This window comes from Molossus molossus, unplaced genomic scaffold (genome assembly GCF_014108415.1).
Source record: "Molossus molossus isolate mMolMol1 unplaced genomic scaffold, mMolMol1.p scaffold_m16_p_10, whole genome shotgun sequence".
NCBI classification, from domain to species: domain Eukaryota; kingdom Metazoa; phylum Chordata; class Mammalia; order Chiroptera; family Molossidae; genus Molossus; species Molossus molossus.
In genome coordinates this window covers 12,724,517-13,012,874 of record NW_023425345.1, presented here as the reverse complement: position 1 = coordinate 13,012,874, position 288,358 = coordinate 12,724,517, and the positions used below count along the sequence as shown (strand labels likewise).

Below are 288,358 nucleotides of genomic sequence, written 5' to 3'. Positions count from 1 at the left end.
CAGCAAAGGAAACAACCACCAAAATGGAAAGGCAACCCACTCTGTGGGAGAGCATAATTGCCAATGATATATCAGATAAGGGGTTAATTTCCTATATATATAGAGTGCTCGTACAACTCAACAAAAAAAAGACAAAGAACCCAATTAAAAAATTGGCAGAGGACCTAAATTAACACCTCTCCAAACAGAACATACAAATGGCCAAGAGACATATGAAGAAATGCTCAACATCACTAATCATCAGAGAGATGCAAATTAAAACAACAATGAGGTATCACCTCACACCTGTCAGAATGGCCGCCATCAACAAAGCATCAAACAGCAAGTGTTGGTGAGGGTGTGGAGAAAAGGGGACTCTAATACATTGCTAGTGGGAATGCAGACTGGTGCAGCCACTATGGAAAACAATATGGTGTTACATCAAAAAATTAAAAATTGAATTGCCATTTGACCCAGTGATCCCACTTCTAGGAATATACCCTAAAAAGCCTGAAACACCAATCAGAAAGAATATATGCACTATTTACAATAGCTAAGATCTGGAAACAGTCCAAGTGTCTGTCAGTAGACGAATGGATAAAAAAGTAGTGGTACATGTACACAATGGAGCACTATGCAGCTATAAAAAAGAAAGATCTCTTATCGTTTGAGATGACATGAAGGAACCTGGAGAGTATTATCCTAAGCAAAACAAGCCAAGCAAAGGAAGACAAATACCATATGATCTCACTTATTTGTGGAATATAATGAACATAACAGTCTGAGGAATGGTCCCAGAGACGTAAAAGTGGGGTACAGACTGACAATCCCCAGAAGAGGAGGTGGAGGGGGAGATAAACCACAGAACTTATATGCATTTACGCATAACCAATGGACATGGACAACAACGCTGGGGACAGGGTGGGGAGGGAGAGGAAGAAGGGTGTCAATGGGGGAAAAAGGAGAAACATCTGTAACAAAAATACATTAATTAATTAATTAAAATAAAGAAAAAGAAATGTGTCATTACACAGTATCCCTGACATCAACTCCATGCCAGGCACAGAGTAAGCATCTAATCAATGGGTTTAAACATGCAGGTGGATTCTGCCATAATCCCAAAAGGAATCATAGAGCATAGGCATAATCCTAAATCATCAATATTCTCATTTGATAGATGAGGAAACTGCCCAAGATCACACAAGCATTGTTTTGACAAGCCAGTGATCAAATTTCAGAGTCGGGACTCCATGTTCCACCCGATAATCCTCTATTCAGTTATCAGCACACACATGGTCTTCAAAATTCAGCTGAAAGGTTTGATTGGAAAAGCAACCCCGTGTCTGCAAAGAGGGGAAGGGATCTCATTTAGAAAGTGAGAATCGCCGAGTTGAGAGTCAGGCCCATCTCCATAATGCACATCTCCTCCACAGTGGACTTCCTGTCACTCACTCCAACCATGTACCTTCTCATCTCTGCTGTCTTCTGCGTAGACAACCCTTGCCCAGGGTGATCAAAACCACGCACAAAGTTCTGTCCCCAAACCACACTGCTGTAACACATTCCTTATTTCAGTGGAGGTTTCTAAATGCCCTACCCAGAGCTATACAAGTACAACTGGGTGGCATCACTCACAGAATGCAATGCAAACAATGCCTCCTAAGGTTGCACCACCTGAACATCTGTACACAGCAATCCTGAGATTGCCCTCCAAACAGTAAAGCTTCATGATAGCCAACAGTCTATGGAAATAATATATACTCTGAGTTTCGTTTTAATAGGTGACTCTTTCTAAAGAGTAAAGGCACCTGCAAGAAGAAAGAAGCATCAGGGACCATGGGTTATCTGATTCCTTAGAAAAGCTTTATTATGAACTTTTAAGTAAGCCTAGGATGCAGGTAGAATTTCTTTGTAAACAAAAAAGCTATTGTAATCAACAAGCAAAATAAAAAGGCTTGAAAGAATAAAGCTGGGATATTCGTTGCCAGTCATTAACCTGATTTTCTAATGAATATGGCATTAGGCATTCATTAACAATCATTTGTGTTTATGTTGAACAGTGGATGTATAATGAAGGTTGGTAAATGAAAGCAAAATTAGAACAGGGAATTTTGGACATTTATAAAGCAATTAACTTGTTTGGCAGTAATTACACATTGAAAGCTAAATCAAGTGCATTTAGAAAGCCACAAGAGTTGCCACATAAACCAGAGGTGCTTTGCTCTAAAATAATAGAAAACCTCTCTTTCTTTCTAAATGAAAGAGAAAGGCAAAAGGATGGTATAAATGACGAACAAGGCCCAGGTCTAGTGAAAAGAAAGATGGTTACAGCCCATATGTTAGAGAAGAGGCTAGTTCTTGAAAAATAGGACAGCTCAGCTCATTAAATTTTTAAAAGAAGAAAAAACCCTTTTGTCACAACAAAGATGTGAAAACAGGTGGTACGTCCTGAAGAGTTCACGTTTTGGTTGGTTGCGCACGTGGGCATGCACGCGCGCGCATGCGCACACAAGTCTATGTGCTGGAACTAACTAGTGACGGCGTGCAGAGTAAACCTGAATCCGCAATCAGGTGCTTCACAGTCACCCCATCTCGGCGGCTACCAAGTCTCTGTCACTGGCAGTTTTGTAACATGATTTTTCTAAATGAGTGTTTGACTTCTTTTTTTCTAATTTTGCTCATGGGTAATCATGATCAGTCATTAATCTCTTTCAGGAACTCCTTTTTACAGAGGAGAGAGCGAGGTGTGGTGGTAAATGAAAGGAAGGAGACCCCCAGGGAAAAATCATTACTGAAGTAATGAGGGAGCAAAGGTAGTCAAAATGTCATGTGGCGACACATTCGTAAAACAGAAACTTGGCTGCAAAAAAAATAAATAAATACGTTCAAAATCCTATGAAGGTTTCAAGATGACAAATGAATTTTCTCCGAATTTTCAATGCTACAGTAGTCAGCCAAGAAATACTGCGGAGGTGCTGTTTGGGTTTGTCCGTTGATTTCTGCTTTCCTGGGGCTACAATAGGATGATTAGGCAGGAGGAGCTAGTCTTCTGATGAGCTCAATGGTCTGAGCAAAGGGGCAAAGTTTTCCAAACAGGAGCCTTGAGCATCCTCCTCCATAAGATCGGAAGATTCATGAGCCCTTCCCATATGACAAATATCTTTGCAAACAGGGGTTGTAGGCACTTGAGGGTTAGTAACTAAAAGAAAAGTTCCCAGGGGGATCTATAAAGGGCAGCTGGCTTTGTGGAAACATTTGCAAAGTGCTTGGGTATCAACTATGCTAAAAGCAAATACTTGCTTTGCTTCGGGGTTGGAATGGAAAACGGAAACCAGGAGATAGCTTTTGAAATCCTCTCTTAGGTCATTTAACTACTATTAAATAGAAAGTGTGTCTGCCATGATGGGGTGTGTGCATTTCTTTCAAGAGATGTGGTCTCTCTTTAAAAAGACAAACATTTTCGTTCCGAGCAGAGGATCAAGACATCAATCTGAAAAACTGATTTCACACTTATTTGAAACCATTTTAAATATTTAGATCATCAACCTGGTCCTAAACTGGGTTTCATTTGAGATTTCTTGGTCAGAAAATTGCTTTCTGATCTTGACCAAGACCTCATTAATATTTCATTCTTTTTGCAACAGTCCCAATACCTTGTCCTGAGCCTTCATAGACAAATGCATTTATATATCAGGAAATTCAGGGAATACACTATTCTTGAAGGTGCCTACTTGTAATCCAGTGCTTCTTACATTTTATTGTGTAAACTAGTTAAAATGCAGATCCTGATTTAGGAAGTCTAGAGTGGGGCCTTAGATTCTGCTTTTATAACAATCTCCCAGGCAATGTTGATTTCCCTATAACAAGAGACTGATCTACCGATCCTTGTGGTAGGTAGCTGGTTTAAAAGGTTGTAATTTGCCCTGGCCAGTTTGGCTCAGCGGTTAAAGCGTCGGCCTGCGGTCCGGAGAGACCCGGGTTCGGTTCCCGCTAAGGGCACGTACTTCGGTTGCAGTTTGTCCCCAGCCCTGGTTGGTCGTGCGGGTGGCAGCCGCTCGATGTGTCCTTTCATGTCGATGTTTCTCTCTCTCTCTCTTCCTTCCTCTCTCTCCCTCCCACTCTATCTGTACAAAAAAAATGGAAAAATATCCTCGGATGAGGATAAGAAATAAAAAATAAAAGGTTGTAATTTTAGGACCAAATCAGTTCCTCTCCAAGAAGAAACCTGGAAAGTGTAATGAACCAGAAAGTAAGCAATAGAGGAATGAATTACCCATTAGAAATTAAATACACAAGGAAAGTGGTTGAGTCACCACGATTTCTTACTGTGTGCTTCGCAGCTGCCCTAGCTCTTTGTCCACCTCTCCAGTTTTTAAAATCCTGAGAGTCACTTTACCAAATAATCATCGATATGCCATGCACTATATTAAGCACTGAAATGTAAAAATAAATGAGGCATAATCCCTACAAAGCTCCCCCAGCCCAGTTACAAGATAGCGGGATAGAAACTGGGACAAAAGGATGCATGAGGTATCAGGGGAGCTCCTAATCCAAAATTAAGGAGAAGAATGTTTAGACAAGTTAGAGGTATCAGGAAACACTTCTTGGAAGAGAGGTAAGTTGAGCTGATATAGAAGCAGCAGCAAAAAAAATAATCTAGTTGAAGGAAAAGAGGAGCGTCATTAGCAGAGAATCAGCATGGGAAAATGTCAACACTGGGAGAACGTTCTGACCCCAGGTCAACCAGTAGCTGTGTCCCTGCAACAACTCCCTCAATGCTCCACCAAAGGACTATTGACAGGCAACTATTTTTATCATTATTTGGTAAATGAGAAATCTGAAGCCCGGAGAAGTGAATGACAACCCAATGTCGAATCACTGATAAGTGGTGGCGTTGAGACTTCACTGTGAATCTGCTGTGTTCGTTCACTGTGTTCTGGGGTCTCCAATAAGCATTTGAATAGGACTGAACTGTGGGATAGGAAGCAGTGAGTGATCTGATAAGAGATTGGTATTGCTTCTTCCATAAGGATTCAGCCTTGATCTTTCCTTCCCTCAACTAGTATTTTGCTACATAAACAGAAAAATAATTCATCTCAATCCCATTTAAGATTTTAACAGCCTTGTTCAGACTCTAGTTGACAAAGAATTTGGGACCCTTAAGAAACGAATGTCACTGTGGTTCACATGCTTATTTATTGTCTTTTCAATGTTCTAGATTTTAAAGAATATGATCAGACTCTAAATGCTCAGTGTGGACCAAGAAAATTATGGACAAAGCCACAGCTAGGACCATGAAGCGTTCGGCTAAGTACAAAAAGCCCAGCTCCTCTGGACAGATACAGCTCCAAGACAAGGCTCGGCTTGACCAGCAAATGCACCTGGATGTCAGCCTTCACTTACCCCTTAGCCTGGAGTCCTAATGTAGGGTACACTGTTCCAACTGTACATGATGGCCCAGATGTTGTTGACTTTAGCTGGGGTACATAGGACATAGCACAGGGGGAACATAAAAAGTAGATTCTGGAAATACAGTGACATGAAAAGGGTTATTGGTCTAGTACATACTACTTTTAGGAGTTTAACCAATGAATAGAAAACAAGAGATGGAACAGAAGCCAGACAGGGCAGTGGGGTCAAGTGTTGACTTTTCCCCCCTAAATAATTAGAGACCTGGGAAAGCTTAGAAACAGAGGGAGGGGGTATGGAGGTGAGGAAGCAGGCTGAGCACACACAATAGTCAATTTGAAATTCAAAAGCATCAATTCCTTATTCTAAGCCTCTCTTCAAAGAAAACAAAATCATCTAGGATTAAAAGATTCCTTGAATCTAAGAAGATGTAAACCTGATTCCTCCTAAAATAAGCCCTAGGACTCAACCTTGCACTAAATAACTTATTCTTTCTGTATATCATGATTATAAAATTTATTCCTCACTTTCTAATGGCTGATTTCAGAGGCCCAAGAATAACAATGGGAAAATGGATTTCTCACTCTCATATGTAATTGTTGAGGTTGGAACTTATAGATGAGCTTCTTACCAACAATTAATATTCACAATAAATTATTTATAACCAAAAACTGTATATTCTTTGTCAGCTCCTATTATAACACTTTCTTAACATACTAAAAATATATTTCCTGGAAGATCTTCTCTTCCTCTGGTAACGGGAGAATCCAGGAGGCGGACAAGTTATGTTTTGTGTGGCCAAATATTACTAACTTCATTATAAATCCATGATCCTAACTTTTTATTCTAAATCAATATGGTAAAGTCATAAAATAGTAGTGTTAACAATAATTATCAGGAATAAGAAGAGTTAGGGGGTTAGCTAGTCATGTTTCATCTTTTATTGTGGTTATTTCAGAAGACACATTGAATTTTCAGGAACCCGCCAGTCTAGTCAAAAGAACTCACAAATCCTTAACTAACATATGCTAACTTTTCTTTGAGGAACAAAAGAAGCATCTTTGTTTGTTCCTCACCAGCAAACACCAAGCCATCTAAAAGGAGGCTTTTCAGAGGCAATGTTAGCAGGGAAATTCAATTGTATTTAATTAAGTTCTTCCCCCAAAAAACTGCACACAGAAGCACCAAAGAGGTTATCAGAGGTCAGATGCCTGTCATGACTTTCTGACCCTCCCAAAATGCCAAATAAAAGATAGTGGTATCCCTGCTGGTAAGATGGGCTTCCACGTTTGTGTCCCACCCTTTATGCTTTAATTTAATAGCAATCAGCACAATATGGCTGCTTTTTGCTGGACAATAGGACGGGCAGCGGGTTAGATTTACAGCGTTGCGAGGGGACGATAGGGAACAAGAGAGGCTCACTGTGGCTTTTAAGGTTCAATAAGAACATCACTTTGATACCCTTAAAAAAACTTGAAGATCTACTTAGCATTCATTGTTGTCAGAAACGGGCAGATGCGCACTTCTGAAATGTTGTGTCTGGAGCTATGTTATATTTTCGGCTTTCTTACAGATCCTTTTTTAAAAAGATGGTCAGATAAATAAGATTTCCTTTCTACCAAAAAAAAAAAAGATATAGTATCCATTTGGGAAGTTGGGAGCTCCTTGACTTTGAAAATATTAAGTATTTATTTTGGGATCCTTGTTTTCCAAATTTCATAATTTTCACAAGTCTACTAACAACCTTATCATGAGCAAATGCAGTAACATGGTCAGAAGTACTAAATGTGTTTCATGAAACCAGACAAAGTTCATTAACCCAAATGCTATTTACGGTCTTGAATGTTTAATTACAAATGAGCCCCAGACATGGAACTTACTTCCTGAGACATTTCATGTTTAGGAAATTACACTCCTAAGTGATACTGCAAGGAGAATCTTAGGATCTCAGACTCCGAAGACATCTTAAAGATCATTTAATCTAACATCCCCCCGACGTTCGACTCCCCCAAGCCTCCAGTCTGTATGAGTCATTCCACAAAGACTCCAGACTCCCCGTTGGCTGCAGCCACCCATTCCCAGGGAGACATTCCCTTTCATAAGCAAAAACTGAAAACTCAGCCTAAAAAGAGACTTGATTTTGAGGCTCCTGCATTAATAACTCTTTTCATCACAGTCTGAAGTAGTAGACACCAGAGAATTCAAGTGGTAAGTAAAATATACAATGATATAAGTAAATAAGATCACGTTACAGTTATATTTTTAAAATAAACCCTTTCACAACCTGAGGGAAAGCCGACCTTCACCAAACAATAGAACCAGTTACATGAGGACTGTGGACACCTATGAGTATCTGTTTAACACCAAACAGGTTTATAAGATATGATGGAATTAAGCAAATGATTGTTGCATGATTTCAACCACAGAAGCAAAAGAGAGTTGTATGCACTTGGCTACAGCCCAGAGACAACTGCCCGGCCAGCAGTGAAGATGCCTCAGACACTGGGATGTTACGGTTTTATTTATTTTTATTTTACTTACTTATTTATTTATTTATTTATTTATTTATTTATTTATTTATTGGTACATGCCTCTAGCAGGAACCGAACCCAGGACTCTCTGGTCTGCAGGCCGACGCTATACCCGTTGTGCCAAACCGGCCAGGGTGGGATGATACGGTTTTTTTTTGTTTGTTTTTTTTCCTCATCCGAGGACATTTTTCCATTTTTTGTACAGAGTGGGAGGGAGAGAGAGGAAGAGAGAGAGAGGGAAACATCGATGTGAAAGGGACACATCGAGTAGCTGCCACCCGCACGACCAACCAGGGCCAGGGACAAACTGCAACCGAGGTACATGCCCTTAGCGGGAACCGAACCCGGGCCTCTCCGGACCGCAGGCGGACGCTCTAACCGCTGAGCCAAACCGGCCAGGGCAGGGATGATACGGTTTTAAAGGAGGCGCTGAATATGCCTACTTTGGTCAAAGAGTTAGGCATCCATGTGAGACTCCCCAAGAAGGTAAGGGGGTTCCTACTGGGAATCAAAAGAAGCAATAAAAAGTAGATGAGGAAAGAAACTTATTTAAACTGTAAATTCAAGCGTGCATAACTGTAAACGTCTGGGTATCAGAAACCTCTTTCTTTTCCTGGGATTCTGGTCAGGTGGATGGAATGAATGCATTATACATCACTACACATTCACATGGTCTCGCCTGTCCCTCAAACCACTCAACCCTGCTACTGAGAGAAAAGGACAGACTGAGACACCAAAGCCATTAAGTAGACTGTTCCTGATGGCCTCCCCTTCTCCCAGCAGTACCCAGGAACCCAATCCCCCACCCCCGCACCCAGGAGACTCAGCCTAGGAGCTATTGCCTGCATTCTCTACCCAGGAGCAGGTCCTCCACCAGGGCAGCTCAGCTCGCCTATGTCCTAAGCGGGAATGCCTTAAATTCGAATCCCAGACCCCCTGAATGCAAAGCTCATGTCCCTCCCACTGCACTTCCCTCGTACCGGCCCCTAAATCAGTTAATATAGCCTCTGACACATACGAAGCACTGAGTAGATGCAGCTTTTGGCTGTTTTATTTTTCAGACAGCGGCTGAATAATCTGCCCAATATCATGCCTGTCCGTGACTCATGCTTTACAGTAACATATGCTTTCAGAATTTAATTTGGTTTTGAACAGACTTTAATGCACTGAGAATCGGAACACAGGATATTCATAACGAGGGACAGAACACAATAGTCACCTGACGTGAAGAGCAATTATTTAACACGAATTCACGAATTGCTTGATGGTGTTTTCTCGTGGAGACCAGCACAGCTGCTACCCTGAGAACGTGCCCCCGTTTCCAGGAAGAGAAAAGACTTCTGTCCACTTCTGTAGGTCTCCCTATTCTTCTCTGATGGTCCCCCATAATTCAGCAGTAATCATTGAGGCACTGTTCTCTTTGTTTCAAAGTGTTTCTTACTGGCCTTTTGCAACTGAGTGTGTGTGCGTGTTGGTGGTGGGGTGATTGGGTTGTTGGATTTTTATTGTAATTACAATGTACGTTATTCAATAGGACATGCACATTTATATAAAATCACACAGGAGTTGATATAAAATCATTGTGGAAAAAAGTTTTCACTCCCAGAGTTTTTCCATTGATCTGAAGAGTTGGTAGAACCCTCAAAAGCAGAGAAAACATTCTAGGAACCAAACGGTTCAGTGCATTGCAGGGGATGGGGTGGACTGGGTGGCTTGTGTCCCTGGACAGAGCTCGACCTACTGGGGAAATAGGTAACTTTTCTTAGGAGGCTGGAAATCCTGTAATTGCCAGAGAACATTTCTGCAATGAAGTTTTAGGTTGGTTTCCTTTTTTTTTTTTAATTTTTTTTTTCTTTATTGATTTTAGAGAGAGCGGAAGGGAGAGGTAAAGATAGAAACATCAATGAGAGAGAACATCGACTGGCCACCTCCTGCATGCCCCCCACTGGGGGATTGGCCCACAGCGTGGGCATGTGTCCTGATCAGGAATCGAACTGGCGACCTCGTGGTGCATGTGTCAATGCTCAACCACTGAGCTACACCAGCCAGGCTAGGTTAGTTATTTTCAGCAAGCCTATGCAAGAATGATACATTTGTGGGGACAAGACATTCTCTCAAGACTGAAAAAAAAGCATTAAAGCAGCTCACCGCCCCCCAAAACAGAGTTGATTCATATATGCACTATGTTTCCTACTACATGCAGGCAGTTAAAACAGAGTTTGCTTCGAAGAGAGCAAAGATTGTTTTCCCTGAAATAACGACTTTATAAACACTCTGTCCCCTCTGGAAAAAGAAGTCACTGTTCCATACTTCGCATGATTCTGATTTTTCTTCCTTTCGAAGCAGTGACCTTGAGAACTGAATCAGAATTCTACACCTCTGTTTTAGCCTTCCACACCCCAGCATTGTGTTTCAAAGAAAACTGTATCCCATGAGTCAAATATTTGTTTTCACAGTAGTTACACAGAAGACATTACATCTAGTATATGCAAAGACGAAGGACTGGTTGCTGATGTTGATGTTGTTTTACTAAGAGAAAAGGCCTCTCCTTCCCCTACACTCAGATGTGGACTTTGAAAATTGCGTCTTCCCTGTAAGCCTTCATATGTCACTACAATAAAAGCTACCTGAATGTCCCAGCTCAGGAAGCTTTCTTTTGAATACACAGATCACCCTCCTCAATATTTAGGAGAAAGTTAATAATGAACAGAAACCACAAAGAGTAGCACAAACAGAATTTCTCTCTTCTATCTGTGAAATATGACCAGTTGCTGAGTTGTTTTAATGGGAAAGTCCCCTAACTTAACTGTGGCACAGTCCATGTGTTATAAGTGACCCAAATCAGTGTAAACGTAATTATCTTGAGGCACTAACCAGTCTCTCTGCCTCTTATCTCTCTCTTATCCCTCTCCTCCAATCCATCTCCCAAATTGACCTGGATTGATCTTCCTAAAGAATAGTTGACCTTGCCCAGCCAGTGTGGCTCAGTGGTTGAGCATTGACCCACACACCAGGAGGCCGCAGGTTTGATTCCTGGTCAGGGCACATGTCCAGGTTGTGGGCCCAATCCTCAGTGAGGGGTGTGCAGGAGTATGCCAATCAGTGTTCTCTCTCATCAATGCTTCTATCTCTCTCCCTCTTCCTTCTTCTCACTCTAAAATCAATAAGTAAACAATATTAAAAAAGAAAAGAATAGTTAACCTTCATGTATGTTCCCTGCTCACCAAAGGTTCTCCACACTCCTTTGTTTGGTGTTTAAAACCTTCTGCCCCTTTATCCAAACCACCTTTTCAGCCATATTCACCACTCTCCGCTGGACACCTCTCAGCTCCCCCTTGCCCACACTTTTCTGTTCCCAACATGCTTCACACCTTTCCAGCTGCCTGGCAGCATTCATACCCTGACTTCCCCTTGCCAGTCCTTATCTGTATCCAGGCCCCGATTTTAATAATCTAGGAGCCCATCAGTAACCTTTAAGCATTTTGAAAAGAGAGACTGTCTTGCTTATTTTTTAATCTTTTCAATAACTACGAATGCCTTATACTGGGTCAATGCTTGCACAATATTTACTGGATGGGTATGTGGAAGAATGCAGAGATGAGTGGGAGAAGAAATGGTTGAATTAATGGGTGGGTGGGAGGAGGATGAATGCTGTGGATGAATGGATGGGTGCTTCGTGAATGAACTGGTGAAGTCTATCTCATTGCACGAGATTCTAGTTAAGAGAAACAATATCTAATCGTCAGTTGACACTTAAAAACTTTCTGATAAAGAATGTCCGTTGGCCCTGGCCGGTTTGGCTCAGCGGTTGGAGCGTCGGCCTGAGGTACAGAGAGACGGGGGTTCGGTTCCCGCTAAGGGCACGTACCTCGGTTGCAGTTTGTCCCCGGCCCTGGTTGGTTGTGCGGGTGGCAGCCACTCGATGTGTCCCTTCACATCGATGTTTCTCTCTCTCTCTCTCTCTCTTCCTCTCTCTCCCTCCCGCTCTATTTGAACAAAAAATAGAAAAATGTCCTCGGATGAGGATAAAAAAAAAAAAAAAAAGAATGTCCGTTGAACTCTGGTCCAATCTGACTCTGTGCACAAAGACATTTTTGAAAGATAACTTTGCTACTCTGCCCTACCAAGAGTTATGTAGAACTGTTGTTGATTTCTATAGCTAGCATGGGAATGGTATTTAAATGAATCTCAACCCAGATCTATTTCTAAAATACTACCTAACCAAATCTTCCTTTCACTGATTCGAAAAATCTAGTGTTTTCTCAGTACAATAATTTTAACATCTGAAAAATTCAGCTTTCTGGAACCATCCACATCTAGGTCTCGGAGATTTCAAAGGAAGGAAGGTAAAATCCCGACACCAGCAGGCTGTGCTCTTCGTACACAGGTGTGTGCCGCCATCCCACAGAGCCTGGAGACGCTCATGTAACACAGAATGCTGCCAAGATCGTCTGATCTCCAGCCCACAGCAGACTGCGGGTTACCTGGATACAGCAAGGGGCTCTGGCACAGAGCAGTGTATGTACTGCAGCAAAAACTAACAATGTATAGCCAACTGCTAAGCAGGGAACAGGAAACCTCTTGTAAAACAATTTTACGAAGCTCTTTTTCTGTGTGCAGTATTCCATTAAGTGTCGTCATTGTCGCTTTAGTTTGTTTTGTTTTGTAACCATATTATGCAGCTTACTTCGATTGTCTCTGCTGCTGACCAAAATCTGGAGTTCTGGTCCCCTGAGCCCATCAGTGAAACAGGGTGGAACAGGCGAGCCTCAAACAGCCGCAGCAGAGGGGAGCAGGAACGCAGCCCTGGGCTATCACGAAAGACTTCCTGGCGGAAGCGCCATCCAAACTGAGACTGAACAAAGCATGGGCGGGAGGACAGCACAGGCAACAGAGAGCGAGATGGTGGCCCCTCAGGGAACACAGTAGTTTAGAGAGATGGCAGCAGGGAGAAGACAGGAAGGTTGGGGCGAATTAGAGCTGGAGAGGAAGTAGGGTTTCGATGGCAAAGGACTTCAGAAATCTGTACAGGAGTGTGGCATCCTTTGGAGACAGTGGGTGGCATTAGAAGGTTTTAAGCCAACGCGTGACCCTTTAAGTAAAGATACATTTCACAAAGGTCACCTTGGCCTCAGTGTGGAGGTTGTGTGGGATACAACAGACTAGAGGCAAAGTGAGGGCATAGGCGATGATGCCATTGACAGCTGTATGGATCCCAGGGACGCCGACTCTGCAAGTGCCGTGCCCAGAGCCTCCAGCTGCATTCCCAAAGTCTCCACTGCTGCCTAGGGCACACGCCGTCCCTCGGACCTGCTTGTGTCCTCTCCAGCTTGACCTTTGCATTTTCAGAGAACCTTAGCTGAGAATCAGCCTTTGGTTATTTCCATCCCAGCCCCCTCCGGGGACACATCGCCACAGCCTGCCTCCTAGCACGGGAACCTGCTGTCCGTTCCTCCGGCGCCCCCCGAGCAAGGATTTCATTCAGAAGGTTTCCTGCCACAAAACTGAACTTGTGTAGGAAATTTTCTGCCACGAACGTTTCCATAACTACTGTTAATATACAAAATCATATTGATGTGTGTATATCTCATATAAAATTGCATTTGTAAAAAACAGAGGAAATGTTACACAGGGGGTAGTTGCACTCTCCTCCCCATGCACACATTTTACATGGTCATTATCTCCACGAATGTACACACAGAGTCACGGGTGGGGAGGACCCACAGACTGATGAGAAATGAGGAAAAAAGAGAAGGAAGAGAATGTAGAAGCAAGGTAAAGAAGCAAACAAGAACACCAAGAGCAAGTAAACGTAAATTGAAAAATGTGTTAGAAAACAAAGTGTACTGATATCAATACGGTATAGAAACCAAAACTTGATAAAGGGTATATTCCAATATAGAAGCATGGTCCCGATACTGTTTCAAAACAACGGTTCGATGCACATCACTGAGCTATTATTATTCCCTCATTACTGACGGATGCAGACTGCCGGCAGTCAACACAAATGTTTCTGTGAAAGGTATAAATTAATTGCTAAAATTGTCAAGATAACAGCTTCCCGGAAGGAATGACTAATCGCAAAACGCTTTAGTTCTAGTCTCTGATCCTATATACTTGGTACACTCATCCTCCAAGAAAAGAAATAAGATGCTCAGACAGTATGCTACTTGTATCTGAAATATACTCATGGGAGCCAGAGGGAAAAAATTGTGTATAATAAAGTACTGAACTTGACTAGGTTTGGTATTGAATTATTAAATTATTTCTTCAATAACTAGACCATCAACTTACACCATACACAAGAATAAACTCAAAATGGATAAAAGACTTAAATGTGACTCATAAATCCATAAAAATCCTAGAAGAAACTGTAGGCAACAAAATTTCAGACATTATATGCAGCAGAATTTTTACTGATACATCACCTAAGGCAACAGAAACAAAGGCGAAAATGAACACATGGGACTACATCAAACTAAAAAACTTCTGCACAGCGAAAGATCATGAAAACAGAAAGGCAACCCACTGTATGGGAGAGCATAATTGCCAATAATATATCAGATAAGGGGTTAATTTCCAATATATATATAGAGTGCTCATACAACTCAACAAAAGGAAGACAACCCAATTAAAAAATTGGCAGAAGACCTAAATTGACACCTCTCCAAACAGGACATACAAATGGCCAAGAGACATATGAAGAAATGCTCAACATCACTAATCATCAGAGAGATGCAAATTAAAACAACAATGAGGTATCACCTCACACCTGTCAGAATGGCCGCCATCAACAAATCATCAAACAACAAGTGTTGGCGAGGGTGTGGAGAAAAGGGGACTCTAATACACTGCTGGTGGGAATGCAGACTGGTGCAGCCACTATGGAAAACAATATGGTGTTACATCAAAAAATTAAAAATTGAATTGCCATTTGACCCAGTGATCCCACTTCTAGGAATATACCCTAAAAAGCCTGAAACACCAATCAGAAAGAATATATGCACTATTTACAATAGCTAAGATCTGGAAACAGTCCAAGTGTCTGTCAGTAGACGAATGGATAAAAAAGTAGTGGTACATGTACACAATAGAGCACTATGCAGCTATAAGAAAGAAAGATCTCTTATCCTTTGAGATATGACATGAAGGAACCTGGAGAGTATTATCCTAAGCAAAACAAGCCAAGCAAAGGAAGACAAATACCATATGATCTCACTTATTTGTGGAATATAATGAACATAACAGTCTGAGGAATGGGCTAGTCCCAGAGACATAAAAGTGTGGTACAGACTGACAATCCCCAGAAGAGGAGGTAGAGGGGGAGATAAACCACAGAACTTATATGCATTTACGCATAACCAATGGACATGGACAACAAAGCTGGGGACAGGGCGGGGAGGGAGAGGGAGGAGGAATCAGTGGGGAGAAAAGGAGAAACATCTGTAACAAAAATAAATTAATCAATTAAAAAATATTTTTCTTAAATAAAGAAAAAAAAGTGGTGTTGCTCTGAAGGGCAAGAATGGAATGAATCTGGGTGAAAGCTTTGTTTTTGAACCATCCCTTGTTCTAGTCAAACCTCTTTAAATTCACTGAAATGAATTTGAATCCTGTAAAGGTCATGACTCAAAAAAAAAAAAAAAGAAGAAAAACCCAAAATGGATTTAAAGGGGTTAATCAAGAACATTTGCAGTACTTTCAAGAAACCACCTTCTGAAATGGAAGAGAATTGGCCAACAATTCCATTTTACATGTTAATATAACAGGCCATTGTTATTGCACAAAAGCAATATCCCAATTCACTCTTTTTCACGAGGTAACGACTCTGGTCTGTGAGTTGAGAAAATAAAATGATGGACTAGACACACGCCACAGAGGAAAAGTGTGGGGTAGGATTTGGGGCTTTTTACTGGATGCGGTACATTTCATTAGAGGTTCTGAGTCTCCCGCTGGGCTCTTATTTCTAAGCCTTTTGTGTGGGATTTTCCTTTTAAAATGATACCTCAATGCAAACGTCCACATTAGTGCAAGAAAGCCCTCAGTGCACGCCTAAGAAACCTGTAGAATGGTCATGGAAAGCACAGACATTTTTTAAAGCCAAAATAAAGGGAATAATATGGAGTATTTTAGGCTGCCTTAGCAGGTGGGTATTTTGGTGGCTGAAAATCTACTCTGAAACAAGCAGGACTGTAACTGTAACAAGAGAAAAACATTTGTGTTCCAATAATCCTGACAAAACTAAATTGCAGACCTGAGAACATCAAACACACACACACACACACACACACAACACCCTTCAAAAGAAAAATAAAACAATGCTCCCAAAATAGGCCCGATTATGTGGGTCACTGCATACTGTGTATTTCCCCTGTAGCATTTTATCGTGGTTACTGTTGCCAGGGGACACTTGATGCTCTCATTATATATGTTTGTCTTTCACATCAGAGCCAGTCTTTTCCCTTGGATGCTCCCAGAACTGTAACAGAAATAAAAATAAGGAATGGACCCCATTATTACACAAATACCTACAAAGCAGAGGGAGTGACCCCGGTGGGTCACCGTGTTGTCCCTGGACGCATTGATGCCCTTGCCCCGGGGGCCCCCAGGCTTTTGTCACAGGGTCAAAGCCAGGACCTCGGCTGAGTATCCTCTGTGAAGAATTAACAAGTGTGACAATTTGTGGGCCCTCCCCCCTCGGCCCCTGGGCCGGCCTGCCTGAATGCTGTAAATAGAGACATCTGGATGGAGCCTTTTCACTGCAGTAATTGAAAATGAACACGGATCAAGTTCTGGCCTGTTGTATTCATAAATCTTGAGGCTTAATTACATTAAAGGGAAATCTAGGGCCCAGCGCTATGGAAACTGCAGATTCTATCAGACGCTCGAATCATGAATCTTTAAGATAAGTGGGTTTTCTCTCCCCACCCCACCCTCAACTCTTTCCTAGGGTTAAATGGGAATTTTCCAAATCGAGCCTTCCAGGGTGAATGCACCAGGAACTTCTGGGAAGACGGGCACTGCACGAGGAGTCCGTGTGCTGCCCTGCGTGTCCCGGCGAGTCTGGCATCCTTCCCGGTCAGCGGCTTCCCGAGGCCTAGAGCGAGGCCTGTTACTTGAGACTCACGTCCGCGATGGTGACGGACTTGACCGATATTGCAAATACTCTCCGCACAAGTTGAGCAGAAAGGGCGTGCATCTAGTTAAAACTTAACGAGTTTCAAAAAAGAAAAAAATGAGTTATGGCAAATGGACATTCCAGGTGAGGTCAAAACTCTCACATCCCTTTAAAAAATAAGTTAAAAATTATAGTCTTGGATAATTCTACTGAAACACACACACTTGTATTATTTTCCATATGAACAACTGTAAACCTACTTTTGCCCACCCTGCATATGCGTGTGTGTGTGTGTGTATATATATATATATATATATACAGGGTGTCTGTAGATTCTAGTACATTCTGAAAATGAAATATATTTTAATAAACACTGTCATTATAATTATTCAACGTGTAGGTATACATTTTGGGGTGACAATCTATATATATCCATCATAAAAAATTTTATTTACTTAATATAAAAGTGGACTCAATTCTATTGACTAAAGGTGGATTTAGAAGGAAGTGCGTGCCACGGGTTTCTGTTTTTGTCCTAATTCCATGTGCTGTAGGCCAGAGCCACTTTGGCAGAGGGACGGACAGAAAGCAATGCCACCTAACTTACTAGCCGTCCATCTACACCGATCACCACGTGGAAGCCCCTAGGACAGACTCTGCCTGTAACGCCTGCTTGTCCTGCCAACAGGGCCTCTCCCAGCTGCTCACACCCTGTGGGCACAGCCTCAGTGTTGTGGAGACGAGCTGACACATGAACCTACACTCTGGATCTGGACCTCTAGGGTCGGCTGTCAGAAGGTGATCTGTTACCACTACCCCTTTGTCTTCGGTCCTTTGCGGTAACTTCCCAGCCTCGGATGAGAAAAGTCACTGGGTAGGAAAACATGTCAAGGGAGTGTAAGGGGCTGTACTCGTTATCACTGATCTGGAAGCTAACCTTTCAGACATGGGGCTAGGGTCCCCCGCACAGTCTCTCCAATGCTCAACAATCCGTCAGGTCAGATATCATATTTCCATTTTCTGGATTGAGAAACGACAGCTCAAGGAATTAGCTAGGAGTGATGAAGTTGAAAATTAAATAGAGGGCATTTGGACTCTGGAGTTCACGCTAGTTTTACCAAACTACATTAATATCTAACCTTCTATGAAGAGCTATCATTTATAGAACACTATCCTAAATATCATGGGCAACATAATATTGTGGTATGACCACGAGCTTTGGGTTCAAATTCTGAATCATGCGCTTATTGGTGATGACAGGCTGAACACTTCACCTTTCCTACCTCCCACCCTCAAAGGGGGGATGGTAATAACAGTAATAACAGCCAAATGTGAGGGTCATTTTGAAGGTGAAATAAGATTATATATTTACTGCTTAGCCTGGTCCATAATAAGTGCTCAAGAAACACTAGCTAGCCCTGGCCAGTTTGGCTCAGCAGTTGAGTGTTGGCCTGCGGACCAGAGAGTCCTGGGTTCGGCTCCTGCTAGGGACACATACCACACACACACACACACACACACACGAAAAGAAACACTAGCTGTATTATTCTCTCCTTCACACAGGCATTCAATGAATGTTTCCTATTAGGATTTAACTTTCTAGAAACTTCTTACTAGAAACTGATTAGAACCATGTTAGAAATTCATGAGTTATAATAGAAGGTCCCTGCTCCCTAAAGAGGCTTGCAGCTAGTAAGGGGGGAAATATGTAAATATGCACCTTTATTATATTTCATGGGCTGAACCAGGTCCCCTAAGATTCATATGTTGAAGGCCTAACCGCCTCTACCTCCAAATGCAACTATTTGGAGATAGGGCCTTTAAAGAGGTAATTAAGGTTAAATGAGGTCATCTGGATAAATCCTTATCCAATCTGAGTAGTGTCCTAACAAAGAGGAATTTGGACACAGTCCCACACATAGGGAAGACCATAGGAAGAAACAGAGAAAAGACGGCCATCTATCAGCCAAGGAGAGAGGTCTCAGAAGAAACCAATCCTGCCAACACCTTGATCTTGGACCTGAACTGTGAACACATAAATTTTGTTGTTTAAGCCACCTGATCTATTGTATTCTGTTATGGCAGTCCTGGAAAATCAATACATTATACAATATACATTAAAAACAGCCCTGGCCAGTTTGGCTCAGCGGTTACAGCGTCGGCCCGCGGACCAGAGAGTCCCGGGGTTCAGTTCCCACTAAGGGCACGTACCACGGTTGCAGTTTGTCTCCGGGCCCGGTTGGGGCTGTGTGGGTGGCAACCAGTCAATGTGTCTCTCTCACATCGATTTTTCTCTCTCTCTTCCTCCCTCTCTCCCTCTCACTCTATCTGAAGATGAATGCAAAAGTGTCCTTGGATGAGGATAAAAAAATATATAATATAGGAACAAATAATATAGGAACAAATAAATCCACACCCAGAAGACTCCCCTGGAAGAACTATGTACTTTCTTCATAATATCTCACACAATATGGTAATTGTTTATGTACTCATCTGTATTATCTAGACCAGAGGTTTACAACTGGTACAATTATTTTTAAAACGTGCAATACTTGACTATTTACTCAGGGGCACTGACCTCTTTTCCCTTAGATTGTCAAATAAAAAAATGACAACAGCCAAGACAACAATAGCTGCCTGATGTGAATGAATCAAAATTATACCTATTCTTTTTGTCGGATTGGCAAAAAATATAATGTACTTTGTGGTGTGCTGCAGAATTGTAGTAATTAGTTTATGTGTACCATGAGATAAAAATGTTAGGAAATCACTGACCTGAAGCATGAGCTTCCTAACAGTGGGATATAGATTTGTTTACTGTTGTGTCTCCAACACCTAGCACAGTTCCTGGCACCAATACACGTTCATTAAATAAACAAAACCACGACAAATGCTCGATGCTTCCTGTGTTTCAGGGTAACCAAGTAGTGGATGAAATATATTTCTTTATAGAAATATTATAGCTAATAAGTGCAGAAGGAATGATAGAATTAGGCAATTGCCATCTTGTAAAACTCATTGCAAAAATGAATTTAGCAAATGATTAGAAGTGGATACAAAAATTATTAGAAAATGGGTTTTCTTGATCAATCTTAAGGTATCTAAAAAGGATATGACAAGATAGTATGTGCCTGGTGACATGATGTAACAAGAAGAGCATAGCACCATCTCTGAAGTGTCTGCCCTAAAAATATTTACCGGCTTTGGCTGATGTGGCTCAGTAAGTTGAGCTTCATCCCATGCACCGAGAGGTCACCAGTTCAATTCCCAAGTATGGTACATGCCCAGGTTTCTAGCTTGATCTCCAGTAGGAGATATGTTTCTCTCTCATCAACATGTCTTTCCCTCTCCCTTCCTCTCTCTCTAAAATCAATAAAAATATGTTTTTTAAAATTATATTGATATCTAGATAGACTAAATGGATTTAATAGATATCTACAGAGAATTATACCCCAATACTACAGAACTCACATTCTTCTCAAGTGCACATGGGACATTCCCAAAGATAGACCACATGTTAGGACACAAACTAAGTCTCTACAAGTTCAAGAAGATTAAAATGGTATCAAGCATCTTCTCAGATCACAATAGCATGAAACTAGAAATCAATTGCAACAACAACATGCAAAGACATTGGAACACATGGAAGCTAAATAGCATTTTATTAAACAATGAATGGGTTACCAAGGAGATGAAGGAAGAAATTAAAAACTTCCTGGAAACCAATGAAAATGAACACACAACAACACAAAATCTATGGGATGCAGCAAAAGCAGTTCAGAGAGGGGAGTTCATAGCACTACAGGCCTACTTCAAGAAACAAGAAAAATCTCTAATAGACTATCTAACTTCACAACTTAAAGACCTAGAGAGCAAACAAAAAGAAAACCCCAGAGCAAGTAGAAGGAAGGAAATAGTAAAGATCAGAGCAGAAATAAATGACATAAAGTCCAAAAAAAAATTCGAAGGGTCAATGAAACAAAGAGCTGGTTCTTAGAAAAGATAAACAAGATTGATGGACCCTTAGCTAGACTCAACAAGAAACAAAGAGAGAAAACCCAAATACACAAAATTAGAAATGAAAAAGGAAAAGTAACAACTGACACAACAGAAATACAAAAGATCGTTAACAACTACTATGAACAATTGTATGGCAACAAATTCGACAATCTAAGTGAAATGGACAAATTTCTAGAAACACATAGTCTCCCAAAACTGGACCAGGAAGAGATAGAAAACTTGAACAGACCAATATCAACAGAAGAAATTAAAGATGTAATCAAGACTCTCCCAGCAAACAAAAGCCCAGGCCTGACGGCTTTATGAGGGAGTTTTACCAAACATTCATAAAAGAACTAACACCCATTCTCCTCAAACTATTTCAAAAAAATTCAAGAAGAAGGAAGACTTCAAAACTCGTTTTATGAAGCCAGCATAATTCTAATTCCAAAACCAGAAAAAGACACTACAAAGAAAGAAAACTACAGGCCAATATCCCTGATGAACATAGACGCCAAAATCCTGAACAAAATACTAGCAAATCAGATCCAGCAATACATCAAAAAATTATTCACCATGACCAACCAAGTGGAATTCATTCCAGGGATGCAAGGCTGGTACCATATTCGCAAATCAATAAAAGTGATACACCACATAAATAAAATGAAAAATAAAAACCACATGATTATATCAATAGATGCCGGAAAAGCCTTTGACAAAATCCAGCGTCCATTTCTTTTTTTTTTTTTTTTATCTTCACCTGAGGACATTTTTCCATTTTTTGTTCAGGTAGAGTGGGAGGGAGAGAGAGAGGAACAGAGAGAGAGAGAGAAACATCGATGTGAAAGGAACACATCGAGTGGCTGCCACCCGCACAACCGACCAGGGCCTGGGACAAACTGCAACCGAGGTACGCGCCCTTAGCAGGAACCGAACCCGGGTCTCTCAGGACCGCAGGCCGACGCTCTAACTGCTGAACCAAACCGGCCAGGGCCAGCGTCCATTTCTGATAAAAACGCTCAGCAATGTGGGAATAGAGGGATCATATCTCGACATAATAAAGGTCATATATGAAAGACCTACAGCCAACATCATACTCAATGGGCAAAAACTAAAAGCATTTCCCTTAAGAACAGGAACAAGGCAAGGATGCCCACTTTTGCCACTCTTATTTAACATAGTACTGGAAGTCTTAGCCACAGCAATGAGACAGGAAGAAAAAATAAAAGGGATCCAAATTGGAAAGGATGAAGTGAAACTGTCATTATTCACAGATGACATGATACTATACAGAGAAAACCCCAAAGACTCCATCAAAAGACTTAATAAATGAATTTGCAAAGTAGCAGGATACAAAATTAACGTCAAGAAATCGACGGCATTCTTGTACACCAATGATGAACTCACAGAAAGAGAAACTTAGAAAACAATCCCATTTACCATTGTGGCAAAAAAATTAAGATACCTAGGAATAAACTTAACCAAAGAAATAAAGGACCTATTCGCAGAAAAATACAGGTCATTGAAAAAAGAAATAGAGAAAGATATAAAAAAGTGGAACCACATACCCTGTTCATAAATTGAAAGAATTAACATCATCAAAATGTCCATACTACCCAAAGCAATCTATAGATTCAATGCAATCCCCATCAAAATACCAACAACATACTTCACAGAACTAGAACAAATACTTCAAAAGTTCATATGGAACCAAACAAGACCTCGAATAGCCAAAGCAATCTTGAAAAAGAAGAACAAAGCTGGAGGGATCACATTACCAGATTTCAGGTTATACTACAAAGCCACTGTAATCAAAACAGCTGGTACTGGCACAAGAACAGGCATATAAACCAGTGGAACAGAACAGAGAACCCAGAAATGGACCCAAGGCAATATGCTCAATTAATATTTGACAAAGGTGGCAAGAGCATACAGTGGAGTAAGGACAACCTCTTTAATAAACGGTGTTGGGAAAATTGGACAGCTTGTGCAAAAAAAATGAAACTAGACCATCAACTTACACCATACACAAGAATGAACTCAAAGTGGATAAAAGACTTAAATGTGACTCGTGAATCCATAAAAATCCTAGAAGAAACTGTAGGCAACAAAATTTCAGACATCATACACAGCAGAATTTTCACTGATACATTACCTAAGGCAACAGAAACAAAGGCGAAAATGAACACATGGGACCACATCAAACTCAAAAGCTTCTGCACAGCAAAAAAAACAACCACCAAAATGGAAAGGCAACCCACTATATGGGAGAGCATAATTGCCAATGATATATCAGATAAGGGGTTAATTTCCAAAATATATAGAGTACTCATACAACTCAACAAAAGCAAGACAAAAAACCCAATTAAAAACTGGGCAGAGGAACTAAATAGACACCTCTCCAAACAGGACATACAAATGGTTAAGAGGCATATGAAGAAATGCTCAACATCATTACTCATCAGAGAGATGCAAATTAAAACAACAATGAGGTATCACCTCACACCTGTCAGAATGGCTGCCATCAACAAATCATCAAACAACAAGTGTTGGCGAGGGTGTGGAGAAAAGGGGACTCTAGTACATTGCTGGTGGGAATACAAACTGGTGCAGCCACTATGGAAAACACTATGGTATTACCTCAAAAAATTAAAAATTAAACTTCCATTTGACCCAGTGATCCCACTTCTAGGAATATACCTAAGAAGCCTGAAACATCAATCAGGAAGAATATATGTACCCCCATGTTCATAGCAGCACTATTTACAATAGCTAAGATCTGGAAACAGCCCAAATGTCCATCAGTACACAAATGGATAAAAAAGCAGTGGTACATATACACAATGGAGTACTATGCAGCTGTAAGAAAGAAAGATCTCTTATCCTTTGAGACGACGTGGAGGGATTTGGAGAGTATTATCATAAGCAAAACAAGCCAAGCAGAGAAAGACAAGAATCATATGATCTCACTTATTTGTGGAATATAATGAACATAACAGTCTGAGGAATGGGGTAGTCCCAGAGAAGTAAAAGTGTGGTAAAGACTGACAATCCCCAGAATAGGGGGTGAGGGGGAGAGATAAACCACAGAACTTATATGCATGTATTCATGAACAATGGACATGGACAACAAAGCTGGGGACAGGGTGGGGAGGGAGGGTGGGGGGTATCAGTGGGGGAAAAAGGAGAAACATCTGTAACAAAAATTAATTAATTAATTAATTAATTTTAAAAAACTGGTAGAAAAGAGAAGAACTTGCTTATTTGTGTAATTGAGACACCCATAAAGAGAAACAGATGAACACAAAATATTGATTAGTCTTCAGGACAGAAATAAATGAATCCAGTAAACAAAACTTAGCATGGCCATGGAGGATATAAGTAATACAACTGGCAAGTATACACCTACATATATGTGTTTGTGTGCACATATAAATACAAATAGAAAATAACCATTTCTAAATTTGGAAAATTTACAAAAATCAGTTATGTACTCATGTATTAAGTACCCAGGAACATGCAACAAATTTCATAGTTTGATTTCACCGAGGCCACGCTGATGACAAAGAGCTATGCAATAAAAATTTAGAAAAAGCTTCTAATTGTATTCCAAATTTTTAATTTGGAAGTAATAAGCTAAGAACTAAATAATAATGAATGAGATCTCTTTATATCAAAGCCATGTGAGGCTTTAAGTGACATTGAGACATAGAAGTAGGGTACAGACTGACAAACCTCAGAAGAGGGGGTTGGAGGGGTGGTAGGGGAGGGAAGAGATAAACCACAGAACTTATATGCATGTCTGCGTAACCATGGACATAGACAACAATGCTAGGTTCAGGGGTGTCAGGAGGAGGGGGTCAATGGGGGAAAAAGGAAAAACATCTGTAACAAAAATAAATTAATAAAAAAAATTTTTTAAGGTAAATTAAAAATTAATAAATAAAAATGAATCAAACTTTCAACTTAAAAAGCTAGCAAATATATAACAAAGTCAACCCGAATGATTACAATTAGCCAAGATTAAAGTACAAATTACTGAAATGAGAAAGGAATGAAAAACGTGTAAGGTTGAACCATAAAACCAAAGTTGAGTCTTTGTAAAGAACAGTAAAATGAACCTTTGGCGTATGCAATAGAGAAAGAAGAGACATGGTACACGGGTTAAGAATTTTTATTTGACACTGATTATAAGATACACACATTTTAAAGAAATCCAGCATAGGCAGAAAGGTCTATCTGTATAACCCTCTCCCAGTTTTAAGGGGGATCAAAACTGTGGTCCAAAGCAATGTTTCGTAAAATTTCCCTGTCTTCTCTGATCTCTAGGAATCTATTCTTCTTCTCCCTTAATACATTGTCATCTTCACCATCCTGGTCTCATGACATCACCTGGTCTGCCATTGCCTCTCACCTCCTCTCAACGCTGTGAGACGCTCATCTCTCTACACCAGTCTCCTTAAGGTGTGAGGTTCCTCTGCTACTCCCACTGATTTTCCCTTAATAACAAACCATGCATTTTGTTGTTATTTTGTTGTCTTTTCTCTCCTTAGAGGGAAGGAGAAGAGGTGAGCCTACATGTTAACTTTTACCCCATCAAGCTCAGAATAAGTATTTGTAAGTTGCACATGTTTACAACATCAACTTTTTCTTTTTTTTCTTTAATCCTCACCTGAGGATATTTTTTCATTTTTGTTCAGATAGAGTGGGAGGGAGAGAGAGAGAGAGAGAGAGAGAAACATCGACATGAGAGGGACATATCGTGTGGTTGCCTCCCATATGACCCGAGTCAGGGCCGGGGACGAACCGTGCATGCCCTTGACTGGAATCAAACCCGCGACTCATTGGTCCACAGGCCGACGCTCTAACCACTGAGCAACTGGCCAGGGCAAACATCAACTTGTTTTCTACTGAAAATATCTCCTCATACAATATTCCCTTTTACTTTATCCAGAATAAACGTTACCTACGAAGAATCCCGGATCTTCATGTTCTTTGTCTTTTTGGTGCTGGGGTCACTGGTGTGTCTGGAACAGAGCCCCTTTGAATACAAAGGCTTTTGACATTTATGGGACACTTTCTGGAAACAGAGGAGTTTCTCAAACTTTCTCAGTAAAAAGACTAGTGTTTGGGCTCAGAACGCCACAGTTTCAGAACTGTCTACTGTATCAGGAAGAGGAGACTTCCACCATTCTTATCAGACAAACAAGAGAAACGGAGCACGCAGGAGAAAAGAACCAAGAGCAAAGCATTAAAGTCACCAAGTGGAAATTAACACTGGGTATTTCCTCTGAGATCTGCTTGGGTACATGGTACTGCACAGATTTCCATCAAAACCAAATTTCCCTAAAGGCTAAGGCTGATCAGTAGACCTTTGTCATGGGCTGTGGTCCCCCCTCTTCAGTCTGATCCCATCTTCATTCTTTCGTTTAGAAATGTCTCACAGATTCAAATATTCCTTTCTTATCACTTAATCAAATCAATGAACACTTCAGGAAGGTCCTTTATGCAGTTATTTGTCACTTGCACGTTCTTAAACTTTTAAAGGATGATGAAGAAAGAGACTGTCTGGTCCAAATACAGTCTTGAAAATGCAATTTCTCAGAAGCCTAAAAGTCTCCACATAACAGGGAAAGAACACCTGCGCCTGAGGGCTCCTTCCCCCTTCGTGCCCTTTTCTCAATGAGCTCATTCACAAAGAAGTGCTGGAGAACCATGTTCATCAGCTTCAACCTCATTGCTTTGAAGCCACTGACACTTTGATTTACTTATCTTCTACTTTGAACCTAACTCACGGGATGGTAAGGGAATAATTGTGAGAATCTGCAATTCCAAATGAGCATGTACCTAAGCCTGAATTTCTAAATCAGCCCCCCCCCTCCAAAAAGTCACCTTTAATAGCGTTAGTAAAAGAAGCCCCTGGCAGGGTGGATACTGTGTTGCCCTTGGGACATTCACTTTTCTCCTTTTCCTGTTTGTATCCTTGAACCCGTTAGTCCACTGCTTCATCTGTGGCTTAAAGGGGCGGCTTCTGTGTGTCGGGGTGCTGTAGCTCCATCCACCTGACCGTCTCGGGCTGAGCTGTGGTTTCTGACTCCGTTCCTGAGCACCAACCGTCCAGCTGTCACAGAGATGTCTCACTGCTGGGTCCGCAGGGTCGGCTGACTGGGGTCTACATGTGTCCGTTCTGAAAGTATGTCTAGTTCTCATACTTTCTAAAACATCTAGTGAAGTTGCCTAAATAGCTTGCCCTTTCAGGCTTGTAAATCAGCTGCCATGGTAACAGATGTTCACAGCCACGGGCTAGGATTTTATATTAAACTATATTTTCCTCAACTTCCCACCAGCTTCATATTTATATGCTCTGTCTTAGGGGAAAGGGTAGCAAAGGCTCCCCTCCCCCAAGCAAAATTCAATCTTCCTTCCCTCTTTGTAAAAGACTCCACAGTACACACAAAAATGTGGCCATAACATAATGAGATTTCATATCATTCGTGGTGTTTAGTAAGACCTGAAAACATTGAATAATCGTCATAGTAACTGAGAAGGAGAAGAGGGGAGGGAGCATTAAGCTCTGTTGCCTGTTCTCCAACTACACTTCAGATAAAATTAAAACGACACAAGTCCATTGACTGGTCATCTTGAAACAAAGAACAAAAGCTTAATCACATATCTAGACGAGGCAATTAAAGTCAAGACCACAGAAATCTAATTCTCCGAGCACATCCATGCATAATAACCACTATTGGAAATGTGGGCTATACTGAAAAGCCTCTGTGTCTGTATAGAATCTGTACTTTTTAATTATGAGACATTTCACATAAAGAAGACCTGAGGTGGGGGCAGGGGGACCTAGCGAACCCCGAGAGGAGGCCTTTCCTGCCCCACGGACTGGGAACTGGTGGGTTTCTGGCCCCGGCCTGTGGGAGGACACAGGCGGTCCTTCCCAGTCTCGCTGCAGGACTCTCTGGAAAGGCCTGTGGCGAAGCAGAAAGGGTGTGACGGGTGACAGCACAGGGCAGATCGTGGTCAGATACCAGCTCTGCCTCTTAGCAGATGCTGGGCACATCACTTACCCTCTCGGAACCTCCTTCCCTATCTGGGATGAAAATATCTCCCTGAAATGGATTTGCATTTAACCATCCCTTGGGATTCCCTGTTAACAAACATCCGGCTTAGCAAGTTTTTCGTACCTGATCATCTTTTCTGATTTCCCATCTCCCTCAGGAATCCCTGAGTTTCAAAGCAAGAAATTCTCTTTCCTAGTGGCTATTGCAACTTGCTTGTCCCGTTTCCGGGGGGGGAGCCACGGGGGTCTCCGTGAGAGCACTTTACCCAGGATGCCAACAGCTCAAGGGCAAACATTCAAGGTCAATAATGGAATCTCCCCTAGTCCAGAAACTAGACAAGATGAACACAGGATCCATTATGTTTTAAGAGAATCGGTCCCTTTTCACACTTCCAAACAGAAAAATTAGAAAGATTTCTGGATTCGTTCAAATCCTCTGAGGGGCGGACGCCAAGATGGATTAAACTTGTAAGAAATGTACCCGGGGAAATACCTGTGGGAGGAAGTGGGGCAGGACACCTGTGAACACGAGGAAAGAGGAGAGAAAAGGAACAAAGGAAGGTTGGGTGCCATCTAAGGTAAGTACGTCAGGATGTCCTCAAACCAGGATCGGCCATCGGAGGAGTCCCTCGTCCCCCGAGGGACCTCAGTGTGCCCACCACTTTGGCCTCATGACAGATCTGAGAGGCGAATTCTCAAGTCTGCCACAGCTTCCTAACTAGGTTTCACATTTCTTTCCAGTTGCAAACACAACCTTACATTAAAACTTAGATGTTTCTAAAAAGAGCACTTATATATATAAAACCAATCCCTAATTAATAAGGCCTTTCTATGCAGCAAGCTACGCTCAGAGCTGCTATGACACCTCTCTGCTCTGCCCGGAGCCCTTGCCCAGCTAGAGGACACTCGCTCATGGCTGAGCCAGCACCCACCACTGAGGATCGCTACACCCTGCCTTCTCCAGATCTCTAATGCCAGACCCTTCCTCGTCAGCTACCTTGAGGCTCCCTGTACCCTGAGCAACCTCCTCCCAGGTTTCACCCCCTTCCTGGCCTCCCATCTCCCTAAAACCCTCAGAACATATCGGCTTAACTCCAAGGGCACAGGACTCATTAGGAGTGTTCGTTAACACTTACTGTTGTGATTGCCAAATCCCCAAAACTCAGTGGCTTCACACAATTGAAATTCATTTTCTGTATATCCAACAATTCATGCAGGTCTTTAACAGGGAGCCTTCACCACAGAGTGAGGGACCTCCGCTTGGTCAAGCCCTAGGGACTTGGGGACCTTCTCCTCTAGCCAGCGAACAGAAAAGGATAGAGTGTAGGAATTCCTGGGGGAGGTTTGCATGGGCCAAGCCTGGACATGGAATCCATCACTGTCACACATATTTGTTGACAAGAACACAGTCCATGGCCACATCCAACTGCAAGGAAGGCTGGGAAATGTAGTCTAGCTATGAGCTCCCGAGCAAAAAGATTTGGTGACCTATCCATCTCTGCTGAGAAGGGTCTGGCCCTGGGTCCTGAGGGCAGGGACTCAGGCTAACTGAGTTACTCTCTATCTGTGCAACAGGACTGTAGTTTTTCTTTCAAAGGTTTCTGAGGTTGACTTCAGAAGCTAATCACAAAACTACACGCTGCTTGCGGGCTCAGCTTCAGGCACTTAGGAAACTTTCAGGAGGGACATTTTAATGAGAAAATGTATTCTGAGTTATAAATGACCTATTTATAAACAGACTACAGTAAGAAAATCCATCTGTAAATGGGGAGATAAAGATATGTATGTGGACTTTAAGAGCATATGTTCAATCTGAGTTTGGATATAAGGTAACTAGCAACTGGCTCTCAAGCCCCCTTCAAGCTTAAATTCTTCTTATTGAGTTGAGTGATCCGGAGGCACGTTAGGGTGTGACTATCTGTGATGTACACTGTTGTAAACCACTAAGTTGATCTTTATTTCTGTGGTTTGGGGGACAGTACAGACCAACGAAAAATATTGTCTGCCATTAACCCCCAATGAAGCAACACATTTTATAAGAAGACAATTTTTTAACTCCATTTCATTACAGTGAAACTTTATTTTATATTCTTATACATATGCAAATACGCCGTTTCAAACACATGCTCGGAGAGCCTGCAAGGCCTGCCGGCAATCTAGCCGCGGAGCCCAGACAACGAACAATAGTCTCTCTTTTTTTTAAGCTACATCAGAGCTTCCTCTTACTTTGAAGATGATAAATAGCTCTTTATAATCTCCTAACCACGTAATCCTGCACTGCATTGTCCATTTTAGAGGACAGACAATATCATGGGCTTACAAATTAAAGTCAGGAAATTTTAGGTCTGCTAAGAAGTTGCACAATAGATTCCTGATTAGAGAAAATATGCATAGACTGCCTTCCAGATGCACTTTGCATTTATAAAATATTTCCGTAACACTTTACAGTTATGTGGACATAAATGATATCATATTTGCCACATCTGCATTTCTACTCATGAAATTGGATCAAAGATACTAGAGTAGAAAGGGCTTGAATTCTTGACTCTGGTCTGCGTTTACTACCTGTGTGGTCTTAAACAAGTCACCTAACTTCTCTGGGCTTTGGTTCCCTCCATTGTAAAACTGTGATTTGGATTACATGACTTCGTCCACCTCTGGGATTCTATATGATATCCTTAAACTTTCTGAGTCTCCATTTCCTAAAATAGAAAAATGTTTATAAAACTAGCTACCCCTTTTCATCCCAGGATTGTTTTAAGGTTCAAGAGAAAAATATATGGAAAAGAGTTTTAGAAATTGAAAAGCGCTATGCAAATGTAAACGTTTTAAAGAAGAATAATCAGCCCAGCCGGTATGGCTCAGTGGTTTAGCGTTGACCCATGCACCAAGAGGTCACTGGTTTGATTCCTGATCAGGACAAGTGCCTAGGTTGTGGGCCCAATCCCCAGTGGGGGGCATGCAGGAGGCAGCCAGTCGATGTTCTCTCTCATCGATGTTTCTATCTCTCTCTCCCTCTCCATTCCTCTCTCTCTAAAATCAATAAAGAAAATAAAAGTGTTTTTTTTTTTTTTAAAAAAGAAGAAGAATCACATTTTTGTCTTTTGCTTGTTTACTTAGTCTGAACCCAAGGGTAGATAGAGGGGAAGTTAAGACTCAGCCATGCCGATCCATCTGAACACCCTTTCGAAAGCTGAGAGTCATTTCCATCTTTGATAAGCTGTGGGAGGTGGCCTGGCATCCAAAGAAACATTGTTTACAGCCAGAAAGGAAAGAACCTTCATGATATCACAATACACAGTAAGTTGCTGCTATAGTGTGCCTTCTTTGGCAACTCAAACCAGAATGTCCCCTACACAAAACATGTGTATTCAAAGACGAAAATTATAAGAAAGAAAACATTTTATGTAAAGTAAGAAATGCATGATTTACAGTGAGACAGGCAGGCCTATAAAATCTGCAGAGTAGAAACAGGAAAGACATCGAAATGCCGGGGGATGGGCTTGGTTTGAAGAACACCAAAGGTGTGTGCACATCAGCTAAAGCACCGTCAGTGTGACGGCTGAATATTGCAGGAGAAACTACAGGCTCGTTGCTGATTACTCACTGAAGCCCATCAGCGGACAAGGTCCTAAAAGCAAACGCATTCACACCTTTTGTTTCTTGCTTCACCGTGGTCCAGGCAGTGTTCCTGGGCAAGACCGTGGCTGTGGCTAAGACCTGGGCTTTCGGAGCCACTCCCAGCAGGACTGAACCCTGGTTATGGTATTTGCCAGCTCTGTGAAACTAGGCAAAGTACACAAGTTCTTTGAGCCTCAGCTTCCCCAACTGTATTAAGGAAACTGCTCCTCAATTTGCAATTGTAAAAGGAGAGTGAGGTCCATGTGATTTGCTCTGGCCAATGGGATGCTAGCAAATGCGAACACAAGTGTAGCTCTTTAAGGGGTTGTATTATTAGACTTGCTCACTCTTACCCTCTGTCATTACCATGAGCATATGTCCACGCTGGCCTCTTAGTAGCTAAGTAACCCCAGTCTTCTCAGTCAAGGCCAGTCTACGTCAGCCAACAGCCATCCAGTCCTCCAGCCAAAATCAGCAGAGCTGCCTAGCAGACTCACCATTGACCACTGACAAGTGAGAGGGCCATGCTGAGACCAGCCCAGCCCAGACCACATTACCTGAACCCCTCAAACGTCCGAGCAAAATAAATATCTACTAATGTCAATTGTCTGTTACATATTGGATTCAGATGATGGTAGAAAGTATTTTTCCCTTCATATATATCACTGATGAGATCCTATATATTTATTAGAATTTTATTTATAAAATTTAGTCAAATTTACTATTTACTAGAATTATAAGATATACACTTATAGGTCTAATTATTATGTAACCATTGTATAGTACAGAATATAATCATTGTATTAATAGAGAGGGTGGGGTGGACAGGGAGGTATTTACTCCCTGAAAAGGGATTGTTTCTGCTGAATGACCTGATGGATATGAACCCATGCACACAGTGCATTCTGAGACGGCTCCCCATCTCTAAATACAGTTAAAGGAAGTCACTGAACTCATCCCAAGCCAAGCAGCTGAAATCATCATGGAGTGTCTCTCCCCAATGTTTCAAAGACAATAGTTTATCCTGGCTGAGAATTAAGCTTTCTCTGCCCTGGTTCCCTCAGAAGGAGCAACTGTGGGGCCTCCCATGACCATGGGGCACAGACTGGATTGAGAAAGTATGTCTCAGCAAAGTTGCTCTTTGGTGCAACCAAGGGACCATGGGCCAGGCAGCGTCCTGATGATGGGAGACCTCTGTATTACCTCTTCGGCCACTGCGCCTTAATAAATGGCTTCTGCTTTAAGAGCTCAATGTCAAAGAGGGCTTACACTCACCCACTTTATTTGGACAGGTCTAGACTAAGATATTTTTTAAGTCAAAAGATCATCATGCCCACTGCAATATGTAATTTAAAATAATATATGCTTTTTCATGACACAAAACATCATGTATGCTGGGATCTATCTATTCTGATTACACACTTCATAACATCACAAAAGCAAAACTTCTATTTTAGTAGATTTTTACATGGGGTGGGGGAGTTGTTATTTTTCTGTGTACTTTGCTGGTTTCCAACGCACATATTTAGCCCTCCTGATAGATAATCTATGCATATGCAGATTAGAAAAGATCCCAGGAAAGCTTGATTTTTTTTTACCTGAACCTCAGACAGACATAAATAGGTGCATCTATTTTAAAATGGAAACAATCTACGCTAACAGCAAACTTCAGTTAATAAATACAAAAGAGGTAAAGTCGCATACAATGTGACTTGGAAAATAAATTTTTCTGAGTGTGATTGCATCATAAGCACAAAACGAATTGATCATATAAGTTCAGCCTATACATGTGTATGTTGAATACTATTATTATTTAATAACCTTGCTAACCACCCTTCTGATTTTATTTAGCCCACTTTTAAATGTTAATATGAGGTAGTGTTCAGACAAATATCTAAAGAGAAGTTGATGAAGTATAAAGTACTGTTTTCATCCTCATAAATAGGACTGCCCTTCTGAACCCCAAACTTAGCCTGTACAGAGTTTCTAAGGACTCACTGAGTTAAGAAAGGTATTTTTTGTCCAAGGGACTGCAAATATAATGCATGTGCTAGTTACATTCATAGGATGGTGATGTAGTTTTATTAATCAGAAGAGTGAACTCCGGATTGCAAACTGCATACAAATTGTAACCTGCAACTATTTCCTGGATCAGACTTTTCAAGGTAGAATTCTCATTGTTCTTTCAGACTCAGACTCATGACTAAGAGGCAACCTCTTCTCTCCTGGAGTCAGCAACTTTGAAGTTCTCACCCCTTTCAAATGCCCACTGAACCGCTACCACCATTTACAAAAGTTGCACATAAGTCTGGATAAAAAAAAAAACCTATAGAAAAAAAAAAATGGGTCTGATGAATTCACCCAAAGTGACCTTGAGCTTCAAGTCTCCCCTTTTCGGTAGAACTAACAAGTAAATCTTAGTAGTCAGGGTAAAAAAACCCACTGAAGTGAGCCTTTGAGAGAGGTTTGTGCTGGTGATGACAGCATTTTCATGGTAATTTAATGTTCTTGCAAAGCAGGGGTAATTTAGCCCAGTAAAATCCAACTAATAGCCTTGTAGCTGAGGCCTTCTCCTAGGAGGCTCCATGCAAGCCTTCAGGCTGTCTCGTGCCTGCAGGTCCACACAGCCACGCAAAGATTCCCATGCCAACCTTCGTTCTGGCTGGGGCCCTGCCACCCCTGGCCCCACCTGCGCCATATGTAGCCAGTGCCCAGTGTGGGAAGCCCGGTGGGGGTTAGACAGAGTGGGCGTTTGGGGAGGGGTCAGGCAGAAGGCATGGTGTTTATGCATAGGTCAGACTCTGGGAGTCACTAACCTGGTGGCTATCTTGGGGGGGGGGGGACAGTCTATTAGGAACAAACAAACAAAAGTGATGTGTAAAGGACATCTGTCAATACCATTCATTGCCTTTTCTGATTGTAAAGAATATAATTCATTATAGATTTTTGAAAAACAGAATGGCCCAAAAAGAGATAAGATCAGTAATTCTATCTAAATATTTTGATTCAGATCCTTCCAGTTTTTCTCTATGCAGATTTTAATTACTTCATGCAACTTTACTAAGTATGAGTATTCTTTTTTGAATATATGACTCTGGTAGCCACATAATGTCATTGTCTGTGTGCACTGTAAATTATAGGCTGTTCCTATATTGGACAACATAGGCAACTTCCATTATTGCATAACCACATTACATCCTGGCGCAGAAATCTTGGTCTCACACTCCAATTATTTTCTTAAGGTAGATTCTCAGCCCAGTCGGTGTGATTCATTGGTTAAAAATTAACCCATGCACCAAGAGGTCGCTGGTTCAATTCCCGTTCAGGGCATATGTCCGGGTTGTGAGCCTGATCCCAGTGGGGGACGTGCAGGAGGTGGCCAATTGATGTTCTCTCTCATCAATGTTTCTATCTCTCTCTCCCTCTCCCTTCCTCTCTTTCTCTAATATCAATAAAGAAAATAAAATGTTTTTTAAATATAGATTCTCAGAAGGGATGAGTGTTATCAACAGATAGGAATATTCCAACACTACTTAATACGTAAAATCAAGTCAACGTGCCTTCCAGGGAAGCTTCAGCAATTGGACAGTATGTTCAGTGGCAGAATAGGAGGGTCTCATATTAATGCACTTTCACTAACATTGTGTTTTTTAATCTGTGCTAATGTGACAGGCAAAATCACAAGGCAAAAGTTGCTTTTTTAGTTTAGAGATACAAAATACATTATAGCTTGGTTTGCTCATAAAATCAACATATTTGGTCCATTTGGAAAGCCATAAAGTCAGTCATTAGGAACTGAAAGTGACTGCAGAGAGCATACAATATGCCCAAGGTGAGTGTTTGCCAGGATGACGTGATGCTTTAGTGATTAATTAGGGACTAAACTCCAAGAATTTTTCTAATTCCCCTCTCAGTGCTCCTAAGTAGAGATTTTTAGTAAAATAAAGCCTACTTTAAAATCTGGAAAGAATGAAGAGATGGCCCTGGCCAGTTTGGCTCAGTGGTTGGAGCATTGGCCCGCGGACCAAAGAGTCCAGGGTTCAGTTCCCGCTAAGAGCACGTACCTCAGTTGTGGTTCGTCCCTGGTCCCGGTTGGGGTCGTGTGGGAGGCAACCAGTCGATGTGTCTCTCTCACATTGATGTTTCTCTCTCTCTCTTCTTCCCTCTCTCCCTCCTGCTCTATCTGAAGATAAATGCAAAAAAAAAAAAAAAAGTCCTTGGGTGAGGATAAAAAAAAGTAAAAGAAGAATGGAGAAATGGAGAAGACTTCTACCTGTCACTTGGTAAAGAAATATTTTCCCCATTAATTTTCCATCTCTTTACAGCACTGTGGGACCAGGCTGATGCTCCTGACCCACCAGTTCATCTACCATCACCTTCTGTCTCCAGAAAGGGTCCTTTTGGAAGAGAAGAGTCACGAAATGTGAATTTGTTTCAGGATTAACCAGAGCAAAGTGTCATTAGGAAGTTACTCCATTCCAAAGACATCTCAAGTGCCAATCTAAAATCCCATGAGAATGTCTCCTCCCTGTTTCACCCTTGAGTGCTCTGTGGCACACTTTTGGTGAGAACATGAGGGTGGACACTTTGGAGTCTTTTATTATTAGGAAAGAATTCTAAAGAACTCCAATAACTTTGCAAATGTAAAATCGGCCATGTTCAAAGACATCTATCAACCAAGAACATAGTTCTCGCTTTTAAACAGAGCCACCACTTTGGGTTGATTAAACCTTGCGCAAAGTGGATTTTTCTTCATTATTAAAATATGTCATTTATATCAATTCAGAGTAGAGTATATTTGAGATCAAAATAGATTTCCACCAAAGCCAGAGTTTGCAAAGTCAGTCGCGCTAAATGTTGGTGAATTTCGCCCTCGTGAATCTTGGGGGTCTGGGGAGGTGGCTGGATCACTTTGAAACTTCATAAAAATTTTATGAAACTTCCTAAAAATTTTATTTAAACAAATGGAAGTTAGCCGTGAATGGGTGAAGGTTTAGCGATTCTCAAAATAAACTTTTCCAAAGTTAGTCTTCTCTCCTAGTTAACCTAAGTCAAAGGACTCTCTGGGCAATACAGTAAATTTGAACTTTTGTGTGGCCTTCCTGTGGGTATGTGTGTGTTTTAGCAAGCATCCTGGAATGGCAAATGCTTTTTTGTCAGTGGAACCATGTAGATTCAGAAAAAGCCATCTTCCATTGAGAAGACAATTGTTTTCTATAGAGACAAGAAACAAATGCCCCTGACCCGGGTCACCTCGTCCCAGCAGGCTTTTGCTGCGGCTTCCTCTGAGTAAACACAACAAAGTCCGGAGCAGTCAATCCGCTCGCCCCACACTGGGCCCCTGCCGTTGTGCTCTGCTATTTACCCTTCCTATTAATCTGTCAATGTTCTGGTCAAACATGCAAAACAATATGGTGGGTGCATAGTTTGATTGGCCATTGCTAAGTAACTTGGGCCAAAGAAGAAGAAATGGAACATCCAACCAACAAAATGTGAGGCCCGATTTGGTTGTTAGAAAATGTTCAACAATGCCCGTGCATTTCAGGGTGGCTGTGATTTAGCATCCCTCTCACCAGAAAAGAGTGGTCCCAATAAATGACATTGAGTTCTAGAATCTAAATTCATGTGCTGTCGCTGTTCCTGTCATTGTCTGGTAGGACAGTCTGGGTGTTTCATAGACGGAGGTGTTATGTTTAATAGGCCACCATTGTGTTAATGAAGGGACTATTGGATTTGCTTTGGCGCACAGGTGAGCCCCTGTGTTGCATTTAGTTGTTACATTTTAACAACTAAAATGTAATTTGAGCTGAAAAATTGGAGTCCTTGATTCAGTACTCCCTGAATGCTACAATATATAGCTCCCTAGTTCCAAAAACTAATCTGAGTTATTGAACATTTTGAGCACATTTAGTAGCCTGGTTCCTCACTCCACTTTTCTCCTTTTCTGCCGGCGCGGATGAAGCCTCAAAATCCTCAACACACAGCTCTCAGGAGCCATTTCTAACGCACTGCAATTAGATGGAGCGTATTTGTCACTCCAGCCCTGGAGCCACAAGTGGACAAATTCATCAGAATAGAAGATAGATAGATGACCAACAACTGTTCAAAACACTCCCTGCCAGTGATACAGACCACGCATTTCCCTGAGGTGTGTTTTCTGAAACCAGGCAGAATGGGAAGAGCAAGTGGCTGTTTATGAATCAGGGAGGCCAGGACATAATCCAACAAAGTCGAAGAAAACTTGGATATTGAAGTCAGGCTGACTAAGGGTCCAGTTCCCCCATTTAACTAGCTATTGACTGGCTACACGACCTCTGGGAAGTATGTAACTGCTCTGAGATGTGTCATTTCATCTGTGAAATGGAGAAAATAGGACTATATAATTTATGTCAGAACTTTTCAGTGCATCTCCCTGCTTCATTTTCTCCAACTATTTACATCTCCACAGATCACAGGCAGCTCTAGGCTCATATTCTTGCTTTTTTTTTACCCAAGAGAAAAAGGAACCCTCTCTTCCCAGCTTGAGTTCAAAAACCAAGAGAAAGAACTCTGATTGGCATGACTGAGGTTATATGTCAACCCCTGAGCCCCACTACAGAGACTCTGAGTGGTCCAGACTGCATCACATGCCCATCCACAGCCAAGGTACTGTGGTCGGGCTACTTCCAGAACCACTTAGAGAATGAGGAGGAGCAGTTTCCCAAAGGAAGTGTTGAGTGAGGGGCACACTCTTCTGGGGTAGACAGAACAGTCAAGTTGTGCTCTATGACTTTACGGAGTAAGATAATTACACAAAATAATGGAAAGGACTAAGTAACTGGCAGATAATAAGTATTCCACAGATGGTAGCAAAGATAATAATAATTGTTATTGTTATTATTATTATTATCAGTCTCTAATCTCTAAAGGTACAACCAATAGCAGGGGTAGTTGCAGAAAGATACTTAGTGTTTCACATCGAGTTCATCACTTACTGATGTCCATTTTAAATCTTGCTACTCCAATTACACGTTCAGTTAGATAACTGTGGGCAGCAATTGTATTTTCTGTACTGCAATTTGAATCCAGCCCATAATTCAAATGATAGAGATTTCACTTTGGTCCAGCTCACTGAAGAACGTATTTTGCTAAAGAATGAAATTAAGAAATTGATTCAGCCCTGGTCGGTTTTGCTAAGTAGTTAGAGCATCGGCCCTCGAACCAAACAGCATGGTTTGATTCCCTCAGGGCATGTACCTGGGTTGCAGGTTTGATCCCTGGCGCTGGTTGGGGTCGTGCAGGAGGCAATCAATCGATGTGTCTCTCACACTGATATTTATTTTTCTCTCTCTCTCCCTTCCTCCCTCTCACTCCATCTAAAAATCAATGGAAAAAAATATCCTCCGATGAGGATTTAAAAAAAGAAGAAGAAATTGATTCACTCATGCATTTACTTGAGCTCCTACGTGCCAGGCACTAAGCTAGATGCTGGTGACACAAGGGAGCAAAACTGACCAAGTCCCTGCCCTCAGGGAGCTCAGCTTCCAGGAGAAGAGTGAGAGGGTTATGAAGAATGAAGTGTGGAAAGAGGTTAGAAAGCACGGGACAGATTTTAGATACAGCCAGGCCCTCTGAGGAAGAGACACAGGCAGAGATAAAACCGAATAAAGGAGACAGCAACGAGAATCCACTGGGGACAGCACTTCACACGAGGGAATGGTGGGTACCGTGTCTGGAGTGTGGCGATATGGCCAGAGCACAAAGAGCAGGGTGACAGAGATGAGAAGTGATGTTAGACAACTGCCCACCCCCACGCCAAGAGGCCCATGCCCCAGTGCCTGGAACCTGTGAATATGTTCACTTGCAGATGTGATTAAGTGAAGGACTTTGCGATGGGACATCATCCTGGATTATCTAATGGGCCCAGTGTAATTACAAGGCTCAATAAAGGTTGAAGAGGGAGCCCGGCCAGTGTGGCTCAGTGGTTGAGCATCGACCCATGCACCAAGAGGTCGCTGGTTCGATTCCTGGTCAGGACACCTGCCCAGGTTGTGAGCCCGATCCCCAGTGGGGGGCATGCAGGAGGCAGTCATTCAATGTTCTCTCTCATCGATGTTTCTATCTCTCTCTCTCCCTTTCCCTTCCTCTCTCTCTAAAACCAATAAAGAAAAATAAATTTAAAAAAAAAGGTTGAAGAGAAAAGCAGAGGAGGAGGTCAAGGGACGTGATATGAGAAAGACTAGACCCGCTGTTTCAGGCTGTGAAGGTGACATGAGCTGGGGATGCAGACATGCTCTGGAAGCTGCAAAAGGTAAGGGAATGAAATCTCCCTGAAGTCTCCAGAAAGAAATGCAACCCTGACAGCACCTTGACTTTAACTCGCTGAGATCCACGACAGACTTATGACTTACAGAACTGTAAGATAACAACCTTGTGTTGTTTTAACCACTAAGCTGTCTTCTGTTGAAAGCCTTGACTTACGCAACTTCTCAGGAACAGCACGAATTGCTTTCAAGGGAGTACACATGCCCACCCTAATGGTCTGAAGTCACCTTAAATATACAAAAGAAAGGACAGCAAAGGAAACATGGGCTGTGTCTCCAGATTTTTCTGACAGAGATGTAATGTGTCCCTGGGGTGGTAGAAACATTATTTTATGAAGGTTTATAAAGCTATGCTGTTATTTATAAGATGTGGATAAATATGGAAACTAAGAGGATGTTTCAAACTAAAAAACCAACCACACTGAATCAAGAATCAAAATTATTGGCTGAAATAGAGCAAACCTACTGGCCTAAAAAATGTGAAAAGATGTACTATTTTTCATACACCGCCTGCAGCCTGGTTGCAAGGGGTCTGGTCTGTAGTCGGTTAGGATGCTTTTTCTTCCACTGCTCCACACTGTGTAACTTGAGACAGGCATTTGGTGAGTTCAACTCCTAAAAACAATGAATGGAGAACAAAGCAAAGGTCTACAATAATGCAGCAATGGGGAGAATTGACATTTTTATAAATATGAATCATCCTAACTATGAACATATTTCTTCCTGGGGGTTGTCAATAAAATTTTATACTTTTCTACACAAAATTCTTGACGATCCTTTTCAAAGATGTAATTCTAGCTACTGTTGGGTTTGGTTGGTTGGTTGGTTGGTTGGTTTTAATTATAAATGGTAGCGTTTAAGTTACATTTTTCTAATCATTTTCAGGGTATAGAAATGTGATTTACTTTTATACATTGTTTTAAAACAGCAAGCTAGCTAAATTCTAATATTAATTCTGAAATATATGTCTGAAGATCATTTGGGGTTTTGATATAAATGATTATATCACCTGCTAATAGTGACAGCTTGGTTTCTTTACATTTTTTATGCTTTAAAGTTCTTGTCTAGTTGCACTAGCATACATCCCTAAAAGAGTGTTGAACAGTTGTGGTGGTAATGGGTATATGTGTTTTTCCCACATTTACTGTTTATTTACCGAAGCAAATAAAGCTAGGTTGCACAGGCCTCTGTGAGTTCTGGGGATTATCAGGATTTTCAGAGCATACCGGAGAGAGAAGGGAAGCCTGGTGAAACTGAGAATCACTTATGCTACGTTGTTTTAAAGGGTCTCAGAATGACAAAACTACGCATACTCTTCCTATGCGATCCAGAAATCACCCTCCCTATTATCTACCCAAAGAAATTGAAGCATGTATCCTTACAAAAACCTGTACATGGATGGATGTTTATAACAACTTTATTCATAATTGCCAAAACTTAGAAGCAACCAAGATGTCCTTCTTTAGGTGAATGGATAAACCATGATGCACCCAGACTGCAAAATGTTATTCGGCAATAAACTATCAAGCCATGAAAAAAACATGAGGGAACCATAAATGCATATTACTAAGAGAAAGAAGCCGACCTGATAAAGCTGAAAAATCATACCTATTGTATGATTCCAACTGTATGCACTGCATATATACATTCTGGAAAAAGCAAAACTATGGAGACAGCAAAAAGATTAGTGCTTGCCAGGGGCTGGTGGGGGTAGAAGAAAAGGGATGAGCAGGCAGAGCTCAGAGAATTGGGGGGAGGGCATGGAGAAAATACTCTATATAACACCATAATAATAAATACATGAATTTATACATTTGTCCAAACCCATAGAATGTACACCACCACAGTGAGCCTGAATATGAACTACAGACTTTGTGTGATAATGATGTGACAACGCAGGTTCATCGGTTCAAACCAAGGTAGCACTCGGGTGGGGTGATCAATAATATGGGAGGCTATGCATGTGTGGGGGTTGGGGTATATCATATATCTCTGTACCTACTCTCAGTTTTGTTATAGACCCGAATTTGATCTAAAAAGTTTGTCTTTTTTCAGAAAGTCTCAAAATAAAATGACCTAAATCTCTGCCTCCAATTTCTGTGTGTGTGTGTGTGTGTGTGTGTGTGTGTGTTTTTATTCATTTTGATAGATAATTTTTAATTATATAATTGAGACTTGAGTTATTATATAGTTCAATCAAAAGGAAGCAAACACAGAAAATTGTTTATAAAGGTGTTGGAAAAGAAAAGAAAAAGCATAGAGTTAAAAAATAAAATAGCATAAAATAAGGTGATACAAATCACAAGGTGCTTGTGTAAATGAAGCACCCTAAACAGTATAAATTTCAACCTTTGCAAAAATTGTATATCCAGTGGGAGGAAAAGGGGAAGCCGACTATCATACTTTTAACAATAAAGCTAAATTTATAAAAGTAATATGCTTAGCTGTTCCTGGTGTTACCAAGAATATATACAACATTTCTCCCATCAAATACAATGTGTGCTGAATTTGTATTTATTATTTATTCATTCATTTATGTATTCTTTGCAGACTGCTTTGTCAAGTTAAACCAAGTTCCCTTCTAATACTAGTTTGCAAAGCTTTTTGGTTTGGAGATGGGGGAGGTTGTTTATTTTTAATTAGGAAAAGACAGTGAATTCTACTGAATATCTTCTCTGCATTTATTAAGATGATCATATATTTCCTTTAACTCTGCTACAGTGATATTACATTAATTACATTTCTAATATTAAACTAACTGGGCATTCACGGAATGAAAACAACTTGGTCATAATGTGCTCTTTTTAGTTTATTGCTGGGTTTTGTTTGTTAATATTATATTTAGTTTTATTTTATTTTTTCAAGAATCATGAGTGAAAATGACTTTTTCCCCCTTATATTGATCTTGCATTGCTTTGGTACCAAGTTATAAAGCCTCATAAAAAGACTTGGAGAGCCCTGGTTGGTTTGGCTCAGTGGTTAGAGTGTCGGCCTGCAGTCAAGAGAGACCTGGGTTCGGTTCCTGCCGAGGGCGCGTACCTTGGTTGCAGTTTGTCCCTGGCCCTGGTTGGTCATGTGGGTGGCAGCCACTCGATGTGTTCCTTTCACGTGGATGTTTCTCTCTCTCTCGCTCTTCCTCTCTCTCCCTCCCACTCTATCTGAACAAAAAAATGGAATAATGTCCTCCAGTGAGGATAAAAAAAAAAAAGACTTGAAGAATATTTTTGTCTAATTGTTGACAGAGTTTAAATAAAATTGAAATTACCTATCCCTTAAATATATGAATGACTGGATTGGTAAAAACATATTTTGATGTTTTCTTAATGGGAGAATTTTAAACTACTGATCCAATGTAGTTAATAGTTATAGGACTATTTATACTTTCTATTTCTTTTGAGTCAGTTTTGGTAAGTTGTGTTTTTCTAAGAAATTATTCTTTTCTTTTCCAGGTTTCCAAGTTTGACATTAAAGTGTATGAAATATCCACTTATGTTTTTAATCTATTCAGTATGAGTATATATTCCTGTTCTAATAATTAATATTATTTATATTGCACTTCTCTCTTCTTTCTTGGCAAATCTTGTCAGAGGCTTATCAATTTTATTATTCTTTTCAAAAAACCAAATTTTACTTTTTTGATCATTGTTAAATGCTTATTTTATGATATATTAGTTTTTATTGTATGTTTTTTTGATGATTGGTTTTCTTATACATTTTGGAACTTTATTCTACTGTTCTTAACTCATTGATGCTCAGTTTTTTAAATTTTTTATCCAGCATTTATCTTGTCAATCTAGAGAGTCACACAGAATGATCAGTCTGGCATTCCCTTAGAATAGAAAACCCTGTTGTATTTTATAACTTATCAATATTAATATTTTTAAATTATTAAATCTTGTACTTTTATTTGGCACCCCATCAGCTTATTCAACATGATTATTTTTTATTGACTTTTCTCAGATTTTATTGGTGAGCAATGTTATTAGAAATTAGTGATTTTTTTTTTTCTTCTTTTCTTTTCAGCTAGCTATACCAGCTATCTCTTCATTATGTCTTATTTAATTTCCTGGAATTTTCAGAACAATCTGAATAATAGTGACACTGTAGGTATCCTTGTCTTATTTGTAATTTAAAAGTCCTCCAGTGTTTTTCATTAATATAATAATGGCTCTTATATTAAATAGATGCTGTATTGTATTTTAAAAGTATCTATCTGTTTCTAATTTATAAAAAAAATTTATAAAGTATAGTTGTTGTATGTTATCAAAATGTTTGCTATTTAATAGCATTCTCATATGATTTTTCTTATTCAACTATTGTGATATATTTGTTTTCTATAATTCCTGATTTTCTTTTTTTATTTTTTAAATATGTTTTTATTGATTTTTAGAGAGAGGGAGAGAAAGAGAAACGTCAATGTGAGAAAGAAACACTGATTGGCTGCCTCCCGTACACCCTCTACCAGGGTTTGAGTCACAACCTGGGCATGTGCCCTGAACAGGAATTGAACCAGCAACATTCTGTTCATGGGACGACACTCAACCAACTGAAATATCCTGAAATAATATCTACTGGGCACATAAAATATAAGATAATATATTTATATTATTTACATATTTATATAAAATAATATATTTTATGTACACTGAAGACTGCAATGTGTTCATGCCTTTTTTAGGACATTGGCATTCGTATACACAAGCAAAATAATTTGTTGACTTTTTAAATTATATTACCTTTGCCCAGTTTAGCTGTCAAATGCATTGGGAAAATTTCACCAGTTTTAATGTCCTATAACAATTTTTATAATGTGGAACTTGTGTTTCCTTAAAGCATACACACACCAAAAAAAACTTACTTGTAAAACTGTCTGGGCTCAGAGTCTAGTTTGGAGTTTATTTGAAAGCATTTTTCATTATGGCCATGATTACTATTCTAATTAGGTCCTCTATTTCTCTTTGAGTTAATTTTAATTGTTTTTGCCCATTAATATGATAAATTTGTTAAAGCTTTTAAATGTATCACCACAAAATTTTACATGGTGATTTCTTATATTTTAAGTCTCCATATGTACTATAGCAACAGGTTCATCTGCTCCATTTCCTTTCTATTGCAGTCACTTCCGTTCTACTCCTTAGGAGAAACAAACACCCCTCCGTTCAAGAGATAATTGATGAGATTGGAGAAAGGTGTATATCGATTGGGCCAAATTTACCAGGAGTTACACTGTTAAAAATTAAGAAGGGTGTATCTCTCACTCTTTGTTTCCATCCTGCTTCCTCTTCTGCCTTCCTGTGCCCAGACACAGTGGGCCTGGTCTCTATATGGAAGGCTCCTGGCTTCTATATGGGCAGCAGACCTCACAGACCTTGGCGAATAGGCCTGCCAGGCACTATTTATCTCCTCGGCTTCTCCACCGTGAATTGTGCGTTATCTTCAGTCAATTCCGATTAGAGAGAGTGAGAAACCTATTGTGGCTGGAAGGCCAAGCCTCAATCCCAATTCTTTGTACCAGTAAGGGAGCCCTTTCCTTGGTGAGGCATTTGGCCACATCAGTACTGCTGAGAAGGTGATGCAAATGGCTCACGAAGCAGAACTCTGAAGGGGAGCACGGAATTACTCCCTTCCTGAACACAGCTCTCAACTTATTAGAGACCTCTTCTCATTCTCAGTTCTATGTATCTGTGATTTATCTTCTCTTCTCAAATCGACGCCCCGGCAATTTCCACGTCGTTGTTGATGTTTCACAGGTCTAAAATAAGAGTTTTGATCTGGCCCCAAGCAGCTGCAAAGACCTCAAGTGGATGGCTCCCTAGATCTTCACGCTGATGGGACTCTCGTCACACAGCACAGTTCCTTCACATGACCTTGTTTCTCTCTTCCGCCTTGTCTCTCCTCTAACAGATCATTTCCTCCCCATCAATTTCATAGCTCCTGCTTATTTGTGTCATTTATTGATCATGATCCTTCATGGTTCTTTCTCCTGCTCATGACTTTTCAGTTCCTCCTACGATTCTAACGGCTGGATTTCTTAATATTTCCAGTTCAGATGCAGGAGGAAAGTAATCACACTAGCCCAGCTCATGCCTTCATACTAAGCCATATTACAGATCCCAAGAAGCCTAGGGCAGGTCATGTGTCTAACTTCAAGCCCACCACCACCATTTGGCCACCTCGCTCAGGATTAACATGTGAAACGGAGTGGAAGGCTTTCCACCCGTGTCTGCTCGCCTCCCCATCTCCATCATGTGCACGGCCATCTGACCAGTTGCCCAGGTCCACGTGCTCTTCGTGTCTCGGCCCTTTCTCTCCTCACCTCAGTCCCACACTACCACTCACCAAGTCTCACCCATTCTTCCTCGAAAGTAGACACCACGTTCACCAATTCTCTTCATTTCCATTAACCTCACCTTAATCCAGGCCACCTTTCTTTCTTTCTTTTTTAATCCTCACCTGAGGATATGTTTATTGATTTTAGAAACAGGGGAAGAGAGAGGGAGAGAAACATCAATGTGTGAAAAAAACATCTATCAGTTACCTCCCGTACATGCCCCAACCAGGGATCAAACCCTCACCACATGTATGTGCCCTGACCGGGAATCGAACCCCAAACCTTTTGATGTACAGGATGATGCTACAACCAACTGAGCCACCCAGCCAGGCCCAGGCCACCATCATTTCTTATCTAGATTGTTACAACAGCCTCCTAACACAGCCTAACTAGTCATTGCACTTCCGGTTCTTTTTATCATTCAGTCCACACTCCCCACAGCAGCAGTAATAATCTTGTTAAAATATAAACTTGGTCATGTAGCTCCCTCACTTAAAATCTTTCAGGTAAGTTCCTGTTTTTCCTAGCATAAATCCGGTCTTTTCCCATGCCTGACACAGCCTTCCATGATCTGGCTAATCTCTTCTCCTCCCTTTAAGACGTACTGCCCCACTCACAATGTTCCAGCCACACTGGCTTCTTCCAGTGACTGAGGACCCCCCCCCCCTCAGGCTCTAGTCTGCCTCAGGGCCTCTGCAAACACCTCTGCTTGCTTCCTCTCCCCTCTCTGCTCCTTCCCTTGCTTCAGATGTGCCATCTTCCCTGAAAGTCTCTTTTTGACCACCCTATCCAAAGGGAATTCACCGTAACCTATAATTCTTTATTTTGTTGCCTCATGTTTTCATACTTTTGCCTGTCTCCCTAAATTCTTGGGGGAAAAAAAACTACAAAAAAAAAAAAAAACAGAGAGAAAAAAATCAAAAGCCAAAAAGAGAAAAAAGAAAAACTTCAAAAGATAACAAAAAGAAGGAAAAGGCAAGAAACTAAAAGGAACTAGGCATAAAATTATCAACCGTATTGGAGGGGAAAAAATCATAAAATGTTTAAATAAATGGTGTATGTCCCTCAAGTGAACATTCTAACTACTTATCTCTAAGGCTTCTGGGATAATTTCTACCTGTCCTGCCTTTGAGATTTATGCATGTCCGTTTTCCTTGAATATTCTCTAGCTTGACAACTTATCAAAATGAAGGCTCAAAATGAGTTGCAGGCGTTTGAAAAAGTCATTATCAGCCAGAAGAGTGGACAGCTTCTATTTTCATTGTGAGTTTGCATAGTAAACATCCAAGACAAGTCCAAGAGAACAACAACCCTCTCTTATGGCCCTGGGTACATGCGACATCATTTCCCCACAATAGGCTGGCCCTCTCGCCTCCCTCTGTCCTCTGCCATGCCTCTTTGTAAACCACAGGTGTTTGTGGGCATAAAGCCCATCAGAAGAGAGTTGATTGTAAAGAGTTCTTTCTTTGCCACTTGTTCTAAACCTGTTCAGAGAGTGCTCCATGCCTTAGACCAAATCTCCATAAAAATCAAAAAAACAAGCAGTTTTCTTTACTCCTGCCCAACAGCCGCACTATGACATTAGTTTCGACAGCGCTGTGACCCTGTATTGTCCCAACTTTATTCACTAGTCTCTTTTTCTCTCTCTCCACTCCTTTTTTTAAACCTTTATTGGCATTTTTTTTTATCTACTGTAAAATAAAAAGCAAGAGGATGGGTGTGTTTTTTAAAGCACTCTATGTGGCAGCTAAAAAAAAAAGAAGCTCTGTACAGTTACTGTAGTAATGTTTTCAAAAAACACCTGCAAAGCAAAGAAAGACACCATAGCAGTGTCTTCAGATTTTTTTTTTCTTCTTCCCTTAAAGTTCCTTCTTGGCCATTATAGAGTAGGCTCGGGAATGAATTTATGTGACAGCTATGAAGTTAGTATTAAAATTGTGAATAGTGCCTAGCAGTTTTCATGCCCTAACTATAAGATCACCTCAATTTGCCACACAGCAGCGGTGAATAGCAGAAAGGGGGGTGTCAAATGAATGGGAGGAGGAGGGTGTGTGAATGGGAGGGTTCCCCTGGAGGGAGCAGCATGGTAGTCAGGGGAGAAGGGTGATTTATTTTTTAAATTCCAGAAAGAAAGGCCAAGAGAAGCCGCTGAAAGACCCTGAGCATGTGGTTGGGGGGTGTAAGATAAAATGTGCGTACACATTTAGCAGGCGTAAATGCCAACCCTAGAAGCAAGGACCGGTCTGCAGGGGTGGGGGAGGGGTGCAGTGGTAAATCCATTCCTCTGGTCTTCCAAGATTGAATATTAAATGCCAGCAGGGAGCAGATGTGGGTGGGGGCTGCAGAATGGGGGTAAAAGGCATGGGTAGAGAGGGTTAAGCGTTTATCTCAATAGAAATTAACCACTTGGGGAGAAATTAGGGGAGAGCTGGAGCGGGCTGGGCGGGGCAGACTGTGGAGAATGCCTCAGTGTATTTAAAGAGAGTCACTCTTCTGGTGAGAGGATTTGGGGAGGATATTCAGAAAGATGAGGTGAGCAGGGCTGCAGAGAGCAGGGCGGGCGTGCCCTCCGCCGCCCCTGGCCCCGCCCCTGGGGCACTCCCCCAGCCCCCTCCTGCCCGGGTATTAGCATGCGGGCAGCGGAGGGCCGGCCGGGGGAGGGCGGCAATGGGATCGCAGCGCCGGCTTTGTGGGCCGTGCTCGCCTCCGTGGGGGACCATCTGCTCGCTGTCAATGCATCACCTGCTCGTCTGGGCCGTCTCCTGGGCAACGGGGGTGGGGGTGGGGGGATTAGGGAGCATGTGTATATTGTGTGTCTCCATCCCGGCCCCGACTGCGGGACGACGGACTGGGCTCCCCTCCGCTGCCCGAAGCCGGAGGCCTGGGCTACCTCTACTCCAGGCAGTAGCTGGAGTCCACAGGAGGATCAGAGTAAAAGGCCTGGCCCTGCAACCCACCCAGAGGGGTGGAACCATGACCCCCACGTCTACCTGGAGCTGCCTGGACCAGCCCAGGTGCGCTGCCCGAAGCCTCCTCCAGAGAGTAGGCCCGCCCAGTCCAGTCCCTGGGGGCACCATGCAGCATGATTCTGAGCCCGGGCAGTTCTTGGGCATCCACTCGGGTAGAACTTACGGGGCTCCAGCCACCCAAGTCACAGATAACTTCCACACCTCTCATCTGACATTACGGTCCGCCGCCCAACGTCAAGACTGGGGGGGCGCGGGGGGGGGGGCCTTCACTCAGAATATGAGTAACACCTGTCCTTTGGGGGAAGGGGTCCTGAGGTTTATCAAAAAGGGTTGGTTTTCCGTGGAGGGAGTCGTTCTGGGGACAAAAATCCCCAGAAATTCTGAAATCCTCTTTCCGCCTACTCCTCTTCCGCTCACTCAAACTGATTTTGAATAGAAGAGCAGTGCAATGACTGATGAGCCAACAGGGGGCAGAGCTAGGCTGGAGACGGGAGCACTGTCCATTTCGGGATTACATTTGATCCAAAGTCATGCTCTCTGGTTTGGAAACTGCCAGGAAAATCTGCCCTCTGCCTTTCCCCATCTGCACCCCCAACTGGTCAAGAACACTGGTTGCATTAATAAAAGTTAGTCATATATGCTAGAGGATCCCATTCCCCTAAATAAAGAGGAACGAGTCAACTCCCCTCAGGTGAGCAGCCATAGACTACACCGAATGGAGGCACTGTTGAGGTTTAATCACAACTCATAATATGTCTTTTTTTTCTAATTACTGCATTCCTAACAGAAGCAGCAGGAATTGAGATTCACAGAATCCCAGGCGGACGCACCACCAACAACAACTAAAACACTTCCAGCCAGGTAAAACACCAGCTTGTTTAAAAGATCTCTGCATCGAGAAAGCCCTGAATTTTTGTTGTTAGGTCTCATTCCAGGGTCTGGTAGCTCCTGAGAAACCCGCAGTCTTTCTTTGACTAGCTTGGTAACTCATACCCATTTCCTGCAGTTCTGCTTTCTGAAGAAACAAGGAAACAGACCTCTTTTCAAATCAACCCTTGGTATTGAAGATATTATTAAATTTTCCGTTAACCATCTCAAATCCTCTCCTGTCTTTTACTGCAGTCATTTTTCTTTTCTTTAACAAAACCCTTATTTAAATTTACACTAAATACAAGTTTGTGTTGTTGACCCTATATATCTTCTCCAACTAAAATCTTATCATCATCAAATACAATTTCTCCCATGCTTTTTTGATTTCTAAATATAAACACCATGGCCTGGCTGGTGTGGCTCAGTGGTTGAGCATCGACCCATGCACCAAGAGGTCACCGGTTCAATTCCTGGTCAGGGCACATGCCCAGGTTGTGGGCCTGATCCCCAGTGGGGGGCATGCAGGAGGCGGCCAATCGATGTTCTCTCTCATCGATGTTTCTATCTCTCTCTCCCTCTCCCTTTCTCTCTCTCAAAAAAAAAAAATCAATAAAAAAATTTTTTAATAAAATAAATAAATAGGAACACCATAAATTAGACTAATTTCATGATTAAAGTGAGCTTTTAGAAATTTTACTGCTACCTCATTTGTTTGCTGTTTCTATCATTTATGTGCGAGAGAAAGAAGTCAATTAACTTTATGCTTTGACATAACAGAGGAAGGAAAAAGAACAAGAGTGCCACGGACAAACTTGCTCAAAAGATAAAGAACATTCTACCCATCTAAATGTGCTTTCACTGTGGCGTTCAGGAGCTGAAGCTGAGAGTTCTAAGAAGGCGTGTTGTGGGATTCACAAGGCCCTTCCAACTAGAATCAGGGTATCATTCCCACTTAAAGAAGGATGAGTTTGGGTCCAAACCATCCTGTCTATAGACTAGGTCACTGAAACTGAAAGATAAGTGACCAGCCCAAGACTGTTACAGACAGTGGCGGGGGTGCCCAAGGCACTTTCAATGTCACTAACCTCCCAGAGGAGCAGTTTTCCACATCAGGAGCACCTCAACATGCCCTTGATCCACTCTGCTCCCACTCCTACAGCTGCTGGCTTCACAGCAGAGACGAAAACTCATCAATTCAACAAATAATCATCAAATACCTGCCACGTGTCAGGCAAACTAGACAAAGATTCTTTCTGCCTTTATGAAGCTCGTTGTTTAACAGAGATACATAGATTCAAAACAAAAATGAAACCTCTTGCCCAGCCTGCATGGCATAGTGGTTGAGTGTCAACCCATGACCCAAGAGGTTGCTGGTTCAATTCCTGGTCAGGGCACATGCCCAGGTTGCTGGCTTGATCCTCAGCAAGGGGGTGTGCAGGAGGAAGCTGATAAATGTTTCTCTCTCATTGATGTTTCTATCTCTCTCTCCCACTCCCTTCCTGTCTCTCTAAAAATCAATAAAAACATTTTTTTTAAAACTTATTCTTCATTTACTCAAAAAACATTTCTTGAGTACCTAATCAACTACTATGATAGAGGAAAAATATATCTAAATAAGATATGACTATTTCCCTCAAAAAGAGAAACACATACACACACACAAAACAGAGAATAATGTAATTAATTAGAAAATAATGTCAGTATGGAAAAGTATCATGGAAGTCTAGAGGAGGCATCAGATAATTTTGCCTGGATAGTGCTGTAGAGACGTCATCAACTGGGCCATGAAATAAAGGGTCCCCACCACCTAAAACTGAACACATAACAGATGCTCAATAAATTGTTGTTAAATGAATGAATAGTGTATTTTCCAAGTAAACAAAGGGAAGATATTTCAGTAAAGATATCACAGTATAAACCAAGCTCCAGGACATATTGTTTAAGGAATAATGAATGAGCAATTCACTGTGAGCAAATAACACAAGATGAAAGAGGAAGATGGAATGCTGATATGGAGGCAGGAGGAGAAGGTTATTTGAAAATCATGCCAAGAATGTTGACTTTGTCTTGAGGACAAACAATTTTTCAACAGCAGACTGCTTGTTTTAAACAGCATTTTGCAAGAAATCCAAATATAAGCCTGAAACAAAAATCAGAAAGCATATGTGTACCTCTGTGTTCATAGCAGCGTTATTTACAATTGCTAAGATCTGGAAACAGCCCAAGTGTCCATCAGTAGATGAGTGGATAAAAAAGCTGTGGTACATATACACAATGGAATACTATGCAGCTGTAAGAAAGAAAGATCTCTTGTCCTTTGAGATGACATGGAAGGACTTGGAGAATATTATGCTAAGCAAAATAAGCCAATCAGAGAAAGACAAATATCACATGATCTCATTTATTTGTGGAATATAATGAACAAAATAAACTGATGAACAAAATAGACTCAGAGACATAGAAGTAGGGAACAAACTGTTAAACCTCAGTGGAGGGGGGTGGAAGGGAAGGAAGAAATAAACCAAAGAACTTATATGCATATATGCATAACCAATGGACATAGATAGACAACAATGCCGTGGGTGGGATCTGGAGGAGGGTGTCAATGGGGGTAAAAGGAGAAACATCTGTAACAAAAATAAATTAATTAAATAAATAAATAAAATAAAAAATAAAATTCATCTGGAAAATGAAAAAAAAATCCAAATATAATAAAATTGATCAAAGTAGAACGCCCTAATTGAAACAGGGAAAGGGCTTGACACCCTGTGGCACCCTGCCCCCTGGTCACAACCTCACTATGTAGGCATTGCTGGGGAACCCTAGGCGGCCCCTTGGAACACTGTTTGAAAACCAGGGCCGTGAGCAGTGGGTCGTCATTGAACATTAATAGACGTAGAGCGTTGAGTTTGGATGGGAAGAAGTCAAGGAGAGCAGTTTGAATGCTATCAAAATTCTCCGAGCACAAAATAACGCGGACTTAAATGAGATCTGTGACAGAGAGAGTGAAATGGACGGTAAAGGGATTTTGAAGATGGAATCTTCAAATGTATGGTCTTCCTGCTTCTGGGAAAATAATTTATCCTCTGGCATATCTGAATTTGGATATTTTAAAATGATAATATATAACAAATTGTGCGTAACTGTTACTGTGGCCAACACATTCCCACACTTGCCAAAGATCATGGAAAAATACAAATTCCTTTGTAGTAACAGCTTAAAATATGGCTCATATGTCAAAATATAGATTTGGGATCCTAAGATGAACAAAGACTTAGAAAGGTAAGTACAAGGAGGACACAGCTGAGAGATATTTAATACTGCTTTAATTTACTAACCATTTGGGGGCAATGATCAGAGTTATGGTGAATGGTGACCCTTTCCCTTCCCCCTCAAATGTAAGCGTTCAAGTATTTTATTTAAAAGTCATGTAAAAATTTTTTTTAATCCTCACCAGAGGATATTTTTCCATTCACCCTCAGATAGAGTGGGAGGGGGAGAGAGAAAGAAAGAGAGGGAGAAAGAGAAACATCCATGTGAGAGAGACACATCAACTGGCTGTCTCCCTTACAATCCCAACCAGGGTCAGGGATGAATTGCAACAAAGGTACGTGCCCTTGACTGGAATCAAACACGCGACTCATTGGTCCGCGGGCCAACATTCCAACCACTGAGCCAAACCAGCCAGGGAAAGTCACATAAAATTCTTTATTGCTCACTTACATTTAGATACCGTTGCCCATTAAAAGCCCATCATGGATAGAAAGCTTGTGTTTGAAGGAATCCATGACACTTCTGGACTGGGTAAAACAAAGATCTATGCTCGCACAACATAAGCTCATGGAAGAGAGGCAGCAAAGCGGAGCAGGGAAGCTGAGGAAATTCACTTGAAGAAGATAGCTGGCACTTAGCCAAAAGTGAACACTATAAATATTAATCAGATGAGAATCAGTGTCACTTTACTGCAAGAATGTTCTGTAATTAAAAGAGTGGGTATTGTGTTGGGCATGTTAGCACAATTGCCGCCAATAACATCGGATGCCAGCGGCTCCCGAGCGCTGGAGAGATTCTTAAGAATGGCACCCAGCAGAAAGTTGACTACATAAGCATCAGCCACGTATGTCAAATTCAAATGATACTTGGCAATAAATGGGGAAGAAACACCAGGGTTCAAAATTGTGTTTCTGTCTTTAAAAGAAAACGCAAGAAGAAATATTTGTTGGACACCTATTATATGCCAGGCACTTATTAGACACTTTCCATAATCATGTCATTTATCACCAACCTCAAACCTTTAGAAAAGGTGTCGTCATAACCACATTTAGGTGCCGCTGTTCCAAAGTCAGCTTTACAGTCCAGGGTGTGGCTGTGAGTGTGGCAGAGTGGCGCAGAGGTGAGATGTGCTTCTTGGTGAAGTTACACAACCGAGAGAGTAGGGTGCTTCATGGATCATTCATGTGTGCACTGAGTCCCCCAGGAAGCTGGTGACCCTAGGAGTAGAAGGGAAGGCTGGGAGGGAGTCGCCAAAGCTCTAATTTGGGGGAGTCAGCCAGCAGTAACTCTATTCAATGGTCAGGCAACAGATGCTCGAGCAACACACTAAGAATGTTAAGGAGAGGGCTTATTGGAGATCAGAGAAGGAATAGTGGAAAGAGGCAAAGGGTACAAAAGTATGATGTCCTTTGTTCCCTCTGTGCCTGGACATGGATGAGAGAGAATGAACCGCTCCCACTCCAGAGGGTGCAAGAGAAGTTATCTCTTCGAAGGAAAATAACATTTTAGTTAGGTCAGAAGTAGAGGGACCTCTGAATGAAGAGGCCAGGAATGCAGAGGAGTCCTGATCAGGTCACTCTCTCATCTCTCTCTTGCCTACAGTCTAAAATTCAGATCCTTAAATGTGGTTCAAGGCTTCCACGATACAATCTTATCCCATGGTGCCCTAGTAAATGTTTAACAACCAGCTCTCTGGGAGAATTAGGCCCTGATTTGCAGCGGTTTCCAATTTCCCTGGTGTAAATACTCCTCCATAATGTATTTTAAGTAACATTAGTGAGTGTAGAGTTGGGAAAAGATGTGCACAACCAATTCTAACGAGCCAGTGCAAGTTGGCTCCAGCACACCACTGTCCTGGTCTAGTTCATCTTTCCTGTCACTCTTCCCCCTCTGCATTCTCGTCCAGAGAGGTCTGCTAACCTGTGCAAACTATACATTGTGCAACTCTAGTAGTGCCGTGTACATCGCAGTCACCATGGAGATGCGCCTCTGGCAGTTTTTCTTCAGGTGGCTGCGAAGTATACAGAGGAGGAGACCTTTCTTCATTTGCACAAAAGTATCATTTGATTGTCATGCTACTTCAGGACCACATACTAGAAGTGATAAGCCAAAACCCAGCCCACAGACATCTTTCCTTCAGCTCACACTGGGTTAAAAAGAATGTTTGCTTTTTTAAAACTGGCTTGTGCCCTGGCCGGTTTGGCTCAGCGGTTAGAGCGTCGGCCTGCGGTCCAGAGAGACCTGGGTTCGGTTCCCGCTAAGGGCACGTACCTCGGTTACAGTTTGTCCCCGGCCCTGGTTGGTCGTCTAGGTGGCAACCACTCGATGTGTCACTTTCACGTCGATGTTTCTCTCTCTCTCTCTCTCTCTCTCTCTCTCCCTCCCGCTCTGTCTGAACAAAAAATGCAAAAATGTCCTCGGGTGAGGATTAAAAAAAAACAAAAAAAACTGGCTTGTCAGCATTTAAAAGTAAGGAAACACAAATCCAGATTTCTAGATTCTCTTGGAAAAAATCAGAGCAGCCGGCATTATTAACACAAGGAAAGTGATGCCTACAACAAAGGAAGTCACTCTGAAGATGTCAGGCTTTTCAGCCCACCTGACCGATACTTTATACTCGCCGTTTTTATCATCATATCCTGGAATCCATGTCATCTGGACTCTATCTGCAGCTCCTCACTCACCTTTCTAGTTTCCGGGGCTGTCTTTCCAGCTCAGAACCTTGCACCTGCCATTCTTCCTGAAACACTTCACCCCCTTCACTTGGCCAACTTCTCATCTTTCCATTCCAATTTACATGTAATCTCTAACATCAGCTCTCAACAAGAATCCCAAGAGCCTTCAACCTGCTGCTACCCGTGCCATGCACCATAGAACACCCAGAGTGTGAATCAGATCATGGCTCAGGGAAATTATAAGAATATTCCAGCTCTTTAAAACGGCCTTTGAAGGACCTGTGGTTGGGACACTTTCCTCATTCTTCAGTCACACTGTTTCCCCTTCACACTTGTGCTTTTGCTGATCCTTCTTCTTGGGATGTTCTTTCCCGGGTCTTCTTCATCGAGCCCACACCTTGGTATCATTCAGGTCTCAGCACAAATCAACTGTACTTCCTTCTCTGCCATCCATGTGAAAGAGAAGCCCTCCTCCCTGCCAGCCTCCCTTGCGCTGCTCTCTGTCACATCCCTGTGACACTGTGTCACATATTCCAGATATCAGCCCCCACCTCCAACTCAGAATTCCTGGTGGCGGGACCTGTCAAGCTGCACCTCTGTTGAGCCACCCCTGATGATTCTGACGTGCACCAGTTGGGGAATTGTCCGGTCTGTGATCTATGGGTGAGGAAGGAACGTATGCTCAGGAGTGCTATGGTTCATGGTTAGGGGTTTTGTTCCTTCTGAGCTTTTGTAGTTTAGTGTTGTCGTGATAGTACAATACCACAAGCCCAGCATAATTTTGCATCAGTAAATTACTGTTGATCCCTTGCCTGTTTAATAGTGATACCTAAAGCCTCAATCAACAAAATTCTAGAAAACCTGTTAGAAACAAAACCAAAAATTCCCCCAGTCCCCTTGAAGAACAGTTATGATCATAGTAGGGAAAGGATGAAGTAAAGGAGGGACACTTAAAGGTGAACTCAACAACTAATAGGATGAAAAAAATAGAGACACTAATTAAAAAGAAAGCTGGAGAATCAGGGGTGCTTAGGAATCGCTGAGAAAAATGTCTAATGTTATACAGAGTTGTAAGATTAGAATCTTAATGTTTATGGAAAACAAAGACTAGAGGGAAAGAAATGTAACGCTGCCATAGTTCAGCAAAGTTTAATAACTCTTGTGAGTGGAAGGATTGTCTTCCCACCAGGATGAACGTGGGGATCGTGGAGAAATTATTTCCCAGCAGCTTCGCAAGATTTTGGATTTGTTTTAGCAAAATTCAAAGCCCTTGATGATGTCATTTCCATGATATGCTTCCAAATTTCACATTTAAGTAGGAAAAAAAAATGTCCCAGACCAATTTGAAAGCCCATATTTAATACCTAGAAATATAATTCAGTCAATATAAAAAGACAATATTGCAATAATCCACAACACTACTGGGAAAAAATGTCACTCTTCTTGAAATGCCCTTTATGTCTCAATCTAAAAAGAATCTCTCCTAGGACCTTTCTTTCTTTCTTTCTACTGAAAATTGCAGTTGCTTATTAAAAGATGTATCTTCCCTTCTGCACTATAAGGTTTTTTTAGGGCAACATCATTCAGAAGGGTCAATAACCTAAGCATTGGTGGCAGAGACAGCTGGTTTCATGTCCCGGTTTGGTCACTGCATGACCTTGTGTACATTATTTGACCTCTCTAAGTGTCAATTCCCTCACCTACAAGATGGTCATTTAAGAAATAATAATAGCTGTCCCACCAATGTGGCTCAGTTGTTGAGCATCGACCCCTGCACCAAGAGGTCGCCAGTTCAATTCCTGGTCAGGGCACATGCCCAGGTTGTGGGCCAGATCCCCAGTGGGGGGCATGCAGGAGGCGGCCAATCGATGTTCTCTCTCATCAGTGTTTCTCTCTCTCTGTCCCTCTCCTTTCCTCTCTCTCTAAAAATCAATAAAGAAAAAAAAATTTTTTTAAGAAATAATAATAGCTAATATTTATAAATGCTTATGTGCCAGGTAGGTACCAAGTGTTCTAAATGTTTTACAACGTAATATTTTAGTCAATTTTCACAGGAACCCTTTGAGTAGCTACTCTTATTTTCCCCATTTTACAGAGTAGGCAAACTGAGGCATGAGGATATTAAGTAACTTGCTCAAGGTCACACAGCCAGTAGGCGATTGGGGCGGTACTCGAACCCAGCCCCCGGAGTCAGAAGGAGAGGATGCTTGTGAAGTGCTCCACACAGCATGCCTAGATGACCTTTGCACACCACGGCGTCCTCATCCCATCCCCCCATCTGTGCCATTCGGGGGTTTCCAACCCTAAACGACTTTATACGCCTATCATGCAACGTTTTTTACTGGAAAACTTGGGGTGGTGGGGAGATATAACAGCAATCTGCAAAGTACCTTATTTCTTCTGAAGTTAATCACCACCCGACTGAGAGCCTCAAGGAAGACCATTTTCCTGGAATGTTTCCAAACTGCCATCTTCAAAGGAAAAAAAAAAAAAAAATCAATCTCAGCCCTGGAGATTGAATACCTATAAACGGCCTTGAAAATGTAATTTAAACAACAACCAAAAAAGCATCCTTGTGTCAAACACTGAGGATACTGCCAAAGAAAAGAAAATGGTAAATCAAAGCGAGTTTCCCAGCCTGTACCAATTTGGCGTCAATTCTGAGCGGAGCAGGTACTGAATATGTTGCATAGCTACCCTGACCCTAACCCAAGCCCACTTTCATTCTGAAGATCTGCTTTGAGCACCAGTCAGCTTTCAGAGGCCACACCCGTATATGGAATATAACAAATCGCCAGAAAGAGGCTTTCTTTTTTCCCTAAACACATAATGACAATGTCCACAACCCATTTTATCTTAGACCTTTAGATTTTTCTGAACCCAGGGAGATCTGACATGGAGATACCATTTTCTTTTTTTTTTTTCATCCTCACCTGAGGACATTTTTCCATTTTTTGTTCAGATAGAGCGGGAGGGAGAGAGAGGAAGAGAGAGAGAGAGAGAAACATCGATATGAAGGGACACATCGAGTGGCTGCCACCCGCACGACCAACCAAGGCCGGGGACAAACTGCAACCAAGGTACATGCCCTTAGCGGGGACCGAACCCGGGTCTCTCTGTACCGCAGGCCGACGCTCTAACCGCTGAGCCAAACCGGCAAGGGCAGAGATACCATTTTCGTAAATCCCCCTGAAGTAATCACTTTATGTGTGATAAAATTACAGTATCACACTCCCGCTCTGGGTTCCTTTCTCTTGTGTCATAGGCTCAAGAGAGGCCAGATCACAGACTTTGAAGAACAGAAAACTTGGGTGCGAAATCAATATTTTATTTTGCCCCGTCTTTAATGGTTGCGGTTTGGTTCCTGGCCCAGCCGGACCCCAGTAGCACACACAGCAATTCTCTCTGTATCCAGTTCATGCACATCAGGTCCAACCCCCTCTTCTTCCAAGAGACCGCACGCCGTTGGATGTTCCCAAGCAAGACAGGGAAACACATTATCCAGTCACTTTGAAAGGCTGCGAAAGTGCCCTCCCTGAGGACGGCTATATGAGCAAATACCTTCCCCTCTTTGCTTAACCCCACCTACGTTGGGTTCTGTGCTTCTAGCAACACAAAAAGTCCTGATGAATGAAAGCAGGTTCTATGATCATCCTTCCCCTCAATAACAATAATAAAACAAACCAAAAAAGAAAGAAAAGAACATGTTTACCCTGAAGTTAGGAAATGGGGTCTTCCTCTAAGGATGGGTGGGAGTCCCTCTCTGAGTCTGGAGCACTCCAAATTGGCAAGAAAATTGAGCCCCATTTGAACTCAGTGTATTAACAGAAAGAGTGTTCAGTCCTTTAACAGGCATTTATTGAGCACCAAGTGCATGCCGGACCAGTCAGTGCAGGGCAGGCCCACGACCCTGAACAAGAAGCGGGGTCTGGTTCCTGCTGCTCACATTCCAGCGGAGGGAAGCAGAACATAACAAGTCCTGTGCCTCGCAGGGCATGTGTTTTGGAGAAAAATAAAGTGGGGTGAGGGGCATAGAGAGAGGAGGGTACATTCACATGACAGGGCGCTTAGTCGGGCAGGAACCAGAGGAGGGAATGAGAGCCTGGGTGTGAGCAGTTCCGAGGGAAAGGTGTTCCTGGCAGAGCGCAGGGCGAACCCCAAGCTCGGGGTGGGGGTGTGCAGGGAACAGCCAAGAGGCAAGTGTGGCTGGGAGCATGAGGTCAAGTCTGAGTCAAGAGGGAGGCCAGATCCTACAGGGCCCAGTAGGAACTGCAAGGGCTTGGCGTCGACAATAAGTGAGGTGGTGGCCACTGAAGGATTTTGAAAAGAGGGGAGATATGGTCTGACATCACTTCCAGGTTCACTCTAGTGGTTGTATAGGAAACGGGTAGGAATTGGGGGAACTGAGAAGCTGAGAGATAGTGTCCCTAGGGAATTCTACACATGCTTTTTACATTTTTTTAATTTTATTTTTTGTTAACCCTCACCTGAGGATATTTTTCCACTGATTTTTTATTTGTTTACTTATTTTTTCCTTTTATTGATTTTAGAGAGAGAGGAAGGGAGAGGGAGAGAGAGAGAGAAACATCGATGAGAGAGAACATCGATTGGCCGCCTCCTGCATGCCCCTCACTGGAGATTTGGCCCGCAACCCGGGCATGTGCCCTGACTGGGAATCGAACTGGTGACCTCTTGGTGCATGGTTCAATGAGCCACACCAGCTGGACTCCACTGATTTTTAGATAGAGTAAGAAGGAAAGAGATAGGGAGAGGTAGAGGGAGAAGGAGAGAGAGAGAAACGTCAATGTGCCCTGGCCGGTTTGGCTCAGCGGTTAGAGTGTCGGCCTGCGGTCCTGAGAGACCCGGGTTCGGTTCCCACTAGGGGCACGTACCTCGGTTGCAGTTTGTCCCCGGCCCTGGTCGGTTGTACGGGTGGCAGCCACTCGATGTGTTCCTTTCGCATCGATGTTTCTCTCTCTCTCTCTGTTCCTCTCTCTCCCTCCCACTCTACCTGAACAAAAAATGGAAAAATGTCCTCGGGTGAGAATAAAAAAAGAAAAAAAGAAACGTCAATGTGTCCTCACATCGATCTGTTGCTTCTTGCATGACCAGAGCTGGGGATCGAACCTGCAACCCAGGTGCATGCCCTTGACCAGGAATCAAACCCAAGACACTTCAGTACAGACTGATACTTGAACCACTGAGCCAAACCAGCCAGGGCTCTACACATGCTTTTATTTATTTATTTATTTATTTATTTATTTATTTATTATCCTCACCTGAGGACATTTTTGTATTTGTCTTCAGATAAAGTGGGAGGGAGAGAGGGAGGAAGAGAGAGAGAGAAACATCAATGTGAGAGAGACGCATCGACTGGTTGCCACCCACACGACCCCAACCAGGGCCGGGGACAAACTGCAACCGAGGTACATGCCCTTAGTGGGAACCGAACCCGGCTCTCTCTGGTCCACAGACCGATGCTGTAACCACTGAGCCAAACTGGCCAGGGCTCTACACACGCTTTTAGGTGCAAATAATATAAAATCTCTAAGTCCAAATTGTGTGTTAGAAGTCTACTCTATGCTCTGAAGTGAAGAACTAAGCACTGAAAACTAATTCCCAAATATACCTGGAGGGAAAGAGTTCAAAACCATAGCACATGAATAGTTAGGATTTTCACCCCTCACACTTCTAGACCAGTGGTGCTCAATCAGGAGCCATTCTGCCCCCCAGGAGACAGTTGGCAATGTCTGGAGACTTTTTGGGTTGTGCAGCTGCCAGGAAGGAAGAAGGGGAGAAAGTACTACAGTGGATGGAGGCCAGGGAGGCTGCCAAACATCTATAATGCGCACGACAGCCCCACGACAAAGAACTGTCCAGCCCCGAATATCAACAGTGCCGAGGTTGAAAAACCCTAGTCTAGAGAATGTAAAGATTTCATTGTTCTCAGTTTCTGTCTCAGTGACTCTTAAACTTGCAATAAATATGAAATCAGAGAAGCACAATCTGAGTTTGATTCTTCTCCCGTTTGGCTAATTATTTAAAAGCAGAGACTAGAGTTGCTGTTTTAAGGAACAACTTACTGGGGGAAAATGAATAGTGGCCTATGCTATCAGATGGATCATTGGTGGGGGGAGGGGGGGGTTGACATTAAAATATTCCTACATTTACAACAGGAAAAAGACTTCTTTTTTTTTTTAATATAAAAATGTCATTCCAGGGAAACAGAAGTACCTGGCACAGATTTTGCTTTGGGGAGGAAAGTGCTTTTGAAAACCCAACTAGTTGTATAATTAAGTGATAATGAATGCAGAGCTGTACTTTGTATTCCATTCCAGCACATTGGAGTTGAATATGAGCTTGAAAAGCTAAATCCCTCAGTGCTTTAGCCCCTCATCAGTGAGAAGGGGTACCCCCCAAAAAAAGTGTGAACTACAAATATTATGTTTCAAATTGCCTGTTTTCTAATGATATGCTAAGTTGTATATGCAAACTATATTTAATAAAGAGAAATGTTTCCTTGAAACAAGAAAGCAACTGTCATATGTGATGTTTTATGCACAATGGAATGATAATCTGTTCGTGTGTGTGTGTGTGTGTGTGTGTGTGTGTGTGTGTAAAGAGAAAAGAGTTATTTGCATTTCATTTGGAAAATAAAAATGCTTTCTGGAGTTTTAACTCACTGATGATTTTACTTAGAGAAAGATGAAACAACAGTTTACATTTGTGCTCTAGTTAACAACACGTATAACAAGGATACGTGGGAGTATTTATGTGTGTTGGATTGAGCTTTTCTCTTGCTTATACAGAAACAATATAGTAGGGTTAGTCCTTGGAAACTTGTTTTAACAAAAAGGTGGAGAGTCTTTAAAAAGTATTGTAACAAAACCTCAACAGAAGACCTGAAAACGTAAGAACTTTATAACTCGATTCAATATTTCATCGTCATAATTAAAACATAATATAACCAACCTGTGGATAGGCAATCATTCAAAGAAGCCACTATCATTTGACGTTTTTCTCTTGATGTTTAAAAACGAACAGCAAGTTAGAAAAGATAGAAATTTGTTTTGTTTCTATACAAATTGGCATTTTCTCAAAGTGGGACTAAAACAAAAATTTCACATACAAGAAATTTAGGAGGTAAGCCTGATGGGGAGCAAAATTAACCATCCAATAGATGTTCAAGTTCAAGTAGCATTTTTATAAGTAGATAGGCTTTAAAAGGCTGAAGAAAACGAGGGTCTACAGTAGGAGGGGAAACAAATAACAGCAGCGCTGAGAAAGCATATTTATCTGTTTGACACCAACTGATGTCTGCACGATTTAATAGAGAAGACAGGTTCTCACTGAGCTTTGACACAGTGACGACATGATAACAGAAGGAGGAAGTTTGGGCACACCAGGTTGGTGACAGAGTAATACAGACCCAATACAGATTTCTCTTTTGTAAATATACATATATCCAAGTATGTCTACTGAGAACTTTCCCGATGAGACAGGGAAAAGCTTCTTCTGCTGTGTAATTAATCACGGAGTTGCGTACCCACGTTGCCCCACCTTCGCTGCAAGTGAACACCCTGGCATCAACCACACTGTGGATGGGAAGCTTGCAGCTGCGGGCTGGGTGGCTTGCCCAAGAGATTTTGGGAGGAGTGGTAAAGTCCATAGCACCAAGAGCAGAGTGGGAAGAAGGCCTTTGGATGCCTTTGCAGTGCCAAACATGAAATGAACTCTGCCCGCTCCAACTTCAAGAGCGGCATGATCCCCGTGATGGATGACCCACAAATTAAATAGAACACTTCAGGTGAACATTTGGAGAGTGACATGAACTAAAACTTGTCTGATATTTTCTGATTAAAAGATATCCACAAGATAGCTCCGTGGCATAGAGAGGCCGGCCTTTGGGAAATGTATTACCTGGAGCTATGCTTTGAATTTTTAGTAGGAATGTCTTTTCTCTCAAACTGGATTATCTGATTCTCGTTTCTCTTATCCCAGGCCTTTAGCCAGGCCCCGCTCAGGAAAAAGAAGAAAAGAGTCAAAGGGACATTTTTAAGTTTAAAAAAAAAAATTGATTGAAAATAACTTTAGTTTCTTCTGAAAGAGGATGTAAATCGTTGGTGTATTTGTGGATTATACCTCTATACTTTTCCTTTGTTTTTGTTTTTGTTTTTAATCCCATGATGCAGAAAGCAAAACAATTTTGAGCAATATGCAAAAGGCAGTAGAACTATTTTTAAGCCACTGAAGGCCCAGCACAAACTGAAACACTTCTGTCGGGATGTAAGGGTGAAAGGAATTGTGACTCATGAGAAAGACGCACAGATCATACTTTGAACTCAGCCACAATCGGCTCATGGGTCTTGGTGACAAATAGCAGAATCTACTTTAGCTGGTTCAGGCAGAATAGGGATTTATTAAAATTGTATCAGGTAGCTCATAGACCCTTAGAAAGGGAGGAGGAGCTAGACTTGAAGGCACCTGGCTAGGAATTTAGCCATCCCACAGGATTCCCAATGAAATGTCACTGGCACCTCTGCTCAGCAGCCCTTGCTTGGGACCGGACACCAAAACTTCTACCCTACCCCGGATGAAGCGGACACCACTGCCCCACCACACCCGGAAGACTGATTCTCCCCCAGGTGGAGCCAACTCCTCTCGTTGCTGTTTTCTGAATCAAGTCTCACGTGGGTGGACCCATTTGGCCAAAACTGTCACTCACAGACATCCCGTGTGCAGGAGAATCCAGGGACACAGGGTTCTTACCTTCCACCTTGAAAAGAACTTACAAAGTGAGAAACCATCAAGCCCTGGCCGGTTTGGCTCAGCGGTTAGAGTGTTGGCCCATGAACCCAACAGTCCCGGGTTCAGTTCCCACTAAAAGCACGTACCTCGGTTGTAGTTTGTCCCCGGCTCCGGTTGGGGTCATGTGGGTGGCAGCCATTTGATGTGTCTCTCTCACATCGATGTTTCTCTCTCTCTCTCTTCCTCCCACTCTCCCTCCCACTCTATCTGAAGATAAATGCAAAAAATGTCCTCAGGTAAGGATTAAAAATATAGAGAGAGAAGATGTTCAAAGACAGTGAGTCACCACAGATGACGAAAGTGCAGTATGAACCCCAATCTCTCTTTTTCATCCATATTCTTTTGCCCAAACCCTCCATTCTAAGCAGTCTAGTCTTGTTATTTTTCCCTGTACATCCTACACCCCAGATTTCCAATAGGAGGCTTGATTTAGTAGCTTACTCCATGTCAAACAACTACTAAGAAGTGAAAATCTGAATTTGAACCCAAGACCATCGTGAGACTCAGAACCTGCACCTCAGTCATGTGTTGAGAGTAGATTTAAAATCCACCCTTCACCCTATTCCCAAGCACCAAGTTCTCTGTATTGGGTCTGTAGTCCCATGAAGTAAAAGAGTAATTTAATTCACTTCAACAGAATGTTTTTAGTCCTTGAAATGGAGTCTTAGTTCAGCCAGGTATAAATTATGTAATGTTGGGCAAAGCACTTAACCCTCCGACCTGTTTCTTCATCCACAAAGTGGGCATGATGAGTATCTCACGGTGTTGATGTGATGACAGTTTTGGACATGGGGCACGAGCCTGGACCGGAATAAGCACGCAGTAAACATCAGGTCCACACGTAAAGAAAGGAGCACAGGTTCTTATGTTTTAATGGAGGAAGTGGCTTCCTAGCTGTGGTTCTCTCTCACACACACATACACACCTGCTCACTGAGGACTGAAGTCAGGAGATGACAGAACCCATCCAAAATAAATGGAGCTGACAAGATCATGGATTTGACCAATCCACATTGAGACGGAAGTGATGGTTAGGAGGGCCCGTCTGGAAGCAGATCTACAGGACACGAGATTGTCTGCTGGTGGCAGGAGAAGGACACCACAGAAGACTGACTAAAGGAAAAAAGGATGAGGTGGCTGCTCAAGTGGCCCAGGCCTTCCTCAAAGTGACAAGCAACAAGCCCCATTTGACCAATGTGGAGAGAGGGCAGTGGCTATAAATGACTTGCAGACCTAGGAGAGGGATCACAGAAGACTGGAAAACCATGATGTCTGACACGGCTGTATCACCTTATAAGGGGAACAAACTACCCACAACTCCTGGGCACAGGCTGTCCCAGTGTGGGGAGGGGGAACACGGAGGAGATTTCACTCTCTTTGGACCTCAAGGGCAGAGGATTGAGTTCATCATCTCCGGCCTATGAAAAATCCCTCCTATGTGTAACCTCTGAATTCCTACATATTACCAAACAATGAACACCCCTCAAGAGTAACTCTCTATTTCTTATGATCAAAAGAAAAACAAACCAAAGCTTAACTGAAATAGTGCCCTGAGCCAGGATCCCTTAAGAGAAAGAACAGAAATGAGAAGACTTCGTGGGCATGCCAACCACACATACTCTTTCATCTTTCTCTGTCTTGTATGAATACCCTTCATCCCTGTCACTGTCTGGTGGACTCCTATTCATCCTTTAAGACCCCATTTAATTATTGATTGCCTTCTCTGTGAAGCCCCTGCCCCCAGGACTACAGACAGAATAAGTCACTCTCTTCCCAGTGAAAAGCTCGTGTGCTTCCGTCTGCTACAGTGCTCACCTACCTTCCCTACTAGGCCGTAAACTCCTCCTTTATTTGTCATGTCACCCTCTCTGTGTTGACAGGTTGTAGGCTGGGCACACACAGTGCTCCGTTAAACCTTCCAGCTCCAGCAGTAAACACAATGCATGGTACAGAGACCATGCTCAGAGATGTTGATGAGGTGACCAGCCCTGACCTTGGTTGTTTCCTCTTGGTTGTGTTTCGTCTCACTAGCTGGGCACCTCTTGTGTTCCACTTCTCATTTTCTTGGCTCATCTTTTTGACCCAACCCTTGCTCTGGCACCAGTTGAGCCCAGGAATGACCTCAGCTGTACCCACATCTCTCACATTTCTCCATCACAGCCTCATCCAGCCATCTTGATGCGTGTGCAAACCTAGAAAATGGACAATAATACCCCATGGGACAACCCTTGACCTTCAGGAGATGAGAGCTGATAAAAAAATAATGCCCCACTCTTCCATGTCTCAGGGGACAATTTTAAGGTACATTCCCCCCAGCTCTTAAAAGGTCCCCAAGGGATTGTTTTTCAGCTGCCAGCAGCAGTCACCAGTTGATAATACACCCTTCAGCTGGCTTTCACTCCTTCCCAGTTCCATTCTGTTTAGTCACCACCCCACATACACCTTGAAATTACTTCGCAAAATAAAGAAGTCCTCATCCCGAGCTTCGTAAGATACAAGGTCACAAGGGGAGGAAATATCCACAAAGATTGCTCTTCTAGCCTCAGTAGGTCAGCGTGGAAACCAGTGTGATGGTCAGAAGGGTGGTGCAAGGAGACAGTGTCTAGCAGGCTGGCTCGGTGGCTCGAGAAACACAGACCATCAGTCCCAGAGAGGACAAAGTACCCACTTTGTAATCTGTTAGCCTGAAGGAAACCATCCACATCCAACTTAGCCTGGTATCCATAGAAGATAAATTAACCCTCTCTTCTTTTTTTTCTCTAATTTGTGATCCAAACTCATAAAACCCAAGATCTCTAAATTGGTTGAAGATTATACCACAGATACATAAGATAATATACCCATAGATATGTACTATAAATGTATATGTATATAAATGTATAAAATATACCCATAGATATGTACTATAAATTGTAAGTTTCTTCCATTGATATTATAGTGCCCATGATTTATCTCTCTTTTCCTTTTTCAGTAATAGAAGTACATTGCTGTTATGAGGATAAAACCATGGGGTTCTAAACTTTTATTTTAAAGGTTTTGGGGGCAAGAAATAAATTTACAGACACAAGGACAGTCATGAGTGTGTTTATCCTTTTGTAGATTTTATGAAACAAATTTATTTATGTTTTTCAGATATTTGAATAAGTATATCTTTAGCCTCAAAACTTAGTATATAGTTGTCAAGCAGCTGATTTTTTTTTCTGAATCTAGAGGGCTCATGAATGATATACAATTTCTTATCCTATCATTTATATAAAAATTACATTAACATATTATTTTACTTCATTATATATATTTTTTAATCCTCACCTGAGGATATGTTCTTTTTATTGATTTGAGAGAGAGAGAGAGAGAGAGATCAACGTTAGAGAGAAACATCAACCAGTTGCTCCTTGTTCATGCCCTGACCAGGGGTGAAAACTGCAACCTATGTATGTGCCCGACCAGAAATCAAACCTGCAATTTTATGGTGTACAGGACGATGCTCCAACCAACTGAGCTACCCAGCCAGGGCTATAATTTATTTATTTATATATTTATATATTTATATACATACACATATGTACATATATACATATATATATACACAAATTTATATTGTTGAAAGTATCACATATGCCCCCTTTTTTCCCCCATTGACCCCCCCTCCTCCTTGCTCTCGCCTCCTTCCCTGCCTTCATCACACTGTTGTCTGTGTCCACTGGTTATGCATAGATGCATATAAGTTCTTTGGTTTATCTCTTTCCATCACCCCCTTTCCTCTGAGGTTCTTCTAAAGATGGCCCACCTATTTTAGAGTTCAGTCTTTTCAGATGGTGGCTCCCAGTCACCTGGAGGTCTGTGGGGCTTTTGCAAGAGCTCAAAATAATTTTCTGCAGAGAGAAAAAATGTCTCCTCATTTTCATTTGGCTACCTATGTATGTAGATGTGTTGTGATTAATCTAATAGAAATGCATTCAAAAGATGTTACTGATTTCAGCCAGTATGTATTTTCCCTGTCAATAAAACATATCCTACCATAAGGGGTATCTGAAAATCACTTTTAACATTACAAAAGGATACCCATATTTCAAGAGTTTGACAACTCCCTGGTTTGAGTGATATTAATATAAAAAACTAATAGCTTCTGTGCATTGAGTGCCTGCCTATATTATCCTAAACCTCTCAACAACTCTGGAAGAAAGTAGTATTAGTCTCATTTTAAAGGTAAGAAAACAGATTCAGAATGTGTAAGGGACTTGCCTAAGGCCACAGAGATAGTAAGTGACAAGTCTAAGATCAAAATCCAGGCCTCTGAGACTTCATTGTTCCCATGATTCATTCTTTCACCCACTCATTGAACAGGCATGTTTGGGACATGGCTTTTGCTGTGTACTTCAGGTAAACACAGTCATCACCTAACCCCTGCTCCTCCAAACATGGTCCCTCTGCCAATTTAATTCAATTATTCTGTCTTTCTGTTCAGCTTAAGCAGGCTTAATGTGTAACAGAATCTGGTCTTCTCTCTTAGCTTATTTTCACAGCCCCTAAGCCCCAGCCTGCCTATCCTTTTTCAAGAATTTCTTGTTCTTGTATTATCTGTTCTCTGGCCTTTTGCTCACCCACAAAGAAAGATAAAAGAAGAAACAAGTCCACTGATTCGAGTCTCTCCAGCCGCCCCAATTTTTTCCTTTGCTCAGGAGGAGAGCTTGGGTCTCTAGAGAGGAATCAAAACCAGGGCCCTACGGTGTCTCCTTGAGGCACAGAGTCGGGCCAAAAGAGAAGTGATTGTTGCATTTTCCAAATGTGTCCTTTTGTTCCAAAACCAGGGAGGATGCTCCCCTCACCCATTCACATTCAATGACAGCAAAGCCTGGGCACATCCTCCCTTAAAATGCCACCAGTGACCAAGCCTAGAAAACCCAGGCAGCCATCAACCCTGCCACTTGTCAGAATGACTGTCACCCCAATAACACAGTAAGACTGGACCACATCAATTTTGATTTATTTGGAATGTATGAATTGCTAAGTACCTTTATCTGTCACAATGGCCCAGGCTGTTCCCTGACAGGGTGTCTCGTGATAAATGGCTGCTCAGGGGCAGAAAGAATAGAAGTACTGTTTCCAGATCCATCGACAGACAGGATGCGGGCAAACATAGTGCCAAGACAGTCACAAGACATCTCCAGGAATATTTTCGGGGACACCGGCTATGCCGCAGTTTCGAGGGAAGCGCAGCATCGCAGTACCTCGATCTGGTTTTGATCAGGATTGTCTTCTCCTGCGTCCAAGGGATGCTAATTACAAAATACACCTGGACCAGATGCGAAATTAACTATTAGATCTGTTAGACGGAATTCTCAGGTCTTCAAGAAGCAGGGCAGCCAATGCTCTTTGACCCAGCAAGTCAGCTCCTCTGGGGACGCATGTTAACACGCGCAAAGGTTTGGCACTAAGGCTGCTCATCAAAGTGTGACGATGAGGAGGAGAACAGATCAAGCTTGGCACTGGCCTATGAACTTTGTGTGTGTTAACTCATTTATCTTCATAGCAACCCTATCAGGTAAATGTTGTTATTCTTGCCACCTTACAAATAAGGAAACAAACATCAAGTAATTAAATAATTTCTCAAAATTACTCACCCAGTAAGAGGCCGAACCGGGGTGGTGGCCCTGCAGTGTGGCTCCAGAGACCGCTGTCTTAACCAACTACGCGAGCTGCAAGAACCAGCCACCCTCGTGTGTTTCATCTTTCAACTATGCAGGACTTCCAATCATATACCTTTTAGTCCTCAACCAAGTTACCAAGCTACCTTTGAGAAGAAATGATACAATCCTCAGGCAGAATAAAACCCAGTTTGCATTTTCAGAAATATATTTAAGTTACTCTGACTTCCTGGCTTACAACAGCCACCTTCTTGCTGCATCCTCACAAGGCGGAGAGGTCATCTCGCTCATGTCTCTCCTCATAAGGGCACTAATCCCATCCATAAGGGCTCCACCCTCATGACCTAGTTACCATCCAAAGGCCCCATCTCCTAATACCATCACATTGGGGATTAGGTCTTTAATATATGAATTTTAGGGTGATACAACATTCACTGCATAGCACCAAGACTCAAAGAAGCTAAGAAACGTATTCAAAGCCACTTGGCCAAGGAGTGGTAGAGTCAAAATTCAAATTTTTTGGACTCAATCTTCCTTCTACCATTTAATGTTTTCAAAAGAATATGAGAGTATGTACCTTTAAAAAAGCACCAATGCAAACTGAATTTAATATTTTGCCCCATGATCTTATAAAAACTAATAAACGCCTCTCCTCCAAGCACCAAAGAGCTTCCATGAAGGACACAAGCTAAAAAAGAGATGATTTCTATCCCTTACATAGATCTCGTTCAAATAATCCCAATGAAAAGTAGCTCAAGATTTCAATCTTTGTATTCACTATTTCATTCTTCTCTTTACCACTCTTAAGAGCCAGAAATACTAAGTTCTAGTGGATTGTCTATAATTTCTTTTGATAAGCAAGGGTATCACTCAAAGGCAGATATCTGCAGAATGTACTAGGTAGGTGAAATGTTGGATGCTGTGGTGGCTCAGTGTTGCAGCACCTCACTGCTAACTGCTTTCATGATTCATGAATTATTTCTCCTGTGCCTGGGCTCCTTCTCCAGGCTCAGGGTATGGGTTGCCAGGTGAACACCCCATTGCGCACAGCACCACCTTATAAATAGACTGTGCTGGATTAGCACAGACCCGGCAGGTCTGGGCTCCCGCGAGAGAGAGTCAGAGATGGGGGATTTGAGAATCTGAGATCTACAGACTGTTGGATTTCCCTGGTGTGAACTACAGGGTATGAGTTCTATTCTTCAGACCCTGACAGCTGTAATAAATGTATTTCCACTCATCACTTCAAACTGCAATTGGCAAAAATCTGATTCATTTTGTGATGCACGGCTATTTTCATAGTGAGGCAAAAACAATCCTTCCCGTGGGCATTGAACTCTCATTCCCTTTCGATTTCTGGTTTTTCCCCTCTGAAAAGCTGTTTTCAAAATTCCCCTTTATGGTCACCCTTCTTCCTCCTACTTCATTAGATAGCATTACCGCTCTGACACTGTCAAAAAATTGTCCCCAGAGAGCCATAGAATAGGTCTTGGAAATGTATTTCTTCTACTTGCCCTGTTTTGCTTCAATCCGTATGCTTAGGGTACAAGTTATTAAAAATGTGTTACACAACCTTCAGAAGAGGGGGTGGGGAGGGAAGGAAGAGATAAACCATAGAACTTATATGCATGTATGCATAACCCATGGACACAGACAACAAAGCTGGGGACGGAGTGGGGGGATGGGGAGAAGGGTGTCAATAGGGAAAAAAAGGAGAAACATCTGTAACAAAAATAAATAAAATAAATAAATAAATAAAAATAATGTGTTACCAACTTGACTTTGGGCTTTAAAAATAGAAAGACAAGACATCTTCTCTTTATCCGTGTGGAGATCCTAAAATGATAAAGCCTGACACTGAATCCTTGTCCAAAGCCTCCTCTAAAAAAGAGCAAACCCCACCAGGAAGGAAAAGTCATCAGACAGTGTTTGCAGTTTTCCTGGAGGCCGAGGCCATCCTCTCCCGGGATCTGAACTGTCACCAGCACATGGAGCCGGGATGACTTTTGAAGAGGGGGACGCAGGACCGTTTAGCATTCTGCAAAGGCGGCGGCGTGCGCTGGGGGCCAGGCGCGCGGGCGACGCTGGGCTCTGCCAGGCTTTCGCTCTCTCCCCGTCGCCCTGCCTCCCAGCAGGAGCTGACCCGGGCTTGGAAAAGGTTAACTAGCACAAACAGCCGTCATTTGTGACGAGTGGGAAAGCCCCATGTGTTGCCCCAGCTTCTCTTTATGAGGCATGAGGGGTGGTTCTTCTCTGTTTTTCAGACAGTTGGCACAAGGTGAGTACCCAGCATGCTTCTGCTTTGGGGACTGGGAAGGCCTGTCTCCAGGCGAGCGTTCAGGCCAGAAAAGGAAGCCGTCGGAAACTTATTTCTGCGCTGGGGGAGGAGAGGGGGAAGGGTAGGGAGAGAAGTTGGGGTGGGGGCTAGGAGCAGAATAGCCCTTCAGTGTGCACTGAATAAATGCGTTCACCTCGACCTAATCAGTTCAGCTCTATTTTCAGATCCCATCTGCTTATCTCAAGGAAAGTTTGGGGAACAGCTCTCGTCCTATTGTGAGTCCATCATTTTGCAAATCTATTCCCGTCAGGGCCTTCATTATAACAGATGTCAGCGGAGGAATCTGAGCTGTCGGGGAACCACCAGCATGAAAAGGAGAGACAGAGGCACAAGCTATGCAAACAAAACCGCGGCCCCCGCCGCAAACGTAAACAGGCGTGTTGGTCGCAATATTTTCCCACATCTCCTAACAACTCCTGGGGACTTTTGCTATAAGAAAAGGGGGGGAAATAATCACCGTCACAATTAAGAGGCGGGATCCCTCAAGTTCATCTCCTCCAAGTTGAAAGATTTGTAACGTATTCCTAAAATCATCTTTCTCTGCAACAAAAAGTAACATGTTTATTTCTTGCAAGAGAGTTTCTTGCCATCATGAAAAAATGCTGCGCTATTAGTCCAGGCAGCAATGTAAAGAGCTCACATTCCTCTTTTCTGTTCCACAAGCCCTGCCTCAGCCTGGGTTGTGAGCAGCACCGGACCCTGCAGGAAAGGCAGCAGGCTTTCTTGCCAGCCCTACCCTGCTGCCAGAACATCAGGGGAGCCCACGAGGATCCATCGGACATGGCCAAGGGCTGCTTACCTTGGGAGCAGTTTGTCTAAGCCGGGTTTTCTGTTGTCGCAGGCAAGCAAAGAACTGGAGATAGTGGGAACACTGGATTCTCTCCCAGTTTATGATTTTAGTGGCTTCAGTGGCAAGTCCTTCTTGCCATGTTTTAGGCAAAAGACTATTAACCGGGAAACTATTAACCATTAGCCTTTATCAAAGCATTAATTCCTGGAACCCGAGAGACTCCCCAGAATTGCCACCCAATATCAAAGCCCATCAGTGACTTTGAAGATTAAAGCTCTAGCCATATCCACAAATGAGGGCTTCACTGCTTTACTGAAGAGAAGGCAAATCCCTAAAAAAGCATGCTGGCCCGGCTGGCGTGGCTCAGTGGTTGAGCGTTGACCCATGCGCCAAGAGGTCGCCGGTTCGATTCCCGGTCAGTGCACATGCCCAGGTTGTGGGCCTGATCCCCAGTGGGGGGCATGAAGGAGGCGGCCAATCAATGTTCTCTGTCATCAATGTTTCTATCTCTCTCCCTCTCCCTTCCTCTTTCTCTAAAATCAATAAAGAAAAAACTTTTTTTTTTTGTTTTGTTAAAAAGCATGTTGATTCTCTCAACTCTTTGTTGTGACCTCGGCTTTAAGAGCTGTGTTAGGCCCTGGCTGGTTTGGCTCAGCAGTTAGAGCATCGGCCTGTGGTCCAGAGACACCAGGGTTCGGTTCCCACCAAGAGCACATACCACAGTTCCAGTTTGTCCCCGGCCCTGGGTTGTGCAGGTGGCAACCACTCGATGTGTCCCTTTCACGTCGATGTTTCTCTCTCTCTCTCTCTCTCTCTCTCTCCCCCTCTCTCTCCCTCCCACTCTATCTGAACGAGAAAAAATGGAAAAATGTTCTCGGGTGAGGATAAAAAAAAAAAAAAGAGCTGTGTTAGGAGGCATTGTGGGAATCAAGTTTTGCCATAACCTGGATTGTGATGTTTGGGTTGTGATGTTTGGCTGGTTTGTTTTTCTACTTTTAAGACCAAATGATAAGGCAAACTCCAGTGTCATGGCCTATCCGTTACCCACACGGCCCATAGACACACCTTAAATGACGATGAGATGGCTACTCAACTTCTTGTGGGGATCACTCAGTAAGTTATATGATCATTAACCACTATGTAGTACACTTACACTAATAAAATATTGTATTTCAACTGTAATCAAACATTTTTTAAATATATAAATTTGTTTTAAAAATGTTTTGCAGAGTCCCTTTCTGGCATCTCCTGCTCTATGTATTGCAGAAACTCACTTAACTTACATCACAACACGGCAGCCAGGCGAATGTTAGTATTCCCATTTTACAGGTGGGAGAGCTGAGGCCCTGAAAACGCTAAGATTTAAAGCTGCATCTTCCAACACTAACTCCCAGTGCCTGTCCACCCTGTGAATGAAAAGCCCCATCAGTTTTCACACCCATCCGCATCACGGAATTCCATGCAGCTGCAAAAAAAAAAAAAAACAGGCAAGAGAATATTAAGATGAGAAAATGTTTGTAATACATGAAGTAGGGAAATGCCAGCTACCAAAAGTGTGTATAGTGTGATAATTTGTGTTATACATGGATTTATTTATATACCTAGATCAAAACTAGTTACAAAAGTAATCATTGTGATTGTCACTAAAGGTTGAGAATTTTATTTTCTCTATGCTTACTTTGTATTTAAAACATTTTATACAATAAATTTATTAAAAAGTATTTTATCCTTAAAAAAATAAGACATTACTTGATTGGCAGTACTTATCACAAATAATGCTCTAAGTAAAAGAAAGTTTTATTTTGTTCAATTCTCTACAAACCCCTGACACAGTGACATGGAATCTGCTTGACTTTTAGATCTCCGACCTCCATAGCAAAATCAAACATTGTCATCCGCTGTTTGAATGATATGCTTATTAAATTATCATTAGGGCGTGTGACTTACTAACTGTGACAGAATGCAGAGAAATGTCGCCGAGCGTCCGCCGCAACCTTACTGTAGTATCAAGACTCGCCAGCCTCCTCCAGCAGCGGGGCGAGACCCAGCATTGAGTCTTCAAAGAGGTCACATCAAACCACACTTGCCCCACAGGCAAGGTGAAGCACGGATCACAGGGACAACGGGGAATTGTGTGCCTGCTGGCACGGCCAGAGCTCATGCCAATCACACAAAAGCTCAGCCTTCATTTCAGCCCTTGACAGGATGTGGTTCCTTTCAGACTGGCTCGGTCAACACAGTGAGCTCCTGGACATTTTCTGGCTGCATTTCATAACATAATGATGTCAATGAATATTTAGCCCCGAAGATTAACTCTGAGCAACAATGCTGGTTATGTCCTCTAACTCAGTAATTACTGGACTTATTGAATACTATGGTGATTTGTCATTGCTGAAAACAGCAAATTCATTTTGGGGAACTTGAATCTTCTTAAATTGACCCTTCAGATTTCTAGTCAGGAATTCATTCTGACAGTATAAAGTTTAATATTCATAACGCCCCAGAAGGCCTTCGGCTAATCAGATGTTCACCAGGTCAGTGTCTTCTGCAGCTGCTGGTCTTCCCTGCTGTCCGTTCCCACTGTGCTTTTGGTCCTCGTGGATTTTAGTTAAGAAACCTCCTCTCCCTGGTCCCCATTTTCCATGAAAAAAGTCCCCTGGGTGACCTCAGGGCCAAGTAAATAGTCAAACTGTGGTGTCAGTCTTGGTGAGAGGGACCAAAGCACACGATATGCTCAGGATACTTAATGTTTCTGAAGCTAATTTTTTTTTCTAATATATCAATTACTGCGAGAAGTTGCTAAAATCTGCCCTGTGGTTTTAGATGTGTCAGTTTCTTCATTGTAATTGAAGCTACTTTTTAAAAATCGGTTGAAATTACGAATTCAGGTTGAAATTATGAAATTAACATCTTGTAGGGCCAAAAGGCTCAAAGATCAGCCCTTTGATTTTGTTCAAGCTCACAACTCTTGTCAAGGTATACATTTCCAAGTCACAGGATCAGACAATGATCCGCCGAAAATGCAGAGCGTAGGTTGATACTCTACCACCTTCCTTCTCATTAAATGCTCACCCTCCAGCACCAGCATTGTATGGGCAGAGAGATGCTTGGTGTGTGGTCGCTGCCTAGGTCTGAAGACTAGCCCAGCACTTGTTAATAGTGCGGTCATAGGCAAGCCTTCATTTCTCTAAACCTCAGTTCCCTTGTCAGCAAAATGAGGCTAAAATAGTACCTATTTCACAGGGTCAAACAAATTAAATGAAGTTTGTAAGTGCTTAGCCCCATTCTTGGGCATATAGTGAGTACTCAGTGAATTTAAATCTTTAATTCAATCAACAAAAATGTCTTAAGAACTCACCCCCTAGCCCTTCCGATAGTCTCATGAGCCTCTAATTTCTTGTAATACATCCCTCACTGCTTGAAATACTTAAAGTGGTTTCTGTTTTCCTGGCCCAAGAGTTGGGAGAAGCTGGACAGCGCAGGACAGTTTGTGGAATGAGGACATGGAGGTCCCAGAGATGAGGATGGGGTTCAGAGCTCGAGTGGAAAATGAGCCTTAAAGAGGTGAAGGAACCCTTCCTTAATTCTGTCACGGGAGAAGAAAGTAGGGATGTGTATGAATAAGTGAAAGTGAAACAGGAAGGCAGAACATCCCAAAGATTTTTCTCTCTCAGAAGCAATAACAGTAATTGCCAACGTTTATTGATCCCCTAATACAAGTCAAACAATGACTTTACATGTATTAGCTCATTTAATGGTCACCATGATGTGATAAGATAAGAAAAATTATTATCACCTCCATATTACAAAGGGAACTAAGGTACAGAGAGATGGAATGCAGAGCCAGAATTTTAACTTGGGAAGTTCATCTCCAGATAGATATACATATACATATACATATACATATACATATACATATACATATACATATAGGTATAGATACTCAGCTGCACAGAATTGAATAATATTGTCCTTGGTTCCTGCTTACTTTTTATTTTAATGAGGAAAAATAACCCATCTACCCACCATCCAGTATATGAGCAAGAATACTGACAAGTTACATTTACCTATGTGCTTCCCAATTCTGCTCCTATGACACTCTCCATCTGAAATTATCATTATACCAAATCTTGTCTTCATCATACTTTTATTTGTTTGTTTATTTATTTGTTTGTTTATTTATTTATTTATTTATCTTGGTACGTGCCGCTAGTGGGAACCGAACCCGGGACTCTCTGCACACTTCAACCGCTGAGCCAAACCAGCCAGGGCGATCATACCTTTATTTTTTATAATACAGTCTTATCTATTTGTGTATGTGTATATTAAAGTTAATTTTTCTTAATTTTAACAAAAAATGACATGTTAAATGTTATCTTCTGAGACTTAATTTTTCACTTCATACTTTATTAAACATGAGATTGTGTGTATTATTTGCACTTTTTAATTTTTTCATATTATTATTGACACTTTTGTCTCCTTGATCTGTCAATTACTGAGAAAGGTGTATTAAAATCTTCATAGTATGATGCTACATTTGTCACTTTTTCCATGTAGTTAATTTTGGTTTTATGCATTTTGAAGTTATGTTGCCAGGCAAGTACAGTTTGAATTTTTAAAACTTTCTCATGAATTGAAATGTTTCTTATTATGTAGTAACTTTTATTATTTATCACCTAGTTCCTTGCCTTACAGTCTAAGGTTATTAATATTATTATACAAGGTTTCTTTTTTTTAATTTTATTTTCTTTATTGATTTTTAGAGAGAGATGGAAACATCAATGAGAGAGACATTGACTGGCTGCCTCCTGCACGCCCCCCACTGGGGATCTGGCCCACAACCTGAGCACGTGCCCTGACCTGGAATCAAATTGGCAGTCTCTTGGTGCATGGGGTGACGCTCAACCACTGAGCCTCACTGGCCGGGCAGGCTCCATGAGCTTTCTTAAGATTAGCATTTGCCTGCTATCTGATCTTTTATACTTTTAAGTTTTCTGTATGCTGATGTTTTAAATGTGTCTCTTTTAAATAGCATATGACGTATACTTCAGAACCCAGTCTGACAATCTTTGTCTTTTAACTGGAATATTCACCACTTAATTCTGCGCAGTGACCAGTATGCGTGGCTCTGCTTCCACCGACTTATTTTGTACTTTCTATCTGTATCACCTTTTGTGTTTAATTTTCCTCCTTTCTTGCCTTCTTTTAGATTGAATATTTTTCTACCCCACTGTGTTTTCTATTTGGAATTTATAATCACATTTCTGTTATTCTAGATTCCCATATAAATTATAGTATGCATATTTAAGTCATTCTAGTCTAAAATTAATCATATATTTATTTATCTCTTCACATGTAATACAAAGGCCTTAAAACACTCTAATCCAATCAGCCTCAGGCCAATTTGTGCTGTTGCTGTTTTGTGTGTTGACTTCTGTCTTGGCCTATCACCATAAGTGTTTCATACAACTGATGCTTGTTTTAGACCTATCTGTATATTTACAACTTTTTCACTAATCATTCCTTCTTGCATTTAAGAACATCCCATTTGGAATCACTTTGATTATTCCTCAAGTGCATCCTCTTAGAATTCTCAGGATTAAGAGTCTGTTGGTAGCAAACTTTCTCAGGCTTTAGTCTTCTTTACAATGCCTTTATTTTACTTGGATTATTAGATATTTTTGCTGAGTAATTCTAGGTTGACAATTATTACCTCTGCACAATCACAGAATCTGCTTTATTCTGGCTTTCATTGTTGATGTTCAGAAGTCAGTTCCCTTCTATTGCCATTCTTTTATAGTGTATTTTTCTCAGGCTCCTTTTAAGGTATTTTCTTTCTTTGAGGACTCTAAACTTTGACCGTAAAGTTTTAAAGTATGTATGTGTGTTTTTGTTTATTTGACTGAAGTGGATTAGATTCCTAAACATGGGGAGGGGTGCTTTTCATCAATCCTGGAAAATACTCAGCTATTAACTCTGCAAACATTCCCTCCACCTCATATACCTCTTGTCTCTTTCTGAAATTCCAAATATTAGACAACCTCACTCTACCCTTGTGTCTCCTAACCTTTCTCAAATATTTGTCATCTGTTTCTTTGTGCTTCATTCTGGATATTTCCTTCAGATCTACTTTCAATTCATCCAGTCTCTCTCTTACTATGTCTAATTTACTATTAAAATCCATCCACTGATAGTTTTTCTCTTGTTATTTAGTATCAAGTTTTGAGGTAGAGTGTTTTCATTGCTGTTCCCTGAATATGGGGATTAGCAGTCTTATTTTTGGCATACCATTACATGCTCAGTCTCTGTGGATTTCTGGGGTCCCAGCTACATTTGGGGTCTCCCTTATCTTTCCCACTTTGGGTATAATCTAGTTTTTTTTCCTCCTTTAACCCATATATAAGAGGTCATTACAATAAAAAAAAAATCAGCTTCTTGTCATACAAGCAGAAATGGAGGCTCACCTTGGAGCCCAGCGGACACAGATCCAGGAGCTGATCAGCAGTATCAAAGCCCAGCTGAGTGATGTTCATGCTGACAATGAGCAGCAGAATCTGGACTACCAACAGCTCAGGGACATCAAGATGCAGCTGGAGGAGGAGATCACCACCTACCACAGCCCACTCAAGGGCCAGAATGCCTACTACACTACCTGCTCATCACCAAGACTGCCTGAGTCCAGCAGCCTCCTGGGCTTCCTGCTCCTAACAGAGCGATGGATGCTCCTGAATATGGGTATGGGACTGGAAGGTCCCTTACCCCTGGCTCTTCCTCTGACCTGTCAACAAATTTTATGACCCAGGAGGAAAAAAAAAATTCAGCTTGTTTGGGGTTTCAGCAAATGTCCTCAGACTGAGAGTATCTTTAGTAATCTGTTTACCTCTTTGATTCTCTTTCTTCCTAAACAACTCATTACTGCATTTTAGGATTTTTAAAAATTTTATTCTGCATTTGAGGATGTTACTGATAGGGTAAGTCAGAGTACCTTACCTACCATTCTTCCAGAAATAGAAAACTAGTTTGTTTTGAATTGGGAATAAAAATAGACACCAAATCTAGCACACATCCCAGGTTTTTTATGAGCAATTCAAGATGTTGGATACAGGTGATGTATGAAAAGCAAGTTACAAATAAATGTATGTAATATCACACAATTTTTGTAAAAATAAACATTTGAAAACTTTAACTGTATATTTACATATGACTATGAGCATATAGAAAACGTAAAGAATATGAGCATATAGAAAACATACAAAACTTGGTTACTTCAGAATGTCTAGGACAGGTTATGAGGAAATAGGGGGGAAATACTATAAAAAGAAGGGAAATATACAAGTTAATGAAATGGATAGCAAAATATTCTTCCAAATATGTAAAAAATTTAATAAGCCTATAGACAAGGACGAAAAGGGAATGTGGACAAATGTCTCAATGGCTTAGGTGTTACTTTGCCCAACTGGAAAATGATTGACAGACGACCTTGCACAGATCCTTTAAATTCACTGAAGTAGCCTTGAATTACAACAAACCCACGGCAATCTCTTCTCTTTCCCAAACTCAGTCCTGACAACTTCTTCTGCTTTATTCCATACTTACATTTCAGACCATCCACAGCACCCATCTTGACCTGCTTGTGACCTTGGAATTCTTTCATCTACTTACAATTTCGCCTTGATTCTTACACCCAAAGCTCCATATTGGTGACACTTCACTGTGGCTGGGATCCTTTATCTGGGTAGGGGGCTTCTACTACAGGAATAGGGACAACTAGTCTTTGTTGAGCACCTACTTTGTGCCCCGCACTAAATGGGTACTTGCTGTGCATGGTTTTATTTGTATTCAAATGCTGAAAGCATCCCAGGGAAAGCTAATTAGTAAGGGAGATCTGAGAAGTCCTGAGGCGGTGATGAGGAAGCCAAGTTCTGAAGACTGGGTAGGAGTTAAACTGGTGACTGCGTCCCCAAGGGATTACACCCAGGAAACTCAGCATGGAATAACTCAATACTAACCTTTTACTTGGCAAAGGAAACTATGTAGATATTTCTAAAGACCATACATTTGTCTTTATAGAGGAGCCAATATTTGGAGTCTCACTGAGCTTATGGCTCTGGCCAAATGGTCCTGTGGCTGCTTCCTCTGGGAGGTGCCAGGACACAGTTTCCCTAAGAATGATAGGGTCAATTCTGTTTTTGAATTGTCCTGATTTTTATGGTTGTTTTTAAGGTTTGGGGTTTGTTTGTCAAAATTTTGTTTTTAGACAATGGGTTATACAAAATTAACACTAAGGAGAAAGAATATTCCGGGGACCTTACCAGATGTGGGAGCCCAGGAGAAAATAGAACACCGCCTGTTGGTGAGGTGGTATAGATGGGGAGGTGTTTTGAAGGAGGTCATTATAGGGTAAATGAAGAATGTTGAAGTTTGAAGCGACTACAACTTCCTAATTTATCATCTGGATTTTCTGTGATGTCCAATGTGTAGCTACTACCTATATCTGGTTCTTTATATTTAAACTAAACAAAATTAAAGGTTAAAGTCCTCCTTCTTACTAGCCATATTTCAAGTGCTCAGTAGATATTGGTGACCGGCAGCTAGAGCACCAGATAGCTCAGCTAGAGACAATTTCTAGAAAGTTCTATTAGACTGAACTGGGAACTACAGCTCAGGAGAAGACCCCTCCCGGGTGTCCCCACCACTCACTTACAGATACATGAATATTGCTGGTCATGTCTGTCTAAAGTTAAAATGGCGTATGTGGAAATTCTGTCCACCTCAACGAACATTTATTAACCACCTTCTAGTGCAAGACGCTGAGCCAACCACTGGGGGAGGGGAGACAGAAACTCAAATGAGAGGTGACCTAGAGAGGAAGAAAGAGATGTGACCTGCTCCGGGAGCTGTAAGAACTCAGGAAACTTTTCCTTAAGCACAATTTCTTCAAAGGCTAGAACTGTAAAGGGTACCACATGCCAAATTCTCTAATTTTAGTGTTGAAGTGAAGGTTTCTGGAACTTTGGGGACAATGGGATAACATTTGTACATGTGACCACATAGGTCTCCAATAGAGAAGCTAAGACTGGGATTCTTCTTTTTTTTTTTAATGAGGATATTTTTCTATTTGTCTTCAGATACTGTGGGAGGGAGAGAGAAACATCAATGTGAGAGAGACACATCGACTGGTTGCCTCCCACAGGACCCCGACTAGGGTCTGGATGAACTGCAACTGAGGTACGTGCTTTTGACTGGAGTCGAACCTGAAACTCACTGGTCCACAGGCCAACGCTCTAACTGCTGAGCCAAACCAGTCAGGGCAAGATTGGGATTCTTTTCAAGCTTTCTCTCCTGCTCCAAATAGAGCAGGTTAGGTTGGCGTCACCTGGTTAAGCGGGGTCAGTGTTGTGTGAAGCCGTATTTTCACATTCCCCCAAAGAAGGGATATAAGTAGATTTGTCTTGGCGATTTCCTCATTTGTAAAATGAGCAAGTTGGACGACAAGATAATCCTCTGCAGTCCCAAAAAGATCATGTTTGAACGACTTATTTTTTTTTCATCTGAAAATATGGGAAAGAAGTAAGGTTTTCCTAATCTGGATGGACACCGGGCCCGACCTGGGCCCTGTGTCAGAGGGTCTGTGGTCACAGAAGGTGCTCGGGAAACCTCGAGGGAGGAGCAAGAGCGCCACAGCGTGGAGGCACCTCAGCCCTTCGCCTTGGACACATGGTGACATATTACAGTTGGGGGCTTGTTAGTAGAGTATATGTTATAGAAATTAGACACGCAATTCTTCCAGAAAGGACAAGCGGTTAAAAAAAATGCTGTCAGCTCTGGCCAGTTTGGCTCAGCGGTTAGAGCGTCAGCCTGCGGTCCGGAGAGACCTGGGTTCGGTTCCTGCTAAGGGCACGTACCTCGGTTGCAGTTTGTCCCCGGCCCTGGTTGGTCGTGCAGGTGGCAGCCACTCGATGTGTCCCTTCACGTCGATGTTTCTCTCTCTCTCTCCCTTCCTCTCTCTCCCTCCCACTCTATCTGTACAAAAAAAAAGGAAAAATATATCCTCGGGTGAGGATAAAAAAATAAAAAATAAAAAATGCTGTCAAAGACAAAGCAGACTGAAGATAATGCGAAGACTGTATCTACAGGTAAACCGTGTGACATTGCCAATGTTTGCTCAGCTTTCACGACGGAAAAAATAGCAGTTGAGTCTGGTTCAAACTAATGCTTACAAACAGCGAAGTGAGTTATTCCACGTACCAGCCAATCAACCACAGTATAAGGCAAAAATAATGACCATCTAGTGAGATTTGACAGGCAGTGAGCCCAGAGAAGGTGAAATTATCAATAAATGTCATTTGCAACATGGACATGTAACTACTATCTTTTTAACTGTGAACCTCGCTGTAAGTACATTCAGTGCCTGAAGGTGTTAGCTAATGATAGAATGAAGACATCAAAGTGATTTGTGTGGTTATCTTTATAACATCTTTTAATTCTGTTAGTTGGTGTATTTTATAAGGTACACATGTTAACACAGCAGAGCCAGGCGGGGTACACAAGACCACGTGTAGATGGCTCCGTAGTCGCCAACCACAGCCCCGCAGCAGGGACTCTGATTGGATGGCTTGTGTTCTGCTGCCACCTCGTGGCAAGCACATTAACAACATGCCTTTGGCTGCAATGGGTTGGACTGGTTTGGACCAGCCAACTCCAAACTTCGGGGAGCCTAGGGCCCAGAGAAAAGAATCTGAGTTTTCATGAGTGTCACTGCCACACTCGAACAAGTGGCACGTCGGGGTCCTACAGTCTTAGCAGGTGACCTCACTTCTTTGGGATCCTTTCCTTATCTGCAAAATGTTGATGATTTTCAAACTCGTGGTGAATTTCAAAAACACCTCCAGTTCTGCAATGCCCATGATGTTAATCAAGTGTCACTCTACCTGTTACTAGCTTCCAAACTCCCATAAGGAGTTGTGAAGTCTCAGAGTAGTCCCGCCTTCTCTAGCACGTTGTGTACACGTGTCGCAATAACTGTCTAGGCCCGAGACAGAGCTGCTCTTGCCAAGGCACCACATCAGCGAACGGAAACTCTCAGATCCCTGTGAGTGTTACCTGGACCGGATATGAAGACAGTACGTCCAGGCAGCCAATCCCCAGCGCCAAGCCAACTCGGGCTTCTCTACTTATTTCCTTGTTCCTTATTCATTCTCTAATTTTCTCTTCCTTGTTCCTTTTTTTTTTTTTTTTTTTGTCCTATAAAAGCTTCCTGCCTTCTGCCCCATTTTGTAGTTCTCTGGACCCTCAGGAGCGGAGCCTGCCTGCATCACGAAGAGTTCAATGAAGTTCATTTTTATCACCTAAAATGTCCTCTTTAATCATGTTTAACATGGGTCTGTCTCTTACAGTTCTTATTAAGTTGTTTTTTTGTTGTTGTTTTTTTTTTGTTTCTTTTGCTTTGTTTTACTTTTTATTTTTAAATATTTGCAGAGTCCCAGGAAATGGGGGGCGGACAAGGAGGTCCCAGCACATTTCTCAACCTCCCCAGTGTCGCATCTTTTATGGCTGTAGTGCACCAGCTAAACCAGGAACCACACCTGCGTGCAATGCAGAGCTCACTGTGAGTGCCTCAGCCTCACCTGCCCTGTCTGGGTGTGTACGTTGTCTGTGTGTGTTCTTGGTACAGTGCCGGCAAAGACACAGCTTTCCCTTTATGTGGGGGGGGGGGGGGAGAAGGGACACCTGTCAATTATCAAAACAAATCAATCAATAAAAAATGGTACTTAAGTGGATTTTTCTGAGATAACATGGTAGTTCCGTGTTAAAACCAAGCTTTTCACTTAGGAATTACAGTCTTTTTTTTTTTAGTTATTACCCAATAGATTATTCAATGCACCCGTCTTTCAGACATCTATGCCAATGACATCCTCTCTTGGGGTTTTCTCCTGCTGTGAAGGGACTAGTGAGGCCCTAACATACACCTTTTCTTTAAAAAACTTCGCCCACCAGTATGGCTCAGTCGTTGAGCATTGACCCATGCACCAAGAGGTCACCAGTTGGATTTCCGTTCAGGGAAATTAAAAAATAAAATAATAAATAAAATAGTCAAATAAAAAGACTTTCTAAAAGTGAGCGGAAGGCCAGTTTTACCTTTAGAAGTGACCTCATTCTCTGACCCTGTTTTTCCATCTGAAAAAAGGGCAAATGTTCCTCTCAGAAATGATATTCTAGTAATTCTATGGCATTCTGATATCAAAACTTTTCAAAACTACTCTTCTTGTTACCTATAATCCTTAATAGAGAATGATGTTAAACTTCTGTGTGGTCCTCAAATAATACTGTATTTATCAAATAACATGCTATTATATTTACAAATTATTCTTGGCCTATTACTTCTATTAATGTTAGTGTTTTCTTATTAATATCAGATTAATTTATGCATTATAGATATGAACTCTTGTTATATTTGTTGTTCAGTTTTTCTCTTAATAATATTTACAGCTATGTACAGTTTTCTTCATTTTTTTATTCTTCGAAATCCATTTAGAATTACTTAAATATTTTACATTTTTTTCTTTCAGTTACGATTTTATTTTTATATTCACATTTTAACACCTAAGAGCTCATTATGGTATAAGGCTAGTGGCTATAGCTTCATGTTTTCCTGAATAGCTTCTCTTCTTGCTAATTAAAGAATCAATCTGCTCCTACTGCTTTGGAACCGGAGCTGCAGCGTTGGCCTCCTGGCCTCCGGCTTGCGGACAGCAGACCGTGGGGCCTTCGGCCTCTGTGATCATGAGCCAATCCCTCGTGATAAATCTTTCTACATATCTATATAGGTCCTATTAGTTCTGTGTCTCTGGAGAACCCTGACTAATAGAGCAAAGAACAAAAACAAATAAATAATTGCCATTGAGTGTGATCGGTGTCGCAAAAGAGGTCAGTACAAGGGGTTGTTATAAGGGCAGGGTGAGAAGTTGCTTCTACAGGGACCACAGGAGATCTGGGAAGGCTTCATGGAAGAGACAATGCTCAGGAATAGTGGACCAGAACCCTAAAACACTAGACACATCCCGCCTGAGACACACTGATTCCCCTTCTGTGATGTTACTAAGACCGTCCATGTAGTGGTCTCCCTAACTGCAGTAAGTAATGCATTTGAACTTGCTTGACCAACAGGTTATTCTGACAGTCTCTTCTATGAGTGGGCAGTCAGACCTTGGCCTCTCATGCATCACGTGTGTATTCCCAACGTGTTTCCATATTTTCCCATGAACAACTAAACCTTCACAGGCACCTGTGTCCAACAAGCAGTGGACCACCAATAAGTGCATCTCTGGGGCCCCTGCCTCAAGGTCAGTCTGGTTCTGGTTCATCACCAGGAATGTAAATCCTGGACTAAACCCAGATAGTCTCTGGTCCCCTTGTCTGTTACCATAGTATGTTGCAGCCGATTGCAGTCTATTCTAGGAAAGACCTGGAAGTGCCTTGGAGGTCCCCTTTGCACTAAGCACAAGCCTGGCATTTAAGGGCTAGGACAGAAATGAAATTCCCTGGGTCCATGTACCAGTAAGTTTTCAATGTGTAACAAACAACCATGAAACCTCCTCGTCATACAATAGGCACTTACTGCTCGCACGTTGGAGTGCAGCTGGAGTTTGGCCTTGAGGTCCTTCCATCTCCTCTCAGCTCACTCGCATATCTGGGAGTCGGCTGCAGCTCTGTTGATCTAGACCGGCTTCAGCTGAGGCAACTGGAAGTCCTTAGCTCTGCTCCACTGGTCTCTCATCCTCCAGCAGACAGCCCTGGTATGTTCCCATGGCTATGGCAGAGGATCGGGAGACCAAGTCCCAGTGCCCAAGGCCATTTCAGGCCTCTGCTTGCATTGCATCTGCGAACATCCCATTGGCCAACGCAAGTCATGCCAGAGCCAGCATGAAGCAGGAATGTTCACTCCAAAGTCACATGGAAAATGGCATGAATGTAAGGAGAGGTAAAGAACAGGGACCAGACAGTGCCTCTCCTCCAGACTTCTACCTCATAACGCATGCTTCGCTGCAGCTCCTCAAAGAAAATTTTTTTTAATTTCATCCCATGAGTTTCAATTTCTGGATGTCGATGTTATAACCCATCAAGAAAACAGACCCTCGTGCATTTTTCGAGATGTCTTACTCCTATCAGACGGATACCATACTCTCCCATTGTTTTTGTCCCAGACACTTCTGTGTGTCCATTCTGCAAGAACCACACAGTAGGACAACACAAAACGGGGCAGTGCAGAGGGAAGCCACGTGGGCCGCACCGTCTTCTTTGGCGCATTTGATGTCCTTTTCCCCTTCTAAGGAAGTCTTTCTGACGTCCCCTAAGCCTCTTTCTTGTTTAATCAATGCTGTGTGTTAGGAAAACTACAGGTTTTGAGTCGAACAGTCCTTGGTCAGCTTCTCAGATGATTCAGTGAAAAGCCACGCTGCCTCAGGACACGTTACTTCCTGTCTCAGCCCCAGCTTCCTTCCGTGCAGATGTCCTGCTTGGAGGACTGCTGCGGATGTTAAATGATACAGTATGCAGCAAGGGCCCCGCACGGACTGCAAGCATCCGGTCCTCCTCCCCATTTCCTCCTTTCGCCACGAGGAGGGGCTGGGGAAGAAGGTTTTACAATAAGAGGAGTGGATCTGTCAGAACAGTTGCATTTGCAAGATGCAGAGCATGAGTCAAAGCAGCTTACGCAAAAAATTAATTCTGAGCTCAGTGAACTGAAAACCTGGGGGTAGAGCTCGCTGAAGACCTTATTGTCAAGGTACAGGGTGACTACAGCCCATTCTCTTCTCTTAATTCTGTTCCTCCCACCTTGGCTTTTCTCAGGCATGGGTCCTCGTCAAGGTGGCCTGTAGGACTCACTGCATAGTCACCCTTGCGGCTCCAGGTCCGGTGAAAATCCTGTCGGCCAAAGCACCAAAGCGCACTGGGAAGGGGGAAGACCTGGCTCTCCAGAGGGAAGATCGCCGAATAAAATACGAGACACCCGGTTACACTTAAATTTCAGGAAAACAGCAAAGAGCTTTTTAGATGTTAGTCTATCCAAAATATTGCGTGGGGCATACTTATACCAAACATTTATGTGTTGTTTATCTGACGTGTGCATTTAACTGGGTGTCTGGGTTTTGTTTTTTTTGTTTTTTTTTGCTAAACTCAGCTACCCTGTCCAGAGGAGAATGATCATACTCTTAATCAAAGGAAGGAGTAGGCATACTGGGCAGAAGGAAGGAAGGAAGGAAGGAAGGAAGGAAGGAAGGAAGGAAGGAAGGAAGGAAGGAAGGAAGGGAGGGAGGGAGGGAGGGAGGGAGGGAGGGAGGTTGGTTTTATTTCTGTCTTATATCCCACTTGAACCTCAAGACTTACGATCATTTTCGATCCCCAGACCTGGCCGGGTACAGGCAAATGCGCTTTCCTCTCATTCTGATTTCTCTGTAGCAACACTTAAAACAATAAAGACTTTTTCCTAAGTCATTTACATGAAGCCATAACATTTCCGAACCAGAAAGGACATTAAAAGTCATCTCTGTCCACCTCATTGCTCAACAGATAAAGATGCGGGGACTCCGTTGAAAGGACCAACTCAAGGTGACACCGTTCTTTGGGACAGAACTGAGTCTAAAGCTCAGATTTCCTAAAATCTAATCACAGCCACGTCCACTATTTTCTCTGGTCATCTTTGTCGCAGCATCTAGAAAAAAAGAAAAGGTCCTTTTGGGCTGACGGCTTGTGGCACTTTAACTCGAGTTCAGAGAAAACCCCTCTCCCTCCCTAACACTAGATGCAATGCCTCCACCGAGCAGTAGAGGGCGGGACGTCCCCAAACTCCGCAGGACCCGGTACAACGCTAACTCCAGGAGAATCTCGCCCTCATACTCGCACTCAGCATCCCCACTGTCCCGCCCGAGTGCCGCCCGTCTCCCCAGGAGGCCCCCTGCTCGCCTCCAACGGGGCTCCCTTTTGTCCACCGCAATTGAGCCCGCTGAGCCCCTCTTTTGAGCCACGCAACAAAAAGACACGAAAAGAGGCAGCTTTCAAGATTCATCCCTTCCCAGGCAAGCGGGTGGCTGTCAGCTGTCTACCGCAGGGCTGCGTCGCAGACTGGAGCGGCGGCCTGTGCCCTGTGCCCAGCCCCTCTCCTGCTCAGCCGAGGGGCCTGGCTCAGTCCCACGGGCGACATTCCTTTCGCAGAGCAGCTGCGCTAAGTGTCCACGCGTCCCATGTTCTGTTGATTGAATGAGGTCTCTTGGCCACCGTGTTTGTAAATGACAGCCGTCAAAATGCCCAAGCACCGGAGTCACAACCATCCTGTGTTCTGCCTTCTGGGACGTTTGCCCCATTAAAGGAAATGTTTTTAAATTTAAAAATAAAATACAATCCTAGTAAAACCCACATTACTGTCTGGAACTTATTCCTTTATTAATTCTCCTCTAGCCTGAGCAAGTTATTGTGGGCAGAGTGGTTACAGCGCGAGATTTGGGCCCAGGGACAAGTCCCATGTCCACACCTGCTAGCTGCCATCGGTCTCTAACCACTTGGATTCCAACGTTCTCAGCTGTGAAACGGACGTAGAAATTGTGCCTTCTTCACAGGGCTACTGGGAGGCTGAGTGAGATGATACACAAACGATGCTCTGCCTGACATCTGGTATCTTGTCCAAGCTCAACAAGTATTAGGTATTATTTATTTTACAAAAATATATGTGATATTGGAAAACGATAGCCAAAAATATTGTGTGTTCATATATATATGTGAAAAATCACTTTTTGGAAAGTGATTACAAGCAGTGATTTGGCACATGATAAGTACTATATCATTGTCAGCTATTATTATCGTCGTTGTTGATCACATTATTGTTGTTATTATTGTTAAACAAGAAACAAGCCCTGGCCAGTTTGGCTCAGAGGTTAGAGCGTCGGCCTGCGGTCTGGAGAGACCCGGGTTCGGTTCCCGCTAAGGGCACGTACTTCGGTTGCAGTTTGTCCCCGGCCCTGGTTGGTCGTGCGGGTGGCAGCCACTCGATGTGTCCCTTCACGTCGATGTTTCTCACTCTCTCTCCCTTCCTCTCTCTCCCTCCCACTCTATCTGTACAAAAAATGGAAAAATATCCTCGGGTGAGGATAAAAAAAAAACAAAAAAACAAGAAACAAACTACAGAACCTTTGGAACCAGAACTCAGTTGACTTGACCCATCGATTAACTAATGGGTTCTTCTGTTCTGCAATTTGGGAAGAAAAGGGAAGAAGAAATATTATAAGGGATGGAGATGGACTCTGGATGGAATTAGACTAGAGTGAGAGGGTCAGCAAACCATGACCCATCGGGCAAATCCAGCCTTTTGTTTGTAAATAAAGTTTTATTGAAACACAACCCCCCTCATTAGTTTATATATTGTCTACAGCTGCTTTTGCATCGCAGTGGCAGGGTTGAGTGGTTGCCAAAGAGATCATATGGCCTACAAGGCCTAAAACATTTACTCCCCAGCCCTTTCCAGAGAAAGTTTGCTGGCCCCTGAGCTAGACGGAAGGAGATGGGCCTGGAACAGCATCCGGCACGTAGTAGGTCATCAGTAAATAGGTGTTGAAAAAGAATGAGGGAACTAAATAAATGAATAGGCAGGAAGCTGATTTATTGTTGGTCCTGACCTATCAAGGCCTTCATGAAGTCAGGACCACTTCATATTGACGTCCTAGCTCTATTGTTGTCCGGGGGAACAGTTTGAGCCATTGTTGGGAATGAATGGGGCATAAATATCTCTGTAAATTACACCCAACAGTACTGGGTTCCTGCCGGTCGGCTCCAAGGGTTCCATCCTCTGCCCTATTCCAGCAGGAGAGGGGAAGCTGGTGACGGTGGAGGATGTGTGGATGCTTACACTGAGCTACTATAGACCACGGAGAGCCAAGGGCAGGCCCTACTTGGCACATTTGTCTCTCGCTGTAGCAGAGGAAAAGGTTGCCTGATTCCTAACCCTGGTAACTACCGAATGCAGTGAGAAAGAAAACCTCCATATTCAGAGAGAACAATGAGCAAGTCATTCTGAAAACGAACAAACAAAAAAAGATAACCACTTGGGTGTACACGCGGCTGGAGTTTGGGTTGGACTAGGTTATGTGAACACAATTGTGTGTAAAACTGCTGTCAAAATTCCTAGCTCAACTGAAAATGCCTGTCTTCCCCATCAGAACGGGACTCTGTGCAGGCTCAGGCTCATCCCTGACCCCCTGTGGGAGAGAGCACAAGGCCAAAGAGATCATATGGCCTACAAGGCCTAAAACATTTACTCCCCAGCCCTTTCCAGAGAAAGTGTGCTGGCCCTTGAGCTGGAAGGAAGGAGATGGGCCTGGAACAGCATCCGGCACGTAGTAGGTCATCAGTAAATAGGTGTTGAAAAAGAATGAGGGAACTAAATAAATGAATAGGCAGGAAGCCTATTTGCGTCCCCTTTTGGTTTAAGCCAGTTTGACTTGGGTTTTTTTTTCCTTGCTACTAAAATTGTCCAAGTTACACCATTATCGTTGGTCATCAATGAACTCTGCCCTCCTCCCCTCCCAAGTCCCCTCTCCTCTTTGGTGTGAAAGAGGCAGAAAAGAGAGAGGCTAAGAGTTCAGAATCGGTGGCCAAACTGTCTGGATTTGAACCCCAACTCTGTCCCTTGCCCTTGGGCCCAGTACATCTTTGTGCCTCCATCCCCTCATGGAGAAATGAGTAGTAATAGTACCTACCTCATAGGATTGTTGAATATTTGTGAGGTAATTTATGTAAATGCTGAGAATAGTGTGTACCGATGAATTAGACACAAGAACACTGGCCATCATGGCCACGGTGGTGCCAGGCCGGCTGCCCTCCCTGCCCTCCCCGCAAAGAGGCCATGGCCTTGAGCTCTCTGGGCCTCCTCTCTCTCTGGCTTTCCCTCTTGGGCCACGTTCCTCCGAACTTCACTGGCGTGGACTGTGGGACCAAAACAAATTGTTTTACTCCCCAAAACAGATTCACAAGCTCACCCTGGATGAAGTGGAATTTTTTGGCAAGAGTGTCATGTATTAGAGATACACACACACACACACACGCACACACGCACACACACGCGTGCACATGCCGAAACTGTCAAAGGCCCAAAGCTGCATTTTCCATCTGTTGTGACTGATAATCCTCTCTTGAAAGGTGGCAAGTGGGGACCCAAGTATAAAGTACAAAGTACAAAATGACATTTTTTAATTAATTAATTTATTTTTGTTACAGATGTTTCTCCTTTTTCCCCCACTGACAAAATGCCATTTTACACTCGGCTAAAATATAAGCTCCATGAACTGTTCGACAAACCAGAAGCAACTGTTTATTTTCTCAGAACACCTCTCAAGGCCCCATGAATCCGATTTTTTCATGAAATCTAGCATCTTTTTCTGGAAGAGTCTGCGCCATCCCATCTCCTGATTGTCCACAAATCCCAGGGAATTATATTATCCAATAGTGGGATCCACATGGTTCCCACACTCGGGCTGTTATTGCCCCTTGTGGCCACACGGGGTCACTGTTAAAGGCAGCCTCTGCTGGCCGTGGGGCCTGGAGCCCGCTGGCCCTGGTTCCCACGCAGGCTGTCGTCCCTGGTCTCCCAGGGAAGTCCACCTGGGGCTGAGTATAGCAGGGGGACCTGCTGCGCCCCCACGGCTGCCACTTGCAGGAACTGGCTCACAGGCCCAGCGCTGCCTTCCCGAACATCAGCCCCAGGCTCACGGAATCAGCTCTTCCTCCAGCTTCTGCCCCCTTAGGACAGACCAGCCTTGCGCCCGCCTTGTCCTCTGCAACGTTACCCTTTTCCAAAGTGGTCGCACATGCCTCCACCTTACCCCGGTCCTGGGGGGCACCCTCCTCAGTGGCCCCCTGGGGCCGTGCCTCGAGAAGGGAAACTGCCCTCTGTGAGGACAGAAAGAGCAGACCCCGCCTTTAGAACCAGGCAGCGCGCTCTGCGCCAGGATCAAGGCCGTCCCTTGCTAACTCCGCGCAGGAGATAAGGGAAGAGAGAGAAGAAAGGAACGGGGGGAGGCCCTTGGACCCTTGGGGGGGGGGCTTGGACCCTTCAGCTTCGCCCCCCACCCCACCCAGACTTCTGTGAGCTCTCCCTTCAAGGGATTGCCTGACTGGTGTCTGTTGATACAACTCCTTTGGTTAATGTTATTAAACCTACGGTTTTGTGTTTATTTTTGCTGCAGTCTCATTCACTCTGATTTTTGGACTGTTTGGGGTAGTTTGTGGCCTCTTGTGGGTGGCTCCTATGCCTTTAGAGAAGCCACAAAATGAGCCACGACTGAAGGACACTAGATCTTTTTAACTTTTGTTTTCTACCTAATCTGCTTCCCAAAACATGTGTTAAGCGATTTTTTTATTATGATTTTTTTCAACAACCTCCAGGCACACAGAAGATAACTGTTAAAATATACGCTGGATTATAACACATGTTGGCAGTGGATATATTTTTAAGAGTAGAATTACTAACTCAGAATTTTGCTTTTTCAACTACGAGGGGTTTTTTCCTGTTTTCCCTTCTCCACCTCCTTCTGTTCTTCCTTCCTCGTTGCCTCACACCTTTAACCCTCTTGATCTTTGACTTTTTTGCTCCCATAATTGTTGCATATTCAACTGAAATGCTTGAATGAATATATTTATTAAATACAATGTAATGTTCCCTGTTCTTTAAGAAATAGCTCCAGTGGAACTCTTTTCTACATCAACGACATAAACATACCAAATTATGAAACTATAAGAGCTAAAACTATAAAACCCTTTGTCAAAAAAACCATAGGGGAAAAATTTTATGACACTGATTTGGCAACGATTCGTTGGGTGTAACACCCAAAGTAGAGGCCACAAAAGAAAAAATAAATTGGACTTCATCAAAATTAAAACACATTTATGCATCAAGGGATGCAGTCAACAGAGTGAAAAGGTAACCCAGGGGGTGGGAGAAAATAATGGTAAATCATATACCTGATAATCATATATCCAGACTATATAACGAATATCTACAACTCAACAACAAAAACAAACGACCCGATTTACAAATGGGCAAAGGATCTGAATAGACATTTCTCTAAAGAAGACACACAGATGTTCAGAAAGCACTTAAGAAGATGCTTGATATCATTAAGCATTAGAGAAATGCAAATCAAAATCACAGCGAGATACCACTTCACATCCATTAGGTTGGTTACTATAAAAAAATGTAAAATAACCAGTGTTGGCAAAGATGTGGAGAAACTGGAAACTTGTGCGCTGGTGGGAATATAAAATGGTGCAGCCTTTGTGGAAAACAGTCTAGGAGGTCCTCAAAAAATTAAACAGAAGGCCCTGGCCGGTTTGGTTCAGCGGTTAGAGCGTCGGCCTGCAGTCCTGAGAGACCCGGGTTCGGTTCCCGCTAAGGACATGTACCTCGGCTGCAGTTTGTTCCTGGCCCTGGCTGGGTCGTGTGGATGGCAGCCACTCGATGTGTCCCTTTCACGTCGATGTTTCTCTCTCTCTTCCTCCCACTATATCTGAACAAAAAATGGAAAAAATGTCCTCGGGTGAGGATAAAAAGAAAAAATTAAACAGAAGGATCAGGTGATTCAGCTGTTGGAAGAGGTCATGGAGAGGACCTGACCAGAGGGCGGGAGCCTGGCTGTCAAGGGCTCCTCACTACCTCCCTGTCCTTGGAATATACATTCTGTGTTCCATTCCCATAGGGGGAGCTGTTCCAGGGACACAGCCATGAAGAGGAAGGTGTTGGATGGAATACATGACTGAACGCAGTTAAGTCCTCTGTGAAACTTTACGATTCTGGTGGGGCGTGGGGATCTCTACTCATCTTATGCTGATCAAGACAGGCCTTGTAAGTCCCTTGCTTATTAAATCTGCACCTACCAATCTAGAGCTGACCCCTCCCCCTTTTGCTTCTCCTCGCCTTCTGAGTACAGCCGGTTTCAGATTTTACCCAGAAGCTCTGGAGGTTATGAACCAACACCAGTGATTCTGCCTTTGAGTACATTGAAGGATTTCCATCTAAAATGGAACCCGAGGATGAGAAATACAGGATCTCACGCATGCACCCTCAGAATCACAGAACTTCAGAACTGAGAGGCTGACTTCCCTTAAACGCCCAGTTTACAGACGACTGAGACTTATCTCCTGACTGATAAACCTCCACCAAGAATCCCTCCCCATCCTCAAGCCAATGAACTTCCTGCTTGGATCTGACTGAACGTCACCCTTTCTGCACATAAATCCAACCCACCCCGAACCCTCAAAGGTCTATGTGGTTCTTGAGCTGCAGTTCCTCTGCTATTCTTGGATAAACTCAATGTCTGGTCATTTGAGCCTGCCTCGATTTACCTCTGTATTTGGGCAGACAGGTATATATCCAGAGGAATTGAAAGCAGGGATTAAAACATGTATCTGTACACCCTTGTTTGTAGTATTATTATTCACAGTAGCCAAAGGTGGAAGCAACCCAAATGTTCATCAGAGGATGTATGGGTGTATAAAATGTGGCATATACATGCAATGGAATAGTATTCAATCTTTTAAAAAAGAAAATTTCGACATACGCTTCAACATGGATGAACCTTGAGGTCATTTTGCTAAGTGAAATAAGCCAGACACAAAAGAACAAATAGTCTGATTTCACTTACATGCAGTACCTAGCATAGTCAACGTCATAGAGACAGAGAGTAGAGCGGTGGTTGCCAGGGGTTGGTAGGAGGAAGAAAATGGGAATTAGTATTTGACAGGTATGGAGTTTCAGTTTGGGATGGTAAAAAAGTTCCAGAGATGACTAACAGTGTTGACTACACGACAAAGCGAACATACTCAATGCCGACAACTGTACACTTAAAATGCACTAACATAGCATATTTACCACAATAAGAAAAAGGAAAGAATGAATTGCCTTTTCATTTATGTGCCCTTGAACTGGAGTCATCCTTGACTCCTCTCTTTCTTACTGATCCCCCATGCAAACTATCCACAAATGTTGTTGGCCCACCTTGTGAAATATATAGAGAGTCGGACCCTTTCTCACCACCTACTACTCCCACCGTGGCTCAAGCCACCGCCTTCTCTCACCTGGTTTGCTGAATATCCTGCCGAGAGGTCTTCTTACTTGCTCCTCAAGGTTCAGATCTCGACACAGCACCTGGAATGATGTTTCCTAATAAAATCCAGATTGTGTCTTTACTTAAAACCCTCCACTATTTCTCAAAATCCTCACCGAGGTCCTGGACTTTCCATCTCCCACTTCCAACAAAGGGTCTTTGCTCTTCCTGCCCCTCTCCCTGGAATACTCAGGTACCCACTGAGAAAATTCCCTCACTCCTGTGCCTCTCAGATTTCTCCTCTTCCGTGAGCATTACCCTGACTGTCCCATTCAATGCCTTTCCTTGCTCTCCAAAACCTGCTTATTCAGCCCTGATGAATCTGGCTTGAAAGGTTTGATACTTTTTTTAACCAAGGGCCTTGCATTTTCATGTTGCACTGGACCCCACGAATTACGTAGCCAGTCTTAGAGATCTCTACCTTCCTGTTTTCTGATTTGTACAACAAAGATGACAGTAGTACCTTTCCCATAGGAATTATGAGAAAATCAAATGATAAATAAGTCCAGCACATAAAACTTATAAATTCACTCAATAAGAATGTATGGTCTACTGTGAATCAGGCACTGTTCTAGGCTCTGGGAAAGCGCTTATAGAAAGGTGGTCTCGCGGAGCTTACATCCAGTAGGGGAAAGAGAGACAGTAACAAACAAGATACCATCGCAGGGAATAAGTACCATGTGGAGAACTACAGTGCAGTCATGTGACAGAGTGGCTAGATGAGCACAGTCACTTGGGTGATCAGGGGTGACTTCTCTGTGGGGTGACATTTAAATGAAAACTGATGACAAGAAAAAATCAACCGTGCAAGAGTCAGAGGCAAGAGCCATCCGGGCAGAGGGACAGCGGTGAACATGCCGAAGCTGGGAACTGACCGAGGGGTCAGAGACCCCGAATAAAGGCAGGTGGGTGTCGCAGAGTGCCCTGCAGGGCTGCCGATGGGCCGCAGAGAAGACTGCAGCCCGGACCAGGTGGGACCGGAGCCGCAGCAATGGGTGCTGCCTGGTTAGATGTGTGGTGGCAGGTCATTCGAGAGTCTGAAGCTGGGAATACGGTCCTAACTGATGTTTTGAAAGTTAACTCTGCTGCTTGAAAAACAGAGTTGGGTGGAGGGGCAAGAGCGGGAAGAGAGAGGTCAAGTAGGAGGTTATCACAGTAATGTAAACAAGAAGTAACGGCGGCTGGGACCACGGTGATAAGTGGTGGGATGAAGAGAAGGGGTCAGATTCATGACAGGATTCTACCTACTGAAGGGAGACTTTGTAGGCATCGCTGATGCTGGTGGTGAGGAAAAGAAGAGAAGAATCAAAATGATTCTTGAGCCCAGCCGGTGTGGCTCAGAGGTTGAGCGTCGACCCCTGCACCAAGAGGTCACCGGTTCAATTCCCAGTCAGGGCACATGCCCAGGTTGTGGGCCTGGCCCCAGTGGGGGCATGCAGGAGGCGGCCAATCGATGTTCTTTCTCATCAATGTTTCTATCTCTCCTTCTCCCTTCCTCTCTCTCTAAAATCAGTACAGAAAAAAAAAAATTTTTTTTTAATGATTCTTAAGCAGTTGAGTAGACACATGTTCTCAATGATCATGTCAACATTAAAGATTGTTAAGGAACTATCAAATGATTAGAAGCAAGTATTGATTAATTCATAACCAACCCTCATGAAGAATTGGGATTGTTTTCACGAAATGGCATCCTAACCAGAGCGGTGCCTGGGTGGGCTGAGCGCCCTGTGGATTTGGGGTGGGCGAAGGAAGAGGGGAGGGAGCAGGCTGAGGGGGAGGGAAGCAAAAGAGAAACTTTGCCAACTTGACAGTTTTGCCCAAAGCAGGACCTGCTGACTAGTCTCCACGAAAAGGAAAAACAAAATCACACGCACAAAGAAAGAAAGGTTGCTGCATGAAAAGATTTGAACTAACAAAGGAACAGGAAAGGGCCCGGAGAACAGGGACACATGTGTTTGGACGCAGCCCCCCCTTGGGAAAGCTGACTCCGGGAGGGTCAGGACCTGATGAGTGTGCAGGAAGAGCCTTTGCCCTGGTCGTTCCTAATAACAAGTGGGTGCGTGTATTTACCCTCGCAAAGCATGACAAGAGGAACCAGGAGGGCTGTCCAGGACCAAGCGAAGGCCCGGGCGTTTGTCCATCTGTTCGCCCAGCCCTTTCTGTTGAATGGGAAGCACTTGCAGAGAGACGACGCCGTGACCCTAATGTGTGTGCTACCTGGAGACATCACATTTCAACCAAAAGCCATTGTCTCTTGAGTCCTGGTATCGTATACCCACAGTAATAACCTTCCTAGAAGGTCCATTCCCTGAGAAATGGACCAAAAGGCACCTCTGCATGATGATCGAACGTGTAGGCTCCTTTCTGGTCATGTATAGTGCTAAACAGGACCATAGGAAGTTGCCAGTATTAGTCCGTTTTTAACCTAACAGAGTCACTGTTTCATGTGGTTCAACGTAATATTTGCCTCTGCAGCCTGATGAAGTCATTTAGGCGAAAATACCACACCACCGCAATGAATCTTGGCTCCATTAAATATATCCCCATCCCCTTCCTCAAAATCATAGAATGTTCTGTATCCTTTGAGAAAGTCACATTAAGGGATTAAAGCAACTTCAGCTTACTTTAGGGAGAAAATAATGTACCAACTTCCTCCAGGGTGAACCCAAAATTCAAGCCAGCCACCAAAATGTTCAAGACTTACAGAAATTTAGAGGGTGACAGATGGGAAGAGAAATATTTTACAGTCCTGTAGATGTGGAGAAGCAGAGTGAACATCACGTCATCCAGCCTCCTTACGTATCAGAGAGCTCAAGGACGTGCTGAAGGTCAGGGTCCATTGTTCGGGGCAGAACTAGAGCCAGACCCTTATCTGTGCTGAAACAACTCTTTTCTGAACCAATACCTTTATGTATGGAAAGAGTCTGGGACTTTGTGGATGACAACCACTTCACTGATAAGAAATAGAATAATATTTAACACCAGGTACAAGAACTGCATTTCCCAGATTACCAAAATAATAATCGAACAGACTAAGACGTGGGCAAACTCGCCCCGAAGCAAGGATGTTTGAGAAGGACCCCTGCGGAGGAGGGTGTTCTGGCAGAGCTGAGTGCCACATGCAGAACGAACTGACTTTGTAAGAGGCTCGGGGAATTTACAAAAAGAAGAAGAGTAGGTTTCAATAAATGGTAATTTCTTTGCAATTTTTATTAATTTATTTTTGTTACAGATGTTTCTTCTTTTTCCCTCCCTGGGCACCCTCCTCCCCATCCCGCCCCCTTGCCCAGCATTGTTGTCTATGTCCATTGGTTATACATATATGCATATAAGTTCTTTGGTTTATCTCATCCATTCCCCCACCCCCACCCCATCCCCTGCTCCCTTCTCTAAGGTTTGTCAGTCTGAACCATACTCCTTTCTATATGCCTGGGTCTATTTTGTTCATCAGCTTATTTTGTTCATTATATTTCACAAATAAGTGAGATCATGTGGTATTTGTCTTTCTCTGACTGTCTTATTTCACTTAGCATAATACTCTCCAGGTCCCTCTATGTCATCTCAAAGGATAAGAGATCTTTCTTTCTTATAGCTGCATAGTATTCCATTGTGTATCTGTACTAAATGTTTTTTATAAAATGGTGGTATTTTACTTGGATTATCTTACCTGCTCATCTATATAGCTGAAAAATTTTCAAGTCGGTGAGTTATTCTATCAATTATTTGTATTGAGCGCTTACTCTGTAGCAAGCACTCTTTCTGATATTTAAGATATCAGTTTAACTAAAACAAACCAACAACAACAAAAACCCTGTCCTTAATGAGCATATATTCTAATTGGGGGAACAGACCACAAGCGATAAATAGAGTAAGCGAACAAGTTGTATGGTGACTTAGAAGGTGACACGAGCCAAGGAGAGGGGACGAGCAGACGGGGACAAGAGGAAGCAGGGCTGTGGGAGGGACGCATGCCCCTTGTCAGCAGAGTGGTCTGCATACGTCTCGTGCAGAGGCTGGGTTTGAACAAGGACTGGAAGGAAAGGAGTTAGTCACGTGCCTCTTTGGGGAAGATTGTTTCAGGCCTAAACAAGTCACCAGGGAGAGGAGTGCCTGGCAGGTGCCTGCTCCACCGTGTGCTCTGAAGCGTTGGGTGGTACCCGTTTCTTCCTTTTACATAGACTAGGAAGCCTCAGTCCAACCGATTTGCCCACATTATACTACGTTGTGGACAAGACTAGTGGACCATACGGTGGACCATTGGAAATCAGTGACCCAACACTTTTTAGTTCTGGCCCAACTATGCCTGAAGTTATTCAAATCTCAACCACGTTCTTTATATCCACGTTTTAGGGCCACTGTGTCCATGGCCTTGTCTCAGTGGGAAAACAAATAGCACCCAAAGAAGCTCAACATTTTAATGACAGAATTAGATGAACCATAGATAATCCACTTAGTAGCTCAGGCATCAGCCATCGGAATGGTGATCTACCATAACAGGCAGAGCATAGGATTAGAGTGAGGTTACTAGCTCATCCGTTGCAGTTCATGCTAACTTACCGACCTCGTATGAATCACTCAGTTCCTTTATGCCTCAGTTTTCACATCCACCAAGTCAATATGCATTCCTTTGCCCAGTCTACTTCACAAAGTTGCAATAAAGTAAAATTAGTTAACGATTAAAAGTATCTGGCGTGTGTAAGATTAATTAAATTAGTTAACCATTTAAAGTGTCCTGAGTTTGTGAAGAAGGAGGAGGAGGAGGAGAAGAAGAAGAAGGAAGAGGAGGTGGAGGAGGAGAAGGAAGAGGAGGTGGAGGAGAAGGAAGAGGAGGTGGTGGAGGAGGAGAAGGAACAGGAGGAGAAAGAAGAAGAGGAGGAGGAGGAAGAAGAGGAGGAGGAGGAGCAGGAGGAGGAGGAGGGGGGGAGGAGGAGGAGGAGGAAGAAGAGAAGGAAGAGGAGGTGGAGGATGGAGGAGGAGGAGGAGGAAAAGGTGGAGGAGGAAGAGAAGGAGGAGGAGGAGGAGGAGGAGGAAGTAGTTCTGATGGTGTTGGTGAACATGATGATGCCTCCCTTTGGGAATGCTGCTCACAGCCCACATGAAATGCTTTATTATTCGAAGTGACTAAAATCCTGGTAACTGGCCTGATGTAGAGAAAGGAACAGTTAACACTAACAACTCAGAACCCTGTAGCCACAGGTGACACTCAACACTGTTGCCCAGGAAGTATCGGGGCCCTTCTTTGTCTTTTTCCGATATGGGAAAAGTCTCTGCAGATTCCAGTCGTGAAATGGATCCTCTACCCAAGGGCAAACTACCAGCTCTCACATTGCCACCACCGCGGACAGAGGACGGGCAAAGGAGGTGCGTGCCAGTGCGGGAGGACATAGGAGGCGGCAGAGAGAAGCGGAAGGGGACCTGGGCAGAGGAAAGCCCGCCCCAGGTTTTAAGTAACTGACAGCAACACGGTCAGGGACTGTGGAGAAAGCAGGCTGCTGTGAAGTACTGTTGACTGCAAACTGTTGTCTCGAAACATCTTTGAATGGTTAGAGACAGCGATTAAACAATCTGCAAAAAGGAAGATGAATCGCAGTAAAGAAAGTGACACCCACCCTATAAGGGACACACAGACCAGCAGAACTGGAGCACCCAGGACAGAGGAAACCCAGACCCAGCTCACAGCTACACCGGACTAGGGTAGAGATGTGTGTGGCCCTGGTGCATGACACTGGCATATCGTAATCATACAGTAATAATGGTTAAGAGTGACTGCACCACTCTAAGCACCTTACTTGTTGATTGCAGGTACATTTGGGGGAAACAGTGGAAAGGATTTGAAAAAATTTAAAGAATCTTTGTTCAAATGAGCCTTATAGAAATACCATTAACAAAACTATTCAGACAATTTCTAAACAAAGCCATGTGAGTTACATGTTGCTGTTTTTTTATCTTCACCCGAGGACATTTTTGCATTTACCTTCAGATAGAGCAAGAGGGAGAGAGGAAGGAAGAGAGAGAGAGAAACATCGATGTGAGAGAGACACATCACATGGTTGCCACCCACACAACCCCTACCGGGGCCAGGGACAAACTACAAATGAGGTGCATGCCCTTAGTGGGAACCGAACCCAGGACTCTCCAGTCCGCGGGCTGATGCTCTAAATGCTGAGCCAAACCAGCCAGGGCGGGTTATATGTATTTTTTAATGCAACTAATTGATAAAGTGTATGAACACGTCCTGTGGAGTCCCCATGGCCATTGGCAGGCCAACTGCTCTTTCCTAGCAACGTAAAGACAGAATAGTCAACCTGCTAAAGTCTAGGACAGCATTTCCCTAAGAGCAATCAACGGAGCATTAAATCTGGAGATTGCTAGGCTAGTTTGCAAAGGGAATAAGCATCTCTTGGTCTTTAAAAAAAAACTGGAAAATGCTTCTTTAAGCAAAGTGGAACTGTTTTTCTTTGGTTTTGTTACATTATGTTTTACTGCAGGACTTCTCAGAACCTTAAATAGGCGAATGAGCATGGTCAGTCAGTAAGAAAGGAAATCAGAGGTAGGCTTTTCCAATTTATCTGATAAGAGAATTCTTCCTTCCCTAGCAACTCCTGCAGCATCTCCCAGAATAACTTAAGAAATGCAAGTATGGGTTCTTTTGATTATTTCCCCAGGGATCTAGAACAGTCTAAGCCCCAGATATGTATCCAGGTCCTTCAAAGAGAAAAGATTCAGAAATAAGCTTCCAACTACTTTCCCTGGTGGATCAGTTCAAGTGAAGTAGCTGTGTAGCCAACAAACATCAAATCCTCATTGGCTTCTCAGAATAATAGTTAACTTTTTCTCAAGCAATAGTCCCATGCAAGTGGAATTATCTAGGAAACTTGAAAAAATTCCTTCTGTTCTCCATGCCCAGAAGTTCTGATCTGATGGTTCTAGAGTAGTGTGGGCATCAGGGACCTTTTTCTAAACTTCTCCAGGATTCCAAGTTGTGGTTGAAACTCAGTGAACCAAAGGAACGTTAGGGTTTTCTCATCTGGCATCTTCCCACTCAGACCTCTGGGTTAGCTCCTAAAATGTTGACCATTGTTACTTGTTTTTATTATTGTCTCTGCTCTAGGCTGTCTGGGGCACAGAGGTAATGAAGGCTGTGCCCCTGTCCTCAAGGAATTCACAAGTGAGTATGGGAGGCAGACACACGGAAAGATGAACTGTGATAGGTGTGACCAGGTTTTTATACCACTACATGCATACTGCTAGGAGGGTTTCCAAGATGCTATTGGAGAGGCAGGACAGGAAGAGGTGGCATTAGATTCTTGAAGAGGTGGCCTTGCAGGCTAAGACGAGACCGATAGGCTCAGTAATTTGCTACTGAAGTGACATGAAAGGTGAGAAAGGATGCGTCAAAACCCACTTCGGCCTCTGCAAAGAGACATTTCTTTGCAGTAGTTTGCCAACCACACCAGGTGAGGCCAGCACGTGTCTTCAAAATCAAGGACCCAGGCTCCTGCAGCTTTTCCCCCAGGGGATTGTACCCATTTCTGGGCACTCCCACAAACACTGCCAGACCGCAGCCTTGGTTCAGGCAGAAAGGCCTGCAGTGTCCCATGGTGTCGTTGTGGAGCTGTTGGCGGGCCTCTGGGTCCAGGGGTAGACAGGACCCGAGGCAGCATGAGCAGAGCAAGCGGGAGGCAGGAGCCTGCTCTTGGGGTTTCACAAAGCACAGAAATGCTGGACCGTGGCTCTGCCCCAGCCCCTTCAGGATATCCTGTCATTCAGCCAGGGCATATATACAGTTGAGAGTGGCCAGTGTCACCGCAACCCCTGGATTTGCCATTTTTCCTGTCTAGAGGCAGGTCTCACATATCATCTGGTTCAAACCAGGGAAAGAAGTTTGAAGGATTTAAAAACAGACACTGAAATGAGAAAGAATTCACTGAGAGTTCATCAGACGAAGTTAAAATAGGTAAACAGTCCTGACAGGTGAAGGAGCAAATATTTTCTCGCCATGCTACAAAATTTAATACTTTTCTTTCTTGGACTGGTTGTACAAAATTTCTGCTCCCCACCGGACACTACAGAGCAGGTAAGATGAGACTTCCGCTTTTGTTTTTATTTTCAATTTGTTAATTTTCAGGACGTGTCCAAAATCTTTTTGCTTTCCTATGTCGTCATGGGTAGAGAGCACCCTCTGGGCTTCCCGAAATAAAGAGAAAGCTTGTGGAGAATAGGATCCGAGGGGATGCACCATCTTTCTGAGGGTGTATTAATCCAGTTGGTGATTTCTGTGCTAGAACGCCATGGTCGAGATCCGATTTTAGGGCTCACATTCCTCATTCCAGTGTGGATTTCTGTGCCCTGGGGGTTTGTTTGTTTGCTTGTTTTAATAGTCGCATCATTTCCCGTTGCACCATTCTGAACGTGGAACATAGCAGCAGCTGTGGAGAGATGTTCTGGGGAATTCCAGGCGGGCTGATAGCTGGCTGAGGAATGCAGTATTATCAATGCATCAAGTTGTAGTCAAAGCACTCGGGGCGCTGCTATGACAGCTTCGCAAGCAAGCTCACGGGAGTGTCACTGTGGGACAAGGTCACTGTCACATCGCAACAAGGCCAGCCTCAAGGAGGGGGTGTGGGAGTCAATCGGAGTGGTTTATTTGGCATGCATTTCACAAGATATGATTTCTGCTCTGTGAATGATAAAACTTAAATGTGATTCTGCATTTGTGCCGGGAACATTGTTATCAATGCCAACTTTGCTTCATTTGGCTGTAGTCTAATAGTATTTTTCACAGAAACATGGAAAAGTGACATAATGGCTCTGAGGTTTGAGAGCGATGAGTTGGAACTGTGGTCTCATGTATTTAACAAGTATTTCTGAGGATCAGCGACTGCTCCACAGCTTACTCGCTGTTCAACCCTGAGCAAGTTACTTAGTCTCTCTGAGCTTCAGTTTCTCCCCCAACAGTGGACCATAGCAGCAGTGATTATTCTCATCATCACCACCACCGTCACCACAATGAGTGGTGGCTTTAGTGAAGAAATCAAGTGTTGACTAATGCTTATAGCTGAGTTTATTCTTCAAGAAGGGATATGAGAAGTACAATGAGCTATTCCATTTGAAAAGGGCAATTTGATGGTCAATGGATTTTTGAAAAGAGAACATTCATCCCTGGCCAGGTAGCTCAGTTGGTAAGAGAGTTGTCCTAATCCACCAAGGTTCTGGGTTCAATCCCCAATCAGAGCACATACAAGAATCAACCGATGAATGCATAAATACATTGATGCTTCCCTCTCTCTCTCCTTCTCTCCCCCTTCCTCTCTCTCTCTCTAAAATCAATCAATAAATAAAATTTTAAAAAAGAGAATATCGACTCTGACCTACTAAAAAAGAAAGGACAAAATCATGGCACCCCAATATACTCACCCACATGGAAAACCCTAATGGAAAGAAAATTCAGCTTTAAAAAAATATTGAGGTGTCATGACAACTAACAGAGATCAATTGAAACTATTTCTAAGGGTGGTTTTTGTTGTTATTCCATAAAGACTATGCCAGTAGTATTCTGGTTCATAGTAACCATCAAATGACAGCTGCCAGGAAAAAAAAAAAAAAAAAAAGCAGAGATTTTGTTCTCCTGTCCTCCGCTATGCAGTGTGCAGGGAAGACAAATGCCCGTTCAAGGGATCAGAAGTCCACTGACTGACAGTGTGGCCTTGAGCAAGTCCCTAAACCTCCCTTCATCTGTTTGCTCCTCTCTAAAGTGAGGAGGATGATACATGCCCTACTTATCTGCAGGGTGGTCAAGCTCAAATGCAATGGTGCTTTGAAAGTATGTATATCCATGACCTGCTCTATAAATGTAAGGTTTCTTCTTGTGCCGCATTGACAGATTTCAACAAACTTAGAAGTAGTTATGATGTTCCCGTGACCCCTAACCTAGTGCTGGACCTGTGGGATGACCACAAAAAGTAAGAGTAGTGGTTTTCAAGTGGAGAACAAAGACAACAACAAATGGGTTCTACTGATCAACACTGAGAAAGGAAGAGAGCTGCGTGAGCTTTCATGGATGTGGTTGGTGGTGCTAAACAGAGCCTTGAAGGACGAGGGTTCAGTAGCCAAAGGGAGAGGAAAGAACATTCCCATCAGTAGAGGCGACCAGCGAAACGCAGAGATGAGGACCGAGAATTGGTACTTACTGCCTGTCATATTCCAGTAAGGGGTTTGCACGTGTTACATCATTTAAAGTGCTCAGTGTCCTGGAGAGTGGTCGTCAAGATATCCCCCTCACAGATGGTGGCAAAGAGTAAGGAGTGTATCCCAGATTGTCCACGTAGCAAGACACTGTGCTTGATTCCAAGCTTAGGTCTTTTGACTCCCAAGTTCAATCGCTCCTCCTTCTACAAAGCTGCTTCTATTTCAGTTTGATGGGGAAATGAAGGAAATGTATTAGAAAAAGGTGAGGGAACTCATCTGGGAGGGTCCACACCAGCACCATGGACGATGAGGGATCCGGAGGCCAGGGCCAAAGTGGATCTGCATCATTCATCGCGACAGTTCTCTGCTGCCTGACGGCGCTGATTGTTTCCAGTGTGTCTGTCTCATTTCCCACAATCCACTTCAGTCAACAACTATTTACTGAGCATTGCTACGTGCTTCAGACACAGCAGCAGAGGACAAAGTAGAAAAAGATTGCCACCCTCCTGGGCCCCCATTCCAGCTGGACTGGAACCAAAAGAATGAATACAAACATCTTCGGAGCATGAGTTGTGCGCTCCCTGGCATTGAGCACCCAGACTAGCCTATTCCTGTGGAGTTAACGCTGAAAGAATAGCCTTGAGACGTATTGCTCTATGACCTATTGACCTTGAATGACCTGCTTTAACAATTACCCATTTGAAAACAGTACCCTACAGTATATTTCAGGTTTCCCATTTGGAGAAGCAAGTGTATGTAGTGAGGTTACCGTACCTTGCCGGACTCCAGACTTTACATCAGGGGTGGCAAACGTGTGGTCCGAGCAGCCCTCGCACAGCCTTGGCAGACGTTGTTGGCTGTTGATCCCAACACTCTTTCCAGATAAGATTGAAAGCAGCCTGCCAGTCATTACTAGTCAATTTCATTCCTGTCTTTGTCATTCCATCAACATAAAGTTGATGGGAAAAGTTGGCCAAGCAAGGCTCTGCTGATGGAAGCTGATGATTTTTTTTAATGTTTTCACAGGCAAAAAGATGCGATAAGAAGTCTCTGCTTGTCATTAGGACTGAATGCCAATCCTGCTCACTCAGCTTTGGAATTAAGTGCCCAGATGGTTACACCAAGGTTACCAATGGCTCCGTAGGGGTTCGAGATTGCAGGTACTCATTATGAGAAAATAGTTGTGCTCAAGTCTTGAAACTCAGGGGATTGTGAATCCAAATAGAAACCTCCCGTCTCTCAAAAACGACAGAGCAGTTCTATGATTTCCTCTTTCTCTAAGACCACATTGAGCCCCAACTCATGTAACTCACAACGATGACCTCGAGTCTAAAAGATGCATCATTACCGATTCGCATTTTAATACAGAACTGGCTGTATTACGTTGCACATAAACATTCCCCCTTTATTCTTTAGTTTGAAATTCTGGGTTTTGTTTCACTTGGAAAGGGTTCTAGGGAGAACATGTGAAAAAGTGTTGGGTCTGACAATCATCTTACTAACTAGCTGTGGACCCTGATACCAATTCGAACCCAAAGAAGGGAGACCAGTGAATTACAGCTGTGTTGCATTTTATGTGAGCACTGCGCTCCTGAAATCCTCTTATGATTCAAAACCCTCATGACTCAAGGCTAATTCTTGCAAAGGATAAGCCATTCTGCTCGCTAGCTAATGGATGCAGCCATGCAGCTCCAATGAGAACACTTTTTTTATTTACTTAGTCTACTCATTTAAAAATTAGGCAGTACTCAATGAGTTTTGTTTTTAATTCAGGGATGACGAATTCCTTTGCATCAAGTGAAACCTTACCACTATTATATCACACTCTTTTAAATCTGTGTCTGCTTAATGTGACAGCACTGTATTCTAAACCCAAATCATCATTTTTAGTAGAATTTTCCCAGCGTTCCTGGCCTAGAATCAGCAAGTTGACCACTCAATAATCAAAGTGGGTGCACATTTGAAGCTAGATTCTTTTAAAAAGTATGTCAGAAAGACTTCGGATTCAAGGTTAAAATGACATGGTGACTTCAGTGAAGACTTGTTTTGTACTGGTTGCTTTTTTCACGGCCAAGGTTGTCACCTGGTTTTGTCCCACCCCATTCTGACCTGGGGGGGGGGGGATTAGTGCTCTCTGTTCTAGAACTGAAGGTTTGATTTGTCATTCATTTATACCAGAACAAACCCAAGACTGGTTCTTGAGGGGACCTTTGGTTCTGCCCTTGACTCTGCCTTTTACCATCTTGATCAAGAGATGTCCTTGCCAGGATTCTCATCCTTTCAAAGAAATTGTCAACTCTGTCTCCAGTCTGACTGAACAGCCAGTAGCTCTGTGGTTAATGCCCTGCATTGCATGTGCTGGCTCAAGAGCACAACCTAGAATTCAGCAGCACACCATAAGTAACAGCCCAGTTGAAAGAAACAATATTCATGGAGGATAATCTCTAGGAACACTAGAGTCAAACCCTGTAGTAAGCCATCCATGCAGAAATCCCCGAAAATAGATGGTGGGGAGGAGCCTCCACACAACTGCCATTCCAGACAACGCAGAGGGTACAAAACTGTCCCCAGGAAATCATCATTCTACCCCCTCCAGAAACCGTGGCAAATGTTTCTCATCACCTCCCACAGAAATGTCTACATCTCTGGCATCCTGAGTAGTTGGTTTGATTTAAATCCACAGATCCTATGGGCCACGTAACTCCTGATCTTTCTCTTCTTTCATTGGCTGCTAGGACACTGAGTGACAAGTTTGAAGTCCACGTCCAGCAAATGCCTAGAACCAAACATCATTTCTTCCATCTAACTTCACTTTCAACATCATTTTAGATATTTCACCCCTATTTTCATTGGGCCCTGATTTTTTTCATCCATTTGTTACAATTAAATATAAATCATGCCCAGCCAGTGTGGCTCAGTGGTTGAGCATCAACCTATGTACTACTAAGAGGTCACCAGTTCGATTCCAGGTCAGGGTACATGCCCAGGTTGTGGGCCTGATCCCCAGTGGGGGGCATGCAGGAGGCAGCCAATTGATGTTCTCTCTCATCGATGTTTCTCTCTCTCTCCCTCTCCCTTTCTCTTTCTCTAAAATCAATAAAGAAAAAAAAATTTTTTTAAAGGATAAATCGTGATTATGTTCTTTTCTACCTAGAAAGGAAAATGTGTTCTATGTATATATTTTTAAATATAGGCAAGCGTAACGACCTAAAATAATCTAGGCCAATCCCACTGCCCCGAGTGAACGCATTGCTCTGATCACGGGTTATGTCTCGCTCTGCCCTTCCAGGTATACCTTTGAGGCCAGATCCTACTTGCTGTCTCTCCCTGGCTGCCGCCACATCTGCAGGAAGGATTACCTCCAGCCTCAGTGCTGCCCCGGCCACTGGGGCCCAGACTGCATGGGTAAGTGGCAACCCCCCCTGGATTTGGATACCTGCTTCTCGATGTCCCGTTTGACAGAAAATTGAGAGGAAGGAAACCTGATAAGAGGAGAATGTCAGCGTCACTTCCTAGAACATCACAGTTCTGTCTATATGTAGAAAATCTTTCTTGTCCTCTCAGCTTTTTTAAAGATATCTGCTTTCCTCCAGTTAGAGATCTGTCTTTACGAGAATTCCTTTACAACTCAGTAAAAGGGACAATTGAAAGGCTATCCATTTTTATAAAAAATAAAAATGGTAACTGACCATAGAGAGGAAGGGAGAACGCTGGGTTCTTATGACCCCAAATACAATTTACTGCAAGGAGACGTTTTATGACAATATCTTAAAGATCATAGTTATTGTTTGGCAACCAAAATAATCATTCAGTCCTCCAAAAATTTAAGTTTTAGGATGGAATAGCAAACTCTATAATGACCAGGTTCTACAATAGGAAAAACTACCAGCCAAGTCTGAGACAGTAGTGTAGTTAGACTCCTGTAGTCAAGCGTAGCACTTGTTAGCTGAAATTGAACTTCCATCCTGATTATAGATGTTTACACTCACGGGGTGACTGCATCCTTGCTATGACACGCAAAGTATGTGAGATCTCTTTTTCCTTGGATAGTAAAAAAAAAAAGAAATTCAGGCATTTTAATTCATGAATTTACCATTTGTTTTCCATCTTCTAAAATGTAATGAAAACATCTCAAGTATACTCTTATGGGGAGAGATGAGTTCTCTTTAGCTTTGTTTTTTTCTCATTAAAATAATAAAAGCCAACTGCACAGAGCTTTTTAAGAAACGTACAAAGAAAGGAGAAAATAGCAACTTGTGTTTTGTCACGCAGAAGAATCCCTAACTATTTTGGCTCATTTCCCTGGTCTTTTATTCCATATGGCTTCTAAATAGTTGAGCCCATACTGTATGCAGAATATCGTCTCCAGTTTCCGTTTGTAATTAATGATTAAATGAATAATAGCTTCCATTTACTCAACATTGCTGACATTAGTTACTAGAGAGGTCCTTGGCCAATATTATCTGATTTAATTCTTAAAACAAATCTTTGAAGTAGACATTTTTATCTCCATTTTGCATATGAGGAATAAGATATTTGAAGATTATCTCTTGCCAGTTTCCTTTGGACTCTTAACTGATCGAGCAAGTTCAAGTTCAGGGCTGCAGGCACCAAGCTTGCCAAAGAGCGGGGGGTGGGTAGTTTCCTCCAAATGATTTTTTTAATTGCTCTTTTTTTTTTTTATTGATTAATTTTTGTTACAGATGATTCTCCTTTTTTCCCCCACTGATTCCCCCCTCCCCCTTCCCTCCCTGCCCCTTCCCCAGATTGTTGTCCATGTCCACTGTTCATGCATACATGCGTATAAGTTCTGTGGTTCATCCCTCCCCCACCTCCCCACTCCTTAGGGGATTGTCAGTCTGTACCCCGCTTCCGCGTCTCTGGGACTACCCCGTTCCTCAAACTGTTATGTTCATTATATTCCACAAATCAGTGAGATCATATGAAATTTGTCTTTCTCTGTTTGGCTTGTTTCACTTAGGATGATACTTTCCAGGTCCCTCCATGTAGTCTCAAAGGATAAGAGATCTTTCTTTCTTACCGCTGTGTAGTACTCCGTTGTGTATATGTACCACAGCTTTTTGATCCATTCGTCTACTGATGGGCACTTGGGCTGTTTCCAGATCTTAGCTATTGTAAATAGTGCTGCTACAAAGATGGGGATACATATATTCTTTCTTATTGGTGTTTTATGCTTCTTAGGGTATATTCCTAGAAGTGGGATCACTGGGTCAAATGGAAGATCAATTTTTAATTTTTTGAGGTGACACCATATTGTTTTCCATAGTGGCTGCACCAGTCTGCATTCCCACCAGCAGTGTACTAGAGTCCCCTTTTCTCCACACCCTCGCCAACACTTGTTGTTTGATGATTTGTTGATGGCGGCCATTCTGACAGGTGTGAGGTGATACCTCATTGTTGTTTTGATTTGCATCTCTCTGATGATTAGTGAAGATGAACATTTCTTCATATGTCTCTTAGCCATTTGTATGTCCTGTTTGGAGAGGTGTCAATTGCTCTTTTGATTGGTGGTCCCTTCAGCCCTCCCAGTCAATGCCTGGATTATGCTCCTTACCTGGAAAGGTCGAGGTTTGGGGTTTACAACATCCTGACCCATCCCTCCGTAAACCACTCTGCTCTCGGTTTCACCCGGCAAGTTGGCACAGTGTGTTTCTAAGAGTTTATTACATCACAATCAAGCGACTAACCCAGACTTCCAGATTTTGAGACCTTTTCTGGTGTCAAATGCAATAATCTCCTATTCTGTTTTTATAGACATCCTGATGTAATAGAAAGAACTTTTAGATTTACTTTTCTCTTTCTAACCCACAAAAACTAACCTGATGCTAAGTTATTAATCAGACACACCACAGACAAGAAGAGACTTTGTCCAAAACACAGTAACAGAAGTCAGCGTGTTCAACACGACAGGCAGACAGACCACAGCCAGGAGAGCAACGGGATTCTGGGCTGCTGCTGAATTTTAGGTTTGAATCCAATTCCATCATTACTGATTTGGACAAGTTATTTCCTGCTTGTGCCTCCGTCTCCTTAGCTGTCAGTAGAGTCAAAAGTCCTAAAAATATAGTAGAGACGTAATTGATATAGATGTAGATGGGAGTAATAGGTTTAGTGTGCCACTAAGAAGAGTTGGTAAACATTTTATGAATAGATGAATGAGTGAAATCTAGTCAAAATAGACCTCTGATAATGGAAGGCAGATCAAATGACACCCTTCTCCGAGGCCTTTTTCAACACTGGGTATCTCATAAAACATGAACAGGCAGACAGGATTCAAACCATTCGCGCCAGTACACCGCACTGTACGCGGATGTGGCAAGGTCACACCTAAGACCGAAGGCGTCTTACTGGACCCCTTGAATGCGCAGGTCCTTTCTGCTGGTAAGTCTCGAGGCCACTGCAGCCAAACAAGGGGAACCAGGGCTTGGGCATTTTTTCTGCTGTCCTCCCGCTGGGGCAAATGTGTGCTCTCCTTTATCTCCATCTTCCAAACACACCAAATGTCTCCACGGGCTTCCTTCCTTTGGTTCAGGAAAGAGATAAGTCCTCTCTCTGGGCTGTGGATTTCACCTCTCACTCACATTCTGCGTGATGACAAGAGAGATGTCGCCTATCACTACACTTCCGCACGGATAAGGCCGCTGCGGAGCTGCTGACATGCATCCATCCTTCCTTTTGAGGAAGTCCAGGCTCTGGAACGGCCTTCTCTCCAAGGCCAGAGCAGCTCCCAATCCCTTCGTGATGCACTGAGAAACACACTCAACACCTCGGAGTCACTTTTTAAATGCCTGTAAAAGTGCCTTTTTCAAGTTAGAAAATTACTCTAGGATTCATCCTGAAAACATGGAAAACACAGAAAAGCATAATGATAAAAATTACTCATTTTCTAAAATTACAGCATAGGCAATATTGTCGACAATATAATAATAATGTATGGTGTCAGATGGTACTAGACTTACCAGGGTGATTACTTCATACGTTATATAAATGCCTAATCACTGGGGTGTACACTTGAAATTAATATTGCAACTGTAATTGATGAAAATTAAAATGCTTATTCTTCAGAAGTAATATATGTCTGCTAAAGAAAATTAGATAGCACTAATAAGCAAAATAAAGAAAATAAATATCCACAAATTCCAAAGATAGCCATTGTTACCCTGGCCAGTTTTGCTCAGCGGTTAGAGCATCAGCCTGCGGACCAGAGAGTTCTGGGTTCGGTTTCCGCTAAGGGCACATACCTCGGTTGCAGTTTGTCTCCGGCCCCAGCTGGGGTCGTGTGGGTGGCAGCCACACGATGTGTCTCTCTCATATCAATGTTTCTCTCTCTCCTCTTCCTCCCTTTCGCCCTCCTGCTCTATCTGAAGATAAATGCAAAAATGTTCTCAGGTGAGGATTAAAAAAATTTTTTTTCAAAGACATCCACTATTAAAACGTTGATGAATTTATAGAGTAATATACAGTTGTCCTTTGAAGGCACAGAAATCTGAATTTAAAACCTCAAGTTTATGAGCTCCATTATTCTTGATCAATTTACTAGGGCTCACTTTTACCACCTGTATAATGGAAATGATAATCAGTATGATATTTTTGTGAAGAAAGAAAGAGAAAATGTAGCTATTGCTATTAACTGTTGTTGTTGTTGTTGTTGTTATTACCTTTTGCTATTATTTGTTTACAATGTAACCATTTTTATACCTACATACTGCCTTTACTTAAAATACTTTTAACATAGTTTTTGGCAATTTGTCATTTTCATTTAACTGTGTATTTTGAAAATTTTCTATGCCAATAGAAATGGTTTAGTGACACTTTCTTAAATTATTTTACTTAGTAAATGCTTCATTGCATGAATGTTCTATCATTTAATTAGTAAATGCGTTATTTTAAACATTTAAGTTATTTCTAATATTCCCCTTGTTAAACAAAACTCCAATAAACATCTTCATAGCCAAAAAAAACTAAAAAGGAAGGATGAATTCTCACTTGAGGAAAAAAATACATCATCCTGACATAACAACGGTGTTTCTACACACATGTGATGTGCTTCTCCCTCATTAAAACGTGTGCTACTTTATCAGAACTGCATCTGGAAGTCTTTTCTCATTAGCACAAAAACGTATGTTTAACCTTGAAATAATACATTTAAACAACCAATTTCTACTTGAGATGAAATAGATGTTTTTATTTGAACATGCCAGTTCTTTTTCCTTCACCATCATCGTCAACGAATTTGTGCTACAACACAAAGTAGTGAGAAAAGAATGTGGCAAAATAATCTGACTGTTTCCAAGGGCAATGACCTTGGTTCTTCTTTTCAAGGTCAACGTCATCGAACTGTGCGCGTTTGTTCTTTGCATAGTGTCGTTTGCATTTTCAGACCACTTTTTCTTTCCTCTTGTATGTTCCTTGCCATTCACTGCACCGGTTGCAAATAACAGACTCTGGACTTGAAATCACTCTTTTAGGAATGTCCTTTTGGGCTTCGAGTGACAAATAATGCCGAGTTTACATGAGGAATTTCACATAGGTTTCCCGGACAGTCTCAGCCAGAGCTTGGAATGGAACATAGTCTCTGCCGACCTGTGAGCAAAGCTTTGAACAGAGGTAGTGATGGAGTAGCAGCCCTGGAGGTCCTTGGGAGATAAAGTTGCAGGCCAGGAAGTGTGTTATCTTCCACTAAAGAAACAGACAGCAGACAATTTGCTGACAGCTTATAAGGAGTGAGCCTCCTGCAAGAGGAAAGTCACAATGCAAGTGACCGCCGGAGTAGCGGTGACCAGAGGGAAATGCGATAATAGCCTGAAATAGCCTTATCAGCTCCTGGAGCCTCGCGGGGCCTCAGAAATGTGCCCTCGTAGCAAAGTCGGTAATCTCTCAGTCCAGTGTGGTTGCTGAGAATGCCGGTTTTGCCATCTTTTTTCTTAATGGGAGCCCGAGGTGACAGCAAATGATTTGAGAAGCAGGGAAGAATTTACACTTTTGCATGAAAACCTTCACCTCCTCCCTCTCTGGGACCATCTACATTACTTTGTCCACTTCCCCAGTGGTTCTCAAACATTAATATACAGTAGAATTACTGCCAGGCTATGAAGATGCGTATCCCTGAGTCTTACACCCGAAATCCCCATTTGATTGGTATGAAAGGCCAAACCCGGCATAAGATTGTACAGGTTATTATTGACTGGTGGGGTGAGTGTGGACCGAAACCCAGCCCATCTCTGGCTTGCCAAGCCTAGTGTCTGCGGGGACACAGGGACAAGGGCAGTGGACTGGGGGAAGCTCTTTCCCATTTGCACTAAGGCTCTCTGACCCTGGTGGACTCGCCCAGGTCCTGTGCAAAGCGGACGCCAAGGCAGGGCTGGAGATGCGGGAGGTTAACGAAAAGCAGTGCCTGTGAGGGGAAATGAGGAGCCAGGAGGCGCAGGGGGGGCCATCAGAAAAGCTTGCAGGTCTGACCCTTGAATAAGAGGGGGAGCTGGGGGGGGGTCTCAGACTACCATAGTTCTAAGATTTGGTAAAGCTGATGGGGCGTCCTCCAGCTGAAGTCGCCCCACAGAGGAGCCCGTCTGGCCGGCACGGCTGCCCTGTACTGCTAGAAGAGCCACGATTTCCATGGCCTGATGAACAGACTGGTGTTTCCCAGGAAGATTCTGCTCCCTCCACAGAGATCGGAGAGGTGCGTTTTCACAGCGGCTGCTCCTGCAGCAGGGGCCTTCGGACTCTGTGCTGTGACGATCCCCCCAGGTGCTCAGGAACGGACGAACCAGTGAGCACCCACAGAGCAGCACCTGCCTGTGTGCTTAAGAAGAAAGGCTTGCTAACTGTCCTCTAAGGAAAAGGGACACAGTGCCACAATCTTGGGAGCTGGGGTGGGGGAAGCTCCCCAATTCCTCAGCGATCAGCCTAGAATATTGTTATATTCTCAATAGATGACTCTGAGCCATTTTCTTCTCTATATGTTACCACAAGGCATGGGCCGAGTGGAAGGGACACCCAGAGGATGGGAAATCCAGTTCTGCCTCAGAGGAGGGGTCAGGGAGAGCATCTCTGAGGGCGGGAAGGGCACAGGCCAGTTGTAGAGCGGAAGGCATGCCTGCTGTAGTCTGCTAGGGTGGACAGAAGGGATGAGAGATGCCAGGGGAGTTGGCTCCGTGCACAGAGGAGACTGGCATTGCCTACAAATGTAAAGATGCCTGGCAGGGCATTTCTGCAAGGTGGCACTGATTGCGGAGTGTCTGGATGGAGGAGGCTCTGCGTTCCCTGCGCCAGACCAGAAGGCTGGCCGGGGTCTTTCAGAGAGTCCCATGCATGCCTCGCCCCAAGGAGAGGCACAGGGGCCAGGAGAAGTAAACGGAGGCAGAGTTGTCACCTCTCTATCTTTCTGGTCCTGCCCAGAGTTGGGCCTCGGTTCCAAAATATCATTCAGCGCAGGAAGGGCCTAATAGCAACAGGAAAGGGGGAAGAGCTATCGATTGTCAGTGATCTCTGGAAACACTCGGCGCCCTGTGTCAGTCAGTGTGAACTCAAGGGCTTCCGCTGGTTTTCACGTGAACGTCAAAGTGCGTACCTGGTACCTGCTCAATGAGACCCTCTCCTCTTCATCCTCACCTCCTGCTGCTCTTTTTAAGATAAAGACCACAATCTTTAACAAGGCCCTTCCTTAATTCCTTAATGCTCTGGCTATTGCTCTCCGTTGAGACAGTTGGGCCATTCGGGATTCGTTTGTTTGGGATAAATGTCGGTAACGTCCAGCAGACGGAGAGGAGTCCCCCCAACAACCCACATGCCAGTTTGTAAACCAGTGTTTTAAATGATTGTCTGTGAAACCGTGACTGTCTCCCCGCTGGACTGGTGGGATCAGAGACCGAGTCTGTGTGCTCACCTTGTATATCCGGGACCTTAGATGGTCCTGATTCAAATGGTGCCCAACAATTCATTTCCTGCGTGTCATTCCCTGTTATACTGCCAACCTGAAAGGACAGAAACTGGAGACGGTGGAGAGCAGCCACTCTAAATCATGACAGCTGCCTTTTACTGAGCACCTACTATTTCCTGTCGCAACCACCACCTGCCAGGACAACAGCAGAACCGCACTTCAGACCAGGCACTGACTTCCCAGAGGGATGCAGCCAGCGCAGAGGGGCCCGGGGTTCGAACCCAGCACGTTCGGGTTGCCCAGTGCCCGTTCTCTCGCAACACCCTTGCATCTCATGTAGCCACTGCCCTCACGGGAGAGCAGCCCGAACCTACGTGCTGGTTCTCACAGTGATTTATAAACAGTAGCCCCATGGCAGTGTGCTTCTCCTTCACTCACCTCGGGAACACGTCTGCCGTCTGTGCTGTGGTTCCGGTGCCCAGTCATGCCTGACTGGTGTGTGGCTTGGTGAGGAACAGGGTGGCCGACACTGGAGCACCTGTCTAGGCCAGAAAGCTGGCTCGGCCACTGCTGAGCAGAGACAGGCCACAGACCCAACGTGCACCGTGTACAGCCTGCCGTTTGCTAACAGTCTGCACCAGGAAGGAAACAGGAGCCAGAGACAACCCGTCTACAGGCGGCAGCCTGATTCTCTCGTCTCCCTTTACCTGGGAGTTACACGTGCTCTTTTAAAGAATTAGCCTAGTTTTTTAAAAAAATTAATTTTAAAAAATTGCCTAGTCACTCAAGTGAGCCATCAGAGTGTCTTTGAGAGAATGGCTTCCCTCCGTGGTCTCTTCCTCAGAGTCTCTTTTTCCGAGAACTGTTCTTTCAGTTTCTATGGCTGCTGATTTCTCGGGAGAGGTTTGGCAGAGCAAACTCGTGGCACAGGAGAGCTCTGAACACACGTCTTGGTCCACGGGGTAGGTGGGGGGCAGGAAGTGGAGTCTTCCAGTAGAGGAGGGGCCACTGGCCAGCTGGGTGACTTTGGGCAAGACACTTGATTACTCTGTAGCTCACTGTTCTCATCTGGAAAATGAACTGAACTTCAAGGGACCGCTGTGGGTGGTAGACACACACACCCTTCGTCATTGTCTAGGACACCATATCACCAGCTGTTTTGTGGGAGGCATTTGTCGTGCTAACTCAAGTTGGGGATGACATTTGATCCTGCCTCGTCCACGCAAACACATTTCATGGCCACTGTATGACTTCTGCTCGGGGCTTGCTGGGCCAGACGCCTCATTTAGACAGAATGCACCCAAATTGATAGTAAATCCACACTGACTCAGTCCTCAAAGTGTAGGGCAACAGCAACTATAAAAACAAATGTTGTTTTCATCTTCATCACAATAGCTTCTTAACTTCTGTCACTTACCAGTTACTCTGAACCCTCTATTTGATTTCTTTATTTGATTTGTGATTTCTGGCTTTCCAGCTAAATGTGCCTCTGCCCCAACATGCAACAAAATGCTTAGCACGTAGTAGGTTTTCTCTGAATGTTTAGTGAATGTTTGCAAAATCCTCTACTAAATGTTTAGAAAAGATCAAGTTCAGGTCTAGCACAAACAAGCTGTGCTATTTGTAATCAGCCTCTGAGTGAACTCTAAATTCCTCTGCTTGCCATACCATGCCTCACATTAATTGGTCCCAACTATCCTATTATTGCTCATCAACCACTACTTCTATCTTACCCCAGCTCAAGTTCCAGTCCCACCAAACTTTATGTCATTGAGATTCTGTTCTTGTTTCCTCTTCTGGAAAGGCCCATCTCTTGTATGCATGGTCAACTCCTACAGAGCCTTCAAAACCTCAGCTTAAATAATGCACCCTCAGGGGTGTCTCCTAGACTCTCCAAAGCAGTATCAATAACTCTCTTCTCCGGTCTCCTGCAAAACCCTGCTAGCACACTGACTAAGAGGCCTGGCTTTAGAGTCATGCTAAAGACCAAACTAAATTCCCAGCTTTGCAACTTATTAAGTGTGAGTCATTGGGCAAATTATGTGACCCCACTGAACTTCAATCTCCTCATCTGCTAACCAGCACCAATAGCAACCCCTGAGGGTTGCAATGGGAATAATTTAATTGGATAATTGTAAAGTGGATAAGAAATGGCAGCCGGGGTGATGCCTTCTGTTTCAGCCCCTAACTGCACTGTCATTCACTCGCCTCCTCTGTGTAACCCTAGGTGACGCTAGCAGGGTCTTCAAGTATTTCTTGCCCCTGCCAACAAGCGCACTAACTGGCACACAGTAGGTGCTGAGTGCATCCTTGCAGAATGTCTGTGTGTCATCATAATGAATGAATCTGAGCCCTTTGTTTCCCTAGAGTGCCCAGGAGGAGCGAGGTCCCCCTGCAGCAGCAGGGGCAGCTGTGCCGAAGGCATGGAAGGAAACGGAAGCTGCTCATGCCAAGTAAGTTCAGAAACATGTTCTCCCTGACTCTGCTCCCGCTCCTTACATTCTGTCCCTCCTTAAGCCCACGCGCGTGCACACACATACACGCACAGTAGATGGAGTCTCTAAAAAGCAGCGATCGTAATAAAAAGAGTCGACAATCTGCAACACAGTGACTTCTCGGAGGCTGGGATCCTTGGAGTGAGTCCGTCAACTGCTCAGCCCTAAGCATGTCCATCTGTAAAATAGGTTGGATAATAATCCTACGTGGTTACATCTGTTGAAAAGTGAAACAGGGTCATATATGTGAAAATACTTTGTGAAGCTGTGCAGGGCTAGGGACATCGTTGTTGTCACTGGCGATCATCACCACTGCTGGCCGCTGCTCTCGGGCTGCCCACAGCACCCGCGGTCCGCCCCGGCTCTGCCAGTGGACGAGCTGAAGAATGTCTTTGTTATCCCATGAAAATAACTTTTTGGAAGTTCCCAGCCTTTGGTTGAAATACAAAGAAAGCCTTCTGAAATGCAACATTGAAGGAGTTTTCCCTTCATGCATGGGTGAAATTATGCGTGGCTGTTATCACTTGCTTTCTGTTTGTGTCTTTGGACTGACAAAATGACGCGGGGATCAAGGTGCGCATTATAACACCAAAATGGCAAAGAATGAAGGAAAACTAGAAAGAGGGGGCTTCAGGATAGGCACGGAGGGAAGATGTGTTTGAGAAACAAGGACGCAGCAGACTGTCAGGGAGAAGCCCGTGCTTCCTGGGTGACACCCGTCGCGTTGGGTCTAATGTTGTCTCCTGGGGTGTTTTGCAGGAAGGGTTTGGTGGAACAGCCTGCGAAACCTGTGCTGATGACAACCTATTTGGACCCAACTGTACAGGAGGTATGTCTGATTTCTGTGTAATCAAATGCATTTGGAAAGACTGCAAATCAAGCAGCTGAAGACCCCAGAAAGACTGTCCTTGGGAGAAAACATTGAACAGTTATGTGTAACCTGCAAAGGTAAAACAAAGCGTTGACAACAAATCAGAAAATGCACTTTTTGAAAACAGTGTCCTGTGGTTTTCAGCTCTTGCGGTGAGCTCCTCACCAGTACTGCGTCCTGGCCAACTTGGGGGCGTCCGGCTCCGTCTCTCCAGGCTCCAGGATCCCACAGTCCTGCTCTTTGCCTGCCCAGCTTCTCTCTAAGATCTTTCCAGAGCCCGGGCTCAGCATTGACCTTCTCCCCGGGGGCCTTTACTTCCCACCCATTCTAACCTGCCTCATCACTTTGGGAGTTCACAAGTCACTAAATGCCTGAGGTGATCAGAGATTGTTGGCTCCATTTTGCAGGTAAGACAGACAAACAAACCTGTCAAGCTGGAGACCAGTGTGACGACTGGAGCTCGTGCCCTGGGGACTCTAGAGTCAGAGCTGAACATCCACCTTGGAGTTATCTCACCCCAGGCTAGGGGGAGTCACAGTGCCACAGGCAGGATACAGACCCCCCCAAAAAATAGTCCACATCCTCATCCCTTGGACCTGAGAATATATAACCTTACATGGCAAGGGGGAATTAAGGTAGCGGATGGGATTAAGGTCGCTAATCAGCCCTGCTGTTTGGCTCAGCGGTTAGAGCATCAGCCTGCAGACCAATGAGTCGCAGGTTTGATTCCGGTCAAGGGCATGTACCTCGGTTGCGGTTCACCCCGGCCCTGGTTGGGAGGCAACCAGTCGATGTGTCTCTCTCACATCAATGTTTCTCTCTGTCTCTCTCTTTCCCTCCCTCCCACTCTAACTGATAATAAATGGAAAAATATCCTCAGGTGAGAAATAAAAAAAATAGAAAAGTTTCTGATCAGCTGACCTTGAGAGAGGGAGAGTCTGGATGGTCCAGGCGGTGCGGTGCAATCACAGGGGTTCTTAAACGTGGAGGAGGGAGGCAGGGGAGGAAGATGCGGCGTCAGAGTGATGAGATGTGAGGAGGACTCCACCAGCTCTTACTGGCTTTGAAGATAAAAGGAGGCCAGGAGCCAAGTGATGCAGGCAGCCTCTAGAAGCTGGAAAAAAACCAACCAAACATTTTTTCCCCTTCCAAAAAGGAGCACGACCCTGCCACCTTGATTTTAGCAGAGTAATTTTGGATCTCTGACCTCCAGAAATGGAAGGCAATAAATGTGTGTTGTTTTAAGACGCTAGGTCTGAGGTCATTTGTTACAGCAGCAATAGGAAACTAATACGCACAGCGCTGGTCAGGGGAGTCGTTCATTCCGGGCACTTGCGGCCCGCAGTGAGCATGCAGGTGGACAGGCCTCCCAGGGAGCATTTGCAGGGTGCTGGACATCCTCTGGAATGCACAGGACTGGTAAGGCCTGGAGAAGGTGGGCACGGGAGGGATGATGTCTGCCAGATCCACAGTCCCCCCGGAAGGGTATGTCCAGTGGCCTCTCTCCAGCACCACCTTGCTTCTGGCTTTTATGGCAAAATCAAACTCAGTAGATGCTGCATGGATTCAAATTTTCTTGAAGAAAACCTATACACACACACAGACACCCTGAAAGTGTGCACACACTGTAATAACTTCATTGCAATAGCAGAGGTGTTTTCTCCTAATAATCCATGGGTCCTTGGAAGGCAGACACTGTCGGTACCAACCACAATGCTACCTGCCCAGGACACACCCGTTCCCCTTCTGCTGGACAGATGGATGAGTGAGCGAGTGAGCGAGTGAGCGAGTGAGCGAGTGAGTGAATAAATGATCTGATTCGCTCCAGCCGTGCTGCCCTGACTCAGAACCATGGCTCTGAGGGGCAGCATGTAGAGCTCAGCTTTAGACAGTGGGTCTCAGCCCCGAGGCTGCTAATTGAGTTTGCATGCACATTCTCTGTCTGTGTCTCCCTCTGTAAAAGCAGAAATGATATTGCCCTTTTTCAGATTATTATGAGGATTTAATGAGGTAATCAGTGCATGGTAAATGTTAGCAATTAGTATTATTACCTATTATTCCCTGGTGGGCCCCAATCTTACGACTTCCTTCATTCACCACTCCTTAAAAGATTGCTTCATAGGAGCGTTAGCAAAAGCAAATTTAAAACAGATGCCGGTCGTCTATTTTTAAGGATATACATTATACTGAAGGACATTAAACTAAAATATAATCAATCTGCTGTTTAGAAATAGCATGTTTCCTAAATTGGCCCTTCCCTATCATAATACCAGAATGCAAGTCACATATTTTAAGTAAATATTGAGGTGGGAAGGAAGACAGCATCTGGCGTTGCTCACTTCGGAATAAAGCTGAGTCATTGGGATGAAGATTGAGAAGGAAGGTGAGTCCATGTTCCTCTGAGCGACTGGTGTTGGTTGCAGTGAGCACCGATACCCATGGAGATTCCAGACACTTCCAGTGAAATGGCACTTCTTCACGTGAATGTGTGCCACCGAGGAAGGGCGGGTGAAAGGGAGACCGTGGGTTTCGAAACCTAGATTGTTAAGAAAATTGGAAACCTAACCTGAGCGTCGGGAGGAAAAATCCCAGGCTCTAGGTTCCAATAGAACATCGCGTGGTGTGGAAATGTTCCGTGTCGGGCTGTCCCATGGTGCCCCTGGTCACAGGTGGCCACTGAGGACCTGCCGTGTGGCTGGTGCATCCCAGGAGCTGACATCCACATTTTAGTTCATGTCACTTAATTTAAGTTGAAAGAGCCACACGTGGCTAGTGGCTACCACACTGGACAGCTCAGCTCTAGCACAGGCTTTAAAATCAGACTGGCCTGAGTTTGAAATCAGCTGCTGTGTGACCTGGGGCAAGCTATTTAACCTCTCTGAGCCTTCCTCCTCTGCAACACGAGAATGAGAATACCTGCCTCACAGGGCTGACAGCGTAGCAAAGCTCCTAGCACCGTGGCACAGGTGCTCAATCAACAGAAGCAGGGATTAAGCAAGGACAAAAGCAATCCAACTGTGAAGTGAACACATGTTCACGAACAAATGGATGGATGGATGGATGGATGGATGGATGGATGGATGGATGGATGGCTCCGTGATGGCTGGTCACTGCCCATTGGCAAGGACTAGGGGAACTTACAAACCTTTTCAGCTGGGCCTCCACTGGGTGCCAGTGTTGTTTCTTCCAATGGGGCGATGGTCTCCCGGAGGTAGGACAGCTCTGTTGGCTGCGGTCTGTTTTTGACGCCGGCTTGCACCTGCTGCTGGAGCAGTCTCCCACCCGACTGGTGATTAGTTTAGGCACAATTTAGACCCGCATCGGCCAGGGGTTTTCGTCTCTGCCGCCAGGCCCTGGCCCACTCAGTGCCTCACTCCTGGCTGGGCAGAATGCAAAGCCCACTTTCTCTGACATGACCCCCAGAGAATCCTAGTCACGTCTTGTTGATAACAGCAGCTGGCATTTGCTGAGTTCCTGCTGTGTGCCAGGCGGTGTGGGCAGAGGCCTGACAGACATGGTCTCTGGATGCTCACAGCAACGCTTCAAGCTGGATTCCTCATACTGTGGATGGAGAAGCAGAGGTTTCTCAGGGTCACACAGCTGTTACAGGGACAGAGGCAGGACTTGACCCCAGGTGTCTGACTCTGGCGTCGGGGTGCCCAAGCACTGCACCATCCTGCCCCTGGCAGGCACCCACCATTCGATACTTGGCAAGAGATGGATTCTGAAGAGGGGAGAGATCAGGTCCCTTCCCCCAAGGAGCTGGAAATACAGGTGACAACGGTGATCCCGTGTGCATGGCACCGTGGGTTGTTACAGAAACACGGGAGAGAAAGCAGCTCACTCTGCCAAGGGGCCCAGCACAGGGGGCTGTGTGCACTGTCCCTCTGACCCAAATGGCCATGGCTTTGACCACATCCAAGTCACATCCCCCAAGTTCTGGGTGTCTCTGGAGACTGCAATAACTACCATGGGCTCTTTCAATGGCATCTGGGAATCCCTCTGCCACTCATTTCTCCTTCCCAAGGACACATCCTTGGCAGAGGCTGGCAGCCCGGCACTGCGTGTCACAAACTCCCAGCAGCAGTACCAAGTCGGTCCATCCAGTGCAGCGGCTGCGCTAGAAGACAGGACACGGGAGAAGCTGACACCAGGTTCCTGGGCTCGCACCACCACGCAGCCGCAGCGGAGGGGTCGCCTAGCAACGAGGACGCTCCTGCAGCGAGCATCTAAATTGGGAGCAGGGGCTGAGTCCCATTCAGCTCCCACCTCCTGCCCCCTCGTCCTCTTCCATGCCACATGACCACGCTCGGATCGCACTCTCCTCGCCCTGTTCCCAGCCCTGCAGGACACTGTCTCGGTTGAAACCCGAGTCGTGCGGTGTTGGTATTGTCATGAGGCACTGTGTGAGATGTCGTGGGGAAGTCCAGGCGGGGAAAAGGCCTTCCGAGGGGCTCCAATCTAACAGGGGAAGAGAATATACAGATGGAGACAGAATCAAGCAGCCCTGGCGCTCTGGGTGGCCGGCCTCGTTGTCCCCAGCCAGGCCATGCTGTTGCCCTGCTGAGCACAAACAATGTCACGGAATATCACCATCGGAGACTTGCTGCATCCATGCGAAAGAAGACAAAAGCTAGGCCACTGCGTAGTCACATCTGGACAGAGAAACAGGCGCTGACGATGGGCAGCCATGAAAATCATCCTGCCACTGCCTGTTCCGGCATCACGCGTGGCTCCTGCTTCTTCTCCAGGGGCCACCCACCCCTGCCGTTGACTTTGCCCACTGGCATGTTCCGGGTGGCCTTTGGCTCCCTGGCGTAAACAAAATTAACAGTTGCAGTAGGGTGTGATCATGGACACGGCACAAAGTACTGCTGGTCCCAGAGCACAGATGCTGCTTTGAGACCTCTGAGATGACACACAGAGGCAGGGGCTTTGGCTGGCCTTGGAGGATGAGAAGGACTTCTGTTGGCATGTGGGAGGGAGCACAGCAGAGGCGGAAGCGTGGAGAGGTGACAGCACAGGGTGCAGGCCTGCTTCCCCACCTGGCATGTCCTCCCAGGCCAGCCCCATCTGTCCCTTCCCCATCTGTCCCTTCCCCAGCTCCCTCCGCCATTGACCTATCACGTCACAGCACTTCTCACACTGCACTGAGCAGGGCTGCTCCCTCCTACCCTTGCGCTGTCAGCTCTTTGGGGGCAGGGGCTTTGGGTCACTGGTCCTGAGCACAGCAGCCTGGACGTAGTAGATGCTCAGCACATGCTTTTGGAAGGAAGGTCAACCAGTGAGTTATCCCATGTGCTTAAGAGCCTAAGATGTCTAAAATACAGTGATGGAAGGTGAAAATGAAACAGTAATGAGGTTGGAGTTAGATTGGAGAAAGTCTGTTTTGCCAGAGGAATTTAGATTTCATTTGGTTAGCAGTTGGGAGTCACTGAGATATTTCAGAGGAAGTCACCATGATATCATTACTGATCAAATAAAATGGGTGGGATGGAGAGATGAGAAATTGGCCAGCGAGTTCAGCTGAAATACTACAACAATAGTCCAGGCAAGATACGGTGAGGACGGTCCAGTGCAGCTGGAGAGCAGGCGATCGAGGCGAGACACCTCGCAAACAATACACAGCATGTGGTGACTGTTAGATTTGGATACTCGAAGCCTTATTTGTCTCTGCTGTTCCAGTAACCAGTTAGGTCTGTTTAAGCAGGTGCGTCTTTAGAAATCCCATGACGTAGGGATCATTGTCCACATATTGTCTATAAATAAACGGAAGCTATTTAAAGGAGAATGAACTCAAGATTCAAGCCAGGGTCTCCAGGACCTCATACCCATGAGGTCCCCGCCTCGTCAGGCAGACTCTCAGTAAACACTGTCTGAAGACATGATCCGTCCAGAACCTTTAGAAGATGTCTGCACCAGGTACTGAAAAGTCCCAATCTTCTGTCTGCAGTGTGCAGCTGTGTGCATGGAGTGTGCAACAGTGGAGTCAACGGCGATGGAACCTGCGAGTGCTACTCCGCGTACACAGGCCTCCACTGTGACCAGCGTGAGTACCGCTCGTGTCCTCGACGCCACGCCAGGTCACACAGGCACAGACACATGCATTTCAGACAGTGCAGGCCTGTGCCCAGCCCAGAGGCACGTGTTCCGTACGCCTGCTCCCCAGGCCTGTGCACACCAAGGGCTCATCAGAAGCTGGCCATTCCACCTTCATCCCGCACAGCTGGTCCCCGAGGCCGCCCAGCCACAGCCCCAGCCCCAGCCCCAGCCACACACAGGAGCCCACTGTACTTCTGACACAGCCTCTCTTAGCTCCTGGTCCCAGATACCAAGAGATTCTTGACTCTTGGCACCTCTCTGTGGATGATCATCCCTAGAGGGAAAATTTCCAGCAAATCTCACCATCAAGGCATCTTAGCACTTTCTCCCCAGTGCAGTGACCAAGGCCATGCCCTTCCCAGTGACCTTGGATCTCAGCCCCAGAGGGAGAAGGGCTTACCATGGGTATTTACCTGGAACCAAGGGTAGTGGTTGCTCTTTATATTTCTGCTATCCCTTTATTCTTTAGAGTTCTTTTTAACACTCACAAGGAATTCCCCATTATTTTAATTCTCTGTTCATAATTCTTTACACTAAAAATTTCCCTGTTCAAATTATTGGGTGTTTTCTGTCTCCTGCCTGAGCCCTAACTAATACATTTTCTACTATTAAAAATAAAATTAAAAAACACCTTAGGTTCCCTAAGATCACAGCTCCTCTCCTGCAGTGAAACCCACTGCACGTCCAGGTCTCCATCTGGGACTCTTTGCATTGCTCCATGGGAACTGGGGCTTGGAAGACCTGGCATTCTGGCTGCTGCTCTTTATATGAGTAATACTGTCCTTCATCTCTGACCCAGGGGTCTCGTATCTTCTACCAGCATCCATGAAACTGAATCACCCATCTTGTTAGCTTTGCACGTTTGCTAATATATCAGACTCTTTATAGTTTTCAACAACTACCTATGTCCCATCAATATTATAAAATACTATGCAGTTATTAGTGATTAACACTTATCCTTAAAGACCTCCAGAATATATTGTTAAATTTAAAAACATGTTTTTAAATATTTTAACAGAATTCCATTTTGCTTTAAAAAATCATATAAATATATTTATAAATAAATATGATGGCTGTTGACATGGTTATTTTAGGAGTGTGATGGGATGGTGAGAATAAGAAGACAGTTAATTTTTACTTTATGCATTCTGTATCTTTTGAATTACTACAGCAAATCTGTGTTTCCTTTTTAATAATAGGGAATGTGGCATTTGCTGAGTTTTTTAGAACAGGTTGTTCTCCTGATGCAGTGACTTCATCAAGCTTCCTTTGCAGCCATTCCTGAATGCACAGCCTTGCTCTGCCCAGAAAATTCCAGATGCTCACCTTCCAGAGAAAATGAAACGAAGCTAGAATGCAGATGCCTTCCCAATTACAAAGGCGACGGCAAAGTCTGCGAGCGTGAGTAGAATTTACATCCTGCTAGTTGATTAGCTCAAAGGTTTAGGTTACACAACAGAAAATAAAACTCACAACCTCCCTAATTCTAATGCAATGACCACTTTTATTTCTCTCTCTGTCATTGAATGAAATATATAATACAGCTCTAAGCAAAATGCTCATCGTGAAACTGGAGCCAGACTGCCTGGGTTCAAATCCCAGATCATGTTACAAGTATTATTGTAACATGACCTTGGACAAATCCTTTGACCTTCCTGTGCCTCTATTTTCCTATCAAATGGGGACAATAACGGTACTTACTTTAGAGGATTGTAAGGATTAACTGAGTTAATGTTTGAAAATGCTTAGAACAGAGCCCAGTACATATTATAAATTCTTCAACCTCAGTGCTGTCTCTGATGCTCTTTTATATTTACATCCACACATCACACAGCCTAATAATATAACAACACACTATCTGTAGCTATAGTCGCGGATGGCCATATGTAAGTCTGTTTGGCAGGTGGGGGTGTCAAGTATGGTAAGACAAAACGTTTCTTACCCCTTCTCTTGAAATTGCTGGTTGGCCAGTGCAGCTTTGCTGAGACTGGCAGCCCCTTCCCATCCCGCTTTTCCTCCCCACCCGGCTGAGTAACCGCCTCTGGTTTTGTCATTGCCTCTCAAGCCATCGACCCCTGTTTACAAGATGTCTGCCACCCTCACGCTCGTTGCACGACCCTGGGGCCAAATCAGCACAGTTGTACCTGCCAAGAAGGCTACCACGGGGATGGCCACGTGTGCTTACCAGTTGACCCCTGCCAAATTAACTTCGGAAACTGCCCTGCCAACTCCACGGTGTGCAGATACGATGGGCCCGGACAGGTGAGCTGCTGGTGCATGGGGCTGTGAGGAGAGGGGGGACAGCCCACCCCGGGCGAAATGGGCCCACCAGGCTCCCTTCATGCCCACCTGGGCTTCCTCCCCAGGCAGAGCTGCACGTGCTCAGGGATGACCTCAGCGTGTCCCTCCCGAGTCCACCCGCTGCACTCGCCCTGTCCAAGCTCCCCAGTCACAACTTAACTGTCCTACATTCCTTCCTTCCATCCTAGTCCTATACAGCCATTCTCACACACACACACACACACACACACACGTCAAATCAGATTAACAAATTAGGTGCTAACCAAGTCTTGGGTGACTATGTAACTGACTTCCACGGGCCGTCCTCCAGCCTCTCTCATTTGTTTTCAAGAGAGGACTCTTAGAACCGAAACTACTCTGTCCCAGAGAGACGAACACCGATGAAATGCCAGGCAGCGCTGACAGATAGTAGGGAGCGGTGAGGACATTCTGGGGCGAGGCCCTCTAACTCCCATCATGACCTTGACTGTGAGAGTCAGCCTGGTCAGGAAACCTTTCCTGAGGAATCCAGTTGAAAGAATATTTTCCTAATCTCGCACTCATCCGTCAGATGTTTAGCAGTGCCCGCTGCACCCAGAACTGCACGCTGAGCGCTCAGGGGAGGAAATCCATCCATACGCAAGACTACTGCGCCTGCCTAGGAACCCAACACAGTGATGGTCCCCAGCAGTCTAGTCGGGACCCCACCGACTGCCCCTGGCAAACCCTGCACAGACCCTGCCCAATCTTATCTCCTAGGGAAGAGAATCTATCACACACATGATGGTTCTAACTATCAATTTGTGAGGCAGGTTTGCAAGAAATTCAAAGGGCTGAACTCCATCCTCTAAATGATGTCCCCTGTGGCAAAGTCGTGTTACGCCCGGAATCAAGGTCCCGGGACCTTGGGGGCGAGGTTCTAAATGTACTTTGTCTCTTAAAGACGTGTCCCAGGGCAGATTCCTGGTCCTGGAAACCCTCCGTTGTTCACACAGAAGCAGTGTTTTCCTGATTTCATTGTTCCAGAGCACAGTCCCTCAGCCTCGGTATTGATAGCGTTTGGGGCTGGATAATTCTTTGTTGTGGGGGGCTGTCCTGAGTGCTGTAGGGTGTTCCGGAGCAGCCCAAACCTCTAGTGATACTGGCTCCTGTCCTGTTGTGAAAATCAAAAATCTCCAGACGTCGCCAATGTCACTTGAGCTCATGGCTGAAAACCAGTGTTCTAGAGGCATGATACCTCCTCTGAGCCTCATGCTCTACTCAGCTGCACACGATCTAAGCATCAGACCGTTGGAACCAGCAAGGCCCAGGTTAGCAAACAGGAAACTGAAGGGTGCACTGCCCACAAGGTCCACGTGTTTCCAAATGGGGCACAGACTCGGGTTTCCAGTTCTGGACACTGTGGCAACGCTCCAGTCTAAGCCCACACGTTGGACCTAACCCGCGTTGGCTTCGATGGCTGAATAAAGATAGGACTTTAAGAAGCATGTCAGCTGCAGCGACTGCACTAGAATCCTATTTGTTTTCTCCCCCGTGCCCTGAAGTCTCACTGCGAGTGCAAGGAACATTACCACGACTTTGCACCCGGCGTGGGCTGCAGTGTGACCGACGTCTGCGAATCCGCTAACCCCTGTCACAGGAATGCAAACTGCTCCACCGCCGCACCAGGCCAAGCCCAGTAAGTCTCTGCAACCCTTCCCCCCTCTCCAGCTGGGACAAGTGCTGTCCGTTTCTCCAAAGGCAGCACATGGGCCCTGTTCTGCCCGGACCCACCCCCGCCCCATAGCACAGTGCAAGGAGCACGGTGGGTGCTCAGCAAAGCTTTGTTTAATCGCTGGGTTGTTCAAAAAGCGTTTCCTTTCTAATGATCGCCGGACGGTCTGAAACACTGACCGTGCTGCTAATGCAGGATGAAGCGCTCAGAGCGCGGGAGAAGGAAACCAGGGCCACGGGGCCTTGACCTCTGATGTATAGGCTGTTTCCTCGTCCGGGAAATGTTGCCTGTGGACACTGGTAGATGCTGCAAATCAGCCCCCCCCCCCTTCCAGAGAGCTGGCCGTTCAGCCTTCACCCTCACACCATGGCCAGTGCATCTCCAGCTGCGTCTTTAACTCTTTCTCTCTCATGAAACCAAACCGTTGTGCCAAGTGTCTGTGACTTTCATTGTTTATGTATGTATTTTAATTCAGCGGCTACTTACTGTACAGCTATTAATGAAGTACCTCCTGTGGACCACATCCTGTGCTAGATCCTGGGGTTACAACAGTGAATACATACACACACACACACACACTTGCCCTCACTCTCGTCTCAGATTGAATAGGACCGAATCCGAATAACCACACCGTTAGGACAGTGTTGCCGGCGGGCCTGCTGGCACAGAGAAGGGCGATATGGGGTCAGGAGATACACGCTGAGGGGGCCTGGTCTACAGGGGCCGGGGCGGGGATCGAGGGATGTTTCCCTAAGGAAGGGACAGTTGAGCAGAGACCTCAGCTAGGAAGGAAGGGGAGGGGACGAGTCTCCTAAGCAGACCGGCAGCCCTGAGTCTTTACGTGAGGCTGACGTCAGCAGCTTGTTCGGAGCCAGTGGTTCCAGGGTGGGGCCCTGGTCCGCATTCACGGTGAGTGCTCCCCGTGCTTCTGACGCACGTGGTCTCCCGCTCACACTTTGTTTACAGACATGATATTTTCTTAAAGAGCCATTTCTTGTGGGTCTGCTCTACGTCAGGCCCTGCGCTAGGGGGGCTTGTCCTCTCCTGGCCTTGCCCCGGACCCGCCCTGGGCATCATGGTCCCATCGCTGCAGACACGCTGCAGACGAGGGAGCTGGCCTGCACCGTCTGCCCTCCACGGCTCTGGCCCCTGAGAACATGTTTTCACCCCCTGCGTAGGTGCATTTGCCAGAAAGGTTACGTGGGCGACGGCTCGACGTGTTACGGAAACATCATGGAGCGACTGAGAGAATTAAACACTGAGCCCAGAGGAAAATGGCAAGGAAGGCTGACCTCTTTCATCTCGCTCCTGGGTACGTGGTCCGGTGCAGATTCCACGCGAAGGGCAGTCACCTTCAGGCCAGGGCAACTGCAAGACACAACCACTCAGAGAGGGTGGGCAGGCAAGGCCAGGCCCGTCTGTTGGGACCTGCCCTTCTAGGATGGGTCACGCAGGTGGGAAGCAAAGGGCAGGTGGCTGTTCCCAAGGAGATCGCAGTTAGTGCCAAGAGACCCTGCAATGCAACAACTGAGAGGCAGAGCGCTGAGGACAGGGTCCCGGGGTCACCATAGATCAAGGGGTCTACAACAACGTTGAGAGAAGGGAACGACCAATATGGAGATGGGGGTCAGCCTCTTTCCCTTGACCTTACGGGTCTTTCAGGCATGAAACAACGTTGGCAGGTAGTATGGGGCATGGAGAGTGGGCAAGCCCCTGAGTCAGTACCTGTGCTCCTCAGTGGAGGTGCTGTTTGAATCTGGGGTATGGTCGTGATTGTGTGTGAACAGCTCACACATTGCTGGATATTCAGCGCCGTTGGCCCCCACCACTAATTGTCTGCAGTGACACATTCTCCGCTAGCCCCCCAGGAAGGGTGACGGCCCAGAACACCCTCCTGCTTTTCCAAATGCCCTCAAGATCCTTCCCCGCACTCCCTTAAGCCTCAGACACGATAGCTGACTGCAGCCTTAGACAAGACTTTCAATGAAACACGAATTCGGCCAGTAGCACAGACTTAACCAATCAACAGAAGCCTTAGATATCAGTAGCTTGCATTTGCCAGTCACCAAAAATGGTTTTCCAGAAAGAGCACAGCTAGAGAAATGTCCCCATGGGTCAGGGCCACGTTCTTGGCATGGATCGTAACATGATTTTCATAAACGCCCTGTTCTTTCGGAGGCACCCAGAGAGGATCCGGGCGTGCCTGGCACGCCTCGGGGCTCGGGCGCAATCTGCCAGGCTCCTCACAGCCTCCTCAAAGGACGCAAAATACCAAATGAGAGCAGACTAGAGTGACAGAGTGTCCTTTGCAGACAGGGCCCTCGAACGTTTCCCTGGACAGAGCCCATTGGTCAACCTCTCAGCTGCCACGTTTACCACGTGCGGGTACACACACACCTCCTGTGTGAGAGCACAGAGCTCATTCTCCTGCCCCAGCTTCCCCAGGGGCATGAAAACAGGACCAGCCACAGAATCTGCAGGGTGTCCTTGAAGCCAAGACTGTGGCCACGGGAAAAATCGCACCACTATGAGGAAGCTTTGTGGCCATGGTGTCAGGGCGCCTTACATTCTTACACAGCTTCCCAGTTTACAAAGGGCCTGCACCAGCCACTGAACACAGAGAAGTTCTTGAGCCAAGGGTCTCAGTGGGCCACAAGGACCACTGCCTGATTTTACTGACCCACTTGTGTTTTCTTTGTGTTTTGACTGTGAAGACAACGCCTATGCCTGGCCTCTCAGTAACTTGGGACCATTCACTGTGCTGTTGCCGACAGACAAGGGACTGAAGGGATCCGATGTGAGTATTTAAAATAAACCTACACCAAGACACTGATACAAAAAAACAGGAATTAGTAACAAAGAAATGTTAGTAGGCAGTACCTTCTTTTCCTTAAGGCAGCAAACCAGCATTAAAATCAAACCTAATGACGATAAGGATGGCGATGTGTTGGTGAACTTCCCAGTGGAATAGAACATCCTGACAGAAAGGGCACAGCTCAGTGGACTGTCACAAAGTGAATGCACTTGGGTGTCCAGTGAGACCATTGCCAGCTCCCTTCAAGACCCTCCGAACCCCTTCCAGCTTTTATCCCTTCAAGGGTAATCACCGAGGGTCCTTAACCGCAGTCATGCACTAATAAGATGTGCATAATGCAAGAATGCTCACTTCCCACAGGGAGAATTAAATTAATTCTTACCCAGCACTAGCTGGGTATTTATTTCTTTAAAACCACACATGGTGCACTGGCCAGTTTGGCTCAGTGGTAAGAGTGTCGCCTGCGGGCCAAAGAGTCAAGGGTTCGATTCCAGCCAAGGGCAGATACCTCGGTTGCGGTTCGTCCCCAGCCTGGTTGGGGTTGTCCAGGTGGCAACCAATTGATGTTTCTCTCTCTCTTTCTCCCTCTCTCCCTCCAGTTCTATCTGAGGATTAATGTAAAAATATCCTCGGGTGAGGATTAAAAAAAGAAATCATACATGGTAACGGTGACAGGGGAGACTAGAAAACTAGCCTTCCCTATGGGCAGCTGTTGTCCGAGATCATGTGATCCAGTGTGAGGGACACACACAGTGCCTGGTGGGTGTGTCCCATCATGACGGCACCAAACAGTTAGATTTGGTTTGATGTAGATAGTGGCATGTTGACTTGTATAAAATTGGTTTATCTTATTCTAAGATGTTTTGTGATGATTTTTGCTGCAATGAATTAAAACCCAGGCAATTCCAGACTCTTTCACCCCAAGATGCCACCACCATTTGTCTGAATCTACCACTCACCTTTGGGGGCTTTCCCCCCCTTCTCTCGTTCCGGGGAGGACTGGGAAATGTTGCATGCCTCCGGGCTGGGCACTTTGCACGTGGTCTCTTGTTTAAGGTACAGATTCAGTGGACACAAAGTTAACTCAAAAATCTCTGTTGCTTGATTATTGATAATATACTTTTAAAAAAATATAGATTTGGGTCTGATGGATTTTTAAAATCTGAATTTCACTGTTCAAAAGCTTCATTGGTCCACTCTACCCGCTCTTTTCGCCTAACTTCATGCTTCATTTCCATCCACTTCCTGGGCTCTGGGTGAGTCCTTGGTGCCACCACCCTCCCCGCTCCTCCGGGCCCCAGAGCTGTGCTCCCGCGGCTGTGGTTCCAGGCCAGGGCCCCTCCCTGCCAGGAGGGTATACTCTGCACCACCGCCCGCTCGCCAGCCCCTCCCCTGTGCGGCCTGGGCCCGGGGCAGCCCAGCTCAGGGAAAGTCATCTGTGTTGGAAAGAGCCCAAACCCGAGGGAGCGTGCACAGACTTTGATGTCTTTGAAGAACAAGTCTATGTCGGAACCACAGACCTCGTGTGCTCCTTCCAACCACGCAGACTGAAGGAACGGCTCTCTTTTCTTAGGTGAAAGAGCTTTTGATGGATAATAAGGCTGCTCAGTACTTCGTGAAGCTCCACATCATCGCTGGGCAGGTGAACACGGAGCGTCTGAACAGCACAGACACGTTCTACACCTTGACGGGAAGGTCGGGGGAGGTCTTCAGTGGTGAGAAGGTGAGGGTTTCTCTGATGCTCACCCCAGCACGGAACTGTCCGCTGAGTCAGCGCCCACAGCTGGCTCTCTCTGTGTCTGTCCAAGACCCTCCCTACGTAGGAAGAAGTGGAGAGCGACACCAGAAAGAGTAGGTAGGAGTGGGGTGGACAGCTATAAGAAGGGAGCTACAAAGTGCTTGATTGTGCTCTGGACTGAACTGGTTTTCAAGGAAACCAAGGGCCAGCAGGAAGGAGAAGGTTTGTGGTCAGCCTGTCCCTGGAAGGACAGGCACACAGCCAGATCAGCGTTTTTCTTGTAAAGGAAAGGGATGGTTTGCTTTAGATGCTGGAGTTTGTCCGTCCTCGCCAGCCTAACAGTCCATCTTTCCTAACGCCATTAGTCCTGTTTTGTTTTTTAAATAAAACTGTCCTCCTCCCCGCTCATAAGTAACTCTTTTAGTGACTTTGCTGAGGTAGGCATAGTTAATCGAGGATGTGCGTGGGTGCGTTATGGACTATATGGTTACGTGTCACCAAATATCAATAGTCGATAGATTATTGAGCACTTACTCTATGCAGGGAACTAGGGTAAATCTTCATCTGTGCTAAGATTCACAGCAGCCCTGCGAAGGACGTTTGCCAGAGCCAGGATTCAATGCTGGTCTGTCTGACTCCAGAGCCCGATTCCTTAACCAGTATGTTGTACTGTGTGTGAGGATGGGTGGGCGGTAGGAGGGAAGGAAGGAGGGAAGGAAGGAGGGAGGGAAGGAAGGAGGGAAGGAAGGAAGGAAGGAAGGAAGGAAGGAAGGAAGGAAGGAAGGAAGGAAGGAAGGAAGGAAGGAAGGACAGGTAGATATGGCTTTCTTTCTCCCAAGGACATGCATTCGTTATTCATTCATTCATTCATTCATTCAACGAGTATTTACTAAGTCTAACTTGTAGGAGCCACATGGGAGGAAGAAGGAGTTAGCTTCTGTTATTTACTCACAAATATTTTTGTTGTGCCTTCTCTGTACAAGACACTAAAATAGATGATGTGTTTATAGTAAATTTCATAGTTTTGCCCTTTGGGGGCTTACAGTCTATTGGGGAAAACTTACAATGCCTTCACGTGTAGCATGTGACAGTCATCAGCGAGTTCACAAGCTGTCTATCTCATCTAATCTTAATGAACCCACGGGAAGTCAGTCACGCAGACACCATCATCCCCATTGTCAGCTGAGCAGCCTACCCAAGATCACGCGGCCAGTAAACAGCAGGACCCAAGGACTCAGGACTTCTCACTCCTTCAAGGCCACAATTTTATTTTATTTTTCCCTTGCTGTTTTAGGACAATCAACTGAAGCTTAAACTCTATGGAGGAAAAAAGAAGGTAAAAATTATCGAGGGGAACATAATAGCTTCCAACGGGCTCCTGCACATTCTCGACAGAGCCATGGGCAAGATGGCACCCACATTTGAGAGCAACACGGAGGTGAGATATTTCAGCTAAAGGAGACGTCGACCCAAATCCATCTTCCTTTGTTCCATGGAGAGTCACATCCCAAAGGAAAGGCATGCCAGCAGTATGCAATTGTCCTTCATTTCTACCAGGACCCCAACCATGGGGACGATGCGATGATGTGTCTGTTTTCAGCAGAATTTGGGATACCTCTGCAGAAAGACAGGCAGCAGATATAGGGATGATCTTGATGTTGGGGCCTTTTTTATGGCCACAACTGACAATTCAGTCCAGTGACCACTGAAAATGTACCCCTCGTGCTTGTGGAGGAGGACAGTCTTCCTTCAGATAGTGTTGATTCCCTCTGACCTAGTTGATGATGGCTAAATGATATTTCAGAATGTGCAGGTCGGAACTACTGTTTCAGTAACAACAGGAAGTATTTGTACAATGTTGACCAGGTCTTTTTTTTTTAATACACTCACACACAAACTCTGGAATCCATCTATTAATGTTAGGGTGTCTATTTCCTAAAACACCTTTTTTTAAACTAATTTTTAAACAAAATGTCTCTCTTTAGCAAACCATAATGACAATGCTACAACCAAGATACAGCAAGTTCAGATCTTTGTTAGAGGTATGTACCTTTCATGAACTTCTAGGAAATGTTTTATGCCCAGACCTTTGTAAAATTAGCAGGTGTGTCAGTGATAAATATTTTATGAGGAATTACTCAAAGATCATTGCAGATATAAAATTTTATTTCGTAATCACAGAAAACCAGTGTGGGACAAGCCTTAGAAGAGGATGGAGTTGGTGGACCATACACCATTTTTGTTCCAAGTAATGAAGCGTTGGATAACATGAAGGATGGCGCTCTTGACTACCTCCTCTCTCCAGAGGTATTGTACCCTACTCTCTCTGCTGATACTATGTCAGCAGCAGTGCCCCAGCCTGTGTCCACACAGGCTCTGTGTAAACTAGGGAGGGCAAGTAAGTAGCACGTATATCACAACCTGTCCTCCAACCAAGACAGATATCATTAATCAATCACAGTTCTCTGCATCTAAACCTGGTGTTTCTGTGGCTTCATTCTCCTCCATGGAGTTCTAAGTATCCATGACCCATCAGTCCGGCTGGGCACAGGAAATAAAATTTATTTGCAAACCCAAATCTAAATTTGATTTGATATTTTCTGGCTCTTCTAATATTTCTCAGTAGCAAGATCAATATTTTAAGTTATCTACACCTCTAAAACCATGTAGAAAATGAGGTCTAAAGTAGGCCATTCTGAGCCAAGTCTAGGGTAAATTTAAAATGCATAAATGTTGTTTTTAGGTGCTCCAGACTTTCCTTTCGATTGCTTTCGTCTCTCTCCACTATAACCCTCTCTTTATAAACCATAAGCCTTCAATTCTCTCACATTCTCCTCTAGAAAGGAGATTTTTTGTTTTTTACTCCTTCACACTAAGGTGTAAATGACTGATGGCATTTAAAGTGTTTTTGCTCCCAGAAATAACAGCCTTAAAGTGAAGAGAAGAATAGCTAGTTATGGAATTGTGTTCATTAGAATGTCAAGTAGTGGAAGGGCCACCGCTTTCTTCCAGTGTCCTGAAATCATGCCACCGTCTTGGCAATGGGGCAAGACTGCCTATGACCTCATATGAGTCAGTGCCAATTATACAGCATAGGAGGGTGGGGGAGGATCCAGATCTTTTAGGTTAATGATTCCCAAACTTTCATATGCTTAGGAATCACCTATGGAGCTTGTTAAGTAGGCATATTCCAGAACCTTTCCCAAGCATTCTTATTTAATGCTACTAGAATGAGGCCCAGAAATAGACATTTTGGTTAGCATCAACTTAAACTCAGGTAGTCCCAGCCACACTGTTTCTGGAACCCTGAAATTTGTTGTGTGTATGGTTTAGATGCAGGGGCGGAGGACGTCCAGCCTGCGAGCCACATAAGGCCTGTGAAATCAATACCTGCTAACATCACACACCTCACCAACTTAGCCTGACCGAATACAGCAAAATCATTTTTAAGTTGATACTTTTGTATAGCCCGCGAATGGTGTTATAAATATCCAAATGGCCCTTGGCAGAAAAAAGGTTCTCCACCCCTGGTAGAGGTTCACAGGGATACATCCTTTTCTAGACTACTTTCCGGTACTACAAGGGCATCATACTTTCAAAAATCTTTGGATTTAAAAGATCTGCATCGAGGAGATAAATCAGAAGGTAATCTCCCTTACATTGCAAACAGTTGGTCAACGTATTGAAGGATTTGCGACAGGTTTTCATTTAAAATGCTATAGTCCCGGTGTCTTAAAAATAGGATGTTATTTTAAACATATGATTCACACTCAAATTTTCTGAAAATTAGCCATCGCAAAAGAAAAACTGTTATACCTCTGTTTAGAATTCACACTTATCCTTAATGTTAAAGCTAAAAAAGTAATGTTGCTCCCCAGGGAGATTATTAAAATCCTAAGATTATATGGCTTCTCCAAGTGCATGAGTTCCTGATACAGATTTTTTTAAAATAATAATAGAGGAGTCCTCAGACACCTACTCAGGTACATTTAGAGTTAAGACAAAACCTTTTAACTAGAATAGAAAAGAAATCAGCCTCCCTGCTTTCCTGGCAAGCACATTGCTCAGAAAGTTCTTCTTTTTCTCCTACCTCATTCCAGTTGGTGTCCGGAGCTGTTACTCAGGCTCTCGAGAGTGGGCCATGTGCCTCTCTTCCCAGCTCCTTTCACCGAGATCACATTAGTCGCTTGAAATCAGCCCGTGGTGACTTACACCATAGAAACCGGCCAGCGCTATAAATCATGGCTTATTTTCCCCCCGTGGAATTGATTTACTAACACACCACTGCTCCTGGCTCTCAATGGTTTTTTTTTTCTCTCAAAGGCAACATTTTTCTTCCCACAAAGAATATAAAACTGCAAGTCTCTGTGTCCTGAGTCATGAACTCTTTATCCTCTTCAATTTCTAGGTGAGGAACAGAGCAATCATTTCTGCCTCTTTCTAGGGTGCAGAGTCTGTGTGGGTTAAAATTCCTCCACCTGTGGGAAGTTCCTTCTGTCTCGATCCATCTTCATAGCATCCTTTAGTTGTATCTTCCAAGGAGAACCTCAGCTGGAGACAGTGAAATTTCCATCAGCTACACCAATAAAATGGAAAACAAACTGATCTCATTAGAAGAGTGGTTTCTAGTTCTCATCTGGGATGTTTTCTTTCCAGCGTATCTTTCTATCTCTCCCCGAAGAAGATTTTCAGTCCCAAAAGCATCCCATCCCCACAGATGATAAGCCCCAGTTTACGACTTCATCACTGAACTAGACAGGATTTCAGAGCAGAGGGGCAGAGACTGGCCATCGCCAGTTCTCAAATACCTTACAAGTTAAATGGGACAAAGGGAAGTGGACTTGCAGAGTTCAAGGTCATTCAATTGGGTAAAAAGCACTGTCTCAGGCACCGAAAGGTGTGTTGTTGTCACTGTTGTTACCTAAGGCAGCTGGCAGGAAGTGAATGTCCTCTTAAGGGAAAGGATACACTTCCCCAAAAGGTTCCTCCACACAACAGCCCCTGGACGCACGTCCTGTCCATGTGAGCTGTGCTGCAGTGACTAACGGGACAGTGGCCCAGCCAGATAAGGCAGCGGGCACACACAGTGGCGGGAGGAATACTGGTCAGTGCCTTCATCCCTCTCATTCTCCCGTTTCCTGTAAAAAGGATCCAACACCAATTAATTCTGGAGGCTTTGGAAGTGGATCACCCGTCGAGAAAGTCCTCCACGTAGAAAGAGGGTGGGGAGGAGTCCAGACCAGTCCCTTGATTTTGCAGGTGAAGCTGAGACTAGACATGCTTTTTGGTAACTGTGCCCTTTACATAATGCCAGTGACTTATCGCTATGGGAAGCCATATAATATACCATTTACACTAGGACAATTCTGAGAGTGATTGGCACTGGCAGGACCATAAATGTAAACCAGGGTGGTACCAGACAAACCAGAATATGTGGCCACTCCTCTTACAGGGGACTCCTCTGGCATAGGGACCAAGGCCAATTGCAGAGAGGAGTCTGGGTGAATGGAACTCAGATCTGGGACTTCACGCTGTTGGAACATATCCCTAGAGTGGTCAGCCTCTTGGGCATGACTATAATCTTGATGGGTGGTCGTTCACCTAGTGACTGGCTGCGCCTCTTAAGCAGAATTCAAGGGCTGTGATGCTTGTAACTCCAAGCTCGGGCTCAGCTGGGAGGTTGCAACATTCTGCAACAGACCTCCGCTGCCACCACCTCTCTCCCCAAAAAGAGTGGTCCCCGGGCTCAACTCTATGCCATCTTCAGGACACGCTTACGGGTCTGTTCATCCTGTTTGTAGTCCTAAGACCCTCTTTTTTCTCTGGAAAATGAGAAATCCTGTGAAGGGCTTCACAGGAGAAATGACCACGTACCATGGGAGCTCAGAAGGGCAAGTGTCCTAACCAGAGGATCCAGACAAAGACTGGCTATTTCTTCATAATCAGTCCATGGTTATGGCGAGAGTGAAGCAGAATCATAGACTAAGGCTGTCTTAGAAAATCCAGAAGGTAGCCTTGGGCATCCAGAGAGGTCCCCGAGCAGAGTGACTGGGAGCTTGGGCTGATTCTTGGGCTCATAGCCTGAAGCTTTGTGACCTTGGACATGTCTTTAAAACTCGGTGTCGCCCTGGTCAGTTTGGCCCAGCTGTTAGAGCATCGGCCTGCAGACCAGGGAGTCCCAGGTTTGATTCCGGCCATGAGCACGTACCTCGGTTGCGGTTCGTCCCTGGTCCAGGTTGGAGTAGTGCAGGAGGCAACCAATCAATGTGTCTCTCTCACATCGATGTTTCTCTCTCTCTCTCTCTCTCTCTCTCTCTCTCTCTCTCTCTCTCTCCTTCTCTCTCTCCCACCCTGTCTGAAGATAAGTGTAAAAATATCCTTGGGTAAAGATTTTAAGAATTAACTCGATGTTATCACATACGCAGTGAGTCAATGGTGCCCCGCCCCGGGCTGCTGGCAGGATGAAACAACTGTGCACTTCCTGTTTGCAGAACAGCCCCGCCAGGGCTGGCATGCAGTGGGCATGCAGTGGGGCATGCAGTGGGTGTGAGCTATTGGCCATGGGGCTCTTCACACCCTGGCCTTCCCAATGAAGAGACTGCAGATTACTTACTTGTGTTGACTAAGTGTCCAGAGTCATTTGAGGAGCTTCCCACAAGGGGAGAGGGATGTTTTCTTCATCGTATGAAGAAGTATTTTCATTTCTTCGCAGGGATCTTGGAAGCTTCTGGAACTGATCAGATACCACATCGTCCCATTTACCCAGGTAGGCTCCGCTTTTCCTGCTCTTTCCCCTGCTTTCCAGATACCTAACCTAGTCTTAAATCCGCAAGATTTTGATGTTAGAAAATAGGTGAGAGTTGTCCTTTTTCTGTCATTCGCGTGTACCCTTCGGCGTGAATCATAAGCCTGCTATCAAAGAAATCTTCAAAGCCACAAGCACGCATCAATCAAAGCTCCCATCACTTAGGTCGTAAACGTGCAGGTTGTTCGTTCCTGGGAGGCTTTATGAAAGCAGGGCTCTGTGTGAGCAGGTCTCTGTCTGCTGTTCTCGTTGCAGCTGGAAGTGGCCACCCTCGTTCCGACCCTTCGCATCAGGAGCATGGCCAACCAGATCATCCAGTTCAACACGACCGACAACGTAGGTGAACAGCCCACCGCTGGTATTGTGGCTTACGTGCATTCTTCCTCCCCTTGTGATGACTCTTCCCGGCATCCTACCTCTACACGAACTCGGGCTCAAACCTTTACGATTACTCCATTCGTGTGTCGCCTCTTCTAGTAAATGCCTGCTGAGCAGCTACAGGGAAAGAGACAGGCTTCCATCCCAACAAGGAAAAGAGACTTTAAACAACTAATTAGCAACCAGTTTATTATTGAATTACAATTGTAATAAATGCCAATTAGTGGAAATTAAGAGGACTGTGAGAGCCTGCAACAGGAGTCTGAGCAAGTCTGGGAGTCCAGCGGTTAGTGAGAAGGGGAGGCTTTGGCTAAGATTCAAAAGACGAGTAGAGTGAACCTGGGCAGAGATGAGCAGAAGAGAGCTCCAGGCTGAAGGGAGAGCATGTGCAAAGGCCCTGAGGTGGGAGACAACGTGACTGATCTAAGAAACTCAAAGAAAGCAGCATTATTCAGCTAATTCCCTGGGGTTGTAATATCAGCAAAAGTCTGGCAGCGTAGAGACTATGTCTCCTGTTGATTCATTGCTGATGGTGATGATGATGACCACTCAGCCTTTCAACAAATATCTATTGAGTTCCTACTATGTGCCAGATACCATGTCAAGTCCTGAAAGTAGACCGATGAGCAGGCAAAAGTCCCTGTTTGCGGGGAACTTTCATTTTACTAAATAGGAGACTAGATAATAAACAAATAAGTAAAGTACGTCACATGTTAGATAACAGTAAGTGCCAAGATGAAACCCTGCAAAGCAAGGAAGAGGCATGGAAAGCAGAGATGGGGCTGACTTTTTAGGCAAAGCGCCCGAGAAATCCTCAGGGAGAAGAAGACCTAGGAGCAAAGACCCGGAGGAAGTGCAGGGAGAAGCAGCGCGAAGGGGAAGAGCACTGCGGAAGGAGGGAGCAGCAAGTGCAAAGGCACAGAGCAAGGAGCGCCGAGCTGCTTGAGGGAGAGCTAGTCAGGGTGGCAGTCGGAGCGCAGGGGAGAGAGGTGGGGGAGGGGGTCCAGGCAGTCGGAGGGAGAAGGAGAGGCGGGGCCCAGGCATGCAGGGCCTCGGAACTCAAGGTAAGGACACAGGCTCTCACCTGGAATGAGATGAGAAGCCACTGGAGGATTTCAAGCGGTGGAATGACGTGATCAGACATGCATTTTGGGAGACTGGTTGGTGAGCGATTGCAATAACGCAGAGAAGAATGATGGTAACTCAGAGGTTGAATTCTGAAGGTACTTTGAAGGTGGACTTAACAAAGTTTGCTGATGGATTTGCTGGGAGGAAAGAGAAAGGAAGCCAAGAATGACCCCCGAGCTTTGACTTCTGAGCAGCCACAAATCTGCAGGGGGAGCAGACTCAGGGGGAAAGTGGAGGTCAGAATTCTTCACTAGTTCGTTCATTTTCTGCTCCCTTCGCTACCACATAAGCAGGAACTTGTCTGGGTTTGTTCTCTCGATGTATCACAAGGTCCATAAGTGTATCTGAATGAATGGATTACAGAGAGGTAAAGTAATTTGCCCAAGATGTCATAGCAGAGATATTGTGGAGCTGGAATCGCTATACCTCTTCCCCAGTCCGGCACCCACAAGGATCGTTTCTGCAAGGACATCCTTGCCTGGTGTCAGTCAAAAATGTTTAACAGATGCGTCTTTCCCCGCCGGCCAAGCCCTTCCACTAGCAAGCTACCACTCACTGAAAGCGGAGTTGAAGGTCTGGGGAGGTCGCCACTATTCGGACCTGCCAGGGGACCTCTGGTGTTCCTGCAGGACAGAACGAGAGATGTCATTGCGTCTTTCCAGGGGCAGATTCTGGCAAATGAGGTGGCAATGGAAGAACTTGAAGTCACAGCCAAAAACGGCCGAATTTACACGCTGACTGGAGTTCTAATCCCTCCCTCCATCGTCCCAATTCTGCCCCACCAATGTGACGAGACAAAGAGCGAGATGAAGCTGGTAAGAAACCCAGATCAGTAAGAGGGTCCCTAACACCCCCGGCGCAGACAAGTTCCCAGCCCTCGCAGTTCTAAGGAGCCTCGTTTAGGGGGGTTCTGTCTCTGTGAAGGGCAGGTGTGAACTAAACGTTCTTGGGGGGACTTCCCACAGCGATAGAATCTACCCGGGTATGTTCGTTTTCTAGAGCTGCCGTAACAAATCACCAAAACCCAGGTGGCTTAAAGCAACAGAGCTGCATTCTCCACAGCTCTGGAGGCCAGAAGTCCAAACTCGAAGTAGTAGCAGAGCATACTGCTTCTGAAGGTTGGGGGGTGGGGGGGGGGGTCTTCCTCGCCTCTTCCAGCGTCTGACACCTCCCGAAGTCCTGGGCTCCTTGCATCACTTCAGTCTCTGCCTCCGCCTTTGACAGCCTTCTTCCTTGTGTGTCTCACTGTGTATCCCCTTCTCTTCTCATAAGGACACAAGTCGGTGGCTCTAGAGCCCACCCCCATCCAGTATGGCCTCATCTTACCTAATCACAGCAGTGAAAAGTCCATTTCCAAATAAGATCGCATTCTGAGATTTGGGGGGACATAAATTTTGGTGGGGACACTATTCAACCCACTGCACTTCCAGGGACTTGAATATTGCAAATAGAATTTCTTCCCGGGTGGAACTCTGGCCTAGCCAGTCAGCCATCTCTCTGTCCTTCTTTTCCAATACCAAGCTTTCTGTTTGCCTATGAATTTGTGTACCTTCCAATGGCCTTTCCTGTTTCCATGGCAACCTTTGGGGGCTCAGCTGGTTTTAATCAGAGCACCCCAAATCTTGACATTGCTGTTACGTGTGATCTTTCCATTCCCATGGAAACAACCCCAAAGTCACCGCAATAATAGGGCTGGGCATTTCTTTTTGGGACACTGCAATAACACTTCAGTGATTGTCCTTCTAGTGTCCTTGGAGCACGGGCATTAAACAAGGAATAATGGTCTGTTTTTATAGATTTAAATGTGTCAATTCCTCTTCCGGTCATGAAGGCTGGAAATACTAGTTGAGTACCTGACAAAGCTTGTGAGATTTCTAAATTAATGCAACAACTCTGATATGTTTTAGGTTGCTATGGTGGTACGAGTCCCCTGTGCCGGTCGCATGCCACCTGCGGGACTTGATTCAACTCTGAGCACCACTTTTGAAGAGAGGCAGAAACTTGGTCACTTCCCCAGCCAGTCCCCAGCAGGGGTTGACGTTTGGTTCAATCCTTTAAACACATGTTGGCAGGTGTCTCACCTGACTTAGGCCAGAATGAAGGTCTGAACAGGCCAGATGAAATTACTGTCATCCCCTGGCCCAGAAATAAAACTATTTGGGAAACAGGGCCTTTGCAGAAGAGAGTTAACAGGAATCGATAACTAGTTCTTCAGAGCTCCTCCACCCCGAGCAGCTGCCACTCAAGTTCAGGGAAGGGAGTCTGTGGAGGAACAAGGGCAGCTCTAAATTCCAGGTTTTCTAGTCCCAGGTTGTTCAAAAGTTTGTTCTTCGTCTCCCCCAAAGAACAGGATCAAGCTGTGGGTTTGAACCACAACCCAAAGCACTTTGGTTAGATCGGGAAAAGAGCCCCCCAGTCGCTCCCTTAGAAAGAAGTCTTCTACTATTTTCTCTGGGTTTAAAGTCAAATCTGTCTGCTCCACGTGGTTTAGGGTGGCTTTGATTGTCTGTTAAGAGCACAGATGCATTCTCTGGAAAGTATTTAGGGCTAGCAGAGATTAGAAGCTCCTGGCACCTTCTAGAAGTCTCAGTTTTCACCAGGCCGAACTCACAGCTGCCTTTGGCCATGTATGTTTGGATTTGGGGTCCTCTTTTTTTTATATTTTAAAGGCTAATAAAGAGCACTCTCTACTTGTTAGGGTCTAGGGTCCCTGCAGGAAATAATTTATCCCAAGCTTTCAAATGGAGAGACTTTAATGAAGAAGCTACTACAGAGAGATGGGCAGGGCTAAGGAGACAAGTTATGCTGGGGGGTGCAGGGAGGGGCAATGGCAGGATGTCACTCCCGCTGCAGGGCCACTGGGTCACAGTGGGGGCCAAGAGGGGAGTCAAGTTGCCTGAACCCAGTGAGAGTGGAAAGAGCTGAAGAAGTAACAGCATCGGGAGCTGCCAGGGTGGTGCCTCAGCACACAGAGCAGGGAAGAAATGCCCTCCTTGCCCTCCTCCTACCTGTCAGCAGCCTGCTGGGGCTTCCCACTGGCTCAGGCCAATCAGAAGCGGGCAAGGGAGCCCGAGAGACCATCCCCGAGGTCTACCTGCTGGAGCGAGAAGCCCAGGAGGCTGGAAGGCGGAGCTTCCTTGTCCAGCCTCCTTACTGCTACGCTCATTGGAGAGCTAGGATTCCACCCTAAGACTTCATCCGTGGCACAGGTGGACAACTGCAGTGTCCCCTGAGGTCAGGTGCCTCTCTACAGCAGAGTTGGTCTGTCTGATGTTAAAGGAGAGGGAGGAGGAGACTGAGCAGCCTCAGTTCCTTCTCCCCAAACCCCCTGCATTGTCTTTACTCCTTTTCTCTGGGGAGGGGTCAGCAATGGTGGGCAGAGAGGCCAGAAGAGTTACTCTAGCAGACCCCTTGGCAGGGAGGAAGCATGAGACCAGACAGGGCAGTCGCCTGCCCCCTCCTAGAGGGACACCTGTGCTGACCCACTGTCTTTCCTTCCAGGGCACTTGTGTGAGCTGTTCCCTAATACATTGGAGCAGATGTCCCACCAACTCCACACCCACAGTGAGTACGACGGCTTCATGAAAACACACATCACCCAAGCAGCCCCACGGATGTGCTTTCTCATTTTTTTTACCTTCCTCTTAAAGGATATTAACCCCAATTGGGGCAATATAAGATAAGCACTTAGCCAGCTACCTGGGGGGGAGGGGGGGACAACCCACAGATCTATGTGTGAATCCTTGCTCATTAACCTGAAGTAAGCTGCTTAACCTTTTCTTCATCTGCACGTAACAATAGCGATAACAACCACAACAGGATTAGCACAGATGAAAAACTCAAGCACAGTGCCTAAGTCAAGTAGCCATTCAGTAAAGGCTCATTCCTTCTCTACTTTTCCCTCTTGCATAAAATCCAACATCTGTGTTGGGCAGGCAAAACCTTACCTCCACCCTCTCAGGGTCTCTGTCTGGGCCTCAGAATTAAGCTGACATAAAACAGATTCACAGCCCTGGCCGGTTTGGCTCAGCGGTTAGAGTGTCCGCCTGCGGTCCGGAGAGACCCGGGTTCGGTTCCCGCTAAGGGCATGTACCTCGGTTGCAGTTTGTCCCCGGCCCTGGTTGGTCGTGTGGGTGGCAGCCACTCGATGTGTCCCTTTCACATCGATGTTTCCCTCTCTCTCTCTTCCTCTCTCTCCCTCCCACTCTGTCTGTACAAAAAATGGAAAAATGTCCTCAGGTGAGGATTAAAAAAAAAAAAAAAAAAACAGATTCACAGGAGAAAAGCACACCGATTTTTACATCTACATGAGAGCCTCCATAGGAGAATGAAGACTCAGACAGGTGGCAAAACCCAAATGCTCATATAGTAGGTTGAACAAAGAATGGCAATTTAGGGGACGCATCTACAATGTGGGGGGGCTAAAGGAAGAGCAGTTACTTTAACGAGGTCTGCGTGTACAGATTTTTCTTGGCTTCAACTCCCTGTCCACAGTGACAAGCTATTCCTTTTCTCCTGGTACAGGGAGAGCACCTTTCACATAGTTTTATTTTCTGACAAAACTTAAGATCACCATGATTGTCCCATTTCACGGATTAGGCCGCTGAGCTGAGGCCCACAGTTTTCAGAAAGAAAAGGAGAGATCAGACTATTATTCCTTCTGTATCTGCTGTTTTTCAGGTACTTTTAGCTCAAAATAATCCTCATGCCAAAGTGGCATACTTTGGGGTGGCGTGTCCTGCCACCCTTTATTCGTATTTGGTCTTCCCAAGCATTATTCTAGAGAGAAATAGCAAGAAAGTGACACTAGGGTCATCAAAACCTTTTCAAGTGTGATTGAATTCTCAACGTGTCTATTGAGGATTCTAGTGCTGGTTCTGGGAGCAAAAAGATAAAGAAGATCGTTTGTTTTATTTTGTGCTTGTCTTGCGAGTTCTGATCTCAAAGGAAAACAGCTGTACAATTCACCATCGATAGGCCATGTGCTCTATGGGTGGCAACAGCCAAGCGTTCTGGGGTCAAGCTGATGACAGAAATGTCTGCCTCTAAGTTCATCCTAAGGGAGAACTTCACAGCTGGAAGTTTCATTCAACACTGGACTGAATCACAAAGGCAGGCGATGAGCTCTTCAATGCCACCCTGTTGTGAAGCACCTCATAAAGCAAAACATTAAAATGAAATAGGCACAGGTGTTCGGATATTTCTTTTGCTTAGTGAAACCATCAGCCCTGAGTGCTCTGGGCTGTGGAGCAGGGAATGCAGAGGAGGGGGAGGAGGCGTGCTGGCCAGCATCACAGCACCTGCTGCGTGCCAGCCACTGTTCTGCACGCATCAGGCAGCAAACCGATGAAGTGGGCTTATTATCGTCACAACCATTGCGTCATCAGGAAGCCAAGGCAAAAGAATATAAAATACTTGGCTGATATGTGGCAGAACCACGGTCCCACGTTGCCTCAGTCCAAAGGAGGAGGAGGAAGGAAGAGAGCAAGATGAGACTCTTGGGTTGGAGCCAAAGAGCCTCAAAACGGCCCCTCCCAGGCTCCCACGATCTACGTGTGGCTAATTATCCTGAGATCCAACGAGAGGGCTGAATATGCATTCCTCAATTACTCTATTTAAATATTCGGACTGTACTGACCTTCTCAGTGCTTTCTTCCTGAGCACGAGCCTCGGATGAGGGAGGAAGCTCAACGTCAGCATTTACCTCACGTAAGATCTGAGCCAGGGACTAGTGTTTCGGACAAAACTTCCGATCACCCTTACTGTCCCACTTCCCGGAGCAGGCGGCGGAGGCCCACAGCGAGCACGTGGCTTGCCTGTGATTCCCTAACGTTAGCGGGTGGTAAGGGAGATCCCGCTTCCTGGAAGAGCCACTTCCCAGCTGTTCCCTAGAAAAATGACAGCCCAGCGGGGCCTCAGCTTCCTTCTCTAGGAAAAAGGGACAAAATATATCCAGATAGAGTTGATGGATAACCTCAAATGTGTAAGGCGTCAGGCCCTAGTAAGTCCTTAATAAATTGTAGTTGTAGATAATCAGGAGTGGGTATGGGGGTTAGAGAATGAAGGATGCGCCCTGGCCGGTTTGGCTCAGTGGTAGAGCATTGGCCCGTGGAGTTCGCGGGTTCGATTCCAGCCAAGGGCACGTACCTCGGTTGCGGTTCATCCCCGGCCCTGGTTGGGGTCGTCGTGTGGGACTCAACCAGTCAATGTGTCCCTCTCACGTTGAGGTTTCTCTCTCTTTCTCCCTCCCACTCTATCTGAAGATAAATAGAAAAATATCCTCAGGTGAGGATTCAAAAACAAAGAGAATAAAGGATACATTTAAATCTGTCCCTGCCCCTAAGGGAAGAATCAGACTGTCACCACTGGGGGGAAATCTTTCTGGAATTAGAGAGAGACTCCAAAATTTCTGTGTAAGAGGAGCGTAGGGATGGCAATGGATGAGAAGGGCAGGCCAGGCCATACGCAGGCTGAGCAATTAGCCATGTCTGCCATGGCAGGATGGGGGCATACAGATACACGTGCCCTGCATCGTGCACACCTGGCCCATATCCTACCAACAAGGAAACAGGGTGCCCGAGAGGGTGACAGAACTCTGGCAGGGCCCGCCCGCGCCGGCGGTCTCGAGCATCCCTGGCGTCGGTATAACACGGCAGTAGAATGGCTGGTGTCTGGGGAGGCTGAGGGGTGCCCGAGGACCTTGAGGCGCCCCCGGCAGCGCTGTCTGGTTGGCTTTCTTCCAGGAGCTCTTCACACACAAATGTGTCTACACTGGCAGGACGAGGAGCCTGAAGAGAGGCTGTGCCAGGTACTGCAATGCCACTGTGAAGGTGAGGACGGGCCGCAGGGCCGCCCTCGGGCCCGGGTTCTGCGCAGTCACAGGCTGCCTGTGCGGCCCTGGCAATGTCTTCCTGCACGGGAACCCGAGGGCAGACTCCCTCCGTGCCAGCCAGGCACCCCCTCCCTGCAGCCGCCCCTCCCATGATGTCCTCTGCTTCGTAACAGAGAGCCCGTGCGCTCAGTGCCCCCAGCCCACCCTCTGTCTCCGACCTGCCGCTGACCCTGTGCCCACCTCAGAGCGTGCGCACTGGCCATCCCCAGCCTCAGAATACTCTTCCAGATTGTCCTGGGCTGAGTTATCCTTCAAGCCTCCATGGAACTGTCACCTCCTCCGTTACCACCCAATCCACAGCGGCCTCCGCAGTCTCCCCTACCTCTGCTCCAGCTGCTGCCACTTTACTATGGTGCTTTGCTTTCCCAGCACCGACTCGGCGCTAAATTCCCTCCCTTTCTCCTCCTTCTCCTCCTCCTCTCTTTCCCCCCTCTACCTCTCCTCTTTCTTCTCCGTTATTTATTATCTCTTCCCGATTAGATAGAACGTAGCCACGAGCACAGGCCTCCATCTGCCCTGTTTCTGTGGCGCCAGGGCCAGCGGCCCCAGGCTCAGCCCTTGGTAGATTTGTGGCGAACGGATGGCCGGGCACCAGCCCTGGCGCTATCTGCAGAAGAAAAGTGAGATCATAATGGGGGAGGGGCTAACGCTGTTTATGATCATAACAGACATTAAAGCGGGTCTCCTTCGAGGAACTGGCACTCTGCTTTGGGTTTTAAAGGGCAACACGCATTTTGTTTCTCAGATACCCAAGTGCTGCAAAGGTTTCTATGGACCCAACTGCAACCAGTGTCCAGGAGGCTTCTCGAACCCATGCTCAGGAAACGGACAGGTGATAAGGACCATCCCTGATGCAGACTTCCTCGTGAATGCTGAGGCTCACCTTTCTTAAGTCGAAGAATCATTTTTAAAACCACTGAACCAAGAAATGCCAGCCCCTAGTCCCAGGAAGTAAAAATAAGACAGATCCGTTCCTAAAAGAACGGGTGTCTGCGTGCGCAGGAGTCTTGCCCAGGAAGGAGGTTCGGGGTGGGGTACAGGGATGTCGCCTCTAGCCTCTGCCTTTCTCCTGCTGACCGCATGGCCTTGGGCAACTGGACAGGCCTCTCTGGACCCCACTTTCCTCCCATGGGAGACAGTAAGTTTGGCGGAATCTTTAAGATTCCTTCCAGGACTAAGATTTTTATGATACTTTTTAAAAATAGCACTGCCTAGTGATTTTTTTTTTTTTAACATATCCATAAAACCTAGTGAACCATAAAGGCCAAAACTGAATTCACTTAGCTTGGAGGCCAGAGCTAAACACATGAAGGTTAAAAAAAAAAAAAAATAGCTGTGGTTCATATGGAAAAAGCATAGATGGGCTCATTTAAGAAATCCACATTAAAATACGCCTCTTCAAGGGAAAGGAAAAACTGTGCAGCCAGGAGTGGGCACCACGCAGGCTGAGACGAGGGGAAGCTGGCACCGATCCCTCACTGCAGCCCGGTGGGGGGGACGGCACCGCCCAGCTCTGATGAGCACTGAGCACTGAGCGCTGAGCGTTAGAAACCCAGCTTGAAGTGGCTGGGGAGGTGACAGGCAAAACTACCACCAAAGAGAGTAACACTGCAGTGAGAAGTCACATTAAGCAGCTGAGAATGTGGAGAGAAAGGCAGCCGCATTCTGGAGTTAAGCAATATTTGGAGGTCCCCAGTTCACCACCGTGACCCTCCCCTCCATCCCCCCCCCCCCGTTTTGGGACCCCAAGCTTGTCACTGAAGCTTCCTGCCTGATACCAACATGACTCCACTTTCCACAAAGAGTCATCTCAAGCAGGACCGAGTGGGAGTTCGAAGAAGGCAGGTCATGCCGCGACAGGGTCTGGGGCTCCTTCAGGGGCGCGTGTGCCCTCCTGACAGCCCCCGGGCCTGCCTTTGCTCCCAGTGCATGGACGGCCTCGACGGCAATGGGACCTGCGTTTGCCAGGATGGCTTCCAAGGCTCCCAGTGTCAGTTCTGCTCGGATCCCGACAAGCACGGACCTCGGTGTGACGAACGTAAGTGGCCCTGCAGAGCTCCCTCTGCTCTCCGGTGCGGGCCTGGTGGCCTGCACCCCTTTGCTGGGTGAATGCCCTCCTCACAGGGCATTTCTTCAGCACTTGGTTCCGAACCTGTGAAACTGTAGCATGGGCCAGATGCTGGGCCCCACCCGTGGTTTCTGAGATGGTGGGCGTGGGGTGGTATTGGAGAATTTGCATCGTGCCTGGCCAGTGTGACTTCGTATATTGAGCATCCTCCCGTGGACTGAGAGGTCCCAGTTCAATTCCAGACCCGGGCACATGCCTGGGTTGTGAGCTCTATCCCCAGTAGGGGGCGTGCAGGAGGCAGCCGATTGATGTTTATCACAGCAATGTTTCTAGCTCTCTCTCTCTTCCTCTCTCTCTAAAAAATCAATAAAAACATATAAAAAGAAAAGAAAGAAACAGACTCACTCCCTGCCTTTCAAGTGGTCTGCTTCCATCAGCTCTTCCTTTTGCCAAATATGCAACCTTGGGCAAGTTACTACTCCTCCTCTCTAGGGCTCAGTTTTCCTGTCTATAAAATGGGAAAAATAATATTAACTACCTTGTCCAGTTGGTACAAGTTATAAATGGAAAGCAGTTGCCTTAGAACAATGCCTAGCACGTCAGATGCACTATAAATATGCTATTAACATGATCTGTTATTGTTGCTACCATTACTATTATTCTCAGTTCCGCAACATAAATGTCAAGAAGTTTATAGCAAATATAGAAAGTTCCACAACAATAGACAATGAAGAAAGGGCAGTTATATAATCTTAGAAAATGCATTGTGTTCTTTAATGACATTATGTGTCTATTCATGTATATAAATATGCTTAGATATCCACTTCCAGACCAAGATTGGAATGTAAAGAGAATAACGGGAATGAGTCAGAGCTGGCTGTGGAGTCAAATCCACTGACGTTAAGTCCCCGCTGTGCTACTTACTGGTCATATGACCTTAGAGAAAGTCTCTCACTGAGCCTCAATTTCCCATCTATAAGATGAAGACAATACTGGTGCCCACTTCAGAGCCATTGGTGAAGCTAGATCATAATGTAGGCCCTTAGCACAGAGCTCACACCTAGCAAATAATCAATCAATGAAGCCATTTTTATTATTGTTACTACTGACTTCACTCTCTTGTTACCAAATGCACACCCCTTCCCTTCTCTTGCCTTGTTCTGGTTTTCACAACTTTCAAAATGGGCAGGAGCCAGAGCGGCAGGTCCTAGTCCAGTTTTCTTTCTGCCAAATAAGGTTTCCGAGAAAGGAAATACAGGATTGATTGCAATGCCTGCTAACGCTGACATGTTTATGAGGCCAGCGGGCAGGCTGCCGAGGCTGGGGCGGCGGAGCTGGGCTTCCGGCTTGAAAGCCTCTCGTCCCGGGTCTGGGCTGCCCACCATCCCAGGAGGGGAGCCTCCTTCTAGGGGCTTGTTCCTTGCAAATTAAGCCCTAGCTTGCTTAAAAGTCGTTTTTGTTTTTAATCCAGCCCCTTCGCTGTGTTTCTCTTCTCTTTCCCGCATGTCGACTCCAAGCACCCAAACTAATTTCTCTCCCATCGGTGACTTTTGGAGCAAAAGTATCGGTTCCTTCTTTTCTGATCAGTTTTGAGCCCCCAAATCCTTGCTGCCTGCCTGTGAGAATCATTCGCTCCCGCGTGCATAGGAGCCCGAGTCTGAAGAGCTGGCTCGCATTGCAATTTATAAATACCTAGAACCAAAAGTCAAGTAAGCAGCCAAAGTTTAAAATGGCAACAGGCACGTGGAAATGCCAGTGACTATACCGATCTGATGTGTTTACACGTGGTCACTAATAGAAATGGGCTTGGAAGGCCTGAGTTCAAGTCCATGCTTGGGAATGAGCAGCGAGTTAGGCAATCTGCTTTACCTCTCTGGGCCTCAGTTTTCTCATCTGGAAAATGGGGATGTTAAAAGCACCTACCTCCTGAGGCCGGTGACTATTTATGAGATGGTACCGGTTAAATGCTGGCCCAATGCCTAGAACAAGGTCAGTGTGCAAATATTGGCTGTGCTGGAGAGTGAAGAAGAAATACGTAAGTTAGCATCAGGGGTCATGGGCAGGAGAAATCACTTCTATTTATTCCAAAATGTCTTGACGAAATGGTGAGACTACATTCTCCAACCACGAAGTAGATGAAAATTGAGTTCCTGGGCTGCTTTCACACCATCTGGCCCTCTGGGCCCCGCCACACCCCACACGCATGCATGTAAAGCAGCCCTGAGTCCGAGATCTCCTCAGCCTCGATGGGACGGTCAGGCTCAGCAAGAGCTGTCCCAGGCACTCTGAGAAAGTCCGGAGACCCTGAGAAACAGCATCCAGACAGCTTCCTCTGCTCAGCCCCGGCTCGGGAGGGGTGAGGGAGGTAGTCCCTGCTTCCCAGGACCCTGTGCCCCAAGGCTAAGCTTGCCCCCCGATGTCCCTCTCCCTCCTCTTTCAGAATGCCCGTGCATTTACGGAACATGCGACAACCGGGTGGACAGTGACGGGGCCTGCCTGGCCGGCACGTGCAGAGAGGGCTCCGCGGGGAGATTCTGCCACAAGCAGACCTCGGCCTGTGGGCCCTACGTGCAGTTCTGTCACATCCACGCCACCTGTGAATACAGCAATGGGACGGCAAGGTAGGTCTGGTGCAGGGGGACACCACCCCTAATGGCCCGTGGCCCTGTGTGACCTGTAGCAGACCCAACCCATATACTGGGGCCTGATCTCTCCAACTACCAGTGCGGCTTTTGTGGAGAAAACCTCAGACTAAGCTGGGTTCGAGTTGCTGCGCACTCTCCTCTGAAACTTACCAGCTGTGTGGCCTTGGGCAAGTTACTGAACCTCTCTGAGCCTCGTTTTCCTCAGTACAATAAGAGAGATGCACCCACCCAGCAGGGCCGTTGTGGAGATTGTTCGTGACCTGGCACAGGGCCACCACATCAGAGGTGTTCAGTCATGGAAACTATAATGATTATCATCACTCACGTGGAGGAAATGAAGGTCTGTCCACTGACTTTCCAACCCTTTAAAAACACCTTTACTTCCTAGGGCCATTAATAATAACTCGCCTGTTAAAGGCATCTGACGGGACACTGGGTCTTTGGTCATTGGATCATTAGTTGTTTCCTTAATGTTAACATATTCCATGGGCTTGGAGAGAAAATCCCTCCAGGCAGATTCAGTTCAGTGTCAGCAACCACCCCCAAAATATGCTGGGAAATGCAGAGAATGCCTGGGTTCTCGGCCTTATTTTACAGCGCTTTTGTTCATCTGTAATTGCATAGGTATGTGCTTACCTGTTTGCAGTCTGTCTCCGCTCTGGACCGTAGGCGGCTTGGGGCCAGGCTCTTCTCTTCCACAGCTTATGACAGAAACAAAACACACCTTCCTGGGAGTTAGGGTCTCCATTGGTGCATAAGGCAAAACTCACAAGTGATCAGAACACCCTTAAAACCCCTTAAATCACCCGCAAAGGATGACGGACGTAGGTCTGTCTGTACTAAATCACCTTAGGTCAGCATGAAAGCAGGTCAAACGATGTTTTCATTTGGGCACCAGATAAAGTATCTAGTTCCTCTAGGGGCCTTGATACGTGAAAAGTATCATCTTTATTTTCTGTGAAGCACACAGTTTGCAGTGGGAACACGGGGGTAGGATGGAGCCCCGTGGTGGCCCAGCACCTATCACAGGGCCCTCGATCAGTATTGGCTGAACCAACGGCCCTGTGTTAACAGTGGAAGTATCATGGTGGCACATTGAGGGGAGTGTGAGAGGGCGAGGGGTCAGGAAACTATCTCAGCTCATGGAATGAGGCACCTGAGAATGTTGTGTTTGGGGGGAAACTGGTGGAGGGGAAAAGGAAGAGAGGGGAGGTCTCACTGGTTTAGGAGCTGTCACACTGAAGAGGGCAGAGCTGTCCTCTGCTAATCCAGAGGCAGCGCCTAGAATTTCAAAGAGGCAGGTTCCAGCCCAGCAGGAGCAGCAGGGCTGCCCACACAGCCTCTGGAGGGAGCGCTATGATTGCACCCCTTTTCCAGATGAGGAAACAGTCTCCCGGAGGTGAAGGGACTGGCCCAGGGCCCCACGACTGCTGAGGGGTGGGGCCTGGATTCCCACCAGGTCTGGAGCAGGAGGAGACCACCCTGGAGCACAGGGCGGAGCACAGGGCGGAGCACAGGGCTGGCTGGCCGTCTTCGGGGCGGTGGGTGCTGATATTTCGGGAGCTGATTTATGAACTCCTCTTCTTGGCAGCTGTGTTTGCAAAGCAGGATATGAAGGGGACGGGAGCCTGTGTTCAGAGATGGACCCTTGCATGGGATTCACCCCAGGCTGCAGCCGCAATGTGAGTGGTGGTTTTTATTTCCAAACTGCCTGGTTTGTTTGGTTTTTTTTATCCTCACCTGAGGACATTTTTGCATGTGTCTTCAGATCCAGCGGGAGGGAGAGAGGGAGAAAGAGAGAAAGAGAAACATCGATCGACTGGCTGCCACCCACACAGCCTCAACCAGGGCCAGGGACAAACTGCAACCAAGGTACACGCCCTTAGCGGGAACTGAACCCAGGTATCTCCGGACCTCAGGCCAACGCTCCAACCATTGAGCCAAACCGGCCAGGGCCAAACTGCCTGGTTTTTAGGAAATCCTGAGCGAAGACCTTTCAAAAGGCAGGGTCTGATGGCTTTCATCACATGACACACACTTGTCTGAACCTTGTGTTTTGAAGATGGTGTGGGTACCTTCCACGAGACTCCGCCTCCTCAACCCATGGGGAGGGGAGGGGCACACTGGGCCCTTAAACGCACAGCCTGAGAGTCAGATGTTGAGATCATAAGTGTAAAATCCTAGATCCAGAGGCCACAGCGTCCAAGCAACTCTCCTGTATGCCGTCTCTGGCTCTCCCACCAACCAGTGAAGCCGGTTTTCTTATCCCCATCTTCCCGATTAGGAAACGGAGGCCTGGGGGTGTTGCTGTACGTTCTGTTGTTGTCAGGGTGTAGCCAAACCCACCACTGCTTTCACTAACAGCTTTTGAAAATCACCACCGCCGCCTGGCCCGAGTCGCCTTCATCCCCTCCCCACAGTTTAATAGCCGGGCTCCCTGCTCCTCTCTTGAGTACCCACAGTACGGTCCTAGCTCACCCACAACCAGAGGGGCTTGCAGTCGATCGGATCACGTCTCTCCCACGCTGAAAGCCCCTCAGGAACTCCCCTGGTTCTGAGGATGGAAGCAGAGCAAATGCCTCGCCCCAGCCCACGAGGCTCCCCTCGGGCGAGTCCCACCACTCACACAGCCTCATCTCAACACCTCTCCCTCACGCCGTGTCCTCCAGCCGCCAGGGGTGGGCCTCCTCTGGACCAGCATCACGTACACCTGGTCTGTGCCTCCTCCTCGTAGCTGTGCGAACTTGGGCCACTCACTTCACTCCTCTGAGCCTCCAATTCCACATCTGCAGTAACAGTACCTGCCTCGGGATAGTGGCTCCTGTCTACAAAACATTAGGACGAGTTCCCTGGCCCGAGACAATGACAGTGATGTTCGCGGTGGCCGTTAGCTGGCCAACTCCAAGCGAGTTTGCTCTTTAAACCTTCTCATCTTTTCCACTGAGCTCCATGCAAATATGTTTCTGGAACGTACCCATGACAATCCGTTTCTGCTTTTGGAATCATAGAGCTGGACCGAGGTTTCTGAAGTTCTGCTTCTTTTTCCCCCCCACAGGCAGAATGCATCAAGACCGGCGTGGGGACCGCCATCTGCCTGTGCCAGCAGGGGTGGACGGGGGACGGAAGAGACTGCTCCGAGATCAACAACTGCCTGCTGCCCGGCGCCGGTGGCTGCCACGACAATGCCACCTGCCTGTACGTGGGCCCCGGGCAGGTAGGTGTGACGCGGTGGAGCGCAGAGGACAGCGGGTTCCTGCGACGGCTTTTCTTCCTCTAGACATGGACGTGCCTCTGAAACCACAGTCTCTCTCTGGTTCCACGAGCTTGGTTTCGGGTGGATTTTTTTTTTTTTTTAGATTTCACATATAAGTGAGATCAGACAGTATTTTATCTAGCTTATTCTACTTAGCATAATCACTCAAGGTCCATCCATGATGGCAAGACTTTATTCCTTTTTATGGCTGAATAATATGTCATTGTGCATGCACATGTGTGTGTATGTGTGTGTGTGTGTGTGTGTACATACATATATTACATTTGCTTTATCTGCTCATCTGTCAGTGGACACTTAGGTTGTCCGGTATCTTGGCTACTGTAAATAATGCTGCAGTGAGCATGAGAGGCACCTACCTTTTCAAGTCAGTGTTTTGTTTTCTTCAACTAATACCCAGAAGTGGATTGCTGGATCATATGGTAGTCCTACTTTTAATTTTTTAGTAACCACAGTGGCTGCACCAATTTACCTTCCCATCAACAGAGTATAAGGGTTCCCCCTTCTCCACAGCTCACCAACACTTGTTATTTCTTGTCTTTTTGATGATAGCCATTCTAACAGGTGCGAGGTGAAAGCTCATTGCGGTTTTGATGTGCATTTTCCTGCTGATTAGAGATGTTGAGCATCTTTTCATGTGTCTGTTTGGCCATCTCTAGGTCTTCTTTGAAAAAAGTGTCTATTCAGATCTTCTACCCATGTTTTACTCAGACTGTTTGGATTTTTGCTATTGAGCTGTGTGAGTTCTTTATATCTTTTCTATTAACCCCTTATCCGATACGATTTGCAAATATTTTCTCCTATTCGGTAGGTTGCCTTTGCATTTTGGTGATGCTTCCCTTTGCTGAGTAGGAGCTTTTCCGTTTGATGTTGTCTCACTTGTTCATTTTTGCTCTGGGAGCCGCGTAGGCACTCGTATCCATCCAGCTTAGAAAAGAGGCACAGAGAGCCAAGTCCTCTGCTCACATCGCACAGGAAATGAGTCCTGGTGCGAGTCACACCCAGTCTGACTCCGAGCTGCCCTGTGTCGCCACCCCCACCACACCTTGCATTGCTGCGGCGCCCAAGTTTGTCAGTCACTTCCACTTAGCCTCATTTAAGGGACACTGAGGCAGACGAACCTGCTGCTTAGGAATTAGTCCAACCAGGAGAGGTGGTGGCAGCTGTGTAGGACCGTGGCCACGGGCAAGTCCTGATCCTGAAAGAGCCCACTGTGGTCTCGTGTCTCCCCAGCACCTGGCAAACAACTGCCTTTGTTTTTGTCCAGGCGGCATTTGAGAAAGAAACCCCGTCCCTCAGGACCTGTACTGGTTTCCTACGGATGCACGACAAAGTGCCACTCACTGGGCAGCACAGAACAACAGAACTGTTGTGTCGTGGGTCTGGAGGCTAGAGGCCCAAAATCACGGTGTCGGCAAGTCAGGTTCCTCCCGACGGCTGTGAAGGAGAACCTGCCGGGGCCTCTCCCCGCTCTGGGCGGTTTGCCGGTGATCTCTGGCGGCCCTTGGCTCGTGCACCACCGTGATCTCTGCCTTCACCCGGCGTTCTCCCTCCGTGTGTGTCTGGGTCCAAATCTCCCCTTCTCTATAAGGACACGAGTCACGTGGGCTTAGGAACCAACCCTACTCCAGCACGACCTCATCTTAACCGAACTAATTACATAATAGCAATCCTCTCTCCAAATAAGGTCACACTCTGAGGAACCGGGTTTCCACGCAGAGGTGGTGCCTTCCTCAGATCCGTCTGCTCAGAGGGGATGTCCATCTGAAAGCACACAAAACGCCTTCCAGTCCAGCAATGGCCCTGTGCGTGGGTCTCCCCCGAGTGGACACCTCGTGGCTTACTTAATCTTTCCCTCTTCGCTGGAGGGGCCAATTTTCCCGATGATCTTTAGAGAATCTCTGAGACTCTCCACATGGTCCTTCTGGGGTGATAAATTCAAAATGAAAGTACAAAGAGCCTATCAGACTGAGAAAATGAGTGTGGGATGTGGATGCCCAACAGCTCTGGAGCTGAAGTATAAGAAAACGACAGACAGCACTGTTCTCCGGGAGGGTCGCACGCTGTGGTTCCACAGCTCATGCAGAGCCAGGCGGGGGCGTGGCGTGCAAGGCCGCTGCTTCCTCACCCGCTCAGAGCCTGTCCTTGAATTACAGAGTGAGTGTGTGTGCGGGAGAGGATTTCGAGGCAATGGGATCGAATGTGAACCAATAACGTCCTGCTTGGGACAGACTGGGCAATGTCATCCCCTGGTGAGTTTCTTGATTTCCTTTATCCTCACTAAAAAAAATTTATTTGAGAAAGAAAGAAAGTTAGGTTATTTCTTATCTGAGCCTAGAAATGAACAAAATCTCTCTTACTCCGGAGGGGTGTCCCTAAGCAGAATGGGCGTAGTTATTTGAACTTTCACTCCATTCCGAAGCTCGGAAGAACCAACATGTGAGAGCCAGAGAAAATACAGGACTCCCAGTTAAATCCGAATTTCAGATGCACACGGAAGCTTTTTCCAGCACAAGTATGCCCCCAAGCATAGCGTGGGACATACATCTACTGAAACCCGTGCGTTTCCCTGAAATTACTGAGCTGTGTGTCCTGGGTTCTTGCTGCCTAAGTCCGGCAGCGGGGGGGGAGAAGGAGCTTAGCCGTGATGGAGTAAGAGCCGCACCGGACACACAGACCAGAGCCTCTCGCTGCCACACGGAGGGCGTGCAGCCTGCTTCCCCCATCCCTCCACCCCACCTGTGGCTTCTGCCTTAGGTGGAGCCTGAGGTCCCACGGAGTGACTCATATCTCGCTCTTTAGTTAGGAACTCAAGCCATTTTCTTCGTCTGCGTTTCATCAGGCAACCTGTCAGTTTACGTCCGGCGCCTGGCGCTGCGTGTGTCAAGAAGGCTCTGAAGGCGACGGCCTCCTGTGCTACGGGAACGCGGCCGTGGTAAGTCCTCCAGGCGGGCCCAGTGCACAGGGGTGAAGACAGCACTCTTCCTAAACCGCTCGGGCCAGGGTGCCTTCATCGCTGTGCGCACAGAGAGCTCCGGGGGACGTTACAGGAAGCGAGCTCTTCTCCCAGATGCTTGGTGGCCCATGGGTCACACGATTCCTACAGGCTGAAGGGAGCTAACTGGTACTTGGCGCCTGTTGTGTACCAAGCAGTCCTGGCTGCCTTTTCTGGTCATGCTACCTCTTTCCATTCCCAAGTAGACAACTCACGGACCTCTGCCGAGCTCTCTGTGTGCTCCTGTCTGGGTTGTGCGCCCCCTATTGGTACCCAGAGCTCCCTACACTGACCACATCTGAGGTCTGTGTGTGTGCCTGTGAACACCTGTACATCAGGCATCTTACTACGTCCTTAACATGCAAGCACCCATTTAAACCTCACAGCAACCTCTGAAGTTGGGGCAGCTATTATGCCTATTTTATGGATGAGGAAACTGAGAGGCTAAAAAACGTGCCAAAGGCCCCTCGGCTGCAGAGCGAGGGATCCAGCCCGTGGCGGCGAAGCGCTGAGCCCAAGCACCTCACCGCCGGGGGGGGAGGATTCCATCAGGAGCGCCTGTCACACGGAATGTCATTGCGCACACATCTGTCTGCCCACTCCACCCGGAGCAGGTCTTTGCCTTGTTTGCTACTTCACTCCCACTGTTCATAAAGATTTGTTGAAAGGGGAAATAGAGTAAATGGATGCATTTTCTCATCACTTACTTTTGGTTCAAGTCACTGCAGTTTGCTTCCTGTCCCTCTGCTCAGCTGAAACCATTGGTCTAACAAACCCCTGGACCAGCACCCTGCCCAAACCCAGAGTCCCCCTTGGGCTCAGGTCCCTGTTCCCTGGAGCTAGTGCAGACCCTTGGCCTGTCTGCCTAGTTGGGGTCCGTTCCACCCTTCACTTCACACTGTTCCTTCCACTCACCTGTCAGGCCCAGGAGCCATCTCCTGACACCTGGACCATGGAGCGTAGACCCAACATTTTCTCTGCATTGTCTCTGGGCCACGTTTCCTAAGACCTTAGAACCCTGCCCCCTGCTTTCACAGTGTCTGTCTCCTCCCACCACACACAAGATGAGGTCCGAGTCCTCAGCCTGCGACTCCGGGCCTCTTCACCCAGGCTCAACTCGCTTTCCCTGCAGGTGGCTGAGCGCAGCTGGGCCTTCGCTGCGGCTACCCAGCCCCCTGCGGCCCTGCTCCCCTCTCCCACGGCCGGCCTCTGGTCCTTCCGCCATCAGCTCAGGTCCAGCCCCTTTAAGGAAAGACGTGAGCCTCTCAGCTCTCCTACTTATCTGTTTGCCAACTTACTCTTTAATGAGTATTTACTAACTTCACAACCTCAGCTACTTTCCAGAAGACAGTGAGACAGCTCTAAGATTTATTGTCTTTATGACATTTGCATATTATCATTGTTATTGCTGTTTTCGTCGTTCAGTAGTTTAAACATGCTTTCCCATACACTAGTGCATGTACTGTTTATACTCCAAGTCATTGTTCAGCTGGGTTTTCAGAGCAGTGCAGCAACTTGCCCCAGATCACACAGCCAGCACATGCAGGCTCAGGGAAAGAACCCGGTCTTTTTAGCTCCCAGCCTAGAGCTTTCTTTCCTCTCTCATGTTCAAATGTCACCACCGCACGGGCACTGTCGGCATCTTTCCAAGTCATCCCTTCCCCAGAGCAACGGGAAGCCATATAGCAACAGAAGCCATCTTTCCCTTTCGTATCTCACATCTTCCCCACCTCCCATCCTGGGACCAGCCATGGTGGTTCAATATAAGTGTTCGTTAATAAATTCCATAAGAAAGCCCAGCTGGTGTGGCTCAGTGGATTGAGCATCGTTCCATGGACAGAGAGGTCCCAGTTCGATTCCCCGTCAGAGCAGATGCCCGGGTTGCGCGCTCGATCCCCAGTAGGGGGCGTGCAGGAGGCAGCCGATCTGTGTTTCTATCTCTCCCTTCCTCTGTCTCTAAAAACATATTTAAAAAATAAATTCCATGGTCTAAATGGGAAAAAAAGCACACCCTGCATGCCAGCCTCTATTCTAAGCACTTTAAAAACATTAACTCCTCCAGTTTGCACATTGGCCCTAGGAGCTGGAGCTTCCATTATCCCCATTGTACAGATGGGAAAGTTGAGGCCCAGAGAGATGAAGTCGCTTGCCTAAGGAATGTTGGCTCCACGTTCCGAGCTGCTACTCCACATTGGCTCTCAAAGGGGGATCTTTACTGAGCTCTATGACCCTCCTTAGGGCTGAGTGGCCACGTCCCTACACCCAAACTTCTCATTCGGAAGACCTTCAGGCTGTTGTTCCATTTGAAGTTTCTGGGATGACGTCTCTGCCTCAAATAGAGAGGGCAACAGAACCACTGAACCGAAAGCAGTGAGCAGCTCTGGCAACATGGGAACTCGGCTAGCTGGGGGGTTCCTGTGGGGTCAAGGAGGCTGGCAGGGAAGTGAGCCCAGCCCGGGACAGCTGGGCGAGGCTGCCCAGAAATGCCCTGTGATTATGCTTCTCATTGTTCCTTCTCTCGTTTCTCTCTCATCTCTCCCTCCCTCCCCTGTGCGATATGAATAAGGAATTGTCATTTCTCTCCGCGGCAGCTATATTTAACCAGTGGATAAATGTGAGTACCTTTGTTGGAATGTATATAATTTTAGAAATTTGGAATGCATGTAATGGAAAACTGGAAGTGCAGCCGGTGGGGGAGGGGAGGAGAGGCATTGTCTAGAACAGAGGTTCTCACCCCTGGCTGCCCTTTAGGGTCGCACAGATGCATTTTGTCAATAGCCGTGCTCAGGTACCCACCCAGACACTGACTTGATCGGGCAGAGCTTTGCCTTGGGCAGAGGTTTGCCCTGGGGGTCAGTGTAGTCTGAAAGCTTCTCAGGTGATTCTAGCGTGAAACCAGGGCTAAAAACTCTGGTCTGGGATAAGCTAGGGGAGGGTCAAATTTTCAACCAATTCAAATATATATGTATAGCTTCATTCATCACAGAGGTCTTTTTTTAAAAAGTCAATGTAATTTATCCCTGTAACTCACCAAGTTCAAGTTGGGATTTAAATTTGTTTTTTTATTGATTTTAGAGAGACAGAGGAAGGGAGCGAGCCAGACAGACAGGGCCAGAGACACATCTATTTGTTGTACCACTTATTTACACATCCACCGGTTGCTCCTTGTATGTGCCCTGGCCGGGGATCAAACCCACAACCTTGGCGTATCAGAATGACACTCTAACCCACTCAGCTACCCGGCCAGGGCCACCGTTGGTATTTATAGTCGCAACCTGGAAAACTTTGTGTGTGCTTGGCTCTCAGCCCACCATGCCTAGAGGAGCTTTTCCCTCTCCCCCGGAAAGTTCCATAACAAAGAATCCAGTCCCTACCCTACCGAGTTGTCTGAAATACATCGTCTCTGCCTGAGGGGCCCAAAGCCAGGGCCGGCCAGCCATCACACGAGTGGCTTATCCCCTTTGAGCAGACACGTGCAAAGACAGTAGTACCACATTCATCACTGCAGAACAACTTCCTACTGCTTCTTCGTGGGGCCCCCTGGCCCCATCACATGAAGAAGCAGGGACTGAGAGTCCGGTTGTGAGTGTTGATTTCCATACAGACCAACCCCACATGCATAAGCTTGCCCAGGGTGCACCGGACCCTGCTCGTCCCAGCTCACGAGAGCACACCTGTCGCAACTCCACTGTCCTGTCGGTAGCTTACATTCAGCCACGGTGGGAAAATGTACCCCACAGAAATCAGCAACACTACAAACTAGGGCTTTCTGTTTGTTTGTTTATCCTGGAAAGCCGCGTGTTAAACATAAGCACACCATTGCTTTTATCCACAACTAGCTCTAGGTAAGAATGAAAAGTAGGTAAAGTTTGATTTCAGGCCTCCAGTCTCTCTCCCAGGCTGAAGTTGTTCCTGTAATTTCCCCCCATCCTATTCCAAATGTTCCAAGGATTCTCTGCACATACACGTGCACACACCTGCATAATCTTGTCAAGACTATTCTCTGACTCTTCGTTTAGACTAAAGGGTAAATGATTGCTAATGACTCAACGTGTGACTTGATCAGGAAAATTTGCCTTTTGACAAGGCTCATACAGTTAAATAAAAGGAAGGATTTGGAAACGCGGGCCCTAGAACCTTCCCATTGTCCCCGAAATTACATGGACATGGTCGTCTCTGCCAAGCACTTAGTCAGCCCTGGTCTGTCCCTCAATAAGAGGCCACTTTGTTTTCCTTCTCTGATTCAGAACGCTTCTCTACATCCCATGCTGTCAGCGGCCTCAAACCTCACCGTCCTGGTGCCTTCCCAGCAAGCTATCGAGGACATGGACCAGGATGAGAAAGCCTTTTGGTTGTCCAAGAGCAATATTCCAGCCCTGATAAAGTAGGTATTATGCATTTAGTCTTCGCGGTATCTTACTGGCATCAGTGTGAATGTGTTCAATGGAGGGAAGCCACATGGTCCTTCCGAGTCAAGGCACCGAGCATGTTGGAGGAGTCCCCTCAGCCCCCTCCTCCCCCAGGATGGCAATCGTTAACATCACTGACAGCCCACTCTGGGCTAACTGCCTTCCACAGAACTCCGTTCATCCTCCCAACACCCCTAGGAGATCTGCATTAGCGTTACTCCCATTTTACCGATGTGGAAACCGCGGCACGGGGTGACTAAGTAACTAACCCAAGGGTGCTGTGGCTTATAATTGCAGGGGGCAATTTTGAACCTGGCAGTCTGGCTCCAGAAACCATTTCTTTGTAATTACCCAGTGCCACCGCCACGTGCATTGATACTTCACTGTAGCCCTATGGACTGTCATTTCAGGTACCACACGCTCCCAGGCACGTACGGGATGGCTGATCTGCAGACGCTGTCGTATTCCGACATGCTGGCAACATCTTTGCAGGGCAACTTCCTCCACCTGGCGAAGGCTGGCGGGGTAAGTGAGCACTGTCATCTGTCTGGGTTGTGGGAACGAGTCAATTAGGTTCATATTGTACGTTAACATTTTTTGTGTTGTGAAAATTTCCAAACATGAGCATTGCCCAACCTCAACAGTCATAAGCATATACTGACACACACACACACGCGCGCGCACACACACACACACACACGGTTACTCTATAGCAGTGATCCTATAAAAGTGGCCCTCTGCCCACTGGGCAGCCAGGGCACTTCCTGACAGGCCGCAGACTCATCCAGAAAATCAGATCTTTCCCTTCTTCCTGGGGAAGGCTGTGCAGTCTCACCACTTAGATTTGTATGTGTAGTTAAACAAAAGCTTGCTACTGTGACCTACCGATGGAGACATTGCCAGGCACTGTATTTTATATTGAGTCAGGGTCAGTCGGTCCCCAGTTACTGAGCACCTGCCACGCTCCGGGAACTGGGCAGAGAGCTGGAGCGAGGGCAGAGCCCGATGAAGAGCCAAGCCCTGTGGCTGCTCCCCTCCTGGCACTGACCACAGTGTCCAGGACTCGGCTCGAGTCTTCCCCGAGGACGTCTGGCTGCCCTGCTGCACGGGGCAGCGTCTTACACTCTCCCTGGGGATCTCGCAAGGTGAGAAGGAAGGCTCTACTGGAGGGTGAGAGCTGCTACGACATGGACCACAGGCCATGTCAACGGGCTCAGAGTGACTGCTCTAAGCATCTCTGCCTCCCCACGCGCCATGGCCAGTAGTACCTAACGGTACGCGCTTCATCAGATAAATCCTTTTAGAAAGCAGAAAGGAGTTACCTGTGGGCCCAGGGATTCTTCACACGTCATTTCTCTAGTGCGTTACATACACAGATCAAACACTGGGGTTCTTTTCTATCAGTGTTCTCGATCACTGGTTCTCTTAGCAAACATTAAGTGAACACCCAGCCTGATCATGCTTATCCCACGCTCTGTAGATGCAAAGGTAAATCAATCAAGACCTCTGATCGGGAGGCGCTAACCGTCAAAGACACATGTTTAATGAGTGTATTCCTATGTCTGATGTAAACGTCTCCCTTTAACCAAAAGAGATGTGCAAGGTGGCCCCGGAATGATTCCTCCAGGGCCTCTGCTGATGTGACTTAGGAGCTGCTCAGGGAGATACAAGTGTCTTCTGCACCAAATGCCCAGGAGGAATTGCAAATAAAGGGTAATGGTGGGGAGGTGAGAGGAACCCAGAGAAACCAGAGAGGGTGGAGCCCAGCTGTCGTGGCTGGTTGGTGGCTAGGTGCGTGGGTAGGTTGGGTCTTCCTTAGCTCCATTCCCCTCGTAATTATTATTCTTGATAAATAGTTGGACATTGACCAGGAAAGTTAGTTACTGTCTGTATGAGTTTGCTAGGGCTGCTATAACAAAGTACCACAGACTGGGTGGCTCAAACAATTTCTGGAGGCTGGAAGTTCAAGATCAAGGGGAGGGGGGAGAATTGACTCCTTCTGAGGGCTGTGGCAGGAGCTGTTCCAGGCTGGCCTGTAGATCCCTGCACTCATGTTCATGTGGCATTCTCCCATAGAGCTATGTCCAAATCTGCTCTTCTTATAACGCTACCAGCCATATTAGATTGGGGCCGTTCTAACTACCTCATTTTAACTTGATCACCTCTGTAAAGATCTTACCTCCAAATAAGGTCATGTTCTGACACACTGGGGGTTAGGACTCTGACGTATGAATTTTGGGGAGACAGTTTAACCCACAGCACAGTCTACGGTGTTTGTCAAACAGCAGGGTCACATTAGTGACCTCAGCCAGCACTTTTAAATGAAATAGAGTGAAGTGGAATAAAGGCAATAATCAGCTGCCTGTAGTACTATGTACTATTAATACATAGTAGAAAATAGTATTTCATTTTGAAGGTGTGTGCATCTATGTGGGTGTATGAAGTCTAATGGGTCACAATTTAAAGACATTTCTAACTGTGGTCCAAAAGGATGAAGGTCGCTGCTTCTCAGGAGTGCAACACCCAGAAATAACGTCGATCCTGGGTGTACCCTGTGGAGACTCACCTCACTGTGCTTTACATTCCCAGAACATCACAATTGAAGGAGCGTCCATCGTTGACGGTGACAACGTAGCCACAAACGGAGTGATACACATCATCGACAAGGTACAAATCCCATCCTCCCGCACAGGTAGCTTCTCTTCTCCTTTTATTTGCCCACCTGGACAGTATCTTTTGGGGGGAGTGGTAACTACTTAGCCTTAATATGAAAGTAACCTGCATTGTGCTTCATTACTGTTCTTTTAAAACCATCCAGAGGTTCTCGCGTTCAATGAGACTCAGTTACTCTCTACTCAGCCCATATTCTGCAGTGGGCCCTATATGAAGTGTGAACACGTAGAGCACATTTCTTATTATGGGACCAAGAACCATGGTATTGGGAAGTCCCTACATCCAGATGGGATATAATCAAGAACTGGAGGAGAGGCAAGAGTTGAAGGATCACTTTTCCAGGCCCCACTCTGCATATTGCACCCTCAGATGATGGGGGGAAACGAAAGGGAAAAAATGGAAAAGGGTGGAAAGGGTATATTGAAATTTTCATTTTCTTCTAAGATGCAACTCAACGATATTCAAAGGTATGAAATAGAAAATCAAGTATAGTACAAAATGGAGTCTGAAGCTGTCCTACAATTATTGGTCACTGAATTAGGATCCTTATTTAAAATTAAAGCTAGAATTCAAGGTGTGTTGGGAACTTCTGAAAGGCGGAAGATTAGAAAAGACAATGAACTAACTGCATTTTAGCTGAAAGGATTCTCATTTGGCACTTACATACTTGCTTTTTTTATTTTAAGTTAGAGAAACATTCAACTGTTTCCATTCAGAAAAGAGAGACTCTTTGGAAGGCTCCTGGGTGCGTTGTTTTGCAAAGACCTTGCTGTTCTCTTGTATGACAGGAAGATGCTTAAAAAAACAGCATTTTTTGAGCAGCTGATATCTCACTCGCAGGGCACTGTCGCTGGGTTTATGAGTTCAAATGCAAAATCACATTACTTTACAAAGGTATTTTTCTTTTCTCATCGGGGCTTTCCAGAGGGCTGAAAACCTTTTTAAAAACACACACACACACCATTACCTCTCTTTCCCATGTACACTTTTGATGGACACAATCTCATTAGTAGAATAACATAGCCCCTCAACCAATCTCCGATACTGAGCATTTTTACCATGGGGGCCGATCAAGTCCGACCACCTCCTCTGTGAGGCCTTCCCTGAGCCCTGCAGCTCAAATCACCAAGGCTCACGCCCTGTCAGGAGGGTGAGCTCCAGAGTCATACAGAATCTGGGTTGAACACTGAGCCAGCTGCATGACCTCGGACAAGTAACATGCCCTCTTTGAACCTCGATTTTCCTCCTGTGAGGATTAAACAATGCCCTGTCTTGATGTGTGATTCCCAGTGGGCCCTCGGTGAGTGCTGGTATTCCCTGCTGCTTCCTCTGAACTCCATGGGTTCTCAGGAGGGACCTCGTCTGGCCTTTTGGTAGTTGTTCCTGACGGAACAGGTCCTGAATCCCCGTAGGTGGCCTGTCCTGCAGGGGCAGGTCCGCTTCTTTTCTGTGTCCCCCATCAGCACTTCGCCTCGTGTATAATCGCAATTTGAACGATTGACAGCCCACGAGGGGCTAGGCATTGCGTCAAGCATCACGGTCACGTCATCTCATTTGATTTTGACAACACCGCAGAGAAAGGAGGTGCTGTGGTCCTCCCTTCTCGAATGAGGCAGCTGAGGGGCCTCGTGGTTAAGTCCCTGGATTGAGGAAGATGCTACGTGAACACACGGGATTCACGGACTCCCGTTCTCTGCCCAGCCTCTGGTTGCACCGGCTCCCTAAGGGTCTCCTTCTACCCCTGTCCCTCAGACACCGTGGTCCCCTTGCCAGGGCCCCCACGGACAGTGGTGCAGGCTGTGCCTGCAGAGAGGTCCCTGGCCTGAAGGTGGGGCGAGGCTGACATCCAGCCACTTCTCTGCCCACGCCCCGCGTCCCTGTGGGCGCTGCCAACTCTCAGAGCACAGGCGCCTCTCTAAGACTTCCGGAGGCACTCTAGGGACCGGCAGTAGCCCTGAAAATGACGTATGACTAGGTGACATGAACCCATGTGTTGGACAGTAGTAAGTCCCACCAACACCTACTAACAGAATTTTGGGACTCCCTTTCCCAGGTTCTGGTTCCGCAAAGAGATCTAACTGGCTCCTTACCGAACCTGCTGGCCCGGCTGGACCAGATGCCTGACTACTCCATCTTCCGGGGCTACCTCATTGCAAGTACCAGGTTCTCGGGCTCCCCCCGCCCAGCTTCCCCGGGGGCGGGAAGCCCTCACGCGCTCTTGTCTCTTGCCGTCACAGCAATACAACCTGGCGAACGCGATCGAGGCTTCTGACGCTTACACGGTGTTTGCGCCAAGCAACGCGGCCATCGAGAGTTACATCCAGGAAAAGAAGGCTGCGACCCTGGTAGGTCTCGGGACCGATAACCAGGGAACTTGGTGTCTGGAGAGTCAGACGTTCGACATTTTACAATTCATCAGTCATGTCTGATTTCCCTCCTCCACCAAAACTTCCTTTCCACATACAGATACTTAACATAAAGCCACGAGGAGACGCTCTGATACACACACCTCTCCCAGGCACAGGCCAGAGCAGCCCATATCCTGCATTTAGCCCCACCCCTGGAAGCAAGCATGTGGGACCCTCTACACAAGGGTGCAGGAGTCCCAGGAACCTGGATGTGTGCTCACAGGACACAAGCAGTCACTTGTCCTGAGCCAGCAATGGGAGTACAGCAGTCCCAGCACAGTGACAGCCCCCCTCATTCCCCTGTGGGTCGCCAGCCGGCCAGCAGTCCCTGGCATGAGATTGCTCAGGCCTCAGTGAGACTCTACGGGCCACCCTTTCTGCAGGGGACACAGGTCAAACTCTTTAAAACGTCCCATCCTGACGTGACAGGCAGGCTGGGGGGTGGGAACTCTCTCTCCCCAGCAGTTCTTTCCAAAGGAATTATCTTTGAAGTCCTCCTCCAACCTCCCAGGCCCTCACTGTGGGTTTTAGGATCATCTAATGAGTTCTTGAGCATCACACATGGAAAATTAGCACCTTCTCCAAGGTGATCTGTCTCAGATTTTATATGTAATGTCTACTGTGCCCTGAGGCCTCTGTCAAAACCTCCAGTCCAGCGAGCTGTTGCCCCTGCCATGCCCACAATGCCCGACACATGGGAGCAGCCTGGCCAGTCAGGCTGTGGACTGACTCAGTTCTGTGTGCTGACCAGGAGGCGGACGTGATCAGGTACCACGTGGTCTTGGAGGAGAAACTTCTGAAGAACGACCTGCACGACGGCATGCACCGGGAGACCATGCTGGGCTTCTCCCACCTGCTCGGCTTCTTTCTCCGCAACGACCAGGTGCCGTCCTTTCACTCGAACCCGGGAACGGGCGTCCTAGCTCCCGTAACCCATCGTCACTGCCATGAGGAATAAGCTCCCCGGGCTTCCTCAGCCTGGTCAGCAGAGCCAGTTGTCTGCAGGTCACCATCAAGTGATGACTAAGCCAGAGGCCAGGCTCCCTCTCTCCCTCCCTGTCCCCAGCCTTCAGATAACCAGCGTGGCCCCACCAGTCACGGTGTTGGGATCCCAGCAGTCACAGGTGCCCCTCAGTACTGATTCCCCTTAAACCCAGCAGGCAGTCCCCAAGCAGGCTCCAAAGTGGAGGGGAACCTGCCAGCAGAACCGAACTCTCAGCAGGGGCGGGGCTCCGGGCCACAAGGAGCCTATGAGATGAGGAGGGTCCAGCCGCCAGATGAGCTAACGTTAGCAGTGCCTGATCCAGAGACTGCAGTCAGGACCCACTGACCCCCACACTGGGGCTCCAGTGTTTATCTCACACAACTCCTAAATATTTAAGTGTTCAGAATTCATTTAAAAAGAATTAGTGCCCTGGCCGGTTTGGTTCAGCAGTTGGAGCATCAGCCTGCGGACCAGAGAGTCCCGGGTTCAGTTCCCACTAGGGGCATGTACCAAAGAGAATTAGTGAGACTAAATATTTAATATATTTCAAACATAAAATTCTATTCACGTATTTCAAACATCGAATAAGATCAATCTATGAAATTTCAATAAGAAACTCATAGGAAAAAATAGTAGAAACAAATTGTTAAGGCAAACTAAGCATTATATTAAAATAAAGTTTAACCACAGAAACTTTTTTTTTTTTTTTTATCCTCACCTGAGGACATTTTTCCATTTTTTGTTCAGGTAGAGTGGGAGGGGGAGAGAGGAAGAGAGAGAGAAACATCAATGTGAAAGGGACACATCGAGTGGCTGCCACCTGCACGACCAACCAGGGCCGGGGACAAACTGCAACCGAGGTACATGCCCTTAGCGGGAACCGAACCCGGGTCTCGCGGGAACCGAACCCGGGTCTCTCGGGACCGCAGGCCGATGCTCTAACCGCTGAGCCAAACCGGCCAGGGCTAACCACAGAAACTTTTAATGAATAATATTATTTGGTTCTCTTTAAAAAGTGCAATCTCATAAACAGTTTTCTCAGTGGTATCATCATTGAGTCACAAGCGAATTTTGTGTACAAATTTTTTAGCCTGCTTGGGTAGAAGAAAGTCTTTGACTCTTTATTACTTAGGAAATCATTGCACACAAAATATTTTTCTCTGACTCCGACAAATATCTCACCTATTGTGTAATAACTCTGAGGAGATCCTTTTAAATACATTTTCTTATTTCTTCAGGAAAAACCATTTTTATTACTAAAGAACATACAAAAAAAGATTTTTGTTTTTAATCTGTCATCTTTTATGTAGAGATGAATATTCCAGCACAGTTAGTTGAATCAATTTTAATTCTGTCATGTTTATTTTCTGTTTGTTCAGAAATTCTTTGATCTAGAACAACCTTAAAACCGGAAATTTGCCCAGCCAATATGGCTCAGTGGATTGAGCATCGTCCCATGGACTGAGAGGTCCGGTTCCCGGTCAGGGCACATGCCTGGGGTGTGGGCTCGATCCCCAGTAGGGGCGTGCAGGAGGCAGCCGATCAGTGTTTCTCTCCCATCGATGTTTCTATCTCTCTTTTCCTCTCTGTCTAAAAAAATCAATTTAAAAAAACATTGGAGCCTGGCCAGTTTGGCTCAGCGGTTAGAGCGTCGGCCTGCGGTCCGGAGAGACCCAGGTTCGGTTCCCGCTAAGGGCACGTACTTCGGTTGCAGTTTGTCCCCGGACCTGGTTGGTCGTGCGGGTGGCAGCCACTCGATGTGTTCCTTCACATCGATGTTTCTCTCTCTCCCTCCCACTCTATCTGTACAAAAAATGGAAAAATATCCTCGGGTGAGGATTAAAAAAAAAAAATTGGAAAAAAAAAACAGGGGCTTTATCTCACAATAAACAAATGGTTCTATCTTGCAATCAAGGTTTTACTTTTATCCATAATTCACTTTCTCTTGATGGAGATGTAGAAAATTTTTCTCTACACCAGTAGACATGTGTCCAAATCAAAATGTTAATGCAACACAAAACTCTCTGGGTGTCTCACGGTGAAAAGTATTCACTTTTTAATGTCAAATCAACAGTATTACAACATCAGAAGTTCTGCCATTTTGACATTTTACAAGAGCTCGGCATCTTGGAATTCTGGAAATGCGTGTTGTAATCTCCATTTGACACCATCAGTAAGATTTCCTGCTAGCTTTTCAAATGTACACGGACCCTGGAATACCTCATGGAGCTCAGCCAATGGAAACTCACCTGGCTCCACACAAATCATGAGGGATGTTTTAACCTTCAGTGGAAGTTTAAATTTAAGCATTTAGTAGAGTCATTTTAATATTGCTGCTGTGGGGCGTTTGGGGATGTTGTTAAGCATTTGTAAACCCTTATTGGATGTGAACTTGACATTTGCTTAGTACAATAAAGAATTGCCCCTTCTCCCAAATTCAGCCCTATCACACCACACACACACGCATGCACACACACACACACACACACACCACGCAATTTTTCAAAGAACCATTTGCTTCCAAACTATATTACTTATTTTAATGAATGAATGAATAGATTCATTTAGCTTGTATTAATCGGTCTTTAAGGGATCCTCTCCTTTAAAATAAATCAGAAGAAAACCAATTTCAACTTGAGGTTGAATTTGAGTTGGCAGCATATAGATATTGACCCATGTCTTGATGCTTATGGACACACCAGGCAAAGGTAGGTACAAACATACCATAAACTCCCAAGAAACCCCAAGGGAACGCAGGGCAGAGTGGACCGCTGAGCAGTCTCCACACAGCGGGAAACGGTGCTGTCTGGTGGAACACTTTTTACAAACGCTAAAAAAAGTTAGTTCTGTTTGTTCTTGCATAACTGTCACTTGGCCTGTCTGAGGATTAATTGAAACTTAAAAAAGACATGCCAAAGGGACAGTGAGTCGCGTCTCGGGACCACTGTCTGAGCACATCCACGGAGCCATTTTGCCAGCGGTCACTGACATGATTACGATTCGACATTTTCAAACAATCATAAACCAATTGGTTTAAGGGATGGCGAGAAACCTCCACGATTATCTAGAACAACCTGCTTCTTGTACAAGAGAGAACAGTGAGAGTCAGAGAGGGAAAGCAGCTGGCCCCGGGTCGCACATCTCAGTGGCCCAGGTGAAGGGCTGTCACTCAGACTCCCCTCTGCTAGGCCAGAGTCCTTGCCACTACCGTGTGCTACCTTCTGGGTGAATACTGGAATATCTTTTAGGCTGTTGTCCTGTTGATATCCTCCAATCCCCATCTCCCTTACTTCCCATAAAATCACTACAATAACAAATGTGCATTTAACCCTCTTGTTGACAGCTCTACGTAAATGAAGCTCCGATAAACTATACCAACATCGCCACTGACAAGGGAGTGATCCATGGCTTGGGGAAAGTCCTGGAAATTCTGAAGAATAGATGTGACAGTAACGACACTACTATTGTACAAGTAAGTTACATCCAAGGACGAGGATGCAACTAAAGAGCGCTGGTTTATTGTTTAACTTTTTAAGCAGAAGATTCCTCTACAGGGATATCTCAGTTCGGTTCAGAAAATACTGGGTGTGCATCTCTGGTGTGCACAGGCTCGTACCTGGCTGTGGTTCTGCAAACTTAAATAAGACATGACCTCGGTCCTCGATGGGCTCACAATCTAGTGCAAGAAGTGGTGCCTTGGAGGCCTGGGAAAGGCTGCCTGGAGGGGTGTGTTGAGCAGGATTTTGAAGCCATGGTGTTCTTCAAAGGGAAAATGTGCCATGCCTACCATAGGCACAGGGAGGAGACTGTGGTACTTGGCAGGTATTGGCCACGCCTGGTCTACTAGGAGAGAAAATGTAGACGTGGATTATTTCAGTACTGGAGACTTTTCACTCCAGTCCAATGGATGGTGTGACTCTTTTAGTAATGGTGATAGATGCTGGCATTTATCGGGCACTTACTCCGTGCCAGGCACTGTTCTAAACGTTTTACATGTGTTACCCCATATCATTCTCATAGCACCCTACCAAGTAGGTACTACCACTATCCCCACTTTATCCGTGGGGGAAATGAGCCACAGAGAAGCAAAGTAATGCTTCCAGGTTCACAGAGCTCACAAGTGGCAGAGGAGTTCAAATCTAGGCAGTGTGGGCCCAGAGCCAGGACTCCACACTACTCCCCGGTAGGTGCTGGACAAACAGCTAGATACACTGGCTTCCTCTTGTTTTATAATCGTGTATATATTATCTCCACCCTGAATCCCTCAGCTGAACAATGGCTGGGCACTGAATCTGGGCCAATCACTAAATAATGGGTTATCAATTAATGAGGATTGTTGTTCAAGAAATTCATGAGATAATACCTCCACACATTAAAGGATTATCAGCATCAGAAGAATATGATGGAGGAAAGCAATGCTCAAGTATCCAAGACCTGAAGTAGTTCAAGTGCTCGTCTCGAAAAATATTAAAGAGGTTGACCAGATGAGCTTCCCTCATGTCTGATTTCCTGTTCTATGTCCTAAAACCTTCAGCTCTAAGGTCTGGGAAATATTTGCAGCCTCATTTTGCACTAAAAGCAATAACCATGAAATGTTCTCTTTGCCTCTGTGTTTTGTCAAGGGAAAGTGTGGGAGATGTTTCCAGCAACCAACCTGCCCGTCGGGAAGTAAGCCGCTGGTGAGTATTGTTTCTGCTTCGATACACTAGTGTCCGACTCCAGGGAGGTCCAAATGCGAAACTGAATCTCAGCACCCCTCATTTTCACTTCCCTCATTCCTTCCCTGGTTCCTTCTTCGGTTGTACACATTTTCCTGAAGTTCTGCATCCATTTCTTAGACCAAAGCGCCATTTTAATTAATAAATAAACAGAAACAGGTTCATCTCAACCAGTGCACGATGCAGAGAGAGATTTCTCACTTTCTACCTATTCTGGGAGCCAGTGGAGACCAGAAGCATCTGACCCGAGAAGGCAGCTTCCATATCCAGAACCATATCCAGCCTGGAGCAGCTCCATCTGCCCAATTGCCCTTTACAGTTGATGATACAACTAATTTTCCCTAAGAAACAGATGGCCGACTTGGGGGAGGTGGACATGTCTTTGAATCAATTACCAACCTGTATTTCTCATAACTATTTATTGTGAAAGCTCATTCTGATCATGCTCCAGCCATTAGAGAAAATAAACACTCACGCACCATCTAGGGCACGGTAACAAAACTCTAATGGTCACCATGCTGATCCTCACACTTGAGTTTTAATGTAATCTTGTGTGTTATAGGTCTTTGTAAGCAAACTGAATCCTTTCTCAGATCCAGGCGGAATAGAAATCAATAGACACACAGAAATCAAGGCTCGGGTCAACCAATGGATAGTGCTGGTAGCACATTTCTGTCTGATTCACTCTGTGATTCTTGCTACCTTGATGTAGTCTTCTAGGGGAAAGTTCTGTTTATGGAACACTACCTGACAGTGCAATTACTTGTATTTTGCCACCTGGCAGCCAAGGCTGTGTCTATTTGCTTTCTTTCTCGGGAAACAGCTCTGAGCAACCATCCCGCCCCCTCCCAGAACATTTTGGTCACCCCGACAGCCATGTGTCACCCACCTACTTGCTTTCAGAGGTTGCAAAACATTTTCCTAATTCAAAAGCTGATCGAATCATTCCTATTGCACAGGGTGACGAGATGAGGAAATGTATCTATACCATCTACTTCATGGGCAAGCGATCCGTGGTCATTGGGTGCCAGCCAAAATGTGTGAGAACTGTCATTGTGAGTAGTATGATCTAATCATTCTTCTAATTATTGCAGTGGCGTTAGGACATTGAATCATGTGTTTTATTTTTCAAAGCGCCTTTACACGTATGCTTTCTGCCACCTCCTCTCCCTCCTCCTTACCTTTGTTACCGCCGTCACTCAACGTGGTTGTGATAGCCACAAAGCTCAGGACAGAGGTAAACACTGCAACATCCAGTTAGATGATGGAGAAACGGAGGGACCGAGGAGTTGAGAGGTGAAATACCCCGTGAGCCTGCTTGTCAGCGGGAGAGGCAGTAGGCGTAGCCAGTTCCCTAGGGAGCGAGAAGGCGCACCTGGGCGTTTGGCACACCGGACCCCCGAGCTGTACCTCTGGGCTGCTGCTTTGGAATCTGCAGGAAAATTCCTTATAACTCCCTGTCTTGCTTCTTTCCCAGAAGAACAAGCCACCTCTGCCTAGCCCACAGAGGTGAGGTGGTTTAGCCCTTAAGCTGCAGAGCTTGGGGCTGCGGTGCTCTCAAGAGCAAAGACAGGCCAAGCCAAGCGGACCTCCCCCGGTGTCTCCCTGAACTATAAGATTTGTTTCTAGAACACCAAAATTCTCACCAGCATGGGCCTCACCTCCAGCACCCAGTGGAATAACAGACACGGAGAAGGGGTCAGGCTTGGGGCGAGGAGAGCCCTCGGGGCCCGCCCTGCAGCATCACTTACATGACCCCTACTTAGTCCCTGCTGTCCCTCCTCGCTCTCATTTTGCTTCATCCTCTTCTCTTACTTGCCTGTTTCCTTTCCCTCCTTCCTACCTCCTGGGTGGAGGCCTCTGTCCATTCCTGACACCCCTGGGAATTGCTCAGCCTCCCTGGTTCACAGGGGTTCCTGCAACCCCTCCGCGGTGTGGCCCCAACCCAGGGCACACGGCGGTGCCAGCACAGGATCCTGCACCGCGGCTGGATGAAACCAGCAGAGGGAAGGGCCCAGCCTCGGCCTTTCGTTTCAGACGAGAGAATGCTGTGCGGGCTTCTTCAGCTCCCAGTGCCAGCCCTGCCCTGGGAGAGCCGAGAACGTCTGCTTTGGAAACGGCATCTGCTTGGACGGAATGAACGGCACGGGCGTGTGCAAGTGTGAAGAGGGCTTCAACGGGACAGCCTGTGAGACCTGCGTGGAGGGCAAGTACGGCGTCCACTGTGACCAAGGTGCGCGCCCCTCCCCCGGGCCCAAATGCCAGCAGAGAGGAACTCGGCCTGTCTCCCGGGCAGGCTGGCATCCTCCCTCTGGATTAAGATTATTTGTGTTGTGTAATTCGCAAAGGACAGTGTTTCCCACCGTTTTCCATCACTAACTTCGACCTACCAACCCCCCTTCCATCTGTTCATTGACACCTCATCCTAACCACGTCTCTGGGTTTGCCCGTGCACACTGGTCCCCCTAGTCACCCTCTCACTCTTGGACAGCGCTGGATGGTTCGAGAAGCAGATTTGTGCACATTAGCTCATTTAATCCACGCAGGAACCTTATATGCTTAAGTATTGTCATGCCCATTTTACAGATGAGGATATTAAGGCAAAGAGGTTGAATGGCTTCCCCCAAGGTCACACCTGAAACAGGCAGAACTGGGATCTGAATGCACACTTTGCTTGACTCCAAAGCTCTGGAATTGTGTCTTTTTTATGAAGATCACTCTATTGATTCACCCTCAGGAATTCCTATGCTTTAACTGGTTTTCACACACACACACACACACACACACACACACACACAAGTGTGCTTTATTTGAGCCAAGTCATCTGCATATTCTCACCCTGACTTCTTGTGCCCAGAGACACACACCTGGTTGACTTGGGAGGAGGGGTTTCCTAATTCATGATGAGAAAACAAAGCATTTCTTTTCCCTGGTACTAAAAACCACACATTTGACCTGGCTATCACTGTTTTGTCATCAGCCAGTCCAAGTAAGGCAAAATCGATATATAGTTGACTTGTTAAAATGGGGCCCTGTAATATGTAATTGGCATCATCGTGCTGAGCTTCTCTACGTTCGGAGGCAGACGATCTGCTCGTACCCGTGCAGGAGCTCCTAACCTGGGATCCTCAGATGACGCTCACGGGCTGAGTGCTTTTACCTGGGGAGGGCAGCCCTGGCTTTCATCCAGTTCTCCAAGAGGTTCCAGGCACTGCTGTGTGACAAGGAATGGGCATCTCTATGTTGTGGAGAAGACAGTGCCACACCAGGTTTCTATCAACCCCCTATCAAATAGACTTCCTTTATTTAAAGTCCACCCTTAGGGACCCCAAGGGGGCCCAGTAACCTTGGGTCCTCACCCTCAGCTGAGGACACTCCCACTGCTTGGGTCACCTCACATACTACACAGTGCCAACACCGTGGTCCACGTGGAGGCCTGACCTGCTTCACCTGCTAGCCTGCTGGATGCTGCTGGCCCGGGCTGTGAGCGCCGCCCTCCATGAACGATGACTGTTCTCTGACACCAGCTTGCAGAATGCAGCGCACTGACGTGAACCTTTGTAGAAAATGCTCAACGAGTTCTCGAACCCAGTTCAGAAGTCTGACCATGTATGGGTGTTTTTTTCTTTAGTATGTTCTTGTGTCCACGGGAGATGCAGCCAAGGACCCGCGGGCGACGGCTCCTGTGAGTGTGACGTCGGCTGGCGAGGAGTGCGATGTGACAGCGGTAAGAACTGTCCCCGTGCTGGTCCATTCCCAGCCTCCCTTCGCAGCAGCCTCACCTGTCTCTCTCCAAAACAGAAGTGATGTCTTTGTTTCTTCCTTGAGCAATAAAAGTAATTCCTACTTGCAGCAAAAAGTTTGTAAAATCAAGAAAAGCGGAAAGAAGAAAATAGAAATGACTTGTGCTCCTAAGGCAGGAAAAAGCTATCATTAACGTTTTGTGTCAGCCTTCCAACATTTTTATTGGCGTGCAAACTTACTATTCTGTAGTCTACTTTTTCATTTCCCAGTATATAATGGATTATCTTTCCAAGTGCATAAATATAGGTAAATATCGTCATTTTCTTAGCTTCTATGTAATATTCTACTATATGATTGCGCCAAGCTTGTTGAAACATGTTTTCTGCTCTCATAAGCAACACTGCATTGAGCATCTCCTAGACGGTCTTTCTGCCTCGTCCCTCCTCTGCTCCTCCTCTCACCAGCTGCTGTGGTACGTCCCGTTGCCTCCTGTTATACTTTCCTCCACCCCATACTCTGCATGGCTGCCAGAGAGAACTTTCCAAAACATAGCTGCGGTCACCTGTTCAGGCTGCTACAACTAAGTGTCATAGACTGAGTGGCTCATAAATGACAGAGATTGATGTTCTCAGTTCTGGAGACTGAAAGTGCACGTTCGTGGTCGGATTCCGTGAAGACCCTCCGCTGGTTTGCAGACTGTCATCTCCTTGTGTTATGGCAAGAGAATCAAGGGGGTTCTCTGGAGTCCCTTTTACGAGGGGCTAATCCCATTCAGAGGGCCCCACCCTCACGACCTAATCACCTCCCAAAGACCCTACCTCCAAATGCCATCATAGCTAGGATTGGGTTCAACATGAGACTGGGGGAGGCACAGACATTCAGTCTACAGCGCCGTGTTTCCCACCTCCTCCCTAGGACCCTCAACCTGCTCTGATTCTGCATTGTCGCGGGGAGAAAGTTCAGTGCCTCTTGGAGAAACACCTTCGGGTGGACTTCAAGGCTGTTCGCCAGCTGGCGCTTGCCCCGTCTCCAGCCTAGCCTCCAGGCACACTCCGCACGCGGAGCTTCCGTCTAGACATGGAAATAAATGTTCATTGTGCTCAAAGAGGGTGGTCTGGCAGAGGAGAGCACAGAGCCTCTAAATGAGAGCAAGGAAGACCCCCTTGGTCTGTGTGCAGACTCCTCAGTCCCAAGCTGCTGCAGACATCACTAATCAATCATTGCACCCCTTCCCTCCGAGGCCAGATAGGGGGTCACACCAAGGAGTCACCCCCAATTCATTGGAGTTGGCTCAAAGGTGTAGAGCAGGTTTCAGAGAGGAGGACCCAAAAGATGATTGGGATTTCAACAGATAGTGCATGGACAGAAACGGACGTCCAGACTCGAGGCACAGTGCACATAAAGGTACAAGGTCGCGGTGCATCCCCGCGGGGCCCTGTGAGCCCGTGCGTGGTCCCTCTACGCGGCACAGACCGCTCTGGCAGCTGGTCTGTTCCAGGACCTCTGTGCGAGCTCCAGGCCTGACGAGCTTTCTCACCCACAAGCTCTGACCATGAGCATCCTGCCCCAAGGGTACTCTCTCCTGGTCTCTAACCACTTCTTTCTGGATCTTCCCCGGCCGGGAGCATCCAAAACACTAGGCATTAAAGAGCAAGAACCTATGCTCTTCTAGGAAATTTAGGAATTAATTCAACAAATAGTTACTGAGTGCCTCCCGAATGCCAGACCCTGAGCTCTTTCTGCATGTACCCAAAAAAACAAAAACACTTTTAATATCAGTTATAATTAGATGTTTGCTTGCTTATAGTACTTCAAACTAAAGTGGTTAAAAACTAGAAAGAATATGGAATGTGGAAAATATAAATATATGAGAAAATAAAGCTCCGGGGAGGGACTCACCTCCACACCCGCCCTAAGGGAGGATGCTGAGTGGGGCTCATCCTCGCATCATCAGCACCTAGCACAGGGCCTGGACACAGGAGACACTCCATCTGCATACTTGACCCTCAGATCTGGCTCTGAGCTTCCTGGCAGCCAGTGTAAAGAAAGGTCTACATGATCTGTACGACAGTAGCCGGATGGGAGGGGGGTTGAGGGATGGATGAAAAGGGTCAAATGATTAAGAGTACAAAGTGATAGTTACAAAATAGTCACAGGGATGTAAAGTATAGCATAGGGAATATAGTCGATCATGTTATAAGAACTCTGTATGGTGTCAGATGGGTACTAGATTTATTGGGACTATCACTTCATAAGTTCTGTTAATTTCTAGTCACTGGGTTGTACACCTGAAACTAATATAATATTATACATTAACTGTAATTGAAAAATAAAAATTAGTCTAGGAAATCGACATGGCCCCATAGTTTTACAAGGTAAACATGATGCGGGTCACTTACAACCAGGACAGGAAATCTTCCTAGCAACAGGTACTAAAAGGAAGGTCTTCAACGAGGTTTGAGAAAAGACGGCTGACAAAGCAATTGTTTTGTTTTATTTCTTTCAGAGATCACGACAGACAACTGCAATGGGACCTGCCACACCAGTGCCAAGTAGGTCCCTCTGGGCCTCCTCTGGGGATGGCACACCGGGGATCCTTTCCTGATAGTGTACACCCCAAGCCCTCTCCTTAGGGTAGTTCCCGAGACTGCTTCTGGCGATTTAGGATAAATTTAACATGAAACTAGAAGTATTTCCAAAGAGGCCGCTATCAACTGGCCAGATCCAGCCTTTTGAACCAGCTGCCACCAGAGTAACCTGGCACGTTGGCAAAATGCCAGCTGTTACCCACAGTGCAAGCCACAGGGACGCCATCAGAGGCAGCGGGAGCCCAGGGGGCCTCTGGCTTTCCTCAAGGCTTCCTCCCAGTTCACAGCCAAGCCCTCCTTCTCCACTCTTCAGCCTCAGGCTCCTAACTCCCAGCCATTAATTCATGGGTTAATTCATGACACGCCTCATAGCTGGAGTTAGAATGAATTCAAATCAGCCTCTGTCCGTGTCCTTGACTCAATGATTGAATGCCTCTAAGCCTTGGTTTCTTCATCTGTAAATGGGGATGATAGTAATAACTACTATTGGATATTGTGGAAGTTCCTGAAGTAATGTGTGAAGCACAGCCCTACACACAGGGACGTCTGGGAAGGAGGGTAGCTGCCCGCTTAGCCCAGGGCCCACGCCCACATCTACACACACTAGTTTTCCTGATAATGACTGCAGTTTTAGCCACCTGCGGCCAAGCTAGGAGGGGACTTTCCCCCTGAGTCCTGGGACAGGACCTCCGGGTGCCTCCTGGGGCAGGAACTGGAACGCCCACCAGGTAGGGGGTGGGTGTTATGTGCTTTTCTTCAAACACCATTTGCCCTTTCTCCTGGCAGCTGCCTTCTCGAGCCAGACGGCACAGCCTCGTGCTCATGCGCGGCAGGATTCCAAGGGAACGGGACAGTCTGCACAGGCAAGTGAAGAGGCGTTTGCTCCGGGGAGACAGGACTAGCATGAGCTGTGGCGAGGTCTCTGCTCCTGCCAGCTGGATGGGCAGCTGCTACCACCACTGCTGGTGAACTGGGTGGGACAGGGCAGCTTACTGTGCCCGGGGGATGGAGGGATTGCACCCGTTTTGTCCAAGCAGCAGTTCACAGTCTAAACTGCAGTTGGAGAGCTTTCAAAAACCCTGATTTGATTGACCTAGGGGGTGGCCTGGGCTTGGGGACTCTGGAGTGACACAGAAAGGGACTTGAGCGCTGCCTGGTTCTTCCTCCTACCCCCAGGTGGCCTTGGGTGGGTCTCTTCACTGCGCTCAGCCCCCTTAGCTCATTTGCAAAGGAAACAAAACTATCTCCCTTGCAGAGTAGGTTTGGGGATGAAATGACCTGTCTGTGTACAAGACAGAATATGTAGCTGTTAAAAACGGCTCCAGCATTAGAGTCCCCCCAGTTCGAATGTAAGTTCTTGTCGTTTGTGTTACTTAGGGGAAGTTGCTTGACCACTTTACCGTTTTTCCTGTGTGAGTGGTAGATAGTAAGAGAATCTCCCTCCCTGGATGGTTGGATGATAACCTAAATGAATGCCTGTGAAGTGCTTAGAACAGCTCTGGCACCAAACACTCAATAAGTGTGAGCTAACACACTTACGGTGCCCAACACATATTTGGTGCTAGAAAATGAAAATGTTTAGCGTCGTTTTTCTCTGGAGCATCGTGTCCAGGCAGGCTTCAGTCCAGATGGTGGCTGAGCTGGACATATGCACAGCCATCTGCTTTCTAGATTATCTTACCCTGGGGATTCTCCCATCAGGCGGGTACCCTGACTTGGTCCCAGATGTTTCCTCCACTGAGCACAGCTGGGAAGGACACATAACTGAAATGTTTTTCTTGCCCTGAGTTTTTTGGGGGGAAAGCAAAAGCAGAGAGATTAGTGAATATGAGAACAACCAACATTTCTATAATACTTTCATATACATTATCAGACGTAAGTCCCCAAACCTGTAAGTAAACCTATATAGGTGGACCCCAAAGCTCACATTAATTAAATGGCAGGTTCAAAGTCATGCAATGAGTGAAGGCCAAGACAAGACTTAAACACACACCTTGGGGCTCCAAGTGAACCTGGGGGTCTGTGATCCACTTTGAAATAATGTTTGTATATGTTGTGAGGTTGAGGTCCAAACTCATTCTTTTGCATATAGCTATCCAGTGTGTCAGTATCATTTGTTGTAAAGATCATTCTTTTCCCCATTGAAAAATCTTGGCACATTTGTGGAATATCAATTGACCATAGATGTATAGGTTTATTTCTGGACTCTGAATTCTATAACATATAGATAGAATATAAGGACATAGGGAGATATATGTATTTTTATGCTAGTTTCACAGTCTTTATTACTGAAGTTTTGTGGTGTTTTGGAATTAGGGAGTGTGAGACCTCCAACTTGGTTCTTTTTCAAGATTGTTTTGACTTTTCTGGGCCCTTTGAATTGACTTATGAACTTTAGAATCATCTTGTCAATTTCTGTACCGAAGTCTGCTGGGATTTTGATTACAGAATATCTTTTAATTATTTGGATCTTTTAAAATCTCTTTCAACAATATTTGCAGCTTTTGGGGTATAAGTTTTATACTTTGTTAAATGTATTCCAAACTATTTTATTCTTCTTCATGCTTGTATAAATGGAACTGTTTTCTTAATTTCATTTTCCGTTTGCTTATTGCTGCTCTATAGAAATACAATTGATTTTTGTCTGTTGATCTTGTATCCTGCAACCTTGTTGAACTCATTTATTAGTTCTAATAGGATTTTAGTGGATTCCGTAGGATTTTCCATAGGCAATATAGTGTCATTTGCCAATAGAGATGGTTTTACTTCTTCTCTTCCAATCTGGATGCCATATATATATGACTACTTGCTGTGGCTGGAACCACCAGTACAATGTTGCATAGAAGTGGCAAGAGTTGACATCCTTGCCTCGTTCCTGATCGTGGGACAGCAGTCAGTCTTTCACCATTAAGCATGATTTTAGCTGTGGGTTTTTCACAGACATCCTTTATTAGGTTAAGTAAGTTCCCCTTTATTCCTAGTCTGTTGAGTATTTTTATCCTTAAAGGCCTTGAATTGTGTCAAATACCTTTGCTTCTTCTATTGAGATGATCGTGTAGGTTTGTCTTTAATTCTGTTGACATGCTGTATTACAGTAATTGATTTTTGGATGTTAAACCACATTGTGTTCCTGTATAAATCCCACTTGGTTATGGTATAGAGTAGTTCCCCCCATTCACAATTTCCCTTTCCACAGTCAGTTTCCTGTGGTCAACCACATTCTAAAAATAGTAAATGGAAAATTCCAGGTATTTTGAGAGAGAGAGAGAGAGAGAGAGAGAGAGAGAGAGACCACATTTGCATAACTTTTTTTCAATCCTCACCTGAGGACATTTTTCCATTTATCTTCAGATAGAATGGGAGGGAGGGGGAGAGAGACAGAGAGAGAAACATCAGTGTGAGAGACACATGGATGGGTTGCCTCCTGCACGACCCCAGCCAGGGCCAGAACTGAACTGAAACCGAGGTACATGTCCTTGACTGGAATCAAACCCACAAGTCTTTGGTCTGAGGGCTAACACTCTAACCGCTGAGCCAAACCGGCCAGAGCCATTCACATAACTTTTATTATAGTACATTGTTGTGTTTGTTCTATTTTATTACTTGTTGTTGTTATTAATCTCTTTCTGTGCCTAATTTATACATTAAACTTTATCATAGGTAGGTATATGTAGGAAAAAACAGAATACATAGTGTTTGACATTATCCACAGTTTCAGCCAGCCACTGTGAGTCTTGGAACGTATCCCCCAGGAATAAGGGGGGACTACTGTATAACCCTTTTTATATATTGCTGAGTTTGACTTGCAAGTATTTTCTTGAGGATTTTTGTGTCTGTATTTATAAGGGATATTGGTTTATAGTTTTCTTGTGATGGTTTTGTCTTGTTTGGATATCACAGAAATACTGGCCTCCTAAAATGCATTGGGAAGTCTTTCCTTCTAGTTTTTGGAAAAGTTTATGAAATTGCGGTATTTATTCTTCTTTTAATGTTTGGTAGACTTCACTAGTGAAGATAAATGATGCTTTGCGTTCTTTTGAATTATCCATATTTAATCCAATGTCTGCCATTTTGAAGTATTTCCATTTCTCAATGACAAGTAAAAGTGCATTGGTGTGTTTTTTCCCTCTCTCCCCCTCTCTGTCCTGTGGCATCTCTCTCTCCTGTAGCAATCAATGCCTGTGAGATCAGCAACGGAGGTTGCTCGGCCAGGGCTGACTGTAAAAGAACCGCCCCAGGAAGCCGAGTGTGCGTGTGCAAGGCAGGCTACGCTGGCGATGGCATCGTGTGCCTAGGTACGTGCCCTCCCTCATCCGACCAGGGGCAGTGGTTTAAGAGTCAGAGCTGTTATAGGATCCTAATGCGTGGGCGCTCTTGCACCCTCTTAGAGTTTGTCTAGGCAGGAGGTATGAAGGCGTATACCTGTGACCACAGGGGATGAAGGTGTGCAATGTCCAAAGAGCATAGTGGAAGAAGAAAGGGGGGAAACTTTGTCCAGTTTAAACATTACGATGGTGGCTGAATTGTAAAACACTCATTCATTCTTTTTTATATAAGTAGCACATTCTCAATATAGAAAAAGTAGAAGGTGCCTATAGGCTGGGGGTGGGAGTCTGGAGATAACCACTCTTACTACTATTGTGTTACCCCATGTGGCTATGTATACGTGTGTTTTTTAAACAAAAATTGTATCTTATGATATATAATGTTTACTGTGCTTAGCAATATGAGGCAACAACCCTTCCTGAAAATAAGTATTCTTCCAAATCATTCTTTTAATCACTACACATTGTTCTTCTACAAAGGTATGTCATTCTAAATTGTCTAAATTTTAACTTTTTAGTTGTAAAAAAATTTACACAGAAGAGTTGCAAGAATAGTGCAAGAAATACCTATTTTGTTCTTTACCTAGATTCATTTACTATTAATATTTTGCCCCATTTGCTTTATCTTTAGTTTAATTTCTGTATTATATTAATAGATTAATATATGTATTCTAAACCATTTGAGAATAGGCTATATATACACACATATATATATGTATACACACACACGTATATATATATAAAAACAGTTATCATTGCCTTTATCGTTAAATACTTGAGCGTATTTGAGAATAAAGATAGACTCTTACCTAACCACTGCAGTTATCAACTTCAGTAAATTTATTATTGATATCATTCTTTGTCTAATTACCATTTGTATTCTGATTTTGTCAAATGACCCAATAATGTCACTTTTTGACACTGTTTCCTCTAGTGCAGGATACAGTCTCTCTTGAAACTGCATTTACTTTATCCCTTTGACTGGGATGGTTTCTCAGCCTTGCTTCATCTATTATGACACTGATATTTTGGAATAATATAATTCACCACTTCAACTTTTTTCTTTTCTTTCTTTTTTTTTTTTTTTCTAATATGGCCTTCATTTGGGGTTTGTCTAATGTTTTTTTCATGATTATATTCGAACGTGGCACTCCAGGCCCAATATCACACTCGAGGTACTGCACCCTTCTCAGGGTATCACGGTGGAAGTGTGTGATTTCCAGCTGCCTCTGGTTTGTGGTGCTAATCCTGACCACCTGGTCAAAGGTGCAGTCTGACCTCTCCACTGGGGCGGTTCCTTTTTCCCCTTTGCTACTTTCGAGCAATCAGTGGGGAGACACTTGAACACCAAGCAGATCTCCTGCTCCTCATCAAAATATCACCTAAAATTAGCATCTACTGCGATTCTTCCCTAAACCAATTATACTGTGATGGCTGCAATGATTTTTTGAACTCCAAAATTTCAGCATTCATCACATGTTGGATAGGACTCCGAGACTCTTGTTATTTCAAGTCCTTGGCTGCAAACGCTTAGTCACTCACTGAGGACAGATTCAAGCCGCAGGCAATGCCTGAGGTGGCACAGCCCCAACCCACAGACTGTTTTGGAGAAACCATGTCTGCTAGCCTCTCTGGTGGGTTACCTCTGCCTCAGAGTTGTCAGAAAACCTGCTCTCCTCGGTCAATCAGCCCTCCTGGCTGGTCTCTCCAGATGCTTTGGCTTGAAAATGATTCTCATGCCAGGTGTTGGCTTTTGTTTTGAAGAGATCAACCCGTGTTTGGAGAACCATGGTGGCTGCCACAGGCACGCGGAGTGCATGCAGACAGGACCCAACCAGGTGAGCTCCGCCTCCGGGGGCGAAGGGTCCTTAGGCCCAGGCCTGAGAGAGGGGGGCTGAGAGGAGACCTCAGCCAAAAATAAATACTTGAGGCGAAATTCTGAAAGCATGCCCAAAGAGGCCATTCTCGGGGAATGAGAAGAAGTGGGAGGGGAGACGAGTGTATTCAGGAGAAGGGGCTTTCCTCGTGTGAGCGGAGTAGCCTTCGCCGAACACCACGTGGTTCCAGAAGCACCTAGAAGGTGTCCAGCAATGTCCCCCTTTCTGTGAGCTCTCTGATTCCCAGAATTCCACAATTTCCCCAGGCTTGAGGCTCTGAAATGCACGTCCCTAACACAATGAACCTGCCAGGGGCTCCCAACTGAGCAGGTGTGGACAGATGGGAATTGTGAGGGTTCCAAAAGAGAGGAGAGGGCACCCCGGAAAGACCCAGGCGGAGAAGCTGGTGGCTTGGGGACCCGAGCTCTGCCTCCCTCAGTCTCCGTCACATTAGGAACAGCGCAAAGGTCGGGCAGATTACACATATCAGAGACTGGACGATGAGCTCCAGTTCCCCAGGGAAAGGTCTCCGACCTTGTTGAGCCATTCAGAGACCTCGGTGCCAGGTCTCCCAATGGGCAGATCAAGCAAGTGCCTGAGGCTCCCCAAAATAAGAAAAACCTATTTATTTTGAAAGAACTTTCTCTGTGTGTTTACATATATAGTCATAGGGAAAACCAGAACAGTCAATGTTGGTCTATCTTACGCATATTTTGGGGTCCAGTAGAGTTCTTATATGGGGTGGGGAAAACCTATAAACTTTTGGGTGCGCAGGGTCTCTAAAAGTCCTCCCCTGGACCTAGGAGGCAATGAGAGGCGAAGGGTTGATCTCTGAGACAGGACCTTAGCCCGGGGGGATGGCTGGTGGGCGTCTTGAAGGTCTGAGCCCAGCTCAGGGCTGTAATGAAGGCTGAGGAGGAGCAGTGAAAACCACCCTCTGGCCTGGCTGGCCTGGCCGATGGGTTCAAGTTCTAACGGGTGGACATCAGTCCGAAGCCCCCTGTCCTGTGTAGGAGGCTTTCTGTGAATTAGGAAAGCCACCCCTCTCGGGGACACCCAGAAGCAGGTGCCCCTTCCTCCAGACACAGCTTAGTGAACAGAGCGTAGCTGGGTTTCAGCCCCGCTCACACCTGTGCCCAGGTGCTCCTGAGCAGGGCACATGGGACACGGGGGTGCACTAGACAGTGTCCGCTCCCTCACTTTGAGGTGCCCGACTGACTGCCTAGGTCAAACAGTGAGTTTGACTGGTTATTTTCCCACGTGCATCTGATTTGATGCAAAGCGTCACCTGGCGCCTCCCAGCGCTGGTGCCTGGGGGCGGGGCCTGGGGGCGGGGCCTGAGCCCCCCGCCCCCCAGCCTGCGTGGAGACCAACAAGAACTGAGTATGAATGGGGGTGGGTGAGAGCTTAGCATCTGTGCAATTGAACCTCTGCCAACCACACAAAAGAAAGAGCTGAGTGCCCAGAAGGCAAGGGGCCAAACCTTTACGGTAACAAAGGTCTTTAAAAATAGTCTCTTGGTGGCAAAGATAGGATTGGTAGGAGATCCCAGTGCTGCGGTGAAGTGTACCAAAGGTGCTGAAAGGGAAGAGGACAGTTATCCTTGTAGACTAGATATCGCCAACAGAATCTTCTAGAATTGCCGTTACCCTTGGGGAAGTAGGTGTGCGAGCCAGCCAACTCCAGCTGTGAATGACCCAGTCGCTCTCCCCGACAGGCCGCCTGTAACTGCTTGCCGAGGTACACGGGCGACGGGAAGGTCTGCACGCTCATCAACACCTGCCTGACCGTGAGTGCGGCTCCAGGGCGGCCCCGAGGCAGGCATGGGTGCCTCCAACCCCGCTTCTAGGAGATGGGGTGTTGGGGTGATCTCCTCAGAGCTACTGCGGCTTGAGGCTCATTTCTCCCTCATGTTCCAGTGGTGATGTTGGGGAAACTCCGGTCTCCCCTCCGTCTCCACGTGGCCTTCACCTCTGTGTCTGTCTTCTTTCCTGAGGAGGATGCTGGTGGACCTCAGGCCCACCTGGTTAATCTAGGATGATGTCTCAGTCCTCACTGACACCTGCTAAGGCTCTTTTTCTAAACAAGGTCACATGCACAGTACCAGGGCTTAGGAGGTGAACCTACCTTTTGGGCCCTCACTGCAAACGGAGAACAGTGAGGTCCTTGCCCCAGGTCACAGAGCGAGCGCCAGCACACCAGAACTGAGCCCACATCTCTGACTCGAAGGCCAGTCTTGGCCCCTTCTTGGGGTGCTTGTTTCTCCCACAAGGCAGTGACCCCCAGGGAGGCCCCACTGAAACACCTTCCTTTCCTTATTCATATCACTAAGGGCATGAGAAGAACACAGACACCCTGGAATGAAAGCCCTCCCGCTCCTGGCGAGGTTCCCACCATCACCTGTGTTGGTGGCCAGCTACTCAGGACAACAATGTCCCCACGTGAAACGACCGTGTGGGGACACTAGGGAAAGAGCACAGAAGGCAAGGGGCTGGGGTGTGGAGCTGTTACAACAGATACGATGGCCGGATTCATTGTAACAGCAGTTCTTCCACTGGCTATTTCTGTTTCTTTTTTTCCCCAAAAATGGCCACCTTTTCTCGGCAACTAAGGCAATGAAGCCACTTGTACCTGACGCTCAGGTACTAGAGTCATGAACTCATGGCCAGTCTTCTTTCATCTGTACCCATGACTGCCACCACCCACTGGATTCTAGTCATGAAGAAAGGAAGTTTGTTTTCTTGCAAGATGAGTAATATTAAGGCTGGTGTTTATGCAGATGAGTATAATACAAAGAAAGAAGGAAACTGATACTGAAGGAGAGAAGCTGGGTTGTTACAGGAGAGTACATGAGTGGGTAAGGGGATGGGACCCCGAGCCCACAGGTGGAGAGGTAAGCCACACACAGGAGCAGGGGCAGTGGTAGCTATGTGGGTGGGTAGGTAGGTAGTCAGCCAGTCCATCAGTCCATTGGTTGGTCAGTCAGGCAGCTAGCTAGCTAGTTAGTTAGTTAGTTAGTTAGTTAGTTAGTTAGTTAGTCAGCCAGTCAATTAGTCAAGTCAATGAGTGACTCATGGGCACCTACTTCATAGGGCCCTTTACTATGAATTAACTTAGCAATGTCTGTGTCCTGTGAAGACAGAGACCATATGCATTCTGTACATCCGATGGAAAGCCTTCCGCATTCGGCACGCATTTGGTCCATGAGCACGGCACGCATTCGCCCGTGAGCACGGCACGCATTCCGCCCGTGAGCACGGCACGCATTCCGCCCGTGAGCACGGCACGCATTCCGCCCGTGAGCATTCACCAGATACCAGGCACCATTTGGGGCGCTGGAGATTCACTGTGAGCTCAGGCTCAGGCCAGTGGTGAACCTCAGGACAGGAAGATGAGGAGGTTCTTGTCTATATGTGTGTTTTCTCCACGAGTGGAGCTCATCATCTGAGAGTAAGAGTTGAGGAGAGAGGTGAAGGTGTGTGGTGTCTTCTCCAGAGAGCGGGGTGCAGGGAAAACAGTGTTCGCTGGAGACAGATGCCTCTTCAGTGGGAGGTGAGGAGAGCTTTCGGGGAACAGGGGGAGACTGTGGGGAGCTCGCTAACAGCGGTGCATTTCAGAAGACACAGGGATGGGGTTGTGAGGTGAGAAGGGTGGGATACAGGGTCAGATCATGGTGCACAGAGCAGCATGGAGGGGAGTGTCCGTGAAGGAGGAGGGGACCGTGGCGCCTAGACCTCTGCTGTTGACAGAGATAAATAGGACGGCAGGACGAGAGGAGATTCTCTTCGTGGTCTTAGCACATGCAGGGGATCAGGACAAGCACATTCAGGGTATTTAGCTGAAAGATTCAGGGCCCCTAGGAGGTGGTTCACAGTCGTCCAGGAGGTAGCTTTCTTGAACCGCTCACTGAGCTATGTCAGTGAGGCAGGGACCTGGGGCGGTAGGTCACTCCTTGGCCAAAATACGATGCTCCGATGCTCCGCAAATACCTCTGGACTGGGGATGGGGAGGGGAGAGTTTGCAGCTGGCCTTTAAGAGTGTTGGCCTCCTACTCTGCTCAGCCTCATCAGATTTGTTTTCCTTGCGCTTCCCATTCTTTCCCCTCTTAGGGACGTTGCTTAGGCTCCGTGTTCCCATGGATGTCGGCTTTGAACCGCACTTGGCTTTGTTTCTGTCTTAGGTCTCTGCCCCCATCTTCCTTCATTTGTAAGCTCTTTGCAGATAAGGACAGTGTCTTGTGTCATTTCATACCTATTTCCTTCTAGCTGATGACTGCTACCTTTGCTGTGATGGGGTCAGAGTTTAGCCTAAAGCTGGGAAGGGTCCAACAAGGCTGGGACCTCTCTAGTTAACCCCCGGGTGCTGAGAAATGTCCCATTTGGTCATTCTGGGCTTATCAACATAGAGCTGAAGACATGCTCAGGTGGGCCTGCCACCGTGGGATAGAGGCTGGTGAAGAAGGTGCCCCTAGCACTGTTGCGAATCGGAAGGCAAGTTCAGGAAAAGGGCAAACAATGCAAACCAGTCAGAGAGTGCGAGGCAAAAAGTACATTTCAGCCCAGAATTGCTCTGTGGATGCAGCAGAGCTGGCAAACTAACCGACCGGACTCCGGTCCCCCGCCCCTTGGACATTTTACCAGAATAACGGTGGCTGTAGTGAATTTGCCGTCTGCAATCACACTGGGGAAGAAAGGACCTGCACTTGCAAGCCAAACTACATCGGGGACGGGCTCACCTGCCGTGGCAACATCCACCAGGTAACCGAGGATGTTTCCGTAAAGTAAACTGCAGTGCCCTCGCTGTGCTGAGAATCCAGGCTGCTAAGGGACATGCAAGAGTCGTGTAACATGGGAAGCCCTCCAACAATGTGAAAGCCTGTTTTGTTGTTGTTGTTGTTGTTGTTGTTGTTGTTGTTGTTGTTTTAATCCTCACTCAAGGATATTTTTACATTTATCTTCAGACAGAGCGGAGGGAGAGAGACAGAAACATCGATGTGAGAGACACATCAATTGGTTGCCACCCGCACCACCCCAAACGGGGCCAGAGATGAACCACAACCAAGGTACATGCCCTTGGCTGGAATCGAACCCGGGACTCTTTGGTCCGCGGGCCGACACTCTAACTGCTGAGCCAAACTGGCCAGGGCATGAAAGCCTGTTTTTACACTCATTGGCAGTGAAAAGAAATGTCATCTACCCATGGGAATTCATTTGACCTGGAATATAGTAATTAGAGACATAATTCTAGAGTCAGAAACACCTGGGCTTGAACTCAGCTCTGCCAGTTAGTAATGTGACTCTGGGCAGATTACATCGCCTCTCTGTGCGTCAGTTTTCTAACCCGTAAAAGAAAATAATGGTGCTGCCCCCATCGGGTTGTTATAAGTATTAAGTGAGATACTGCATGCAACAGGCACAGAGAACACAGTGACTCGGAGGCGCCAGCGCGGTGCCGGTTGCCGGTGGAGAGCGTGGGGCCTGCATGGGCGTGGCAGCTGAGCCGTAGGATACTCGTAGATTTCTCCCGGTTACAAAGTGAACATCCCGTTATTTCATTTAAAGAGACACTAGAGCATTCTGGCTGATCCCAAATTCATGTTAATAGAGAAACTGAATCTGCCAGAAACCTGTAACTCATTTTTTTTAAATGCTTGAGCTTGAACACACACAAAAGAGACACCAGGGCTGTACACATAGAGGAAGGAGTCAGTAAAAAGGCCGTAGTCACCTGCCGGCCAAGGTGGGAGGCCTCAGAAGAAGCCAGGCCTATGGACATCTTGATCTTAGACTTCCAGCCTCCGGTTGTGAAAACATAAATGTCTATTGTTGTTTAAAAAATAATAATACAGCCCTCGCCGGTTTGGCTCCACGGTTAGAGTGTCGGCCTGTGGTCCGGAGAAACCCAGGTTCGGTTCCTGCTAAGGGCACGTACCTCAGTTGCAGTTTGTCCCCGGCCCTGGTTGGGTCGCAACCACTCGATGTGTCCCTTTCATGTCTATGTTTCTCTTTCTCTCTCTCCCTCCCACTCTATCTGAACAAAATATCGAAAAATGTCCTCGGGTGAGGATTAAAAAAAATAATCATAATAATAATACAAATAAAAGTATTTGAACTTTGAAAAATACTCTTAAAGCTCAGATGTTTCTGGAAATGGCTGAATCTTTCTTTTTTTTTTTTATCCTCACCGGAGGACATTTTTCCATTTTTTGTTCAGGTACAGTGGGAGGGAGAGAGAGGAACAGAGAGAGAGAGAGAGAGAGAAACATCGATGCGAAAGGAACACATCGAGTGGCTGCCACCCACACGACCGACCAGGGCTGGGGACAAACTGCAACCGAGGTACATGCCCTTAGCGGGAACCAAACCCGGGTCTCTCAGGACCGCAGGTTGACGCTCTAACCGCTGAGCCAAACCGGCCAGGGCTGAATCTTTCTTTGATAAATCAGAGGGTGACTCCGGAAAGGTTTGGGGACTCACAGTATGTCCACGCAGTCATTCGGAACTTCAGTGGTAAGCCTGTCGATGGGGCTTGAAAAGGCCCCTGACGGCAGGGCCCCCGTTGAAAGGATGGGCGATGCCCTCGGCCTTGGAGAAACTGCCCTCAGTAACCCTGTGTTGTTCTTGTCTATAGCTCACCGACATTAAGTGAACCTGCCCTCTCTTTGTTTCCAGGAACTCCCCAAAAACTCCAGAACTTCCCAGTACTTCTTCCAGCTGCTGGTAAGAACGTGTGTGTCTGTCTCACTGCAAGAGCAGGTCTCAGCCAGATCATAAACCTGTGGGGAGGGGAGGGGCGGGGAGGGGGGCCCAGGAGAAAGCCTGGGAGCCTGGGTTTCTGGAGTGGGCTCTCTGTTGGTCCTTTGTGAACTGCGTGGGCCTTGAGCGGGCAGCATGCAGATGTCCCACGGGCCCATTCTGCACGTAAGAATGTGGTGTATGAAAACGCTGCCGTCGGACCAGTGGAGAAAAGAGGCAACGCTTAGTGTGCAACTGGCACGTTAGATCTTTCTGCACGTCATGTATCTGAATAAATTCTAGGTATATTAAGAATACAAGATTAAAACCCAGAGGAGTAAAATCTAGAAGCACATATAACCATAGGATGTTAGTGTTGGCAACCAGACAATTAGAACCATTAAGTAAATTATCCTGTGACTTATATTTGTCTTATTATCCCAGTTACGTAAAATAGTTACATGCGGAAGAGACGCTGGAAAAGCCTACCTAAAAATAGCAGGGGTTACTGCTCAGTGGTGGAATTATGGGTAGTTATTTTCTTCTTTATACTGTATCTTCAGATCTTTGATACAATAAGCATATGTTATTTGGAAAACCAGATCATAATAAACATGATTTCAATGACAACGGTGCTGCATGAACTTGAATCTGAGACTGAATGAAGCACACATCTCCCCACCCAGAGCTCGCTTGCCTCCGTCACTCCCTGTGCCCTTGGGGCCCCTGCCTGGACTTAGGTTAAGTACCTAGCATGTCCCTCACTGTCCTTCCCACAGGAGCATTCTGTGCGGGACCTGGCTGGCGTGGGCCCCTTCACCGTTTTCGCCCCTTGGTCGTCAGCCTTCGATGAGGATCTTCGGGTAAGCATGGAGCTCAGGCAGTTGGAAGAGGTCTGGGACCAAAACAGACTCTGGGTGTCACCCCGGAACCAACAGTGGATACATTTGTGGGCAGGAGATTTAAGACCAGCTGGAGCTGACCAGCCATGGAAGGGGCTGCCTCTCAGCATAGGGACCCCTATCAGGGGAAGCATTCAAGTGGATTTGGGGTAACCACTGGCCAGAGACCCTCTTAAGGAATTCCTGAATACAGTAGGAGGCTGGAAAAGATCAGCAGTTCTTAAATGATCTGAACTTCCCATAAACAAAAAAAAACAACAACAAAGGAATTTAGATTAAAGGGATTTAAATAGGTTGGTGGGTTTTTTTGTTTGTTTGTTTTTCAGGATTTATCAGAGCCTTTAATGTCCTGACAGTCACTAGGATCTTCGTGCTGGGTTGCCCATTAATATGTTATAATGAGGCAAACATTTATTGAGTGTACCAGACACTGTGTCTATTGCCTGATCTAGATTAACTCATTTAGTGTGCGTGACAGCCTGTGAGCTGGGTGCTGTTACCCCCTTTTTACAGTCGAGGACACTGAGAGGAGTGACTTCCCCAAGGTCACCCGACTACGCAGACAATGGTGGCACAAGGACCCCAACATGCCCCCAGAGTCTGCATTCTTAACCAGCCCCACACACTGCAGCTCTGTGCATATATTTTGGATGCTAGTAAAGCAGGGACACAAAAATAATTTTCAGAAAACTTTGACATTTAATAGTTCTTTTTAAAGCATCAAAGGGATCATCACAAAACAGTGAGAGCCATGTGGGCTTTGTATTACACCTACGTTAAGGTTAATTTTGTGTGCATTTTGATTCACAAATTGAGAAGCATCGTGATCTCTCCCATTCTAAGGGTTTAATTCTGGCCCCGGGGGAACAAATGCAATGTTTCCGTACTTTTCACAATAAAACTCTCTTTTCTAAGTAGCATCTCACAGGACTTGGGGTCCTTGCCACATGGGTTGGGAAATGCTGGACCAAAGGAAGTCCAAGTTCCCTTCCCCTCTGAGATGCTAAATGGAGGCAGGACGGCCACCAGGGCACTGTCACCCTCTTCCTGAACAGTCTCTAACCTGACCACGGCCAACCCGACTCCGCCCTCCCAGAGCCCAGGTGGGAGAGGGAGGTGGGGGAGCGCATGGAGTATAGGACAGCGACAGAAAAGTGGGCCAAGGTTCCCGGCTCTGGCAGGAACCCTGACCTTCATTACAGATTAAAGACTGGGACAGACAGGGCCTGATGCCCCAGGTTCTTCGGTATCATGTGATCGCCTGCCACCAGCTGCTCTTGGAAAACCTGAAGCTGACCCCAAATGCTACTTCTCTCCAAGGAGAACCAGTTGTCATCTCTGTCTCACAGGTAAGAGAAGCCACCTCCAGAAGGTACCCATTTTCCTTGGGCCTTCTTTCTTCTCCTCTTCCTTAGGGTAATAGCAGGAATAATAATAATAATAAACACATGTTGAGTGATTTCTATATGCCAGGCACTACATGCTTGATGTGTACAAACTCACTGAATCCTCAAAATAATTCCAGAATATATAGATACTAGTATTTTCCTCAGCTGAGCTCAGAGAAGTTAAGTAACTTGTCCAAGGTCACACAGTAAGTAAATAGTAGAGCCAGAATTCACACTCAGAGACAAGGGTGGTTCACAGAACTGCTTTTGGCAGCATTGATCAGAAGGTGGAGAGGGATGAAAGCTTCTGACCAAAGCCACTTGGCCGTGCTGATCCACTCCCTCCCCACAAATAGTGCTGTCAGATTCACTGCAAAGGGGGCAGTGTGGTGGGCAGAAGGGGAGGGCTGGTGATATCCAGAGCACATGTGACCTAGAAGCCAATTTTGATCTGCTTGTTAGTTCATATTTGAGAATCACAGTGACATGACTGGGTTATTTATTATTAACTTCTCCAGGTGAAAATGACATTCTTGTCTTCTGTTTCCTCTTTATAATCGTAATTTTTAAATGTGCTAAACTTGGATCTTCAGATTTTGCCTTGAGATCTGCTTAAACATTCACTTTTATGACAATTTAACATGTTGGTGAGCATTCAGAAAGAAGTAATTTTGAGTCTATTTCTATTTGTGCTCACTTTTTCTTCTTTTTTTTTTTTGGTTCATTTCAGGACACGGTATATATAAATAATAAAGCTAGGATCGTATCCGGTGACATCATCACTACTAACGGAGTCATCCACATCATAGACAGATTGCTGTCTCCCCAAAACTTGCTTATCACCCCTAGAGATGCCTCTGGAAGGATTCTGGTGGGTGAACTCACTGTCACACTCAGCTCAGAGTGACTCATAGTCCTAATAACTTACCTCAATTCTGACTTTGAGGCATCGTTTTGAGACGTTTGAATTTTGCTGCTTCAATCTCAAGCAACTATTAAATGCCTAGTAAATATTAGTCTTAGTAAGAAGCAAATAAGTGAGTCTATTTTAAGGAGATACATGCATTTTATCAGTGCTCTTTAGTGTCCACCAGAGCAGGTGGTCTTGTGTATATGGAAGATGGAAAATTACTTAGATGGATGATGGATGAATGGATAGATGTCACTAAAACTAGACCTGTCCCTGGCTGGTTTGGCTCAGCGGTTTGAGCGTCGGCCCACAGACCAAAAAGTCACGGGTTCAATTCCAGTCAAGGGCACGTACCTCGGTTGCAGTTCAGTACCCAGCCCTGGTCAGGGTTGTGCAGGAGGCAACCAATCGATGTGCCTCTCTCACATTGATGTTTCTCTCTCTCTCTCTCTCTCTCTCTCTCTCTCTCTCTCTCTCTCTCTCTCTCTCCCCCTCCCATTCTATCTAAAGATAAATAGAAAAATATCCTCAGGTGAGGGTTAAAAAAAAAAAACTAGACCTGGAGTAAAACTCCTTCTCAGTTGACAGAAAAGACTGTTTTAATGTTGTTATTAATTCATTGTAGGCAACAGAATCCACTATATCTAACTTAAAAAGGAGTTTCTTGCCCTGGCCAGGTAGCTCAGTTGGTTGGAGCGTCGTCCCATACACCAAAAGCTTTTGGGGTTGATTCTGGCTGAGGGAGCATACAGGAGGCAACCAATCAATCTCTCTCTCTCTCTCTTTCTCTCTCCTCAAATCAATAAACATATCCTCGGGTGAGGATTAAATAAAATGAGTTTCTTAAGCTATGGACATCCAAAAATCTCTGGAAAGCCAGGGAGCCTAAATCAGACGCTGCACAGCTGGGCACAAAGCAGCCCCGGACACCTGCAGAGGGGGACCCCTGCCTCCCCTGCCTCCAGCCTCACCACCTAGGACTCGGGTGTCCGGTCACCAGATGCCTTCCCCATGTGTTCGTCCGAAGATCCCAGCTCCCTGCCGGCAGCCACCGCCACCTCCTGTTGTTCTGTCCACCAATGTGGCACACGCTTCTCCTGGAGGACCCATCTCACCTGGGCTCTAGCTGCAAGGCAGTGTGGGGAACGCAGTGCCTACCCTTCCAGCCCCCGTAATGCAGAAAGGCGAGGGTAGGCCAGAGCTGGGGTGGTGCCAGGGAGCGTCCTCGGCACCTGCCGCCTTTCTCGCCCTCATTGCATCCAGCTGAGTTGTTGTTAAGGGGCGTTGTGAACTGCGTGAGGAAGGGTTTCATTCTCACTCTTATTATCTTTGCAGCAAAATCTTACGACAGCGGCAATGAACCACGGCTACATCAAATTTAGCAACTTAATACAGGTAAAAACCTAGGCGAAAAGTCACCCCAGGGGATCACTTGACTGAAGAGGTTTGGTTTGGGGAGGGGTTTTGCTTTGTTCTTTGCCGCTGGTTTGGGTGTTTGTGGTTTTGTTTGTTTGGGGCACTAGCCTGCCGTCCTGGGATCTGTGTGGGGAAGTCCTAGCTCTCTCGAGGGCCAAGTCATTCTCTGCCCCTCCGTCCCCCAAATGCCGTACGGCTTGTTCAGCTGTGTAGTGTGCACTGACCGAGTTAGAAATGGGAGGATGAGGCTGGAGCGAGGGAAGGGCGTGAGGGTGTGCCAGCTGCTGCGATCACCCCCATCCGAGCAGTGGGAACCGCCCATGACACAGACAGGTAGAAACTGCACGTCAAACTATAGCCTTCTGGCTTCAGAGGCTGTTCCTACAAACTGAGTAGGAAAACTTCGCGTTGAAATACTGCAGAGGAGCAGCAGGAAGGATCCGGGTTCTCGAGGCTGCCTGGCCTCCTGCTCCAAGCAGCCCCAGGAGGGCTCTAGGAACCCAGGCTCCCTGCCCCGCCCCCTGCACAGTCCACAAACCTCTGTGTCGACCCACAGTCGTCAAAATGGTCTGGGGCCGAGACTCTCCAGAGGGGCAGCTTTGAAGAAGTGGAGATTTCAAGGTGTTCAAAATGCAAATCTCCAGGGATGTTACAGACAAGTAATCTTTGCCCAAAACCTTATGGTCCCCCCCACACACACCTGGGCTTTGGGTCTGGTTGAACACAGGCTCTCATAGCAAGTTAGGAAACCTCTCTGGGGCTTAATGAATGGGAATGACAAAGCCTACTTCACAGGGTTGTTGGGAAATTTACAAGAAAACATGTACATGATGCACCCAGGTTATAGAAGGCTCTCGAAATGATCCCTCCCATTCATCTGGCCATTTCTTTTTTGGATCTATGTGATCTAGAAACCGTATAAACACACAGAAGTATCTTAGTATTGGATAGGTTTTACTTTTTAAATGAAATGTGAGAAAAGTGCTAAATGGGTCTTCCAGAAATTAGAATATTGGGCAGGAGTAGTAAACAATGTATATATATTTAAGATGAATTTTCCTGTTAACAAAGGCCCAGAATTTGACTTCCTGTTTTGCTTTCTAAGAAAATGAGGGTCCGAATGGCTGGAGTGTCATGAGCCTCTGGTTTCTGGCCGTGTCGCCCGGTCGGCACAGAGGGGACCTCCAGCTGCCTTCGGTCCTCACTGCTGGGTTTGGCTGAGCATGCGACCCACCCTGTGTTTCAGGACTCTGGTTTGCTGAGCGTCATCACTGATCCTATCCACACCCCGGTCACTCTCTTCTGGCCCACGGACCAAGCCCTCCAAGCCCTACCTGCTGAGCAACAGGACTTCCTGTTCAGTCAAGACAACAAGGACAAGCTGAAGGAGTACATCAAGTTCCATGTGATCCGAGATGCCAAGGTATGTGGTTTTCACGCAGACACGAGTGCAGGGAGGCCGAGGGGTGACGCAGTCCAGGAATCGTGAGCAGCCCTTGTCCCACTGTCCGACTGGCCGTCACGAACTGGCCCCTGCAGTGAACCACACTCGTCCCGTTTCTCCAACCTGCCTTTACTTTCTCTCGTTCACCGATACCCGATGGCAGCGTCCCCGTCTTGAAGAGCAGATCAGCTTGCTCACCCCTGTCGTTCTCCTGGTGAAGTGGCTGCTGACAGCAGTCCCCAAGTTTCTCCAGATGGACGCTTTCTCTCCCAATTCCAAAATTTCTAGGCAGAGGACTGGTTCGTTCAGCGGCAGTTTTTCATTCCTGAACTGGCCTTCTGTGCTCGGGGACTCGAGATCTGAATGAGGGAACTGGGCAGATCTTGCTAAAACCCTCAACACATGTTTCTCTCCAGGAATGAATCTGTCCAGTCCCAAAAAAGGCAGCTGTCCGAACTCTGGTTAACTCATAGGATCTGTATTAGTTTCCTGGGCTGCCATCACAAATGACCAAAACTGGGTGGCTTGAAACAACAGAAATGTGTTGTCTCCAAGTTCTGGAGGCTGGAGGTTGGAATCCAGGTGCTGACAAGGTTGTTCCTCCCTGAGGCTCTAAGGGAGCATCTGTTCCCTGCATCCCCCGGCGTCCTTGGCATGCCTTGGCTTGCAGACGCATCCCTGCCGTCTCTGCCTCTGTTGTCACAAAGCTGCCTTCTCCCTGAGCGTTTCTGTCTTTCTTCTTACTTCCCTCCTTTCTTCTTACAAGGACACCAGCCAATAGGCTTAGAGGCCCGCTCTCCTCCAGTGTGACTTCCTCTTAGCTGATTACATCTGCAATGATCTTATTTCTAAGTAATATCACGTTCTAAAGTAATGGGGGGCAGGACTCTGATGTGGGGGGAGGGGACATAATTCAACCGGTAACAGCGCCCTGTGCCATTCCCCGAACCCATTCGTCCTGCCATGGGCTTCACGCACCAAGAAAGCCTCTCCAGTGGACTCCCACACGTACACGGGAGACGGAAGGGTGACAAGGGTGGCTGCCAGACACGTTCCCTACAGAAAGAATTTCCAAGCTCCCAGAGGGCCTGTACTTACTATTCCTTTTGATTATACCTACTGTCGTTTTAAAACTGGAATTATTAGAACTCTTGGGAAAACGTGTGCCTGAATTTGGTTTGTTGGCAAAGCTCCTTTGGGTCCTTCCTCCGCCCAAATGTGGGGTATTAATGCGGCATCCTGGCTCCTACAGGTGTTAGCAGTGGATCTCCCCAGGTCTGCTGCCTGGAAGACCCTGCAAGGCTCCGAGCTGAGTGTGCAGTGTGGAACCGACAGTGACATCGTGAGTACTGTCGCGCAGGTGGGGGTTGGGCACACATTATCAGCTTTCCCCCACCACTGCCCTTTCAAGATGTTCATTTTTTCCCATCACTGACAGCCCGCTCTTTTCCCTCACTGCCTTGGGAGGGATTTCCCCTGACAGTAAGAAAGCAGATATGAAAAACCTGATCAATCCCGACCCACCTAAGCCCTGATAGCAGGTGTCAAGGAGCCCCCTTCCTCTTACACATGTGGAGAGCAGCTTTTAGGTTGGTTGGTTGGTTAGTTAGTTAGTTAGTTAGTTAGTTAGTCAGTTAGTTGTGGAGCATTTGTTTTCCATTTGAGACACTTCCCTGAAGCAGGAAAGTACACTGTCGTTCCTTTTCCTTCCTCTCTAGCCCCACTGTGTCCTGGTCTCCAGGCCTCTCTTGGCGACCAGAACCAGCTCTGGGCTATAGCTTCTTAAATGAGCCAACAGAGAGAAAGTTTGCAATTTTCCCTTCCCTGGCTATTTCCTGAACAATTTTACGTTCCTGTAACTCCATAAGATGAATGGATATGATAGGATGATAGTAGCTACACCCTATATCCTGCACATCAAGGAAAACCCAAAGTGACAGTGACTTAAATATATAAGAGTTCATTTCTCTTATAAAAGAAATCAGAAGGTGGCTCATCCAAAGCTAGTATGATGGCTCAGTGGGGGAGCTCCTTCTGTCTTTCTGCTCTTCAGCATGTGTTTCCAGCTCAAAGTTACCTCACGGTCCAACATGGCTGCTGGAGCTCCGGCCACCACGTCCACTTTCCAGACAGTAGGAAAGAGAAATAGCAAAAGGGATACAGCTCTCAGATGAGTTGATTCTCTTCAAGAAGCCTTCTGAGAAGTCCCATACAACTTTCTGTTTACAACTGATGACCACCCAGAATCTCTTTGGTGTTTGGATTGGAATTGCATTGAATTTATAACTAAATATGAGGAATGTTAGCATCTTTACAATCCAAATTCTGGAAAGTTACCCCCATATACTTACACTCTAGATCAGCTGTACTATCTTCATAGACCAAACTGGACACCTATCAAAGAAATAAAACAGGAACACCCACTGATCATTCTAATACAGCTTTGAGAGAATTTTGAAATGTATTATTTAGTTTAATGTCTATAACAACCCTATGCAATGGAATCATTAATCCTACTTATCCGGTGAGGAAAATTGAATCTCAGAGAAGTCCATTGATTTGCCCAGTCACACAGCGTGTAAACAGAAGTGGGGGGATTTAACCATAGTTCTCCTGTGGTGTTCTTTCCAATGAATCACATTGTGTCCATCACACCATAGGTGCTGAGATTTATCTTTTTGTCTTTTCATAGAAACTTCTGAAAACATTTTACTTCCTGGGATGGGCAGAAATGTATCCATGAACTTTGCTAGGTGGACCTCAGCAGAAAAGTGCTAGGATTGTTGCAACCCAGGAAGAAAAGAAGTCTAAGAAGGATTGTTGATATCTCTCTCTCTCTCTCTCTCTCTCTCTCTCTCTCTCTCTCTCTCTCCCTCTCCCCTTCCCTCCCTTCTTCTCTCTTTCTCTCTCAGGGCAAACTTTTCCTGAATGACCAACCGTGCAGAATTATACAACGGGAGATCTTATTTGACCTGGGTGTGGCCTATGGCATTGACTGTCTACTGATTGACCCCACCCTAGGGGGCCGCTGTGACACTTTCACTACATTCAATGTCTCGGTCAGTCCTAGAAAACACTCCTCTTCCTGTGGTAAGAGAACCTTGAGGCAAAGAACAGCCCTCATGACCCGGCATGGGCTCTGCTGTGAAACTACTGAGGGCTGGTCCTCCGAGTCCGGGACCCAAGAGATCAGAGGCCGAATGACCGTGTTCTTCAGATTCACAATCAACAAGCATCTACCTGCACCCGCACAGGCCTTGCAAATTTTCATTTATCCACCCACCCGCCCATCTATTTATTCCCTCACCATTAAAGAAACAGTTGTTGGGCACCAACCATGTGCCCTGCCAGTCATTTTCAAACCCACCCATCCATCCAGTTGCTCATTCATTCATTCAAAAGCATTTCTGAGCTTCTGCTCTATTAAACCATAAGAAACGCCATATCCAACAGGCTGTGAAGACAAACACAGCAATTTCACATACTATTTATGCCGCCCCCACCTCCATCCATTTGCTCAGGGATTAACAACACTGGTCAAACTTCTATCCTAGGCCCTGCCCTGCGCGGGTATTTTCACAGTCACACGTATCATCCACCCAGTTCCATTTCTTGAGTTTGACTCGATACTCACCGTATCCCTACAAGAACCCAATAATAGAAGTAGTTATCATCAACTCTACTATAAAGACTTGGAAATGGGGTGTCAAAGAGGTGAAATGACTTACATGGCAGTCTTTCACCAGTTGATTTTGGTATCTGCCAACTTGTAGGCATTCAGTAATTACCCCCAAATTATCAGGATACCAGTCAGCCAAAGTAGGAGATGAAAACCCAGTTATCCTGTCTGCTCTTGAGATGGTGGCCTTCTTAACTTCCAAAGTAGATTCACACACATTTTTTTTTTCCAGTTAATCATTTTTCCTTACCAAGTCCCTGAAGATCAAATAGTATCAAGAATTATTATCCCTATTTTATAGATCAGAAAATGAAGGATTAAAGAATGTGATTGGCTAAAAGTATCCCAGCTCACGTATGGTCCACGTTTCCCACCGGTATCCCACGTGGCTGCATGCCGCAGCCATGGTCCACCTCTGTGTAACAAGGAGCTTGTCATCACCAAGGACAAAACTAAGGAGCCAAGCTCCAAGACAGACCTTCCGAATTCTCCAGGGCAAAGTTGCAGTGTGTTTGCTTTTAGATTCTTGATCATGGCCAGAATCTTAAAATCAAAATTAAATTCTTAGTCAACTCATCAAGAATTCACCATGGGTGTTTCCTTGTGTTTCCCAATATTCTTGATTTTTAAGTGTTTCTTTTCTTGACTACTAGGGCAATTGTGGGAGCTGTACCTACACTCCTAGCTGCCCCAGGTGGACGAAAGCAAAGGTAATTATGAATGCCCTGGTAACACCGAGAGAACAATAGGTTTGTTTCATTATCAGAGCCCCATCTTCCAGTAGGCATGAGTAGGTGTGCATCAGTGGGTGTGCTGCATAACTGTAATTTATGCCTTTCTTTCCACAACTAGGCAAATGGGGTGAGAGTTGAACATTCTTCACCCAGGCAACCTCAACCCACAACCCGTTTTCTAGGAACTGTATAGAAAAGTCATGGGATTGTAGACCTAGAAGGAACTTCAAAGATTATTATAATGATAAAAATAATAGCTGGATTTTGTTGACTATTGTTCATGTCTCTGGGGCTATGCTGGACTCTTTACTTAGACAGTATCCCTATTCCTGATTATAACACTCATAAGAAGCTATTACCTCCGCTTATGAAAAATATGAGTGTTGCCCAGCCGGTGTGGCTCAGTGGACTGAGCATCATCCCATGGACTGAGAGGTCCCAGTTTGATTCCCCGTCAGGGCACGTGCCCAGATTTCAGGCTCCATCCCCAGTAGGGGGCGTGCAGGAGGCAGCCAATCGATGTTTCTCTCTCACATTGATGTTTCTATCTCTCTCGTTCTCTCTCTATAAAATTAATAAAAACATATTTAAAAGTATATATATGAGTGTCAGAGGGTAAGCAATCAGCCAAGGTCACACAGCTAGTCAGGAGCAAAGCTAGGAGTAGGGCCCAGAAAGCAACGTGAAAGTATTGGTTAAACCAATGAAATTTGGAGTTCATAGATTATGGGGTCGAATTTCAGTGAGCAGTCTTTGGCAAATTACATCATCTATACATTTTTGCCTCTCTAAGTTTTAAAATGTATGTACAGAGCCTATCACTTAGTAAGTGTTCATCAAATATCGGTGCTATTACTTATTCCAAAGCCAAGTTCTTTCTGTTCAACTAAGAAAACCTCTAACAGAAACACTCCTACAAAACACAGTGTAACTCAGACCTTCCCTTCTGATGTTTGGGGGCCCCTCCCGTGATAGAAAGCTACCTCTCCCCTGCGCTCTCACCAGGCAACCACACCCTTTGCAAACACTCCAAGGGTCTTAAGACTGGGGAGAAATCTCTGTAGCTCTGCACCCTCCCCCATTCATTTGCCCTAAGACAAGAATTCCCTGTAAAGACATTGAGTCACATTTTCGACTTCGTCAACACCCGGATCCCCCAGTGGGCGCACGCTAGAGACCAAAGCCCAAGCTCATTGGCAGAAGGCAGAGGGATGCATGTTCACTCTCTTCCTTCAGGGCGTGAAGCAGAAGTGTCTGTACAACCTGTCCTTCAGGAAGAACCTGGAAGGCTGCCGGCAGCTGTGTGCCCTGGTGATCCCGCTCCCCAGGTGCTGCAAGGGCTACTTCGGGAGAGACTGTCAGGGTGAGGGTGCCTCTTCTCGCCTTGAGAGTCCAGACAGGTTGCACAATCACTTTGCAGAGTACTGAAAGTTTTGAAAGTACTGACATTATAAAGTGTGTGTGTGGGTGGAAGCAGGGGGTGCATCCTCCTAATGAGTCTGCTAAGAAAAGATCCAAAAGCAATCATTCTGAAGAGCTGTGTAGCTTTCCTTTGGCTTTTTCTTTTGTCCTGTTTTGTTTTTGCCAGAGTTGAGAGTCTAGTGCATGGACTGTGATTGTGGATCATGCTCTTTTGCTTACCATTATACTATAAGACATTTCCCATGGCGCTCGAAACACTGTATTTCACTTTTTACTGTAGTCCATGATACTGATAAGCACATGAGTTTAAAGGCATATAATAGAAGTCTACCCTGGCAGGGTGCTAGACTAACATGATATGTTTGGGCCATTTCTAACCAAAAACCCTCTGTTATTGAGTATGTAATATCGTCCTCCCTTTCTTCACCAGGAGAGGGCTCCTTAGGTGCATCCTGAAACCCCTGTGTCTAGATACAGCTTCTAGCCAATAACACAGCAACAGCAGCAGCGTAGCAGATGCCATGGCACTTCCCATCAGCCATGCGTGGGTGCTGCTTCCCATATATAATTATATGCAAACCTCAAAACAACCCCTAAGTAGTAGATTATGTTGCTATCCCCATTTATACAGATAAGAAAATGGAGGCACAGAGAGGGTAAGAAGCAAGCCCAAGGTCCCATGGTGTGTTTCTAGAAGCCATGATTTTAACTACCAGACATACTCCATTTATTCTGGTTCAGTTGAGAAATTCTGGGCTGGGAGTCCACGCAGTCACCCAGCCTCCACTCTGTATCGCCAGAATGTGGACCATTCACAAAATCACTGCCACCCCTTATATTTGCTTAGTACTTTATATGTTTTAAATGTTCTCAGTTTTAAACTGAGAAAAGAACCTCATTTGATCCTTATGCCACAATGTGGTATAGGGCATTATATCACTATCACCATCATTACCATCATCATCACCATCATCATCACCTTCATCACCATCATCACCATCACCACCATCATCATCATCATTATCATCACCATCATCACCATCATCACCATCATCATCATCATCACCATCACCATCATCATCATCGTCATCACCACCACCATCATCACCACCATCATCATCATCGCCATCATCATCATCATCATCGCCATCACCATCATCATCACCACCATCATCATCGCCATCACCACTATCACCATCATCACCACCACCATCATCACCATCACCAACATCATCATCATCATTATCATCACCATCATCACCATCATCACCATCATCATCATCATCACCATCACCATCATCATCATCGTCATCACCACCACCATCATCACCACCATCATCATCATCGCCATCACCATCATCATCACCTTCATCACCATCATCACCATCACCACCATCATCATCATCATTATCATCACCATCATCACCATCATCACCATCATCATCATCATCGCCATCACCATCATTATCATCATCATAACCATCATCACCATCACCACCATCACCACCATCATCACCATCACCATCACTACCATCATCACCATCATCATTATCACCATCATCATCATTATCACCATCATAACCATCATCACCATCATCACCATCACCACCATCATCACCATCATCATCACCATCATCACCATCACCAACATCATCCAGAGCTAAGAGAACTAAAACTCAAAGAAAGTTCAATATTCAGCCCAGATCTACTCAAGCCAGGTCTCCTGACCCCCAAAAACAGTACACAGTTCAGTGTATCACCCTGCCAAGACAGAACCCCATAAGATACATTTAACTTCATGTCCCATAGACCAGTGGCTTGCCCTAAACATCAAGACACTATGTGGGTGTGTCCTCAGAACCACAGTCCCTCTAGGCTAATGGAGGTTGGAACCCACAGCTTAGGATGAGTTAGCAGCACATTTGCAAATGCTAGGGAGACTGTTGAGTCCCTGCTATTTCATCTCTTCCAGCCTGCCCTGGAGGACCGGATGCACCATGTAATCACCGAGGTGTCTGCCTTGATCACTATTCGGCCACAGGAGAGTGTAAATGCAACACTGGCTTCAACGGGACAGCGTGCGAGCTGTGTGGGCCAGGGAGGTTCGGGCCTGACTGTCAGCGTACGTGGCACCCACTCCCCTATGTGCAGCCTGTGATTCAGCTGTGTGCTCACTGTCCTAATCCACACTAGTCTCCTGACCTAGGAGCATCTTCTTCCCTCCCTCCCAGCCATCCACCCCCATCTGCCTGCCCTTACATGCTTTCCCTCCTTGCATGTATTCCCAGTTTCCATCCACTGCATGATCTTCATCTCTAAACATGAAACTCACATCGCCTGTAGCGCCGGCAAGCTGTGCCTGAACATTCATTCATTCGCTTATTCGACCAACATGTATTATCAGTCCTTACAAATACTGACAGCTAATAGTTTGTGGAGTGCCTACCAAGTGCCAGGCAGATATGTTTTACCACTTAATCCTCACAACAACCCTTTGGGGTAGATACTGTTGTTGTTCCCACTTAGAAGATGAGGAAACTGAGGCACAAAGAGGCTCCGTGACTTTCTCAAAAGCTAGGACTTGTTCTAAGTTGTAAGGATACAGTGGTGTAGGAGGAGGCAAAATCCCAGTTCTCAAAAAGTGGGTATTCGAAAGGAAAAAAAACAGATAAAAACTGCAGAAACAAAAATAGTTATAAAGGTATAAATAAAAAGAAGCAGGTAAAGGGAATGGTGGAAGAGTGATGAGCAAGTGCAAAGGCCCTGAGGCAGGAGTGGGCTTGGCATGAAACAAACAGCAAAGAGGCCAGGGTGGCTGAGCAGAGTAAGCAAAGAAGGAAGGAAGGAATAAAATCTAAAGGTCACCAGGGGCCAGATCACATGGAAGCTTCTCGGCCAGAGAAAGATATATAAAGATATATGGCATCTACCCTGAGTGGACGGTTATGACTGGAGGACTGTCATAAGCAGGTTAGAAAGGGTCGCTCAGCCGCGCTGTGGAGAATACACAGCAGGAGAGAAGCGCAGAAGCAGGGCCACCTTTAGGGAAGCTAACGCCACAGTCGAGGTGAGAGCTGGTGCTGCCTTGGGCTGCAGTGGTAGCACTGGGGTGGCACGAAGTAGAACTGGCACGAATCCTGAAGATTTTACTATTGAACAGGTTTCTCTATTAGGAAGCCCAGATAAGGTCCTCTCCACCTTCTATCCTGTTATATACCCCATCACATTCTCTACTTCTGTGTTTATGACATTCACCATATTTATAATTACGTGTTCGATAGCCCATTACTCCTAGACTGTAAGCTCCATGAGAACAGGGAGCTTGTGTCTTAGGTTTTCCAGCGTAGCCTCATTGCCTAGTAGCATCTGCCCCATGACAGCCACTGCACAGGTTAGTTTTTGAATGTCTGGGTGGGTGAATGAATGACTATGGCATGAGCAGGGTGCCTCCCACACTGTCTATATAGCCAACAGGTGGCAAGTGAGCTGGTTGGATGGATTTCAATTCCTGATCACCTAGTACTCATCACACCCCAATTTGTCTTACAGCCTGTGTCTGCTCAGACCACGGACAGTGTGACGAGGGGATCACGGGCTCCGGGCAGTGCCTCTGTGAAGCAGGGTGGACCGGCCGCTTCTGTGACACGCAGGCAGGTCAGTCGTGGGCGTGGGCAGATGCTGGCAGCACCACGCTGCCGTGGACCCTGCCCAAGAAACCAAGTGAGGTGGGGTGGGGCAACACCTGAAAAAAAAGAAAGACAACACAGCAGGTGTTCCCTTTTCCACGTGGAAAAGCTGACGTGGATATGTGGCCCCAAGCCTCAGGCATTGTGGCAAAGTAGGAAAAATAGATGAAAATATTTGATTCAAACCCGTGAAACCACCGTGCAGTCCTGTGCAATCATGGAAGGCCCCACCGCATGCAAAGAATACAGGATTGGGCGGCAATGATGCCTCGGGTCCGTGGTCCTGGGCCCGGAGGCTGGGTGGTTTCATAGAAAGTGCAGTTGGGAATCTCGAATCTGACCCGAGTCTGCTACTTATGAGATGAACGGCTTCAGAAAACCCACCCGCTCTGAGCCTCCACACGCTCGTCCTTAAAAAGAAGTGTGTTAGGGCAAAGGTGGTTGTGAGGGCCAGAGATGGTGGTTTTGAAATGCCCAGTGTACGCGGGACCCTAAAAACAGTAGCTGCCATTATCATGCCATCGTAATCATGTCATCGTAATCACGTCATCGTTATCATGTCATCATTTTTTTTTTTAAATCATCACCAGAGGATATTTTTCCATTTATCTTCAGATAGAGTGGGAGGGGGAGAGAAAGAGAGAAACATCGATGGGGAGAGAGAGAGAGAGAGAGAGAGAGAGAGACATCGATTGGTTGCCTCCGACAAGACCCCGGCCAGGGCCAGGAATAGAACCTGCAACCCGGTACGTGCCTTTGACCAGAATCAAACCCGCGACTCTTTGGTCCGCAGGCTGATGCTCTGACCGCTGAGCCAAACTGGCCAGGGCTGCCATTTTCTTGATCCTTACTGAGCTGTCAGTGTTCTGAGGCCTCCCTCATGCCCAAAGCCCTGTTGCTGGCAGAAGGTCTGAGATATAAAGGTTGAATTATCTGATGTGAATCACTGTCGTTTCATCCTCTCTGGGACCCAAAGGGAGGGCAGGACTGAGATCTTCACTGGGCTTGACAACCTGAAGTTCCAGAACTCCAACAGTACCCTTAACCTCAGTTCCTCCTTCCCCACGTCCTGCTCCCCTGAGCTCCGGCTGCCCCGTGGCTTCCTGCAGCACCATCCAGCCACCAAAGCTCCCTCAGAAGGGCCTGGAATTTAACTGTCTCCATCCAGAACCCCATGCCCTGAGGACCAGAGAGCTAATCCACCACGTTCATCTCTGTTAGCAAATGTTGAAGTATAAAGTGTAATTGGTTGCCCCCAAAGGTAACATATTTGCATTTTAATCTGATTAACATTACAGAGATCATGTCTTAATATAAAGGAGTAAATCCAGAATCTCCAGGCTAGGAGGGACCTTAGCCAGTCACCCATCCTGCCGCTGTGAGGGGATAGTTTTGAAGCACAGTGGCGGGCCAGAGAGCGAGTTTGGGGAGATGCCGTGGGTGGGTCCCAACTCTTCTCACCATGATGCAAGAGGAATGGTGATCTTTTTCTTTGCAGTTTTGCCCCCAGTGTGCACACCTCCTTGTTCGGCTCATGCTACCTGTAGGGAGAACAACACGTGTGAGTGTCACCTGAACTATGAAGGCGACGGGATAACGTGCACAGGTAGGGGCCGAGTGTGCGGGTGTGAAACAGCAGCGGGGACAGAAGTGGAGCAGGACTCAGTCAGTGCCTGGACTCCATCCTGGCCCTTCTACCTCCTGCCTGGGCCACTGGGCAATACCCACCCTCTCTGTGACTCAGTTTCCTTAATGGGTTTGCTTATGCCTGACCTGCCCACCTTCCAGGTCATGGTTTGAAACTGCTTTGCAAACCATGAAGCAGTTTAATTTATAGTGTTTTTATAACTCTATGAGTAATCTAGTCTTACTTCAAAAAACTCAGAAGATACACTATAGTAGTAAAAACAACAGTTAGACCTACGCATACTTTCATCATTCAGTGAGAACCACTCTGAGCACTGCAATGTCTGTCTTTAGTATTAGGATATGGGTTCAGCCACACAGAGACCCGAAGGAACAGTGGCATAAATAAGGCTAATGTTTAGATATTTATTTTTATCTCATATAACAGTTTGGATGGAGGCATCCAGGGCTAACTAAGGGTATCACTCTGAAAGGTCATCTGGGAGCCCAGACTCCTTCTGTCTTGTTGCTCTGCCATCATTCAGTTGCCTAACCTGAGATGGCCACCACCATGAACACATCCCAGGCAGCAGGATGGACAGGAAGGAGATTTAAGGACACACCTAGTAGTTGCTAAAATCCTGTGTGCTCCTATTCCATTGGTTGGATCCTCATTTTCTGCCACATCTAGCAGCAAGGAAGCTGGGAAATGTAGTCTTTCATAGGGCAATCATGAGCCCAGCTAAAAATCTATTATAATAGATAAAGGGCACAGTAAATACTAGGGGAAAGCTACCAATCTTGGCCACAAGTACCTTTTTTCACAAATAATTATTCACAGAGATAATAGATTTTCTTTACAAAAATGAGATCTTGCTATACCTGTTGTTTTGTGCCACAAGGCAGTCCAGAAGTGAGGCAGCACCAGACAGTGGCAGCAAAGTCCCAGGTCTGTCTTTTGACCCTGCCATCCTTAGGGTAGGGCCTTTTGTCCTAATATCCATTCTCTCAGGGTCTCAAGTGGCCCATAAAAAGACAGGCAACAGAAATCAGATGGCTTTTCAGCTACTCCCGAGGCTAGAGCTAATCCACTGGGTTGAAATTTGGGGGATGGTGAAAACAAAGGTGCTAAGAGGCAGCACAACACAGTGGGGACAGCATGGGCTTCGTAGTCAAACCGACCTGGGTTTAAATCCCAGCCCCGCCCCATTCTAGCCCTTTTACCTTTATCGGGTCAGTGAGTTTCAGTATGTTCATCTGTAGAATGGGTACAATACCTATCTCACAAGTGCTCCATAGTTTGCTAACTCCACACACATATATACACGCATACTGTCCTAACAATGCCAATCAATGTGCTACCAAAACCCAAACTCATGCAGGAAAGTGCTACCTGAGTAGAGGCTAGAAGTATATGACAAAGGGACAGAGGCCAGCAGATATCATCGGGGATTTGCCACATGATATTAGCATTTGCAAAGGCTAGCACACAGACCAGGGCATGGGGAGAGGAGGTGTCAACGTGCTGGGGCCCATTTACTCCCCCCAGTGCCACTGGTCCTGGGGTGACCCATAGCCCATTCTGAGGTTCCAGTTACACAGACAGTGGCTCATGAAGCCCTCTCCACCCTATTCTTATAGTGGTGGATTTCTGCAAACAGAACAACGGGGGCTGTGCGAAGGTCGCCAAGTGCTCCCAGAAGGGCACAAAGGTCTCCTGCAGCTGCCAGAAGGGCTACAAGGGGGACGGTCGCAGTTGCTCAGAGATAGACCCCTGTGCGGACGGCCTCAACGGTGGGTGCCATGAGCATGCCACCTGCAAAATGACCGGCCCGGTGAGTCTGCCTCCCCAGGGAAATCTGAGATCAGTTTCTGGGTGGACAGTGTATGGGAGGAACTCTCTGCTATCTTTGCAACTTTTCTACAAATCTAAACTAACTCAAACTAAAAATGGTATTAAAACAAGAAGAGTTGGTAAGAGGCGGCAGGAACAGTATAGGTTTGGGCACTCCCTCAAGGCTTTTTAGAGTGGAACCAGCACCCTGGGGCCCTGTTCAGCTGATGGGAAGAGAAGATGATGGGAGATCACGTCCGCTGTGGTTGTAAACGTGAACTTTGAGTCAGACAGCCTTTGAGTCTTAGCTCCTGGACTTACATGCTGTGTGGCCTGAGGCTGGCTACTTAATCTCTCTGAGCCTCAGTTTCATCGGCAAAGTGTGTCTAATAACAAATAATGCAGCTCTCCTAGGATTGTTGCGGGGATCAAATGAGATCATTTATTGATTCAACAAATGGTCATCAAGCACCTACTATGTGCATTTGCAGTGTCAGGGATGTCGCAATAAATGCTTGTATATGAGCAGAGGGAGGGGCGGTGCTCAGTGCAGAAAGAAATGAGCAGGGTCCCTTCAGAGAGAACCTCAACCGGCCATGCGGTGGAAGGGACTGGAGAGCTACCTTACTTAGGGGCAGGTGACATCTGAGCTGACATGTAAAGGACGGCGTTTCATCACGATCCTGGACAAACGCACCACACGGCAGCCACTTCATTCCACTGCACAGGGGAGGCGCACATTCTTGGTCTTTCTGAACATCTATGCTGGATGGGGGCCCACAGAGCCCTTGGGGGCCTGGGTCCTAGGCAAGGGGCTTTTTCACCCTTTCCATTCTCTCCACAGGGCAAGCACAAGTGTGAATGCAAAAGTCATTACATAGGAGACGGAGTGAGCTGCGAGCCAGAGCAGCTGCCCCTCGACCGCTGCCTGCAGGACAACGGGCAGTGCCACGCCGATGCCACCTGTGCTGACCTCCACTTCCAAGGTCAGTGTGCGAGAGGCTGCGGGTCCAAAACACCTGGTCTCAGGCTTGGGGCAGGGATCTGTGCGAGAGCAAAAGAAAAAATTTAACCTTAGCCCTGGCCGGTTTGGCTCAGCGGTTAGAGCGTCGGCCTGCGGTCCAGAGAGACCCGGGTTCAGTTCCCGCTAAGGGCATGTACCTCGGTTGCACTTTGTCCCCGGCCCTGGTTGGTCGTGCGGGTGGCAGCCACTCGATGTGTCCCTTCACATCGATGTTTCTCTCTCTCTCTCTTCCTCTCTCCCTCCCGCTCTATCTGAACAAAAAATGGAAAAATGTCCTCGGGTGAGGATAAAAAAAAAATTAAAAAAAAAAAAGAAAAAATTTAACCTTAAAAAATACAATTTTAGTCCGGCTGTGGCTCAGTGGTTGAGCATCGACCCATGCACCAAGAGGTCACCGGTTCAATTCCCGGTCAGGGCACGTGCCCAGGTTGTGGGCCCGATCCCCAGTGGGGGGCATGCAGGAGGCAGCCGATGGATGTTCTCTCTCATCTATGTTTCTATCTCTCCCTCTCACTTCCTCTCTCTATAAAATCAATAAAGGAAAAAAATTTTAATACAATTTTAATTTCATTACATTTTACAACATAATTAATTTTTTAAAAAATAAAAAACTTGGAGGTCCTTCTTATCCTTTGAGATGACATGGAGGGACCTGGAGAGTATTATGCTAAGCGAAACAAACCAAGCAGAGAAAGACAAATATCACATGATCTCACTTATTTGTGGAATATAATGAACTAAAAAAACTGATGAACAAAATTGACGCAGAGACATAGAGGTGGGGTGCAGACTGACAAACCTCAGGGGGGCTTGGGGGGAGATAAACCACAGAACTTGTATGCATGTGTGCATGACCAATGCACATGGACAACAAAGCTGGGGATGGGGCAGGGAGGAGGAGGAGGAGGGTGTCAATGGGGGAGAAAGGAGAAACATCTGTAACAAAAACAAATTAATTTAAAAAATAAAATAAAAAACTTGGAGGTCAAACAGCCCATGCATAGCCCAGGACGCGGTGTGCCGCGGGCAGTGGCTTCTGAGTGGAGGGCGAGTAAGCTCAGAACCGGACGCTGAGCGTGAGAATGAGAAGGAAGCTCAGAGGTCCTCTATCATGAGTTGTCCTGATACTTGCTCTCCTCAAGTTGCTTAGCAATCCCTGCAACTCCTAATTGGATTTGAATCTAAGGAGCATAGTTGACGGTTTACACAACACAGAGGAAGTGGCCGCCTGTGCAGAAGGAATTTCTTAGCAGCGTTTGGATAGTAGCACATTGATTGGCATAGACCCCACCCACTTCCAAGGATGAGTTGAATGGCATATAATAAACTCACAGGTGTAATAAAACTAAGAAGTACTGAGGTACAGCAGATGGGGCATCTTGAAACCTAATGGAGGAAAGCCATAAAGGACCCACAAACTAGTTCTGAACCGGGGTTTGGAAAGCGATCCGGGCCCTGCATGTTATGGCCGCTGGGAGGTCTCCGCCTGGGCTGGGTTGGCTTCAGGGAGGCAGTTTTCTCGCATCTCCATCATGACTGTAGACTTAATACGGTTATGGAGCGTCTTAGTCCACTCGAGCTGCTATAGCGAAGTACCATAGCCTGGGCGGCTTATGAACAACAGAAATTTATTTCTCATGGTTCTGGAGGCTGGACATCCACTATCAGGGGGCCAGCGTGGTAAGTCCTAGTACGGGCCCTCTTCTGGGCTGCAGGCTGCCAGCTTCTCTCTGTGTTCTGACAAGGCAGAAAGGATGATGAAGACCCCAGGGTCCCTTTAAAAAGGGTTCTGCCCATTCATGAGGGCTTCACCCCATGACCTAATGACTCCCAAAGGGCCCACCTTCTAACATCATCACATTGAAGGTTAGGATTTCAACATATGAACTTGAGGGGGACACAAACATTCAGTCTATAACATATATTAAGTCCTAAGACACCTCGAATTTCTTTTGGGGATGAGATAGAGGGTGTATATAAGCAGGGGAATACACAGGATAATGACAGTGTCTACCTACAAGGATATTCCCAAAATAGTTGAGGAAATTGTTTAACTTCATAAGAACAGGAATATAAACTAATAAGACTGAAGACAGCAATTTCTCTCATGATGACGGTGCAATTGAGAGAGAATAGAGAAAAATTGAAACCAGAGACTCGAACAGGTATCTGTCCACCCATGTTCACAGCAGCACTATTCACAATAGCCAGAGGGTGGAAACAACCCAAATGTCCATCAACAAATGAATGGATAACCAAAATGTGGTCCCTCCATACAATGGGATGTTTATTATTCAGCTTGGAAAAGAAATAAAATTCTAGCACGTGCTACAACATGAATGGACCTTGAAAACATTGTGCTACATGAAATAAGCCAGGCACAAAAGGCCAAATGAGTGATTCCCCACAGAGACCTGGTAGCTGGCCTTCTGCTTTGAAAGTTGTCCAAAGCTCTTGGCAAAAAGTACTGACCTGGGCGGTTCCTCTGCTTCCCTATCTAGACACCACCATTGGAGTGTTCCATCTCCGCTCCCCCCTGGGCCAGTATAAGCTGACCTTTGACAAAGCCAAAGAGGCCTGTGCCAATGAAGCTGCAGCCATGGCAACCTACAACCAGCTCTCCTATGCTCAGAAGGTGGGTCCACAGTTAGTGGGCACCATGCAACTGCTGGGGAGGAGCTACACACGGGACACTCGAGCTGTTGCCTTCTTGGAGGGGGGTGTGGGAAGCTCCTAGAGCTACAATAACAATTTGTCACAGCCATGGGGTGTCTACTATGTGTCAGGCTTTGGGAGGGGTTTGCTGACCTTACTGTCTATCCTTACGACATCCCTGGAGGTACAGATAGGGCACTGGGGCTCTGAAAGGCTAAGTGATGTGTCTAATGTCAGCTAGCCAAGAGGTGGCAGATCCAGAATTCAACGGTAGCCCTGAGTCCAAATGTCTGTTCTCAACCATGACATTTAAATGCCAAGCGGAGGCACGGACTAGGGGTGCGCACCTCATACTGGAGACCAGAAAGAGATCAATGACCACAGAGCCTGGGATCTCCCCGAACCCACAAGACAGTTGAGTTTGTCTGGATCAGCTGGACTCCCCTGTGTCTGGGGTGCTGAGGAGGGAGTAAATGGAGGTGGCCCCACCTCTCAGCTATAGCCAGAGAGGAAGTGGAGCTCTGGCCAGAGCTACTCTCTCGGCCTCAAAAACCAGAAGCCCTGCGCATCTGGAGTTACTAGTGGCTGCTCAGCGGAGCGCAGCACGCGACTGCTACACGGCACCATCGTAGGACTCTGCCTGCAACCTCCATCACTGCCAAACCTCTCTGCCTTTCCCCAGACATGGTGTTTCTTTATCAAGGAACAAAGCCTTTGATGCCAGAACCCAGCATCTTGGAGAGTGAATTCCCACTCTCCTGCTTGCCGGTGATGTGGCCTTGATGGAGCCATTGACACCTCTGTCCCACTTGGCACGTTTGTACAAGGACTGACGGTAATATGGCACAGTGGCTGGCACGCAGCAGGAACTCCGTATGGAGGAGACTGCTGGGTTTGAATCTCAGCTCTGCTACTTGCTGGCTGCATGACTTGGGGCAAGTTCCTTTGCTCCTCTTTACCTCCATTTTCTCCCTTACGTGATAGGGAGTGTTTTAAAGTTCCTATCCCAGAGGGTTGATGTGAGGGTTAAAGGTGGTGTTGACGCATGAAAAGCCCTTGCAACAGAGCCTGGCTCAGAATAAGCTCTCTGTGTTTGATAATGATGATGATAATAGTGATGGTGATTGATGGTGGTGATGATGACGGTGATGTTAATGGTAATTACGGTGACGATTAAGGTGACAATGGTGATGTTGATGGTAGTGATAATGATAGTAATCATGGAAAGGATGATGATGGTGATGATCAGTTAGAGTTCTGCCAATCCATAAGCAGAAGAATTTGTACCCAGGGGTAAATGGCTGGGAGTAAATCTTTTCTCAAGAACAGAGAGAAGAGAAATGAGTGTGAAGGACTCGGGCACCTTCAAGAAAGAGAGGGCGCCGCTTTCATTTAGCCAATGGCTCAGTCAACAAAAACTTAATGAGCACCTGCTATGTTATAGGCAGAGGGGTACAACAGGCAAAATGAGCCACAGACCCCTGAGTCCATAGAGTGTACAGGCTGAAGGGGAACCAGACATTAACCAAAGGACTCCACAACAGATCTAAAGTTGCCAGTGACCGTGGCCACATCTGTGTCCCTACAGGCCAACTACCACCTCTGTTCGGCAGGCTGGCTTGAGAGCGGGTGGGTTGCCTACCCCACAGCCTACTCCTCCCCAAACTGTGGCTCTGGCTTTGTTGGGATAGTAAACTATGGACCAAGAAACAAGAGTGAAATGTGGGATGTCTTCTGCTACCGGATGAAAGGTAAGTCTCCCAGCGGCACTTCAGATCCCAGGCCACACTGCTGGTGAGCCATCCTCGGCCCGGCCAGCCGGTCTTCGTGGGCGAGGCGGGCCCCCGAGGCCCCTGCCTCACGGAGTGGGACCCTGTGTGCTCCTGCCTTCCAGATGTGAACTGCACCTGCAAGGTGGGCTACGTGGGAGACGGCTTCTCGTGCAGCGGGAATCTGCTGCAGGTCCTGATGTCCTTCCCCTCGCTCACAAACTTCCTGACGGTGCGTACCACGTCTGCATGTTTTCATGCGGAAAGGAGGCGTTGCCTCGAAGCAGGTATCTGAGAAGTGCGCCCTTGAAGGAAGGCAGAGGCCCACGGTCATGTGTAAGGGCATGGGCCACCTTGCTGGGGCGTGGCTTTGCCACTCGTTGCATCACCGTAAAGTCATCTTCTTCTCTGGGCCTCAGTTTTCTCACCTGTAAAAAGGAGAGAATGATAACACCAGTCTCATAGGGTCGTTGTGATAATTAAATGGGTTAATATTTGCAAAGCACTTAGACCGGAGGTCAGCACGTGGAAAATGTTATATTAGTGATAGATAATATTACTCTCTCTCTCTTTGCATCTAGAGCATTTTGAGAGTCTGGTCTGCAGGGATGAGTTGTTCTTTTGTCTTCGTGGACAGGGTGGGACACAGGGAGCTAAGCCTGCCTGGTGATCACCCAGTGAGCCAAACTATCAACATGGTGTCAACTTGTATTTTGCTCTGCACTTAAAGTCACTTTCAAAGTCTACAAGTTATGGCCAATGAAGAGAAAGCCCTCACTGGAGATGGATTTTAGGTTGACTTATAATAATAGTAACAGTGATAACAAGAAAGCTAATATTTCCTGAGCATTCACTTTGCACTGAGCCCTTTCAGACCACTTTTCACTCAATCCAGAATGTAAGCTCTGTAAGAGGAAGGATTTTCTCTGCCTTGTGGCTTGCATGAAGTAGGTGCTCAATAAATCCTTGCCAGAAGGAATAAATCTTCATGCAACTTTAAGAGGTCACTTCTGCTTCTATTCCCATTTTGTAGATAAAGAAACTGAGGCTTAGCAAAGTCATGGACACAGCCAAAGAGAGTGGACGAGGCATAAATATAGGGCTTGCAGGATCAGGGCAGAAATTAGACCAAGGACCCCAAAGTGGTGAGTCTTTGTCCACAAACAAAAGTATCCATCTAACTGGTCCGAAAATCAGGATTACCAGAAATACTCTGAAGATAATTGCCTAAACCAATGTTTCTGCTACGTGGGATCTTGGCTCATGACATCATTTCAGAGAAAAGACACTGTCAGAATAAAACGTGCAGGCTATGTGCCCTTCAGCAAATTCATTAACTTCTCTGGTCATTAGTAGTCCTGTCTACACACGGGCTAAGTTGAACTAGGTAGTCTGATTTCTCATCATTTGTTCAGTGAGTATTTATTGAGCACTTACTATGTGCTTGGGCTGTATCAGTGAACAAAATGCACAAACAAAATAAACAAGGAAATACTGCATGCCAGAAGGTGCTATGGGGAGAAAAGTGGAGCAGCGAGGTGGGGTGGAGAGGGCACCACAGAGCTTCCATTTTGCACAGAGACCTGAGGGAGGGCCTTAGTGAGAGGGTGGCATATGAGACGTGCAGATTTGGGGGCAGAACGTTCCAGGAAGAAGGGTCAGCCAGGCACAGGATGAAAGGCAGGAGTGTACCAACGAGCAGGGAAGCCAGTGTGGCTGGAGCAGAGTGGGCGCAAGGACAGCTGGGTAGGGGGTCAGAGCAGCTACTGTGTCCAGTTTGGGCCTCGTGGGTCATTGTAAGGACTTTAACTTTTCCTCTGAGTGCACAGGGGTCCTTGCAGGATTTTCACAACAGGAGACTAAGACTGAACGCTTCAAAGGACTGTGCAGGCTGCCGTGCTGAGAATGGCCTGTGATGTAGTTGTGATTTAGGACCATGGGCTTCACTGAAGGAACGAAAAGGGCTCCGGAAACTCTGCCAGGGTGCAGGCAGAAGAAACAGCAGACGAGCAGCAGCCCGCGTCGGGGCTAACAGCAGGCATTTTCCCAGATGGGTGATGGGATCGCCTCCATCTGACCACCTCCTTGCCCTCCCCAGGAAGTGCTGGCCTACTCCAACAGCTCCGCCAGGGGCCAGGCGTTTCTGAAACACCTGACTGACCTGTCCATCCGTGGCACCCTCTTCGTGCCACAGAACAGCGGGCTGGCGGGAAATGAGGTGAGTTGGGTCCCCGGGGTCTGTGCTGTAGACTAAGTCTTCTAGACAGTGTCAGTTGTCCGCCAGCACGACAATGCCTGGTGCAAATCACCCCGAAACTCAGTAGCTACGCACTCATGTCGCCTCAGGCGCTGGCAGTCCTGGTCCTGGCCAGGCCTGCTCGGTCTGGGCCGGCTCCCGCTGAGCGGGCCCGCGGTCTGGGGCTCTGCTCCTCGGGGCGCGCCCTCCAGCGGGTAGCCCGGGGGGTTCTCATGGCGATAGCAGGAGGTGGTGAGAGCAAGCTCAGTCCTGCTAGCACTTTTTGAGCCCTTGTCTGGTCATCCTTGCTAACGTGCCACGAGCCCAATGAAGTCCCACCACTGAGCCCGAAGTCAGAGTGGGAGGCCCTCAGAGTTGCATGGCAAAGAGCAAGGACCATCGATACAACCACTCCGCCACCCAGATGTCATCATGCATGGCACACAGCAGGATTGGCAGTGTTCATCCAGCCCTCCCATTGATGGCTGGCCCGTAGGCCCTGACAGCCCAGGCCCTTCCCAGCCCCACCCCCCAGGGCTGAGCAGAGCAACCTCTGCCCACTTGTTACCCACGCAAGACCCGCTCATCTCAGGACACCACTGGGAAGCTCTGTCAGTGGTTCTCAACCCTCCTAACGCCGCGACCCTTCAATACAGTTCCTCGTGTTGTGGTGACCCCCAGCCATAAAATTATTTTTGTTGCTACTTCATAACTGTAATTTTGCTACTGTTACATCTCAGGCGACCCCTGTGTAAGGGTCGTTCAACCCCCAAAGGTCGCGACCCACAGGTTGAGAACCGCTGGCTTAGATCATAAGGGTGACTCTCAATGCCACATCCTGGCTGGGGGGGGACCTCTGGCAGAGACCAGACAACCAAAAGCCTGAGAAAAACTTCACATTTCCTGATCACCACGTGAGACAGAAAAGCCAAGGCCATGAGAAGTGATATTTTTTTTCTGTGTCATCATTATCACTAAAAAGAAAAAATACTGCTTGGCCTTTCAAGACCATTCTTGAGTTTCTCCTTTCCTCTCAGACGCTGTCCGGGCGGGACATCGAGCACCACTTTGCCAATGTCAGCATCTTATTTTACAATGACCTTGTCAATGGAACCACCCTGCGAACAAGGCTGGGAAGCCAGCTGCTCATCACCTCCAGCCAGGACCAGAGCCAACTGGTATGAAAAGTCTTCTGGGCTTATTGGAACTGGAGATGACACATGCAAAGTTCCTAGCATTCAGTAGGTGCTTAATAGACGGCCACTATTCTAATGTGAAAGTACACCCTGACCCTGCAGTGAGGGGAGGGGATTAGCTGCACACCACACTGACTGTGGGAAATGAGCCACTGGCGACCACCAGCCTCAGTGGCCGGGAATGGGGAACTATAAATGAGACCACCTTAGAGCTATTTGATTCACCACCTTCATTTCTATCAGACTGTTAGCCTACCCAGGCATTAACATGTGAGCCTTGAAATCAAATGACCCTACTAGACAACTTCTTCTGCCCCTTGCTAGCTATAGGAACTTAGACAAGTCATCCAACTTCTCTGTGTCCCAATCTCCTCATCTGAAAAATGGGGATGATGGGATGTCTTGATGATGTTGATGATGGTGGTGGTGACAGTGATATTATTTTGTCAATGGTGATCAAAATGATGGTGTTGAGGTGATGGTATTGATGTTGATGATGGTGATGGTGATGGTGGTGGTCCTGATACTGGAAGTGGTGGTGGTGATGGACAATGATGATGTCAAATCACAGGCTTTAGTGGGGATCCAGTGATTCAGGGTTTGTAATGAGTGAGAATAGTGCCTGACATGTAGCAAATGTTAAGTATGATTTTTTTTTATTTTGACCTAATAAAAGATTTCCATTATTGAAGATCAGTGGTTTAACAGACATTTAGATCACCTGCGGGTTTGTTAAAATGCAGGTTGTAACTCAGCAGGTAGAGTGTGGGACTCAGGTTCTGCATTTCCAGTGAACTGTCAGGTGACTGCCCACACCACAGCCAGGGATCCCACTTTGATCAGCGAGGGATTAGATCACTTAAAAACTTTTCTTCTACAATGTGGTGGGATGTTCAGAGCAATGGATCTGGAGACCATGGGCGTGGAGTTTGCCACTTACTACCTGGGTGATCTTGGGCAAACCATTTTCCTCTGAACCCTCACCTTTTAGACAAGTGGTCTGGGCAGATGACCCCTTAGGTTCTCTGAAGCTCTTAGATCAAGTTGTTTGCGCAGGGCAACTAATGTGCTCTGGGTGAGCGGAGTCCTGTGCCGCCTACTGAAACCCAGGCTCTGAGATCCTGGTCAAAACAAACAACCTACTTCCACAGAAGGGCCACCACGTGGGGAGAAAGAGACACATGGCCACCGATCTCCATCAGCTGTCTTCTCATTTCCCCAGGAGACCAGGTTTGTGGATGGAAGAGCCATTCTGCAGTGGGACATCTTTGCCTCCAACGGGATCATTCATGTCATTTCCAGGCCTTTAAAAGCACCTTCTGCCCCGCGGGTGAGTATCCAAGATTCCTGGGGAGGGGCCAGGAGGAGCCCAGTGTCCACTCTTCAAGAGGCAAACTATTGCTGGAAGCCCTGTCCAACCCCTCCCGGGAGACTGGGGGGCCTCCCCCATTCATGGCAGCTGGCCATGGGAATGCCTGGCCTGGTCCATCCCACCCCCACTCCTGTGCATTAGCAACTCAACATCTGTCACCATGAATATTTGTTGAGTGAAAGGGACAGGATGGGCCAATGGAGAGACCACTGGAAGGAGAGTGAAATCCTGAACCCCTCCACCTCATAGCCGTGTGACCTTGGACAAGTCCCAGGACATCTCTGAGCCCTACTTTTCTTACCTGCAAAGTGAGGGTCATAACGCCGTCCTCCCTGGATTCTTGGGAGGACGATGAGTTAATACAAACTATTAAGACAGTCCCTGGACATAGTACATGCTATATAAGAGTTGGGTGTTTGATGTTGTTAGTATCCTAACTTGGTTCAAAAGTGTGAGGGAGGGTGAGCACGGCTGCATGCTGGGGAGTTCCACAGCAGAGCAGTTGAGTGTGTGACCTCCAAAGCCCAGCTGGTTTCAAAGCCCAGCTCTACTGGAAATGGAAGTGGAGTTCTTGGGGTGCTTCAAGGAAATGAATTTCCTGAGGCCCCCACAGGAGGGCGGGGTTTCCTGGAAAACTTTATTAATGATGTAAAATTAAAGGGGTTCCCCTCCAAGGTCCCATCTCTTTCTGCCTCACCATGGAGAAATCCAACCTCGTCTTCAGCAGGGCCAGAATTAAGGCCACTGCCTAGTTTCTGCTCCATATTAAAGTGCAGTCCAGCCCTGGCTGGTTTGGCTCAGCGGTTAGAGTGTCGGCCTGTGGACCAAAGAGTTGCAGGTTTGATTCCAGTCAAGGGCACGTACCTTGGTTGCAGTTGGATCTGCAGCCCTGATCAGGGTCATGCAGGAGGTAACCAGTCAATGTATCTCTCTCATGTTGATGTTTCTCTCTCTCTCTCTCTCCCCCTGCCCCCCATTCTATCTAGAGATTAAAAATAAATAAAAATAAAATAAAGTGCAGTCCCGTTCAGCATCCTGCGTGTGGCATCGGCACCACCATGGGCCATGTGGCTGTAAAGACCACGTGGCTATGGAGAGAGGGCGGGTCAGGGAGCCAGAGAGAACAGAGGCAGGGAACTCTGTCTGGGGATTTTAACCAGCAGTTTCTTCAAACTAACCAATTAACTTTCCAAGATTTCCAGCGCTTCTGATGGGGCCCACACCCCCCAGGTTAGACTGATGGGCAAGCAACTCCCCTTCGCCACCAGTGCCGGATGGGGAAGGCAGGGGTTAATTCCCTTGGAGGGACAATGCTGAGTGACGCTGTAGCTTCCTGGTGAAGCTTCCCAGGTGACCATGCTTCCAATGTCCGACTTCCCTTTGCTCTCTTTCCTCTATTAACTAGCTAATTACGATGATAACACTACCACTCACTGGCTGTGTGATATTGGTCAAGTGCCTAACCTCTCTGTGCCTCGGTTCCCCTATCTAAAAATGGAAACAAGAATGGCTGTCCCTATTTCTCCGGGCTACTAGGAATGTAAATGGATTACTTCATGGAAGGGGCTTAGAACAGGCTCTGGCAGTAGGAGGGGCAGGTACGTGTTACCTACTTTATCGGTAATTTCACGCCGACTTGCTCCAGGACGCGCGGTGCAGCAGGAACGGGATGGCCCCCGGAAAGCCAGCCCCAGGGCGACTCCAGATTTAATACTGACCCCCCCTTTCTGTGTTCAGGCTTCAGTCCACACGGGCTTGGGGACAGGGGTAGTCTTCGCCGTCCTCCTGGTCACTGGAGCCCTTGCTTTGGTCGCATACTCTTATTTCCGAATAAACCGAAGGGCAATCAGCTTCCAGCGGTTTGAGGTAAGAATGAGAAAAACGGGAACATGGTGCTGGGGGTCCCCCTGCAGTCCAGCCCCTGGCTCTGGGAGACCAGCTGACTGGCTGCTTCCGCGAGCTCGCCCAGCAGATGGGTGCTTGGCACACACTCCTGCCCCCAGCAGCAGCGGCAGGGCACCTTTGAGCCCCCCTCCCTGGCTGAGGCCGGTTTGGTGAGGAGGGTAACAGGCTGCCGATAGCACAGACCCTTCAAGCCTCTATGCCAGGGGTCCGGTTTGGAAGCAAATTCACCCGGGGCCCAGGGGGACACTCCTCTTGCAGGATTCACGAGACAAGCACCCATGATTGGCTTGGGCTTCAAGGCTGAGTCTGAGGTGGGGGCAGGGCTGGGAGCTGCACAGCGGGGCCTCTTTCTGCAGCCAGTGAATACATTTCACCCTAGCTGAACTGCTGAGCCACATCGAGGTCAGCGGGTCTTGGCTGACTGTGACGTGAGCCTGGGGACCTGGTTCAGTAGCAGCGCAGGCGCCGAGCACCCTCCCTTCTGAGCTCCTACCCCTCCCTGGCCTGTCCTCCCCTCCCACTGCCTCCTCCAACACGCCCCATAAAGACTGAGCGCCCACCCCTCACCCAGTGCCGTTCACTTCCTTCCTGCTGTATGAGCTCCAGGGGCAAAGCTCAGAAACATCATTTCTAGCACAAGTGCACATGCTGCACGAATCCTTTTAAATTCAGGTCAAGAGCAGGCAAAAGCACTCCAGGGTGCTGGAAGTCAGAGCAGCCGTTATGCTGGGTGGACTGGTACTGGGGCACTGTCTGGAGGGATGGCAATGCCCCATATGCTGATTTGGGTGGTGGTTCCACCTGGGTGGACATGCTAAGAAGTCACTGGGCTGAACACTTATGAGTGGTGCACGTTACTGTATGTAAATCAGATGTCTATTAAAGTACTATTAAAAGTGGGGGGGGGGGTCTGAGGTGGAGGTAGGGCGGGGCTTGGCAGGAGATGCTCCCCTCCTGGGGACATCCTGGCTCTCAGCCCTGGGGCTGCTCTTTCCAAACAGTCTGAAGAGGACATTGACGTCGCAGCTCTTGGCAATCCGCCACCTGAGAATATTTCGAACCCCGTGTACGAGAGTGCAACCTCGGCTCCCCCAGAACCTTCCTACGACCCCTTCGAGGTGAGTTTGCATTATTCATCTCGGAATCGGAATCGGTTCTACGGGGGTGCAGGGGAATGTCGTCTTTCGGCAAATCTCAGGGGAAAGCTTTGCTCCAGGAAAAGCTCCCTTCCGGCACGTGTCTGGGCGGTGATCCTGAGAGCCAGTGTCGCGAGCAGAGAGAAGCCACGAGGTTGCTCAGAGTTTTGGGGGTTCCTTTGGGTGGGTGGCAAAAGCACTGACAGTTAGAAGTAGGGGAGAACCAGAGGTTGCCCCCACGCAAGTGTTATGACCAGGTACAAGAAATGGGCTAAATTCTGCCACAAGTATTTCTGAGGTTGCTGCTGCAAAATAAGACATACAGCCCCTTACAGCGGTTCTCAACCTGTGGGTCGCAACCCCTTTGGGGGTCAAACAACCCTTTCACAGGGGTCGCCTGAGACCATCGGAAAACAAAATTACAGTTATGAAGTAGCAATGAAAATGATTTTATGGCTGGGGCCACAACATGAGGAACTGTATGAAAGGGTCGCGGCATTGGGAAGGTTGAGAACCACTGCGTGTCCGTTTCCTCTGGTTATGCTTTAAACTTGCATTTACGCTCCCTCGATTGCTCTGCCTGCTGTCAGAGCTGCTCCTTGCTTGTGAAGCTCCGTCCCCTGGCTGAGGTCCTTTCCATCCAGGGCAGGGTGCTCCGCTCGGGTTTCCAGGACAGGACCTTTCGTTTCCAGAGTTGGTGTTCCTTGAGCTTAGACAGGCCTCCAAAGACTTCAACCCAGAGGGACCCCGTGACCGGGTACCCCTTTCACACTGAAGGTGGGAGGGACACCCGCCTGTACTCCCAGGTCGGGACTCAGAAGCTAGGATAAAACTTAATTCTTCCTTTTATACAAAGATAAGAAACACCAACATGCTCCTGAGCTGACAGCCTTACGTGGGTCCAGGGAAATACTTGACGCTTGGCTTGTGTGGGTCTAGACCTCCTGCAACAGTAACCAAAGCCAGCTGTCGTCAAAGCCAGCTGTTCTCGCCTGGACATACACCGTCTCTCCCCCCAAGACTAGATTATGGTTGTTGAATTTTTGTTGTTGCACTGAAACATGAGAAAAGTATTTTATTGCACCATTTTAACTTGTGTAGTGCAACAGATGTTCTTTTTCAGCAGTGAGCCGAACATAAGTACCCCATGGTTCCGAGCACCTGTTCCGAGCACAGATGCCCTATCATGGGGACAGACTGAAAAATAACCAGACCCTAAATTCTATTTTGTTTTTCAATCAAACCCATGTAAGCATTTCTGGTCCAAATTGCAAGGGTAAATTCAGCTAGACTGCATTCATTAATATTTTATTTCTGCAAGCACTACATTGAAATCAACCTCATTCAACAAGCGAGGAGAAAGTTATCGATCCCACTCTGTGTGCTCCGTGCCTCCTCAGCTAAGGGCCTCAGCCGCATGAGACGCACCTGGGGCAGGTAGAGAGCACCCTAGAAGCAGGATTCAGCTAAACCTTCTCATCAGGCCGGGTGGCAAAACTGTCCCAGTAACAGGAATCCTCACACCTATTAGGACTCTATAGATGAGGGAAGTACCGCAGAACGTAAATGATTTGTCCAGGGCACACAAGCTTCAAACAGTGGCGGCTGTCCCCAGAACGGGGCCCTAACCAGCACACCATCCTGCCTCCCAACGCAGGCCAGGAGGCACCACGAGCAGGAATGTTCCCACCATGTGTGGTCCCAGGGCATGTGGGGAGGGCCGTGTGGGAGCTGCAGGGGAGGGCAGTTTTCCCCAAGCTCTCAGGGCTCCTGCTGGGTCTGCCAAGTACACCAACAAAGGGGGATTCACGCGAGGAAAGCACGTACAATGTATCAGATGTGTACCTGTCAGTGCAGGCTTCACAAGAGAATGCAGACAGAAGCAATGGCCAGCAGGGAGCTTTAATACCTTGTGGACATAGAAACGACACATGCGTGGAGTGAAACACAGGGCTGGGCTGGGCAGTAAATGGTGAGGAAATAGCAGGGAAGATAAGGTCAGTTTAACAAGGTTTGTTTGCACAGGTTTCCTGGCCTCCAATTCCTCGTCTCTGGTGATGTGTTTTCCTTCCTCCGGCTCCAAGGAGGGGACTTTCACATGGGAGTTTTATGACCTGCTTCAGGGAAGATGGAGGAGGGGGGAGGAGGTCAGAGTGCCCTTCCTGCTTCTGCCATTTTTTTGTTGTTAATCATCCAAAGATGTTTTCCATTGATTTTTAGATAGAGTGGAAAGGAGGGAGAGAGAAACATCGATGTGAGAGAGACACATTGATTGGTTGCCTCCCACACGACCCCAACCAAGGCCGGGGATCGAACCTGCAATCTAGGTGCATGCCCTTGACCAGGAATAGAACCCAAAACCCTTTGGTCCTCAGGTTGATGCTCTAACCGCTGAGCCAAACCAGCCAGGGCTGTTTTTTTGTTTTTATTTTTTAATTCCTTCAGGTTAAGATATTTAATAGACCAAAGTGTCATATTTTGGGGTAGTATGTTCTCAACCCCACCTAGGCCTCAGACCAGCAGCCAAAAGAAATGCTCAACCTGCCCGGCCGGTGTGACTCAGTGGTGGAGCATCGACCCATGCACCAAGGGGTCGCCGGTTCGATTCCCAGTCAGGGCACATGCCCAGGGTGTGGGCCTGATCCCCAATGGGGGGCACACAGGAGGCGGCCAATCAATGTTCTCTCTTGTTGATGTTTCTCTCTCTCTCCCCCTCATTTCCTCTCTCTCCCCCACTTCCTCTCTCTCTAAAATCAATAAAGAAATTTTTTAATTTTTTTTTTTTTAAAAGAAATGCTCAACCTGGAACCTGGAGAGGTCCGACCAGCGGTCAAGCCCCCTCCGCGTCCTCACACACCTCTCTTTGCAGGACTCTGAAGACCAGCCGCCGCTGGAGAGCAGTGACCCCCTGGGGGCGCTGTGAGGCCCTAGCCCCGCTGCAGCCAGCCGTCCCCACAGCCACCTGGGCCACCGAGCCTCCTCACAAAGCCTGCCAACTGTGAATCCTCAGCCCCAGTGGCTCTGGGGAACGAAAGTCCTGACCTTTGTGAAGTAGGAAGCACTCAGGCCGTACCTCAGCTCCTTGGTTAATCTGGGGGGTTCTCTTGTTTCTGTGGGTGAGGGACCATGTTACAGCCACCCACCAGCTAGGGGACTTCTCCCTCCTGTCACCTCTGGCTGTCCTTCCTGGACCTTCAGACGGCACTTACTCCAGGCGACCCAACCCGCTAGTAACTGTGACCTTGTCTTATTCTTAGACTGTAAGCCCCGAAGGCAGGGACTCGCCCCTCCGTCTAGCAGCAGCACTTAGCACAGCGCCTGGCACATGGAATGGGCTCGGTAAACGTGTACGGGACAGAAATAAAGTCAGTGCAACAAATCTCGTGTTTTGGGAACCAAAAATACTGCTCGCCACAGAAGGGGCCATGCTTTGAAGAGAAAATCCACTTATTAAACCTAACTGGGGTCTTTTCGGTAGCCAACATCTGCCTATGACGTATTTCTTAATTCAGTTTTGTTTGTGTGCGAATATTAAGACATGATGATCACAGTGAGACACACTTCCCAATCACTAGGAGGCTACAGACAGACAGTAACAAGTGCTGGCGAGGGGGCGGAGGGATTGGCGCCCTCATGCGTTGCTGGTGGGATTGTAAAACGGTGCAGCCACTGGGAAAAAGCTTGGCAGTTCCCCGATAAGTTAAAGACAGAGTTACCACGTGAACCATAAACTTCACTCCAAGGTATCTACCAAGAAAGATGAAAACATGTCCACACAAAAACTCACCTACGTATGTTCGGAGAAGCATTATTCGTTAATAGCCCAAAAATGGAAGCGACCCAAATGCCCATCAGCTTATGAACGGAGAACCAAATGGTGACACATCCATAGAATGAAACGTCACTTCACCTAAAAGGGACCTACGCACTGAACATGCAACCACGTGGATGGACCTTGAACACATTATGTTCTGTGAAACAAGCCAGACACAAAAGACTACATACCATGTGCATGACGTTTCCAGAACAGGCAAATTCAGAGACAGAAAGCAGGTTATTTTCTTTTTTTCTTTATTTATTTGAGAGAGAGGGAGGGAGAGAGAGGGAGGAAGAGAAACATCAATGAGAGAACATTGACTGGCCGCCTCCTGCATGCTCCCCACTAGGGATCGGGCCCACAACCTAGGCATGTGCCCTGACTGGGAATCGAACTGGCGACCTCTTGGTGCATGGGTCGATGCTCAAACACTGAGCCACACCAGCCGGGCTAGGCCAGAAAGCAAGCTAATTAGTGGCTACCGGGGACTAGGGAAGGGGAGAATGGGATTAACTGCTAAAAGGTGTGGGGTTTTTTTTCAGTGGTGAACGTGTCCTGGAATTTTAGTGGTGATGTGCAGGACCCTCCACACAGCACAGTGTCCACACCAGGCCCCGCCCTCACAATGCCAGGAGTGGCCCCATGACTGTGACAACCAAACACCCTCCAGCCCACCCAGCACGTTTCCGTACTGTCCCTGGGGGTAGCACTGGCGCAGCGTGGGAAGCTCTTCGGGGACAGCGAAACGAAAGGCTGGGCTGATTAGATCTGACTCCCCTCTGCTGCCCTCACAGCCCACATAACTTTGTCCCCGACCATCAGGGTTTGGCTGCGTCAAGTCCGAAGTTCTAGAAGCCCCCGCGCGTCTTACAAGCTGTTCACGACCCCAGGAAAGGGAGGAAGTCCCAGTTCCAGGCACAGGAACAGCTCACCGTGTCTTCCAGATGACATGCCCCGGCGGGAGGAACGCCAGGTTCCGGATCGTGCCGGACAGAGCGCGGGACAGATCTGCTCGTGGGCCCCCACCCCCCCACCCCCCCCCCCCCCGGTCCCACCATCACAGGTGCCGAAAGGGAGGTGACCGGAAGGAAAACAGCAGGCTCTCCATGGGGACGGGGGATGAGATTAAGGTGCGGGCACAATGAGAGGCCACGGATATCAAGGTGTTTCAAGAGACACACACGCACCTGAGTTCACGTGCTTGAACAGTTAAAAGAAAAAAAAAAAAAACGCTCTTTAAAATATCCATTCATCCAAAACCCAGCAGTGATCTGACTTCACAGCACTCACTCCTAACTCAGTATTATTCAGTATCTTCTTCCCTGAAAACACTGCTTCCGATCTCCAGCTGCCCGGTGGTCAGATGGCAGATAAACCCGGGGTCGCCACCCCCTCCCTGTTCTCCAGGAGGGGCCGAGTGTGGGAGCAGGGACGGTCCAGGTGGGTTGCCTGCTGCCCACCTGCGGCTAAGCTCGCACCGATTTTCCGTCTGTGGCTCAACTGCTCAGTCTTCAAGCTCTGAAAACAAGCAAGTGTGCTTTGCTGGCCGTGATGGGACGAGAGTGAGAAGTGAACCCTAAAGCGGCCACCCGTCCCTCTCACGGGGATGCTCTTTCTTGGTTATACTGGAATTTGTTATGGCTTTTCCACTAACTTAAGCACACAAAAACCAATGACTGACAATAAACTGGATGATACAATTCTCTTTTATTTGGCAATAAATTCAGTATCAGGCAGCATGAAATCAACATTAGAATAAATAGCACATTCACATTCAGAATAAATAGTAGGTCCACCTAGTCTGCACGTACGATGCCTGCTGTCCTGCAGGCACAGTCAGTCATTCTGAAAAATTAGAAAACAGCTCCCTAGGTCAGAGTGCACGCCGGCAGCACTAGAGAAGTCCAGACGGACTGTTGCCGGGCAGGTCCCCCAAAAAGCAGCTGCGCTGAGATGGAGATTCGCGTGCAGAAAGTTTACAGGTGTGCCCTTGGGTCCACACCTGGGAAGGGAAGGGGGGGTGAAGGGAAGGGAGCTGCTCAGAGGAGGGGGTGTGACATCCGAGGCGGGGCTTTTCGGGGGGGCGGGGGGGGGGGACACGACGACTCCTAGCAGGGGTCCACAGCCACTGGAACACCCAGCAGTTGGCAGACGAAGTCCTTCGGTCCTGAAGGGCTATCTGGGCAGCCAAGCCTATCACCCACAAGCAGCACAGTCACAAACGACGACAATAAGAGGTATATTCAACTAGTGCCCGAGCCCAGCAGCTCAATGACACAGGACAATGCCGTGTGCTGGAAACACAGTATTTCCTCACTGGCCACATAAGATGCCAGGTCCTAGGGGGATATGGTGCACTTACCTACAGACCTCCTTCCTGCTGTCCATCCCGCCAGGCCGTTCCTCCGCACAGAGCAAGGGTGGCAAACTACAGCCCGCAGGCCAAGTGCAGCCCGCAGCCCGCAGCCTGTCTTTGTAAATCAAGTGGTAATGGAACAGAGCTGCGTCCGTTCCTAGAGCATGAGCGGCCCCGGGAAATGGCTGCAACGCTGAAATATCTACTCTCTGGCCCTTCACAGGAAAGTCTGCTGCCCTGGATTACATAAACTTCACTCCCTCTCCTTTCCTTCACCCACCTGGGTGTCGGGGGTTAGCCGACTGTGGAGCTAAGCTCCCAAACGCTAAGGCAAATAAAAGAGGGGAAAAAATAAAATAAAATCAGTGCAAAAAGAAATTGATAATGAGAGCAAAACATAGGCTCCCTAGTATTTGAATGGAGCAATCAAGGAACCCTGCCTCTGGCCAAATTCAGGCCCAGAGCACTCCAGACAAGGGCCCCCAAGCGGGCCTTTGGCAAGTGAACGTTCGGCACAGTGGAATTCACGTGCGACCCACCGCTTCAAGGGCTCTGGGAGGACGAGAGAAACGCCACTCGGTTCATCCAAAGCTAAATTAGCTGGGAGGAAAGATTACTTTCCATTCCTCCTCTGCAATAATGAAGAGGGCCAATGCATTCAAAGCAACTAGTAATTTAGTCTGAGACAAGCTTGAGTCAGTAACAGGTGGTTTATGTTATGGGCACAATAGCAGGAAATGAAGCTAAAGAGTATCAGGCAGAGAGAGGGAAATAGGAGCTCTAACCCAAACTCCTGAAATATGTTACCAGCCAGGTTTCCCTGACAGAAGCAGCCCTGGGAAAATCAACTGTGCAGGTCCCTCCCCGGGCGACCTGCCACGGGTACATGCACCCTGCGTTCAGCTGGCATGGACTGCCCTTGGACTACGAATTTTTGTTCACATAATTCTTAAGACAATCAGCCTAACCAATGCTAACTATGGAAACCATTTTTAAACATACAAACTAATAGTATTCTGTTCGCTTCCCAAATTGCTATCGTGACGGGTGGAAAACAGACTCTCTTCCCTGGACCAACAAACAGGCTTTCAGCAGCGTGCACACCAGAGAACCACCTGGAAAGAACGAATGCCCGGGGCGTGTGCCCAATCCCAGCGGAGTCGTGACCACGACTGAGCGAGGAGGAGGACGCCTCTGTCCTCTGAAGAGACAGCTGTCCTGCCCCAGGCTGCTGGCCCAGGAACACGTCTGCCATCCGCCGGGCACATGCTCAGGGGAGCCCCTGCCGAGACAGATGCCAAGCTTCTGCCATGTGGCAGATTCAACACTGCCATGTTCAATGGCCCAGAGACCAAACCTTAATTGGGAATAAATTGTGAAATTCATTATTCAGACACAGAAAATGTATTTCTCCCCCGAGGCTCGACTCACCCAACCTAGAACCCAAGAAAGCAGGATCTCCACAATCGCCTTCATTCCTAAGTAAACAAAACACCCTGTAACTGGCACCCAGGAGACATCCAATGAATACCTGATTAGATAAAAACTAAGAAATTTAAAAAAATAATAACAACTACTTCCTCATGCAGCCTCCCGAATGCAGAAGCCAAAGCACCAAGCAGCTCTGGGCCTCCGCCCGCTCCCCTTCGAGGCCAGTCTCCAATCGGCTCTGAGGCCTACGACGCCTGGAAGCCAGCAAACAGTAAACAAGGCCTTTCCCATTCCAAAGAAGGAACAGACTGCTATGTTCATAATACAACTTAGCAGGACAAAGGGCTCGAACTGACTGTGCCTACCGTCTGAAGGGTCACCTCCACTATGCTAGTTACACACAAGCGCCCCAAGTACAGCGCCACCACCACAAGCGGCAGTACGAAGCACGTCCCAGAACCCGCTTCATCGCTGCATTCTGACAGGCCGCCTACCGAATGCCAAGCTAGCACTTTGCCAATAGCTGGCTCCATACGTTTATTGCAATAACGATGCTCAATTAGCCGGCGCTCTCCACAAGCCCCTTCCTGCACCTGCCACGCACTCGGCTCAGGCACTGGCACTGGCACTGCTGGCAGACAGCCACGGGAAAGCTTCAGCTAAGTCACTCCTAACCCCTTCTCTGAGCGCCAGTGCCCTTTGCCCTCTCCCAGCTTAAAAACAGACACCTGAGGGAAACCCGCAGACTCCCAAAACAGCGCACAAACGTGGCAGGAAAGAAGGCTAAGGGGAGCCAGGGTGGGAGATGGCTGCACGCTGGGGCGCCCCCCACCCCCACCCCAAGGCAAGCCCAGGCCTCCCCTGAGAACTCGTGAGCAAGGCGGGCCTGTCTGTCCCTCTCCAGAAAGGATGGTTTCTGGTAACACCTACGTTTTAGCAAGATAGCAGCACAACCCAGTGAGAGTCGTGGCATTTCATTACAAGGCTTGTTTTTTGTTTCATTTTCTGTCCTCCAATGAGCACATCCAACCAACACTCGGGGGGCATTTTCAGGGGACCCACCACCAAGCGTTGGCTCTGGCCGGCTTGTTGCTCACAGTCCTATTCCACAAAGTCGGTTCTGCCAGCTGGACAGGTACCCAGGAGCTCCTCCCTCGCCCCTTGTGGCTCCGGCTGTCCTTTCCCAGGATGGGGTGGGACACAGGACAGCCCAGGGCTAAGGAGCTGCACCTTCTCTTGTTCTCTTTCCTGCCAACCGATGCAGCAGAACGCCAGAGCCCTGGTACCAGATGCGGAGGCGCCAGCTGCTGCCTGGGGGTCCCCTTTGCTACTTGCTGCCGCGTCCTGCTGCCACAGAGCTCATGAATCACCCGCTGTCCGTAAGCAATCGCGGCCGCACACCCCTGTGCCCGCCAGTGCACCGCCGTGACTGTTCAGGACGTTTCCCCGGGAAGTCAGGGAGTTTCAAGACCACCTGCTGGAATACAGAGTGCGCATCAGGAAGTCTCACCTGTCCCGGGAAAACTGACAGTCACAGTACCTCGGTGGACAAGACTGATCAGTTTCCACGGAAGCCTGCCATGCAGCCAGTGTGTGCAGGAAGGGGGGACCAGTGTGCTGCTGGCTTCTGGCCTCACCCCCTGGGGAGGGTTCTCCGGAAGGTACGAAATAAATATCAAAAGGCGTATCTGTGCCTTTCCCGAAAGCAACACTCATATCCACACACAGTCAACCCCGCGGTGTCTGCCCAAGCTGGGGCCGGAGCCGTGTCTGGCCGTGTCCCCGGGGGAGCACCGGGTCACTCGGCCTGGGCCTGCTGCAGGAGGGGCAGCCTGCGGGGGGGCCCGTCGGACCAGGCGGGAAGCTCGTGCTGCAGCGGAGTCCTCCTGGGGTAGAAGGTGTGGTTGACATCGTAGTGCAGCAGGCAGCTCAGAGACGCCATGTAGATGTCGGCAAATCGCGACAGGCGCCTCAGGAAGTAGGTCGGGTTCTGGTCTGTGCGAAACAAGCTTCCAAACTGGGGGTTGAAGAAGCTTTTGGTCATTTCTCTGAAGAAGCAAGAAAAGAGGGGCGCGGCAGAGAATGATTCAAAAAAGTCTGTTCGAAGTTCCTGAAATCAAAATCACTTTTTCATTTGCATAGGACTCGTTTGGGAGGAAAATTAGCCTAGAAGCAGCCCCAACTTCCAATCAGGAAAAGTCTGTCCATCCATCCCAGTGACTGACGGGCTGACCCACGGGCCTGAGAGCAGCCGGGGCCAGTCTGCACCCGCAGGCAGACGAGCACGAGCTGCCTCTGATGGGACAGAGATGGACAATGTCCCCAGGGCCTCCGAGCTTCCCTCACCTACAGAAGGGGATCAAGACCCCCCTTTCTGCCCTGGCCAGTTTGGCTCAGCAGTTAGAGCGTCGGCCCGAGGACCAGAGAGTCGCGGGTTCAATTCCAGTCAAGGGCACGTACCTCGGTTGCAATTCGTCCCCGGCCCTGATTGGGGCTGTTGGGGAGGCAACCACTCGATGTGGCTCTATCACATCCATGTTTCTCTCTCTCTCTCCTTCTCTCTCTTCGTCTTGCTCCCTCCCACTCTATCTGAACAAAATCTGAAAAATGTTCTCAAGTGAGGATAAAAGTAAAAAAAAAAAAAAGACAACCCCCCCCCTTTTATAAGCTTATACTGAAAATTGAGTAAGGTAAGAAAAATAAAAGCATACTGTAAACTCTAAAGTTCTTAGATAGCTGAGACGTTAAGGGTCTTTTATAGTGATGTAAATAAACCTCCACCATCCACTACTCAGCGTCAAACACCTCCCTGCCTCCTGGAAGCCTAGGTTATAAACATTTTGCAAGGCTGTTCACCCCACCCCAGGCTCTAAGCCTCTGCAGGTGTGTGCGTCCGTGTGTCAATCAACACCCCATCACAGTACACAGAATACGGACACCATCCCATGGCTAGGATCCCCGGACACAGACTGTTCCAGCAAAATGGCTAAACACCATTTCACCGTTGATCAGCTGCAGACACAGCAAAAATATACTCATTTACACAATTGGTAGCAGTTCTCTGTTGTCATACCCTGACAGCAGATGTTGACAACCCAAAAGCAGAAAATTAAAAGAACTCAATTAGGTCTGTGGGTGGAGCGACATAAATGGTATTTAAACATTTACTTAAAAAATCTCACTGGGGCCCTGGCCGGTTTGGCTCAGCAGTTAGAGCGTCGGCCTGCAGTCCAGAGACCCGGGTTCAGTTCCCGCTAAGGGCATGTACCTCGGTTGCAGTTTGTCCCCGGCCCTGGTTGGGTCATGTGGGTGGCAGCCACTCGATGTGTCCCTTCACGTCGATGTTTCTCTCTCTCTCTCTCTCTCTCTTCCTCTCTCTCCCACTCTATCTGAACAAAAAATGGAAAAATGTCCTCGGGTGAGGATAAAAAAGAAAATCGCACTGGGATATGATGAGATGTGAAGGTGTTAGAAGCTCGTAATCAAAACAAAAGTCTCCGGTGGGTGAAATGATTCCTTTCTCTAGTCATCTGAGGTCCCTGGAGTGTAGGACCCAGCTATGGCCTTCGGGGGCAAGGGGCCCAGAGTCAAAGCACAGTATATGCCCATCATTTTTATATCAATGTTAGAGTGACAATCAAGTTAGAATAAGCCCTCAACAGCCAAGACTCTGAGAGGGAAGGAGACCTGAGTCAGTACATCCACGGCTCCTGCAGACCCACCAACCTTCCCGGCAGCAGGTGGGCATTTACCAGTCGACGTGACGCACTGAGTGCGGGCACATTCCGGAAACGGCCGTGGGTACAAACACGCATGGGGGCTGCAGGGCCCACCTCCCCAACACGCGGGCCCCCGGCTGCCCGGACGGGAAGCCGAGCATGCAGGGGGAAGGAAGGCTCCTTCTCTGGAGGCCTCACATCAGGGGGCCTGGCGGGAATGTGGAATCGAGACGTGTGCGTCTGTGTGGCTGAGAGAAGTAAGAGGACGTGTGTTTGCTCTCCTCCAAGGAAACGATGCCAGGGCAGGAGGCGTGGGAGGTGTCGTCAGCTCTCCCGGGCAGCAGACGGTGGGTCTGGACACCGGGGTCACAGTCACGCCTGGGAGCCACAGCAGGGCACGTGAAAGTTTGCGGGGGGCAGGTGTGTGGACAGAGCTCGCAGACAGGGTGGCGGCGCCCTGCCGTCGAAACAGCTGCTCTTACCTCATCTCCTTCCTCTCCTTTTTCCACTCCCGCAACACCAGCTGGGACTCCGCGTCTCTGTGAACCTGCGGACACAGGCGGGTCACTGGGAAGGCTCTGCGCACACACACTCATCAGGTAGTAAGAATCTGTTCATGGGCAGCTCTCCTTGGAGAAACTTTATTCACGTCTGAGAGGGGGGCACTTACAGGAAATAGTACGTTTTCAGTCTTCCCAGCTGCGATCCTCCCTTCTTCATCAAAATGTCCAACAGAAATTCGGTTCAACAAACTAAACTGGCTATTATGAAGGCATTAAACAAGGCCCCTATTAAACTAGAGATGGTAAAGTATCGTTCAAGGCTATGTATGAACATAACGCATATGTATCCATATAAACTACATGTGTATACTGTATATGTGTGCAATGTACCCATTACACACATATTACCTAAACATATACTTGATACATACTACCTATAACACGTTATATGCAGCACCATAAAAACGGCAGACAAGTGGAAATAACAGGTACATCCGCTAGTTGAAAGCATGTAAATATATGTGCATATATTAAGAAATTAACATGGAAATTTTTCTTTAATTTGTGCAAGGATAGAATTATAATTTGTTTAAAAGTATCTTCCTTAATATTGCATTATCTTTAAAATGTTTAAGGAAAGCCCAGCAGGTGTGACTCAGTGGACTGAGTGTCAGCCCATGGATGGAGAGGTCCTGGTTCAATTCCAGTCAGGGCACATGCCCAGGGTGCAGGCTCAGCCCCCCAGTGGGAGGCATGCAGGAGGCAGCCAATCGATGTTTCTATCTCTTCCTTCCTCGCTCTCAAAAATATCAATAAAAATATACAAAATGTTTAAGGGAAAAAAAAATTTTGTAAAAGGCAAAGAAGCAGAGCATATCAGCCAGATGGAAAAGCAGAGAATTCTCTGGATGGGCTGAAATATGAGCAAAAGGCACCAAGAAATGGCAACTGCCCAGAACCTAATGATGGCATCTCGCACGTCTCTCCACAGGGCTCCTGTGGCTGAACAGAAACACTGGGCCAGCCAGAGGCAGTGATGGCAGGGACAGGTGGCTCCTGCAACTCAGTCACGGGGCAGCCTTAGGACCCAGAGGAAAAGTCCAAACAAATGCACCATCTGCTCTGACGTGGGAGCCAAGGCCCTTCTGTTTACCACGTCTACCCAGCTCACGAGCTTGGCTAATAGGTACCGGCTCAGGGCCTCTGCCGCTCAGCAAAACCCTGAGCTTGCAATCTGGGTTTCTTGCCAACACCACCGCCTACACCGCCAGGAAGCAGCCACACGGAATGACCTCTGCCCTGTGTTACCGGAGCATCGAAGACTGGCCTGGCCCTGCTGGGGGTATGGATGGTTTTGTGAGTGTAGTTTTGATTAGCTTTGACATTTTAATCAACAAATTGAATTTAAACTCTACAGAGTATGTGACTGGATCAAAAATCTGTAGGGCATCACAAGTAATTTATGTATACATATACATACACACATATCCACACACAAATATACACACGTTCAGCACCTACTATGTGCTGAGCACTGTGCTAGATACTGGAGATACAAGAGCGGACAGGATGCAGGCCTTTGCGGGGGGTGTGCCCAGGTAAGGAACCACAACAACACAATGTGATACCGCAGAGAATGGGGTGTCAGTCATGGGAGGGTATCCCCCTCCCACCTCTGCCTACACACCTTTTTAAGCTCACAAACTACACACCTGTGTCCAGTATGAAGAAGCTTCTAGTCCCTTACTCCACCCTGTCCTTGGAAGGAGAGAATTCTGACTGGTGACCCGAATAAGGATTTCCAAAATTAATCTGCTTACTCTCTCCTTTTTGAATTAGTGGCCACAGGCCCTGTGAATACTCCCCTCCACTCCTGCCCCGGGCAGACCCCCCAACCCAAGGCAGACATAAAAAGCCACTTAAGTCTCCATTTTCCAGGCAGGTTATCCAGGCCAGCTTCCTAGAATGGAAGGCAGCCCAGGGCGACGGGCATCTCCTACAGAGCTCAAGGCTGTGAAGGGACATGCAAAGGAAGAAAGCCCCAGCGATCTGAGGCCAGGGGACCACCCCAGAGGAGGGTCATCTGAGCCCTGTGTGCGCCTTAACCCAGCCTCCCCCCGGCCCTCCCTCTGAAAGCTCCCCCCCGCCTCCCCTCCCAAGAACCTTCCTCCATACTTCTCTCTCCCGCAGGATCAAGTTCCTCGCCTGGATCCATCCCATCAGCATTTCAACATGCTAAAGTCTCTCACGTTAAAAACGACCGTTTTCCTTCAGCCACCCCTTTCTCCAGCTCTGTTCCCCCCACCAGGGCACCTGCAGAACACAACAGGCTCACGTGTCTGCAATCTACCTCAAAACATTTCAAAGCCTGTCTTAATTAGTTATAATGAACCTTTAAGTGAAAGCATGCACTCCACGGTGGGAGTCAGCATCGGAAAAGACCAGCCAGAAGCCCACTCCAGAGGCTGATCCCACAGACCCTCAGCCATCTTTAGCGCCAGTCGTGAATTCCCACACTCCACGCTCCACGAGCAAACATGCAGATGGGCGTCATGTACCACCCGTGCCCCCCGCCCCCGTGAGCGGATTATTACAATCGAGCCAGCAGCACGACAGTCTGCACGGGGGAGGCCACGTCCAGCCCACCGCCCACTGTCCTGTCAGTCCGTAAGCTTGAGAATGGTTTTTGTTTGGGGGGGGGGGGGTCAGAAGAATAATAATTTCATGACACATGAAAATGAAATGCAGTTCCAATTTAGTGCCCACCAATAAAGGTACAGGACAAGCCGCTCGCATACTGGCTAAGGCTGCTTTGTGCTACAAGCAGAGGTGGCTAAGGATCTGCGACCAGACCAGGCGGCCACAGCCTAACACGTGGACTGTCCGGCCCCAGAGTCTGCCAACCCCTGGGCCACCAAGCTCTGACGTGGTGACCTGGGAAGACTCCACCGGATTAGCCCCCGCACTGGGGAGTGGACTTCCAGGCCAGTGAACTAAATTATCTGTATTCTTTATAGCTACTTTCTTAAAACCACAAATTATATACTTGTATTTAATTCATCAGATTTGACTCTAAATGACACTCTGTCGGCTCCCAAAACAACCAAACCCGACCTGAGAGGACACGTTTCCTCAGAAAACAGTCTAAATAATGGCTGTGTGCTTTGAAAATAACCCTACCCGGGGTTCTAGAAACATGACAAGAATCACTGGAAAAAAATTGTAGCTTTTCAGTGGAAAGGGAACAGGGAGGGCAGTGAGAAATTGCATTCATTTGGATATTTTTTAAATTATCCTCTATCTCCCAATGACTCCAACCAGACAGAATGCTGCGGCGTCAAAACCTGAGGCGAGCCCTGGCCGGTTTGGCTCAGCAGTTAGAGCGTCGGCCTGCGGTCCGGAGAGACCCGGGTTCGGTTCCCGCTAAGGGCATGTACCTCGGTTGCAGTTTGTCTCCGGCCCTGGTTGGTCGTGCAGGTGGCAGCCACTCAATGTGTCCCTTTCACGTCGATGTTTCTCTCTCTCTCTCTCTCTCTCTCTCTCTCTCTCTCTTCCTCTCTCTCCCACTCTATCTGAACAAAAAATGGAAAAATGTCTTCAGGTGAGGATAAAAAAAAAAAAAAAAACCTGAGGCGACAGCACCGAGGGGAAGGCTCCAGACCCCAGCACCACCCCTTCCTTAAGTGAGTTATTTTCTCCTCTGGGCTTCAGGTCCTTCATCTGTAAAATGGGGATGATGGTGCACCTACTGCAAAGAGCTGTTGTGAGAATGAACAGACAACAGAGCCCTTAGCGTGTGGGACACAAAGTTCTCAGTCCTAAACAGCGTGATTCTGCCCCAGTTTCTTCTCCTGTGAAACAGCCAGGCAACATAAATGTCCCTCTTCCCTGACCTTACACCTTGCATATCAACCCCATCAAACCACAGAAATACTGCCAGCACCTCCCTTCTCTAAACGCGTGCCCCTCACAAGTTTTCTTATGTAGGTCGGAGAGAGGAGAACCGCGCAGCTGCCCTGGAAGGTCGGATGTACTGGCACCGCCTACGTGCAGCCTGTGTGTGCGTGTCTGGCCAGATGCCACCGTCACAGGGAGACAGGTGAGGAGTCCACACCTGAGACCTCGGCATCACACGAGCCTAGGTTCAAGCTCCCCCTCTGCCATCTCATGACCTCAGCCGTGTACCCTAACCTCTCCAGCACCCCGGAAACGCTGCACCTCCCACCTGGGCACGGCTGGGACAGGTGCTCGGACACCGCGGGAGAGCGAGCACACAGCGCGGCGCTGGCCTGTGAGGCCTCTCATCACTGTATGCCCGAGCGCAGACACGAGGCTACACGCACCCGGAATCGATGTTTATTTTTAGAAAGTCATCTCACAGACGAGCACAGTAAGGAAACAGAATGAGTCCCTGTCCGAGAAAAGCCGAGAACCAATGGAGCCAGAGCACATGGAAGCAAGACCGGGGGTGGCCCCGTGCTCTGCCATGTGAGTGCCCTGGAGGGAGGACCTGGCCGGCCACCCCTCCCAGCTCTGCCTGAGCTCACTGCCAGCCACTCCGCACGGGCTGCCAGCTGGGCCAGGCAAGGCAGCTCCTTGGCCATTTCCAAAGTGGGCTAGCACGCGTGGGCAGAGGCTGCGGTGCGCTAGCCAAGAGGGCAGGCATCCGTGCCCCATCCTGAAAGTCAGCTGAGATGGCCGCAGGCTCGGCCAGCTGAACCAAACAAGCAGCAAGGTGCCTCACGACATTGAAGAGGAGGTCACAGCTGCCGCAGGGGGCATCTTCACGGGCTGGGAAATCACCGATAAAAACAGCACTAACTGTGTGGTACATATGCACAATGCAGTACTATGCAGCTGTAAGAAAGGTCTCTTATCCTTTGAGACGACATGGAGGGACCTGGAGGGTATTATCCTAAGCGAAACAAGCCAAGCAGAGAAAGACAAATATTACATGATCTCACTTATTTGTGGAATATAATGAACATAACAGTCTGAGGAATGGAGTAGTCCCAGAGACGTGGAAGTGGGGTACAGACTGACAATCCCCAGAAGAGGGGGTGGGGGGGGATAAACCACAGAACTTATATGCATGTGTGCATGAACAGTGGACATGGACAACAAAGCTGGGGACAGGGCGGGGAGGGAGAAGAAGAGGGGTATCAGTAGGGGAAAAAGGAGAAACATCTGTAACAAAAATTAATTAATTAATTAATTTTTTTAAAAAACCAGCACTAACTGTTCAAAACTGGCTACGCGACTTACAGGAGCCAGCAAATTGTAGCTTATTATTTTCAGAAGCAAATGCAGACCACAGGGACCTTGACTCTTGCTTTGAGGCTTTCCAGTAAGCCGTGGTGCCTAGCCTCAACTGTTCATTCCGCAGGACTCTTCATTTTACAGAAGGGGAAACTGAGGCCCAGAACGGAGGAAGCAGCTGCAGGCTAAAGGCAGAAGCAGGACTAGACCCCCGGTGGCAGAGGTTCTCGAGTCCCACCACCCACAGGACATCTCCCAGAGGGGCTGCGGTCGGAAGGTGAGGATGCTGGGAATCCAGACTCAGGAATGTAAACAAAGGTCTTTCTCCAAACAGCATTTTTAAAGGTTTCTTCAGGGAAATTGGCAAAACTCTTAGGGGCAAAATAATCCCAGTAGTTATTCTGCAGGATGATTTATGCCTCATACTTTATAACCGTAATTAAACAGAAATTATCTAAAGTAACTGTAACCAATGGACTAACTTCAGGCTTAAAGAAAAAGTAAGAGAGAAAGAAATCGCAAACCTGCATTTGCTCCAGTAGCCCAGTCAGGGTCTGCAGCCAGGTCATGGTCTGAATGTACTGTTCCGTGTTCATGATTCTGAGCTCAGACCGTAACTCTGGGATGATGGCACCAGTCCGCCAGCCATGCTTCAGGGTCAAATCCTGATCGCAAAGACCACAGAAAGTCAACATGAACCTCAACAGAGTTTCAGTCATTGCATTACCTTTCCCAGACACAACAGGCACTCATTGAATTACTTAATTGTAATGGTTAGTTATTAACCATGCCAAATTCAATGAATTACATTTCATTAAAAACAGGTTAACCCAAGGCTTTGATCATTTCGCCCCAAGAAAATTTCTGTTCCAGAAATAACTGCTGTGAGTCACGGCCAATGCAGAAACACAGGGTCTGGAATCATGAACCATGGCCTGTGAACTAACAATTAGGTCGGGGCAGAGAGAGGCTGGACCGAGATGCTACCGAAGGTCTTCAATCACCCGCAGACGGCTGGGGAGCACTCCCTGTGCACCAGGCCTCGCGGGTTATGGAAACCGTGGAATATGAGACTTAGAACGATCGTACAACAAAAACACATAAACACACATGATCACATTTTTCATTCAACTATTATAACCCCATGATTTCACAACAGGCCAGACTATCTGATGCCAATCATGTCCTGGAAAATCTAAGATGTACAATCACTGTACTAAAAGGTCATTCATTTTCTCATTTGGCAAATATTTGTCAAGTACTATTTCCTGGGCACTGAGGATAAAACAATGAACAAAAACTGACACATCCCTGCCCTTGTGGGAAATACAAATAAATAAGAAGTAAATACACAATGTCAAGTGGTCTTAATAAATTTCAAAAGATTGAAATCATACAAAGTATCTTTTCTGTTCACAAGGAATGAAACTACAATCCAACAGCAGAAGGAAAAACAAAAATTCACAAATACGTGGGAATTTAACAACACTCTAATCAAGAAGAGATCACAAGGCAAATTAGAAAATACTTGAGAAAACTCTAAATGCAAACAAAACACCCCCAGACTTTCGGGATACTGCAAAAGCAGTGCTGAGAATGAGATTTATAGCTAAAACACTGATGTTAAAAAAGGTGTCAAATAACCTAACTTTATACCTTAGGGAACTAGAAAAACTAAACTGAGAGTTAGCAGAAGAAAGAAAAAATAAAGAATAGATCAAAGAAAAGATTAGATCAGAGAGAGAATAATAAAAAATAAATAAAGCCAAGAGTTGGTTTTATTCAAAAATATCAACAAAAGTGACAAACTTTTAGCTTGACAAAGAAAAAGAAAGGAAACTCAATTTCGTAAAATTATACATATAAGTGGTGCCATGACCACCAATTCCACAGAAATAAGAGAGTACTACTACGAGCTACTGTATGCCAACAACTTTTGGATAACCGGACGACTGCACAAATTCCTAGAAACACACAATTTGCTAAGACTGCATCTTGAAGAAATAGGAAATCTGAGTAGACCTCTAAAGATTACATGAGTAACCAAAAAACTTCCAACCAGGAAAAGCCCAGAACCAGACGGCTTCACTGGTGAATTCTACCAAACATTTAGAGATGAATTACCATCAATCCCTCTCAAACACTTCATTCTGAGGCCAACCTACCCTGATACCATATTTCAGTGTGGAAAGCTGGTTAAAACACAGACAGTCGGGCCCCACATCCAAAGTTGCTGACTCAGTAGGTCTGGGGTGAGGCCTGAGAATTTGCACTTCTAACAAGGTCCCAGGTGCTGCTCACGCCACAGGACCACACATGAAGAACTACTTCTTTGTGGGTACCTCTCCTAATGCTAAGACCTCTATGTGTGTGTGTGACCTCACAGGGCCACGAACCCGCATGACGTAAGGGTAGCACACAGTATCTCAACAGGGCCCAAAGACCCCACCTAACAAGGGACAAATGCCCATGACGCCATGTGGCTTGGCTTGGCATTCTGGGAGTGCTGACATCCTGACAGCAGCACTTTATATTTCTAGTTTACTAAGCACTTTATATAATTTGCCTTTTTTCACTTTTTACAAATGAGGACATCAGGGCTTGAAGGAAGTGTTCAAGGTCACATAGATAATAAACGCTGGAGCTGGGGTAAAAACCTCACCTTCTAATTCAGAGCCCATGATTCCTTCCACTAGACTTCCACCCAACAGACAGACGGGCTCACACAGGTGTGTGGAGGAATCACCTGGGAAGAGTGTCACTACACAAAGGTGCTGGAACCGACCCCCTCCACCTCCAATTATAAGTTGTCCCAATTACAGCTTCAACCACAGTGCCAGTCCCACGACACTCCTCTAGTCACTCCGAGAGGCGTGACAGCCTCGTTTTCACAGAGCAGCTGTTTCCTGCAGAGGTGGGTTCTGACCCCTCCGAAGCAACAGGGCGGCAGAAGCCCTGACGGATGTCCTGAGCTTTCATGTTGCAGTGTGTGCTTCCGACGCGGTGGTAAAGGAAAAGGAAGGAACACTGGCATCATTTCTTACCATTACCCAAATGGAAAGACTTTCCTGATAAACTCTTGAGTCAACTGCTAACTTCCATCATCTCCCCCAAAATTTATCTTTTTCATGACTGATCCATCCTGTTGTTTAAAATATGAGACATAAAAAGAAAAACGTGGCCTACTCTTCATTTTTATGAAAGCAAAGGAGAAATGCCTTATTAAGTGGGACTGACACGTCTGCCCCCCAGTGAAGAGATAGGAAAAAAGCGTCCTCCTCACCGCCAGGTCACTGTATATGTGGTCACCAAAATATAACACTTTGGACCCTCTCCATCCGGTGAGCTTCAGAAATTCATATAAATTGCCCTGCAATGAGGAAAATATCGATATCATAGCCTGTGTTTAACCCATGGCTCAAAATACATTTTTTTTTTTTTAACTTCTAAAAAAATTATTTTGCTTTTATCATTTATTTTAAATAACAAAATACAAAGATAAAAGCCCTTAGTATGAAACCTTTCAGGCCTTTCTTCTAAGTCAAAGGTACTTTTCAAAAAGGATTTGTATGTACATACCCCTTTGGGTCGGTCTGTTCGCACTTAACATGCTATGACTGTCCTTCCAGGGCAAATATGAACCTGCCCTGTCATTACACTCCGGGAAGTACCACGATTCACTTTACCAATCCCCTTCTGTTGGACATTTACTTTGCTACCTATTTGTAAGTAACATCCTTCTCATACAGGACTTGGCTACATCTTAATCATTTTCTTAGGCTAACTTCCTAGAAGTGTAATGACTCTATCAAAGCTCATTTTTCAAGGTCTAGAAAATATATTCAATGTCAAATCTAGCAGGTTGTTAGAAACCCACCAGGAATGTATCAATATGTAAAAAGAAAAAAAAAAAAACCAACTTCAGTAACACAATAGTCAGCAATTCAATCATTTATTCAAACATTTGTAAGCTTCACATACCGCCAAAATATGTTAAAACTGTAGATAAAACAGCTTGTCAGAAAATAATTTGGGTAAGTTACATGCCAAGTAATTAAATGCTTCTTAAAGACAAACTTCCAAGCTTTACTACTGGTATAATAAATGTTATATACTATGTAAAGTAGGACTTTAAATTTTAAGAAACTGTTCCTTTCTGAGTTAATTTAGACATCGACTTAGCAGGCCATTGGAGCAGTACTCGGAATCGCCCCAGCCCGGAGTGAGCCTCAGTGAATTATCATTACTGACCCCACAAAGCAAATCACCAAAAGGATCAACTGTCGTGAGATACCTGCTTGTAAATCTGGCCCTTCTGCAACTTGTGGATCTTATCCCAGAGTAAGACCCCCTTCTCGTTCACCTTTCGGAAAGGTCTAAGGACAGAAACAGGAAGCGTTATGAGTGCGGTGGCCACGCCGGCTGTCTGCTGTGTGAACAGGGCCCCCGCCGGGAGCAGAGGGAGCTGCAGGGCTCCCCGCCGGGAGCAGAGGGAGCTGCAGGGACCGCTGCAGGGCTCCCCGCCGGGAGCAGAGGGAGCTGCAGGGACCGCTGCAGGGCTCCCCGCCGGGAGCAGAGGGAGCTGCAGGGACCGCTGCAGGGCTCCCCGCCGGGAGCAGAGGGAGCTGCAGGGCTCCCCGCCGGAGCAGAGGGGGCTGCAGGGACCGCTGCAGGGCTCCCCGCCGGGAGCAGAGGGAGCTGCAGGGACCGCTGCAGGGCTCCCCGCCGGGAGCAGAGGGAGCTGCAGGGACCGCTGCAGGGCTCCCCGCCGGGAGCAGAGGGGGCTGCAGGACCGCTGCAGGGCTCCCCGCCGGGAGCAGAGGGGGCTGCAGGGACCGCTGCAGGGCTCCCCGCCGGGAGCAGAGGGAGCTGCAGGGACCGCTGCAGGGCTCCCCGCCGGGAGCAGAGGGAGCTGCAGGACCGCTGCAGGGCCCCCGCCGGGAGCAGAGGGGGCTGCAGGGACCGCTGCAGGGCTCCCCGCCGGGAGCAGAGGGAGCTGCAGGGACCGCTGCAGGGCTCCCCGCCGGGAGCAGAGGGAGCTGCAGGACCGCTGCAGGGCTCCCGCCGGGAGCAGAGGGAGCTGCAGGGACCGCTGCAGGGCTCCCCGCCGGGAGCAGAGGGAGCTGCAGGACCGCTGCAGGGCTCCCCGCCGGGAGCAGAGGGGGCTGCAGGGACCGCTGCAGGGCCCCCGCCGGGAGCAGAGGGGGCTGCAGGGACCGCTGCAGGGCTCCCCGCCGGGAGCAGAGGGAGCTGCAGGGACCGCTGCAGGGCTCCCCGCCGGGAGCAGAGGGAGCTGCAGGACCGCTGCAGGGCTCCCCGCCGGGAGCAGAGGGAGCTGCAGGGACCGCTGCAGGGCTCCCCGCCGGGAGCAGAGGGAGCTGCAGGACCGAGAAAGCCCTGGGGACATCTCCAGCACACCCCAGCCCGGGGCAAGGTCTCCCAAACCGCAGCCCCACCCCTCCAAAGGTACGGAGTGGAGAAAGAACCAGAACCACGGGGTGGTGCTAGTCCAAAGGACAAGGGGTTTGTTTGCCTTTAGTTTTTAAAGGTAACACTTATTTTAATTGTTTTTCTGACTATAAAATTATAAACTCACTGGAAAATGCAATACAATGGAGAAAAAGAAAATCGCCCATAATTCCAGTACCTAGGTATAAACACAGCATTTCAGTTGTCTCTTGGTCTTTTTACGTGCTATCTTTCTCTTTTGTAATGAACGTAAAAAGAGGATCACTTGAGTACGCTGGTTATATGTTTTTCTCTCTCCTGTTGTGAGAAATCTCCCATGCGATTACTTATTCTTCATCCATCATGTTTCACGGTCATAATGCACAGTCGATGTTTTTTTTCTAAATACATCATTTGATGGCTGCATAATATCCCCTCATGTGGATGTCCCTTTAGGGGGTTGCTGACCTTCATCATCATAAACTAACACAAGGATGAATACGGGTGGAGGATTACTCAGCTCGTATTCCAGGCCCCCAGAACAAAGGCAAAATAAAGGCTCAGAGAGGGGAGCACTGTGCTGCCCCCCCCCACACACACACACACACACTCCCCCAACCCCCCCAAAACAGTCTGAGACACTATCTGTTTTGCTGCTGTGTGTAAACATGACAAAGGTGAGGCAGCCCGTGCTGAAAGGAGAGATGAGGCCCCTCTCCTGGCCGCACCCCAGAATTAATATAAAAATGGGGGTGGGGGGACATTTTATCAACAACAAAGCAGCAAGTCAGTGTTCATAGCTGGTTTTTCCATCTTTCTCCTGAATGCTCAGTCTCTGCACATGCTTCCTGGGTTTGTCTGCCTCTTCCAGGAGTCACTGTGACACTTAGAAAACTGGAACTTGGCACCGCCAGAGGAATTTAATCCACTCAACACGATCGACAGGGCGCCAATTCTGACACTTCATATCACCTAGCAGAGAGGAAGCCTTCCTGGTTACCAACTGCAGAACAGATTACGGGGTTTCAAAAATAGGTCATTATTCTACCAGTAAGAGTTATTTTTATAAACCTAGTGCAGTACCTCTCAACACTACTGACATTTGTGGGGAACAACTCCTGGTGAACATGTCTGACCCACAAGCTAACAGACATTCTGGGACCCCTGAGCCCCACCCAGTAAACCCTACGGTACACTGCAGTCACCACCACCCCACACTTCCTGGCTCCCCTACTTCCCAAGGCTACTGGGGCAGAAAGACAGTCTGTAAGTCTTGATAGAAATTTACTCCACCTGATGCAAAACCTGTGCGGCAGAAAAGTTTTGCAAAATCCAACTGTAATTTTAAAGGCACCACTTAGAGCTCTACCTAAAGAGCTACCCACCAGGTGGTTTGTTGCCGCCATTATGCTTTACAATGCATCTGCATCGCTGGCGTGGCGCAGTGGACTGAGCGTCGGCCCAGGGACACCCAGGTCCCGGTTCGATTCCTGATCAGGCACATGCCAGGTTGCAGGCTCGATCCACAGTGGGGGACGTGCGGGAGGCAGCCGGTCAATGTTCTCTCTCATCGATGTTTCTATCTCTCTCTCCCTCTCCCTTTCTCTCTCTCTAGAAAAAAAAAAACGTATTTTAAAAAAAAGAGACCCGCCTGGCCAGTATGGCTCAACAGTTGAGCATTGGCCCATGCACCAAGAGGTCACGAGTTCGATTTCTGGTCAGGGCACATGCCTAGGTTGTGGGCCAATTCCCCAGTGGGGGGCATGCAGGAGGCAGCTGATCAATGTTTTCTCTCATCAATGTTCTATCTCTCTCTCCCTCTGCCTTCCTCTCTCTCTAAAATCAATAAAGAAAAAAAAAATTTTTTTAAAGAGAGACCAAATATACTATGTGAGAATAAGTTTGCGTTTTCTCATGGTTATCAATCAATTTCTTAAAGCCTGACCAACAGGACCGAAGCAGCCCAATCTGAGCTGAGAACCATGCAACACACGCAGTGTCCGCCACGCGCTAACCTCGCCCTCCTCGCAAGTCCTTGCTAGATGACTTGAAAATCAAAAGCTTTCATATCGGATGCGCATGATTTCCAGCTGGATTTCACCAAGACGCTGGATCTGAAGGCTTCACAGCAGCAAAGAGTAGAATCTAGTCCCCTGGAAAGGCAGACACTCACCTCCGTTTATCATTGAAGAAGTGTGGCTTCTCGGCCTGGACGATGACCACATCAAACAGGTCCCGCCAGTCTTTTCCGACGATATACCTCATCCCTTTGTCCCTAAACAACACGTCAGCCAGGTTAGTCTAACTCTGGACCGATGAACTGTTCTTGCAACTTTTTCTTGCAAATTTACAACTGTTAAACGCCCTACAAGAAGCGAGTCCGAAGCGAAACACAGGACTTACACGAAGCTACTGGGGCTGTTGGTGATGAGGAACATCTTCTTGCCGTGATCAGCCAGTTTGGCCAACACTGCGCGGGTCTGCTCAGCGTAGCAGATGTACTTATCTACGAGCAAGAGAAAAATTCGCACACACATTCAGCGTGAGGCCCCCTCGATCTGCAAGCAGTTGCTGAGTGGGGCCCACGGGCCCGGCGCGGTCCAGGGCACGTGGGGGAAGAGAAAGAAGTCTAAGGAAGCGGGATCAGGGCCTATCAGTGTCCGATACATCAGCAGCCAAGACCCTGCCTGCTCGGTCTGGGGGAAGAAACTGAGGGGCTGCACTGCCAGCACCTCTCCGAGCAGGGTTTTGTCCAAGGCAAAGGGAAGGGGATGGCTGAGGCGGAGGACGCGGGGTCCTGGCACAGCGACCGCCTCTGCTCCGCACCTGCAATGAAAGTAAAAGGCGCCGTGGGGAACAGCAGCGGGAACCAGCTCCGTGGCAGTGCTGAGTACGTACCAATATCTGCTTCGATGGCTCGGTACATGATTCCTTTGATGTGCACGTCTCGAATCGAGTCCTGTCAAAAGACACGTTTTTCATCAGTGAGCATATTAGCCTGAGTGACAGTACCAGTGGAAAGGCACCCGTGACGTCTGCCATTAGGAGCCTGCAATCCAAGCACTAAATGAAATCTAAATTCTGGCCCATCTATCAGAGGTGGCCCCTGTGGGGAAAACTTGAGTTTCCATGGTGACAGTGGCAGTTTTTGATGCAATTTTCAAAAGGGTCACTGGGAGGAGGTAATCTCTGTGGATACTTCTGGAAAAAGCCCACATAATAAACCATAATTTATATGCAGCATCATGAACAAAAGATTCCAGGTCATCTGGGGCAAAGGGCATTACTGTTCTTTTCATCTTTGCACCCTTCCCGCTATCCCAACGGCAGGTTCAGTCGCCTAGAAAAAGAGGTGGAGACCCACGCGAGGGGGGACCCGCCTCTGTTCAGTGCTACCAAGGAGGCGAGAACTGCCGTGGGTAGTGGCTGGGGCAGAGATGTGGTCCGGCGGCGGACACGAGGAGGAGGAAGCAGCTAACCCTTTGGCAGGCCCAGGGGCGCGGCAGCCTGATGCTTGGCAGGGGTCAGAGCACAGCCACTCTTGAGCGGCACTGAGCAGGTCGTCCTTTAACTAGGTGGCGCTCCTGGAGGCCCCCGGAAACATTCAGACCTGTGGCAGGGGACTGGGCTGCGGACAAACTGGACCATAAACCTCATAAAATTGGTAGGAGATTTCTGTCCAGCGTGAGCACCCTGGACTGTAAACTCAACCTCGGTCCCCTTCCGGCACAGGCTTGTTTCAAGGTCACACCGGCAGCAGAAGGCAATGGTTAAGAGCAAGCCGGAGCCAAACTTCCTGGTTTGAAATCTAGGCTCTATTTACACTAGCTGTGTGACCACTGGCAAGTTACTCAACCTCTCTGTGCCTCGATTTATCTACAAAATGAGGGTGGTGATAACAGTATCTACATCAAGGCATTACTGTGAGGATTTTCTTAGTTAACATGCATAAAGCACTCAGAGAAACAGTGCCTGGAACACAGAAAACTCGGCATATGTGTTCACTATTGGTGGTTGTCCTACTAAGAGTAAAAATTGAACTTTTAAATAAACATCTCTCCCCCCGAGTACACAGGGTTACATAGCAGTGATTCTTAGAGGTTCTACAAATGAAGTGTTTGTGTGCACAAAAAGGAGACTAGAAACTAAATATTTAAATTCAGCTCACAGAACACCAGACTGATGTCAAGAAACTATAATCCACCTTTTATCTGCCTAAAACCCATAACTCAGGGCAGTCAAAATTTTTAGTCATAAACATATAATTAAAAATACTGTAGGATGAATATGGATCTTTTAAAAATACACATATTTAGCCCTGGCGAGTTTGGCTCAGCAGTTAGAGCATCGGCCTGCGGTCCAGAGAGACCGGGGTTTGGTTCCCATTAAGGGCACGTACCTCGGTTGCAGTTTGTCCCCGGCCCTGGTTGGGTCGTGCAGGAGGCAGCCACTCGATGTGTCCCTTTCATGTCAACGTGTGGGTGGCAGCCACTCGATGTGTCCCTTTCACATCGATGTTTCTCTCTCTCTTCCTCTCTCTCCCTCCCACTCTATCTGAACAAAAAATGGAAAAATGTCCTCGGGTGAGGATAAAATAAATAAAAAATACATATATTTAAATAAATATGTATTATATATAAGTAATACATTTTATATAAATAAAAATTTGTAACACATGTTTAGGAATATATAATACACATTAAATAAATAATATACAAACATTTCTAAGTACTGAAAAAAGTTTGGTTTAAGGAATATATAAACACGTGACTGTGAATTAAAATAGATAAATGCAAAGTTATAGAAATGAGGTGTGTACATATGCATGTAAATATGTATATTGCTCTGTCTCCCCCTCCAAAGCTTCCGCAGGGCCTCCAAAAGCCTGCGTGGGCCCTCTGTGTGCCGGAGACAGTGGCACCTCCTGTGGGCAACTGCAGTCTCTGGGCCACAGCCCGAAACACAAATGCCATGTCTTTGTGTAGTCACCCCAGCCGGCGGCCATGCTCTGCTCGGGCATGAGCTGGGGACAGGCTGGACCTAGGCCACCATGCACCCCTCTGGCCAATGCCCTGGCCGTGGCCTTTGGTCAGAAAGAATTAAGAAATCCAGGTAACAATATGAGCCCCCTCTTCTTCTAACAACAAATCTGACTGCTTCCCAGTCTTCCTAACAAACGTCTTACGATGTTCCGGGACAAACCACAAATACAAGCACTTCTAGGCATAAAGGAGCCTCCGCGTTCTGCTCGTCCCGCGAACAGCTGGCAGGGGTGTGGAGCTGGGACCTCGCACTGTCTGCCGGACCTTGACATCCTTGTACAGGTGCACAGGCTCGTAGTCGATGTTGTTCTTCAGGAAGTATTCGTTCACGCAGGACAGCAGGCTCATCTCCGGCAGGGAGAAGATGTCCATGAACTGCTTCATGGTGTTCCCGTGGGAACTCTGCGGGCGGGGAGCACACGTCAGATGGAGGCCGCACCCCAGCAGAGCCACACCGCGCCTCTCGGGGATTCTGCTCAACCTCGGGATCCCTGTCCACGAGGCAAGGAGAATTCTAGCAACGCAAACTAAAGATGCTCTCCTTGTCCGTATCGTCCACGGCAGAGCTGACGTCTCACTCTCAGCGTAACTGGCACAAGGAAACGCCCTGATTTCCCCGCAGAAGTTAACAGCCCCCCTTTCCACGCCCCTTGTGCTCCGTCCAACTCCCAGCTCACCCTCGTGGAGGGTACCGCCCTTGGAATGGCAGTAAAAGCCACTTAGCGCTCCTGAGTTCGAGCACCTTGCAGGCCTCCGTGTGAGCTGGGAAAAGGCCTTTCTCTGAACGGCTGTGAATTCACTAGCTGCCCGGCTGACCGCACACCTGCCGTGGCGACGACGCAGGGAAGACAGCGCACCTAACAGGGCAAGCTGCAACAGCCCCCAAAGTTAGAAAAGGTTTCCTTGCTAGTCTCCATCTCGGGAGGCGACAGTCACTGCACCGATAGCCCCCAGTGACTCAACCCAGAACGCGGGGACACCTCAGGGAGGTGGTGGCAAACAGGGGCAGGTGCAATAAGGGGTGAAGAGACTCCGTCGGGGAAGGAGGAAAGAGCTAAGAAAGGAGAATCATGAACGAGCCTATGGAGCCTCTAACATACGAATCTCTCTCAAACTCTGGGTCTCTCAAAACACAACCCCAGACAGCAAAGCCGGGGACGGGGGGGTGGGGTGGGGAGGGGGGTGTCAATGGGGTAAAAAAGGAGAAACATTTGTAACAAAAAAAAATTAAAAATTAAAAAAAAAAAAAACCACAATCCCCAATGTCCCTGTCGATTCCCTGTGAGCAGCCATAGGGTCAGGAATCCTAGCTCCCAAATGGCCCAGGCCATGTTTCGAGAGGGAAAAAAATACAGCATTTCGCATTACCTTTCCATAAAAGTCGCTCATCTGTTCCAAGGGCACGTGGGACCCCTCGTACATTTCAATGACTTCCTCGTCAGGGACAACACTGAGGCCTCTGGGAAACGACAGGCAGCGCAGGTAAGAGCCAGACCGTGAGAGAAGGGCGGTCACACCCCTGGCATCTGCTGGGCTTTGCAAGCCAGGTGTAAGCCGTGTGAGATGCTGCTGCCAGTAACTGCTACAAACGACAGGCGGAAAATGCTACTACTGTTACTATCGCTGCCACGCTATCCATAATACAGCCGGAAAGTAACAGCCAGTGTGACACGGCACCTCCTATGTTCCAGATGTGCATCCCACGCAGCCCTTCCCTTAGGTCTCAGCAATCCAAGGAGAAAGGCACTGTCATTCCAGCCTTTTTCCAGCAGAGGCAACTGAGGCACAAAAAGGTCATGTACCTTCCCCAAGGTCCCCGAGGCATCAAGTGGTGGGTCAGGACTGGGCCCCAGGCTCTGTGGTTCCCCAAGCACTAGGTCACACTCAACGAGGTACAAGGCCTGCCAATGCCTTACTCTGAGGGGGGATGCTGTTGTTACCGTTGTTGTTCTAATACATCAGGGAGAGGAAGGCTGGTTCTGTCTCCATCATCTTTGTGCCCTCTGACACTCTACCCTAAGGTCAGTGCCGAGATGGAAAAACTCATGCCCGAGGCGCGGGTGGACTAAACCCCATGACACAGGCAGGCGGCCTGGGCACCGCCTCCAAGGGAGGTGACCCCAATGCTATGTGACAGCGAAGGCCAGTTTCCTCATCTGCACAAGCCAAGGAAACACCCACCACCTGCCTCTGGAGCTGCAGGGGAATCTGCAAATGAACCCAGCTCCTCTGCACACAGGAAAAAATTAATCTGGGGTCAGAGCGGCTGGATTTCAGCCCTAACTCTGCCACCGGCGCTGTGAGCAGATGCTTTTCCCAGGGCTCAGTGGTCTCAGATTTCCTCACCTGGAATCTCCCACTCCAGAGTGTAATCAGGGAAATGTCTGCTCCTCTATCCCCTGCTCTAGAAGAGAAGGTGCTTGAGAAACAGACACCAGGATGAGGGACCACAGAATAAATGGTGGGTACACCGCACCGGGCTGAAACAGGTATATAAATTATGCAATAGGCATTTCAGCTACTGATACAAAGAGGTTGCTTAAAATACAAAATCACTTGGCCAATATAAAATACATACAAAAAATATTTTACGTTTGATATGTAACTTTAATGAAAATTTCATATCAGCCTCTTTCCTCCATTCTCCACCCTCATATTACTTCTAAAAATATCTGAGTGAATTCATTAATATTTTGCCTCTGATCTTTTTTTTTTTTACCATATGATTTCACTTTTATTTGGAATCTAAAAAAACAAACAAATAAATAAACAATGAAAAACAAATAGATCCATAGATATAAAGAATGAGCTAATGATTATTAAAAGAGGAGGTAAAAAAAAATCTCCTCAGGTAAAGGGCTGAGAAAAGTGGTTTCCAACGAACGTAGTAAGTTTATCAGAGGAAGAGTCCAGAGCAGACAAGCCACTCTCTACCTTCCTATTGGTTTCTGTCAGCCTGATTTACTTGAGTCAACCCAGAAAATTCTGCCTCTGATCTTGATTAACTTGTTACAACTACCACCCTTTGAAAACAAAAGAGGCAATGTACTTCCTGCAGAATCAGACAGACACTGGTACTAAACCAGATCACTCCAGGCAGTGACCTTGGAGAACAGCTCTCGCCAAGGCAGCCACGGTCAGGTGTGCGTACCCGTAAGGGTTAAACACTTGGAAAGAAAATAGAGGGAAGGAATTCTGCGGGGTGACCTCTCTGCCTCCCGCTGGGCTCGACCCTGTCCTTGGGAAGCCACCGCCACCTCTAAGCAGACACAGCCTGGCCACACAAGCTGCACCCTTAAGGCCCAAGTAACCAAATGTCAGCTCAAAAGCAGCCGAGAAATCAGTCTGCTACAGCCAGCTGAGTTCCGCCCACAACTGTGACAGGCTCAGGTGACTGTCCCACAGCTGAACGCAGCCTACACTGGCGTTGAAAACTACTTTCCACGGCCCTGTGTGATTATGAGAAATACAAAGGTTAGGAGCACAGATCTGAACAGGTCTGCCTGGGGTTCAAATCCCAGCTCCCTTAATTAATTACTAGTGGTAGTACCTGGGCAAGGAATTTAACTCTAGGTTCAGTGTCATTTTTATTTTATTTTATTTATTTTTTATTATTTATTAATCCTCACCCAAGGATGTTTTTCCATTGATTTTTAGATAGAGTGGAAGGGAGAGAGAGAGAAAAGAAAACACCGATGTGAAAGAGACACATCAACTGGTTGCCTCCCACATGACCCTGACCGAGGCCTGAGATTGAAGCTGCAACCCAGGTACATGCCCTTGACAGGGAATCAAACCCATGACCAGTCGGTCCACAGGCGCATGCTCTAACTGCTGAGCCAAGCTGGGCTCAGTGTCACTTAAACTGGGAACAATAATAGTACCCACCTCCCAGTGTCACCGAGAAGACTAAACGAGTTACTGCATATAGACAATAACTGGTATATGATAAGCGTGGGGGGGCTGTGATGGGAACAACCCTAGCTTTTCACAACGGTTCCAATTAAGAAATGAAATCATGGGTACAAAATGGGACCGCAGTGGAGGGCAGTCTGCCGCCTCCCCCGCCCAGTGGCACTCACTTCCACGCCCACTACATAAAATTCAGCCTGATGCGGAGACCGCGGGTCCCCACAGAAACTCCCCTTCTCCTCTCCACCTAGAGCTGGAGGAGATGAAAGTCTGGTAATTCCAGGGTCACCAAAAGGGGGCGGGGTCCTGCCCAAGGCAGAGCTTACCCACAGAGCATGAGAGCCAAGAGATGGAAAGAATTCTGACATCATTGTGGCCCCTGGATCCAGCCACACCTGCAGCTGGAACTGTCCCTGCTCTATACAATTAGTGAGCCAATACTGTGTTCATTTCAGCCAGTTTGCATTGGGTTTCGGTCACGCAACTAAGAGTCTTAACCAATCCAGTGAGTGAAGGAGCTGTCCGTGCAAAAAGAGGAAGCTAAGGGTTTGGAAGTTGACAGAAAACCTAAATGGTGTGGGCTCTAGTCTCTAGACAGTGGGGAGCCATCCTGGACTTGAGAAGAGGGGGGGGTGAGGAAAGTGCATTAGGTACATCAGTCTAGCAACAATGTCCAGCGGGGACTACTCTGCAGAAAACTGTAAGAGCCCAGGAGAGAAGGGATAAGAGTCTGAGCCAGGGAGCTTACTCTTACCTGTAGACAGTTCCCAACTGGATGTAATGAAAAGCGTCAATCTTCATCAATACTGCCTTCAAAAACATAAAACACAGAGCAGGTAAGTATCGCACAACAATTTGCAAACTGCATGAGGAATCCAGGTGGCGTTATAAAGCCCATCGACATCGAGTTGCCCCCGGGAAGCACCTGTATGTTTCTGAAAGGCTGCTCGCTGACTGAGGCAGTGTGCAGCTCATCAAGGAAATGGCCCATCTGCAGAGACAGCCGTGACAACTGGCTCCTCCTCGCCACACCAGCTAGGACTACTGGAAATAAACGGTACCTCCCCAGCTGCTGGCTGCACCCGTGACTTTCTATCTTTCTAATCCAGAGTCTCCTGGAAAAGACTTTACCCGAAGATGTCTTGACGAATTCAGTTCTGTGTCCCCAAAGAACATGAATTTAAAATCAATGCATGTGTTGAGCAAAGAAAAGCACCAAGAGTACATTTTATCCCCAAATGCCGTTTCAGGAGAAAAACATGAGGATTGAACCTACCCGCTGCACATCATAATGAAGTCCACGAATTGCAAAATTTGGGTCATATTCATACTTCCTGATTTCCATGGGATACTATGAAAAAAGAAAGAAACCGGTTTTAGCTAACAAGGTACTAGTTCAAGGCAGTCCAGAGTTGATCCTGTACGAAGGCCGAGGTGGCTGACGCACTCTGGTGGGCCGGTGGGGTCAGAAGGGGTGAATCAAACCATGTCCCTCTGCTTCTGGACCAAGCGAGCCCCTCCCGGCCCCAGAGCCCTCCATCCAGCCCCACTCCCTGGGTATCTGCCCAGCACAGGTAAGGTCTCACCCCTCCAACTTCTCTCTTCTTCACTGCCCCCTCCCCTCCTTCCCTCTGTCCTTAGACTCCCAGATGCCTGACACCCCAGACACACATCTGCTCCTACCTCCCTTAACATGTCGTCAACCACCCATTCAACTCGTATTTGAGCACCTCGATGCCGTAGCCCTCGGATGGGCCCATTACCAGGTTTCATGAAGAGACCCAAGCTAAAAGCTTTTCAAAGGGGCCCCTCCATGTAGCTTTCGTTACATTTCTCATCTGGACAGCAGGCCACTGCTCATCTTCCGTGGGCCGGAGGGCCCACGGCTGTTAGTACAGCATCCTCCCCGCTTAGGCACAGAGGGACCCGTTCTCAGCCCGTGGCTCCCAGTTACTGCTCCGACGCTCTGATACAGGACACACATGGCTTCTGGAGGCAGCTCAGCCCCCCTGGTATTTCCTGATTATTAAACCATTCCTCAAACTACGCGAAATCCCCAGCTGCCCCCTGATCTGAGTCTTCCCTCGTTCCTGACTCTCAGAATTAGAACACCGGCTACCCCCAGACAGCACTGATGACCTGGGCACTGAAGGCCTTGCCACTCCCATTTCACAAACGGGACATCAGAGGCACCAGGCGAAACAACCTGGCCTGGGCCACACAGCTGAGGCGTGGAGGATGGGGAGTCAGGCTCGGCCTGGCCCTCCCCACACCCTCCAGCCTCAGGGCACAGAGGCCCTGGCCCTCCCCACACCCTCCAGCCTCAGGGCACAGAGGCCCTGGCCCTCCCCACACCCTCCAGCCTCAGGGCACAGACCGGCAGGACAGAGTATCTGTTCCCGAGTCTAGAGAGGCTGTGTCACCAAGATCTTCCAATCACAATGTAAACTGCTTAAGTAAAAACCTAGGCACCTACCTTCCTGCAGCTGTAAAAATGCGGCCACAGCAAACACCTCTGGAATACACTTCCTACAATGCCCTAAGGCAACAAAGCCTACAGCCCCTCTTCCTGGGTGGAAATGTGGGTTTGCCACACTGAGTTTCTGGATTAAAATCCCCAGACTCCTGGAGGAGAAAATAACCCATAGATGCGTCACTCTGGAGCTGAAGTGTCTCTAAAAAAGCAGAGCTCTGGCGGGCTGAGCACCACTGACACCCTGTCTGGTGGCAAAGTTTCTTCAACTACTTGGAGCTTGTGAACAATGACATACACAGAGCCATTTCCAACAGAGCCGGAGCCACCAACCCGGAGGAACTGCCCTGCATGTCTCGCTCCTTGAACCTTTGGAATGTTTGACTTGGGCAAGATAACCTTTGGACTGGGCCAAACCAACACTCTTCCAAACAACTGTCAGGAAAGCAGACCTCCTGACCATAATGACATAATTATGGACATTCTTTAGAATCAGCAGTCTGCACAGCTCAAGAATAACAGCTTAATACAACTAGTGAAATTGAGCAGTGATAAAAATAAAATAAAAAAAAAAGACTCCCAACAAATAAAAGTCCTGGACTGGAGGGCTTCACGGGTGAAGTTTACCAAACATTCAAAGAACTAGCATCTATCCCTCTCAAACTAGTCTAAAATATTCAAGAGGAGAGGAAACTCCCAAGCTCTTTTTATGAGGCCGGCATGATCCTAATTCCAAAACCAGATAAAGACATTACAAAGAAAGAAAATGACAGGCCAATATCCCTGATAAACACAGGAATATTGTTCATCAATATCTTCAACAATATATTAGCAAACTGAATCCAGCAATACATTAAAAAGATCATACATACATCATGATTAAGTGGGATTTAATCTGGGGATACAAGGTTGGTACAGTATTCACAAATCAATCAACATGACACACCACATAAACAAAATGAAGGATAAAAACCACATGATCATACCAATAGATGTAGAAAAGGCATTTGATAAAATCCAACACCCATTTATGATAAAATCTCTTAGCAAAATGGGAATAGAGGGAACATCCTCAACATAATAAAGGTCGTATATGAAAAACCCACAGCCAACATCACAGTCAATGGGCAAAAAGTAAAAGTAAAAGCGTTTCCCTTAAGATCAGGGACAAGGCACAGATGTCAGCTTTCACCACTCTTAATCAACATAGTACTACTGGAAGTCCTAGCCAATGCAATCAGACAAGAAGAAATAAAAGTTATCCAAATTGGAAAGAAGGAAGTAAAACTGTCATTATTTGCAGAGGACGTGATACTGTACATAGAAAACCCTAAAAACGCCACCAAAAAGCTACCAGATCTAATAAATGAATTTGGCAAAGTAGCAGGATACAAAATTAGTATTCGGAAATTGGTGGCATTTCTATACACCAATAATAAACTATCAGAAAGAGAAACTAAGAAAACAATCCCATTTATTATTGCAACAACAACAACAACAAAAATAAGGTACCTAGGAATAAATGTAATCAAGGAGGTAAAAGACCTGTGCTCAGAAAACTATAGAACATTGAAGAAAGAAACTGAAGAATATACAAATAAGTAAAAACATATACTTTGTTCATGGATTGGAAGAATTAACATCATTAAAATGTCCATACTACCCAAAGCGATCTATAGATTCAATACAATTCCTATTAAAATGCCAACTGCACAATTCACAGATCTAGAACAAATATTCCAAAAATTGATATGGAACCAAAAAAGACCCCAAATAGCCTCAGCAATCTTGAGAAAGAAAAACAAAGCTGAGGAATCACAATACCTGATATGAAACTATACTACAAAGCCACTTTAATCAAAACAACCTGGTACTGGCATAAGAACATGCATATAGATTAATGGAATAAAACAGAGAACCCAGAAATCAACCTGTGCCTATATGGTCAATTAATATTTGACAAAGGAGGCAAGAACATACAATGAAATAAATAAATACAGTCTCTTTAATAAATGATGCTGGGAAAATTGGACAGGTACATGCAAAAAAAAATGAAACTAGATCACCAACTTACACCATACACAAGAATAAACTCAAAATGGATAAAAGACTTAATTGTAAGTCACAAAACCATAAAAATCCTAAAAGAAAACATAGGCAGTAAAAGTTCACACATCTCTCATGGCAATATTTTTGCCCACATGTCTTGTAGGGCGAGGGAAATAAAAGAAAACATAAACAAATGGGACTACATCAAGCTAAAAAGCTTCTGCACAGCAAAAGAAACCATCAACAAAATGAAAAAAGTACCCACTGTGTGGGAGAATATACTCACCAGTGATACATCTGATAAGAGGTTAATTTCCAAAATATATAAAGAACTTATACAACTCAACACCAGGAAGACAAACAATCCAATTAAAAATGGGCAAAGGACCTGAATACACTTCTTCAGAGAGGACACGCACATGGCCAATAGACATATGAAAAAATACTCAACGTTCACTAATCATCAGAGAGATGCAAATTAAAAGCACAATGAGATATCACCTCACACCTGTCAGAATGGCTACCTTTCAACTCGGGAGTAACAAATAAGGGAGAAGACAGGAGGAAGGTATTTAACTGTTACTGAGAGGGGCTTTTACTGAGCTATGTGCCACACCGTTCTAGACCCTTTCTGCGATTGACTTTATTTACTCCCCCAGCATGAAGAGCACCGCCTGTCTGTTTTCCTGCTGAATAATCTGAGAAGTAGGGCCAAGGAGCCTGCCCAGGCTCACAGAGATAAACAGAGGTCAGGCCAGTACTCAAACCCAGGTCCACCCCAACCTCCCCGCAGTCCATCTGAACCAAACCTGGGCCACACACTAGATGCTCACGGCCTCCTGTGACAGCAGCACCTGCCACCTCCGAGGGTGCAGTGAGTTTGCTGAGGACTCACGGGGACGGGAGGTGCTGGCTATTTTAGCCGAGAGACTTGGTGAATGAGCGTGTATACTCTCTGTACATGGACTGCTCAGAAGTCTGGCAGCTCCCTTCCTAAATAAGGCTTATCTGGGCTCTCTCTGTCACCACTTATCTGGGCTTATCTGTCACTCTCGCTGTTTCTGGAAGCCACCTCTCATAGGTACACAACAGTTTCCAAATCGTCCAGGGACCACAGTTAAGGACCTGGAGGACTGACAGCAGCAGCTGGAGGAGCCTCCACGAACAAGGTCTGAAGAAGAATACAGGCCCCATGCCCTGGCCAGTTTGGCTCAGCGGTTAGAGCGTTCGCCCACAGACCAGAGAGTCCGGGGTTCGGTTCCCACTAAGGGCACGTACCTTGGTTGCAGTTTGTCCCCGGCCCCGGTTGGGATTGTGCGGGTGGCAACCAGTCGATGTATCTCTCTCACATCGATGTTTCTCTCTCTCTCTCTTCCTCCCTCTCTCCCTCCTGGTCTATCTGAAAAAAAAAAAGAATAGAGGCTCTGGGGCTGAGAACCACATGTCAAATTCTAGTCCTACCATATGCTAGCTGCGTGACCTTGGGCAAGGTCATTTGTCTCTCTGGGCTTAGATTTTCTCATTTCTAAAATAAGGATAAGAGTCCTACCCTATGTAAAAGCAGAGAGGACCAAGTCAAATGATGCCGGGGGGTGGGGGTGGGCAGGACTGTCTCCCCCAGCACACAGCAAGTGCTCAAGAAAACTGAGCTGTTTGACTGGATGAGGAACTGGGCGGGAGGAACTGGGCGGCCTGGGCTTTTCGTCCCACTCCACTAGCCTCTGCTGCTGTCCTGGGGGACTCTAGGTGAGTCACTTAACCTTCCCAGCCTCTTCCTTCGTATGGAAAATGAAATGGTGGGACTGGGTAATTCCATTCCTGCCCCTAAACCGTGATACCCCAAACAAGCAGCCAAGTACCAAAGTCCCCCCGATGGGCCCCTTTCAACACACACACACACACACACACACACACAAGCACACACACACACACAAGCACACACAGCATCTCTAGGAATAACTGGTCGAGGAAGCCAAAGCTGCTCACATCAGCCAGGAGGTCACATTCCCTCCAGTGGTCTATGGCTAGATTTTCGGGACCTCCACCGTTTAGAAACTTTCCATCATCCTGAAAAACATAACTCACCCAACAGTCATGAAGATTAGTGATATCCCTAAAAGCAGGAAGAAATAAAGAGGAAAGACTTTCACATGAGATTTTTATTAAAACTTATTTAGGCCCAGTCTGGTTTCCTTCAGTACCAGGGTTTGTTCCGATCCCAGGTGCAATCTGGGCAGGATGGTGTGTGCAAAGACAAACCAAGGTTTCCCTGAAAATGCTACAGAAATGTCCCCCGCAGCTTCGAGGAAAGTTAAGACTAAACCCCGCGGCAGCCCCAGGAGTCCTCACGTGTGCCATCCACAGATCTGCGGCGGGGCCACTGGCCCCTTCCTGGCTAATTACAGAGCTCTGGCCACAGCTCGTGACCTCGATGTTACAACACCGCCCGTGAGTCCCGGGCTCCCGATGCCTGTAAGTACTGTATAACTGCTTTTCAGAGTCTCCGCTTGCTATTTGAAGGAGCCTAAATTATGTCACTAGAGGCAGGGCAGAAGGGCATGAAAGCAAATCTCTCTGAAATCCACACGAAACAGGCAGCCAGGGCAAAGGACCTGCATCAGAGTGGCAGTTTCACACCAAGCACAGTACTCCCGCTTAACTATGGAATTAATTCAACAAAGATGCCAAGTATTTACTGAGCACGTACTTTGTGCCAGGGCTGGGGAATACAGCCATGGACACAACCCACAGTCTCTGCCCCTAAGAAGTTTCCAAATAAACAAACACATACAGTACCGGGCCTGGTGGGGCGGAGAGGCGGGGGGAAGGACTACAAAGAAAATGCAGACCCAGGGTTCAGAGATCTGAAATAAAATGAGAAGTAAGGGCTTGGGCTACCTGGGGCCAGGATGGATATTCCAAAGCTGAGGAAATGACAAGTGCAAAGGCCCAAAGGCAGGACCGGGGCTGGAAGTTCAAGGAGCAGCAAGCAGGTGCAGGCAGGTGCAGGCAGGTGCGGGGAGAGGCTGGCGAGGAAGCTGGGGCCCTGGAGGCCTTCTGTGTCATCAAGTGTGATGGGAAGGCCAGAGGGGGGTGAGCCCAGGAGTGACGTGATTAATATTTAAAGGTTCAGCTCACAGGTGTGGCTCAGTGGATTGAGTAATGTCCCATGGACCGAGAGGTCCAGGTTCGATTCCTGGTCAGGGCACATGTCTGAGTTGTGGGCTTGATCCCCAGTAGGGGGCGTGCAGGAGGCAGCTGATCAATGTTTCTCTCTCTCTAAAGAAAAAAAATCAATAAAAACATATTTTAAAATATATACTTAAAGGTCATCCTTGCTACCAAATAAAGAGCAGACAGACTAAGCAGCAAGAACAGAGAAGCGGGAGACGTCAGGAGGCCAAGCACCGGTGGGCGGGAGGTGAGGGTGGTGAGAGGTGGACGCAGTCAGGACACATGCTGAACGAATACTTTCTGAATGAGTTAAAGAGAGCTCACAGCTGCAGAGTGACATCCTCCCAAAGAGTACATCCCAGGAAGGGGGAAAGGGACAAGGACCTTCGCCAGATGATCTCGGCCAACGTCACAGGTAAGTCACGTTGATGGCACGTACCCTGGATAAGATGTGAGGACCATGGCACTCTGTGGTCTTCCTCCCCCAAACCCCAAACCCCATCTAACTGTAAGAAAAACATCAGACAAATCCCAAGAGAAGGGTATCCCAAAAATGACTCAACTAGTACTCTTCAAAACTGTCACAGTCATCAAAACAAGGAAAGTCTAAGAAACCATCAGTGCCGAGAGCAGCCTAGGGAGCCATGACAACTAATGTAACACGGGGTCATGGATGGGATCCTGGGGCAGGAAAAGGACATCAGGTAAAACTAAGGACGTCTGAGTCGAGTACAGACTTCCGTTAATAATCCTTCATTACTCTTGGGTCTTGGGCTGTGATAAACGTACCGTGGAAATGTAACACGCGAACATCAGGGGGAACAGCTGTGGTGTGCAGACAGGAGCTCTCTGTACTACCTTTGCAACTTTCCTGTACACCTAAAACTCTTCTAAAACCAGAAGATTACTTTTTTTAAAAAAGGAGAGAGAGGACCCGCAGTATTTGCTGAGAGATCGGACGTCGATGCATTAGACAGAAGACAGTCTCTTGAAAACTGGAGACTGCCAGGGGTCACGGCCAAGGTTAGGCTTTAGATTGAAAAACCGGGTGAACGTCGGTGCCAATTTAGGGTGCGAATTCAGGGGATGAGATCGAGAACTCTTCTGGCACTTCCTGTCTACCCCTCGGACACGGGCAAGGAAGGTGCAGACACAGTAATTAATGTCACACTGCTTTGCGGGAAGGTGCTAAGTGGCCCACTCACTGTTCTGTTGCTGCGCATCCCAAACGCAGATGTCCTTCCAACTCTACAAGCACACGTAGCCTTGGCAGGACACCGGCACCCGAGCCCTGCTTCCAACAGCATCTTAGAAGAATTATTTCCAAACCCAAGGCAAGAGAAAAATCTGCATAAGCTTAACTGACTCTATGAATAGGCCTGATATAATTAGCGTTATGACATATTTATTTCATCCAAGCAACAAACACACATAATAAGAATGAAATTTCATGGTCTTAAACCTAGCAGCTTTTCTAATCATAATCATTGCAACCGTTTTCCCCATCTACTTCACCTCTCTTTTCCCAAAAATTTCGTAACTTTTTATCTTTCTAAATGTTTAATCTTCATGGATATATTATTTCCCTATGAACAATAAACCCATGGGGTAGAAATGACAGGTGTCGTTAACCCCACAAGGGGCAACATGGAATAGAAGAGAGAGCATCTGTGCCTTGGAAATGGACAAATCTAAGCCCAAATCCTGGTTCTGCCTCCCACTGGCCCCATGGCCTTGAACTACTGGCTTGACTCCAAAAGCTTCAGGTTCCTCAGCAGTAGAACAGAGAGTATCTATTTGCAGGGTTGCCATGCAGATTAGAAATTATAAAGCCAGGCTCTGACCCCCAGCAGTCAGTCTTCTGGGACCTAGCAGATGTGCAACAGACGGTGCTATTAGTAATGACCTTCATTTTATAAGTGATATCAGAGTCACAGCATATGGCCTGAGTGATTTCTGAACGCAGCACCCACGCCACACCCCGCTCTCGGGTAGGGTGCTGGAGAAGTGGTACAGTGACAGACGGGACCACCTAGTTCTCATTCTGCTTCCACGCTCCCAGGCAAGGGAAAGGACCGTGGGTTAGACAAAAGAGAGTCTCTTGAACAACTGGAGAAATGCTGTTGGATGGCAAGAGGCTGGATGGGCTGACATCTGGTAACGAAAGAAAGATAGCTCAGTGGCAGAGGTCAAATTATTTTTGGCAAATACCATTTCTGCATTTTAAAATAGGACAAGATGAGTTGTTTATTAAATCCGCTAATAACTGAAAGCTGAAGGGAATATACTGCATCAAATGGTGAGGATCCAAAGCTAATGTAAACTTTGGCAGCATTAATAAAGGTATGCTATCTAGAACCAGGGAGGTGGTGGTCTCCCTCTAGTCCGCACTAGTCAGACCCCACCTGCAGTAACATCTCCAGTTCAGGGCCTCACATCTGAGAGGAATAAACCAGAGCACAGGCAAAGGAGAGTGACCAAGATGATAAAAAGAGGCCAAATGAGAATGGTTGGAAGAACTAAGACTGATCAACCTAGGAAAAGAGAAGTCTTGGAGAGCACAACGCCTGGTCTGTGCAACACCCCACCTATTACTCAGTCAAGTTTCAGGTTTCTAGGTTCACATCCACCCCCTCCACTCCACCCACCCCCTCCCTGCTGACAAACTCCTTCCAGACTCCTCTGGAACATCACCTTCTTTGATGTTTTCCCAATTCCCTCAGGCACCGAAAGTTGTCCCAACCGTCCTCCACACATGCCCCACTCAGGACAGACGTCTGGAGAGACCCCCACAGGAGGCTGCATAACTCATCTGCCTGCCTGCCTGACTCTCCCTGCGGGGACCCAAGGGCAGTACCTGGGTCCTCCCCATCCTCCTCCCTGCTTCTGTCAGGGCTGGGCACAGAAGAGGCACTTAGGAAAGGTTTAAGGACTGTGTGAAGGGAAGAAGAAAAAAGAGCTGGATGGTGAACGCTGTGAGGGCAGAACTGTTCAACCCACGGGAGAAGCACCCCCAAATCAGAACCACCTCCGGAAGAATGCCCTCCGGCCTGACATGGAGATTCCAGTGGCATGCTGGGGGGTCTCCAAGGACATCAGACCAGGTGACCGCTGAGGATGCTTCTCATCCTGTTCCTGCAATATGTGCTCAGACCAGACTAGAGAAACACATGCTAGGTTTTGAGTGTTTCTTTTTTCCTTCCTTATTCTCAGATCTCAACAATACTATGCGTCAGAAGACATTCAAATATTCTTCATGAAAGAACACAATTCCAATCAGTGATAAGGGTAAAACATTGTGTAGTATAAACCCTGAAGTTTTTTTTTCCTTTTTTGTAATGCAAGGGCCTGACTTAAGGTCTAATTTCCGAAGCATCCATCTCAAATCCGGAATAAACACAGCGCCAGCCACAGGACTGCAAAGAGCCAGGCTACCGCCCCCTTCAGCAGCTCCTTGGTTTTAGAGAGTGTAGTTGATTTCAGTAATGACATTTGGGCTATTTGTTTACTCTTCCTGTGCTTTAAAATTGGCCCTTACATTTTAAATACCCCAATAAAGCCCTGGCCAGTTTGGCTCAGCAGTTAGAGCGTCGGCCCACGGACCAGAGAGTCTCGGGTTCAATTCCCGCTAAGGCAGTGGGTTCTCAACCTGTGGGTCGCAACCCCTTTGGGGTCGAACGACCTTTTCACAGGGGTTGCCTAAGACATAACAGTAGCAAAATTACAGTTATGAAGGGGAAAAATAATTTTATGGTTGGGGGTCACCACAACATGAGGAGCTGTATTAAAGGGTCACGGCATTAGGAGGGTTGAGAACCACTGAGCTAGGGGCACGTACCTCGGTTGCAGTTTGTCCCCGGCCCTGGTTGGGGTCATGTGGGTGGCAACCACTCGATGTGTCTTTCTCACATTGATGTTTCTCTCTCTCTCATCGATGTCTCCCTCTCTCCTCCCTCTCACTCTATCTAAAGATAAATGCAAAAATGTCCTCGGGTGAGGATAAAAATAAAATAAATTCACCAATAAAAAGTGAGCCCAGGACACTGTAGGCCGCCCCCTCGCAACCCCAATAAAAGCAGAACTCGGGCCCGTGCGTACATACTCTCTCTTCCAGCTCGCTGTGGGCCCAGGTGTGCGGTGTACTGACCAGGTCTTGTAAATAATAAACCTGTATCTTTTTGAAGTTTCCTGATGGTTATTGCTGAAGGATGTCTTGCAACTGTAATAAGAACCACAGGGGCTGGTCCAGCCACAACACTGCTTGTGACAGACTGAGGCCAGAACAAAACGCAACCATCCGAAGAGTTCCTTCCAACCAGAACTCAACAGGCTGCCACTTCCTGGGGCCTTAGGAGAAGCGATGTCACTGCTCTTCGAGAAATGAGGGTACAAACGGCTGCCGGTGAATCTCCACTTAACAGGCACCTAAAGTTGTTTTGTTTTTGTTTTTTTAAAAAACTATGTTCTGAGTAAAAAGTTTCAATTATGCAAGATAAGTTCCCAAAATCTACTATACAGCGTGGTACCCATAGCAAACAATACTGTCTTACATACTTAAAAACTGCTAAGAAGGCCCTGGCCAGTTTGGCTCAGCGGTTGAGCGTCAGCCTACGGACCAGAGAGTCCCGGGTTTGGTTCCTGCTAGGGGCACATACCACAAAAAAAATAAATAATAAATAAAAAATAAAAGTAACTCACTGAAAAAAAAAACCTGCTAAGAGGCAGATCTTATGTGAAGTATTCCCACCACACAGAGAAATAACAGTAATAACAATAAAGGGACTGGAGGAAACTTTGGAAGGTGATGGAGAGTTTATGGTCTTGATGGGGGAAACGGTTTCATAGGTGTATACTTATCCCTAAATGCATGGAAATGTATACATTAAATATGTTCAGCTTTTTACATGTCAATCATACCTCAATAAAGTGGTTAATTAAAAGAACGATCTTCCAGATAGAGTCATTTGGAATGGCGCAAAATCAACTCATTCATTCAGCCACAATTTTCTAAATGACATCTATGTGCCAGGCATGAGGCCAGGTCAGCTCACAACTGGTCCTCCAATGTCTGAGAGACTGGGGAGGAAGGATGAAAGGTCCCTGTGCCCTTACCCGGTGCTCATTGATGAGCAGGTCCCGAGCAGCATTAAATATCAGTGTGTGGAGGTGCTTTGAATAGAACACCAAGGTGTAGTCATAATCAAAGCCATAGATCTCAATGTCCGACAGGCTCATCTCGTTGTTGGAGAAAATGGCATCCGGGTTCAGCAAGTTGCTCATAATCGAAGGAACCAATTCTAGAAGTAAAGAAAAAAGAAATGCATTCGGTATGTATTTTATACAGCTGACCTCACACTGTGTATATAGCTTTGTATTATGCTCTCTAAATTTAATATTCTATAATGACTGTATTCTTCTATATTACAGACTTTCTGAAAATATAACTTTAAATCATTACATATAATTTATATCAAATCAACCTATTACTCTATGTTACACATTTAGGGTTTTTTCCTATTTTAAGAAATAACACTGCCATCAGTATCTTCATAGGTTCATCTTTACCCTTCAGATTATTTCCTTCAGATGGTTTAGTAGAAGTGTGATTAACCCCAGCAATAGTTTTGAGTTTATTTTTTTAGCAGTTCTATGACTTATACTCTTTCTTGGGGCTTTTCCAAAAACCGCATTCTACCTTACCATTTCTGTGAGTCCATTAGACCCTTTTTAAAATCTAAGATGCAATATGGGATATTAATGACCTTATTTTTCCAACATCTTGACACATTTTGCTATTTTATCATTGCAGAAGTTATTTTAACATTTCCCATCAATTATCCCCACCGATGATTTTAAAAATTACTACATTAAGCAAAGAGAATGACAGGTGATTGCCTGAGATGGTACAATAGTGAAAAGAACCCCCCGTTTTCTCTCTACTGTACCCTCCTTCAGTTTCCTCCACACAGCCCAAAGCATTACCTCATCTTCCAGAAGTCCAAAGATACCATCTTTGCAGTCATTTTCGCATTCATAGAACACAGCTGGAGATGCCTAATTTTCCATACGCCACCCATCACGGCGAAGAGAACAAAGCCGACGGCGTGGCATGCAGAGACAGAACACGGTCCTCTAGCTTCCGATGACGATGCAGAAAATGATCACGTACATGAAATCTAAGACTGTGAGTCTCCAGTGACCACATCCAAGATAAAACTTAGGATCAAAGGCCACACAATACACAGGAGTAGGCAAAAGTAGGTTAGTAATAATAACAAATAGTACAATAATGAATAATAATACAAGAATAAACTGTTCTGTGTACTCACAACTGTAAACCTACTTTTGCCCACTCCTGAATTTCTAAAAACAAAAAGGAAATCTGAAATTCCCATTGGTTTTCACAGGTGACCACTGAACAGGAAGAACCTCATCATGTAACATTTTGTGACAGGAACACAAACCAACTACTTTGCTAAAAGGACGTGTAAGGCATTCTTTCGCCTTTTATGACGTCTGTGCACCAGAATTTACTTGAAATAGCTCATAAGCAGACAACTGCTGAAGGCAGGTGACTTTCTGGAGGCAAGTACAAAACAACCAACAACACAAAAACTGAACTGTCCATCTCCTACTACTAACTGGAACGGTCTGCATGTCACTGGACATTACTAAGGACACCCTCCTGGTCCCACTATCACAGCTAAGACTGATTCAGCACTTAGCCTGTGCTACATGCTGTCATAAGCGTTTCATATTACCTCAATTAATCCTTGTAGCAAGCTTCTCAGGCAAATACTCTATGACCCCGTTTTATATATCAGGGCCCTGGTCACACAGAACCATAGAATCTGCTGAAGGGCACACACCCCCTAAATGGGTGGGCTGTGATTTGAACCGGGAAGTCTAGCTCCAGAATCTATGCCCATAGCTCCCTTCCCCAGGATTAGGGAGCCAATAAGCATTGGAGAACAGTGCTTTTTTTTTCCCCCCAAACATAAAATGAATTCAATCCTTCATAATGTTGGTGCTTTAGAGTCTACGGTGCTTCCCCTTCCCCTTAGTGACAGCTCTGATCAGGGGACAGTCCCAGCCTCAATTCTGAGCATTTCAGAAGGCACCTTACAGCTTTGGGGCTTAGATCCCTTAGAAAACCTAACAGAAGCTATAGAATCCTCTCTCCAGAAAAATGCAGACAGAGATTTTGCAGAAAACGTCAGGGAGATTGACCCCTGAGGCCTATTCACAATCTCCAGTTAAGCTGCCACATGACACTCATTTCACACCAAGCATTCACATCCCCACCTGGGATTTCCCAGCCAATGAAGGCAAGTGTACGAATGAATGAACGAGTGAATGAATGAACGAACAAACGAACGAGTGAATGAATGAACCGGTGAATGAATTTCCCACTGACAACCTAGATATGGCTGACTCCACTGAAAACCCAAATAGTCAAGGTTCACCAATTCCGTTTCTTCAGTGATTTTGACAACGAAATCAATGAGACAATAACCTTGGGGTTTTTTTTCTTTTCTCTCTCTCTTGCAATCTGAGGAAACAGTAACATTTTAAGAAACCTGAGGGTAGACAGGTGACAAGAACTTGTCCTGAGGAAGGGAAAGGCTGGCAGTCCCGAGCTCTTCTGGCCTTACATAATCAGATGATGCTATTTCTGAAATGGCCACGTGACCCTGCACGAAGTTAGGCAGGATCACTTACAGAGTGCCTCAAAGCTCTACGTTCACCAATGAACTTTCCAAGAGAAGTTCTGACAGCCTGTTTAAATAGGAAGCTTATATTTAGAACCGGCCTTGACAATGAAGCCTCTCTCCCTTCCTACTATCTAAGAAGAACATGTGAAGTTCTCAAGGAAACACTACCACGGTAGAAAATCACGAATAGCCAGCACACCTCCGAAAGCTGCCCTGGAATCTCCCCCCGAGGGACTGCAAGCCCGGGGTGGATGAACCCCAAGAACATCATCACTGGAAAACTTGGACATTTAATTTCTCATCACTCAAAATAAACAGAAGAACATCAGAAGCTTAAAAGGGATCTCAACACGTCCTGCAACCACTTCAAAACTGGGCTCAGAATAAAACAAATACTCACAAGGCAAAAGAAAAGCCAGCCGCTCACAAGGAGTGTGATTAGACTACACTGTAAACTAAAATCTGAATGGAAGGGCTCTTGACAAGTCAGCGATGCACTTTCCCAAAGCGGAAACAAGAGTGGTATGAGTTTAGAAAGTGAATTCCTTTCGCACCTAATGGACGAGGGCAGCAAGACTATACAACTGTACAAAGAACTGGAGGGCGGCTCTGCCGCTCTGGCCAACGCTCCGGCCAGAGCCTGGTTCCCACACAGCCATCCTGAGCTGGAAGCCCAGAGCCTTCAGGGGACAGCGCAGCAGGTGGGACACCCACTGGCACACTCGGCTCATCCCACGGAGCACTGGGAAATGTAATGAGCCACCTATAGCAAAACATGTAAGCTTCCTAGGAGGGTCTGTTTCTCATTTTTATTGTGGTAAAAAACATTGCTTAAAATAAAATTTACCATCTTAACCAATTTTAAGTATGCAGCTCAGATGTTAAGTTCATTCATACTGTTGCGCAACCATAACATCAGCACATGGGACTCCAGAACTCTTTTCATCTTGCAAAATTGAAACTCTGGACACATTAAACTATAACTCCCCATCCCCCACACCCCCGGTCCCTGGCAACCACCACTCTACTTTCTGTCCATGAATTTGACTATTCTAGGTACCTTATCAAAGGGGAATCATATTGCATCTTTTTGTTTCTGGCTTATTTTATTTAGCATAATATCCTCAAGGTTAATCCAAGTCATAGCATGTGTCCAAATTTCGAAGGCTGAATAATATTCCACTGTATGTGATCAAAGCACATATAGGAGGCAGCCCATCAGTGTTTCTCTCTCACATCAATGTTTCTCTCTCTCCCTTCCTCTCGCTCCAAAATCAATAAACATATCCTCAGGTGAGGATAATAACTTTTTTAAAACCATTTAAAAGGTGAAAATATATATAGATTACTATTTTTTTCATCTCTGAATAGAACATAACTTTCAAAATGTAAAAGCAATAGAGTACATCACCAGATAAATATATCAACAGGTTTACAACATGAAATTTTTAAAATCTGTGTATCTAAAAGTATCAAATCAGCAAAGGACTAATATCCTTAATATTCAAAAATCCATACAAATCTGTTAACAAAAACAAGACTCCAACAAGTAAACAGATAAAGGATACATCTCACAAGAAAGGAAATTATATGACTAATAAACATAAATGTTCAACCATTCTAACTATTTAAAGAAGCAAACTAAAACAGTTAACAGTAGCTCTCTCCCAAAGGTGGAATTACAAGAGGTTTTACTGACCCTATTTACTTACTTCTCTAATAAGTATGTGTCACTTGGCTAAGAAATAAAAGATGACATTTTCCTCCCATCAGAGTACAGTGGTGTTTTTGTTGCTATTCTTGTTATTTGTATGTGTTGATGTTGCTGTTATTGTTATTTGTGTGTGTTGTTGTGTGGCTTCTTGTCTGTAATGATAGAACACGGAGCCGGTGCTGAAACTCGGCAGCCTCACTCCTTGCTGTTTAAGAGTATGAATCTGTCCGAGCTTTCTGGAAAGCAGGTTGGCAATAACTACGAGGAATCTTTTAAAAATATTCATAGCCTTTGACCTAGTAAGTCTCCTTCTAGGAATCTATGCTAAGGAAATGCTCAGAGATGTGGATAAAGATTTACATACAAAGACCTGCCCACAGTGATATTAAGTGATATTAATAAAGCTAGACCCGGAAGAAAACATGCCTTATTCAGAGGCCAAAACATACATCGCAGATATCTGAACTCAGGAACCAAAACGTGCTAACACGAATATGATCAAACAGAAAAGCCGAAATGCATGGGAAAATCCTGGAAGTTTGATTTTTTTGATAAGGCACACCACAATCCCAAAATCCCAAAGACATTAAGATGGCATTCTTCATTAATTAAATATTATTAAGATTCATTCATTAAATTAGGGTTTTTCTTTTTGCTATGTGCCCTAGACTTCAAACTGTTCTCCCATAAAAAAATAAATAATAATTTTTTAAAATTTAATTAAAAGGATATACAAATCTGAAAAAGAAAAGAAAGGGGAGGGGGGGAAAAAACTTTTTTCCTAGAGAACTTTAGAGATTACAACAGGAAAGCCTTCGTTTCCACCCATAACGCGCCATCAAGCTCTCTGTGAGTCTTCCCAGGGCTCAGTTGTCCCCGTGGCTAGTAATGTGCACCTGCTTGTGCCAGGTGCCACATGAAGCAGGGTGCATGGCCTCCCAGGGGGGCAACATCCCCACTTTACAGAGAAGGTCAACGAAGATGAGACCACATCAAGAGCTCAGGGTCACATTTCCTTGTAATATATTTCTGTTCCCACATCAGCAAAAGTAAGAGCAGATTTAAACTATTTGTTGTTCCCTCATCTCAACATCCAATTATACTTGATAATCTTCATATTTTGGAAATAGTCGTAAATATTCAAAATAGTTTATGAATTAGTTCATATTTACTGAAGATGGCTTCAAATTCTCTTTTAAGAGTTCACGTGCAGATTAAAAACAAGGGTTCAAATTTTCTTTTAAAAGTAAACAGAATGAAAATATATGAAAAAAAAAAAAAGTATAAGAACTTCGGTTCCTAAGGTGAAACAGTATCTACATTTCCCTGGCTGTCTCTGTGGCAAGTAAACTCGAGGTTCTACATCCAAATCTTAAACCTTCAAACTTCTCCTCTGTAACTGCCAAGGAAAAGACAACCCCATTGGAGATTATCTCTTAGAGAATGTCCGGGCCAAGGCCAGACAGCTTTGCTACTGATGCTTGCGTGAAAAATGTAACTGTTCTGATGCAACTGATGTGTTAGGAAACAGACTGACCATGACACAAATTTCATGTTTGTATTTAGAATATTATGTTTCCTGCCAACTAATGTTACTTGGTATGGTTGTGTCCACTTAATATCCTTTCTGCTATTAATTAGTTACAGAAGGGGAAATCAAGGTGTGATGAGATACAGACAATCCCTAAGAGTGTGCTATTAGACCTTAGACATTTATTTTGGGGTTTCTTCCTTTATATCAAATTTATTAGGGTGACATTGGTTAACAAAATTAGACCAGTTTCAAGCACACGATTCCACAACACATCATCTGTACACTGTATTGTGTGTTCACCACTCCAAGTCAAGTCTCTTTTCATCACCATTTATCCCCCTGACCTTAAAGACTTAAATACAACTATTCTTAGCCAGAAACTGTTTTCTCCAGTATCTCCAATAACCATTCAGTTGTAAATCACCTTTACTTCTGCAGTAGTCCAGTAACAGATGTCCAAGGTGAAGGAGAACATCTATGGGGTTAGCTGCCCAGCATACCCCAACCCTTAGATAAAAAAAATGACCCTTCCACCCAGCCGGTGTGGCTCAGTGACTGAGCGTCGGCCCATGCACCAAGAGGTCACTGGTTCAATTCCTGGTCAGCGCACATGCCCAGGTTGTGGGCCTGATCCCCAGTGGGGGGCATGCAGGAGGTGGCCAATTGATGTTCTCTCTCATCAATGTTTCTCTCTCTCTCTCTCTCTCCCTCTCCCTTCCTCTCTCTCTAAAATCAATAAAGAAAAAAATAAAATAAAATAAAGTAAATTTTAAAAATGACCCTTCACCACCTCTAAACACACAAATGCTGGGCTCTTCTGAAACCCTGCCCTGCCCCTCCATCCCATCACCGGTCCAGAGTAGAACACGTAACTCATGCTGGGCCACTCCTAGGGTCCCACCTCCTGGGCACTGCCTTAACCCAGGCTAAACCAGAGTCCATCCCTTATTTCTGTGTCTCTCCTTTATAACTTTATGGAGGTACCAGTGATGTAGAATAAATCACTGAGGTTTGACATTATGTATATACAGTGAAGCCCTCATCCAAATAAAGAAAATAAGCATCTCTAACATCCCCAAACATTTTCTTGCACCCCTGCTAGGAATTTCACCCCTCCCTCTCTCCTGCACCCCTGCCCATGCCCAGGCAACTGCTATTCGCTTGATCCAATTCGCACTGTCTAGGATTTTATTAAATGAAAGCATACAGCATGTGGTACTTTGGTAAAGTGGTTTTCCTACTTAATAACTCTTAGGAATTTTTTCAATGAGCACTTACTGCATACCTACTATGTGTCAGACACTGTACAGGGATTATGAATAAAAGTAATAGTGAAGCACCAAATGTAATGAGCAACATCGCAAGCAGTGAGAGAGACCAAGAAACGGCACTCTGACAGGTGGAGATAAGAGGAACTAACACGGAGCTGGCTGGCCCCCAGAGGAGGCGGCCATTCTAAGGCCATTTTATTGCATTTATTAATCGAAAAAGCAGCTTTCCTTTTGTTCACTAGTTTAGATATTCTGCATATCATCTCCAGGGGAACTCAATCCATGACCAATAGAATTACTCATATGAATAATTAATTAATAATGCATATGACATTTATACTACCCTCACAAAAAGTTAAAATGATCTCTTACTACTCTGTAACATCTATAATTCTGACTGCTACGTAGAAATTCATCATGCTTCCTTAAGTTCCAAAAATAAAACTGCATGCAACTACATTTGAAATAAAATTATGTGTATTAACGGTTTCAATGACAACTTAATCTTAAGAGTAGCCATTTAATAAAAAGACTAACTTAACTGCTCAAAAGAAAGGGAAAAACTTCTTAGAAAAAGAAAAGTTAGCCATATCAAAAGATCAGATAATAGGCAAACTATCAAGAATTTGTCATCAAAGTGTAGAGGACACAGAGAAGGAACAGATATCAGTGCCTTCCACACGTCATGCACTGGGTACTTCTCATTGTTTTCTCAATTAATGTCCCCGAAATTCCATGAGGTAAATACTGTTATCCCCAATTCGCAGATGACAAAATAAGGCTGAGAAGTAAGGTAACTGATCCAAGGTTGCACAGTTATCAAACAACGAAATGCAGGTTGAATGCCTGGTATAGTACTTGGCACATAGTAGGTGCTTCATAGTCCCTTCTCCTTTTCTCCATTCATCCATTCAAGTAATATTTCTCCTAGATCAGCATAATCCAGGACCTGCCTCCTCCAACCCTTTCAAGGGATCTTGGAGGTGGAAGCTATTTTTATAATACCAAAGACATTCACATCCTAATCCCTGGAACCTGTGACTATGTTACCTCATGGCAAAGGGGAAAATAAGGTTGCAGGTGGAATTATGGCTGCTTATCAGCTCACTTTAAAATAGAGAGTATTCCGTCCTGGCCGGTTTTCTCAGCAGTTAGAGTGTCGGCCCGCAGACCAAAGAGTCGAGGGTTCGATTCCAGTCAAGGGCACGTACCTCGGTTATGGTTCAGTCTCCGGCCCTGGTCGGGGGTCATGTGGGAGACAACCAGTCGATGTGTCTCTCTCACACTGATATTGATATTGATCCCCCCCATCTCCCCCTCCCATTCTATCTGAAGATAAATGGATTTTAAAAATTAAAATAGAGAGTATTCTGGATTACACAGGTGGGTTCACTGTAAACAGAACCCCCAGAAAGGATGCGGCCCCGCCGACACCTTGATTTTCTCCCAGAGGGGCCCATTTCAGACTGCTGATCTCCAGAACTCTCAGATAACATATTCGTGTCGTTTTTAGTCACTGAATTTGTAGTAATTTGTTACAGGAGTGATAAGAATTTAATACGGAGATTGTTTGCCTTCTCCACTCTTGTTCTCACCACCGTGCAGTGGAGTTTCCAGAGGCTACTCGATGTCTGATACTGCAACAGAATGAAGCAGAATCAGATCTGAGAATCTAGCTGTCTTCCATTAATCCAGACATTACGGAAATTTGCAAAAATGGAAACATTTTTCTGAAGTTCTAATAAAAAGTTTAGAAGTTTAGGCATTCTTCTCAAGTTATTTTCTTTTGGAAACAGTCACTGTTCCTCGCAGGCCCTGAGATGACTTTGGGAGGGAAAGCCAAGCTCTCCAGACGCAGGGCTGGGGCAGCTCCTCTTGGAGGAGGAGGGATGCTTCAGGTCTGCAGGTAACAGGGCAGGCCAGTATCTGACAAGCACACAGGGAAAGCCAGGGATTACGTTCAAAAATGCACACAGCATGCAGCACAACAGGAAATAACAGGTCACATATAAATACATCCTTCCTCTTTAAATTACAATTGCACAATGATTTATTTGAACTCATCAAGATTTCTCAGTCTTGGCACAACTGATTTTTGGAGCTGGGTAATCTTCGCTGTGGGGGGCTGTGCTGTGCACTGTAGGATGTTTAGCAGCATCCCTGGCCTCCACTCACTAGAGACCAGCAGCCTCCCCTTCGCTCAGCAAAGGTCTCCAAACATTGCTAAATGCCCCCTACCCTCAACTCTGGTTGAGAACCATAGGTCTACAGGAAATTTTTGCTAAAGGTTATACACCAGTATTTCTTTTCCTAAACATACAAAGAACCTTTTCTTTGAGCTGAATTTGATACAGGGCACATAAATGTTACACTTATAAAAATCTCAAGTTTTTGAGAGAAAAAAAAAAACACAAAAAAACAAGAAATTCCAACTGAGGAGCATTCTACAATGTGACCAGTACTCCTCAAACGGTCAAGGTCATGAAAAACATGGAAACTCAGGGAAACCATCACAGCCTGAGAGCCCAAGCATGTCAGGACAAATACATGCTGTGTGCTATCTGGATGGGATCCTGGGGGAGTAAAGGACACTACCTAGGTTAAAAGCTAAGAAAATAAGAAAATCTGCCCTGGCCGGTTTGGCTCAGCGGTTAGAACGTCAGCCCACGGACCAAAGAGTCCCAGGTTTGGTTCCCGCTGAGGGCACGTACCACAGTTGCAGTTTGTCCCCGGCCCCGGTTGGGGTCATGTGGGCAAACAGTCGATGTGTCTCTCTTACGTAGATGTTTCTCTCTCTCTCTTCCTCCCTTTCTCCCTCCCGCTCTATCTGAAGATGGATGCAAAAATGTCCTCAAGTGAGGATAAAAAAATAAAAATCTAAGAAAATCTGAATTAAGTATTGACCTTAGTTAATATTGATACATACTGACAATGTATCGATACTGGTTCATTAACTGTGACAAATGTAGTACCACAGTCATGTGAGAAATTAATAGGGCTTATAGAAACATGCAAATTTCTGTAAATCTGAAACTGATCTAAGAAATAAAGCTTGTAGCTCAGACAGTGTGGCTCAGTGGAATGAGTGTCGTCCCACGGACTGAGTGGTCCTGGGTTGATTCCTGGTCAGGCAGTCTGGGACACGCAGGGGGCAGCCGATTGATGTTTCTCCTCTCACAATGATGTTTCTCTCTCTCTCTTCCTTCTTCTCTCTCTAAAAAAAAGGCAGTAAAAACATATTTTTAAAAGATATAAAGCCTGTAAAAACAACTTTTAAAAAATGAAAATGAAAATAAAATGAAAGATGAGAAAGAGTAAAACAAAGAGTACAAAGCATCCCTTCCCTGAGCTGGCTTCATTCTGGGAGCTCCTTGGAAGGAAGGTACCTGAATAGATTGTTTGTGTTACAGCAAGAGATCAAATGGCCAGAAAGAAATAATCAGGAAGTAAGAAAGCAAAATTCTTTCATCGTGTAAACTGAAACAAGCAAAAACCAAAACCACGATATGCCTTGTACACCTCTCATTCCTGCAGCCCAGTTCTCAGGCGTCACGTGCTCAGGTGTCAGAGCCCCTGGGGCCGCAGTTTATCTCCCCAAGCTGGACTGTCACCTACCTGTTCACCAGTCTCCCCCTCCATGCAACACAGATCCCATGCTTGTCACAGGCAAGGCTCAGCCACTGTGGCTCCCTCCCTCTCAGACCTGTCCATCTGTGAAATGGCAGCCTTTAAGCCCACTGCGCGGTGCTTAGTTAAAGCTTGGTGAATGAACGCACATACACTCGCACAGACTTCAGCTAAAGTGGGTAGGGAAGACACAGCCCCAGGCAAAGCAGGAAAAGTCCGATTAACATCCCTGTGTTCTCAGGGTTGAGAGAGGAACCATGTAAAGAGAGCATGGAGCACACGGAGACCTGACTCACAGGCCGGTAACGCTGGAAAAGGTTTACACAATATTGAGTGGCTGCATGCTACAAAGGAAACCAAAGCTAGAGAGATCAGGTGGCTTGTTCAAGGCCACACAGTTAACCAGGGCACTGGCCTAGGTGAAGGAGACCTAGACTCCACAGCTAACTAACCCACCTCCACCCCTTATGAAGCATGTCTAAGACTCAAAGTTATTTTAATAACAATAATAATAGCTAGTACCTACTACTGAGCACCCACTGGGTGCCATGCCTACACTAAAAATCCTCAAATTACAGTTACAGAACCAGGTCAGAGAGGAAAACAACTTGCCACCAAGGTCACATAGCTAATCAATCTCATAATCTCCCTCGAACTGTCAAAATCCCCCTGGGATTATCCCACACCAATGCCCAATGGTCTCTGCTACCCTACACTTCAGCTGTCTCATTCACAGGCACTGTTCTGAACACCTTTCACAGACAGGCTCACTCATTCCTGGCCACAGCCCTATGACGTCACTACCACCAGCATCCCATTTTACAGATGTGGAAACGGAGGCTTCATGGCATCCCCCAGGGTCACACAGCCTACAAGCAAGCTGCAAACCTCATCCACAAAATAAAAATGGCAACATTTTTGCCTGTAGCTTATAAAACTAAACATACAATTGCCATTCAACCAAGCAGTGACATGGCATTTAGAGAAATGAACACATATGTTCATTCACACAAAAACCTGTACCCAAATGTTTATGGCAGCTTTACTGTAACAGTCAAAAACTGGGAGCAATTCAAATGTCCTTCAACAAGTGGATGCTGGTCAAACAAGCTTAAGCTGTGGCACATCCATTCCATGGATGCTTCTCAGCAACAAAAAGATCATACAGCCCTTGCGGTTTGGCTCAGTGGTTAAGAGTGTCGGCCCGAAGACCAAAGAGTTGCGGGTTTGATTCCAGTCAAGGACACACATACCTAGGTTGCCATTCGATCCCCAGCTCTGGTTGGGATCATGCAGGGGGCAACCAATTGATGTGTCTTTCTTGCACTGATGTGTGTGTGTGTGTGTGTGTGTGTGTGTGTCTCTCTCTCTTCCCCCCATCCTCCATCCCTCCCTCCCTCTCTAGCTGAAAATCAATGGGAAAAAAAAATCGTACATACACAACTTTGATGTATCACCAAGGAATTATGCTCAGTGAATAAAAGCCAATTCCAAAAGGTTACATACTGTATGATTCCATCTATATCATATTTTTGAAATGACAAAATCTTAGAAATGGAGACTGGATAATGCCCCAGGGATTAGAGAGAACACAAGGAAGGAGTGGTTATGGTTATAAAGACAATATGAGGAATCCTGGTAGTAAACTGTTCTTTATCCTGACTGTGGTGCAGGATACAGGAAACTACAAGTGCTAAAACTGTATAGAACTAAATACACACACACAAGTACAAGTAAAACTAGGGATCTCTGAACAAGAGCTGAGAAATAGATCAGTATCAATATACTTGTGATACTGTACTATTTATTGTTTTGCAAAATGTTACTATTGGGAGAAACTGGGTAAAGAGTATGCCAAATCTCCCCGTATTAATTCTTAGAACTGTATCTTATAAATACACAATTATCTCAATTAAGAGTTTCAATTTTTAAAAGCTGGGCTACGTGCCCTGGCCGGTTTGGCTCAGCGGTTAGAGCGTCCGCCTGCGGTCAAGAGAGACCCGGGTTCGGTTCCCGCTAAGGGCACGTACCTTGGCTGCAGTTTGTCCCCAGCCCTGGTTGGTTGTGCGGGTGGCAGCCACTCGATGTGTCCCTTTCACATCGATGTTTCCATCTCTCTCTCATCCTCTGTCTCCCTCCCACTCTGTACAAAAAATGGAAAAATGTCCTCGGATGAGGATTAAAAAAAAAAAAAGCTGGGCTACGTGATCTATAGTTCCTTCACTGAAAATCTGCAATTTCCAGTGTCTCCAAAGCCAGTCCTTTTCCTACCATACCACACAACCACTTCAAAAACGAATGCAAGCCCTGGCCGGTTTGACTCAGAGGTTAGAGTGTTGGCCCACGGACCAGAGAGGCCCTGGTTGGGTTCCCGCTAAGAGCACATACCTGGGTTGCAGTTCATCCCCGGCCTCGGTGTGGGTGGCAACCAGTTGGTGTGTCTCTCTCACACAGATGTTTCTCTCTCTCTCTTCCTCCCACTCTGTCTAAAGATAAATTAAAAAAAAAAAAAAAAAAGTCCTCTGGCGACAATAAAAAATAAATAAATAAACAATGAAAACTCTGAGCAAATAAGAAAATGAGCCCTATTACACAGCATTCTTCATTGCTGGCCACTTTGAGCTCCCTCAGAAAAGTATCCCAACTGATCTCTTTTGACTTCTAGCCAAAAAATAAAAAAAATGTGACTCTACACAATGTTCTCTCCCACCAAATAATCTCTCCTTATCCATATGTGCCACCTCTACCCCATCCTCAAAAAAATCTGTTTAAATTTTCAATTCTAAGTCTTCTTTGAAAGAAGTAGCACCAACATCACTGGCCCTTTACACTGGTTCCCAAATGGTCAGCTACTACTGGAAGGCACAGCAAAGCAGGAAACAGGACAGTGGGTTAGGAGCTGAGACAGATCCAAGTCAAGGTGTGACCAACACCAGGTTCCTGAAACTTGAATCTCACCTTTCCCATCTATGTGGCACCTCCCTCGGTAGGTATGGGAACCATTCCGGGAGACAATCTATGTGCCTGACACTAATATTTACTCGGTCCTCTTTCTCTTTCCACGTTTCCTTTAGCAACAACGGGAACCAGGCTAATTTTAAGTTCACCAGGCCACAAAGTAGTCACTCCCTGGAGTCCCCTCCTCCCTGAGGTTAGCAGATTGCCAGGAACACGACCAACCGGAAAACCCTCCTGTTTCAAACACAGCAAAACCTACCAATCCTCTAAAACAAAGAAGGGAAAGAGATTAGCCCCCGGCCACTGTCACCTGCCCAGCAGTCCCGCTCCAGAGGAATCCGCAGTCTGCCGGATTACGGCGTTACTATTATTAGTGTTTGTTAATAACAATACCTAACGGTGCGTGGGGGTGACCGTCTCCCAAGCGATGTCGGTGTAACCCCCGGGAAAGCAAAGCGCTTCCGTGCAGATTTCTAACTAAAAATCCCAATAATTTATAAAACATCTTTCCAAACAGGAGAAAGGCAAGAGTTGTAAAGTTTCTGGAGGCGCATTTTTCCGCGTTTCCCCGAATCTCAATGCAGAGGCGATGATGCCCGCAATTGGGGGGCGACTGGAGCGACAGAGGGTCACGATTTGGGGCCCTGGAGATCAGCAGCGGGTCCTGCGCGGGTCCGAGGATACACGCTTCCCGGCTAACCTCGTGGGAGGGGACCTGACGCCCCAGCCCTGCGGGGAGGATCCCCACAAGTACAGAGGCTCGGGGAGGGGGGGCGCCGCGGCACTCACCTTCCGTGCTCCTCTTCGCCTCCCGGTAGCGCTCCCACAGGTAGCGCTTCATGTCCGGAGCGGTTCCAGGTGCTGTGCACAAGGGCCGTGCGGGACCCGCGCGCAGCCGCCCCCGGGCTGCAGGCCCGCAACCGCTCCGCAGAGCCGCCGCCGCCGCCCTCGCCCGGGCCACACGGGCCATCACCGCCGCCGCCGCCGCGGTGGCCATGCTTGTCGCCGTCCTGGTACGACTGGTGCCGCGGGACCAGAGCTCCGCCCGCACTCAGCCCCGCGGGCGGGCAGCTCCCTGCGTCTGAGCACGTGGCGGCGCGGCCCACCCCTGCGGCCGCGCTGAGGGCGGAGCCGGGGGCGGGGCAGTGCGCGGGGGCGGGGCCTGGTCAGCCAGTCGGGGACCGGAGCGGGGGCGGGGACCGGAGCGGGGGCGGGGCCCGGGCGGCAGTGGCCAGGAGCCGGATTGCTGCAGTCACTTCTTGACTCAGCGCAGCGGCGCACCGAAGTGGGCCGGGTCAGGTCGACGCCACAGGGAAACAAATGACTTGTTGCCGGCCCCGGGCCACTAAATGTTCCGCAGCATCTTCCTCTCGTGATCTGTGCCTGTTCCCTCACTCTGGCT

At 46.3% G+C, this 288,358-nt stretch overlaps 2 protein-coding genes across 2 annotated transcripts; one reads left to right on the top strand and one right to left on the bottom strand.

Annotated features, from left to right (window-relative positions):
• Nucleotides 1-104,873: 104,873 nt before the first annotated feature.
• Nucleotides 104,874-231,877, top strand: STAB2 (stabilin 2). The gene is made up of 69 exons (XM_036252182.1): nt 104,874-104,951; nt 108,089-108,222; nt 110,352-110,467; nt 120,330-120,415; nt 121,217-121,286; nt 127,282-127,377; nt 128,706-128,831; nt 129,496-129,692; nt 131,255-131,388; nt 132,603-132,736; nt 134,139-134,221; nt 135,813-135,962; nt 137,272-137,415; nt 137,963-138,019; nt 138,159-138,284; nt 142,690-142,743; nt 143,038-143,118; nt 144,951-145,103; nt 147,790-147,852; nt 151,032-151,118; nt 151,926-152,012; nt 153,107-153,218; nt 155,689-155,869; nt 157,485-157,575; nt 158,949-159,107; nt 161,321-161,416; nt 162,007-162,099; nt 164,726-164,773; nt 166,407-166,543; nt 166,979-167,093; nt 169,158-169,235; nt 171,295-171,393; nt 171,479-171,586; nt 172,401-172,532; nt 175,978-176,106; nt 177,257-177,313; nt 178,312-178,407; nt 179,390-179,585; nt 180,984-181,079; nt 183,603-183,648; nt 184,471-184,547; nt 187,854-187,979; nt 189,774-189,847; nt 191,604-191,675; nt 194,527-194,643; nt 196,558-196,605; nt 197,400-197,483; nt 198,725-198,871; nt 199,641-199,781; nt 201,156-201,215; nt 202,483-202,659; nt 203,933-204,022; nt 205,593-205,739; nt 207,013-207,069; nt 208,330-208,456; nt 210,488-210,637; nt 212,065-212,169; nt 213,700-213,807; nt 215,469-215,662; nt 216,506-216,647; nt 219,187-219,320; nt 220,929-221,091; nt 221,235-221,341; nt 223,208-223,327; nt 224,383-224,523; nt 225,764-225,871; nt 227,651-227,779; nt 228,820-228,936; nt 231,824-231,877. Exons 1-69 carry the CDS (start codon nt 104,874-104,876, stop codon nt 231,875-231,877), a joined length of 7,641 nt encoding a protein of 2,546 aa, XP_036108075.1.
• A 6,350-nt stretch (nt 231,878-238,227) lies between these two features.
• NT5DC3 (5'-nucleotidase domain containing 3) lies at nt 238,228-287,957 on the bottom strand. Its single transcript, XM_036252899.1, has 14 exons — nt 287,746-287,957; nt 273,250-273,434; nt 261,718-261,792; nt 261,196-261,251; nt 257,898-257,988; nt 256,794-256,931; nt 254,386-254,446; nt 253,891-253,993; nt 253,661-253,762; nt 250,334-250,415; nt 249,323-249,409; nt 246,564-246,704; nt 240,760-240,824; nt 238,228-238,606 (listed from the first exon to the last, which is right to left on the bottom strand). Exons 1-14 carry the CDS (start codon nt 287,951-287,953, stop codon nt 238,357-238,359), a joined length of 1,644 nt encoding a protein of 547 aa, XP_036108792.1. The 5' UTR covers nt 287,954-287,957; the 3' UTR covers nt 238,228-238,356.
• Between the last annotated feature and the right edge of the window lie 401 nt (nt 287,958-288,358).

Excerpts from the sequence above, each read along its gene's own strand:
- STAB2 (XM_036252182.1), top strand. The coding sequence starts at position 104,874 with ATGCTACAAAATTTAATACTTTTCTTTCTTGGACTGGTTGTACAAAAT. Across the intron at positions 129,693-131,254 it reads GATACGATGGGCCCGGACAG|TCTCACTGCGAGTGCAAGGA; the intron begins GTGAGCTGCTGG and ends CGTGCCCTGAAG. Across the intron at positions 157,576-158,948 it reads CCCCAGGCTGCAGCCGCAAT|GCAGAATGCATCAAGACCGG; the intron begins GTGAGTGGTGGT and ends TCCCCCCCACAG.
- NT5DC3 (XM_036252899.1), bottom strand. The coding sequence starts at position 287,953 with ATGGCCACCGCGGCGGCGGCGGCGGTGATGGCCCGTGTGGCCCGGGCG. Across the intron at positions 254,447-256,793 it reads ACCTGTACAAGGATGTCAAG|GACTCGATTCGAGACGTGCA; the intron begins GTCCGGCAGACA and ends GTCTTTTGACAG. Across the intron at positions 253,994-254,385 it reads AGCCATCGAAGCAGATATTG|ATAAGTACATCTGCTACGCT; the intron begins GTACGTACTCAG and ends TCTTGCTCGTAG.